Below are 288,358 nucleotides of genomic sequence, written 5' to 3'. Positions count from 1 at the left end.
GACGCTTAAATACAGAGCTTCGTTGAGGCAGAGAGCGCTCTGCTGATTCAATGTATCTGTGTCCAAGCGTGTCCGAGCGAACGTGTCTGAAAGCACCATGAATAGTTCATAGTAGAAGTGCACTCTAGAGGTACAGCGAAGCCGGTGGGTGGAAGAGACATAGTGTCGTGACGGCACCGAATGAAAAATGGGCACTCAGGTTACCGTGACCGTAACACGTCTCTCTATTTAAACTTCGGAAATGCAATGACTTCCAACCCCGGAAAAAAAAAAGTTAAATCTCAGCGCTAAACGCGGATTTAACAAACCCCATTAAGGTAATAGGTCATGTCTGAATGAATTAAAGATTGAATGTCGACAAAGCGCGGAAGTAGTTTGCGCTGGCACAGGTTCGATTTTGTTTTTTGCACGCACTCTGTGATGCTCAGAATAGACGATGTTATTGCTTGGCGCACGCAGAAAGAGGAGTCAGAAAAAAAAAAGTGCTGTGTTCAGAAAGCTAATTGAGAAAAAATAATCCAATGAACTCACCTCTGGTGCATTTAGCGAGGAAAGAGGAAGGGGTTTCAGAGCGCATTGTTAAATCAGAAGACGTTATTAACGAATACCCCAGTTAAAAGACATTAACCAAACAATTATTAACTTGCCTACGTTTGTCAATACTTAGGCCAGAGAAATAACGCTTTTTAATTTTGATAATCAGGTCTCTCCTGACTGACATCCTCATTGAGTGCGATGTGCCACATCCAGGAACTTTAAGCCTTTGGTAGTCTTTTGCACTGGCAAGGCCCACACGTATGTGTACACAAAGCAAAAGACCTCAGACTAGTGGCTTGTTTGATTATCTAACTTTAAAGGGCTGCCCATTACCGTTCAGTCATGAATTTGGCGCACGCTCTGGCTGATTTCAACCAAACTTCAGACGTCATGGCGAACTATAGCAAAAACTTGCGAGAAGTGCATCTATTCAACACATTTCTCCTCTTTGTAAGAACAGTTGGTGCTGGGCATGTTTCTTCTTCTCCCTGGTTAGCGTCACAGGGGCTTATTTGCCGATTCTGAATACCGGCCGTAAAGCGACGCTGGTGCATGAATAAATTCCAGCTGCCATTGGAAACAAAAACCACGAAAGGGATTTGGCCCATTTATGGAGCTGTGCCTGTAGCGATGCACCGGAAGAGCTTAGGAACGCTTGAAAATGGCAAACTTTACAATGATTTCACAATGTCATTGGCAACCGATACAAATGCAAGTTTGTGCAGCAAACTTAACTTGCACACTGAAGTTTTTTGAGACCGCAACTCGTATCACTTTGTGCAGAGGAATATCATACGGGATGCATTTCTTGCGGAATATTTGTACTAGAAAAGGTTGTGGGATGACTCATTTGCTGCGTATACAAAGAAGAAAAGAAGAGAACCAAAGAAAAGGGAAAGAAAAAACACACATTTTTATCTCAGGCCGACAGAAAAAGCGTGCTATTGTCGTCTTTACGCTGGACGCCACCTAAGCACCAGTAAGCCAGCTCCTAAAAGCGCATAATTCCGAGATTGACATTGATCGGTGTTCTTAATATAAGCAGTTTTTTTTTACAAATCCTGCGGAAACGCGCAACGGAGTTATTTGATTCACGCAATATTTGTTGCTTTTTGCGCTAAAGTAACCTTTTATATCAGGCACTTGCTTTCTAGTCTGCCAATTTCCGACGTAGGTCTTCAATAAACTGTCACAATGGTATAAATGTTTTGTTATGTAGACGCATGAGTTACTGAAAGAGTGATGTACCGGAAAAGAGGACACTAGTCTGGCAGATTCCTTTACTTCGCTCAAACATAAATTACATTAGGTCAACGGGCTGGCTACGTTAGTCAGCCTCGTATATAAGAGAGTAACCCAACGTGCCTCAGACGTCTAGTGTTCGCTGACGACAAATGACGTCGGACAGTACATGCGAATTGGAAAAGCAATCGATATATGTCGAATAGAACTGTCGGCTGGGGAGTACTCGTAATTCTAGTTTAATCGGTTTTGGAAAAAAAAACGTGCGGCGATAACTAAGGAAGTTATTCGTCTTCTTTTCGCGTACGTGGTTCTTTTGAATGACGCTGCAGAAGATGGAAAAACCACTGTGTACCACCGCTGTGCCAGTGATACAGAAGCTGAGTAAGTACGTTCTTTTAAAGAGGCTGGTTCGGCTTGCATGCTATGCATTGCACAGAAACAAAGTGTGTTTGCAATAGGAGCTCTCGCTAAACACAGAGGTGGAAGCTGCAAAAAATATTTAAGGAAGTGCGAACTCGGGCTTTGTTACTACTCAACAAAACATATAAGGCACAAAACTACAAAGCCGTTCTGCAGAGATTAAGTTCTGGCCCCGTGCATTCAAGTTCAAGTTCATGATCGTGTTCAAGTACATTTATGATGGCATACTTTAAAGGCGAATTTGATAGAATTAGCACAGAAAAGTTCCATAGTACACGACTGTCTGGGGGGACCTCCTAGAACGAAGCGAGCGAGGTAAAATAGTAGACAATGAGAAGCAGTATAAGAACACAACCTGCAAAAAAGCAGCAGTAAGAATAAAACGTGTAAGAAATATATATGCAAGCAGTATCAACTTAGGTACATTATGCTGTCAAAATAAAACAATAAAATTAACGGGAGCGCTTAGGAAACTGACGGGCCAGTAAGAAAGCATTGCAATTTTATTCCAATTCTATTCCTGTTTTAGTCTAATTCTATTCTAATTATATTTCAAACATTTTAATTCTCGTATTCTTTTATAGATGGTGCTGTTGTAGGTACTAGTACAGTCGTCCACAGACCTGTGTAGAGGGCTCGAACTCCGGGCCGTCTGCGCTGCGCAGAGCACAGAGTGACGTATAGCGGCAGCCCCTGGTTCGAGATTGCGCATCTTTTGCGCCGCTAGACGTCGCTCTGCACGCTGCGGAGCGCAGACGGCACGGAGTTCGAGCGCTCTACACAGGTGTGTGGACGACTGTACATACTATTGCTGGTTGACATTTCGTATTTTCCAACCTTTGATGACGCCACACTATTTCGAACATTTGCCTGTTTGTAACGCTGAAATATTTCGGGCGGCGCCGGGTTTCCGTGTCGATGAGCCATCTATTGTAGTCACATTAAAGGATACAATATTTCTATTTAAGCATGTTAATGACGCAGCAAGTCAGTTAAGGATGCTTGCTTGGGGTGATGGAATATGTGAACAGCATACGGTGCTCTAATTTCGCAAGTGTAAAAATTCTAGTGGCATATGCTAGTAACAATGGGAGTATATTTTCTACAATTCCTCCTTCCTTCAGGCAAAAGCAAAATATTGCGCTGTTGAAACAGTAGGATTAGTATTTGTAAGGTGATCTGTAACACCATCAGTATGAGCGGGATCATTATATAGCCTGTACATAATTATGAATAATTTTATACATAATAAAGTTCAAGCAAAGGTAGAATGGCAAGCAATGTAGTTGGAATGAACAGAATTGCATGAGCCTGATCACTCTATTGTGAAGGCGCTGGTCTTTCGATGTGTGTGAAGTATGCATTTACAGAGCAAAACAAACAGTAAGAGTATGGATACAGGCATAATGTAATGACGTGCGATACATATGTGGTTGAAAATATGCCCATGTTTCGAACATGATATGAATGACGAAGGAAACTTTATGCCTGACTGATTCAACACGGGAGTGAAACTTAACCAGAGCGACGCTTACCAAGAGTGCCGCTAAAAAAACTTGAAAGTCTCGCAGATAGGCAGGGCATGTTTATCGAGCGTCAGTGATGGCAAAAATGTATGATAATGAGAGAAGAGTGATATAAATTGAAAGTTGTTTTGGTGGCGTTTATCCGTAGCATGTTATTTCGGCGCCACTTGCTAATATTATTTAGGTCTGCTTCACGTTTGTGCTCAAGAACAGTAGAGGTCTTGTGGCACCTGTAAATGAATTTTCTGCGATAGCTTTCAGTTACTCGCAGGTACATGATGTTCTTCGGCTTTCACTGCCATACTGACGGTCGCATACTGGGAAAAATGACTGCAGTGACTAAAACCATTATCCGTGTGCGCATTAAAATTCAACAACGTGTTTCTCGGTGGCCTGCCATCACTGGGCTATCGCCTGTTTTCCTATCATAACAGACAGGCTATCGCTCGCCCTTCAATTTCATGCCGCTTTTAAGCCAAAATTCCACGTATGGCATCCCAGACTCCCAAAGCTCTAGAAAACTGTATTCACTCAGTAGATAGTAATCAAGTTCTTAAGTAAGATCGCAAAATGTCTTGTCCGTTCCTGTGAGGTGGCCAGTAGAGATGCTGCAATGGTTTACTTTTACAGTCATCAAAACTTAGGACCAGCCACTGGTAGGAATACATCATGCGAAAATCTTAGCGGATGCGCCTAAATAATTGTATTGTTTTTCTCTTAGAGACAATTTGGTGCAATAACGGCGTAACACTCACACGAACATTACATATCTTGCGTCCGTATCTTTCTGACCAACAAGAGCCCAAATGCCGCAAACAATATGCGATCCGTTTTCAACTTCAATGCGCGGAACACCGCAGATAGGTAAAACATAGCCTTCACCAATGGAACACGAAAGAGGCACAGCTCTTACGGTGGCGTAGCCGGTAGCAAACAAGTCGGGGAGAATTAGGAGAACGAAGAGACTTTTGATGACGATATTTGCGAAGCCGAAGCTTGCGCTTGGCTGGAAGCGACTGCCTCACCGTTGCGAGAGGAGATTAATCTTTCGCCGGCGCTTGGCGAAGCTTCTGCGGCTGACAGGTGGGAACGCCTTCAGACACCTTACCGGTGGACTGGAGCCGCACATGGGGACGGAAAGCGCGTAGTGATCGGGGTCCGTATCGCATCTGCTCCGTGCTGCTTCGAAGATGGTCCTAAATGATGCTGCAGGAACAAGAAAAATGGCTTGATAAATGGTATTAGATAACTGATTTCATAGATCAAGAAACAGACTTACCTGTGAGTTAATGTGCGCAGCCTCTACCCTTCTCTCACAAAAAAAAAAATCGCAGGACCACGGCTACGAAAGGAATAAAGTCAGTCGCCTACAGTCCTTTCGCACAAGTAAAGTCTCTACGCAGATACGATTTATACACGAGGCGGAGAATTAACGGCAGTTCCAAAAACATAGAGCATCTATTAAAGTGCAAAAAAAATTCGCATGACAAACATGTTACTAACAGAATGAATAGAATCATGACATTGTAAACAAATATGCCGGTACACTTAGCTCGTAGGTTCGAGAACAATCCGCAAGCCAGAGTTAGTTAATGACGAGATTTATTTCTTAGTTAAAGCACGAGTTTTCAGGTGCAACCTAATTCAAAGGCACGAGAACAATACAGGCCACAGATGTCCAGAAATCACTTGAACTGTGTATGCTGCGTTTGGGAAACATGATACATAACGGTTGGCGTTAAAGAGTCTGTTCAGAGCGACATGGCATAACGAACGGCCTAACTGCCATCGACCATCCTAGACGGTTCCCTTGTGCACAGTCAAGTGGTGTTCATCCCGTAAATGAAATTATTTTATTTAGGAATAAAAATCTCATTCTATGCAGTTTTTCTCCTGCAGCGGCTTGGAAATTTTCTGTATTTTCCCCTGCGTTAAACTAAAGCCGTTTTCGCTATCGCGGTGTTCGTCGCGCTTATTTAACTTGCAAAGTGCAAGAATTGTGCAAATACTACTCGTCATGCATATATTGCACGAATTTCAAGCCGGGCGACTTGCGAGAACTGTTAACCGTCTTCGCCAACTAAAGCTACAGTTGTTAATAGTGAGAGTTCTTAAGAGTCGACTTTCAAGCTTTATATTTAGGATGCTATCCTCAACGGAAGAAAATGAAACAAACACGTAAATGACTATAGCATGAGCTCGTACCTTGGCCGTGACTTTTGCAACAAGCTAGCGTCAGCTCAACATGACTAACGTATTTATTTCCAAACTGGCAGGTTAGTTGCATATGTGAACACGCTAACTTCGCGAACAAGCCGAAAAAAAAGCATTAGGGTTGGAATGTCGATAGTTCTCCCAAGGAAATCTCTGAGCCTCCGACCCGCGATTGAAGTGAGCGGCGCAGCGTATACCACATATCGCTGATGAAGGGGCGCCGAGAGAAATTCATGAGCGGCAACAAGGCTGTATTTGCGCCCTGTGAAAATACAAGGACAAAGATGCACTATATAGGGGAAGTAAGGGAAAAATTACTAACCAGCATCCACACCATAGTGCAGCCATGCCGCTGGAAAGGAAAGTTATGCAGTTTTTATACAAACTTCTTAGTTGAGGACCCGGCCCTCTCCACCCTAATCCAGAGATGAGATATAACCCACAATTGCCTGCCCGAGGCGATCTGCCCCCCCCCCCCCCCCCTTCCCAATGCTGCTAACAGATGGCACAACGCGGCTGAATTGTTCAACCGGTTCAAGTGGGAGTCTTCTTAATCCAGAGTGTTTAGTGGAATTGGAAAGATTAGATATATACATGAGTGCGAGAGAATAGGCGAGATGCAACCGCATTCATTTCGTTCTGTTAACCTTTTGTACACAGCCTAAACGTCCGAGCCGTCACCATTGTTATTGAGTGACATCAGTAACTTATGTAGGAACGAAGCAACGATAACCCGAACACGTAATAGTCGAGGTGACATCATGATTGGACTCAGTGCTGATTGCCGTATCGACCTTATCTCGGTATTTTTTCGCAGCTTTCTTAAGAGCAGCCCCCAAAACCTCTGTGCAGTAGCAGTGGTAGCAACTGTCGTACTTCGAGAAGGTCCAAAGGCGGTCGTAAGAAAAGGCTTTCCACACTGTCGTCGATTGCATCATCTTCTCTCTTTCTTTCATGCCTTTTTTAGCCGGGTTTTCCCCTTGTCCAAGCCACGGTCTCTGCATTTACAGAAAATTATATTTTCTCTAAAAAAATTCCTGATTTCCTTGCTAATAACTCCCGAAAACTCTAAAATTTCTATTTGGTTTTAAGCCCCATTTTGGATCGCAAATTCCCTGCAAAAAAGAAAAATTCTTAGAATGATACATCACAGACCTGAAGCAGCGGGCCCAACGCGCCTGATAAAGCACTCGGATGCAATGCGCTAGTAGTATACGTTGAGGATGTTTTCCAAGGGATGCTAAATCCTCAGGATCTGAACAACATAGCAGTGTGCTCTGATCCGTGGATTATCTTCCCGACATCTGAAATGCAAGAATTTTCTTCTTCCGAACCTAACAGATGTCTAAAACTCCCTAGCTGCGTGCTCCTAGCAGCGGCCAATGTCGCGGCGACCATCAAGGTTACGAAAGACGATACAACATTACGAGCGTAGCTGCGCTTGCTTTTGGCTGGATGTTGTGTTTGCCCCCGTGAGCACGCCCAGAGCATGCAGCTCAGTCGTCTTAGGCAAGCGTTTTGCCATTTGTACGCTGCGAAGTACCGAAGTCAGTGCTATTGTGTGGCGTGGTATTGCTTCACATCTCTTCTGCTTTTGTCCTCGCTGCCATTGAGTATGCGGCTCCAAATGCCGTCTTTCTAAGAGCGCAATGCGGGCCTCATGGCTTGTATTTGCTGTAGACGACACTGCGGAGTGCTTCGGCCGTGAGCAGCACCACATTATCCCGTATTCTGGGAAAGACTTGGCGTCGCGGATTGAACAGTTATATGTTTATTCATTTTACAGGTATTGCTAGCCAGTTCGCCAGGCTTTAGGCGGTAGTGGACAACTACGTAAAATTAAACCTTGCAACAGAGCTAAAGGTGAAGTTAACGCAAAAGTTAACACAATGGGACCGTAGAAGTTATTGACAATACATGTACAGTAATCAGAGCGTAGTAATTCGGTAATAGCAGTTAGAATAGCCAAGGTACTGTTAATGCGCAAATGCGTTGAGGAATTATGAAAATGATGAAAAGACGCTAATGTTAGTGGGCAGCACATTTCATTCAAAAATCGAACACGAAAAAAAAAGTTCTTAAGCACGTTATATTTCGCCGTGAAATTTATTCATCCTTTCTAAGCTGCTTATATGACAGGGCACTCGAACTGAGCCTTACCGAACACAATGTATCGCGGAACAGTGCACAAACCGATGCAACAATATACTGCTAATTTCAGTCCGACGCCCACACGCACGATCCAGACAAAAGGAGAAAACTGTGCTCTCAATACCTTTCTGATCGAGCGGAATACTGCCCTTTAATAACGGTCTAAATCACTGCTTGCGTAGCAAAGTTAATCCTCCGTCACATTTTAACCTGTCTAGCAGCCGTAAACCGCTAAAAGCCACCAGACAAAGTGAAGACACAAAGGCGCTCAGCGAGGATGTCTTTGTTCTTTTTAGAAATAAAGAGAAGGAAAGAATAAAGGTCAAGAACCTTCACATTAAGGGCTATTACGGGTTCATTCGACTAACCTCGTGACTCTGTCTTTGGCATTCGAGCGCTTCACGCCCTTTAGGCGCGCGCAACACTCGATTGCGGACTTCGCGCTCGGACGCACCAAGAATCGAGGCGCCAACCATGCACTCGCTGCCGGGGCAGCGAGCGCCCCTGTGTCCTACATTAAGAGCTTGCATGTTCGAGAGGGGTTTGCTAGGGCGGCGGGGGGGGGGGGGGGGGGGGGCAAGAAAGGGGCTATTGGTGAGAGCATAGCGTGACGTGGCCAGCGGCCGCGGTGGCGGGGCACCCCAGGCTACCTTGACATTCCATATTGATCGGAGATGAAAAATTAACGTGCCGCACCGCTTCCGTATAATTGCAGGGGAGCTCTGGGCGCGCTTGCGGAATACAAACGAGCCGATGCGGCAGCGGCGGCGGCGACTCGGTTGCTTCATTCAGCCACAGGCGGCGCGCTGGACGCCGACGCTGTCATCGAGCGTTATTCGAGTGAACCGGCGCCATCAGAAAATGCTTTGCATTCGTTCGCACGCCAGCCTCGCGCGTAGATGCGAACGAGTATGCGATTGGAGACCGTTCCCTGTTTCCCCACAGTCGCCCTCCCCATTTCCCCCGGCGCGCCTATACGTTACAGAGCACCGCCTTTGAAAGCTGGCGGTCTATAAATGCGCACTGCTTACAGCGCTACCCGAGTCTGGCTGCCCCGTCGTGTGACTGGACGTCGTTACAGTGAAGGCGAGAGACAAAAAAATAAATACTCATTGGGAGTATTTATTTCATTTGCCATATTTAGTTCATTTGCCACATTTCAGTTATCTTCTTGAGCTCTCAGGACAGTCATATTATGTTGCTTTTGTCACTCTTACTTACGAAGAGCCACACAAAGGGAAGCAAAAACAGAAACCACACAAATTAACGAATACGCTGTTCAAATTTTAAGGACTTGAGTTGAAAGGGGGAGCTTTAACCGAGTGGGGTTAGGGAATGAAAACGTTAATTCAGTAAAGCTCCTTGTTGGGCTCGTTGGCATAGCTATACCCAGGGAAACTGCATACAGAGTCGTTCATTTGGGGAATAACCTTCCCTATCATGTACTGTTTCGGCTCCAAAGGAGCTAGTTCGGAGCGACGGGGCTTAAAGCTGACAAAGAAAATGGCGATGTGTGGGCAAAGGAAAAAAATTAAGGGAGATTAATTAGATTGATGCGGACGAAATACAATAGCATTTTTCTTTCACTCGCGGATATATTCTAATTCTATTTGAAATTTAAGTCCATGTTCCTTCATTTCGCAATTTTTTTTCGATTCTGATCCTATGAAACTACGCCGACCATGTCACATTGATAGATCGCGGCGAGTCCTCATGAATACCAGCGCAGCGGTTAAGCGATACGCTGTGCACCGGCAGGCTGTTCCAAACACCGCCACCGAGCAATGTGAGAGAGAATACCTCCCGGAAGCCTCATTTTTGCACAAATAATTAATCTGGAAGCTGTCCATTTCGCACGTAAGGCCTTCTGTTATCCGAGTCACTTTCTTCGTTGTCACTTTCATGTTACTGCGCTAGCACTAAGGCAGATGTCTGCATGACATCATGCAGATGTCTGCATGAAGCTCGCCTGACCTGAAATAAACTAAAGTGAAACACTTTATGGCCTCGAGTGCATTTCGAACCGCGGCAGAACGACAGATAGCTTCGCTGGCCACTGCCCTAGACCACACGCCATCACCGCAGCCGAACATTCCGCGCGTTTAACTGTCAGTCTCTCAAACTGTGCTTCGGATGCCATCGTCCTTATCAACTTCGATCCGTGCGCAATGGATCCGAACTTCGAAATCGAAGTGAAAATCGAAGTATTAGGTCGCCTACTTCGCATTTGGCCTAACCACGCTGAATAAATCGTCATTTTTTGGTGAGTAATTCTTCATCCGGAGTCTTCCTCCTCCCCTAAAAGTGGAGAGGGGAGTCGAGACGGTTGGCAGGTGGCAGGCGGAGAGAGGGAAACCTCCCTAATGATCACCTGGCACAGTTGGAAGGTGGATACTCACACAGACGCCGACGACACCGGAAAGTTTTCGCCTTCGTGGCGGTCCTATATCTATCGCATTAAAACATAAACAAAACACAAATGAGAAGAAGAAAATTAACCATAGAAACCCCAATAGCCGCATTAACTCCAGAAGTTATCAAGCACACTTTTCCCTTCATTTTTCCCGCTTCACAATTCTGCCCAAATCGTCTCTAACGCAAGTGGTTAAACAAACAAGCGAGTTAAGCGACAGACCGGAATAAGTGCACACACTTCTTGCTGACGCTGCGTCTTTGCTCGCAAAGTGCCGGGCCCCGAGTGTGTGCGGATCTTCCGACGTTCAGGCAGCGGACACGAGACGAATGAAACGCACAAATAACGGAAGCGCAAGCGTACACACAGTTCCGGATAGATGGAGAGGGAGAAAGACGGACAAGCTCAGCGGACACAAAGAGACCGCAGTAACGGATGGTCCGATGGTATCGTCCTTGCCCTCTTCTGTAGAGGGCGCTGAAACACTACTTGCGTTTGTCCGTCTACGAGGACCATAGAAAAGCGATCCTCAATGCCAGCCCCTGCCCTCCTTTTCTGTTCGCTGGCCGCGCACTTAAGCCTAGTTCCTTGAGAAGGTTACCCGCTTTATACGAGGCGGTAAGAGCGAAATAATGAGAGAGAGAGAGAGAGAAAGAACCGTCGTCGTCACCGCTGCTGCCGCACTTGCTGGCCATGCAGATCCCGTGGACATCTTCTCGCGGTTCTAATTATCTTCCTTCTGGAGCAGCACCCCAGCGCTGGCGATTCAATTAGGCCGGGATCGCCCTTCTTGCCGGGTATACGCGAGAGCGGGCCTTTCCTTCTGACCTCCCCCTCCCCCTCCCCTAAACTCTCTCCATTCCTTCCATCGCGGCGGCCTCGGCGCGCAAATTGGAAAACAAGTTCTATTTTTCTCCGTCAATCGACGAATGAGGAGGGAACTCGGCGCTGGGTGGCACAGAGGATAAGCATGCAACAGAGTACGGCTTTAACGAGCCTTGCAGGGAATTTGGGCTCACATGCGACGAAGCAGGTACAACGGTAGCACCAATAGTGAAGCGAATAGTCGGACTGTACACGAGAAGAAATTGTCTCGTTACTTCCGCACTTAAGTAGAAAATCCCGCGATTATTTGCATCCGGACAAGGACAAAAATAGGACAAGGCGTGCTGGTCGCTAAGAGTAATCATTGGTTCAGTGATCATACTAAGCTCAGTCCTATACCGAAGAGCGCTACCTGTTCAGTATCTACTGCGATCGAAGTACCACCGCCTGCATACACAGCACGAATGCTTGAGCGTGTGGCTTGTACTAACATTAACGCCGCGATGCGTTGGCAACTGGTTCTGAGACCATGGCATATGGTGTGGTTGCAGGACATCTGCTATTGCCAGCAGTTACAAACACTCCGCGCAGCTTAGAATGGCAAGATTAAGTTTATCAAAGATTCAAAAACAATACGAAGTATTTAATGCAGGCACTTTAATTTACAAGGCAAGCTCGCAATCGCCATCACCTTGATTTAAAAGAGAGACCAATAAGATTTGATCTTCTTGGGCAGCAGCGTGGTCTCAACGTTGGGCAAGACGCCGCCCTGCGTGATGGTAGATATACCAAAAGATGTATCCACACCTCCACATTTAAGCGTGCATGAATAATGCCTCCATATAGCAAGCCACAGTAGAGATCGATCGCGAGTCGATACATGGTTTGTGAGTGATCACTGAAACGTAAGCTCCTGCATATAGGACGTGTTTTCTCCGGTGGCCTTGGCCCGCGGGCTTTCGGACGCACACGTGGAGGCTCCTACGCGACTGTCGGCGAAAAAAAAAACGCGGATTATGGCAGCGTTTGCAATCGAGCGAGTCCAGGAACTGTCGACTTATCCCCGAAGGACCGACCGTGTCGAGTTGCGATGGCTGCTGCCCCCTGGGGGCGATGCGACGCATCGTTTCGGAGCGCTATTAATTGATAAGCCCACGTTTCGTAACGTCCGGCGGAAAACTTTTTCCCTCGGCAACGAACCAGCTACGGTTGAAAGAAGCATTGAGTGCTGACTGTAGTCGAACGAGTTAGGCGTCACTCGGCAGCAGGCTTTGTGTTTTGCACTTTCCACACCATACGCCGGGCGAGTCCATTAGCGACGCTCTGTGTAGGCGATGCTGTATTCAGCGCCGTGTGCGATGAGAGCATGAAACTGAGCTACGGCAGCTTGTCAGTAAAGGCCGATCGAGATATGAGGGCAGAGCGCGTTATTGGTTAGTTGAGAAGGGAATTCTCGCGTTTTTAATCTGAGCGAGTTTGATGCGCCGAAGAATCTAACAGTTTTCATGTAGATCATGGCGTAAAGATTGCACAACTTGAGAAGGCCCACACATCATTCCTTACATTAACGCGAATGAAATCGTGTGAACAATCCAACTGCAACACCTACCCTGTAAGGACCTTGGAAGGCCAAGCGATTGAGAGCGCACTTGAGTATGACGACAAAGGTTTCAAATGCATCAGAGCAGATTGATAATAATAATAATAATAATAATAATAATAATAATAATAATAATAATAATAATAATAATAATAATAATAATAATAATAATAATAATAATAATAATAATAATAATAATAATAATAATAATTGGTTTTGGGGGAAAGTAAATGGCGCAGTATCTGTCTCGTATATCGTTGGACACCTGAACCGCGCCGTAAGGGAAGGGATAAAGGAGGGAGTGAAAGAAGAAAGCAATGAAGAGGTGTCGTAGTGGAAGGCTCCGGAATAATTTCGACCACCTGGGGATCTTTAACGTGCACTGACATCGCACAGTACACGGGCGCCTGAGTGTTTTTCCTCCATAAAAACGCAGCCGCCGCGGTCGGGTTCGAACCCGGGAACTCCAGATCAGTAGCCAAGCGCCCTAACCACGAAGCCCCCGTGGCGGGTAGAGACGATTGGCACTATTTCGGTTTTATAACAGGGTAGCAGCGCTGGGCACCTCTGTGGATGCTCTGTGACGAATGGGAAGCGAAGGAGCATTGGGAGGATAGGAAAGGAGGTAGCAGGAGCCGGCGATGCTAAGACAATTGGTGCAAGGTTATAGGTAAACGGAAAGTCCAGCGGAGTGCAACAACAGGAGCAGGTGCTTCAGGGCGGAGACGTGGTGCCACTTAAGGTCCAAGAGCAGGTCCTCAGTGTCTCCAGGGAGGCCGATCGACCGCGATTTTGTGATGAGTGTCCTGCGCTTTTCGTCAGGTTTGGGAAAGGGACAGATTATGTCTTCGAGAGTGCGGTCTTCTCCACAATAGACGCATGCTGGAATGAAGCGTCCACTGCCCACTCTGAGTCGAAGTAGCAGAGCGCTTTCGCCGCGGGTTATGCGTCCCGCTAACAATAATCGCGGTGTTTGTCAGCAAGCAGCGACAGAGCGAGGTCGGAGTGGCAAGAATGGAGTGCCCTAAGATTGATTTTCTTTGAGTGAAAGGGTGCCACTTTCAAGGTGACATGATAGAGGGTTGTTTATAAGCGTCCTTGTCAAGGCTGTTCAGTGGCACATATTGGCATGCATAGAAACACATAAAACAATAATGCCGCTCAATGCTGCACAACATGATTGATCTGTAATAATTTGCAATCTCAAATTCGAGTGAAAAGTACTCAAAAACGGGCAAGGAATGATTCAGGATTGTGGTTTTTGGGTGCACTTGTGAAACAAGAACACAAAAATACAAACAAACGGCCGAATTGGACAAAACAATAGCACGCGCGAAACAAAGTGCGGAAAGAGAAAGTTGGCCAGAAGGAAAAATACGACGCCACCCTTTCCCCCTTACCCCCCTGGCACCCCCTGCCCCTCTCCGACACTTGTCGATAATCCGAATTCTCAAGCTGCCACTGCAAATCGATGCCGGCCCGAAAATGGCAGTGGGGAGGGGTTCCTATTTCACGCTTTCATTTCCCCGCCGACGTTATTACCGGCAGCGGAATCTGCTTTCACCTCCTCTCCCCCGCGCGGCGCCCGTTTTCCTGTCCTTCTCGTCTCTTCCTTTATCTCCCCACTCCCCATTTTTTCTTCCCCATTCCTTTTAGTCGCGTTCTTTATCTCGGCCTCTTCTCTCCGCGTCCATGATTCCGCGCCACCGCAGTTTGCCCGCCTCCATGCCTCCCGCTCTCCGTCCCCCTCTCTGTTTATTTTCCCTATTTTCCTTTTTCTCCCCGCAATCCGCTCCGCTCCCCTCATATAGATGCGGCTGCTGTTCGTGTTGCGGCTGGTGTGTATATCTGTGGATTGGATTTGCTTGCACGGCCCGTTTATTTGCTCCCGGAGAGGTTATCGACTGATTCATGTCGTCGTCGGTGACGCCAAGGTCTGTTTGTACCGTGTCGTGCCAGCGACGTGGGGAAGTTCTTCCTCGCGACGCGTACTTCCCCTGCCGCCGCCGGGGCGCTGCTTCTTTGACTGGTCGCGGCCGGCAAGGAGCCCGGACCGTGTCTGGCGCCGTCTTAATTGCGATCGACACGGCGTCCAGATGGCCGGCGGCGATGAAGCGACCCCCTTCTCCGTTTCTTCGAGGAAGCGGAGCGCGACGAGCATACTCCTTGCCTCTTTGGCCTCACCCCTTCGCAGTTGTGCGCCCGGATTAGGCGGCGCCATTAGAAACGCCTCCGGGACGCCTACGTCGCTGTCCGTCGTTTTGGCGATGCCGTCCGCTCCTCTCCTTCGCCTTTGCTGACATTCGCGCCGCTTTGGTTCGAGGCGCCTGCGATTTCCGTTTTCCGAAGGCGCCGCACCAGCGCTTCCTTCTGTTCGAACGCCTAACAGTGCATTACGTTTGTGGGTGTGCTGTAGGCCATAACAACGGTGGCTCAGTCAGCTGTGCTGAAGTGCAGGTTTAGACGTTCAGGTCATCTATGGAAGGGGGTTTAGGGGCCCTCCCTTCCAGCATGCCCAAGCTCTGCGCTGGTCTTGATTCAAGTCTGATCGCATTGTAATTAGGTGTGCTTTGAACAGAAGTCACGCAATCTGTACTTACCAGGAACTCCGAGGACCGGTGTTGTTCAGGAAGAGGTTAGTGGCAGCTGTCGGGTAAACTGCGGTGCTTTATCAGAAAATTGGGAAATTTTCTTCACATGGTTGAGATGAAGTTTAACCAGCACCTTCCATGTAGGTTTTCCAAAGCAGAGGCATAGCCGTAAAATTTTGGAAATTTCCTGTTATACATCTGTATATAAATGATTGGTCTAGTTTGGTTTATGGGGGTCTAACGTCCCAAAGCGACTCAAGCTATGAGACGTGGTAGTGAAGGGCTGCGGAAATTTAGACCACCTGGGGATCTTTAACGTGCACTGACATCGCACAGCACACGGGCCTCTAGAGTTTCGCCTTCATCGAAATTCGACCGCCCCGGGATCGAACCCGCGTCTTTCGGGTCAGCAGCCGAGCGCCATAAGCACTGAGCCACCGCGGTGGACTGTATATAAATGAGCTTTTTAAATGAGCTTTTTCTCACGCACAATACACGAATGAAACAGACTATCTAATGAAATAGTTACAATAGACGACGATACCTTTCCAGACGCTCCTAAAACACATTTATGCATGAGACTAATGACCTACAATCTTACCATGTACCACAAGCCATTGACTCTCCCTTATCTTCTCTTTATGCACTATTTCAGTTTTGTATATTACAGTTGATAATGCATGCGTTACATGCATCGCACATTACTTCAAAAGTTCATGAAAGCGTTTGTAGCTGTATTGCTGATGGGTCTGTTTGTGTTTACATTTGTTTACATCGCTTTTGCGACTCTTTGCTTGTCCCCAGTACACTACTGCACATTTGGGTGAGTTGTATGTATTGAAATAAATAAATAAATAAATAAATAAATAAATAAATAAATAAATAAATAAATAAATAAATAAATAAATAAATAAATAAATAAATAAATAAATAAATCGATCATGTGAATAGAATTTTGAATGCTTGTTTTACTGATATTTCAAGAGCGGTAAGAATGATGCGTTATCGACACTAGGTGAGAAACCGCAGTGACATGACAGTTGCATGAAGACATTACTGACATTTCAGTAACCAGTTCTGTCTAGAAAATGTATTCGTAATTGACGCTACTGCGAACTCAGCGATGGCTTGCACAAGAGTATTGAATTTAGCGGGAGGTTGTTGACCGTAGCGAGATAGCATCCGGAGGAATAGAGGGAAAGAGGCGCAGAGCAAAGGCGGGGAGGTTATATAGAATAGGCAGGGTCTCGATTCGCTGCCTTGCAATAGAGGAATGCAAAGGGGAGCCAAAAAAAAAACGAATGAAGTAGTAACATGGGCGTCAATGGACGGCGCTCGCACATTACTGCCGTAACCTGTCGCGCAAGCACCACGCCCAAATAGAGCGCAACGGTGCATGGCAGGTGTTCAGGGCTGAGGATCGGCACGGCCATCGTCCGAGTATTTTACCCTCCGTCACGTCCCTACGATCGAGGCGGTGCACGCCACAGCGTTTGCCTCTCAGCACTGAACGCGCGACATTCATGAGGTTAGATCACTGCACTAGACATGAGTGTGTCGCTAACGGGTGACATCGGCATGGGGTTTTCCTTGCAATGTAACAGCTAGTCAGTTTAGTTTTAATCTGCCGAGTATTGTATGTTTCATGGCCGGCAGAGATGATTCAGTGGTTACGGTGTACGGCTGTTGAGCAAACTTTATACGAGCCTTGCTTGGCGCCGTATAAACGAAGGCAGAACAAAGGAACGCCGGTGCACCGAGTTTTGAATGCTAGGTGAAGAATCGTAGGTGGTGGCAACCGACCAGTGAACGGGCCGGCCGGCCAGCCAGCCAGTGCCTGTGTGCCACCTGCTAGTGCCCGTTAACCAGCCAGCCAGCCAGCCAGCCAGAAAGCCGCAATCAATCAATCAATCAATCAATCAATCAATCAATCAATCAATCAATCAATCAATCAATCAATCAATCAATCAATCAATCAATCAATCAATCAATCAATCAATCAATCAATCAATCGCGTGCCTCTCACCTGCATCCTATAGGCGAATCGCATATGCATTTCACGTTTAATCCGTTGTGTCCGCTGACACAGACAAATAACCTGCTCGTTCAGTGAGCCCCCAATTGGATACCATCGCGTTAAGGCTCACAGCCCCCTGTAAGATTAACTTCTAGTATTGAGACGCGCATTATCCCGTTGGGCAGGCACCATTGTTAGCCCTCTACTTTAGATGGCGCATCGGGTCTTAGCGTTTCAGCATTGTGTGCAGTCAAAAATGCAGTTGTCCGGTTAGTGAACCGCGTTTTCTTCCAAGTGCTGAATAAAGTCGTCTTGCTTTGCCCCTCAGAGCTTCTGCGAATTTTGCTGTTTAGAATATAACAGACAAAACAATAGCTACAGCTTATGCAAGTTTCAAATATTAAGGGCTCAGTTGTGCTTCTGTGAAGTTTATGGGGGTCTTACACCTTTTACGAAATTCAGGCCTTTTTGGAGAATAGTGAAGCTGATTTGTCGGCCAATGTTGTGTCAGCGGGGATTGTTAATGATGCTGAAGGTTTTGATGACGAGAGGAAGAAATTGGCAGTTCTGACGACAATTAAGACACAGTTGGCGAAATTCTAGAGGCCCGTGTACTGTGCGATGTCAGTGCACGTTAAAGAACCCCAGGTAGTCGAAATTTCCAGAGCCCTTCACTACGGCGTCTCTCATAGCCTGAGTCGCTTAGGGACGTTAAACCCCCATGAACCATAAGCCATAAACCTACATGGTAGTTATGAACACTTGCGATCTTTACTGAAATATCACGATGCCGTCACGACGTCATGGGAGAGGTATCTCGAAACGAAGTTCTAAACATTGACTTCTGTTTGCACTTATCACAGTCAACCGCCCCTGATGAAGGGGCATCTGCTAATGTAGTTAACACTTCTACTACCCACGCGCCATGACTGATAAGAGAAAACGCAACCTGGACAGGACGCAAGAAAGAAGAGACAGGGACAAAGCAGTGCGCCAGGCCTGTTCAAGTAGCACCCTTTCATTTCTTGTTCTTGTCAAACGTATACACCAAGAAGACGTGCCACTGATTCGCAACCGTCCCCATGCAGGTCAATGCGCTAAGCGAAGAAAGGCGCATGAAAAAGGCAGAGCAAATGGAAGCTGCGCAAGTTTATTCCTGTCTGGTGTGTTTACAGTTGCAGGACAAGGGAAAGCAAAGACAAACCGCCAGCGTATCGAACGAGACCGAGGAGACAAAAAACGTACACGCGTTAGCGCGCCTTTTGTCACCTCCGCGCCTACGCAGCGCCTTTTGCCACGTCCTCGGACTAAGATTCATTCTCCGCCCTCCCACCGTCCGCCCAGTCCAGCTCCGGGGAACAAAAGAGGCCTGTCAAGGCACGCAGCGCTCTGCTGTTGCATTTGCGAGAAGAGCCGTCCTCGAGCCGCCGACAACGCGGGGCATCGAAGACGCTGCTGCTGCAGCTGCTGGCGTCAGCGGCATCGCCCCAGCCGTGCGAGTCCCACGCGCTGGACTGTTGGCGCCGGTGGGACGGTCCGCTCTCATTGCGTCGATGGGAGCGGCTTTGTGGGAAAGCAGAACCGCGAAGAAACGTGTCTCCTTCGCCGAACCGTTCTGTGCTCTGGTATTTGATTTCCTCTTAAACGGTAAAGGCTGGGCATTTTTGCTTAGATTGCGTTTCTTTTTTTTTCTCTTCTTCTTTGATGAGGCCTAGTTATGCAGGTGTTACTTCTCTTCTACGAATGCTGCTTCGACAGAGCAAGCGGCGAAACGTTGCGTAGGTAGGAAACGCGTTGATTCGTGTGTTAGCGTGTGCCCATTGCTTGCAGTTCTTACAGTTGTTGACAGAGCCTGAAAACTTACGCAATTCATTCCGCTGTGACGCGGCTGCGCAGTGCGAAAGAAAAAACTGTTAGCGCACGAGAAACCACGTTATCTCGAAAAGGATGGGGTTACTACGGTACAAAATATAATGATAGGTGGTTCTGCCGGACAATTTTGCACCATACGTATTGACCGTGGAAGCCAGTGTAAATGCTTGCTTTCGTAAAAAGCAGTTTTACTGGAGTCCATGTGTCTCCAGTAACACATGCGGCTCCATGTGTACACATGTGCCTAAATGTGTCTAAATATTGGCGATGCATTTATTGTAAAGCCGATTTCGTCTAATAATACTGAGAGGTACACCAGTGTTAAAACACGCTTTCAGAAACACGTTATTGCACTTCGTTATATTTCTTAACCGGCCAATGGGCTTTCATAGCCGAGGCCATTCTCGATAACATTCTTATTGGCAGGAGCAGTTTTCTCTACAACATATTCGAGAACATACGGTGATCTGAACTTTTTATTCACGACAAAACCGCCGTATACAGTTGCCGGAGCAAAAATATTATCTTTTCATTGAACTATACTTGAGAAAGATTCGCCAGGAAGCTGGCGCTGTTTACAGACTGCCGCGCATAGCAGGGTGCTCTCCACGTGATGCTATGAAAGCACTTCTTTTTGGACAGTCGAGATGCATCCAGCTCTTATGCCATTGCTTAAAGCCGTAGAAGATGACAGAGTTTATGTTTTGAATATGTGCACCTGACATTTTCCGGCTTCTTGGCGTTGGGTCATATTTTATCCGGATGTCACGGGTGCCGCTTTGCACTGCGCTAAGGCATCCAATTTTTCTGAGCAGTCACTGGAAGAGAAACACGGGGGAAGTAACGCTATGTAGCGGGCTGCATATTCTGACTATGAATACTCATGTTGGCACGGGCGGATATGTTTTCAGGTCCGAAATCTATTTAAACGCGAGTTATACGTTGATCGTTTCTTGGAGCCGTAAAATGGCATTGTCAGCAAGCATGGCACAGTCGTAAGTTATGCCGAAACGCACAGAACTGAGATATAGAGAGGGGAAGTAGTCCCAAGTTTTCTATGTTGGCCAGTACAGAAATATGCAGGCATCACCCACAATGGCCTTAAAGATACACGAGAGTTAGGGTTGTGGCTGATGTAATAAGGACTTACCAATCACTATAGCGCCAGCTAGTTGCCAAGTTTTATTTGGTTGGTTTTGGTAGTTTTTTTCTTGTGGGGGGGGGGGGGGGAGGGGGGAGCAAATGGCGCAGTATTTTTCTCACATCTTGGTGGATATTCGAACCGCGCCGTAGAGGAAGGAAGGAAGGTGGGAATGAAAGAAGAAAAATATAAAAAGGTGGCGTAGTGGAGGGCCCCAGAATAATTTCGACCACCTGGGGGTCTTTAACATGCACTGACATCGCACAGCACACATGCACCTTTGCCCTTGCGCTGTGCGATGTTAGTGCACGTTAAAGATCCCCAGGTGGTCACGTTACGAAAGACTGCGTCTGCTATCTGCATCACTAATACCGTGCTGTGGCGTGGATGATATTGTAACAGTTGTTGCACTGAAAAGAAACGGCAGCGGCTGAACGAGGGCACCAGAGAAAACGGACCTACACTTCAGCGTCGTCTACTTCTAGAGGCTGCGATCTCTTTCTTCTTCTACTTCCAATCCTCGTGTCACTGCCCCCTCTTCAGGAGCATCGCCCCGATGTGGTGTTACCGTCAGACCGAATAGCGGGAGAAAAAGTGTTCAAGAGGTACACCACGAGTCTGACATCACGGAATATGACTACATGCAGCCGGAAAGTCACTCGGGGGGTCGCTCGTAGTACGGCTTCATTCGCACCACATGCACAACGTCGCAGCGCTTGCCGTTGTGCGATGAACGAGCTGGCGAGGCTGGTGCAACTTCGTACGTTACGTCGCTGAGGCGGCGGACAACAAGGTAAGGGCCGAAGTAGCGGCGCAGTAACTTTTCGGACAGCCCGTGACGACGAACGGGCGTCCAAACTCACACATAGTCGCCTGGGTGGTAGGTAACGTAGCGGCGTCCAAGGTTGTAGCGGTCAGCATCGATCTGCTGCTGACGGTGAATGCGGTGTCTGGCCAGTTGCCGTGCTTCTTCCGCGCGCGGAACATAGGTGGCGACGTCGACAACAAGTTCACTCTCACTGTCAGGGGGGTCCACGGGTAGCATAGCATCGAGGGGGTGGTAACCTGTCGACCGAAGACTAATTCGAACGGAGTGAACTGCGTCGTCTCTTGCTGCGCGGTATTATACGCGAATGTTGCGTATGGGAGAATTTCGTCCCATGTCTTGTGCTCGATATCAATATACATGGAAAGCATGTCGGTCAAGGTCCTGTTGAGGCGTTCTACCAAGCCATTTGTCTGCAGGTGGTAGGCTGTTGTACGTCTATGGCTGGTGTGCGTGAGCTTGAATACAGCCTGAGTGAAGCGGGCCGTAAATGCACCTCCACGGTCAGTAATGATAGCTGCAGGAGCGCCATGACGAAGGACGATGTTGTGGACGAAGAAGTCGGCGACTTCAGCAGCAGTACCGTTTGCAAGTGACGTGGTCTCAGCGTATCGGGTCAAATAATCTGTCGCGACCGCAATCCATCGGTTTCCTCGGGTCGGCTTCGGAAAAGGGCCGAGAAGGTCTATGCCAATTTGCTGAAAAGGGGTCTTTGGTGGTGCTATGGGCTGCAGAAAGCCGGCTGGCTTCAGAGGAGGAGATTTGCGCCGTTGGCAATCCCGGCATGTTGTTACGTATTTACGCACGGATGGGAGTAAATTGGGCCAGTAATACTTAACCCGAATCTTTGCCAGTGTGCGACTATCCCCGAAGTGGCCGGCGGATGGTTCATCATGACAAGCGCTTAAGATTTCGGAGCGTAACTGGGATGGCACAACATGCAGAAACGTCTCTTTGTTGCTGTCAAAGTTGCGCTTGTAGAGGACTCCACGCCGCAGAATGAAGGTCTGTAGTCCACGGCGAAACACACGAGGTACATGAGAATTCAAACCCTCCAGATACTTAACGAGTGGCGCCAACTCAGAATCTGCTCGTTGAAGCTGCGCCACACGGGAGATGCTAATGGCACAAAGAACAGGGCAATCTTCGGGAATGTCTTGCGTAGCCGGTTCCACGGGTGCTCGTGATAAACAGTCCGCGTCCTGGTGCTGCCGACCCGATTTATACGCGACCGTAACGTCGTACTCCTGTAAACGGAGGCTCCATCTGGCCAACCGGCCAGAAGGGTCTTGAATGCTGGCCAGCCAGCATAGCGAGTGATGATCGCTGACAACACGAAACGGTCGGCCGTAGATGTAAGGTCGAAACTTACTCAGAGCCCAGATGACGGCAAGGCACTCTTTTTCGGTCGTCGAATAGTTCCGTTCCGATCGAGAAAGTGTGCGGCTCGCGTAGGCGATTACTCGCTCTGCGCCGTCCTGCCACAGTACGAGGATCGCTCCGAGGCCGACATTGCTGGCGTCAGTGTGGACATCAGTCTCTGCATTCTCGTCAAAATGAGCTAGTATTGGTGGACTTTGAAGGCGGCAGCAGAGTTCCTCGAAGGCTGCGTCTTGGGCACTTCCCCATACGAAGGGTGTGTCATCTCGAGTCAAGGCAGTCAATGGCTCAGCTAGGCGAGAAAAATCTTTAACAAAGCGGCGGTAATACGAGCAGAGGCCCAAAAAACGTCGGATGGCCTCCTTGTCGGTTGGGCGTGGGAAACTGGAGACGGCGGAAGTCTTGTCGGGGTCTGGAAGAACACCATGTCGTCCAGGTATACAAGGCACGTCTGCCACTTCAAACCAGCTAAAACAGTGTCCATCATGCGTTGAAATGTGGCCGGAGCGGAGCAAAGTCCAAACGGGAGCACCTTAAATTCGTACGGACCGTCGGGTGTCACAAAAGCCGTTTTCTCGCGGTCTCGCTCGTCCACCTCGATCTGCCAATATCCGCTTTTCAGATCTAAAGGAGAAAAGAACCTGGCGTCCCGGAGCCGGTCAAGGGCATCATCGATCCTCGGGAGTGGGTATACGTCCTTTTTGGTAACATTATTCAGTTTCCTGTAATCAACACAGAATCGCGACGTGTTGTCTTTCTTTTTCACCAGGACCACCGGCGACGCCCACGGACTTGTTGACGGCTGTATAACGTCGTCTGCAAGCATTTCATCGACTTGCGTCCTAATAGCTTCGCGCTCTTTAGGCGAAATGCGGTATGGACGCTGATAAACTGGTGGCGTGGCCGAATCGGTGACAATGCGATGCTTGGCTACCGGCGTACGTCCGACCTTGGAGCTCGCCGCGAAGCAATCTTTAAAATCAAGTAGCAGCGACGACAGAAGGTTTTTCTGATGAGGTGACAACTCCGGGTTGATTTTAACCTTCTGAAGGGCGTTACTTGGTGCGGCATCGTCGTGAAGATTCACCTGTACGGGGCACAGATTCGGCAACCTATCCACGTCGTCGAGGAAGGCGACGGCCGTTCCTTTGGCGAATTTCGTTCGTGAAATTCGTCAGAAAAACTGTCGCACAGCCGTCATTCAGTTCAACAAGACCGCGCGCGATAGCCACACCCTTCTCGAGGAACAGCGAAGGGTGACTGTCCGCAATACCTTCGTAGACATGAAACGAGTCGTTGCTCACTAACACCAGCACACTGGACCGTGGTGGCAGCATTACGTCGTCTTCGACTATACGCAGAGCGTTGACTCCTGGGCCTTCTTTGTTACTGTGCGCCACGGCTTGCTTCGTCGAAAATGTGACTCGCGCCTCGTGTAGATCGATCACAGCACCGTTTGCCTGTAGAAAGTCGAGGCCCAGGATCAAATCTCTCGAACACTCGCTCAACACGACGAATTCACCCACGTAGACGAAACCGCGGATGCCGACTCGGGCTGTGCACCTTCCGGCCGGGCTAATGAGGTGACCTCCAGCCGTGCGAATGCTAGGGCCCAACCATGGTGTCAAAACTTTGCTCAATTCCTGGGCGAGGGTGTGGCTCATCACGGAATAGTCAGCCCCAGTATCAAGTAAAGCGATGGTGTCAGTTCCGTCAATTGTCACACGCAAATCAGGAGTAGCGCGTCGGATGCTGTCGCCACCCTGCCCCGGTGAGGAATCAGCGTATCGGTATATCGGCGGCGGAGGATCTTCAGTTTTCCCGACAGCAGCGGCCTTGCCTCCGGAGACCGCTGGAATTAGTTTTCCCGGCGTGGACTGGGAGAACGCCGCTCAGGGTAGCCGGCGTCTCGGCGAGGGCTTGGGGAACGGTAACGCAGCGGAGATGACGACCTAGGATCGTAGCGACCGTATGTCCCAGGCCTCTGACGGGCCGACAGATGAGCTTCAATTTCGAATGGTCGTTCGCCATTCCGGGGGCAAGGGTCATCGGGCGCGAAACCACGCAGACCCACTCGGCGGTACGGGCAGGCCCTGTAAAGATGTCCCGCCTCACCACAGTGGTAGCAAAGGGGCCGCCGTTCCGGTGCACGCCACACTTCACACTTCCGTGGCCGCTGATAAGCTGGTCGAGCAGGCACTCGGGAAAGACCAGACTGCTGCGCTGCGTGAGTCGCGGTATTCACGTCGTAGCCTGGCGTTGGGGCCCGGAAGAGGACAGATGCATAGGTTGGTCTGACCACAGTCTGTCTTGGGATCTCAGGCAGTTGTTGCTGCTGTGCTGCTAGTCGCAACTCGTCCCTGACGACTTCAGACAGCGATGTAACAGACGGCGCGCTGGGAGGCAGCTGGAGGGCTTGTAATTCCTCCCTGACGATCGACCTGATTAGGTCCCGTAAAACGGCCGCATCACTCCCTAGCGGCATCGAAGAAACAGCGGGCCCAAGCGTGCTTACATCCCGATTGTATTGCCGGGCTCGTTGCAGGAGCGTCGTCTCCATGGTAGTCGCTTCCGTGAGGAATTCGGCAACAGTACGCGGTGGACTGCGCACAAGACCGGCGAAAAGTTCCTGCTTGACCCCGCGCATGAGGTGGCGAAGCTTCGTCTCCTCCGCCATGGATGGGTCAGCACGCTTGAAGAGGCGCGTCATGTCCTCTACTTACATGCGGACGCTTTCGTTAGTCCGCTGGTTACGGGAGCGAAGCGCAGCTTCAGCTTTCTCCCGGCGGTCTGCGTTGGGGAATGTAGCTATGAGATTTTGGCGAAATGTCTCCCAGGTGGACAGGTTGCTCTCGTGGTTCTCGTACCATGTCCTAGCGGAGTCCTCGAGCGCAAAATACACATTATGGAGCTTACGGTCGTCGCTCCAACCGTTGTAGCGGGCGACCCGCTCGAAGGTGTCCAGCCAGTCTTCCGCATCTTCGTACACGTCGCCGTGAAAAGATGGCGGTGTTCGCGGCGTGTGGTAGAGGATGGGCGCCGGGAACCTACTGTCTGTGGCCATTTCCGGTGGGACCGTCGGTCGAGGCTGTGTCTTCCTCGTCGGGTTGTCAAGAGGCCCGAACTCAGGTGTCTCACCGCGGAGGCGGCGGCTTGGGCGCTGATGGACCGGTGTGAGTGCCATCTTTATCTCGTAGGTGTACGCAGGTCGGGAAGCGTACCCAGCACTGCTCCACCAGATGTGTAACAGTTGTTGCACTGAAAAGGAACGCCAGCGGCTGAACGAGGGCACCAGAGAAAACGGACCTACACTTCAGCGTCGTCTACTGTTGTTGTTGTTGTTAGCCTATCAAAAGATGGCACATACCCACACTGGGGGATCGGCCTAGAGGCTGCGATCTCTTTCTTCTTCTACTTCCAATCCTCGTGTCATAATGAACATGCGTTGAGGTATTTATAGGTAGAATTAAGAATCTTTCTTGAATGCTTCTATATCAAGGAACGATTTGTTTTGCCCCATAGTTAAACACCTGTAATTGCCAGCGCACGTCCACCAACTAGTAACAAGTGGTACTTAAGTATGATGAGCTTAGTGAACGTGAACGTGTTGGACATGCTGCGCCGTTTGAATGACGAAAACTAATTTTGAAACTCGTGCCATTCCAAACAAACCGGGCTAAGATGGTTCAACTGCACGCTGGAACTGCAACGAAATTATCTTGCTCTGGGCACTTCGTATAAAACTGTAATAAAAAAATTGTTGCACTGATTTTTAATAGCTCTTTCGTTAAACTCACTTCCAACCTACGTTTACTCTTCGCAGGCTTATCATAAGCGTTCAAACTTTATCAATGAAGAAAGAAAGAGGCAGCAAACTGCGATTTTCAATCAGCCATGTCGTTTTTCGTTCATGCTCTTGTTTTAAGAAACTTATGTACTGAAAAAAAAATTAGCTAAACAAGAAAAAGAATGGCCTGCGCACGTTCTCACGCATATTTAATGATTCCAGCGAAATTGTTTGAGAATTATGCGCGGGCGAATAAGCGTGGCATCGGAATGTTTGGTTTGGTTTATGGGAGTTTAACGTCCCGAAGCAACTCAGGCTATGAGGGACGAAGTAGTGAAGGCCTCCGGAAATTTCGACCACCTGGGGTTCTTTAACGTGCACTGACATCGCACAGTACACGGGTCTCTAGAATGTCGCCTCCACCGAAATTCGACCGCCGCGGCCGGGATCGAACCCGCGTCTCTCGGGTCGGTAGCCGAGCGCCATAACCACTCAGCCATCGCGGCGGCTGTATCGAAATGTGTTCTGGATTTAAAATCAGTCTAAAGTGAACGGCAAGCAGAGAACGTAGTTTGCAGGAATAATTGTTTTTCAGATATTTGGTGTTTGTCAGCGAGGTCGCTGGTACAGCCTGATTCTTTGTTTTAAATAGGCGTCTAGACGCTGCTTCTCACTGCAGAAAATGGAGCTGAACACAAAAACCTAAGCTATGGGAAGAAACGCGTATTGTTTTTCAGAATAACATCATTGACAGACTCTGGGGTGTTATACGCGACAGGAATGAAATTCGGCTAACGAGTTTCCAATATGCGTCGTAGTATAGAATTCAGTTCAGTTTATCGCTGTTGCTGCTTAAACAACGCTCGATTTAATCGCTCACATCCGGTACGCTGCTCACACGGTTACCGCACACTGACCGCCGTTGGTGCCGTTACCGCTACTGTCATCGGAAAGGCAGTGCAGAAGCTCATCATGACTTAATTACTGTTTCTTGATGCTCATTCTTTGATACAGTTCCTTGATGCGTGAGAGACAAGCAACCGCTCTCTATTTTTTTTGCAAGCGATCGCCGCACAGAATTTCAGATTTTTTTTTCTGGCGCAACATTATTGCCTAAGAACCCATCAAAACGCAGTATGTCTCCTGAAGGCATTTCTTATATTAGGTTCTGTTTTGAATCTCTGTCCAGGAAACGTAGCTATCTCACGTACAGAAACAAAACCATAGATAAGCCTATATGGGAGTAAAAAGGAAGTGAGCTGTCCTATGGCGTACTCCCTCTTGGGGGCATGGGTATTCGGCCCAGGATTCAGAGTACATTTCGATCCCAAAATATATGGGATGCTTACTCCGTGCGACAGAGATATATTCCCACTGCAAAGTATAGCAACTTTTTGCAGTTAGCAAGGGGAGGAAACTTTAAAACGCGGCACCGGAGGTTCTGAGGTTAGCAAATAGAAGAGACTGAAACCTCGGTTAAAATCTCTGCTACTCTTAGAACTTCGCATGTTTTGAAGGGGGAATTTGTGTTTCCAACCGCAAGTGTTCCGTATTTTTAGTGATGCATATCTGCCCTGGGGCTTAGGCAGCATACCCTTCCCCTTAAACGAAGTGCACTATAGATGAGCTTATTCCCATTTTACTCCTTTCGTGTTTAGGGTATAGACATGTACTCTCTTTTCGAAAAAGTAACCAAGCGACATGGTTTGCTTCCCACTCGTATAGTGGACCCCTTGCGGCTTTCCTAAAGAACAAAATAGCTTGAACGATATCAGGACACAGGCTCTCCTTACTTTATTGAAATTTAGAGCTTGGGTGGAGGCGTAAAAGTTGCACTGTACACTTTAAACCCGAATACACTTATATAGGAGTAAAAAGGGGAGTAAGCTCTCCTCTAGCGCACTCCCTTTTATAAGAGGGACTGCGCTAGAAAAGAGCTTACACCATGTTTACTCCTTCCTGTTTAAAGTGTTCGATTGAGAACCAAAACGCGCAACCTGGCTACTTTCAGCAAAGACGGTACCAAACAGCGCTCCTAGCGGCCCCCGCACTGTCTCATGTTGTTTTGGAATGACCAAGCAGAGCGGTAGCGGGGCTCTAATCTCAAGAAAGATCCCAGAATCACCAGGAAAGACTGATCTTCTGCAAACCATGCCGAACATGGCATCGGTACGTCTGCGTTCTGATGATCTTTGTTCTCGCAGCAGATAAAAGTACGGTCGTGTTCTACCCTGTTTAGGAACACGGCATTAACCAAATAATTTAACCGTCGCGAGAGGGCTATTTGGTTTCTCCAATGATAGAAGTATGCAGCGACAGAACACACGCGTGCGCTTCGTACCCGAGTCTCCCGGAACGTTTGTCGCTGTCCCGTAGGAACTGGCAAAGTAAGCGAAAAGCGCGGTAACATGTTTTGTCTCCGGACAGATACCTTCTCCAGGACACACGAGAACGAAAGATAAAATGAATAGAAAGAAAATAAAAATTCTTTCCTCCTTTTGAACTTGGTCTACGCAACAAAATTGTGCGCACGTGGGAGACACGTAAACAGTCATTTGTCTCGAATTTCCGCTACATAAAGAAGGTCCTGCACAGCCCCGGTAAGTGGTTGGGCTGTACCCGACAACATCGGCACTGTCGCTCTTTCCTTAAGCAAACAAAGGAGCGCGGCTTGCCTCGGAAGAAGCGCGACAGGCACCGGCGTTCAGCCTGGGGTCCGAACAAGAAACTTGAACAGCCGTGAAAGAATGATCGTCCACGCCGTCGGCTGCGCGAGCGTCCCGCTTACAGGCGGCCCGCTCTTTGACAGGGACCGAAAGAAACAAAGAAAGAAGCGAAGAGAAAATTCTATGCTTGAGCGAGTGGGTTTAGAGAATCGCTAAAATATAGGCCGTCTCCGGGAAAGGACGTCTTTGAGAGGCCGCTTTTATATGCGTACCGGGCACGGACCATATAAACGTGTCCCTCCTTGCGCGTCTACGTGTAGCTGATGTTGCGCCGTCTTAGGGATTGCATTCGTTCAAAGTGTTTCGTCGCTGTTGATTCTCGTGGCGGTCGGTGCCCCCCCCCCCCCTTCCCCCCCACACCTTGGGTCGTGTATCGCGCGGACTCCCACCGCGCCGGCTTTCCCGGAGGTTGTCACTGTTTCATCCGGTAAACTGCTCTGCACTGCTGCTGAGAGCAGACATATGTGTACACACGCTGGAGAGTGGCCAATGGGAGTCTGCACATCTTCGTTGCCCACACACGCATCTATATGCTCTTGCGCTTTGCAATCCTGGATCCTTCGTCTGGTAATGTTACTGAAGATTTCTGCTTTTAAATATAGTATATGTGTATCTGTGTTAAAAAGGTAGGGCTCCGGCCGAGACTTCGACCGTAACTGTCTTCTTTAGAAGTGCCTACCTTCTTATATATATATATATATATATATATATATATATATATATATATATATATATATATATATATATATATATATATATATATATATATATATATATATATATATATATATATATATATATATATATATATATATATATATATATATATATATATATATATATATATATATATATATATATATATATATATATATATATATATATATATATATATATATATATATCCATGCATGGCTTCTATCTTCGGGGGTAAGAATTTTCGATGCTGCTCATGACTTGCAAGTGAGTCTGAGAAAGAAATAAAGAGGAATATAAAGTTGGAGTATACGAGGTTCTCGTTTCCCTACACCTTTATTCGAGCGGGAACCGTTTTTTGTTTGAACCAAAAGGTACAAACTCGAGAACCTCAGTCGATTGGGTAATATGAATATATGCGGCTCAAAAAGCCAGGGACGAATGCAAATGTACCTAACGGATGAGGAATATTCTGTGTTTTTTTCTTTGTTCTAGCTCTGGCGATTGACCCCACGTGTACAGACGAGCTGGCGGTTTAGCAATACGAGGTTGGATAGAAAGAATAATCTGACGGTGATTTTCAATTTCAGCCCGTGAAAGTCTGCTTCGTGGCAGAGCCGAGTACTTGCGATGCACATCGTTTAGGCCTCCGGAAACTCTTTTAAGCCTCTCTCGAGAGCAAGCACAACGTTCTAAACGCAGCGAAGAGCGCAAAAGCTGGGGTGAATTTACTGAATCGACTGACTACCATCCTATCCTCTACCAACTGGATAAAATTAAACGTTAGCTATCAACTCAATGGACCCCACCAGATGGAATACGCTTCTTGTCTGAGACAAAATTACTAATGGCAGTTGTACGGGCGAGGTAGACTGCGCATCGCTTTCTCAATTCAAGCTAAACCTTGCTGCGATATTTTTTGTCATACGTTGCACTTCGACTGGATTGTCTGTAATAAAATTTCTGGATGTAAAGCGCTACCATGCGAGTCGCAGCATCTTGCTGAACCATAAAATGAACTCCCACTGGATAGATATTGACAGTGGCTGAAGTCCATTGCCCTCACTTCTGACTGCGAAATATAGCGACACTACGGAGTGTTTGTTTAATCGAGCCGTGAAGCTCAAGTCAATGTCTTCTTTGATCTCAGAAGGGCGTTATAAACGACGAGCACAGCCTTTTATTTTTTACTTTACGGGCGCTTTTATACTGCTTCTTTCCCAACTGCCGGCCATCTGCCACTCGCAGTAAATTTCAGTTCATAGAATTGGCAGCAGACACTTGCACAATATTGTGTTTGACCACCGGAGAAATGGAGTTGCTTCGGAGAGTCCTGAGACGCAAAATTCGATTAAAGTTTTATTGGAGAAAGATTGACTCGCTTTCATCGCTCGCGTATTCGAGGTCGAAACACTTTCTCTTTTTTTTGTTGTTGTATATACTGCCGATGAAAAATGAAAATGGCACTGTCAGGATAAACTCCTACTACGAAAAGTATTTGTGCTTCAGTACCGTTGCTTGAAATTACTGCCCCCCCCCCCCCCCCCCCCCCTGAAATTGCCGGCAGTTGTACTAATCAAGATGGAAACCAACGTGGAATGCATACAGTGTTACCCACCTCAAATGAGCATTTCCTGACATGTGATTTGAGCATTAGAGGCCAGCTGTTCTATTGGCAGGCGTTTTTTACGGAACGATAGCGGAATTGCGTCTTCTTTCAGCGGCATCATTGTCATTTTTATTGAAACCTTAGGAATCCTTCGCCAGGAGGTACATAAAAGGGAGGGGTTAAAAAGATTCGACGAACACCTGGTCGAAGATGCTGCATAAGAAAGCAGCTTCAACTAAAGCAAACAGCTTCAAAAATTACAGAGAAACAAAGAAGATGCAGAGGCAATTATATGAGGAAACGACACAAATATGCGTTCGCAGTATTGGTTGTGCAGTCGTGAGCAGTACTAGAGGGACAAACTTTTTTGTACAAAACGAATTTTCTGGTCACTTCTTCACTTAATTTGAAAATGACTTTTGAATATTATACTCCAAGGGGAAAATAGTTAATGAGCAGAAAAAACTGTTTGTCACAAGTAATTATGCAGTAATCAATAAATGAATGTTCCACCTTTGTTCCCTATCATAGCGCTCACGACTGTACATTTCGCTGCTGCAGCGCCCGCCTTCATAATGCGGTTTTGAGATGTATTTTACCGTCGCCTTTACGGTTCATTGCCGGGTGGGCTGTTCGTGTGTGGAGGCGTTACGAGGTTGCGAGTGAATGGTTGGTGGGTGGGTGGGGACATATGGAGTTTGATGATGGATGAGCTTCGGTAAGGTGGAGGCATGTTGGCTGGTGCGAGGTGGCGACTTATGAACGGCGAGGGTGGATGGTTAGTGGTGGTTTAGGATTCTGTATGGTAGGTGGCGATTGATGGAAGGCAAGGGTGCATGGCTAGTTGAGAGCGGCGACAGTACACAACACCAGGCTGACAGATTTCGAGAGAGCGATAGTAATTCCGACAAATCAAAATACATATTTATTGGTCGAGTACTTCAATACTTGGAATGTGTTCTACAGCTTTTTGTTGGCAGTAAAAATCAGAGCCATCAAAAATTAGCTGTTGGTTCCGCTAAGCACGAAAGGATTTATATGAGGGGTGTAAAGTCTTGGAGCTTTGTTATTGTCTAGCCTCTAGACCGAACTCCTCTGATACATGGCGCCAGAATCTTGGCACTAGAGATGAGATTGGAAAATTGCCACCATTATTAGTTAAAAGTGCAATTCCGGGCTGGCTCTTGTTCACTTTATTCCATTCATAATGTAGTACGTTTAGAGCGCAGCGCATACTCTACGCTGGCTGGCGATAATTTCGATAGAGTCCGCCCGAAACGGTGAGCGCGCTAAGATGTTCCCGTTCATAAGCGATACAAAAAATGCAGCCAGCATCAAGGTAGCTTCATTGCGGCTAACGGTTCAGTCTACGCAAAATTACGCAGTTCCGATGCACTATTACTGCCGCGAATTAGACGGCAAGAAAACGTTACTGCAAAAGCGTTCTGTTCGGCACGAGGTCAGAGTGGGATAAATGTTGACATAAAGTGGTGGCCAACAGGTAGGGCTTATGGGTCTCACGTCGCAGTATAATGGCAGTAGCTGTACATATCCTACAACACCCTCCTCTCTCCGGAAAATGGATGTGGAGTGGGAAGGGGGCTTTACAAAAACAAAAAATGCTTTTGCGATTCTTTAGAAAACCTTTTAAATTTACTCATTAGAGTGTAATATGTTTCTTTTAGATCTGTACGGAATTTTTGTCCAGAGTTCGAATAAATAATTAGCCACCGCGTTGTTATAGGAACACGGCTAACGTAATTTAAAACAAACCCTGTAATGATTTGCTTCAAAAATTCTTTGACGAGAATGTTTAAAAACCCTTTTGAGTGCACTATCTTCACTGTAATGTCTGTTTGTCTATTTGTCACATGAAGCTAAACCTTCCTTTTTTTTTTAAATTCGGCGCAAAGCGTCAAGTACACAGAGAAAGGATCACCTCAGTACAATCCCATTCCTAGATCAAAGTAATCCAATTATCGTACTTAAGTAAAACCTTTCTTGCAGTTTTTAGTGCTACAGGCTCGATGATACATGGAAGCCCTTTGAAACGTGCATGGGGTGCACACGGGTGAAGAGTGATGTCTGAGATGGCGATGTCGCAGTCGATCGCCGAAGTTTCCTCATGAGGACTTGTACTTCCGAACTGTCGTACTATACCACACCTATGCACCAGTATGTCCCGTAAACCTCCATCTGCCCGTCGCCTTCTTCGGTTATACCTCGGATTTCAAATTCCCATCTTTGCTTTGTTTACCTTGCGTCGTCTTCCATGCATGTGGAGTCGCAAGTTATACCCATGACAAGGATAACACTGTGACTTATCCTTAAATTGTTTAATGTATTTTCTTCGTTAAAGCAGTGCACATCTGCTTTACATTTCACAGTGCTGCAATGCATGAATGCGAGTATTTATGCTCTTTAGAATTGTGCGCCTCTATGTTCGCGAATCCATCCTCCTGTGAATGCCTACTATTCTGTTTCAAGGAGTACACTTCTAACAAGTGCTACTCTAACCAAACAATGCATCGAAGCAAGCTGGCATTATGGCAACCCGATGAAAACTGAGTATGTTTAAGGTTTGAAAGGAACGTGAAAAGAAAAAAATAATAGAAAAAATAGACAGCCGCTCTAGATTGCGCGCGTGCTTGAACAGCAATCTCGCTCATATTAGGTTTTCCTTTGAAGCATTTACTCTCCCACTAAGTAACCTCCCCCCTCCCCCCGGTCTTTTTGCGAAAGAGCATAATGCAACACCGCGTTGAGGATAACAAGAATTTCTATTCTTTAAATTCCGCGTCGTTAAAAACACTAGACGTTGCAAAGTTTGCTTGTTACGCTGCGCAGTATATATATATATATATGAAGAAATGCCGCATTCTCGAGTCGCTTAGCTCGCTCACGTTTTGGTCTTTCCGAACCAGCGCTCTGGAAACGCAATTCTTTTCAATTAGCACGCTGAAAAAAATCTCCGCCGCGCTCAACCAGGACAGAAATGCAATGGTCGTCAGATATTAACTCATGCGGAAGCATCTAGCGAAAAAATAAAATCACGCGATGATGATTCAATTGGCTTCATTATAAGCACGAAACGATGCTCGGCACCTGCAAAGCGCACAGCTGGGAACCGGCGACTCAGCGTTCGTATCTTCTTTTCGGCTCTTTAGCGCCAGCTGAACGCGAAGAACGCCGCCGGTTCGCCGCAGTGATTGTTTCATGTGCTTCTCGAAACTCGTTTACTCTAATGGCTCGCTGACAGGTTGATGAAGACGGAAAATGAAGCTCATCAACTGCAACCGACGCCTCGTTCGTGTCAGAATATATTTCCGCCCCCCGTCTCATCTGCATATTCGGCTTTGAAAGAAGAAAAGAACGCAATAAAAGATCTTGGCAGGTGTTATGCGGCAACAAAGAGGTTGATGCATCCCGAAGCGATGCTGTAAAGAAATCAATCGACCATGACAGAGCCGAACCCTCTCCGGGCTGAGCATGCAGGGTGCGCTGACGTTTTATTTTTCTTATTTTTCTATTAATTTTTTTTTCACGCAGTCAAGTCTCCATAGTTTGCAGTTTTGCGCTTCGGCGCGCACACTGTGTTGTGGCTGAGGGCGGATCGAGCTATCGCGTATATAATTTGCATGTGGAAATTCCTATTTGCATACTCCCGGATTAAATTACTCGTGCGATTAATATGCGAGCGGAAGCATGCGCTTGTGCAACGCTTTTATCGCGCATATATTTACCTCGTCCAGTGCAGCCGCTTGATGCAGATTGCCCAGTCTCTCCTGCTGAGAGCAACAACATAGACAGAGGGAAAACAAAAAGAAAGTAACTGACTGGCTCAAGACGAAGAAAGGAAGAAAGAAGGAAGGAAGGAAGGAAGGAAGGAAGGAAGGAAAGAAAAGAAGGAAGAAAGGAAGGAAGGAAGGAAGGAAGGAAGGAAAGGAAGGAAGGAAGGAAGGAAGAAAAGAAAAGAAAGACAGAAAGAAAGGAAGAAAGAAAGAAAGAAATAGGTGCGGAAAAGATGCTGAACAGATGCGCGTTAAGGTGTCGCCCCTGGTTAGAAGGCTATAGGAGGGAGATCGCGTCTGAGGAGCATATATGCTGGCGGTTACCTAAAAGCTGAATTAGTTTTTCGGTGACTGTATACCGATATGGCGGAGCTAATGAAAACGCTCCTGGCTTTCCGCAACACGTGCCTGCGCCGCAAGAATGGTTGCGACGCGGTTCGCATTAGGGAACCCGAGTGGCGGTGAGTTAAGCAAATAAACGAGCAATAGAGTGCTAAAGCGTTTTGCTGTTCGATTCCTTTCTTGAGTTTTTTTATTCCTCAGCCTGGAAAGAGTTAAAAAAACACCTTCAAACGAGCAACAAATAGCAGCAGAGAATCGAGGAGGTTTCAAAGAACAGCGAGGCAAATAGAGGCGCAATAAGTAAATAACGAGCCCAGTGCGACTCAAGAAAAACGCGAAGAAAGAAGAAAAAAATGAAGAAGACACGTTCGGTTGAAACGTGCGCGCCACTTATTTCGATAATTTTTGCCGCTGAGGAATATAAAGAGGAGGGTGGGAGAAAGGGAGAGAGAAAGAGGTGGCGAGGAAGGTGGGCGCAGGCAGGAGGCAGTCAGGGGAAGAGATTGCCGCCGCGTCATTATTTGCTTTTGCACCGATTGATTTCTACTCGAGCAGCGCAGAAGGTCGGTCGGTCGGACGACGAAGCGCGTGCCTTTTAATTAAGAGGCTCGCTTAATTTATCCTTGCGTGTCATTTTTCTTCCGCGGTGATTAAAGTCGTCCAGCGCCTAAGTGCGCGCGGCCGAGTGCGCGAGTTTGTGTCCTTTCCCTTTGCGCTCGGCTTTATGTTTCTCTCTTCGCAATACCCCTCCCCCAATTTACGCCCACCCCACTGGTTCCTTTTTTTCTCTCAAGAGCACCTCACAAGAAAGAGCACCGCGATTCTTCTTCCCTTTTCAAAATAGTGCCGCCTACGTATGTGCATGCAGCTCGCGCTATCCGAGCAGTTGTAGAGCGTCGCCGAGTGGGAACAAGTTTCGTGCCGTATTGCGTTTCGCGGGGAACAGCACTTCAAATGAGACGCGCGTATTGTGTTGCGCCATGCGCGGGCGCGCTCAAAGCTCCTCATAAGCGGCGTAATTCGCGACGACGAAGTATTTCGGCACTACCGAGATAATGCCTCGTTCTTTTAGAAGGCGAGTGCCTCAGAACGTATATGAACTGACAAGGTTACTTGCAGAAGCATTGTTATTGAAACCAGTCGCCATTAGTATACGCGAACATGGGACTGCTTGTTGGGGGTATGCGGGGGTGTCGGTACCTCGCGAACGAGTTTTTATGCTTCGTGTCGTTTGAATTAAGAGCAAGGTTCTCAAAGACGAGCGCTGATACGACGCGGCAGCTCTTAAACCATCGGCAGGTTATTTATGGTTCCTCCATTGTTCTGCTCCTGGCATGATAGCTCACGTGGAGCACTTTGGAACTCACGTCACTCAGAATAAATATAATAAACACGTTCTGGTAGAAAGATTTTTAAAAGATTGGTTTAATTACTCCTTTTATCCTGTGAGCGCATCCGGCTGGAATAGCTTTCCTAACCAGGGTTGCTAACGCACCACCCAGATAGCAGGTTGTTACCCATCTTTCCAAATATTCAAAACAGTAGTGCATATAGATTGCATATATTATTGACCGTATTTTGCGAACTCTATATTTTTGACAGTACTGCCTGTTTTATATCGGCCTGCGTTTAGCTATTTTTGATTCTTGCGCCCAATCATATCTTGGTCCGCACTCGAACATTAGCAAGTACAAATAAATAAAAAGATAACATATGTGCATCTGACGCCACAGCGATTGAAGAAGTAAAGTTGCTGTTTGAACTTGTTGCTCAGTAGTCATGGTTAAAGAATGCAGCGCGAAAAGACAAGGACAGAAGTGGACAGGACTGGCGCTGACTACCAACACATATATTGGTTTGGTTTATGGGGGTTTAACGTCCCAAAGTGACTGAGGCTATGAGAGACGCACATTTATTCAGAGAAATGAGCAGCTTTTATAATGCCATCCAATACCATATAATGCCATTGAAGAAGTATTGATCAACTTAGAAACTTATATGCTGGCCTCTAACACTATGTATTCTTAATTCCTTACTCTTGATTTTTTTTTCAGATATATGCTGCTATCTTTTCAGCTCGTTTCCTTTGACTTCTCTGAGCAGCAAAACTGACCGGAACGCGCTCGACTGATATGAAGAGGCCATGTGCAGGGCAACAGAATTCACCTGATGTTTACCCTTCTGGTTACGCGAATTCCAGCTGCAGCTGGAGTGCTAGACTAATTGTTCATGGCAGCCGGAGTGTTTCGTAACTATGGGTAGCGGTGCGGGATGTCTGTTGCATTCATGCCGCAACACTCGCTGGGTAGGTACTGGAGCAGCCGGATGCAGTAACCAAACATGGGATATGCGGGGATTAGGAGTGCAGAGAAGGCATGCGTCGCGCATGCCGCAGTGCACTACACACGGTCAAGCGCCGAGGCTCATCCGTCCGCTTAAGGTGGACGTCCAGCGTGAAATACGTTAGGAGGGCATATAAAGAGAAATAACAGGATGGCTACGAGTTTGTAACGAGCCAGCGTTAGCTGGCTTTTGATCGCGAAGATATGGAGACATATTGGAGTGCATATATTAAAGTACATGTTTTAACCACAAGGGCAAAGCAGCGGTGCCCTACATTATAAACATAAAGGAGTGAAAATGAAGCAAGCTGTCCTTTAGCGCACTCTCTTTTACGAAATGAAGTGCGTTAGAGGACAGCCTGCTCTATTTTTACTACCATGTAGGCCTATCTGTGTTTAGAGAGTAGTAGGAACACTCTAGACAAAAAAGGAGTAAAATGGAGCAACCTCTCGCGTAGCATACTCCCTTTTATAAAAGAAGGTGCTCTAGAGGACAGCTTACTTCCTTTTCACTCCCATATAGGCGTATTCGTTCATAGAGTGTAGAGCATTCGTCTCGTATGCTGGAAGTTCATGAGAGGCGTAGGAGGTGCCAGATTGGAGGTGGTGGGCTTAATGGAGAGAGGTGCGCGTTTACAGGCAGGTTTCCGCTGAGGGGATGCGGATTCTGCGGTTACTACGACGCAAAACTGAGGGAAAGATTCAGTGACAGCTAACGCCGTAAAATAATAGTGCCCTGCCAGCATTGCCTGTTGAGGCTGATGGCACAACAGGATTTTCCAACGTGACATGCGCAGCGAGAAAAACGGGAGAAAGAAAACGAAGGAGGTGATGGGAGAGGAGTGGAAGGAGGACGCGGACTCCGTCGCCGCCGCAGCAGAAGACGATGTTATAATTTTGCCGAATGTGACGTATGCACTATAAACACGAAAGCGCCTATGTGGGAGTATAAAGGGAATAAGCTGTTTACTCCAGTTCACTCTCTCTTTTTGCTCTTTTCTGTTTAGTATGTACAGCTGTGTCAGTGAAAAATAAGCACGCACAAAAGCCTGTGAGTGACACTTATGACTAGATACGACAAACCTCAGTCTTCAGTATTGGTTTCACACTGACCGCCTTCCTACTGCATCTCTGAATTTGATTTCGCCTTTGCATTGTCACTTCGCTGCTGCGTGGAGGTTGGTGGTTGAATGGGTGGGTGCGTTCTGGAGTGTCTAGGTGGGTGGAGAGCTGCCGGGTGTATAGGTGGGCTCGTAACACTCCTACGCTGAGACCTGGGCTTCGGCTTCACAGGTTCTACGCCATTGGGTGGAAGGAGTTTGGAGGGAAGGCTGTCTGGACGGTGGACGTGCTTTGCACCTCGCGGTTTGGCTCGACGTTTCATTTTAAAGTATTACTCGAATTTCTTTCCGAATCTTCACACGTTAATAAAATAACGCCTACAAAGCTGTGACGGTTCCGGGTTGAGCACTGCTGGTTTGTTTTTATGAAAGGTGCTGCAATGTGTGAGAATTGTAATATAAAAGAGAATACCAGTAGATGACTTTCTTAAGCCATGACTGCCTCGCGAAAACCACGAGTAGAACCTACAGCACACGGGCGCCTTAGCGTTTTGCCTCCATAAAAACGCAGCCGCCGCGGTCGGGTTCGAAACCGGGAACTACAGATCCGCAGTACCCGGGTTCGAACCCGACCGCGGCGGCTGCGTTTTTATGGAGGCAAAACGCTAAGGCGCCCGTGTGCTGTGCGATGCCAGTGCACGTTAAAGATTCCCAGGTGGTCGAAATTATCCCGGAGCCTTCCACTACGGCACCTCTTCCTTCCTTTCTTCTTTCACTCCCTCCTTTATCCCTTTCCTTACGGCGCGGTTCAGGTGTCCAACGATATATGAGACAGATACTGCGCCATTTCCTTCCCCCAAACAAATTATTATTATTATTATTATTACCTACAGACACGGACAGTCGCTGTAGTTGTTCCTTCCTTATGAGTTTGTGGTTTGTGCGCTGCAGTTGTGGCTCAATGAAGACACCAACTTGCCGGAAAGCTCGTTTTACAGTAGATGACTGCTTATCAGTTGATTCTTGCCTGGGACTTACTGCAAAATCGTCCATGCATTGGTGAAGGTCACCATTTGTAGCAAAGGCACGTAAAAAATAATTCCCTGAGGCTAATGAAGTCGAGCTCAGCTGCTTAAGATTCATTGTATCCCCCACTGCATACATGCCACTGGCCACGGGAACAGCCGAGACTGCCGTGCGTGGCATTCGCCAGAAACGCTACACCACACATTTTTAACGAGCCTGGCATACCGACGGCAGCGACAGGCGGTGGCTCGTTCCCTAAGGTTCAGCGCCAGCACACCGCTGTTGAATGTCGTTGTTCTAGGACCCTGGCACGACACTCGATGTGTAACTAAAGCAAATAATGCCGTGTTATAGTTGCCACGCGACAGCAGGCTGGACTGCGGATCACAGGAATGCCACTGCGTTGTGCCATATCCTTCACTTGTACAAGAGGCCAGGAGTTTTGTGCGCGCGCGTTTGTTTCCTTCTCTTTATGTCACCATCAGCAGTCCACAAATGCTTTTAAGTCCCGTTACGTTGCTCCTCTGCGGTAACCAGCGTGCTGCAGCTTGAAATAAGCACATCTCTACCTTCGTCATACGAAATATATTGACTCCTCACATATTGAACACACTGGTTTTTAGAAGTTGTGTGATACGCGTCAAAACCTAATCTCTCAGAACTGCATTAATAATAAGAAAACAGGAATATATTAGGGACACTTTTTTTTGCTAGTATAAGGAATCAAGAATACAAGGTAACTGCACAACATTTACGCGTAAAATGAATGCTATCCGGACGAATAATTTGAAGCGTGTGGAAATCAAAATTAAATCAAGCGAAAATTAATACTAAAGAGTGCGAGTGATAGCGCTTTTTCACCATCATACACGCGCTCATACGCAGGTCACTCGGTATACATTTGCACAACATTTCATAGCACTAATGGCAAGCTGCGGTCCTGTCACGTCACTGTGCTTACCTAACGGAACCTGCACAAGCAGTCGTGTCATACATGTGAGCGCAAGAAAGTACTACGACTTGCCTTGTAATGCTTTCACGAGCAGTCTGTATCGAGCTCCCAGTTTACGCAGGTGGTCGCCGGGGCGTAGCTAGTATGCTTTATTTTGGGATCAAAATCTCTGCGAACAAAAACAACTGTTGCCCTGACCGCTGTGGAGCCTTTTAGGGTCGGCGGTGCTACAAGAACCTCGCTGCATCACGGCAGCAATCCTGGATGCCTAAAAAATTTTGAAGAACTGCTGCCGTAACACCATGGTCTTCTTCATGATTTTGATTACTTTGGCGTTCCTCTATTCTAGTTCCTTGTGCGAAGTAACTAGGGTGCCTCGATTACTGGCATCGAAGCACCCTAGAAGTAACGAGCCACTTACCGGTAAAACTACATCTTGTATAAAATTTTTTCCCTCCCTTCATGAAGCGCCCACACCAGATCGCTCCAAAGGATACTGGCGCACGTCGTGCATATTATTCTTTTTCAACCGGTCTGACAACATCCTTAGTCACCCAAACCTCTATTCATTTTCAATATTAAAGGGGTTCTGAGAGGGGCTCTAATAAAGTTGCAGTATGCTTGGGATGTTAAAGCACGCCACTTCACGAATATTGTCCAGCAAGAATGTTTTGAATGCGCTTTGTAGAAGCTAAGTTATCTGTAGTCAAAATTTGAATTTCAGCGTCTTCGCGCCTTTCCCTCTCCTCTCGTCAATTTTTGCGCGATGGTAGGTCGGTGCTTTTCCGCTGTCGTTACCTCCGAGAGCGGAGCTTCCTGACATGCCGGAGTTACGCCGTTTATTGGCCGCGGCCCCGGTAGCTGCCTCACGTCTGAAAGAGTCGAACCAACAGCATGTGCGAGCGACGGAGGAGAGTGCGAGCAAGAAAAAAACGCCGGGAAGGGCTGGGCAACTTTCGCTGGTGATTGTGGGTCCTCTGCTGCGCGTAGAAGTGTATTTTTTAGCTCAGGTGTTCATGACAACACACTTCAGTGATTGAGCGAGTTGATGTGCTCTCCTCGGAAGGTGTTTCAGAATCCATTTACTGTCTATTCAGTGTCAGGATGGCTCTCACTCGTCACCGTGCTGCCAGGGTCTACAGTCCATACTAGGCACTGTCATGAAGGCTGGATTTTCGCAACTATAGTCGGACACAACTCAAGATCGAAGCGGCTGTTCCCCGTCAAAGGAATTCATTCCAGCCAATGGCGTCGGCCGATTCTCATGAGCTTGCTAGCGTGACACTGCAAAGGAAAAGTCCCCTCCCTCCATGGTTGTGGTAGTCCCATCCCTTCATTGTCACACGCGCCCTGCATCGTCACGCTAGCAGGTTCACGACAATCGCCCGATGCCGTTGTCTCGATGGGGTTCTTTGAAGGGAAAAAGCCGCTTCGTTCTTGAGTTGTATCCGACTATACTAATGTGGCCATGAGACCTGCGTGCGAGTGAGAGGTGGCACACTTAGAAGGGGCGGCATGGGGTGCAAGTTTGGGAGGGTCATTGTGACGCTAGCAGGGTCATGAGAATCGGCCGACGCCGTTGGCAGGAAAGGGTTCCTTTGAAGGGGAAAAGCAGCTGCGTTCTTGAGTTGTATCCGACTATAACAAAAGTCATTGTCTGCCACAAGTGAGAGTTCATTCCTCTAAAAAAAAATCGCTTTTTACTGGTGAGTCTACCTGCGATACGCAAAGCTATCTTGCCAGCCATGGTCCCGGGACTTGATTTCGGTATATGCCATGTTAGCTGCAACATGATTTTATGCGTTTTCAACGTATTTTTATCTGTATTCTTAGAGCATGGAAAGCACAGAGTGCTTAAATTTTGAAAAAATTTGATACCACAGAATGTTAAAGCGTAATATTTCCCGCAAAAACTGCCTAACGTTTTCGCAAAGCAGACAAGGGAATGAAAAAGAGGAGCTCGTTATGACAAATATGACGGAAGCCAACAGTCACCGAAACCAAGCAGCATAGGGGTTATTTTTATTGCTATTTTCTGGTGTTCATCAATGGGAGATTAATAGCGTAATTATGTTTAAAGATATTTGATTATAATTCAGAAGAAAAACAACCACACGTCGCCGATAGGATCCGTACCCACGACCTCCGAATTCCGCGTCCGGTGCCCTACTAAGCAACCAGATAAGTGAATGAAGTAACATCTATATTCGCTTCAGTCTATGTAACTTAAAAATGCGGTTAACATTAACATAATTATCAAATGCCTTCAGCGACGCTCTTGGTCGACACGAAAGGGCAGCGTCATTAAATTGGCAACTCATGAACTCCGCTCGAAGAACACAATCAAACTTATGCGTGCACGCTGCTAAGGCATTCTCCTTTGCATATCGGTCGGGATTCAAATTGAGGTAGCGGGACCCCCGGAATCTCATTACCCTGGAAGTTTGCTTATTCAACTGCCGTTATCTCCAGGCTGGTGGTGGCCCGCAGCCTTTGTTGATCCTTGCCCGCGTGTCTTCCTTACTGAGAAAGATACGTAAAAGAAGCATGTCATGGTCAGGGGAACCAAAATCTCCATCACTTTTCTTCCAATCTCAAGACGAGGCTGCTAAAGTATCACAAAAAGATAAGAAAAGAAAAAAAGAACTAAACCGTAGGACAGGTAGCTGAGGGCTTGGCAACTTTTTGTGCTCGTCATAATACAAGACAGATCGCCAGGGGAAGGCTGAAACGAGCTAGGAAACATTCCGGCATAATTAATCACGTTCTTAAGACTGGCCCTAGCTAGCTGTCCCTCCCGGGGGAGCCGTCGCAAGCGCAAAAATTGCGTGACTTTCTTGTTTTATTATTTTTTTCGCCGCCTATTCGTTTATAAGAGTCTGCCGCTGCCGAATTTGAATAATAATAAGAAACTTCTCCTGCAACACTTTACTGCTATCGTCTTTTTTTTCTTTTACGATACTTTATTTTATTGCAGCAGCGCCTGACGTTCACGGCCTCCTTATTCATGCTGATGATGCTCGGACCAAAGTCGCATGAACCTGACGTCATATCTGTCAAAAAGATTAAGGAAGCAAGTAAAAGAAACCAAAACAGCGCCTCACCGATGCCGCCAGGCTCATCGCCCCTAATTTCCCGCTTAAGCGCATCAATTAGGGTAACGATCCAATTTGGGACTTTTCTTTCTTCGGCTCTTATCTTCTTTCTCCACCCCCTTCCCTAAATAAGACAGCCAGGCGCACAGAGCACGCTTGGCCGCGCGCTAAAAATCTTAGACAGCCACTGAACCTTCCGGCGTTTTCTGGACAGTTTCGCTGTATCCCTTTGCCGCCTAATCGCGAGCGTCTTTATTTGCGGCCACAGTAGAGGGTTATTTGTTAAGCCTTTCCGCTGTACTCAGCCGGCGCTTATTTACTCGCGGTTTGGCCCGGGAGGCTGCTTATTGTCACCGCCATTACACTGAAACTCATATGCAAAGCTCATGCCCTTGAGCGATTTTTATTAAGCTGGCATGGTCAGTTTCGCTGGGTGGGGCTGATAAGGAAGGAACACAGGGTTTTGTGCGAGATAAAATGAAGGCCAGAAATAAAGCATTCAAATCTTATCAGATCACTGTCTCACTTGCAGGACCGAGTCGCTTATTTGCGTGCAGCTGAAAGCTAGAGTGAACTGCAAGATCTCTCGAGTAGCAGAAGCACAGGAAGACAGTAAGTAAAATACAACAACAGAAAAACCCAAGCAAAGCAGAACACGGCGCTCTATGCAGCAACACTCAGTTCTCGAGCCCGAACCTATCTAAAAACATCGGCTCAAATGCAACGCCATTTTGGTGGGTAAAGACAGATACACGCCCCAGATTTCACACAGACTTCCTTGATTGTCGATATTGTTTCGTTCAAACGTGACGCTAGATTGTTGCCATGCTTGCCAGCTTTCACAGATGTCTACTGCATGAGCCACCTCCTCCGAAGCACTAGAGGGTATAATAATGGAGACCTGTAAAATAGGGCGATGCTGTCGATTTCGGGCATAGTGGAATAGCCGGGAGAAAATGGGCAGGTGCAGGACAAAAACGCCCCTCCGGTTGTTGTGCGCATGCGCACTGCAGCCCGCTATTCTCGTATACTCCTACCCGATAGCGTCACCCTATTCTAAAAGGTCCATCGTCTTCATTGTTTCAACATGGGTGCTTTAAACACTTATATATAGGTCAGTTGGCTCATACCTTCGCCCTGCCAGAAAATGGCTCAACGGGCGTCCAGTTTTTTTTTTTAGTGTCATCAGTAGAGCCCATTAAAGGCATTAAGAAATCCCTGATAGTCTTGCGTAATTTTTCTTACATTCGGACACGCTTAATCGTTCACCGAAAGAACACACCTTAACGATCTTCAGACGAGACAACAGATTGGTCTCTTTCTTGACGGTAGTCCACGCTGAGTTTTTTTTTTTTGTTCGCGACATGGTTTCTTTTCTAATGCGTTTATTTTGTTTGCAGAGGCGCATCGATAATAGTTCTCAGTAACGGGATAATATGGAAGAAAAAAGCTGCGATAAAGATTTCGGAATGGCGGTTTAATGCGAGAATATATTGTAACATAAGTGCATCGAATGAGGTGCGTACGGGTAGAGTAACATCTCATTGAGAGCCAACGTTGGACTCGTTCATTTGTCTGTTTCTTTTTCTTTCTGCAGACAGGAAGCCGGGCCCGAAGAATACGGTATATGGGAGCGATTAATCTGCCTTGAAGACTTAGACATTGGCAAGATATGCTTTTGCTTATGTACTTTTTACTTTATTTCTGGCGAACTCCTCATTGCGTATCGGCCGATAGGTATAAGTTAAAGCAGAGCAATCTATTCCGGGTGGGTGTTTTAGCGCTATATGGCATTCGCGGTCTGCGCCGTGTCGGGCCCGAGCCGTCATAATGGCCGTGATGAAGATTATGAGCGCGTCAGATAAGTCCGCTTTGATCGATGGCGAAGAGACGGCATTCGCTGCAGGGTAGCATTGGTAGGTTTGAAAGAAAGAAAGATGGAAGGAAAGAAAGGAAGAAAGAAAGGAAGAAAGAAAGAAGGAAAGGACGAAAGAAGAAAAGAAAAAGAAAGGACGAAAGTAAGTAAGAAGGAAGGAAAGAAAAAAGAAGGAAAGTGTGGTAGAAAGAAAAAAGAAAAGAAGAAAGAAAGAAGGAAAGGACGAAATAAGAAAAGAAAAAAGAAAGAAAGGACGAAAGTAAGAAAAAAAGGAAGAAAGAAGGAAAGAAAAAAGAAGGAAAGGACAGCAGCAAGAAAGGAAGAAAGAAAGGAAGAAAGAAAGAAGGAAAGGACGAAAGAAGAAAAGAAAAAGAAAGGAAGGACGAAAGTAAGAAAGAAAGAAGAAAAGAAAAAAGAAGGAAAGTGTGGTAGAAAGAAGAGAAAAGAAGAAAGAGAAGGAAAGGACGAAAGAAGAAAAGAAAAAAGAAAGAAAGGACGAAAGTAAGAAAGAAAGAAGGAAAGAAAAAAGAAGGAAAGTGTGGTAGAAAGAAAAGAGAAAAGAAGAAAGAAAGAGAAGGAAAGGACGAAAGAAGAAAAGAAAAAAGAAAGAAAGGACGAAAGTAAGAAAAAAAGGAAGAAAGAAGGAAAGAAAAAAGAAGGAAAGGACGGAAGCAAGAAAGAAAGAAAGAAAAAAGAAACAAAGAAAGAAGAAGGATAGGGACAAAGAAAGAAAGAGAAAGAGAGAAGGTTATCGGCAAAGAGGCTGAGCAGATATTGTAGTGTTCGACGAATATTTAGAATTTAAGGCCGGCAACAGCCAGAATCAGTGCATCAATGCTATTCCCAAAACACGTCTATTAACGTCCTTTGGAAATGCTGAGGGCTAGGAAAAAAAAGCGTCATCGAGGTCATGGCTTCGTTGAAAAGGTGCGCGACGGCACCCCGGTATGGGTTTCAACTTGTAACGGCATTGAAATCGAGGCCATTTTTCGTGACGCCCTCGTTTAGATGGCTTAAAATTACGTAAGAGCTTTAGATCGGCACGCCTGTTCTTACGCAAGCTCCGCTGCGAACGTTAGTAATTGTCCTCTCTCGGCATGACGCGCAGTGAAAACGGAGAGCATGTCTGACAGCGTGACTGCACGCTGTTTTTTCTGCATGCAGTCGACATTGCGACTAAGAAAGACAAGCCCAAAAGGCAAGTAGCTGACACACGCGAAATAATTAAACTAAAATGTCGGGCCGCCTGTGCGTTCGAACCGTTTTCAGGAATCATCCATTCGAGAGTCTGCAGCGCGAAGCAGTTCTCTCACATCGAAATGGGCTTTAGGCGTTACGCAACGTATTTGTTAGCTCGCGCCAAGGTCGGAAGAATTGATTTTATTTTGTGAACATTTAAAATGACATTTACGTTGAGACATGAAAGAATACTTCGAAGCTACAGAAACTGAAGCTGCTTGCCGCTACAAAGAGAAGATGCCATCTCTACAAATATTTTCCTCGATGTTAACGATAGTTAAGTAACGGATTATTCAAAGCGTAGTGAAACAGAACGTGTCTTCAAATGCACCATGCAACTTTGCTACTTTTGGTTCACTTGCTGCAATGTTCCTAACATGAGTGCTTCGCCGGCCTCTGTGAGATATCCTTTCATATCGTTTTCGTTGATAGTGTAATGCTGGACATGAATAGCGAATATGTGAAAGGCGCCGCTGGAATTCACGAAGGCTGGCAGTCATGCTGCATTGTTAAGAATATGAAAGTCTGTGCACATGCGTGGTTAATAAACTGCAGAAGGCAACGTGCGTTTGTAAAGCTAACTGCAGTTCAGGGCACTTTCCCGTTAACTTTCATGTTCACTGCTAACTACCCACGTGCCGACTTTGCGCCGCTCAGGCATCCATAAACTGCTGGGAGAAAAAAAAATGGCCGGTGGTTTAGCAATGCTAAGCACGAAATATTGTGCGAAAGCGCAGTTTTTTGCAGGTGGACGCCACCGCCATGCAGCTGAAAGCGCGACTGAGGAGTCCCACTGACCCATAGGGAGCCAGTTAGAGCTTCTTCAACTTTTTCACCGTCAATGCCAGTTTACTCAATGTACGCCGGCGGCCTATGCTTCAGTAGCCGTGTTATCAACGCCAACGCGTATTGATCTAGTTCCGCATTTCTGCCACAACGTTGTCCACGCCAACGCATGCTGCACGAGGCGCGTTCTGCTGCGGCGATAGCCTAGAGCTTTCGCGTAGTGGCCAGTGAAGCTGATCTGTTCGCTCCTTCGCGGGACCAAACCCCGGTCGCGGAATTATTTATTTTATTCATTTTTATTTACTTATTTGACTTGGCACAAACCCAAAAATATCCCAAGAACTCGCTCGGTTTGGTTTGGTTTGGTTTATATGGGCTTAACGTCCCAAAGCGGCTCAGGCTATGAGAGACGCCGTAGTGAAGGGCTCCGGAAATTTCGACCACATGGGGTTCTTTAACGCGCACTGATATCGCACAGCACACGGGCCTCAAGAATTTCGCCTCCATCGAAATTCGACCGGCGCGGCCGGGATCGAACCCGCGTCTTTCGGGCCGGCAGCCGAGCGCCATAACCACTTAGCCGCCGCGGCGGCCAGATCTCGCTCGGGTTTACCCATCGGAATTGTGGTTTTCGATAATAATGTGCTAACAAGGAAATGCAGTTAGCGCGAGAAATTAAACTTCTAAGTGACATAGGCTGAATAAAGGTACTCTTCACCAAAATTCGCGCGGTGCATCTTCTTTGCGCGTGTTCATCTATGCGGAAATTATGCAGCTTACCGCTGCAAACATAGAAGTATTCACGCGAAAATTAAGATTCTCAAGCAATGATTACTTTGTTTTGTTTTTAGCGCTATTTCTATCGTTCTCGTATACCTGAGCAACAACCACGCCACTGTTTAACAGCAGTAGAGCAAAATGTATTTTATTCGCATCAAATAATTGGAAACACACGCCAGACATCGTCTAACGTCGTCGGCAAGGACCTGCTGCTGCAATTATTTCCAGCGTCAATGCGGCACCAAGAAACAATGCAATGGCGTAACACATGCGTCGCGTGGGGTTTTTAGCGGAGTGTCTTTCCTTGTCCTTCATGCTCCTGGCAGGTGGTGCAAGCTCGATAAAAATGGGATAACTCTCGCGAAAGCAATGACGCGAAGGGAACGTTCTTCGATCGAATGGCACGAAAAATAATGGAATAGCGATTGTACACATGCATCATACCCCTGTAGAGGTCCGCTTGCGAGGCGCAAAAAGAAATTCGCTGCAAAAAAGAACAGAGCGCCTTGTGATAGAGGACAGGCAATGCTGAACGAGTTGGCCGGGTAGCGGTGATACCTCACCGTTCGACGCGTTTCCTCTCCTATACTTTCTGTGGCCACACCGCTCCGTCACGCGGGTTATCTGGGGGCAACCGCGAAGAATGCCCGCCGCACTACTCGATCGAAGGAGTCTCCGAAGTTGCTTTTTTTTTTCCTTTTTGACTCGCACCATATATAGCTGGCGTATCGCTCTCCTTCTGTGCCACAACATTTCGCTGGCAGACTGTGACGGACGCGACTTCAATGCATTTAAAATGCGACCATCCTTTCCGCTCGAAGCGCGTGTCAGGCGTTCTATTGGCCCGTTTTAGCGAACCACCGCTTGATCGAACAGCGCCATTTGGCGATGCGCCCCTGCCTAATGTTTGCTGTTTTCTCTTTTTTTTTCTCTGGCGTTTTTTTTAGGGGCATGTGTGTTTGTGGGTGGTGCATGCGGTGGGAATTGAAAGAGTCGCCCATCGCTCCATATACTTGGTTGGCACCGTCCGAGGAAACGAACAAGAGATGGGCAACGAACACCACTCGCGGACACGGCTCGGAGTTGCTCCGTCAGAGGCTGTCACTTTAAATGGAAATGGTGCCGTAATACGTACGGCCGCAGCACGACATTCATAAAATGACGTGACAAATGTGGTGAACGATAGAGGCTCTTGGCTCTGCAGGCGTCGTGAATGCGTGCGCGGTAGTCACCTCAGAACCCGGCGCGGTGGCTCAGTGGTTAGGGCGCTCGACTACTGATCCGGAGTTCCCGGGTTCGAACCCGACCGCGACGGCTGCGTTTTTATGGAGGCAATACGCTAAGGCGCCCGTGTGCTGTGCGATGTCAGTGCACGTTAAAGATCCCCAGGTGGTCGAGATTATTCCGGAGCCCTCCACTACGACACCTCTTTCTTCCTTTCTTCTTTCAATCCCTCCTTTATCCCTTCCCTTACGGCGCGGTTCAGGTGTCCAGCGATATATGAGACAGATACTGCGCCATTTAATTTCCCTAGAAACCAATTATTATTATTATTAGTCACTTCGGGGAGATCAGGTTACGCGCCTTATTAGACTTCGCTCGTTATTCAGCGCAAAACTGCTTGCTCTTAGAGCGGCGAGATTGCGCAGGTATAGCGGGCTTCGAAATTCAATATGCGCGGATAAGTGTGCTTCGAGAGACGCTAAACTTTGGTCGAATTTAGCGGGCGAACACTGAACAACTTTGCGCAATGAGGGCTGAACTGCTGCGATGGTAAGAATTTCGCCGCACTTGCAGGTAATCTGGGTACAATTAGACAAACCAGTAGCGCTATTAGCCGCACGTGGTAAGTCAGGTATGAGCGTCGTTTAGAGTCCGAGCCCAAAAATTGTCAACCTAGGAGGTAAACACGTTCCCTCATATGCGAAATTCCACTCGAGCAATGACGCGTGCCTGGGAGGATCGTTGTAGGCCGTTATCTCTCCAAGAAACAAACAGGTAGCCTCGTTAACCGGTAACCTGTGTTATCGTAATTTTTGCAAACGCAGCCAGATGAGAACAGATTGAGAAACGCTGCTGCAAACATTTTGCATTAATAAAGAGGTGTTCTAACGTCACACCCGCAATATTTGCGAAGAGCTCAAAACAAGGACAAGACATGTATACTTTTCTCGAACTTCCGTACACGGAAGTGGTCTCTCGCTGTATAATTTCGCGAATCTGAAACAAACTTTTTCCCGAGGGCACACGCATAAATGGCGATTTGGAAAGTAGCGCCACACGCGGCGCAGGTTCCATTACTCGCAAATCTTATTTAAAGCAGCCTTATAACGCCGTGGACAAAGCGACGCAAACCGGTGTGGTACCTGGGACTCGCACAGAGCTTCTTAGTGTATAGGTGCTTATCCTCCACATAAGGCCTCATAAAATATGAACAGCCGCCCCCCCCCCCCTCCCCCCGCTTTTTTCTTTTTTTTCTTGTCGTTTTCAGCTGGTCGCACTGTGTGAGAGCGTGATAATGCTTCTCGTTTCCTGCCGCAGCAGCAAGAGGGCGCCAGTATACAGAGTAGAATTTCGGGAATGCGTATGCAGACGTTTGTGCGCCAGAGATGGGGCGGGGGGGGGGGGGGTGCTAAGGGTGTACTTGGGCGGATAGGAGGGTTGTGGGGCTGCGCTAATCTTCCCTCGACGTTTGGCGGCAGGCTTTCCAAAGGCATCTGTACCGTGTTCTTTCCGGACCGAGTCAATTAGTTAATTGGTGCATCCGACGTTCCTGGAGACAGAGCAGTGGAACAAAGGCGAGCGCGCGCGCGCGGCAGGAATAGATATCGTTGGCGGCAAGAACGAGCGGCGTTCCCAGCCCGGCATCCGTTTACGTATTAATAAAGGCAGGCTTGAGCGCAAAGAGCCCTGCGTCGCTTATAATATGTGTGCGCAAGCGTCGCGAGCTTAGGTACGGCATTTATAATCGCCTGGTACAAATGCTCCACCACCGCCATTTTGAGGTCGGCGCATCTGTTTTAGGTAAAATGTGAAAGGAAACTGTGCGCATTTGGAGTGTGCGCGATTGTGAGCAAATAAATATTGTGGCTCGATAAATACGGAACCCGATCGCTTCTCTCTCTAATTTTTACTCATGTAGAACGCACTAGGCGCGATATTCGCTAGTGAGGATGCTCGGGCTGCGGTTAATTTGGCGTAGTATGTAAGGTCTCCTGACTCCACTCCGGCGTGGCGAGGTAGGGATATATGGGACAGGCACCTTAATTCTGTGAATTTATAGGCTTAGTTTTTCTTTTCTTGACAACGACGCCGTCCTGTATTGCGGAATAATGTTCATTTACAGCATACCGCCAGCCACAGGTCATCTTTCGAGCCTTAGAAATGTTTGGTGACTGCTAAGGTGCCATCTGCTGCAAATTTGCCAGGTCTAGGCGGACCTCAGTAACGGGAGTGCGTAACCATATACAGTGATTCCTCGCTAGACTGCCGTTAATAATGTCAATCAAGCAATCCGCTATCATACACGAGCTGGCGTGAGCAAATTAACTGGTTCAATTTACCACGTTACGCAGGCGGGGTGAGTCAGGCCGTGGATGCGTTAGACTGGGAACATTCACAAGTGCGGAGCGCTCGCTGCTAAAACAAAAGAGTTTTCCCCCTTCATTGATGCTCTGGATGACGATGCAGCAACACGCAGTTGGGTTACGTAAAAGAAAGCGCGAATTAATATTCATGATGTGGTCAAATGAAATACATGTTTAAAATCCCTACCCTCACGTGTACAACAGGGGATAATTTATGAGTCATTCTTTTCTTTCATTCGAGAAGTGTGTCATGAGGCATAAGTCGAGAAAGGAGAAACGAAATGCAGGAGACAAAGTTAAAAGGAGTGAAGACCAGTTTCGCTGAGGTAGTCGCAGAGGTTGCCGATGAGTTGATTGTTCATAGTATACTTGTAGTGGCTGGTTACGAAAGATGGTCGCATATGAACCATATATCCCATGTCGACTTCTTCGACTTTGTCGTCGAGAAAAAATAGGTTTGCCGTATTTTTTTTTACGAAAAATGCTTTCACTTGGTGAATGTGAATTGCCCCTTCGCCTCTTAAATCCACCCCTGAATCACAACGTAGTATACGCATGCAAAGTCTATTGCTAGGGTACAAGAAAACTATGCAGGGCAGAAATTTCCTGACGCGTTAACATCACTAGCCACATTTTGGTAAAATCTTTCCGTCACTTGTGCGATGCCTACGTAACAGTCCAGGAGGAATCCGCCCGTTACAACCACATTTGCCCTGAACATGTCCCCCCTGTCCACAATCCCCCGCTCGCCACCGAACAACTCTTCCTCACACTACAGAAGGCCTTCACCCACTACCTGCTCACCTTTGCCCTCCAACTACCTTCACTCTCGAGAAGCCGCCTACAAAAACCAACCTCCACAGTCCAGACAACCTCACTGACAGGATGCCCAGGAAAAAAAAATGACAGACGATTAAGACAGTCGGTAATGAGAAATCTGAACGCAGCTCTCGCACGCCACCTGACACCGCTGGTAGGTAGTGTGTTACGCTGCCAGCCACCCTCCGGGATCCATCCGTGTCAGCCACCTTCTGGGTGTCCATTCCTCCGCTATCGCCGTGGCAGGTGGTGTTTCGCTCTGCTACTGCCTGCTAACGCGCCACCTGTCACACGCCTACACACACCAACTGTCAGGTGGCGTGTTACGTCGACTACGCCGACGACTACGACGCAGAATGCAGGAACGAAGAATGGAGAGCTGCGTTCTAAAACGACGGCGAAATACAATTAAAAGAAGCAAGTGGAAGGCGATCATTGCAGAAGCGAAATGAGCAACCATTACTGCTAGCGCAGATATGTCGCATCACATAGTATGATCCTATGTGCGTTTTAATGTGACAGCATTGGAGTTGGCGTCAAACGAAAGCCCCGCCGATGTACGGTCGCACGAAATTTGCCGATTGTTCGAGAGAGATCGCGTGACTTCGTCACGCCATCACAACCTGTCTTGAGGAGCCGCCCTGATTGGTCGAGCGGGGTCTGAGGACCTTGTGACGTCATCACAACCTGCAGACAATGGCTGCTGTCAACCTGGCTACCAGATTTGGCAGTTAAATTGATGATTGGTCGAAAGAATTGATACGGCCTTCTGATGCCATCACAACCTGCCCGCCGGGTTGTGAGTAACCCAGTCTCTAGACCGCAACTGGCAAAAACACACACAGAAGGTGCAACAAACGCTGCGACAAATCTGAAATGTAATGCTATTCCATTTCACTCTTAAGGTGACTTCAGCGTCCTAATGGCGCACTAACTGTCTCGCATATCTTGATGCACACCCGAACCGCGCCGTAAGGAAAAGAATAAAGGAGGGACTGAGAAAACTGCCTACCTTAGCAGGTGGCTGTTAGACTAATGACTGGTCGCTCGGGAAGAGTGACCTGGGTCACTCAAGGCCCACCGCTGGGAGCACCTGCCATCGCAGTGCAGTGGCAGATCGCTTAACCGCAGCACCACTGCGCCAGGAGGAGTATGATGGCTCCCGGGGATCTATGAATGTTAAGTTGAAAATGACCTTCGGCATACATGGGATTGAGCCCACTAGGTTATCGCGTCATACCCTTAAGGCGGAGCTTAAGTGTCCCCTCCAGTTTTTTTTTTGTAGGAACTTCTGTGTGTTTAGGATGCTACCTTATTTCGGGCGAGGATGGAGTCAACAAAGAACACTGATTTTGTCGAATGCGCATTAGATTTTTTTTTAGTTTCAAGATGTGAATGAATCACTGAACTGTAAATATACTGGACTCCCCGCTCAATATCGATGTCCAAAATACATTTACATGTTTTTTTTGTGTGTGTGGAGGTAATGATCTTTGTGCCGAACTGTGTGCCGCGCTGCAAATGACGAATACACAGCATGGAATCTCCGCTCATATTACTACTGCAGGCTAGTGGAGGAACGTACAATCGGGCACAACGAATTACAAGATGCGGGCGAGTTAAAAAAAAAATTACGGCGTCGTTGCGCCGCTACACCAAGTCAGCATCTATTCGTTCCATTGCTCGGAGGATTCATGTATCCTCACGGCTTCTATGTTTTGATTTAGGGTGGTTTAACGTCCCAAAGCGACTCAGGCTATGAGAGACGCCGTAGTGAAGGGCTCCGGAAATTTCGACCACCTGGGGTTCTTTACCGTGCACTGACATCGCACAGCACACGGGCCTCTAGAATTTCGCCTCCATCGAAATTCGACCGCCGCGGCCGGGATCGAACCCGCGTCTTTCGGGCCGGCAGCCGAGCGCCATAACAACTCAGCCACCGCGGCGGCTGGCTTCTATGTTTTAGTGCGCTATCACTTATAGTGGCCATTCCCGGATGTAGCCGTTGTGTGTTTGTCTCTTTGTTTGTCTGTCTGTTTGTCTAAAGCCTGCATTGAGGCAGGCAGCTAAGAAACTGATCCGTCTGACCACGCAGAAATAAACTTCTTTCCGATCACCCTCATCCGGCAAAATGTTGTCCGCGACTGTACTTATAACACTGCTGGTCACATGTAGGACTGTAAGCATATCTGCCAAAATATAAAAAGCCACAGAAGTTTCTGAGATTATTTACCAAAGAATATAAATACACTAGTGTATTCTTTGGATGGCGCCTTCTTCCTTTGTGAAACCAGCAACGCAAAAACACTATCTGTTGTCTGTGGTTGCTGAGAATCACGGGAATGTGAGACAGCAAAATGGGTACTTGGTGATCGTTTCTTCAAGCGATTTATTCACTCCATGTTTTGTATCCACGAGCATAGAGCTTCTTCTTCGAAAGCAAAGAAAGAAAAAACACAATAACGAGAAAAGAAAAGCGTGCGAACTACAGTCAATAAACGGGGGAGATGACGCCTGGCTCGTTCCGCCCAAAAAACATCATCCTCGCTCCAACGAAGAATGAACGCTTCAAATTAAAACCGCCGCGGGATTCACTGTTTACTCAGGCCGGCAACAAAAGAGAGGTGTGCTTGAAAACTGGATTTGCATACAATCCCAGCGACGCATGTCTGCGCGAACATTCACGTCACCGTCGAAAATAAATGCAGCAGGGAAAGGCGGGAAAAGGGGATAAAAAGCAATCGACGAAGAATACAAGAAAAGGAAAGAGCTGTTTGGTATTAACATTAACCGAGGCTTGCGGGAATTTGAGCCGCTGGAGCGCGCGAGCGCGATTCATTTCCATGATGCCTCAGCGAGAAGCCTCGTGGGCGCGTGTAATGAAGCGCGCAGGAAGGAAGAGCAGAAAAATGAAGAAGGATAGAAGAAGAAGAAAAAAAAAAGGGTGAAACGGGTAAATAAATTCAGATGGCGAGTCCTCAACGAGTCCGGCTAAGCCATGACGAAGGGTGATTCTGCAAACGAGCTCTCGAAAATGCTCGTTTAATGCAGAGTGCGTCGCGACAGCTCTCTACCCTAATCATAACCAATAGAAGGCCAAATTTTATTCGGGGGATATGCGTATATACCTGGAGCGAAGCGGCGATTAAGCCCCAACGAAGCCACCTCTGCGAGTGTTTTTTTTTTGCTTTTGATTAGTCTGGTCGATATTCTTTTTCCATTGGACGACAATGACATGCAGAGCTGTTGGTGAGATGAAGTGAAATCTCGTGGATCGGGCTCGCTTCGAGATAAATAAAGAAAAATGCTGAGCGTTTCTACGCTTCGTTTTTAGAGAAAGGAAGTGAAGTGAGGTGTGAGCTTTTCGTTAATTTTTTTTTCCGTTTTGCTGCAAGATTTAGGCAGTTACGTTACGTTAGAGCCAGGAATTCCGGAGAAGCCATTTTTTTTTTCAATCCGCAGTTGTTTTTGAACGCATTTTTTCGCATATCGTAAGATTTCACCATATATATATATATATATATATATATATATATATATATATATATATATATATATATATATATATATATATATATATATATATATATATATATATATATATATATATATATATATATCCCATGATTCTTGTAGTTGTCTCCTATTTATTGTCAAAAGCACTCTATTGGTTTTCTATGGCCGTCTGAACTACTCGATACGGGCACAGGACAAACTTTAAATGCAAGGTTTCGCGACGAATCACACCATTAGACCATTGCTTTCAATATGTTAATAACAGTATCTTACAATATTTCACGTGCGTCTCTCAATTAAAAGTGATTGTCAATAAAGTTGGACTTGTATAGTTTGCATTAATATTTTATTCTGAGAGTCTCCTTGCACTTAAAGGGACTATGCAATGAATAAAAAGTCGCTTGTAAATGTTTTCAGTGCTTAGAAATGATGCTAAGAAGCATTCACACCCAGTATGAGTTTTTGGAACTGAGCCGACAATTTATTATGAATTTTTAAAAACCGTGTTTTTTAAAATTCGCGGGCCGATTGGTGTGCTCGTAGTGGCCGAGTTTGAAACTAAAATCGTGAAAAAAGACGTCACTGTACCCATGACGTCGCCAGGCCACCACACGCTGTCATTCGCTGGAGCTACGGCAGCCACGACGTCACGGGCACACTTCCGGTAGCCGTGAAAATCGTCTGCTCGTGCCGCCGCGCGACCCTCTCGGGCAAGCGCGAGCCAGGGCATTGCCTTCGCGCATATGGTTTCAATTTTGCTCTGCCGCCTCCTTCTGTCGGGAGTTCCGGATCCACTCGCAGTGGCTCGCCGAGTCGCTACTGTCGTCGCTGGCGTTCAGCCGGTACGGCGTGAACGCATAGGGCTCGATGCCCAGCGCGGCCGTAAGAGCGAGCAGTCGCGCCTCGAGGTCGGGGTTCATTACGGCTAACTACAACAGACGACAAGCAAAGAAACCCGACGCGCGCCGCAATCACGCCGCCGACGCTGCTGCGGGGGTGCTAGGAGCGACAACCGGAAGTTGCAAAAGGAACGTCAGCGGATGACGTATTCATGGGCGGGTCCAAGTCCCAGACCTGTTTTCTTTATTTTTGTCTGGTGCCCCGCGTGTACGAGTTGAGCGGGGAGAGGAGGAGCGTAACTTTTAATCGTCTATATCTTCGGTGATATTGATGCTAGCTTAAAAATTCTTCCGTTAGGGTGACGAGTGATGAAATGCCTCTCTTCTGCTTTACGTGATATCAATTAATTTATTGAATAGTCCCTTTAATGCTTTACTGCATGATGAAGAGGGTACAGTGAAGTATGAAATAGTCTTTACCATCTACGGGTGGAAAAGTCATGCAGCTGAAATATAGTAATTATTTCATTTCTTCTCCTCGAACGTGATTAAGCGAATTTATTTTCGACTCACGAGGGCGTTTCCGACATTAACGCTAGCACAGGGAGCAGTGTGGCTAGCTTCTATAAGAAGAGAATGCTAGGGGAATTAATGTTATTGTTGCCAACACTTGCATCCTGCAGTGAACTGTGGAGTCAACTTCTTGCTTGACTGGTAACGCTATATGATGACACTGAGAGCATCGGAACTGTGAAAGTACATATAGAGATCCAGAAAAGACTTAGAACAAGTTAGAACAGGGAAATGTTATGCAGAGGCACATTTATGGAAGTGGGGAGGGAGACTGAATTACCTAAAGCGGGAAATTTTACATAGGAAGACCATGCTGAACCCCATTTTTTCTACTAAAGGGACCGAAGAAATACATGGGTGAAATGGGACCACCCACAGCTCGCCCCTCACCAAACCGCGCCCTCCAAGAGTGACCCAAAATCCGTCTATGCCATTAGGTCGCAAACGTGATCATTTTACAAAAAGTGAATGTTCAAGGGTTACGGGCAAAAATATCTTGCGAACAGGAAACTAACAAAAACCATTTACTATAACCGGGCATTTACTATAACTATAAAGTGCCGTTCGCGCTCTTTGACAGCTCTTGATGCCTGTCATGAATTCGCCGCTGTCCATTTGCAAGTACGCAAGAAAGGAATGTAGAAAAAAAGACATGGAGAGAAAGTGCTATTAAAACAGTTCAGGATAAACACGTTAAAGAACTCCAGGTGGTCGAAATTTCCGAAGACCTTCCCTACGGTGTCCCTGATAACCTGAGTCGCTTTGGGACGTTAAACTCCCATAAACCTAAACCTAACAGTTCAGGGTAATAAAGCTACAATAATGCTAGTTGAGCCCTGGCCAGCAGCGGGCTGTTTCTGGCCTTTAAGCGTTTCTTGGGCTTTAATTTGTACATCGTTCCCGTGCCGTCCAAACTGCATATATATCTGAGTGACTACGAGGTTAGGCTTCTGACCGTGAGGGTGCGGGTTCGAATCCAGCTGTGGATGTCTCAAAGCCCCTACTGCATTTTGGCTCGCGTGCAGGAACCAAAGCCAGCCGAAATAAATACTTAACCCTCCACACATGGCGCACCTCACAGTTCGCAGTGTCACAGTGACAATTAAAAATAATTACCAATTAAACACTGTGCCCTATACATATACTTACCCGCAGCTGTTGTAAGTTACGAGCGTAAGGCGACCTTTTCGCACCGCTTCCAGCGCCTAAAAAGAAATTCCCGTTCGCTTCGGAGCTCCGGTCTGTACGCGCTGCATGGGACAATATGGCCAGGAAAATCTGTACATAAAAGACGTAGACGACAGCTTGCGTTTGTGTTCTACACGCATAAAACCGACCGGAGAGTTGCGTTCAAACAGCAAGCAAACTAAAGATCGAAAAGTTTTCTGCAGCAATCGCAAGACAAACCACACTGGAGCACCAGGAAGGTGGAAACAGCTAACTTGTGAACCTGCCGGAATAAAAAAAAATGAAAACATTTTGGAGGCTGAGTGAGTTCTTAGAACAGAAGCTACTAGCATCTACGAGGAGGTGATGATTCAAAGTTTGTTTAAGAGGAGCTTCGATAAAAGGAAAAAAAAAAGTCAAAGCACGTGAGTCTTGAGGAGTGGGATTTCCCTGGTATGCGTGTGCCACGCTAAGGGGAAGCCAGCTTACATAACCTCAGAACTAGTTTACTGGTTTTTGCGCCAAAACTTCGGTAAAAAAAAGCACCCCTTGGACCCGACCTTCCTGCCGTCGATGTACATAAAGAGTTCCACACACTGCTGCTCCTCCCTGCATCGTAATCGTTGCACTTTGAGCAACGTTCAATTCTAATGCCGCTTTTCTTTGGCACTTCCGCTTGGAACAGGTGTGACCTGGCAAGCACCGTTACCCCTTCCCGCTACTGCATAGCTGCCCTCTCTTCCATAGGCGCGTAGCAACAAGAGAGACAGAAAAAGAAAGAAATAGTACGAAGAAGAAAAAAACACAGTGGCGTTTACGGTGCGAGATGCCATTGACGAAAAGTCGTTTCGACAAGCGCGGCGCGATCCTGGGCGAACGACGGACATTCTCTCGCCGGAGGCGCCTTTCAAAAGCACGTTTTCGGCACACACACCGGATCCTCTCCCGGCTTGCCGACGCTTTAGAAACTGAGACCGGCGCGATAGCAACGCAACGTACGCTCAGCTAGGCTCCCGGCCTGCGCGCACACACAAACACAGACTCACACGGGGCCAAGTGTGCTCGGGGCGCTCTTGCTACTCTAGTGCGTAGCACAGTTCTCGCATCGCCACTTCTTTCTTCGTCGGTGCAGCGATCAAGTTTTAGCGGCGCATCGCAACTTACCGTGCGCATACAGCGGGTAACCGGCGAGTCAAAGGCGGCCATACCCATTTGGTTTTGGATCGTGCTTGGCAGAGCAAGTGGCTTTCGCGGGCACGCCACTGAGGGGAACGAAATTATGGCGGGTAACAACAACAACAGCGCAGCGCAAGAGGGCGCTTGGAATAAAAACAAAAATAAGGTGCGAGGTTTACATTGTTCTAGCTACATTTTGAATGCTGATGCGCGCAAAAAAGGTCGAGCGAGCAAGCAAGAAACAAAGAAAAACAAGAAAAAGTAACGGCTCTTCGGTGGCAGACCCTTGTCTCGTATTTGTTAGTGTAAATCTAAGGTTTAAACATATCGTTTTATGCGACAGCCCTCGAAAGATAGAAGAAAAGCGTGCTGTGTCCAGTTTACCATACAGAGTTTTTAGATTTGCCGGCCTAGAAGCAGCCATATTGCGACTGGACTGTTGTAGCAGCATTCCGATTGGCGGATTTCCCAGAGGTGTAGCTTACAGAGCACGTGCGGCAGAGTCCGGGATGCGCGTGGGCTCAATCAAGTTGTAAACAGTGAACAAGCCATAATATGTTACTCTGGCCACTTTGAAAGAATTGTCTCGATCTCCATTAGATGTGGTTTTTTTTTGTATACAGGAACACTTGTTAACTCAGGTGATGTGGTCGTTTTCACGGGTCGTGCTGCTTAGATCAGTGCTGGGCGTTCCATCATGTCCTTGAGAGGCGTAAGCGGATAGATTGCATAGTTCTGCTCACACCCGCGTTGAACATGCAATGCGCATGTTTCTTTTCACACAGGCTATGATATACGGGCCAGAGCCAGCGTTTCAGCGTCGGCAGGCAAAGATTCTCACCCGAAGAATAACGTACTTGCATTAGTTTTCGCGGCTACAGGGACACTACTAGAGCAGCTGACGAGACGCATGTCCGGATGAAATGTGCAAGTTAAGTACACTTACGAGAACAGCGCTTTGGTATTTTGAGGGTCACCTAAGGCTACCTGCTGCTAAGTAGGGAATCATGGTGTCGCTCGTAGTATTAAAAACAGCGACAGACAACAGTGGGATTGTTGAAAAAGTAGATTAGAAAGCACAAATTTATGAAAATTTATTGTTTGGCATGGAAGTGCGAATAAAAAAAATCCATTTAACAGTGAGAAAATAAAAGTTTGTTTATTATTTAGGAACTGAAAACCAAGACTGGCCAAATGCGTTTCTGGCCTTGGGTTATAAGAAGAAATATCATGGAGTGGTGCTGAGGTGTTGCAGATTATCGCGTTTATTTGTTAATAAATCATGCAAAACAAAACAGAAAAGAATGAGGAAAAACGGTGTACCAACAAGCAAAAAAAAAAAAAACCTCAGCGTGCTTTATCTTCACATTGTTTTTTTACATCAAAATACATTACGTTTTAGATAACTGGCGGCGAGCCTACACACTCAGCTAACGAAGGCTCTCCCGGGAGTGCGTTACTCTGTGAGTCACATTTTTCAGCACCTTTTTAAAAAATTAGCCATATATTTTTATGTGGTTTACATTCCATGAGCTCCGAATTATTTTTATTGGGTTCTTTACATACTGCAGAGGGGGAGAAAAATAGTTGAAATGGCTACTTTGATAACATAAAATTCGTTAAAAATACGGTGTTATGGTCTGTATTCTTTTGGGAAAAAGAGAGAAACAAATCCACTTACAGGTAATTTGATTTCAAGCCTTTACATAAAGACGCGCTGTGTAAAAGCAGTTTCATTTACAGAAAAAAAAATCACACTTATGCTTGAAAAAAAAATTACCTTTTACAATTTTTTTGTTGGACTACGTTTTGCTATCATTTGCGAACGTCGACAGTGGCCGCGACCCAATTCTTTTTTTCGTCTAAAACAAGCTGGGAAAGTGTTTACCACACTGGCGCCATGTACCACACAAATTTTTTATAGAGATCGAATATGGTTGAGCGGAAAGTATGGACCACTTTGGCGTTGAAAGACACACTGCAATACATAACTTTTGTGGAAAAAAATTGTTACAGCAAGATCCAAGTACGTGAGTGCAACGGGACCTCTTATGACAAGGTGAAAACAGTATAAAGAGAAACAAACTTAAAACACATACGCATTATAAATAAAAAAAACAATGAGTAATGAGCTAAAAAATGTCCAACAGCCATCGTGCACATTACATGTTCCGTCCCTCTTTCGTTCCCATGTTCAGTTTAGTACATCAGTACAGTACCTCAGTACAGTACAGTATCAGTACAGTATATCAGTACAGTACATTAACGGCTATCACACACGGTAATACAGATGTGCATTACTGGAAACTAATGAGCGGCATAAATTGGAAAATAACCTATTGAAAGACGTAAGTGCTAGGGAACTATACAGAAGAGCAGTACAATACCAGCTTAGCAAACACTAAATATAGGGAGAGAAAACTTATTTATCAAATCGCGGGATTTTAACGAAGTACAATAGAAAGCGTTTTCAGAACACTGGAAACTACGCCAAAATCTTTATGCTATTCGGTAAAGGCTTCTATACTTTAATCATTCGAAAATAGCTCAATTACTGCCGCAGTTAGTCATGTTTGCTGGTAGCACGTAATGATGGAGTCTAAATCTGGAGCGCTTAGTATTAACACCCTGGCAACGATGAATGTGCTTAATAATACTGTAGCGAATAACGTTGTAAGCAAATAGAGCAATGTTATATCGAATTTGGTCTGTCAACGGGATAATATTAAAAAAGAAACATATAGAGTGGGGCGAGATGAGCATCGTACACTGTTTCAGGATATCTCGGACCAACTGCGCACGTTTCGAGCGCGCTTTTAGCAACTCTAAATTAAGTGAATAACAGTGCAGAGGAGCAAGCGGACGCCGGGCCAGATTGCCAAGTCTTTCAAATCTTCCCGCGCTTCATATTTGGCGCGCGCGCACACGCGCACACCTCTCCCTTGCTCCAATCCACGCCGATTGAGAGAAAGGGAGAGAAGCCACGGGGCGCAAGAGCGTGAAGCAGCGCATCGCCTGTCCGGCGTTGTGGCAAGGTGGCCCCGACAGAGGGCGCTCGTGGAAGCGGCGGCAACCCGTAGCCGCCCTCCTCCTCCGGCCGCCGCCAGGGAAACAGGCGGGGAGCATGCGCAGCCACGGGCGCATCCCCGCGAGCACGCCGCGCTCGGGCCAGCCGCCGGTCTCATCTGCCGCGCCGGTGTAAACAGAAGCCCGCCTGCTGCCGCCGTGCGTGCTGCGCGACTGTGTCGACCAGGGTTCAAGAGCGCGCGCGCGCGCCTCGGTCTCCGCCGCCGCAGCTTCGACGCGCGCGCGCTCTTCTCTGTTCACGGACAGCAACTCCTTGAGCCGCCTCCAAGTTGTCCTCTCACCATCGCTCTATTTATCACACACACACAAAACAACGACTTAAGAGAAAAGGACAGACACTGACCAACGCTCCCCGGAGGTGACAAACGCTTTTGAAGAACTGAAGTGTAGAAAATGCGTCGGCGTCGAGTTGTTTCAGAAGTACGCGTCGTGATCAGGGCCACGTGATCGTCGGTCACTCCGGGACGAAGAACCGTGCACGAAAACTTAGTTTTGTTCTGTTTAGAACTCGAGTGGTGGTAGACCGAGATGCCCGGGACAGCAGAAGTGACATCGTTGAGGGCGAGTCTGCTGTGGCTGTTGTCCGGAGTCGCCCTGTGCGCCGCCTCAGTTAGTGGTGAGTGAATGAAATATCTTGAACAGTCTTGTGACTATCTTTTTGCGCTATTGTAGTTTTTTTTTTAAATAATAGGACGACACCTTAAAGTCTGATTGTGCGAGCAGATACATGGATAGAACTTTCAGATTTTTTTTTTCAGCACAAAACTTAGAACTTCGCATTCATTCAAGCTGTCTCGTGTTTCGAAATGACACTTACGTGCCTGCATACGTAAAAACGTTTTTAGCACAGTTTTTGCCTTTTACCAACGTGCTTAAAAAGTGAGTGCAACGTATTTTAAAGTGAACAATATCACGAGAAGGAAATAGGAAGCGAACGACTTAGTGTTCACGAATAACATCTAAAAATACTTAGTATGTTTCATCTACTGAAAAATATACTCAATTCCGGATGGCTCCAGTGAATTCCACGTGCAAAGAATATTGTGGAAGACTGCTGTAGCCACGCACTCGCTTCTTTCACAGGCACTACTCACACACACACAAAAAAGGGGGGGGGGGGGGCTGCATGGCGACCTCAATGGCCAATTTTTTTCTCTGATTGCAGCCTTCGTAACGAACCATAAAACACAAGTCATGTCCCGGCCTTGACGTGTTTACATCGAGCGCACTTTGCAAGCCCCACTAAGCTGGGGTGATATGCCATTATCGGACACATGTTTTCCGGACCCTACATGGTTTCACTTATCAGGCGTGGTGTGGGACGACGATTGCCTCCTTTGGATTCTGCCTTTTTTTTAAAGCCCGCAAAGATTATGGCGTGGGGTCGCGACGTTACATTTTTTCGGAAATGTTTTTTGCAAAACGGGAACGTTTTCTTAGACCCAAGCCGTTTCTTTTCGTAATCCATGATGTAAAATATGGTCGTTTATTTAAGATTCACCACGCGACGGAAAAGAAAACAGCGCTTGTTGAAAACGGGACAGAGAACGATACAGACACCTGCGTTGTCTGCCTTTTCCGTCAACATATACCAACGAGTCTGTATTATCCATCTTCTGGAACTCATCACGCGAACAGGGACAGCATTGCACTATGATTTATTTTATCGCCACGAAACCTACCTTAGTGACAGTCTTACTTTTAATACTCCAACTGTAAGCACCTGGGTCTTCAAATAACTAAAAGACAGTTTGATATTGATAATAAAAGAATATATCTGTGAGGCCACAGTATGTCGTAAAATTTCTCTCGGATTGAATTACGAATAATGTAATATATTGGCGAGCATAGAGTGTAACTGCTTCCAGGACAAAATTTGCAAGACTAGTGACAGAAAAGGCCTTCACTCTGTTCACTTTATTAGAAAGGATAAGGAGTAGTTGCGTGTACTTGCACGTATAAGTGGCTGAGAACAGTTTTATTTTGTTTTCGCGAAGTCCACGCCGATTGTGTGTGTGTTTTTTTAAGCACTGCCTGCCACGTCCAGCTTCGACTTTGCTTCTCCTCATGACGCCAGTTTAAAAAAAAAATACATGAGTTGTGCAACGCCTTAAGTGTAAAATTGCACACAAAAATTACGTGACAGGTTTTCTCCTGTCATAAAAATTCGAGGTACGACTGTTTGTTCTCGTCTTCGAAAGCTATTAAATATATTACCATTTTTTCTTCGTCATAAATAAAAGCTCGCTGCCTAAGCTTCTTTAAGCAGAGGATCATTTTTTTTAGTCCTGCGGTAAACGTTTGCTACGTAGAGAAAAGAATTAGCTTAAGTGTTAGTTAAAGGTAGCAAGCATCGAAGTAGCTAAATAATTATTTAAATAGAACGATACTGCGTTTCGTAATCAATGAAAAGGGTGAGACAGTTAAAAAATTCATAAGATGCTTGTAATATTCAACGCGTTTTCCTTCCTAAGTGAGCACCTTAAGGCTACTACATAGCCTTGCCGAACACATAGCTCCTAGGCTTCTTCACCTGTCGAGAGGAAAAAATTGCGCTTTCATCTGGTGCGCCGAACTCATATGGGACAGTGAACAAGTCCGAGATTCTTGGGCATCCATTTTATTTGTCGCACCGAGTAATAAAGACCGCTATAAAAAACCAACGGGACGCGTTTTTGACGATAAGAAAAACGTTATAGCAAAAAAATTCAAGCCAGCCGACGGGAGATCTGCGGATATATTGAATGTTGTATTAGAAGCTAACGATATATAAGAAATTGCGTTTATAACCAACTTCCCGTTGAAAAATGCGCTTGTACAGAATTTCTAGGTATTATGGGCGTGTATTTATAGAAGAGGTCATGAACCTCTCCGTGGGCATTTTGCGATCTGCGTATTTCTTGAAAACTTGAGCAATGCTTTCAGAGAGGTTTTCTGGATAAGTTCCGAGAAAGTGAGGCATGGTCAATACTTTTTCGGAAATTTTGACACAGTTACGAAACTGGAAAGTTTGGTAGCATAGTGTGTTGATATAAGAAAGCAATATGCTACTGATATTTTCAATGTCGTGGCAGTTTCAAAGAATAGTTTCGAAACACGCGCCATAAGCGTCAAATGAAATGCGAACGAAATAACTAAGACCCGGGAATAAGAACCGAGAAATATTACCCGCTGATTAAGATATACAAGTAGGATAATTTAAAACTTCTACTCAGAGCTCCTCGCACCACTCAGGATAAAACCAAGGCAGCTAGTATCCTGTCTCTCTGAACTGAAATATTGCTTTGCTGTTACTTTTTTCAGTGCTCTTGTTCGCGTTTCATTTTGCGCTGACTGTACGTGGTGTATATAACCGAAAAAAAATATCGCATAGTTATCAACAATAGGTATAAATCGTGTTTAAATGTTACGGTGTTTGTGTTTTTGGGCCCTACTTCAAGATTTTTATCCACCCGCAACCTGCATGTTTAGAATCACCTTAGGAACCAGCAAATTTTAGCCTTTCTTTGACGTCGTTAAGCCTAACTTGAGCAGTAAATATCTCACACAGTTGAGGTGAACGTCATTGAACGTTATTCTCGTGAAGCACTCGCTTAACAGTTCAAGATGAAGCGAATGCCTCGTAAATTTTTTTTTATTTTAGTCTGTTTCGACTGAGAAATAGCAAGCCCAAGTAGTCTTGAAAGGCGAACGTGAAGCATCCTAGCCTGTGGAGCGTAAATCTAACAAAACAAGCTTTATGAACGTACTTGTGAACGCGTACAAATACGTAGATGCGCATTTCGGCATGCTTGCCTTCACAAGAATATAGGAATGACTTACGGAATAAAAAGACTGCATTCTACTCTTTGGTTAATTTTTGCGTTCGAGAAAGCGTGTATTAGTGGCGGCTATTGTTGCGAACGCGGACATACGTACTTCACTGAACCGACCAGCGCCTCGTGAGCAAAAAAGCAAAAAGAGGTTCCTACAGTGCCTAACAAGTCTGCATTCATACCCCCAAGAGGACTTTTTACTTTCGTCAATATTATAACTGCAGTCCGAGGGCGAAGTTAGAATGTGACGTTCCTAGCAGAAAACATCTCCATCATTTCGGTGCCGGGCGACATAGTCCATTAGGGAAAGACAACTGTTAGGACGCTCAAAAAGCGTCAGAACAAAGCAAGAACATACATTTGTCCACGCTCGTTCATTTTCCTCCCCCCCCCCCCCCTCCTCCTCCTCCTCCTCCTCCTCCTCCTCCTCCTCCTCCTCCTCTATCTCTCTATCTTTTTCTTTCTTCACTCTGTAGACTTCCATCTTAAACCCTGATCTCCCCTTGTCTGGAGGAATATAAACATTCGTTCGGCTCCTCTGGGTACGGGTAAGGCTTCCTGCTCACTACAGTTCCTTATTCCTGCGATATTAGTTAATATGCCTTGTTATTGCCGCAGCGACGACATATCCAGGTTGTTTTCATCGCCTCGCCGGTCGCTATAGCCCTGGGACGTGTTTGCCCCCAAAACATCAAGCCCGGCGCGGCCGACTAAGTTCATTGTTGATGGGTCGCTGCCGGCGCTGCAGCAGTCGATTTGGTCTCACGTGGGACTATTTTGCTCGGCATAGCGAGAGGCGTGCGAGAGAGCTCGTCCTCGCTGAAAGCCACGCGCAGTCGGCACATATGTGGCGGGGGGGGGGGGGGGGGGGGGGGGGGAAGGGGCATCGGCGGAGACTAAATATCCGCGCTCTCATTCCGCATCGATCGGCGGGGGAAATTAACGGATGTCCCCGAGATTCCATTTGCTCTGCCCCGTCGAAAGTTTGCATTTATGTCTGTGAGGGCGCTTAAAATGAGAAGAGAGGGAGTGAGCTGACTCTGTCGCTTTGCGCCGACGGTGCATCAGGAGGGGGAGTATCGACTGAATCTCGAGTTGACGAAGCAGATTACTGGCCTTATCTCAATCTTGCAGTGTTCGTTTTGCTTCCGGTAATGACGCCGTGTAGTGCATAAAGAACGGCAAGTGTCTCTCTGAGTGCCTCGGCATGACTACCCATGTGAAATTATTCATATATTGTTACCCTTAGTTCATTACTCACATATAAGACGGCCTGTTTCGCGTACGCGTGTCTGGCATAAGTGAAAAGAAATTGATGCATTTTTCTTTAACGCGGCTGTTTTTATAGTTGTGCGAAGTCTGTCCGAGTGTTTTATGGTTCGCCGACTGCCATTCATGCAGTGATTATAGAACAAGCTGCGACAGAATAAGACAAGATGCGTCTTCACTATTTGAGGGCAACTAAGCCTGCCTGAAAACAGTGAAGAGAGCAGCTCCTACAATCTTTCTCGAATATCTTTAGCGTTGTAGATTCCATCAAAAGATCGAAATCTGTTTTGCAAGGGGATCCTTATTTAACTTGCCCGTTCGTATCACGCAAGCAAATTCGCAAGCATACGCATGCTCAAGAAGCACTTGAAGTCGAGGTATTCTAACTGCAATGAAAGCGAGGAAGCACGAAATAAAGCAAAAAATATCTCTAACATAAATTGTACTTTCTTAGTTAAAACCCGGAAATTGCAAGTTTCTCTTGACAAAAACATATGCCTTAACGATAAACTATTGTTTTTAGTCTCCGATCATGTTGTAGTGTTGAAGCGAATGTACTACGAACGGAGCATATATGGTGTACAAAGAAGCGTTGAGACTTGAATGCTTGCGAGTAGACAAGCTTAAGTTGACAAGAAGAAATGTCTTCACTAAGGGGAGACTCGCCGCTTCAACTAATAGGAAATTGGGACAACCAGATCACTAGTTATATGGCAGACACAGACAAGAACACGGGTTTTCAGCGCAGCCCAATATTTATACACCAAGACAGGCTTTCTGCTGTTTCCTTTTTGCTGTGTACGCAGCATGACTGCCATTAGGAGAAAATGCCGCTGTGTGTCTCTGGGCGGCCGCCGAGTGAAGCCACCCCATACTGACTGGAGAAGCGAGGGAAATATGCACCGGCGGAGGTAGAGAGGTTTGGGTGACTCGATGCGTACGCCGTCTCGGCGAGGGGAGCGCACTCAAGTGAGTGGAGAGTGCGGAGAGGGAAAGCAGCGTCGAAAGCAAGCGCGCGCCAGAGGATCACTTCAACGCGCTCGCGTCTGATCCAACGTGGCGCGCAAATTGAGACAAAATGTGTGTAGTACAAGATATGTAAAAGAAAAAAAAATGTATTAGTGAGCCGTAGAGACTGACGAAGCAAAGCGATATTTACTGACGCATTTTTCAGGCAGTGGGATGCGGCAGAAGAAAAAAGCATCCAGTCGAAAAACATCACCCTAAAAGCGCATTCGCATCACACCATCTGACCCGCCGCGGTGGCTCACTGGTTGAGGCTATCGTCTACTGATCCAGAGTACCCGGGTCCGAACCTGACAGCGCCGGCTGCGTTTCGATGGAGGCGAAACGCTAAGGCGCCCGCGTGCTGTGCGATGTCAGTGCACGTTAAAGATCCCCAGGTGGTCGAAATTATTCCGGAGCCCTCCACTACGGCGCCTCTTTCTTCCTTTCTTCTTTCACTACCTCCTTTATCCCTTCACTCATGGCGCAGTTCAGGTGTTCGCCGATATGTGAGAGAGGTACGGTGCCATTCCATTTTCCCGAAAGTACCAATCACACCATTTGAAAAACATCATCGTAAAAGCGCATTGTGCTTACGCAGTTCGTCGCATCACAGCATCTGAGCCTTTCTAAATTTTTTTGTTTGTTTTTATTACGCAGTTTATTAATTCGTTTCTACGTGGTATCAAGCGCTATAAAAGCGCCCTGTTTGAATTCTGCTGCTGTATTTAATTCCAAAGGAACAGTTTACGTCTAAATGAAAATAGGTATGAAAGTCACAGTTCGCTCTCGAACTACTATTAGCATATCTGAGGTAAATGTTTTCAAAGTTCTTCAGCAGCGAAAAGCATGCTAAAGAATCTACAGCACGATGGTTTTAGTAATGCATTTGTCTGCTGCTGATACGCAATCATTGTTATAGTGCGAAATGCACTTCGATTGCCATGGGCAGGGGACGGATAGCATCGTATTAATATCAGTACATGTGCATAAGTGCATGTATCATACGTGTGCTTAAAAAAGAAAGCAATCCGTTTTCGCTTGCTAAAACAACTATACGCTAAAAACTGGTGCATGCGGGCCGTATAAATTGCCTGAAGAAGGAAACGCCTCCTTCGGCAGGGAGTATAGCCCGGCACGGGCCTGCGTACGATGAAAAGTAGTTTAGGGATAGTTCTACTTTCTTGGCTTGCGCAATGCAGACGAGTTCTGTGATTACCTGTGATCTGCCTCTCGTAAAATACTTCTGTCGGTGAGTTCGCTAAATATAAACAAACAGGTTTCTTTTGAGCGGCACGAACAAAGGGATCTACTTCAGCAATGTTTCTCAATAAGTGCTATTCACCGAAGACGTGCACTTGGTTACGTTAATTTAAAAAGAGATTGTCTCCTGACTGTTGCAATTTTAACGACACTATTATACGCCATGAGCGCTGTCTGTAGGAGCGCCACTGATTCCTCTCGCGGCTGGTTCTGAAAACAGCGGCGTGGTGCGCTGGCCGCGCTCGATCCCCCGCGTTGGCACGCGTTTCCTTGGCCAATCTGCGGCTTGTCGCGGCCGCATTGGCTCAATTTAGTGGCTGAGATGTCCATTTGGGGTATTCCAGTGAAGGATATTTCAACTGCTGCAGAGGTTAGGGGTAGAGATAAAGCGGCGCCCAACGAGAGTGGCTGCATCTTCGACGCCGCTGCAGCATGGCGAGCATGCGCGTGTACGCGAAGTGCTTGTGGCAAGAGCAATGACGCCCGACTATACGAATACAGTTGCTTGCAGTTACCTGTTTCTCAAAGTTCCCAACAGCGCATATATGCTGCATGTGCTACCCAGCCCAGCCCAGCCCAGCAACCGTGCGCCGCGGAGCGCACGATATGCATTCCTGCTTGTCGGGATGCTGACACCAATTGAATGTCTTGCCAGTAAATTACCACGTCAATACAGCATTCGAACCTTTCGGCGCAGTTCCTCGATTATTTTGACAAAACAGCCTGATACCCGATGAAATGATATTCTGTAGAGCTACCGTAACCCGGTAAATTGCGGACGGCTGTGCAGACTGAACAAAAGGGGGTGAGCTGAAAATTATCGCCTTCTACATTGCACCATTTTGGGATCCACTACTGAAGTGCTGTTTTGGAAGCACTGCGATAAGACACCGGAGCTAAACATAATTTGTAAGAGTATCAGTGTACAAGGCTTTGCAAAGTAGGTATAGCGTTTGTATTCATTTGATTGCCACACTAGCAATAAGACACAATATCGAAAAAAAAACCCTGGTAATAAGCCATACCTTTTAAAATATAGTTTTATATTGTAACTTTTTAACTCTTAACTACTGCACTACGGATAATATTATGTTGTTAATGTATGCTGTAGCCTTTTCCACTAGAATTTTGAGATAATGCAGCGCATAAGATAACTTGAGATAATATCAGCGATAGTTTGTAAGTGGTTTGGAAGAAGCCAGTGCACAGGATCTTACCAATTGTGAGAGCCGATGCGATGATTGCCCTGTCATGACAGCTATCCAGCAGGGTGGAGGGAGTAATCAATATAATTCAAATGAACAAAAAAGTTTTGGAAGCCTCGCTAGTGCTGTGAGGACGCGGAAAGAATAACTAGGAAAGTCACACGATTTGTTTTAGAAAAAGGGGAATCGCGGGGGCACTGTCTTTGTACTTTTATCTAAAATATCTCTGCAGACCTCAAAACGTCTAAATACCCGTAATAAAAAAATAACACTACTTGATTACTGAAGTGTTACATTCCAAGCGATGGTTTGTTGTTTAGTATCAGTTACGGTCTTATCTTCTCGATGCGCGAATGTATCTGCCAGCGAAGCGACACAGGGGACCAATTAACGTCCGGGTTAGGCGGATCGCACCACTAACGGGAAATGCGTTTTGTAAACAAGTGAGTGAAAATAACACGAATAAACTCCCCTCTAGCGAATGCTTAAGATTACATCTGTTCCGAAAACGAAACGCGTCGAATTAGCTCGAATACAGGTTTTTAGTGCTAGAAAAGCGGATTAAAGTTCAACTCTCTTGTAAAATATATAATGGAATTTGCGGGCGCTTTGCAAGAGTCGTAGCAATAAGCCTGCAGTTGCCGGCAGCGGATTATGGATGCGATGTGGGTGCTTGCTGCTTTTAGCGAGAATTTTACGGGAAACGCATTTTCGAAATTGCTGCCCCCGCCCAATCCGACAAAGAACTTTTCAGTGAGGGAAAGGCGCACAAACATGGAATAATTTTCTATGATGCTCAGGTCCTGATCCCGCGCAAGAAAATGGATTTGATTGCTTGGAACTCGCATTTTCCGTAAACATGCGCGTGTACTCCCGTTACATTATTTCTACCTCAACGAAAACTGTTATGGTTACTGGAACGTTGTGAAGATCCGACTCACGGAACAAACTTGAAATGCACTGATGTCTATGCGAACATCACATGCAATGTTATTGATTGAGAACTTACACTAGCAAGATAACACGCAGCAGCAGCATAACGTAAAATAATGAAGAGCAATAGAAGAAAAACGTTGCGGTGAGTTACAGAAGCAATAAAAGTGGTTAACTGAGGCTACAGCTTAGTTTAAACATTCGGCGACAGCCATGATGCTTCTCCATTCCACTTTCCCTTTTTTTCTGTTCTTTCTCTCTTTTACTCCTTCCTCTTCTTCTTTCTCTTCTTATTCTTCCACTTCTACTATCCTTGGCTTGGCTTCTGTCGTCTTCGCTCCTTCTTCTCTACTCGTTCGCCTTCTCTTGACCCTTCTTTTTTTCTCCTTCTTTCTCTTCTCTTCCTTCTTTTTTTTCGTGTCTTCTTATCCTTTCTCTTTTTTCTTCTTTTTTTGTGATTTTTTTTCGGTGCCCTGGCTCGAAATGGCCCCTTTCTGTCTTCTTCTATGCGCCATCTTCTTCATGCCCTACTCCTTTTTCATCTCCATTTGTTTTCCTTCTGTCTTCTGCGCTTCTCCTTTCTTCTTTTACTGCTATTTCTTTCGTCTCCTCTTCGTCTTTGCCCTTGGCTTGGCTTGCCCTGGCTTACGGATTTCTATGACAACTACAAATACTGCGCACTTCAGTTACATTGTCTCTCGTGATGGTGTCCGTATAACGGCTCTCACCGTAAAGGAAAACATCGCCAAATTTACGTTCACGTGCTCGATGGTAGCTATGACCCGACGGTGTTCCGGTGTGCGTGGCTCTTGTCAATATTTTAAAACTTTTTAAAAAGTCAGAAAAAAGATAAAGCTCAAGAGCCGTAGTAAGGCTCTGACTAACGAACTACATGCCAGAGAGATACTGTAGGAAAATTACAATTTCGTGTATATTATGGTATCACCTAAGAAAACGCAATACATGAATTTAACAGAACATAAATAACATTAACATCATGCAGGTAGCGATCAAGCTTCTAATGAAACTCCCACTGTGATTTTGTTTTGGTTTATGTTTTGCAAAAAAAAGGACCGTTAAGGACTTTTTGCAGGCGTGGGTCATTTGTGTAGAGCACACCTACTGCTGAGAAATGATATCGGTATTAACACAAGTTTATTAGGTCTCGAAGAATAATTTTCAGTGCGCGTCTTTTTTTTTTATAGACAGGTAGTATTCAATCTTTTAACTCTCCGTGTCCCTAATTAAATCTGTCTAATAAACAAAAATTTTACCCAGAGACTGGAATGTGTAGGAAGAGTGTAATTCAAAAAGATCACAAAATAAAAAGTTTAAGCTCTTCTTGGCAATTTTTTTTTGTGTGATTCAAGATAGTTTCAGCGGGACTTAGCGGGTTCGAAATGCTTAGTCAGGTGATTTGTCTTACAATTTTAATTTCGATGCTTGTCTTTGTTGAGATAGACGTGAGTGTTAGAGTTCTTACCAGGAGTCCGCAAATACGACATGACACAAAGCTTGCACCTCTGTTTCTGGTTTATGGGGGTTTAACGTCCCAAAGCGACTCAGGCTATGAGAGGACGCCGTAGTGGAGGGCTCCGGAAATTTCGACCACCGGGGGTTCTTTAACGTGCACTGACATCGCACAGTACACGGGCCTCTAGAATTTCGCCTTCATTGAAATTCGACCGCCGCGGCCGGGATCGAACCCGCGTCTTTCGGGCCAGCAGCCGAGCGCCATAACCACTCAGCCACCGCGGCGGCTAACACCTCTGTTTCTGTCGTTGTTCACGGGTCATCGAGCTGTCCTATGCAAGCGAAAATTTTGAGTTAGTTGACGACAGGCACTGATTCTTTGGGAGGCATCATGCAAAAAGAAAACCACGCTTTCTTTAAATAGCCGAGCCTTAAAAGGGGCCTAGAGATTTTGCCTTCGGAACTCACAGTTTCCACCAGTTTGCAGAGAGTAGAAGTTTCTCCAGCGATTTTTTCGTAGACTGCGTCGACACGCAAATTGTCGAAAGTTTTAAATGACGAAAAAGCTTTTTTCGGCGGGTGTTTGTAGTTTCCCGTTAATTTTCTTTTTCTCTTTTTTAGCAGTTTGTCACTACGCACCCACACAACTGCTTGTTCTGTGACTATATATTTTAGGATTACGTTCAGCTTTTGGCGATGTTACATTACCGCTTGTTTCTTCATCGTCGACGCAGCTCTCAATCAATCTCGATTTAAAGGCCGAGATCGCATGCAAGTTCAAACCTTTAGCGTTCTGCGCGCTGTGCCACGACTATTTCGTCGAAGAATGAATTGATATCAATGTCTGACACCTCGCCACGTGGCGTGAACTACTCTTGATCAACATTTCTCCCCCCTCCCCCCTTTCCAGCCAAAAAACAAAATATGGCGTGCACTGAATGTATATCGAGGATGAAACGTTCACTTGTACTGAAAAAAAGGGGGAAAAGTGTCCCCGTGTATCATTATATAAAAAAATAAATCTATGTACACGCTGAAAGCGAGGGTGCATAAACACATAATGACGGTAGCAGACGCTATAGATATTTTGTGCAGTTTTTTTAATAACAGGCCTTGATTTGTATGTTAAGCTACCATGTGCTGATAAATGACTCAATGTTGAATTTATCGCGAAATCAGAAATCAGTATAAATTATTTCTTCTGGTGAAGCTATCTGGCCTGAAACCCTGGTGGTTCCAATTGGAATTACCGACATTTAGAAAGCCTAACTAGAGTTATCATGGTAGGTACTTGCGGTGATTACTGGTTTAGATGGAAGACTGTTCCCCGTGCATTCATGCGGGTTTTCATCGTTTCATGTAACATGAAATAAAAGAATCCAAATGCTCGTTTTTCTTTCCCAGCAACGCCGTTAGCTCTTCCTCTTCGCGTTTTCATAAATTTTTGCTTAACAAGCATGTGGGCCATAATCGACATGAGTTGTTAACTTCTGTTACATTCATCTTTTGCTTAGTGTTAGTTTTTTTCACAGTGCTAGTGTTCACAGTGCTAGTGTTCAGTTCGTGTGCTACTCTCGTTATGTGTTTTTTTTGTTACCATTGAGTAACGCCAGTCTCCTCAGAACCAGCCATACGGAAATATCCTATTGTATATATCACGTAAACACGCAAAGGCTTCATTGCAATCTCGGCGTTGTATTGCAATGCAACAAAACACGGTATAGTAATTGGTGCACAAAGAGTGGCTTTTACCATTCGCCTGGCGGGAATAAAAATGTGGGGACGTTTATAACGTGAGTGGCTTTTTTTTTGCAGGACACTCGAGGAATGCAGACCAATTTGGAGCCATCTTCAAGACAAGCATTCGAGATCGAGATGGCATTCTCCCGCATTCCAGTGGTGCGTAAAGGACTTTATCACGTGACGTTGCTGGGCTTTTTTTATCCAGCCATGATTTTCTGGCACTTTGCCCATGAACTTAACATTGTAACACCGCCTTCAAGCAATCGTTGTAGTGTCCTCTATTCTGTGATTATAGCGCTGATATAACAAAGAACTACGCTAAAATATAAAGCAGCTATCGATTAGCAAACAGCAAACGATTTCTGGCGTAAATGAACCCATTTAAAAAGTTTTGTTCTATTGTTGTTTACGTTGCATCTAAATACAAACAAAAAGAATTTAAACATTGCACAATGAATGTATTGTCACTTTTAAATAAGAAAATGTGAAAAAAGTTTCATAAGCCCATTGGGGAAGCACCTTACTTCCCTCAGGATCAACACCAGCCACAGTTGCTTCGAAGAGGTTTTGTTAACAATCTATTTTTAAAGGAATACCTTTCTTTTTAGCTCGTAAAGATTTCCACAGTTGAAGTTGTGTTTGATGCTTTAAAACATCGGTAAGCTTGTAGGTAGGTAGGTAACAACTTTTTTGGTTCATGAAGGAACCAAGTGATGCGGGGGGGGGGGGGGGGGGGGGGGAGGAAGCAGGACGACGATGGGCCCTCGGGGCGCTTCAGATGGCCGGGCACTGTTGTGCTTCGGCGACCCCTCGGACCCAGCCCACTGTCAGAAGCTGTGTCTCCGGCAGCGAGCTACGCAGAGCAGCCTCCCATCGCTCCTGATGTCTTGCCCCTTGCCACGGGAGGTTGGGTTTGTTTGGGCAGTTCAGAAAGATGTGATTAAAGTCGGCTCTGGTGCTAGGACACAAGCGGCAGTGAGGAGAGGTTTCACCACGGGTTATAACTGAGAGAAGGAAAGGGGTCGTGACTGTGGCCGCTGAAAGCATGCGCCAGAAACATGGTCACTTTTTGGATGAGACTTATGCATTGGAGAGTGGATTAGGCGAAGCTTGTAGAATCCTAAATTTTATGCGAGATTGCTGCCCCCTGTTGAATGTAATCAGCTCCTTCTAGACCCCTCGCTTTTTCTCCGTTGCCCTATCGAAATAGCTGGAAAATGTAACTTGTCAGTTTAAGCATTGAAAGGTCATGAAAATTACTCACGGAGGAATATATCTCGCGTCGTTGAACAAGACGTCGGACATTGCAGGCCCCGTAATATTGGACATGCTTACAGTGCAAGCACTCTCAGTTTACATTCTACTGCCAATATGTAAACAGCAATAAAGCTCTGGAATAGGAGTTTTACTGAGCTTGTGAAAGTTTGCTTATGGTTATACCTTGGGCCGCCGCGGTGGCTGAGTGGTTCTGGCGCTCGGCTGCTGGACCGAATGGCGTGGGTTAGATCCCGGCCGCGGTGGTCGAATTTCGATGGAGGCGAAATTTTAGAGGCCCGTGTACTGTGCGATGTTAGCGCACGTTAAAGAACCCCAGGTGATCGAAATTTCCGGAGCTCTTCACTGCGGCGTCTCTCATAGCCTGAGTCGCTTTGGTCCGTTAAACCCCCATAAACCATAAACTAAACCTAATGGCTATACCAGTCGAAAAACAGGTCAAAAGTGAAGCGACCATGAGCCAATTAAATCCAGATTGCACTTCAAGACAAAAACCGAGGATATAAGCGATCGCCTCTACACTAAAGCGCTTCCGCCGCAATTGATTTTGCACGCTCTGGCCTCATCTTCGTGTTTCAAAGTTAACTGCGATCATTGCAGACGCACACGAAAGAGCTTATTTTGAAATGCGACGGATGAGTCAACAAGTCCTTCCCGAGCGAATAACGGGCAGGGATGCGCTCCACGCGAGCGATGCCCCCTATCCAGATCATCCCCGTAGCGACGGCATTGAGGGAGCCACCGCTCTCTCACACGATCCGCCCATTACTGGCTCCTCTTTCGGGACTCGCTTCACACAACGACAATGCCCTCCTTTTGTTCCATCTTCATCGCGCGGCCGGCGCGCCGCTGTGTAAAGCTGCCGCTCAACAAGTACCGCGTCCTGCGCGAAAGAGTATCAGGGGAGAAATGAAGCGGGAGGAAGAGAGGGAAAGAGGGAAGAAAGGAGGCACGGCCGACGTGCGAGAGCAGGCATCGTCCAGCGTATCCATGTCTTCGAAAGCGAGAGCTCTTCGTTCTTGCGCGCACAATAGAGCACTGAGGGAAAGAAGTAGAGAGGAAAGGGGATAGACTGGAGAGAGAGCGAGGATAGAGAAGGAGAGAGGAGAAGAAATCTCGCGCGCGCATTCACGCGTGGAAATAATACTGCATTCTCGTGAGCCCGAAAAGCAAAAGTAGAACGACTCGGAACAATAAAAGCGGCTAGACCAAGACAGAGCCGCCGCTACCTCCGCCGCGCTTCTGCCGCCGCCGCTGACGCTAAAATATATTGCGCTCGAGATTTCAGCCTCTGCACTTTACTGTGGACACTTTTCCTGCCCTCTATTTTGGAGTATTTCTTTGTAGCTATGATTTGTCTCTCTGCCTCTCCTTTTGGTTCGCTTGCCTTTGCGAGTTTTGTGCTGCTGGACTATTCAGCTCGCTTTTCGTTTAGCTGCTAGGAAGGTCGAAATTCAATTCATTTTGCGTAGCTTGTTTCGGACCATCCGTGTTCACGTCTCCGACAGCGGCGAAAGCAAGCGGTGCCGGTGCGCCGCGCTTCTTTGCGAGCAGATTCGAGAAAGAAAAAGAAATAGAGAGTGAAAGGCTCAGTTTTGCGCGCGGTAGGCATAACGGCCATGAGCTACATTTATTTCTGCGCTTTATTTAGTCTTCTTCAGCTTCCGCCTCTCCCGTTATTCTTTCTTCCAGGAGATAAAAACAAATCCCGAGACAACAACATGTTTGCTGTAAAATAACAACCTTTAGGAAGGTGTCCCGGTTTCCTACCGGTCCTCTATCACCAGCCCCACTCCGCGAAGGAAAATCGCTGCTACAAATAAAACTGGAAACTATATAGGTGAGTCAGTGAAAGAAATATGAAGAGACGGGAAGCGAGCGGCCAGGAACAAGGAAGGCGGTGTGGAACTGCGGTGGAATGCAATTTTTGCGTGCCCGGGACATGCACGGATGAAAGAGTGCGCAGATTTCGCCCGCCTGTCCGTGTTCTTCCCTCTTCCCTCACCTCCTCCCCTTTTGGTCCACTTTGCTTGACGGACAACGCAGGGAGCCGCCGCTTCTCCCACGCACAGGAGCTGGTGGCAGGGAAAGCAAGAACCTAGGACGATCGAGCAGGGCCTCCGTTGGCTCGCACCACACGCGGCGCCATTTCTGCCGTTGCTTGTTTTTTTTTTATGCGCGTAGCGCACATACAAAGCTCTATTCCCGCTCTTTGAATATTTGAGTAAATAAGTTCGTCTGAACAAGGCAGGCATTGTTCATGCAAATAATTTTATACTGATGTGATTGTTATATTGCTTGGAAGGTATGTGGGGTTTAACGTCGGGAAGTACAGGTCTCTTTATTAGGTTCCAAAACTGATGGTACCACATTGAAGTTTGTATTTTCTGGGAAGCAGGAAATAGATTGGGCTGAATTTGCATTTTCTCTCTCCCCTTTTCTTACATAGTAAAAGATATGGGGGGAATACTGACTTCCATGCACACATTATGTGCTTGTCAGGTTGCACACGGGTAATGAGGGACTCCGCACTGGAGGGATCTGAATTGATCCAACACTTGGGGTCCTTCAACTTACACTGGAATGGCACGAACTGCAGGTGGGTTGGAATTTCATCCCTTTCGAAATGCAGCAGTCGCAGTAAAGATTCCAATCCGCAACCCCGTTTCACTCCCGAACGCCTTAGCCACTCGGCCATTGCCGTATGTTCTGCCGAGATTGTTTCCACCTTGTTTTTTTTTGAAGGGTAACTGTTAATTACATATAGAGAAGGCAAAACACATATATAGAACTCACGAACTTTGGGATCCGCAGCTCCGAAAGCCACTGCGACCAGGAAGGCAACAAATGACGATGAAATCCTATGAGTTAAAGTGCACATGCTTACACCCAGGCCATTCTTAACCAAATGTTATAGCTAGATATTGCGCACTTAGCCCAAAAAATGCTCACAAAGTGTTTCTTTTTTCAAGCTTTTTTCTCTCTGTACTTTTTCAAGGCGCGTTTTTTTCTTTGTAAACATTTCACTGTTGCGACTAATACAAAAGTGTGCGGGCGTCGCCATGCATCGCTGCACGTTGCGCGAGACGAGTGCGCGTTCTACGTTTTGCTTCTTGCATCACCTTCACGAAAAGGTTTATTGATCCTTCGGAGTAACCTTGTATCAAACTTTAAAATGGTATGCACGTTGCAACAGCCTATTCACCCAACTTCGACCAGCTGGACGAATCGGACAACGACGTGGGGCGTTCTGTATTCGCCGCATATACAACTGCAGATTTTAGCAGAGCTAGATTGCCCACACATATGTGAAAACCAGTATTGCCAGCAGCACGAACTCCGGCAGGGATTGCAGTGATGAAGAATGGTCGTTTTTCTCTGGCGTCTGAAATAAAGGACCGCTGTGTGACAGACAGCGAAAGATAATGACACCGACGGCTCTGCCTGAATTGATCCGGCGATCGGCTGCGAAAAAAAAAACACTTGCATGTTTGAAGGCGGTTCACCCGCAGTTATTTTGTTTGGTCAGATGTGTTGTAGACCGGCTTCCCGCTAATATATGTGCCGAATGATATGGCCGAGGCAATATGCAATTCGTGGCGGTCATGGCCACTCGATGGCTATAGAAAAATTATAAAGATTTTTTTACCGGGATGCTTCTTTGGACATGACAGTACATTATAGATTAATGAATAGCCGAGTATACAAAGGTATGAATTTTTTAAACAATTTTCGCAAGAAAGGGAGCACGTTGTGGAAAAATGCGACTTATACAAAAGTGTAACTTAAAAAATGGGAAGGAAGAATATTTCCGAAACTTTTTGTTCAGTTCATGTTTTGGAAAAAAAGAAATATAGAGCGCTTAAGGCGCTCCCGACTGCATTTATTCCCTTTTTTTTTTCCGGACCCGTGTTACACTGAGCGAAAACACGAAATAAACAACTGAGGGAAGATAATGTGTTCTCTAAGGGTTACCAAATCACACATTACCCACACAAACTGAGTGTGCTCAAAGAGCGTTTTGTCTTCGTCAAAGTGCTCATAAAGAGCGCTTTGTCGGCCGTCTCATCAAATTTTTCTCCCTCATGCGTTCGCATAAAAAATACAGGCTTTGCCACAACAACAGCCCTACTGCGGCAGTGCACGCTTTACAGGGGCATACCTGACACGCTGGGTACACGTTCTGGCAATGCGACCACGACGCTGGACTGCCTGTTCTGAGCGTATAATGTTTATCGAAACCGTGGCAACGGTACTCGTAGAAGGCTTGTCGGCTGGAGTCTACAAGAAATTCAGTTTGCGATCACGTGACCAGATTACCCCTTCCTGTATGCCGGATTTGGTTTTTATGTATTCGTAGACGTGTTTTACATCGGCAGCTGTTAGTGTCTCAACTACCGAACTAGTGGCCTCGTCGTCGTTGGCGTCCGCATAGAAGAGGAGAGCTCAAGGAAGGTGCGCTTGGGAAGAGAGGAGTAAACAGCAAGAGGAAAAGGGGCTGACCATTGGCCGGTGCGGGCCGCGTGTTAGGGTTAGCGTCTACGTCTTTCATTTCGCCACGGTTCTAATGCTCCTCGCACGGCGCACGGCGGCCGAGCAAAGAGTGATCCATATCCTTTGGAAAAAAAAGGCACTTAAGCTTGCTTTCCTCTACGCAGAAAACTAGCCACTAGTTTTCACACCTTTTACTTGTGATCAGGCACGAGACGGCGCGAATGGGTAATCCCTCGAGAGCAGCAGCTGAGAGCGGGCGTTGTTCCCTTACTGCGTAGTGACCAAGGCGGAAAGGTTGCCTAGTTGAATGGTACACTGCACAGTAATGTTTGCAGCGCTTGAGTGACAGATGACGAGATAAACAAGTCGTTCGCTTCGTAGCACGAAGTAACTCGATTAAGTATCGAACCAAGTGCACCAAAATTGGGAATCACAAAGGCCAGAAGTTTGGCCAGATGAATTGCTTTGGGTGGGAACATACTTTCCGCTCCTAGAAGTGTACAAATGACGAGAAAGAAGCTCTAGACGAACGATAAAAATGCAACGAGTTGGACTAGCTTCATTGGGTCGAGTATACAGTTACATGAAGCGCCCAAGAAAACACAAGTTACGAGGATGCACAGGAACTGCTTTAGTAAGGCTAGTTATACACTGGAAGCGTTTAGAATAATAAAATTGTGAGAAAGAACCGTGCAACATATATACGCTGCGCTAGCAGGCATGCATGATAGTAGAGCCTTTAAAACTTGTTTCGGGAAGCGTATATGAAGAACTGAAAAAAAAAAAAGATTTTCTGGAGGTAGCGGACATTGGAGGTGAAGCATAGAAGCATACGCGAGTAGCGCAGTCCTGATTATATACTGGCTGACAAGAATTTTTTGGCAGGTCTATTCCCATTTTCAACGTATGGAGTGCAAGTTGCGAGATTTCATGCGAGCTTATTTTAGAAAAGAAGGCGAAATAGCGCCGAGAAACCTTTCCGTTTCCCCGAAGGTCGTGACCAATTTCATTGCCCTGAGTGAGGCAACATCTCCAAGCGCGGTTCTTTTCTCAAGCCCTGCGTGGGGCAAATTACCGCGTCGGATCTAGCTACCAGAAGAACACGAGGAGTTTCGCAATTTCTCATTTTTATACGCTATGTAAAGCACGTAGCATCTGCTCGCGCTCTTCGAATTGCATGAGGACGTCGGTACGGGGCTCTATTCTATTTTACGGCTACGGGAATAGCTGAGTTGGCTGCAGAAAGAGAAAGAAAAACCGTTTTGAGCAAAGGGCGAACATAACAAAACAAATGCGTTGGGGTTAGCGCCGGTTCTCTGGTATTACTGATGCTACTGCCCTTCGCTTTGTGGCTTTTGTGGCACATAATGTAGGCTTTGCAACGTTAAAAGCAAATCGCGCCATAGTTAGAAATTAACGTACTAAAAAACACCCAACAACAAGCTCTGAAGCGTCAAAAGCTGCACAGAACCTGAAGATTTCGTAAGTAGGAAACCTTCTTCTTCGTCGCTGCTATAGTGACTACTTGGATGTACCGTCTTTTGCTGGCGTTGAGACCTGACCACTGCATTATTGAAACGGGTCTTTCGACACGTACTTTGTCGGCGTCTTTTGTTGCTGAACCTTTTATGAATATGTTCTGCCACAGTTCATTCGACCTTGTTTGCTGGAAAGCTGCTGTGCGTCTCAGGCTTGTTCTTTTTTATTGTGTGCGTGTGACTTTCTGAAAGCAGCACTAGCTAGCGGCTATGCCGACTGTATTGATTCCCCAGACGCCGCGACCAGCGTCAATTGGGTTACAATGCCGCCATCGATTAGAGGCCGCAACTTGACAAAAGCGAAGTTGTGTCATCTTTTAACCTCATTTGGCGCCGAGAGACTGACGCAAGCTGCATCACAGGGCACTCTGCGCGCGTGCGGAACGAATGCTTCCGTTTTGTTAGCCATATCGACTCGTTGCCTCGAAGCGTGCCGGCTAGCTGCGCTGACAATGCATCATGCTCGTCCCCCCCCCCCCCTTCCGCCCCCCCCCCCCCCATTCCCTGGCTTCTCTTCGGAGTGTTGGCGGTTGCAGATAAGCGGCTGCTTTTGTTTCCAGCGGCGCTTTCTGTGGATCGATGCTGCTTTCTAGAGCTTTCAGGTCGTGTGCATAAAACAGGAGGATTGTGCAACGAGCTGGGAATGTGCCCAGAAAGAAGCAGTCTTTTTATTCCGTTTGATTAAGTCTCCTTGGAGTGCAAGTTGCTATTGAGACAAGATGTGAGGTGAGCCACGGCACATTTTCGAAATTTACAAACGTGTCTGGCACGCAAGGAATGTACAAGTAAGCCCAGACAAGCAAGACCCGAAAAGCACAAAGGCGGGTCGCGGGAATAAAACGCATCGAATTTTTTAAATATCTAATATAAACGGCAGCTAACGAAAGTAGAACAAACACGTTAAAGCAGAAAATTTGGTATTAGTATAACAAAATATAAGGTGAAGGTTTTGTATTGAATGCTGCTACAGACTGGGGGTATGCCCTGACTTAGTGCATGCAAAATGAGACGCCAGCCTTGCGCAGAAAATTTCGCTACTGCGACATAGTAGGTGTAGTTGACAATTGGCCACTGTCGCTCACTGCCCACAGTTGTACAGTGACTTAAATCACACGTACACCAGCTAAGATAAATCGAAGACATGTAGTGCGTTTTATTTTTTCTTAACCGAGAGGATAGAGGTGCATAGAATGGAGGCGAGGATTATAGAAAAAATCGATGCCTGCGTGCAGGTTTCATGTTGGGCAAACCATAGCAGGTCAGAGCTTGCAGTGTAAAGGAAGCTAGGACACTGCACTGAATAAATAGTGCCCTCGCTCTTCATTCGCGAGGTTAACGCTACTAGACTCTTTTCGTACGTGCCGTTGACGGATAAGGCTGTAGTGGCAATGACCTAGAAGGCCAGCTGTGCGTAACAGCTGGTATTCTTTAAAGACGAGCCCTTTGTCCAGGAGGAAGCTCACCCAAAGCACTTTAATTCCTAAGTCACAGCCATCGGCGGAATACCGGGCACGAAGGCGAAATCCGAGCGCCGAGTTCTTCGCTAGTAAGTTTGCCGCGCATTCGCATGAGGTTAGTAATTACGCGCAACGCAGCCATGCTCGTTGCAAAAATAAGGCTAATTCAAAGCACCGAGTTAAATTAGCTTCATGGACTGTGTTAAGTGCGAAATTGCAATTCCTGCATTCATAAAAGTGATATTTTCAGTCAACACATCTGATGGGACCTAACGTAAATTAGCAAACAGGTTCGGTAAGCGTATCCGCACGGATATATCCTTTCGTACACGGTGATGAATGTTCGCATTTGAAGAGAGAGACAATAGAGGAGGGGAGAGAGTTCTGCTAACTCAATTTAAAGTACTCCCATTGAGAGCAGGCAAAGCGCTCCCAGGCGGGCGGGAAAGAACGCTCGGAGAGCTATTGTTTTAGGGCCGAAAATAAAAACAAAGGAAAAGTTAACGGAATGGTAAAAAAGAAAGAAAGAAGAGAGAAGGTTGCGCGGGGGTGTGAGTAAGGAGGCAGAGGGAGTCGACTGTCGAGGTGTGCTTCCTCCTGTAGCTCCGGGCGGAGAGATTTATGAAACCTCTTTAACGAGGCATTGCAGCCGGTCGCGCATCTCTGCCTTTCGTCTTCTTCCTCTCCTCCTCTTTTCCGCCGTGTTGCGTGTCTGTCTTATCGGTCTTCATTTTTTTCTCTCTCTCCCTTCTCTTCTTTTCTGCCTGCTGCTGCATCTGTGTATACCTTTTTTGTGTCTTGTTGTTCCGCAAAAAAAAAGCGACGCACTGGGACGATTGTGAAAGAACTGATAGCCATTCTTACGATTGTGTTTTCCGACCACTCTGCGCGCCTATACCAAGTTGAGCGTTAGCGGAGTAATAAGCTGCGTATTTTTCGCGTGGCTTTGTTTTCAGGGAGTGATGGGGTTGCCATTTGTTATCTTTTGACTCTCTGAACCTCTGTGGTATTTTGAGTAGAAAGGGGCAGCTATGGTTGAAATGGGACTCTATTTTCCTTTTTTTTTTGAGCCACGCATGTCGCACTCTATTTTCTAATGCATTGCAGGAAGGGAAATATTTTGCTTCAAAACACGTATTTTTCGGTATTTGAAGTAATAGAGAAAACATAAAATATCAATGCAGACGTCGACAATACGAGCGTGGCAGCTACAAAATGTAGATGTGTTTCCGGCACGCTTTGGCAGAAAGCTGGTTTCTGATTTTAGTGAGAACAGATATTCGGCTTTATTTAAGATGTGTTCCGGTAACAGCTTCAGTTTTATTGGCGTATGCTTATACACGTAGGTAGCGAACGCCATGTAACGCAGACTGCCGAAAAAGAAATTTCAAAAATCCACACAACTTTAGCGCCTTTGGTATTCTGCGCAGTCTATCGTGTCTGCTTGAATATCTGAGTTTAATGAGAAACATTTCTCTCTTCTGTGTACTTCTGTTTAGTTCCGAACGTTTTCAGGCTTTTGAGAGTTTCGTGGCACGTAGCATTAGGTGTCACGCCAGTTGTCGTGACTTCTGCCCTGCAGCGTATGTTCTGGTGCTGTTACACCATTCCTCTCCTAGTCATCTAATGGTTTACCTTTGCAATGTTTGTGTTGACTTAGCGACAGCACTCGGCAGTTCCCATCAAAACATGTTTACCCTCTCTTTTTTTTGTGACGGCCTGCAAAGGGTTGTGTGAGCTGACCTTGCAAACACTGAAAGCAACTCACTAGCATGACCAAACACGAAGTCGATGCCGAAGACGATAGATATTGGCTGCTCTAAATAGAATCCCCGGTGACGCAAACGGGTACAGGGCTCACTGAAAACGATTTACCACCTCCCCTCACCCCTACCCCCCCTCACGGCCTTGTGCTATCATCAACAAACGCGAGGGCACCTCCTTGCAAACCGACCCTCGAACAAGTCCGATAAGTTTCCAGCCATTAAAGGGACTGGAGAAACACGGGGTGTGCAACAATGGCGGCAGCGTTGGCCGCCAACTTCGACACGATCGGCTTATTTCGAATGGCCTCATCTAACTGCGCTGGCTCCACATCCGTTATAATGCTATCTCTTATGGGCAGTCTGCTGTCATATCATAGCGAATGTACACAACTTTTTTGGTGCTGTCCTAGCAATTGGTGGTCAAGCGATTTTGGTGTTCGCCCAAAGAAAGGCATGTAGAACTTAAAGAGTAAAATTCACTGACCGTACTGCGGTTTGATTTCTTAGAGAGATTGACACGCGTGCGATAAAAGAAATTGCCGATCGCAAATGATCCGTTAAAGTGCTTAGTGTGGAAGTTTTTGAGGCACGCTCGGAAGACGTTTAGGCAACCCGCTAGTTCCCGCACGATTTTCTAATCTTTTTTATTTACGTGCTCTCCATTAGTTGCCTTCCCCTTCACCTGGAGGCTGTGTTGAATCAACTGAACAGAGATCGTTTTGTGGCAATATCTGAAGCGCGATAGCCACAACGAGGGGTGAACAATCAGGATTAAAGTTGCTCTATAATATGAGCAGACATAAATACCAATGTGAAATGAAGGCAGAATTACAGAAAGCCAGCCACGTGCACATAGCAAACAGCCATCTTATGGAGCTCATCACTACCCAAGATGCTCTCTAGACGCCTGATATCAATATCTGATGAAGTCAGAGAAGGCTCGCTAATGCAAACTGCATTCCTTCAATGTTGAACAGGGTTTCCATAACCCAGAGTTTCATTCTCTTTTTGTGCTCGGAGAAAACAAGCATGCATAGTGATATCACACGTCGTAAAACTATTTTCAACGGACCGCGGTGTCCGTGTCAGAGAGATATTTGACGTCACCGGTGTGTGCTCTTAATGTTTTGTTTACACACTGAACGGTCCGTTCCACTTATGAGCGATCAAGTGAGTTCCCCTGAATTGTAGGGAGCCGCAGTTTACCTTCGAATCTGCCTGCGTTCGCGTTATCGAAAACTAACAATTCTATCTAGAATGAATCGATTCGGGCCAGATTTTGAATCTAACTGCGTTCGCGTTATCGAAAACTAACGATTCTCTTATCTAGAGTGAATCCATGCGGGCCAGATTTTTACTGAGTCGCAGTCACTTTCGCAGTCATAGTGAGTTGAAGTTGAAGTTGGTGCCGCGCTATGTTAGTGCACGTGCCAATCACAGCAACAACCAGCCTAACTAAAGGTAGTTGCGAGAATTTGTCTGTGGGTTGAACCGCGGTCAGGGTGGGAGTCTATGCGTTACTCTCATCAAAGTAATCACGAACTTGTTTTGTCCGAAAAGAAAAATGTTTATCCGCTTGTCGATACTTACCCTCTGTATACTCTAATGAAGTTTCGGTGCGCGATAAAGAACATAGTGGTCGAAATTGGTCCGGAGTCCTCCGCTATAAGCGTGGCGGTCGGTCTCAGCATGTCCAACATTTTCGGGCAGAAATTTTGAATATTAGAAAACTGTAAAGTACTGGAGTAGAAATTTTGAAAGTAACGGTTCATTCTTCCGAGATGTTGCAAAATACCTCTTTTATAGCGTTTCCAGCGCTCGCATCGAGCAGTTAAGACTGCTATAGAAAAACTGTGGGGAGAGCTTTTGAGGAGGGCAAAAACGTTAGTAGCTAAAGAATGCAAGCCTGCCGATGGGAGATCTGCGGATATATTGATTGTTATATATAGTGAAATCTTATTATATGTGAAGAAAATTGCCCCTATAAACCCTTTCCCGTTAAGAAATGCTTTTGTCCACAATTAATGGGTATGAGCCGAAAACGAAGCTTTAATAAAAAAAAATGTATTATTTATTATTACCATCCTCGCTTCACAGTTGTGCTTACAGCGAAAACATGTTATATTCTTAGCAATGCCATGGCATACTAAAAAATTATATGGAGAGGTATAGAATCCTTTATCAAAACAGCCGCCGTGGTGGCTCAGTGGTTTTGGTGCTTGGCTGCTGACCCGAAAGACGCGCGTTCGATCCCGGCCGTGGCTGTCGCATTTCGAGGCAGGCGAAATGCTTGAGGCCCATGCATTGTGCGATGTCAGTGCACGTTAAAGTACCCCAGGTGGTCGAAATTATCCCGAGCCCTCCACTATGGCGTTCCTTAAAGCCAGTGTGGCTTTGGAACTTTATACCCCACAAACCAAACCAAACGAAACAAGATCAAATCATTACTGAAACATTTAAAAGAAACAATGTCTTCTCTTCCATTCCGTCGCAAACATATCTTTAACAATAAATGAATGAGAAAAATTATGTTGTCTTAATTCCTGTTGATTCGTCCATTGCTCAGCTCGGAAGCGAAGAGACTAGCTGTGTCAGCCTCTTCCACATCTAGGGACAGGGACGACAGGAGAGAGCGCGTCCGTATACGTTCTGCTCTGGGCTGCACTGTCTCGCGTCCTCTCAGGCAAAGCTGGCGTCTTGCCTCGCAGTAGCAACAAGAGCGGCAACAGCTCCGCGCGCCATGTATCGCGCGCGCATGCGCGAGCGACAGTTTTCGCGGGAAACCGTCGCGGGCGCGCTCGCCAAGAGCGCCGGCGCCACAACAAATACGCTCTGAGCAACCACGCAGACAATGCGACCGCCCTAACGTGGACATAAAATACCAGCCGCCTCCAGCGGCGGCGGCGACACCAGCAGCTGCAATAACCCGCCATAAAGATAAAGGGGTGTAAGGAGAGAAAGATAGAGAAAGAAAAGCAAAGAAAGAAAGAAGAAAGTAGCGCGGGCTTTTCTTCACTGAGACCCGGCAGTGGCAGCCCTATAGCAGCGACGGCGCGCTGGTCCGGTCAGCAAGCCTCTCGCGATGCGCGTCAGATGAGAATTCCTGGCGCAAGCGGATGAGTGCGGAGCAGAAAATAATGCCCCTCTCTTGCAGTAGATGGCGCTTCCGTCGAGGCGGCGTACAGGCTGCCCAGAAGCAGAATGGCCCGGGCTGCCCCGCGGCATTCCTACCAAATGGAGCTTGACTAACGCCTCGCCGCTGCCGCCGCCGACGCGGGACAGAGAGGTTTTCCCCCGGGGCTACCGCCCAGCCTCGCATCCAACCCACTCTGCCGCCTCTGCTTCACCCGGGCCAAATGTGAGAGAGGCCAGCTTTTTCTTCTCGTCGAGAGAGAGAGAGAGAGCGCTCGGGTCGGTTATATGACCGCGGCCCACTTCGAGAAGGGCTCCGTCCTGAAAATCTCAGCCGCAACCCGGCCAGCGGTGTAGCCGCTACGATGAGTGGCTACCGAGCGGACTCACATACGCACGCGGCCGCAAAACGGTGAACTGCGCGGTCAAATTGGCCGCACCGGCGACGACTCAGCTGATTCCCTCTCGCCAAGATGCCTCAGGAGAGGGCCGCGGAGGAGTGCTTTAGGCGGGAGCTGAGAAGAACGAGATTTTCTCCGGGGCGTCCTTTCTTTGCCGAACGAAGTCCGCGTCGGGTCGAAGGCTTTTGCGGGGTGCTGCTGGAGGAGGATGCTGATGTTCGCTGCAAGGGAGTCCCGGATAAAAGCCGAGATAAAGGTTGAGAAAGGCTGCTACGACCTTTAGACTGCCTGGCGTAACTCTGTGGGGAGCAACGCCATCCTTGTTGTACCAGGGCCTGCACATGCAAGCTAGGAAGTTGTACACGGTACGAAGCTAGAAATTGTTTTCGGGGATATATGTGCCTGCTTCGTGCGTTGCTTGTCATTCATTCATTCATTCATTCATTCATTCATTCATTCATTCATTCATTCATTCATTCATTCATTCATTCATTCATTCATTCATTCATTCATTGATGGATTGATTCATACGTTTAATTTGCGTCATTATTAGGTTGGGAGAAAAACATTTAAAACATAAGGTTGAAGAAGAAGTATATTTCACAATACTAAGTGCATGGTGGTCGCTTATTATTTTTCAGTTCACGAATCAAGGTCAAGATTAGCAGCCTTTTCACATCAAGAGTAGTCAAGAGTTTAATAATCTTGTCTCATTTCACAACTCCGATGCTCTAGGATCGAGATTTAACGCGCTAAGGCGCATGATGAGAGCCTTCTAACCAGGCAAAAGACCGTATTTTACCCGCGGCCTCCCTACCCTCTCTTCCTCTTCCCTCCTCTCACCCCTTTCTGCAGTGGATCTTGGAAAGCTGGGAAAGGGTAGAGAATGGTGGTGCCATCAGAGGCCCTCTTAAAACCCCCTTAATGGGGCCAGATTTAATGAGTCCAATTAATGTTGGTAAAGCAAGTTGGCGTCTGGATGCGCGCTCCAACACCGAACGCGCCATCCTCGTTCATCCCGCGCGCTGACGGCGTACGTACGCGGAGGCTGGCCTCTTCGGGTGCCCGAAGCAATGCTAATCGCGTTCCGGGCTATTTCCTGCGCTCCGGGAGAGAAGCCACTCGGCTTCGGCTTCCCGCCGAAGGCGCTGGCATAACAGAGTCCGGACATAAACCTTTTAGTACAGAGTACTGGGGCCGCTGTTTGCGCCGCGGGAAATGCATATGCGATGATCTGTAGAGCGCACGCGGACTTTGAGGGTCCTGTTTTAACTATACGCATCTTTCTCCCTTGGAGCCTGCCAGCGGGCTAGCTGTACAACGGCTGTGTAGATGGTCAGCGTTGCTGCAAGTTAAGGTTCGTTCGCTTGCGCGCGGCTGCTTCCGCTAGCATCCTGTCGTGCCTTTGGCAGCTGGTTTTTAGCTGACGGCAAGCGTTGTCGAAAGCCCTGGCGTGTGAGCACATTATGACGTTATCACATTTTCGGACAGCAGTACTCTTGACTCGGGGAATGTGTCTTCCTTGAAACGGTGGTGTCTGCTCCAAAATGTGTCTTTGGTGCAGTGAATAAAGGATATCATCGCGAAATATTCAAAATATATTGATTTAATTCGGCTTTATATCGAATTTAATTTGGGATGATTTACTGTCGATAAATGTCTTTTCGATATCAGGTTTATCAGCTGAAATTTTTAAAACCTATAGGAGCGTTTTTTACGATTAAAACACTTGGTTATTTTGATGCAGGGTCTTGAATGAACAGAAATGTAGAAGCTTGGCGAGTTGTCTCCTATTTATACTTAAAACAGTGCAAACCAGTCAACGGATGAAAGAACAGGCGCATACTGGTTAGTCGAGCGCTGTGTAGGAATCAACACACAAATTGGTACTGTCCAAGGGACTTAAGGAGACAGATATGTTTAATAAGAAGTCTTATCAGCGCAACTCAAATTTGTCAGATTAGAACGTGCTAAGAGGCTTCCAATGGCTGAAATCATGCCGGTACCTGTTGGAACATGTTAAAAGGTACTCAATACTAGCTGGGCGTAGTTAGTGCCAGCTATTAGTTCTTTTGTCTATTCTTTGGTGCCACGGTTGGCCACTGAAAGCTTGAGGCTATACGAAGTCGACAATGACAAACATATTAAACCTTAGCCTATCATTTAGGTTCAGAACCGAGAGCTTTGTATTTGTAGTGTCATAAACTTTGCTTTCTCGGTCTTTTGCTTTGCCTTACAGCCAGGAAGAGAGCCGAGTGGGTCATGAAAGAAACGCGAGTTCTAGATCCCTCAGCTCACATAAAAAAAAAATGGACAGAGACAGGCTGTGTCATGTACAGAGCATATGACTTATGGTTCCTTATGTTAATGTCGTGATTTTTTGGGGCAGGTAGGTGTAACATAGGGTGACAGAGTCAGATGGGTGGATGAGGTTAGAAAGTCTGCGGAGTTGGGGTGAACGAAGCTGGCTCCGGCCGGACACGGCTAAATGAAGGTTAGTGGGAAGACACCTTGTTCTTAACTGGTCGCAGCTGGAGTGAGGACGATTATAACTATGCATTTTGCGTAAAAAAATAACTTTCTTTCACGCAACTCGTTCCGCTAAATATGGTATCTAAACATACGACTAAAATTGCTTCCTCTCTGCGCAATACGCCCGATTAGGCATAAATAGTATGCGCAGGATATCTCCTAAAATTATTCAGCTATTACTTAACGCAGCTTCCAGCTTGTACATGCTCTTTAAAGAGGCAGAGACACGTAGGAAGTGTGTCAAGCACTAGTTCGTTTCATACTCCTGCGTATTGCATTCTTTGTTTTTTTTTGCTGGCTAATTTTTGATTTTGCAAGTTACTAACCATTCCAAGCATACACTTATTTGAGCAAGGGGAGCTGTATATTTTATACGTCTGCAATACGCACAACGGACTTTGAGCCATATCATATCAGACGGAAGTTACGCAACAACAACGATAAAAAAAAACAGAAGTGCAAAAAAAAATAGCAAGGACATCCAAGCTACACAAGGACCATGTCTCAGTCTAACGTGCATGCTCACGTGGTGATCCGGTATAGGTAGGCACCGCTCGACTTATAAAGAAGCGGTCGGCGTGTCGTCGCCGGCTGAACCCACAAGAAGGCTGACTTGCACCGAAAAAGAAAGAAAAAGTGGCCGTTATATTTGCCGTGCAAAGTGAGTAGCGCGCTCACTTATAGAAATACAGCGAATTGTACCGAAAGAAAAAAGGATAAGGCAATTGAAAAAGAAAGATAAAAATAATGCTAGCCCGAGGCGTGTGCCGTGTGTCTCGTGTTTCGAGCGCGGGACGACCTCCATCGCTGCTCCTTTACATTTACGCTCCTGTCTTTCCCGCCCTTTCTAATTTTTTTTCTTCGCACTGTCCCTTTCGTGGTCGTCGCCGTCGTCTTTCGCACAAAAGGTGCTGGTGTAACAACGACCGGGGCGTGACCGCGCTCGGACGGCGACGGGAGGCCGTCGCCTCTCCTCGTCGGCGTCGTGTACTTCGTGTCTGGCTCTTCCTTGGAAGCCGAGTCGTGAGGCGCCGTGGGCGGCGTGTGTGCGTGCGTGTCTGTGGACGCTCGCGCTCACGGCTCACAGGAACAAAAAGAAATGGGCGCGCGGCTGCCGCCCCACCCTGTCAATATTTGATCCAGCCTTCTCGCCATCATTCTCGGCGGGGGCTATTTTCCCCATCTTTCGACGCCCCTCTTACCCTTCGCCCTCTCCCATTTATTCGCTGCACTTCTTTGATTTGTTCGTGTCTTCGCTCTTTTCTAAAGCGTTCGCCCTTCTCTCTCTCCATTCCTCCTCTCTATCCCGCTTTTCTCGCCAGAATAGGGCGGTCACGTATACAGAGTGTCGCACGTAACTCGAGCCCGGGGATTTTTTAAAGGATGGAAGGACTCGTGAGCTTTGTGGCAGTGAAACCAAGGAAAGTGTAATGAAACTGAAGGCTCTCTGGTGGCACTGCTAGGGATATTCTCATTTTGTATTTATATAATTACTGAGCTGAGACCAACATATCATTTGACTTAACTTTTTTATTATTCTCTGATCTCTCGTGATACGCAATACGTCTGAGTTATAAAGCAGGCAGTTAAAATAAACCCCCATTGGCATAATTGTTGTAATTATGTGTTTATCGCGAGCACACTTTTCCCTAGACAGAAAAAAAGAGATGGGTGTTGGAAAGACAGGAAAGGCGTTGTGTCTGACTGTCTGGATGGACACTGGAAAAAGGTCGTGAGAGATGATTTGTGGGGAGCTGAAATGGTGCAAGAAAACGGGGGGAAGTGCTGACGAATTGCAGACACAACAGACATTAAATAGGGCATGCGTTTGTTGGTTGAACTCACTCCTGTCTGCACACTACACATGTCCCTGCAAGTCCACTGTGAACAAGGCGCCTGAAATAGGACACGGTCCCGCTTAAGGGCCTTCTTCAAACGGACATGGTGCCTGAAATGGCAGGCCCAGTGGTCGCCGGCTGCATTGCTATCAGCGTGACCTAGCGGCCACAGTGCTCTGCTCATCCTACGTTGCTCTCTTTTGTGTAGGGCTTGAAAAAAAAAGTGAATATTCAGACCACAACAGTCTTTCAAGAAAGTCCACCCTTTGGACATCATTCAAAGCTGTGCACCTTTGTAATTGTAACTCGTCGTATATTTTTTGTGCCATAGAACTTGATTTCGAATTTTAACTAGATGATAAGAGCAAGAGGAAGCAAAGTAGTCTAGCTTGTGCAGGCTCGGAGCTAGTGATGCTGTTTGAGTTTCATTCTTGGAAAGTGAACGAATCATGGAGTTTACTCACAAAATTTTTTAACTCCTGAATTGCGTAGGGTAGAGCACGCGGTCAACGGGCTCTTGCAGTAGCAAAGATGTCGAGGTAGAATAAAAACAGGGCTTCAAAGATTCGCTTGTGTGACGCTAGTAGCTGTTTAAATTTACTCTGTACAGAGTAACACAGGATGAAACAGCTTTGCTCGCGTTCAAATTTACTTCTGGTGAGTGGCGGAAATTGAAGCGCTAAAGGTTAAAGCGAAACAAAATTTTTCCCTAGAAAGAAGAACAAAGAGAAAAAGGAAACATCGTAAAAGTGATCTGCGCGTTCTATCTCCGTAATCTTTCTGTAGTACAATAAATAGGGGATTTTGTTTGTTGTAACATTGAATGCTAAATTTGTTAAATTCATGTACCGCAAAAATAAAGAACCATTCTTGTTCGTTTGGTTGGCTGTATATCTAAAGTTTCGAGAGCCTGCTTCTTTAACTGGCGGTTGATTCAGGCCAACTTCCCGTACTCTACTGATGGGTCTGTATATGTGCTTTTGTATTTATAGGGTTAAGTGTCCCGAAGCAACTCAGGCTGTGAGGGACGCCCTGGTGGAGGTCTCCGGATAAGTTCGACCACTTTGGGTTCTTTAATGCGCACTGGCAAAGCACAGTACACAGGATTCTGAAATTTCGTCTCATCCGAAATGCACTCGAAATGCAGTGGGATCGAATCGGCGTCTTTCGGATCAGCAGCCGAAGGCCACTGAGTCACCCAGCTTACGTGCATTATTTATTAGTGTCGTAGTGTCCGGTAAGCACAGCTATAGGTGAAGTCAAATTTTATTTCATCCCTAAGGAAGGTGGTACAGATTGGTGCAGAAAAGATAAAGTAATCTCTGACCGTTTCGGGACCTCCTGCAGGTGGCGAGCTACCTGAAACCAAGTATATGAAAAATTTTGGAAGGAAGAGAATAAAATTCACTGGGACACCTAATATATATATTTGTTGGCAATGCCATGAGATTAGCAGCTGTTTATCCCTCTCTTGGAAGCGATGTCTCCTCCGATCTAGTGACGTCACTTTTTCTCCCAGTGACGTTATTTTCTTCCAGCCAATGGGAAGGCGCCGGTCTGGTGACGTCACTTTCCTCCATCCAATGGGCGAATTTTATTACCCACGATGCATAAGAAAGCGATGTGCAAGATACAAAAATTCTTAGTAAGAAAGAGACGTAGAATTTTGTGCTTAGCAATGTTGAACAACAGCTGCTCCATCGCGAATTCTTTCTTGCTTGGCCTGCTGGACCTTATTTGTCTGTGCATTTTGCGAAAATTCATCTTCGGCTCGCACCTTTCACGTGTTCAAAAAAAACCGGGTTTGCCATTTCTTCCGTGAAGCACGCTTAACTGCGTTCGCAGAGTGCGCCTTTACCTTGGTGCTTCTGGTTTTTATTCCATGAGTTAACTATTTATGTAGTTATGTTGGATTCTGTGGCGCTCGAGGAAAGGAGGCTCCCTAAACAGCGCGTTTGACCTGAATAGTCTCGAAACCAAAATATTCGAAAGTTAGCTGGAGCAGTCGGGTATCGGTGGCCTACGTTGCACAAAGGGTATCCATAGTGGCCAATAATGAAGAAAAAAAAAACTACAGATACTTAGAAAGCAGTAAGAAATGCAACTTAGCGGAAACTACTTAAGTGAAATAGAAGAAGCAAAAATGAGGCGCGTCGTGAACGGGGAAAAGATTGGGAAAACTTTCGGGAAACCTCGTTTCCCCCTTGTTCCCGAAACAATCCCGGAAGTGGGGACACGCAGAGGAGCAAAAAGCCGGAAGTTTAACATCGCGGGGAAGTCGCAGGGTTGGGTGGGGGAAGGGAAGAGTGGCTTTTGGGTAACGTCCCCGAATTCCGCAGCGTCTGCCACCAAGCGACGCAAAAACAAAAACAAGAAATAAACGATAAGAGTAAAAGAAGAACAAGCCGTAAGGGAGCTAGACCGGAAGTCACGTGACCATGCGCGACAAATGCAGCGCGGCACAAAGAGAGGAAAGATCGTGGCTAGGGACAAAAAAGGAAGGAAAGAACCAACGAAAGAAGACTAAAAGGAAAGAAAGATGAAGCGAAGTAGTGTTCGTGGGTGTGCTTGGAAACGGGAGAAAAGGGCGGGAAAGGACAGGCGGGAGCTGAATGTCCACACTTTCAAACATGGCGGCGCTTCCTGCCCTCATGGCACGCCTCGCTCAGCGATGATTTTCCTAATGGTTTCGCGAGAAATTGCTTCCACGCACGCCACCTCAGCCTTGACGCAGCCGCGGGAAAAGGAGGGAGCTAGGCAAGCGGGTGAGGGAAGTGCCGCAACCAACCGCTTCCCACGCACTGTGTGGCAGGGAAGACGGGGGCGCTCGGAGCTGACGTCTCCGCACGTTAGAGAATTCTCCCCCCCCCCCCCCCCCCCGTTGTGTGTCTGCTGCCGGCATTCTTCACGGCGCACACAGACCTCTACGCAACATCCCCACGGGGACATATTAATGTCTCCTGACAAAATTCCAGCCCGTGGCGCAAGCCGCAGAAAACAAGTGGCTCTGACCGTGTTGCGCAGAATCTACCCTAGCTCGAGGCGTCTCTTCGTCGTAGCAGAGCGTTATGTACGAGCGCACTGCACGACTTCAGCGCCCGGTGACATCTCTTTGCGCTTTGCGTGCGTCTCTCGACGTCTCCGAGAAAACGAAAGAAGCAAAGCGTGGCGAAGGCGTGATGGTGGGGCTTTTAGTGCGGCCTCTGCAGCGTGTCTTCCTTGGACGGGCGGAGCCGCTTAGGGGGTATCGAGTTTAAGACCAGTTCAATGTCTACGTGGGAGTTCGCGCTGGAAGTGCCTGCTTTCCCGCTTATGAAACGGTTAAGGCTTGAGCCTCCGCCCGAGTGACTGTCTTCGTCTTTTTTTTTTGGATTGGTTTCTTTCAAGTACCTATCTTTGAAGTACCTATGCCGCTGTATTTATGGCGAGGCTATTGCTTCACGAACACCGGGTTCAGTGCTATTACGATTACCCTTTTTCTGAGTGCGTCATTCTGTTCTGTGCCAAGACATGTGCAAACGCTCTCTCCCATGCAGTTAAAATTACGATTGTGCAATAGTCTTACAAATAACGTACTCCAGAATGCATGAAAAAAATTGGGAACAACGGCGTATGAAGCAATCATAAGAACCGGGACAATTGCGCACGCTTTAAAAGGTATCAGTTTCTTTTACCAGTCAATAGGTATGAGGTTTACTATTTCCAGTCAAGATTGCAGCCAAAGAGAAAAAAATAATAATGCTCGTTACAAGCAGAAAAATAAAACTACGAGGACTCTTAAGCCAACTTCAGGGGCGAATTCAATAGAATTACATTTCACATTTGTCGCACGTTCTGTTGCAACTTCTGCGTGTGTCTGCGCTAGCTTCTTTGTAGTTGTCGGTCCAAAGGCCACCATATTCGTACGGCCAGATGCAGAAGCAGGTATCCGCTATGCTGTGACGGTGGCGACATTAGCATTTTAGTATAGAAGGACGTTGCTTACAACCCGGTGGTGAGGCTTTTATCACGTCACAAGATGACTTGATCTCTCGCGTCCAATCATTAATTTAATTGCCCTCTGCCACGGTGGGTAGCTTGCCCAAAGTCCGGTGGCAAGGTTATGATGACGTCACGAGGTCCTGTGACCACTGTCAACAAAATATGGTGCCACATTTACGTAGTTTGGGGCGACATCACAAGGTAGCGTCAGCTTTGTCGACCAATCATTGAATTTTTGCTCCTCATGTGAGCTCTAATGATTTCGCGTTAAATAATAAAACGGGTAACAAATACTGCAACTGCTTTTCAGCATCAAGCTAGCATAAAAGAACGAGAGTTGACCTGCAGAGAGAGAGAGAAAAGTTTTTTTCTTTCTTGTAAGTAGTATCCCGTTAATGCGAAATGTTAATTTCACAGTTCAGTAAGTTAATAATTTTTTATGACGTTTATTCTTAGGTTTCCTTTAAAATTTCGCTAAGCATTTCAGCGAAACAAGCGACATACATTTCGCAAAGTACGGTCAGGCCTACCTGCGGGAAGCCAGGAATGAACTTGCACGACAAGACAAAGCTCGGTGGTTAAATGACATCTATTTTTCTTTTTAACCTAAATCGGTCGGAACCGCAGGGGTTCCATTACGAATGAAAGGGGAAACCTCCGAAAGAGATTATTACTCGAGAAACTCGAGCCGATAGCAGCGACGGAGGCCGGAAAAGATAGCCTCGGAGAACGCCGCCGGTATTGAGCCCAAAGCACGCGGAAACGTCAGCGTCGACAACCACAACAGCGAAGAAGTAAAATCAAAGTGGCCGCGAAAGAAACGTTATAAGCTATTGGCTCTCATTTTTATTTGTATTTTTTGTTTCCCGCCGGCCCTTTTCTTATCCCCGTGAGACGGCAGTTATGTTTTTTTTTTCAATTTTGCGGACCATTCCATCGCAGCGGGCGGAGCGGATCGCCCAAATAGTTCTCGTTTCCCTCATGACCCGAAAACAAGAGGGGGCTGAGGCCCCCTGCTCTAAGCTGCTTCGGGCGATTATCCTCTTTCCTTCTGAAAAACGACCGGTCCGGAGTTCGAGCGCCGAGAGCCGAAAGCGTCTGCCTCGAAATCCGTTCGCTGTACGGGCGAAGAGAAAACGGACCGGACTTGTCTACAGGAAGCACCTTTTGCCGGCCGGCGATATCCGAGTCGGGGACGAAGCCAGAAGCCGGTACACACTACTCCGCTTTCTGCAGACGCCGACGCTTCCTCCCACGCGCTATGCCGAGCCATGCCTGCGAGCCGGACTTACGTAAGTTGTGTTTGCACTCGGATCGCTGATCTCGTCGCGTGCGGAAGGGATTACCCGCGCAGCCCAGTAGCCCCGGGTGCTGACGCGAGTTGCTGCTTAGCTCCTAGCCGGCGTGTGTTCGTTTCCGACAGCGGCAGCAGCGTTCTGACGGCAGAGAGATAGAAAATAAACAAAAACAAACACACAAAAAACGGTTGTTTGCGCGTAAAAGGGCAAACGGGTGTTCTGCGCTGAATGAGAGCTGAAGCAGTCCGCGTACAACGCGTAATCTGCGCTCACATGCTATGCGAACATGGCGGCAAATCATGGAGGCTCCTCATCGCGAACGGCACATGAAAAGTGAACTTGCTTGCTCGGACCGCGTACGTTTTCCAGCCTGCAAAACGCTGCTTGGTTTGGTTACTTTGAACAGGCGATATCTGCTGTCGCGAATAAAATGGAATACAAAGAGCGATCTACAAATGATAACGTTAACGAACAGCAACCTCGCTTTGTAAGGGCCCGATGAATTAAGGCGCAGTTACTTCTCATTGCCTAAAAGCGGTCAGCTAACATTGCAAACGTGCAGATCAGCCGCTGCGTTATTTCGTTCGCTGCGCATTCCGACTGAACTATACCCAGTCGGTACTGCACTGTCAGCGATGTTACGCATTATAGTGCAAGCGGTAAACACTTTAATCGCGTCAGAGTATTGCTCTGCTCTTACTATCTAAGAACATACAGCCTTCCCTTAGCAACTTTTCAAAGCCCTCTGGCATTAGGGGCGAACCTCTGCAGTTTCCTCGTTTGGGCCACTTGCGAACCCTGATTGGCTGACTCCTCCCCGCAGCTGAGAAATAAGCCGAGCCTATATGCTCGTGTAAAATGCATGAAGGAGGCCTCATCTAATTTGTCAAGAGCGGTCCGCACGCATCAATCTTTCTCAAAGCGCAGCGCGAGAAGTTCCTCGTCGCATCTCGCGAGTATGGAATCCATGCCAAGGCTCTTCCTTCGCTTCGCGCCGGGAAGGTCTTCAGCCGCCCGAACCAGTGCTATCGGAAAGGCATGGCTCCGAGGGGGCACCGAAGTTAGAAGACTCGATCGCTTCCACTGGCCGTCTCGCTTTTTGATGCTCGCGGTGCCCTCTACCGCCTTCTCTCTCTCTACCCTTAACTCTCCCAGCTTGCCCCTCCACCTTTGGGAAGATGTGGTATAAGGAGACCGGCACCCGGCCGCGGCGGGTATACGGGATGTGATGCCTTCAAATCCAGCGTCCACGGGTTCGGCGCTCAGCGAGGCCGGATTGACTGTCCGCTGCGGGGATGAAAATGAGAGGAACAGCGCGAAATAAGAATGGGAGGTTCCCGTCGCGGCGGAGTAAGCTACGCGTCGATGGCTGCTGGCGGGTCGAACGCCTGGCATCCACGGGTCACGGCGCGATGGCTCTGCCCGACGACACCCCGTGCCGCGGCATCACCTCTCTCTCTCTCTCTCCCCCCCCCCCCCCCCCACTCCCTCTCTTTCTCAGTCTAAGCTCCTCCTGCCTTGCCTTCCTGCGTGGGGAATACGTAAACATGACAGATCGAAGAACGCGCAAACATGACAAGCTCGACCCGCCGTTCCTCTTCTCTCTGGCTTCGGCCGCTTCTTCCTCTGTCTTGTCTTTTTTCCGCGCTCTTTCCCTCTTGAGTGGTCTCGAGGGTGGTGGTGGTGGTGGTGCTTGGTCGATGACACTGAATAATTCATGAGGTCCTTTGTACTTTCAAAGTTTCTGGATCCCGGTTTTCACGGCTGACCGCTGCGCCAGCGACAGCAGCTGTTGAGGCGAAAAAGGAGAAAGCTAATGTTTGGCCGCTCGAGATTTCCTTACCTTGTTCTTTTTATTTAGCCGAAAAAACAGGTAGTTTGCGTGTTTGGCGGGTCAAATAAAATTAGCCTGGTCGTGTATCGCATGGCGTTTACTAACAGCCTTAGCACGCTCGAGAAACACTTCCGGGAAGAGGTGACTTAGCTCGATATGAGCGGGATTATCGTGCAGGGCGTTTTATCGATCCGATGTCTTGAAGCGGGACCTCGAGTGAAGCACGAGCCGTGCAGCGCACCTACGCATTAGTTCACCAGTGATTAAGAATGAAAGGCTTATTGACGGCATGGTATTTGTTCTCAAAAAAAGCCCAGCCAATCATAATTTGTGTGAAATTCTGTTCGTCATGCCGCAGTCGCATTCCCCTTGCGTATTTCATTCTCTCTTTTGGATTTATGCCTTGAGGACTTCCGGAGAAGTACGTACGATTTTGTGCACAAATAGGCGTGCAACAGTTCTGTGCCACAGTTATGCCTGCCCATACGGCTGTAACAATCTACATTTTGCATGCAAGCTATTTGATGGTTAGTCGACCCTGATTAATTTTTGCGAGTTCTTAAATGTGTGGAAGAAATATAATCACGTAGACACCAACGGCGCCTGCAAACAGTCATTCTGCCGCGTGACCTAAAAACTTCTGAGAACACTCGGCACGTAATATAGCGCCGATTTATAGCCTTTGGACCACTGTGTCACACTTGTGCAATGCCTTACTGTTCGAAAAAAAAGAAAAAGCTACGCCTTCATGTCAACGGAACATTTTAAGAACTTGGCGGAGTCAAGTATTCTGTTACATAGCTATTTTGGCTTCTCGAAAAATAAACACCCGGTTCACGGTTGTTGTAACCCATAGCAATACGGCACGGTTGCTGTATTCAATGCACAGACCAGCATAGAATTGTTGCCTCTCCGCAGCTTTCTTCGCACCCCATGTAAGCGCTCAAGCGGAACAGCATGTTCTTGCACACAGGTTGTCTACTTCGAAAGCATCTTGCGAAATATACGCGACTTTAATGAGCGCGAAAAAAATTGGAGGGGGACACTTAAGCTCTGCCTTAAGGCCATGACTCGATAGCGTAAATGAATTAATGCTCATATGTGTCGAATTGGACATTCTAATCTTTAGATGCATAGGCCACTGGGAGTCCTCATACCACTCCCGGCGCTGTGGTGCAGAGGGTGACAGATGCTGCCAGCAGCGGAGCTTATGCGACAAGGGTTGTTCTTCCCGAGCAACCTCTCACGATCAATCACTAATTTAAATGCCACCTGTCAAGGTGTTCAGTTTGCTCACAATGCGGTTGGCAGGCTGTGATGGTACCACAAGGACACGTGACGTAGGTGGGCCACTTAGGTTGCTTCTCCGGAGGGTGGCGATCTGGGCCACCCTACGCCACCCTATTTTTCGCTCAACGCCGGCGACGCTCTTCGCTTAGGGCGATTAGCCTTGATAGCTTGACAGGCCCTACTATCGGTACAATATTGGCTTCAAGGTGTAGGATTGCCACACATTTCCTCTGTCAGTGGAAAAATCTGACTTCGTCTTGTTTCAGGTGTAGGAAGACGTCATGCGCGGTTGAAGATAGACCTCGGTCACTCTTGCATTCGTCAGTTCAGTCACATGCGCTTTTTGGGCGTCATTATTGATTGCCGTCTATAGTGGCGACGAGATGTGGACTCGGTTGCCTTATCTCTATCTTCGCGTCCGAATGTGACCCGTGGAGTCTCAAGTGAGCAATGGGGAAACCACCATTCCTTAATGACCAGACTTCACGAACCACTGGTGATGGTCGCATAAGGCACCAACTTCCTTTAGCTTCCCCCTCGGTATCGCAGCTTGACCGCCTCGAAATTTTGCACAGGAAGGGCCTAAGAAAAGCCCGCAGGCGGCAGCGAACAATAAAGTTCTTCATGAGTCGCTATCGAAACCTCATAGCCTTATCGCTTCACAAAGGTTACTAATGTAACTTGGCCGCCTCGGAGAGACGGTTGCTGGGCGAGCCGTTCTGCAGCGGCTTCGAAAGAGATCCGAGTCCTGGAACCTACTTGGCACTTAATACTCTTTCCCTAGGCCTTGTTGTTCGAAGACAAAGCAAGCGGTTGAGACCGCCCTGGTCATTTGCGATCCTTGAATCTACGGTCTCTATTCGTAACATACGCGCTAAGCGCGGTTCTCCTTTGACGGCAGCGCGTTCGCTCGGACTTGAGCATTTAGAAACAGAGTATGCCCGCCATCTTCAAATTTTCACTGATGGTTCTGTCGACAAGGCCAGAAGAGCTAGGGAATAAGCTTTTCACATTCCTTCTTTGAATTCTGCCTGGTCTGTACGTAGTGATGCCACAACGGCCGAAGCCTTGCAATTGAGGCGGCTTTACGGAAGCTAGGGACTTGTCCGGCTCAACCTGTTGTGATCCTGGCGGATTCAAAACCTGCCCTTCAAAGATAAGAGTGCGGGTTCTCTACTGAGGCCTTCTCTCTAAGCTCTCTACGCATGGTGCATAATGTGCCCAGCAGAGGCTTCGCAATACGATTGCAATGGGTGTCTTCACGTAGTGGTGTCATAGGCAACGAGATGGTGGACAGTGTCGCCCATAAAGCGCTGTTAGGTAATCCATCAAGAAATGTCCCTCAAGATGCCAAGACACTCTTCAGAGAAACGGGGCTCAGCCCAGCCATTTCAGTATTCTGCGGAATTCACCCCCAGGCCACATTAATAGATCGCGTTCGCACGGGCTCTGCTCATACCCCTGCTTGGATGTATAAGACGGGTCAGGCATTGCCTCCGCTGTGTTCCACATGTGGTGTGTGTGGTAATATAGAACATCATCTTATGTGCTGTCCAGTGTACAACGCGGAAAGTTGCCTGTTGTTCACTTCCATCAAGAATATAGGAGCCCCTTAGAGTTCCCTTCAGGACATTGTCTACCCTCGTGGAAAACAGTCATATAGGTAGGAGGCTTCACGCCCTCTTTTAAAGTTCCTCCAGGACTTGGATTTTTAATTCCAGGTGTTTACAGCAGGAGTTGACTATTGTCTGTTATAGGTTATTGTGTTTATGCCTATGTAGATCAGTCAGGTCTCAGGTATGTGGCTTATTTGTGGTCCTTATTTAGCATTTAATTATCGCTACGTTGGAGCAATTGCCGGCAGAATTCGCAAGGCTAACCCCACCAGCAGCTTGAAACAACCTAAACCTCGCGTAAGGTACTGAAACTTTCAGCGCCACCGAGATCGTGACCAGGCCTTGGTTCTTCATCTGCCTGAACACTGGTATAGGTTACTCAGAGAGGATCGCGCTGGCCTCGCATTTCATTCGCCCTTACCGGAACCGGAAACGGACTTTGGAAAAAATAGCGCATGTGCGTTTCACGTATCCCGGGATGCTCTTTCAAGCTCCTCATTCTCCCGGCCTTGCTCTTGCAATGTAGAAGGAAAGAATGATGAAGCAATTTAAGGGGCGCACAAAGCACGTAACTGGAGACATTGCTGCCCATTACGGCACTCCCTCTCGCAGCGACGGCTAGCAAGGGTGACGTAACTGCCGGCCGTGACCGGACCCTGCCCCCGTCACGTAATAGGTAACACGCGCCCACCGCCACGCAGCTGTACACTCCGTCGCGGGGAGCCGCCGTCATTCGTCAGGCACACCGTCGCGCACGGGGCACGTATGCTCCCACGGCGCGAGCCGTGTGCCTGAATATCGGCTTTCTACTGCCCTGTCTCTCTCCTTCTTTTTATTCTTTCTTTTCCCGCTACATTCCCGTTCAATCTCTTTCGTCCGCTCTAGCAGCCTTGCCGCACGCAAAGGGCTCGCCCAGCGCGCCGCAGCGTATACGGTTGCTGTACACGGGTCGAGGCGGTTAGGGCGGAAGGGGGGGGGGGGGGGGCGCCCGCGTGCTCCCGCTGTTCCACATGCGACCGGAAACGCTAGACGGTTTAGCAGCATTTGTATTGCATTAGCGGCAGACCGCCCAGCAGCCGGTCGCTCGTGTGTGAGCGTTCCCGTTTATCCGGCTGCAAACGTGCTTCCAACAGTGACGTGCGCCAATTACGCGGTGCAACAGCGATGGCGTCGTTTCTTTTTCTTTATTTGATAGGCGCTGACTTTCTCTCTCTCACCTTCTCTTTCTCATCCCCTCTGTATTGGTTTAAGCTAAAGCACTTCCGACGAGCCATTTTCTGTTTGAAGTTGTAAAACGAGGCGGAACGGAACGTCGGTGCGATAAGGCTTCTTCTCGGCGTGCCTTCTACGGCGCTTGACGCGGGCGCACAGCTTTGTTTTGTGCTGCCTTACTTAAATTCGTTTCGTTTTTTATCTTATTAACAAGCTTGTTTGCCACGCCACTGGTTTCGCCCTCGTGTAACACAAAGTCGTTTGTAAACGGTTTGCGCCCGCTTATACAACCTGTCTGTTGATGCGTTCCCGCTGGTCTCGTTAGGGTTTGCTTTGAACACAAGTTGTTTGCTGTGTGAAACTGTAGCAGAGTTTAGCTGGGGTTTGTACGCATCCTGCTGGCGTGTTTTCGGAGCCGGTTTTCACTCATGTGTGTCGAAACGAACAGAGCAAATAATTTTTTTTTTCTTAGAAGCTGGGTAGGAAAGCGAACTGTGAACGCTACATAAGTGTAAGCGCGCTTACAATGTAGAAATAGCTGTGAACAATATCTTATGAGTACTGCAATTTTCTCTCTGTTTACTCAAAGCACAAGAAACTGCTCTCAGTTCCCCGGTCCTGTTCACAAGCAGCATGGAACCTTCGGTTGGGAACGTACAAATAAACTCTAGATTTTTCTATACATTACCCTCGTTTTTTTGTTGTCTGTGCTAGGGGTATATTCTGTTGGGTTGCGAAAGAAGAGACACCTGAGAGGGGACACTAATTTCATTAACGTTTTTGCGCATTTAGTACTACATTTTCGGAGGCAGGGTGATGGCAGCGAACTGCACGCTAATTAAACAGTGAGGTTTATCAGTTCTATTAACTCGGTGCTTCGTAAAAACTGTGCCTGTATTAAGAGAAAACAAGATTTAAAGCCTTCAGATCGGTTTACCCAAGCGACAATACGGTTCAACGCTATAGTTTAATGGCTCTTTACCGTAGACTAATAAAACATTGAAGAAAACCGAAGACAGAAGCTGAGCTGTTACTAAACACCGACGAACATAGCGGTGACCGGCATGCTTGTTGTTTAAATTACTTCCACTTTTTTCCTTTCACTAGCTACACGGTGCAGTTTTTTTGTCGTACAAAGAGGTCAACGCGCTTGGCCGCGCACAACGCGGTGGAACGGCGGCTAAATTAGGGGTCGTTATTAGCTTTAAGCTGATCGTTGAGGAAAGCTGGGCGACGTTGAAAGCGCATTTCTTTTCTTTTATTTTTTACTGAAATTTGACGGCTCCCTCCATCGCCGTATATAGACATACAGGCGAAGAAAAGCGCGAAGCTCAGCGTTTATAAGCAGCACGGCGTGGCGCGGCGGTAATCCAGCCGCAGCTTCTCGCGAGTCGGGCTTTGGTGCGGCGGTTTTGGTTACAACTTCTATTTTCGGGCCTTTCGTATAAAACGAGCCGAAGCAAAAGAAAATAAAAGCGGGGAAGTAGTGAAAGGCAACCGGATAATAAAATGGAAAAATGGCGTTAGTATCGGGAGCCATATAACGTCGTTTCCCAGGCCATCTACGCTGAGCGCCGCATCGTCCACCATTGTGGCTAGGCTGCCGACTTTTGATGCGTTTTGATGACTTTTCGCGACCGGCACTTTGAAAAAAAAAAGAGAAAGATTAAGGACGGGGGGGGGGGGGGGGGGAGTGGGAAGAGTTTGCTCGCTGTGAGCAGTGGCGAGCATTGAGGTTCCGAGTATAGCAAAGGCCCCGCGTTCTCTGCAACGGGAGTGGCGTCGTTGGAACCCGATGACGCGGCACCTAGGTCTCCGGGCAGGCGCGCAGCCCATCTGCGTTGCGCGCGGCCATTCGGACCAAGTGGGTCCGATCGTAGCCAGCGCCTGATGTCTCCCTGGTTTTTCCCCTCGAAGGGGGCTAGCTGCTTGCCAAAGTCGGAAACAAGTGGCGAATTAAGTCAGTGGTCGCCGCCACAATGAACCGCTTGCTCCTGGCCGCGAGCGTTTGCGCTCCCATAGCTGACCGCCCACCCAGACTCTTTCGCACACTCGTGGCAGCTGAAGCCCAGACCCGCTGTTTCTACGTTTATTATTTTTTTCGCGTCTCCGTTCCTCATCTCGAGACTGCCGTCTCCTCCATCAGGGAGCGTCAGTGCTGCTGACCACTGGGCTCGGGAATTTCGCTTCGTTTTAGGCGTTTATTTCCGTAGTTTATATATTTTTGCTTGCTTGCATCTAGCAGTAGTCGTGTATTGCCGTAAGAACAAAGAAATAAAGATGCGTTACGAAAACCCGGAAGGTTTACAGTGTACGCCAGTTCGTTTCGTCTTTCAAAGCTCATATGTATTTTTTTTTCTCTGTGAGAGACCGCATTATACTTCATGTGCTTCAAAATGCAGAGAGCTAGCGATGAAAAACAAACACCGAAGCTTTACTGCGCTCCCTAAGCGAGGCTTCGCGCATTGGTGCCATCGTTTTCGTATCTATCTGGTTACACTTACCAGATATCCCGTTGTTTGTCTTTCGTTTTGAACTCGTGAGTGTGATGAGGCCGGTTAGACCTGATGCATAAATTAGGCTTGTTGGTTCCTACAACTTTTGTGCCTCCGGTTTAATCCCTCTTCCTAAATTTACTACCAAGTGGCCGAACATTTTTCCTTGCATCACTGCACGTGCTCGTGTATTCTTTTTGTCCGTAAACGTTATTTGTTGGTTGTGCGGACACCAGGAAGCTTTCCGTAGCGTTTCTTTCTCGGCGTACCCATACCAGAAGCCGAGGCTGAGGGCGAGGTAAAAGGGTGCTACAGGTATGACCAACCTCGCGTAACACTGTTGGCAACTGCTACACCGCAACGACGCTTAGATATTTACTATAGTATACAGTTTGTGGCAGTTTAGAGGTACAGAAAAGTCTTAAGCTGCCACCACCATGTAACCGATGTCTTGCAGAGAATCGTGAGACACCGTCCCACTCCCCCCTTCCTTCATCTCTTCGTCTTTCTTTCTTTTTCCAAAGTGCCGGTAGCGAAAAGTCATCAAAACGATCACGCCATAATAACGATCCAGTCAATGCAAACACCACCCCAGAAACACAGCGGAGGCGGAGACAGGCCTGTAGTCGAAGGTGCTGATGTGGCTCAGATATACGGGTTCGGCTCACGATTGGCTGAAACCCACTCGTGCTCGGCGATCCCGATAAGCACGAACCAACCGGACGTCGACAGAAATATAGTCGGAGACAACTCAAGAACAAAGCAGCAAATGCCCCTCAAAGGAAGCCCTCCATCCAATAGCGTCGACTGATTCTCATGATGTAGTGATTAATTCCCATTGAAATGATAGCGTGAAACTGCAAATCGAAAGGGTATCAACCACGGCTTAATCAGATCAAACTCGGCGTCATGAATCGCTCGAGGCCGTTGGCTGTAAGGCATCCTTTAAGTAGTATTTGCTGTTTCGTTCTTGAGTTGCATCCTACTATAGCGCGCAGCTATTGCAGTTTACAAATAGCCCTTCAAAGAAAAGGTAACAGCTGCAGCTTTCCTGTACTCACCTATGGGGTAGAAACGTGAAGGGTAATGCAAAGGGATCAACTTAGAGTGAGAACAACACAGCGAGAAGATGACTTAGTCGGGCTGGTTGGTGCGTGTTAATGGAAGCGACTGAACAGCGCTAATAGCGCGGGGTCCTTCTTATCCTTCCTGTCTGTTAGCGCTGTTCAGTCGTTTATGCCAACATTGCGCGCTGTAGAAAGGAAAATGATAAGTGAAACGTTGAGAGACAGGAAATGGGCAGAGTGAGCCAAGGAACAAACGCGTGTTAATGACATCCTAGTCAAAATCAAGAGGAAGAAATGGGCTTGTGAGGGACATGTAACGTGAAGGCAAGATAACCAATGGTCATTAAGGGTAACGGAGTGGATTCCAAGAGAAGGCAAGCGTAGCAGAAGGCGGCAGAAGGGATGAGATTGAGAAGCTTGAGGGGATAAGGTGTAGGCAGCTCGCACAAGATAGGGTTAAGTGGAGAGATATGGGCGCGGTTTTTGTCCTGCAATGGGCTTAGGCTGATGACATGGGGATGATGATGATGATGATGACAGCGCGCAAGAAGCCCTGAGAACTGGCCACTGCAAAAATCGATCTTCGGAAGTATTTTTTCGTAAATATAGTGTTTTTTTTATTTAGCGATGTACTGCCCTTCGTACCAAGTATAATGCGAATTTAATCAACATTTTATAATTCATGTTTTGCACAGAAAGAAAACAAATTTTTTTGGTAATATAGGAACCACATTTGGCAACGTATTTCTCAGCGCCAAGTCACAGCGTCTGGTATAAGGTATGTGCAAAACGTGCTATTAGGAAAGCTCATGGCAAACAAGAACCCTCCACTGCGGCATCTCTTTCTTCCGTTCTTCTTTCACTGCCTCCTTTATCCCTTCCCTTACGGCGCGGTTCAGGTGTCCGCCGGTATATGAGACAGATACTGCGCCATTTCTTTTCCCCAACAACCAATTTTCAATTTTCAATTTCATTGATACACCAGCAATTGGCTCTGCGATTTGCTTTTCTGCTTTTAATTCAATGTTAGTGCTCAGAGATATGCGCGCAGTTATACTAAGTTAAGATGCACAGAAACCACCCAAATTTGTCGCTTCAGATTGTAGAATACTCTTTCGTAGCTGGGAAAATTTGGCCTCCTACATTTTTACAACGTAATAAAGTACACTGCTTAAAAGTTAAAACTGTTGTCGAACATTGTTATTGCTTGAGCATTAGTAAGCAATCGAGCTTTCCTCCCGTGTGCAACAAATGCGAGACAGAACAGTTTTTTGGATGGACGTGACAGAGAAAAATTATGTCCGAGTTAACTTGCTATGTAGCTACTGTTGTTAATTTCAAGAAGTTTTGCTGAGTTTTTGGTCTGCCATGCAGCGCAGTGTTTCTGCTATTGGGGGTGACCACGACGCCGGTTTTCAACACTAGATTACAAGGAACGAAAATCAGCTTTGCATCAATAACATAGTTGCAGAGCCCAGAAAAAAGCAAAACTCAGCCTTTACTGAAGGCCTAGGCCATCCTCTTTTACAATTCTCTCTCTCTCTCCCCCCCCCCCCCCCCCGCCCTCTCCCAAGGCCTCAAAACACCGCTTTAATATTACACGAAAACTTCGCATCCATGGTGTGCTCCACTTCCGGGAAGGGAACGCAAGAAAAAAACAAAGTGAAAAGCGGCAAATACCAGAATCTTTCTTCCGCGATCTTTGAGCGCCTTAAACGACTCTTGCTGGAAACAAAATAAAAAAAAAGCTGAAAGAACAACAGAATGCCGGAGGCCGTGTGACACGGGGCTCTCTTTCGGAACGCAATGTAGTTTAGCCTGCGCCTTTTTTTATTTATGCGCGCTTTGTTTTTATCTCGCCTCTGGCCCAACTCAGAGGATGTGCGCTTTGCTTGCTGCAACACGAGTGGTCCTTTGACGCCGACATAACGACTTACTCCACTATCTGCTTCCTGACACGTCAAAATGATCCCGTAGGGAGAAGCAACTTTTCTCCGCGCAAGAAAACTGCTGGAGGAAATGTGTTGTTTTTGTTTAACCGTTTTTCTTGCTTTCATTGGGCGAAGAAAGAAAGTATTAGTGCAGAGAAAATACGTTTCTTTATTTGCCACTTGACATCTTAAGAGGCTGGTCGTAGTTCTTCCTAGATTTAGGGTTTCTTCCCAATGTGGTGTATGGCGGTTCGGATTAAGCGAAATTTGTTGCATCAGAGGGAGACATTTATAAGAATATTTATTTAATTTCTGCGTTTGTATTTACTCCATTTGCACTGTTATTTCAGGAACCGAAACCTTGCCTATTCCAATACCAGTGCGAAAGTTCTATCTCTGCGTTACCACTGTGAATAGGCTTAAAACAATTTACTTTCTTCCAAACACACTTGGGTGCCCGCCATAGCTAAAGGCTTCTGCTTGGATGGAAGTATGTTTGCCACATCCCGAGAGCGCCCCATGCAAGGTACACGTCACACGCAGTGCCCGTTGTTAAAAGGCAGCCTTGAGAGTCATGTACTCATAACTGGAGTCAAGCAAGTTGCATCTGAGCTCTTGCCGAGTCTCGAGACTGCTTACATATCATCGCGATGTTAGTTTTCGTAGATCTGCAGTAAGTTTCAACCCAGTGCCATCAGTCGGCAATGATTTGGTTAAGTGTCCGCAGCCTTGCAGTGCCTAAAGATTCGCGCAGTGTGATAGTAATGTTAGGTTTAAGGACATAAGGATAGATGTGAAGAAATAAATAAAAAAATATTACATGGACTACCACAAGAAAGGCAAAATGTCTGCCTGTTTCAGGAAGATGACGCTAGAGAAATGGCTTAGATAGATCTTTGCGATGGCACTCGCAGCACAGACAAATAATGGAGCCGCCGCGGTGGCTGAGTGGTTACGGCGCTCGGCTGCCGGCCCGAAAGACGCGGGTTCGATCCCGGCCGCGGCAGTCGAATTTCGATGGAGGTGAAATTCTAGAGTCCCGTGTACTGTGCGATGTCAGTGCACGTTAAAGAACCCCTGGTGGTCGAAATTTCCGGAGCCCTTCACTACGGCGTCTCTCATAGCCTGAGTCGCTTTGGGACGTTAAACCCCCATAAACCAAACTAAACAGATAGATAACAAACAATGAGCCCAGAATCGACAAATTCAATCAGGCTGAATGCAGAAAGGAAATCAATATACCGAAACAATCAGCAAGATAACCTGATGAAAACATCAGAATACAGAACTTGTATCCTTATGATTTTAACTGAGTTAATTTGGTATCAAAACACCAACAAAAGCCGGTACAAATGTCTCCTTTGTGTCGGCCTAGCGCAAACTTAAAGCAGCCATTTAGCAATGCTACCAATTAGCCCTAGTTCTGACTCTTCAAGAGGCAGAGAGGCAGTATGCTTCGTTGGTCGAATGGTGAATCGAACTATCTTCCACTTCATTTCGAGGTCTTATTCCTATATATATATATATATATATATATATATATATATATATATATATATATATATATATATATATATATATATATATATGAAGGGAGCCAACAGTCACCGAAACCAAGGTGCATAGGGGAACGTTAATTTTTTTGTTTTAATGTGTTATGCTTATCAGTGGGATAATAATACTTAGATTAATAAATCACTTAAAGAAAATTACTTATAAAGCAGCAGAAAAAACAACCATGCCGCCGGTGGGATCCGAACCCACGACCTCCCAATATCGCGTCCGGTGCTCTTACCAACTGATCTACGGCGACGGCTGTCCAATCTGCTGCTCTCGTGGGAATTTGTTTACTGCGCAAGCAAGCAAAGTTGGAAGGACAACAGTGGCCGTCGTCGATTTTCGAATTCGCAAGAACATTTATTAAACATTTTGCTCAGCGCAGTTAGTGTGTGCGTTTATACTGGTACGGTATAGAGTAGGTTCTCCTATTGTAGCGTTTTTGCTACTCTATAGCATTTAGTGAATCAGTTGCGTGGATTTGTATTTTTCATTACCAGAGATTAAGCATTCAGGCATGTGTTTATAGAACAAGGCTCATATTAAACACATTTATTCAGTTGGACATCGACTTTGCCCTTTTCTTGTTTGCTTGCTACTAGCATATCAAATATATGAAATCTTTGCAAGTTCATTTCCCTAATAGCAGGTTGTGTTAGTTTTTATTTTTATCTGAATTAAAAACGCTTGCTGCAGTACACAAGCTTGTGTAAATTCGGGCTGCCCCATTTGCAATGTTTCGGGTGATGGACACAAAAAAGAAAGGCCCAGCAGAATGTTAAACCTAGGCCGTAGAGCACCATTAAAGGTTTTCCTTGTTTGCATTTTACCCAGAACAGACCATTTTCCAGAGTGTCGACATGCAGGAGGAAAAAATAGATTAGTGGGAGGAAAAGATCCTTACATCTACCCTAATGCAATTTTTGCTGTTTGATTTGTAGAAAAAAAAGGCAAATACAGTAACAAGGACGCTGAAGTCGTTATACGAAAATGTACACGACTACATTCTATGCGTAAACAGAGTAGGCAATGTTTATCGTTGGTCCCTGAGAAGGTTTTTCATACAGGCATGCCGGAAGTCGTCAGTGAACTTTTTTGAGAAACAGGGCTCTGTTTATGAAATTGATGGTGTCAGCTCAGTGATGGTTATTCTTTCATTGGTGTTCCGTTTGTTAGGTTGGTTTTCTGGTACAGCTGGAATCTACGTTTTTTTGTGATCTTTGTGTTATGCGTGATCTTCAACGCTGAAACTTACCGTCATGGCTACCGCCACCTTTTTGCTGCTCGGAGCTCAACATGCTTTCTTGATTTTCTCGCAGATTATGAGGTCCTCCCAGAGTTTGCTGAGCCTGTACCGAATGTGAGCGCTATTGTTGGCCGCACAGTGAAGCTGCCCTGCATGGTCAACAACTTGGGACAGTACAGGGTAAGTTGTTATATTAAAAAAAAAACATTACCACTTGCCTTCCGCAGAAGCTGCAGTGTCGAGGTCTCTTTGAGCGAATTTTTGAACGACATGGATTGGAGGAGGCATGCACAAACAGTGTCCCCTTTGTCGTCTTTATTTTGTTAAGACTACGCTGGAAAGATGAACGATTAGCGCTTGAACGTCATGTTCGCAACGCACGCTAGCATAGAGTGGCCCCGAAAAACGCGAGTAGACATTTTTTTCAGTTTGACGTTCTTAAGTTTCTTTTTTCGGCTGCCAAGTCGTATGTTTTGCGATTTTGTTTTTGTTGTAGGTCAGGTACAAACCTTATCTGCTCGAAAACGACACACTGAGGTCATAGGAGAGCTCGCACATGCAGAGATTGTCGAAAATATTAGAAAATCGCATTCCAGAAGAAAATGTAAAACAGGTCATTATTCTCTACTCAATAGAAGCAGGATTGTTAAAACTTTTATACGATCCAGTTATGCTTAGTAAAAAAAAAGGAAAACTATAGGTAGTCTCTTTAGCGGAGTGGCTGAATACCTTTCCGGCTCGTATACATGATGTCTCGTCCACAACAGAAGAAGCAATGTGTTGTCGTGATTAAAAGAGCCGTATTCTCATTAACACAAAAAACTAGGTCATCGGAGCTAACTCTACCAAATTCACAGAACCGTTCTTATGCAAATCGGTCTCCTGCTTTGCCTTGCCTTATGCGATTGCAGGTAGAAATAACCTCCGAAAAGATAAAGTACCAACAGTCTCCGAACCGATACTGCAAGGTAAAAAAAAAAAGCGAATAAGGCGTCTCGCCATTAACTGGGTAAAGCGCTGTACATTTCTATGAGCTGATGGAGAGTGATCAGCTTTTCATGGGCTTTAGTATCGGTATTAGTACTATGCTCGCACCAGTATTTTAACTTTCAATTCCATTCAGTTCATTTATTTCACCACATGCACACATACAGAGGGGGAAGCCGATATTATATATTCAAAAGGTGCATTGTTGCCGGTGCAACCACGCAAACAATGGCGACATATTTAGCGCTTGTATTATAGTAGTGATCTAATCGCATGTTAACACAGTCAACTAGGTACACGGAAAAAAAAATCAACGCTTCCCGGCTGCCTGCTGAGCTTTGTTTATTTAATGATTTCTGTAAAAGGTGCAACGGTATGTTTTTTCTCGCCTTTGCCACGGATCCTGATTCCACGTGGCGTCGCTCCTAATTTTATCAGCTCGAGTAATTCTCACCGCAGTGCGATAATCCTCACTGGTTGACGCGGGGCGCTTTTCTACGGTCCTCTCATTGCTTTTCTCCTTCTCCCTTTGTATTCATTTCTGCACAGGCGTTAGAAAGAAGAGGGTTATGGGACGCAAAGTGCTGCTGCGGAATGGACCGCAGCGTGTGGACGACGGTAGAAGCGGGGAGAAGGAGGCGGGAAGCAATGTTCCGCGTAATTAAGAGATGCGCTTAATTCCGCCCATACCACGTTTTTAGCTGAAGCACGGGCTTGTCCCTCGACTTTGTTTTTATCTCGTTTTTTTTCTCTCTCCGGCTAGTTTTTTTTGTTTCTCAAGATTATTCCAGAGGCGTCGTCATCAAACTAGTCTTTCTTTTACTTCATAAATAGGTTGAACTTTTGTGATGTTACATTGATGCCGTGCACACCAGAGTCCAAAATTAGGCCAGTGAAGAAGTTTGGTTTGGTTGATGGGAGTTTAACGTCCCAAAGCGACTCAGGCTATGAGAGACGCCGTAGTGAAGGTCTCCGGAAATTTCGACCACCTGGGGTTCTTTAACGTGCACTGACATCGCACAGCACACGGGCCTCTAGAATTTCGCCTCCATCGAAATTCGACCGCCGCGGCCGGGATCGAACCCGCGTCTTTCGGGCCAGCAGCCGAGCGCCGTAACCACTGAGCCACCGCGGCGGCTGCCAGTGAAGAAGTCGGGGTGAATGAAATTGTGAACTGAAGCTGCGGACATTGTGCAAAGATAGGTATAAATCTACACAAACAATTTTACTTGGGGTAAAAAACTTAGCTGTTGATGTCCACGAAACACAACTACACATGAGCCAGAATGCGTTACATTGCTTAACTGAGCTTTCTTTTCCACATCTGATGTATATCAGCTGGAACCCTTTCATTTACGTGATTACGCTGAGAAAGAAATAGAAAAATGAACGATAAGCTACACGAACAAAATGAAAGTTGATGAAAAAAAAAGGCATTTTAACAACATACTTAGGATATCGTCACACCTCGGACGTGAGATTGCCTTTCTTGACACTCATCGCTACAACTTTTCTTTGTAAAGATATGGGTGAATGAGGTTTAACGTCCCAAAGCCACTCAAGTTATGAGAAACGCCGTAGAGGAGGGCTCCGGATAATTTCAACCACATGGGGTTCTTTAACATGAACTGACATCGCACAGTACACGGGCCCCTAGCATTTCACCTCCACAGAATTGCGACGGCCACGACCACGTCTGAACCCGCGTCTTTCGGGTCAGCAGCCGAGTACCATAACCACTGAGCCATAGCGGCGGCTCTTTGCGTAGATCTAACCACGTCAGTTAGAACGAAAACGTAATCGGCCGGATCCTGGCTCATTCAGAAAGCAAGTTACTAATATGCTCTCCTTACGAGTTTTGCCCGGGTGCAATAACATTGTTCCCCGTACTCAGGGTTGTAGAACAAGGGTGTGCTAGCCTTGACTTTTGGACTATATTCTTTCTGGTTATGGCGTGCGTAAACGCCAAAGCGTTTTCATAGCTGCGCTCTGCGCACCTGCTATCTTTTATATTGTCGAAGTGCTAAGCACGTTTTCAAATTATTTCTGATTAACTTACGAATTCAAACTCCCGCTGGTTCGCGTCGTGGTCAGCGTTAGTTGTTTGCGAATAAATAAATTTTTTTATCTTTTAGAGGCCTCTTCCAGGTTATCAGATTTGCATCTTATATTTGTGCCCATCCTAATTTTAGATAAAAAAAATCACCCTTAGGTGATGCTAATTTCAGCGACAGCGGCAGAGGTGGTGGAATAGCGCCAGCTCCTGGGCCAGTTGGTGCTTCTTGGTGGTGGAGTCCTTAGTAACTGTCAGTATGAGTGTGGGATGCCTGTCTCGCTTTTTTTTTTTTTGCTACACTTGCATTAATGTCATTGGTAAGCTGTGGTGAATGCTTTTTCCTCAGAGTGTTAAAGTAGCTTGATTAAGTAGTCAGTTATAAGGTGTCTGTGGTAGTCGGGGGTGGGAGGGATGAGGGGGAGGGGAGGAGGGGGCAGATCACAAGCATGGTCACGGCTTGTTGTAGGTCTTCTCAAGCCGGACGCCCGCCGTACTTAGTACCAGGCCACTCATCACGATCAGGTGCGGGAGAAACGCCGACAACGACGTGATTTCGCTGAACGGCCAACAAACAGCTGTTGCTGTAAAAAAAATTGACAGGACGATCCGAAAATTGATTTGAGAAAGCTGCGATAACAGTTGGATTTATCCTCAATTGTTACGTTGATACTTTGACTTTAATAAATGATTTTTCTGGGTGGGTGGTGGCTGGGTGGGGAGGTGTGTCGAGGATAACGGGGAGGGGGGAGGGAGGTTAGTGGTAAGGTAGCTGGTGGGTGGTGGGTGGTGCTTCTGGAGGGTACAGGTTTCACTCGCCGAGACTTCACAAAGAGGTTTCGTTCAACGAGGCGCCACGCAGATAACGCCGGCATTTTCGCCGTTTCCACTGTAACGGGTCATCACAATCACTGTTAGCCTGACTACGCCCACTGCAGGGCAAAGGCTTCTCCCATGTCTCTTCAGTTTACCCTGTCCTTTGCCAGATGCACCCACCTTATGCCTGCAAACTTCCTAATCTCATTCTCCAACCTAACCTTCTGACGCCTCCTGCTACGCTTGCCTTCTTTTGGAATCCACTCCGTTACCCTTAAGGACCAGCGGTTATCTTGCCTTCGGATCACACGCCCTGCCCAAGCCCATTTCTTCCTCTTGATTTAGACTAGCAGGTCATTAACTCGCGTTTGTTCCCTGACCCAATCTGCCCTCTTCCTGTCTCTTAAAGTTACACCTATCATTTTTCTTTCCATAAGCTGAACCCTTCTCGTTATCCTCCATGTTTCTGCCCCGTAGGTGAGTTACTGGTAAGATACAGCTGTTGTACACTTTTCTGTTTAGGGATATTGGCTAACTGCCATTCATAATCTGAGAGAACCTGTCAAATGGGCCCGACCTCATTCTTATTCCTCGTTACTTCCCTCTTACCATCCGGATCAGCTGTCACTACCTGCGCTAAGTAGACGTATTCCTTTACCACTTCCAATACCCCGTTACCGATTGTGAGCTGCTTTTTCCTTGTGAGATGGTTGAACATTACTTTGGTTTTCTGCATATTAAATTTTAGACCAACCGCTCTGGCCTTGCAAACGCGTACAAGCGCAAAAAAAACACAAATACACGAAGAAGGAGACTTAGACACCACGATCGCTTACTTCCAACTGAAAAATTTATTGACAGATACACACATTAAATCGACCTTGCTTCATGACGTTATCTGACCGCGCTACCGATCTCAATTGGCCGCACTCAGAAAATTAATTTCTTTGGCTGTCAGTGCAACAGATGGTGCGCTGACATGCGTCAGCGCACCATCTGTCACTACCTGCCGTCGGTCACTCCCTGCGTCGGTAGCGCGGTCAGATGACGTCATGCAGCAAGGTCGATTTAATTGTGTTTCTGTCAATAAAGTTTTCAGTTGGAAGTAAGCGCCCGTGATGTCTAAGTCTCCTTCTTCGTGTCGGTGTTTTTTGTGCCCTTGTACGTGTTTGCAATGCACCACCTCGCCCAACAGTCCGTGCTCCTGCGTTCTGGTCTGCCTGTCTAACTTTTTGATCATACTTTGCAGTCCATCTCCTGAGGGACTTAGCGAGACAATGTCATCAGCGAATCGCAGATTATTCGGGTATTCTCTATTAACTCTCAATCCAGGACTCGGAATACCTCCTGCAAACAGGCGGCGATTCCGCAATGCCTTCGCTGGTATTGACAAGAAACAAAAGCTGTCATTGCAAAATGTTAACATTTCTGCAAGCAAACACGCGTATATTTAAGCAGTAGGATCACTGGAAGCGTATAATTAGATGTAAAATGCACAAGATGAATAATTAAACGCACCATATGGATCGAAACAGCCTATCTTTAAACGCCTCCACTCGCCATTTCTGTGTCAATACAAGCAGGTCGGCTTGTTCCACAGCACTAGCTGTATCAGCCTAGTCTTTCAGTTTGGCTTCGTAGTTGCTGTGGTCGTCCTTGGCCTGTTCGCATGCCCTATTTAGCTGCAAAAAAAGATAGATAAGCTTTCGGTTCGGGGGCGGCCACCCTATGGTCCCTCTACCCAGGACCCCACCAACTGGCGGAGGCCAACCTTGCAACCAAATTCGAGTAGGAGGCCCTAACCCAGATCTCGATGCCGAGCACTCTTACCCTGTGCCACGAATTCTTCCCCTCCATTCATGAGGTATACTGCGCCTGTTTATGTTTGTTCAGGGGCAATTCAGTGGAAGTGGCAGTCATGCCTGATATCGTCATTGTGTTAATCATTTCGCGAACCAGCTGTTGTTGATACCATGTCATACCCCGAGGGTAAGGGACTGTATTGGTTTAGATTATTTTTGCAGATGCTATTCATATTATCTCTCTGTCACCAGTGAGTCCTTCAATCTGATCACGTGACTGGCATAGCTTGTTTGCTCTCAGTACTGGCATTACAGGCAGCAGTTATCAATGAGTAAGGACAGAAAGAGTGAGCCGGGACAAGAATCGTCTTAAGATAAGGATGCGGAATAAATTTTTGTTTTTGTAAGGTATATAGCTTAACGTCTGGAAGCTCCACATTGGCTACGAGAGAGGCTGTAGGTAGGGCTCCGGATTAATTTCAACCACCTGGAGTTCTTTAATCTGCGGCGACAACGCGCAGCCCACGGGCGTCTTTTGGATGTCATACCATCTAAATTTGGGCACTGTGACCGGGATTCGAACCAAAAGCCTTTCGCACAGCATCAGAACGCCATAGCTACAGACAGAGAAAGAAGTTTGAACAACCTCTTCGGGCAGTTTCATCCCCAAACTTTCGTGTAATTAAAAAGTAAATAAAAGTACCCGTTAACAATGGGCGCCAAGCTCTACCAATGACTAATTTGTTTAACTTCTTGGCACATGTTCACTCCCTGACTGAGGCTGTTTCGGAGTTACAGCTTTTCCGCTGCCCGCTTCGTTGATAACATGCCTTGGGACAAGACGCAAGAATATATTGCGGACCCTCTTGCATCCCATGACCTAGACGCAACCTCTCCGTCTTCTTCTTGTTTTCCTGAAACTATGAACAAGAGCTGACGCTCTCACGCCTACGCAGTTTCTGTGTCCTGCACTTTCCCGTTCTTATGCCGCAGCGCACAAGCAGTGCAATTCTACCGAAATCACGTCCGCACAGGAGCTGCATTAATTAATTTCCACGAGCACGGCTTAAAACAGCCCGTTATCATGCAAAAGACTGTCAGCGCCAAATTTCGTCAAGGTGTCGCCAAGGTGTCGTCAGGGCACTGTGCCGACATTCCAGCTTTTATGTGCCGCACAGAGAAACAAACAAGAAAGCCATACGCGTCTGGAAAAGAAGAGGAATGCGCGCACGCAATCTTTATTCGGGAGCGCGCCGCAACAACGTAAGGAATTGCGCCGAGGCGGCCGCTTGAGATCCGCGCGCGACGAGTGTTTCACGCCTTTCCCTGATGAGCCCCAGCGTCAAAAACAAAATCCCACCCGCCCGCAGCCACCCGCCGGTGCCGGATATAAGATTCTCCACACCGTCTTCATGGGCCGCTCGTTGTGCAGTGCCCACTGTCGCGCGAAAAAGGAAAATGCACCGCCTTTTCCCGTTGTTCCTTTTTTCCCCTTTTTTATGTTGCCATCGCGTTGCAGAATCTCAAACGTGTTGTTAGAGTTGATTGCAGGCGAGACGAGCAACGCGGCGCAGAGAGTCGTTTTCTTCGAGCGCACGCTGGCTTTTCCCTAACGAGCACCCTTTTCTTCCCGGCTTCCCCTTCTGTATCCCCAAAACGCGGCGACGCAGGCAAACCAGGAGCACCTGCTTAACTATGTCCCGGCTTCCTTCGTTAAATAAAATTTCCGCGTCATGTAGACGACGTTCACAAACGCGCACGAACTATGTAAAGAAACAGAATGGAAGAATGCTCAAGAAAAAAGAGAGAAAAGCATGCGCAGCTACGCGAACGGCAGAGAATGAAAGGGCGGCGAGAGCATGACACGCTTCCGGAATTATTGTTATTCCAGGTGCTCTTCCTTGCGCATGGTCCCGCGTTCCTGCACACACACGTACGCACGCACGCGCGCACGCATGCACACAAGGGGAACAAGAACGGCGCATGAATACGGCGGCGTCCGCACGGCGTACATTTTCGATAAATGATGGCTTTGCCCGCGGACACTCTTCCCTCGTTTTTTTTTTCCATGCATAATCCCGCCGCTTCCCTCGTGGCCTCCGTTCCGTTTCCCACATCCTCTCCCTGTCGGCTCTCCACACCGTCTTCTGTCTTCCCTTTCCCCCGCTTTTCTCCCTTTCCTTTCCCTATAGTCGACGGCCAGGCTTTACTACGCGAGTCGCTAAGTGAAATTTTTATTCCCGCGGCGTTGAAACGCTCCTTGGTAGGCTTCTTCCCCGTGCCCTCTGTGCTGTTTCTTTTTGTCGCTCGTCCTTTTCGCTCGGCTTTAATTTTAGTGCTTACTTACGAGGCAGCTTTCTGCTTGCTTGTTGAGTGCAAATCTTTGTCTATGCGAGAAGAAACGTTCGCGGTGGCGTGTTGGTGAAAACGAAAAAAAAGGAATACCGAAGGAGAGAAATGGACGGCCGAAAGGAAGGTGCTTAGTAATGCAGCCCGTCAGCGACGGTAGGGCACTGAGCCCAGTAATTGGACCAGCTCGGGTCTCATGAATTATTCCCGCAATGGCCCCATTAAACGAGCGATCCCCCCACTTTCACCGCCGCCCCTCTTCCCATCCCAGCCTTAGTCTTCTCTTGCCCTCCATGCGACGCTATTCCCTTTGCTTTATATCTCGAATACGAGCGCGCAGCGCACGAGCCGGCCGCTCCTCCTCATTGTGCTTTTTGTCTCTTATCCGCGTGCTTTTTTTTTCTTCTTCAATCCATTTGTGCGCGTTCGTGTCAGCAGTGGAGAAACAGAGAACTAGCCGGTCTCCGTTCCGAAGCCCGATGCGACGATTTCTCGCTTTATTATTATGGCTACTTTTTGTGCCCCGTTCCGACCTTGCCTGCGCGTTCCTATGCTTGCCTCTCCACAGCGGTCCAGGATCTCCCGCACCGCGTCTGTCTGCGACTGAGTTGCAGTGAAATCTGCGCTTTTACGGGTCGAAGCGCCGTCGGCTAGAAAGCAGCGCTCGGTTCTCCGTCCTCTCGGTCTCCCTTTAACATCCCTCCTCGTGTTCTTTAGCTTTCTAGGCGATGCCATTCACCTCCCTGCTCGTCCTCTTGTTTGGTTTTTCTGACGATGTAGCGTTCTGTTTGCGACGTGCCGCTCTCTGTGTGGCCGTCCGGTCTACCTCGAGAGAGCGGACTCTGTTGTCCAACGGTATGTGGGCTGCGTTTGGTTGTCCAGGTGTTTGCGGCCGCTTTGAACTCGTTTGTTTTGGAGAGTGCCTGTACTCTTGTTGGCGCGCTTGTCTGGTTTTCGCCGAACCTGCGATTCTTCTATGCGTCCTCTTATGCACGCGGGTTAGCTCCCGCATGTTTTTGTGAAGGTAGCTGTTCATGGGGCCTTCTATGGCGTAGACGATGACAGAGCCGACGTTGCAGTCTTCCGTGTCCGCACAATCCCACCTCTGCCCTTTGGTTACTAATGGGCTCACAGTGCGCTTGCCACGCCGTAAAGCGAGATTCCGAGGCTTTGTTGTGGGGGCTATATTACTCTCGTTTATCCTACTTGGTTAGGAAGAACACAACGTAATTATGTCATTCGTGACGTCACCAATTTCGAATGGCAGCCTGGTGCGTTGCAATAGCGCTGTTCGGGTCGCCACTTCATCCAGGTGAGTCTGGGCAAAGCCTCCTATATATATAATAAAATCTAACCACATCGATCGCTGTGAACAAATCTTTGGGGACACTTATTGGCGCGATAGGGTTAAAGGGTCTCTACGGCCGATTGGGGCTTCCCAGGCGCACACCTTCGTTGACATTGACACTTTTGCTGCCCTGATATAATAATAATTGGTTTTTTGGGGAAAGGAAGTGGCGCAGTATCTGTCTCATATATCTTTGGACACCTGAACCGCGCCGTAAAGGAAGGGATAAAGGAGGGAGTGAAAGAATGCCCTGATATGCTGCTTTATTAATTGGTGGGCCTAATTAGTGACTCAAGTAAATAAGTGTTCCTGTGATGTAATTCGCCTTCAGTGCGCTGTGAGGGGCTCGCAAAAGGCCTCCATTCATCCCGCTGAACAAACGTTCCTCAGTGGTGTCGAGGTAGCGGGCCTGGCTCCCAATCCAAATGACAGCACTCCCATTCCGCTCAGCCAACCTTTTTATTATCAGCGAAACTTCTTTTATACGTCACTACGCTCTCGACCAATCAGGATTTTTCTAGTCGCACCGATGACTCTGCTTCTTTTCCATTGAATACTCAGTTTTTACTTTCCGCGTTTTTTACCGGTCGCTTAAAGCTCTCTATTTCCCCATCCTCGTGTCTGGCATACTTACTGGTTAGTTTCCTGGTCTTTTTCCGCCGCGGTTATTCAACGCTCTTTCTGTATAAGTACTTAGATACCTTAGCTGCCTGCTTGTTATCGTCCAAATTCCCCAGGCGTTCGTCATATAATATTTTACTCTGAGCTTCCTGTGCTTGAAATGATGTTCAGCCCCTTTCCCCCCTGTACTGCCTAGTTCGTATTTTTGCCGCGGGCATCTAGTGCTAATCATTCAACAGATCTCTGAGTTCCTTCTAATCTCAACTGAACTTCTGTCCTTATGCACAAAACCGTATTGTACTGCGTATTTGTTGTACTCCTATAATGGCCTATGCTTCATTATCTCGGCATCTCTTCGCACGTTTGCCCTAACAGACTGTTCGTGCTTTTCCGTGTATATCTCTCCTTCCTTCAGCCAACCCCATTGTATTTGGCCACACTGGGTATTTCATGGCCTTGTATTGTAAGCACCTATCAGTTGTATTGTTGAAAATCATCAAACCTTCACTTAATTGCACTAAAATTGCAACTTAGAGCATCTACTTCGTAACCACAACAACTAACCAGAGTTTTCAAATCTTCTGTCACGCTAACTGCAGCGCCACCTCATGTTATGCACACTAACCAGCTGCTGCCGGCGAGAGCACGATTCCTGACGGCCGTCGCAGATGAACTGATAAATATTCTGAGGTTAGTTGCTTCATTTTTAATGCAATATTTCTTGTGTACGGAAGGGGCGAGGACGGAAAGAACACCATCAAGGCACGCGCAAACGCAGCCTTAGGAACAGCTACGATTTATAGATGGCTACAGACCTATCACTCTTTCTAATGTTGATTATATGAATTTCTCTTAAGTCCTCTCAAATCGGCTACAGATTGCAAAGTCTACTTTGAGACGACGGACAATACAGTCTAATCTACATGCAGCGCGCACAGTGTTGCAGTACTGCAGTGGGGCTCATGAACAATTATCACTGCTGCGAATTGACCTGGCAGAGTAGTTCGATCGATTGTCCCATTCATTCCGTTTTTCCCCTTTAAAGGGACACTGAGGAGAAATTGAAGTTGGCTTGTATCGATAAAATAGCAGCTCCTGATCACAAAAACGCCACTCATACTTAAAACAAAGCTCTTGTAATGTAGAAAATAGCAAGAACCAAAATACAGGTGTCGCCGCCACAGGCCAATCTCGCAAGTACAAGCGTGATGACTTCCTAGGACAAGAGGCACCACCTTGGAGGAATTTTACTAACTTCACGTACCACGAATCTCTGAGGCTGGCAAAGGAAGGTTGCGCACCGCACCGCTAGCCGTAAGATATCACGGAGTCTGCGTTTACGTCACGTAACACGTCACTCCGTTCTGAGACGTCATAAGAATTGCCGTGGCATCATAAGGGTTCCCTGAGTTTGAATCAGAGCGGCGGGAAAAACTTTTTCATCTTCGAATCCAAATTTCTTTGAAATAAATGCATATTTCGCGCCCGGACAAGCGGCAACAAAGCCATGAAATGCCGAACTATCAGATTTTGCTAACAAAAAAAAAATGATAGTTCTCCTCAGTGTCCCTTTAAATCACGTCAACCTTGGTTCACTTACTTATACTGCGATACGCCTTTGTTACAAAAGCTTTTCCACGCGCTTCATTGTAAATACCTGTCTCTCACAAACTCTGCATTCATTACTCTGTGAAACAGGGCTTGCCATTGTCCCGGCTCCTGTTCGCACTATACATGGAGCCACTTTGCATAAGTGTTATAAACTGTAGAGATGTCAGTGGTCTTTGTATTACGGGTAATGAATTAAAGGTATTAGCTTATGCAGATGACCTCGCGTTTGTCTGCGCTGATAAGCCTAGCATCGATGGGGTTATTCGTTTAACGGAAAACTTCGCTTCAGTGTCAAGAACTCGGATTAATTGTCCTAAGAGTTGGGGTGTCTGGTTTGGTATGTGAGGAACGACACCTGCTGAGTATGCTGCTGACAATCGACACGTACGGCACCCAAGCACCTTGGCGTCTCTCTGAGTGCCTATAAACATAGTGCACATTACTGGAAAGACCACGTGCGAACTATTCAGCGCTATGCATAGACTTTCGTCCCCCATAGTCTCTCGATTTTTGGCAGGGCGACCACTCGTAATCTGTTTCTTGCCACAAAATTTATTATGTACTCCAAATTATTCACTGCAAAATACTTTGTATCGAACGTTTTCATCGAGTTTTCTCTTTTTTTGTGGGGGATTTGTCTTCTGATTCAATGACGCTTGTGTGGGATTCGAACCAACGACGGCGCCGCGCTGCTGCCGAAGCGGGAAAAGCAAATAGCGAATGAGAGCTGAGTGAGCCGTCACGTGATTCTACGACAATATTATAGCAAAATCACTTTGTGTGCACATTCAGTGCACGGTTGGACAAAGAGAGAATGTTGAAAGCCCGCAACACTCCGAATATTTCCCAACAACGTAATGGCGGCGTGCTGGAGCCGAGAGCTGGTTGCAGTATCCTTTCCGACACGCCTAGTCACCCGCTGCACTTCGCCGCACACACACGAGTATTCCGTAGGCTTCCCCAGCCATTCGGGTAGCGTCCGTAACGTTGCTGCATAGCTGGCAATGATCGTGAATGTGGCGGCGGCACCTCTCGGCAACAGGAGTGAAAAGAGAAAGGGGGAGAGAGCGATGCACTTTCAGGGAGAGACACCAGGACCAGGGGTCAGGCGAGCGGGCATCTGTTTGCGTTACGTGCACCTTAGGGAGCGACAGCGGGAAAAAAAAAAGACCATATAGGGAACAGCGACGATTGCGAGAGAGAGAGAGAGAGGTGGGTGTAACAGTCACGTGACTCTCGAGGTGGAGCATTGTCGTCGGCCAGCAGCACCAGCGAAGGTGCGGCGAGACAGGAGGATACGATGCTTCCCGGACGAAACCAAGGAGAAAAGAATGAAGAAAGGAGAACACAAACAAGAAAGCAACAGGGGCGAATAGAAGAAAAAAAAAAGCGGCACGGGGGCCTACTCCACGGGCAACACAGGGAAAACGGTGCGTGCGCGTGCGCTCCGGAGCAGCGCCTCCGGGAAGCCGAAGAGCAGCGCCGGCACACTTCGTCTTGAGCCCTCCTAATGGCGACTTTTTACCGGAACATGTACCCTGATATACCCCCTTCTTTCCCTTCGCCTCCCCTTTTTCTCAAGCCAGTTGCCGAAAAAAGGTTTCTTCTCTCTGTCTTGTGCTTCGCTTTTGCCGAAAAGGGTCCCGCCTCTATGAGGTTTGAGAGCGCTCAACCCTAGGCCTCCCTTCTCCCTCACTCCTCTCTTCCCTTTCTTTCCCTCAGCGCCTCTTTTTCGTATCACTCGAAAAGGGGAGCAAGGGAGAGAGGTTAGGTCGACGCGCCCCCGCCGTCTCTTTCCAATATTTTCTCTCTTATCTGCGTGCAAGCCGGCGGGATGGGCTGATGGGGGGAGGGGGTGCTTACACGGTCGGAGGCAGCCGCTCGGGCTTGCATACGCGTGCTTGTGCGCGCGTGTGTGCGTCTCTCCTTAACCGCCGCCCAGCTTCTTTGGTGGCAGTGAACAAAAGGCGCGCAGTCGTCGTGCCCCCGTGCCTTCTTTGCGCAAACTCCCTTCCTGCAGTCTCCTTTAGTTTTTCTTTGCTTAAACGATGCCAGGGGCTCCTCGACAAACTACCCTTGTCTCGCCGTTTTCTTTCCTTTTTTTTTAAATTTCTTCTCCCATTTGCTTACGTTTTTATCAGATTGCAATCTTTTGTTCTTCGTCTCGATTAACAGGAATGTAAAGAAGCCTTGGCAGAAAGTCACGGATACGCTAGCTTTTTTTTAGCATTTTGTTTATACATAGATGACCTGTTCTCTTTTCACAACAACTTTGTTCTTGGCGGACTAAAGTGGGCCTTGCTAAAGGTCGGCGCACGACGCTCAATCTTTGGATTATCTTTATCTCTTTGCTTCAGTCTATACTCTTCGCGCAAACTTAATTAATCAAAGCTTTTCCTTCTTTTTTTTTTGAGGGGGGCGGTGGCGAAGTAAAGGCTGTGTTCGCCAGGGGGATTCACGATGTACCGGAGTTAACGAGTCCGCCTCCGCTTTGCTTGTCCATCTCATTTACACGAAGATAAGCTGACGTGAAGCAATTTGAGGATTGCGCGGCTTAAAGGAAATTGTGCCTTAAAGCAATTATTCTGATAGCAGAATGCTTAAGCTCGCTGCTTGCTGCCTGGATGTAGGTAAACCCTATTCTTGTTAATTATCCTACGTGGACGCCTCCCGTGTGCGTTGCGATATTAAACCCACTGCCCTTGGGAATTTCATTGAGGGTTACTGGAATTTTCCTGTAGGCCTCACAAGATGAATGTTCTCAACATTCAAAAGTTTTAACTCCAGAGAAACTCGAGCACCTGGCCATGCTGAAGCTCGCACTTATTGACAAGCTGACTTAGAAGAAATAGTTTAATGGCCTCAGCTAGAGAAGGCCGAAAACACGATATCCACGACACATTTTACAAAGCTGCTTTTCGCCATTAAAGTCGAGCCAAAATATCACCATCATCGTCGTCTTCGTCATGATTAAAATCAAGTCCTCGTGCGACCGCGTTTCGTTGGAACCGAGATTAAACGAGGCCTGGCTCAGCGAGACTCCGCGCGGCGCTGAAGCAGCGATCCAAGGTCACATGCTTTGTTTCTGCCAATACAAAGTTTTGTTTCGGTTTTTCAGCCAATCTGCATTTGCCGTGGGCAAAAATATGCTTTATTTTTAGTTTTTCTTTAGTGGTCTAGTGTACTCGCGATAGAAGGCTTCCCGCAACCCCTGTTAAGGATTCCCAAGTGGTCCTCAGCCTTCACTAAGGCATCCCTCATATCCTTAGTGCCGTTCTGGGACGTTAAACCCCACAATTTACAATTTATTATATTTTATTTATATAACTTTTTGTTGTTTATACTTTGATATTGTCAGAACTTGAATTCCACTGCCACTTAGGCCCTGCGGCACGTTTTTTGTTGCTATCTTGGCGGCGAAACCGTACTTCACCACACGAATGTTAGTCTGCACAATATTGTCACATCAAAACACTAGTGACGTGGAGGAAGTCTTTCGCGACATTCAGTGCGGGAAGCTTTATCGTGTGGATGCGTTTTCTTCCCCCAAATAAGACTATGTGGCGGTTGAAACTACAGCAAGGTGCGGCGATGGCCTCGCAGTGTGCTCGGCATGCTGAGTGTGCTTATAAGGCCCACCTCAGCTTCCATGCAGAGTACCACAAAGGGGCACCATCAATACACTCTCGCTGTCATTCAAGCCTACTTTTTTCTTTGGCTGCTCTATTATGAACGATATTTATGACCCTTACGAAACAGTACAAATAAAATGCACGGCTAGAACACGAATAGCGACTGCTCAGAATGGACGAAACTTTGCCTAGAAGGGAACCTCATTCGTTGAACGATTTCTCTGGATATATACTAACTGCTCACTCATGTCTTACTTGCTCGATTATATAGTTGCGCACGAAATTGATGAATTGTTTGCGCTAACTTCGCCTTACTTATTCTAGTCTAGCTTTCTCGCAGAAGTTCAACCAGGGCGCATGGGAGCTCACGGACACCAAGTTCAATGCAGCTTACCCTGCAGTAAATTCTCCAACATGCGGCGTGACTTTACCTCTTCTTGCATTGTTTTCCTATCCTTTCACAACTGACGACTATGAAGAGCTTCAGAATAGGGGGACCCTATTGGTTAGTGGGATAGGGGAATAGCGGGGCGGCAGTGCGTAGGGGAGGACAACAACGCCCTTCGGGTTATTGTTCGGCGCATGCGCACTAGCACCCCGTTATTCTCCTATCCCCCTAACCGATAGGGTCCCCCTATTCCGAAACTCTCTTTTACTTTCAGTATCTACAATCTAGCCTATCAGTTTTCTGTTCGACGTCTCCCCATTCCGCCATTACGACTGCTTGGCAAAAAGCTGCATCATATCCTGTGGCGTCAAGCAAAAATGAGCCTGGATAGTTGGAAACGCTTGCACTTCCATTAACAACAGGATAAGAAAGAGCAATTTCACATAAGGTTGGTGGGCCGCCGCGGTGGCTCAGTGGTTATTGCGCATTGCTGCTGATACGAAAGACGCGGGTTCGATCCCGGACGCGGCGGTAACATTTCGATGGAGGCGAATTGCTATAGGTCCGTGTACAGCACGACGTCAGCGCACGTTAAAGAATCCCTGGTGGTCAAAATTTCCGGTGCCCTTCACTACGGCGTCCCTCATAGCCCGAGTCGCTTTGGGACGTTAAACCCCCATAAACCAACCAAACTAAGCCAACACAAGGCTGGGAATCTGTCCCAGTTTCAGTCATACATAGCATTGTCATCGACCTCACCTTTGTCTTTCCCACTGTGATGCCCAGGAAGTGTCATGCAGTTGTATGCATGAACCATGCTCCACGACTCTTTGTGGGGTGATCCGCAGCATCAGTATAGACCCTTTATTCGTATCGACCCCACTTGTGCCTTCCGCATGCCACGCAATATAGCTAGACGTGATCGAAATTGCCTCCACCGAATTCGTCAGGCGTTGCCTTCACTAAATTCTATTAAAATAAAATTGGCGGATCAAGTAGCCCTCTGTGCCCCACATGTGGTGGAGTGCCCGACGATCTTACACCTTTGATCCCCCGCTTCCAACTCTTCAACAATCATCGCAAGGCACTTTTAAGTGCTTTCGGACTCCGACAGGATGTCCCCGTGCACCTGGAGCATGTCCTTGGACCCTGGAGGGACGCTGCTTCGGATGCACGCGGGACAAACTCATTTTCAGTGTTTCTAAGAGACACGGGTTTGGTGGACATTCTTTGACAATCGTGTGTGTGTGTGTGTGCGCGTTTGTGAGTGCTTGAGTATGCTTGATTCACACCTTCACCCTTTCTTTTTCTCTTTTCCTCTTTTTTACCCATCCTCTTATCTAGTCTTCTCTTCTTTTACCCTCACCTAGAGTAGCATGCCAGGCCGCCAACCAGACAGACCTCTCCTGTTCTATTAAAGTCCTCCTCCTCCTCCTCCTCCTCCTCCTCCTCCTCCTCCTCCTCCTCCTCCTCCTCCTCCTCCTCCTCATCCTCATCCTCATCCTCCTCCTCCTCCTCCGTGCTCCACGACGGCGGAGTCAGCTTCTCAGAGGGAATGCTGATGGTGAAGGATTTGTGACGTCGTTTTAGTGATTAAGCTTTTGGAACTGTTCAGTCACAACAAACGACTTTTCGTAATACCGAATAGAATCACATTAAGACAATGAAAACAGAAAACCGAAACTGGAACTGGAACGCAGTCCGTGGCCAGTCAGTGACGATGTTTCACGTGGAACAGTGATGACGTCACAAATAGTCATAGAAAAGCACCCGTACGTGCTTTGAACAACTAAAGTAACGACTGAAACCATGTAGTCGCTTCATAAAATGCCTGAGAGAAACTTTTGCATGCCTCAATTTAGTTAGAGAAGCGGGGAGCGGGTATTAACGTGCGGGGAAATGTTTGTGACGTGAAAAATACAACGTCCCGTAAGAATCATCTTGAGTGAGGCCACGGAAACAGCAAAATTTGAAATCGATGTGCGCAGGAATAAAATGCAGCATGGCGGCCATTCAAGGTGCAATTAATTAAGAACGTCAGAAACACCTATCGTATAAGAAACACCTACAGGCATCAAACTGCGTCTTACTGTGCGTAATCATTATTGCTTGCCAGCCGGCGCTGATTTTCCGCATTACCATTTGTGCAATCCCCATCCATTTTTTTCTTTTTTACTGCGGCAGATTATTTCTGTCAGATGAGAGCGCTATTCCTGCGTTACATTGAAGAGTGTTTTTCAAGCGATGTGCAGGCGCCCCCCAGAAGTTTTCAATACAAGGAAGGTGCCAATCAGCAAATTTTTTTTTTGACGTCCAAGCAAGCAGCCCTGACCCGAAAGGTGCGCAATGCGCTTCCTCGCGCTACCGGGACAGCACACGACTCGAGTCCAGTCTGCAGGCAGCAAGCAAATCATGTTTTCGTGGGTTTCGTAAATTACGAAACCTTCTCCGGGAACCCTATGCTGACATAACCTCTTAAACTTATCTGCTGGCTCAAAGGGTTTTTTGCGTTGTTTATAGAAGACGGCTTGTGTAATCAGCCTGGCTGGATGTATAGACCGTTTCTTTGTTTTGTTGGCGTCCCAGTGCAGTGATATCACAAAACTTTATCTATCAAACTCTAAAAAAATATACTCGCTTGTCGTCACGCCATACATCGTAAGACTTCTACCATCTGAAAAAAAATTCTCTCGTGCCGCATGATTTGGTTTGTATTAAGTGGGTTGCTCACTTTCTGGATCAGACGTATTACAGATTCCCATGTACAGCCATCGAATTGGGCGGATCCACTTTTCGTTAGCAGTGTGCAATGGCGAGTAGCTGTGGCACGAGGTCAATTTCTGTAATGATAGCACTTTCTTGACTCACGCATTCGGCTTCCCGAGTTTTGACGATGACACCTAGTTGTGCATTCACCATTGATTTTCATAAGCAAAGCTGTTATTTTCATGTCATAAAGGAAAACAAGCAACCAATTGCTCAACGGTCACTATGGCAATTGGATAAGTTTCTTAACTGGAAGGGCAGAGAAGTCGGCCGGAATGATAAATATCTAGTCTGCTACTCTGCACCGGGGAACGCGATGAAAAGAAAGAGGGTGGTGATGGGTGACGATGTGGGGACACGAGAGAGAAAAATATATACCGACACATGAATACGCCCGCATTGGCAGGACAGCTTTCCAACTCTGCGGCCGGGCGCCTAGCAGACAAACTTGAAAGAAAAATGTCCAGCTTATGATTCCTGTTACATCATTGGTGTGTGACTCACTGCTACCTTTTTTCGATGAGAGTCCGTAGGGATCAGTGGTCATAACTCTGACAGACTTTATAGATGTCTCCAGATCATCGTCAAAAGACTAGGCCCATTTCTACACAAGACTATTATAGAAGGCACACAGGTGTCAACACACAAAAGAAAATAGAAGAGAGCTTAGAAGTGTGAAAGAACAACTGAAATATGTTCAAACAATGTACGCCATGGCTCGTTGAACTTCCTGCCTTTCATTTCATCACTTCTTCCTTTGCTACAGCGATAACTCCGCCAATAAACAAAGAAAAGCATAATTCAACTGTTGCGCTGATTGTCGCTGCGATTGTCAATGCGGCGACGCGCGGGCAGCGTGGATTTTGGTCTTGTTTTGCTGAGCTTCGCTCAAACGTGGCGAAAACGACTCTAATTCCCATTGTAGACTCAGTACGAAGCCCTTAGTAGATCCTCCTGTTCTTTTTTTTTCGTCGCCAGGTGGCGTGGCTTCGCGTGGAGAGCAAGACGATCCTGACGATCCACAAGAGCGTCATCACGCAGAACTACCGCGTCCACCTGAGCCCCTCGGACCGCACCTGGCTGCTGGTCATCGACAGCGTGCAGGAGACGGACCGTGGAGGGTACATGTGCCAGGTCAACACGGTGCCCATGCGGAGCCAGGTCGGATACCTGGACGTGCTCGGTGCGTGGCTCCCTTATTCTCTCCACGGTTTCTATTCATAGGTTAATTCTTCTGCCTACTTTTTCCTAAAAAAACAAACTAAAGAAGCCAACGAACGTGTCTTGCTCATGGTCATTTCTGAGAAAATAAAAGCAGACATGGCAGTGTGATCGCATTGCAATAATAAAATATGCTAAATAGATTGTTAATACAACAATTATTGTTGTGGAAATAAGTTTAGAAGGTTATTTTTCGGAAGAAAGTTTGCAGTGACTTTTCTCTACTCTACATCCTCGAAACAACTACACGGCCCGTACCGAGCATAAGGGACTTGCTTCTTTTCTTACATGCAGGGATCGTAAGATACCGCCCCTAATGAAGCCGGAACGAAGCCTAAAAAAAAAAAACATTCTCCACGCCTGACCACCAAGGAGTGCGCTTTGTGCTTAAGCATGAAAGAAAGGCGAGGCGTTGCAGGCGCACTGGATGTCATATTGGGTTTTGCTGAGCTCAAGTAATAAAATGAGTACTGCAACGCGATGTACAGAAGACATTGCACTCCATGCTGTGAATATCCTGTGCTTTTGTACTTTATTTTTTACTACTGTGCATAGAAACGAAGCATAAACGACGCACTAACTAGCTGTAGCCATCGTTCGTCTAGCACTAACAGAATTTAAAATATGACGAATCCCCGTCTAATACAGTCATGCTTCGTTAATACGGCCACCGTTAATATGGGCGACTAGAATTATGGACAGTTTTTCTGGCGACAAAACTTTTTAAATGTATTTCCGCCTCATTAATATGGAAACTCACTGTCCGATCCATGGACAGATGGAAAATGCCCAGTGCCCGGTAGGCCCACGTATTTTTGTCGTGGTAATGTGGACGGAGGTGAGAACAAAATATCTACTACCACGACAACGTGTTTCGATTTCTACGTTTTGAGCGTAGGACATCAGAGGAATGCAATGAAAAAGTGCCAATGGCTGAGTGATGGCCCCTTTCTTGGCTGGTTTCATACTTAGCAATACAAAGTTGCCCCAATTGACGCTCCTCACTATTTTCCGTATTGCATGAATGCTTGCGATGAAAACTCTCTCCAGCTGGTTCCACGTAGCAAGCTGCATTCAGAAGTCGTCGGCCGAGTGTGTACTTATATTTTTTTTATGAGGGTTTAACGTCCCGAAGTGGCTCAGGCTATGGGGACGCCGTAGTGAAGGGCTCCGGAATTTCGACCACCTGGGGTTCTTTAAGGTGCACTGAGATCGCACAGTACACGGACCTCTAGAATTTCGCCTCCATCGAAATTCACTGATATATAGGAGCGGTTCGTGAGATGTGGACAGTGGTAGTAGTAGTTAGGTCATTCAGCCACGAGACGCCTGCAAGCGTATCATAGACCCCTAGGTGCGTAAAACTGTATTTTATTTCAAGCACAATGGCGACCAGAATAATTGGTCTGTAGCTCCGAAAATTATGTCAAAGTTCAACTTCACTGGACCCCAGTGCGCACAGAAGCAGATCTTAATCACAACGTTTTTATTTATTTTTTAATTCTTGATTCGTTATTTCAGGTGACTCGCTTTATGGGCAGTAATGCACGGGAGCAAAGTCTCCATATCAGCGAGACACGACTATACAGCCATTCATTCATTCATTCATTCATTGAACGTGCACTTGTGTCCATTTTATATCAAGCAATGAATGCGTTTCCAGGATTGCGACAGAATGGAGGCAGCAAAAAACTGTCAAGAACGGCAAGCAAGTCTGGTGTAGCAAATGCACTAGGCAAGAGGCTACGATTGAGCCAATCCATAAGCTCCAACACACAGTACAGAGACGACGTCATTAAAATGTGAGGTACTTAACGCCAGATATCCTGGTAGTGTAGGTATGCTTAGAGTTAATAGTAACTCTAGATATGCTATCTCGAATTGTTTCCCACATCTCGTAGTAACCTCCTAAGTGTTCCTACTTCTAGCGCAGGAATTGGAATAGAATACGTTAGATCCCGCGGTAGTTATAAGCGTAGCTTGATCTAGACAGCTTGAAGAAGGCGTTGTGAACCGCCGATCTCATTGATCGGTAAGAGTTACAGGAAGGGGTGCGGGCAATTGCTGACACTCGTTCTTCTCAATTGTATGCAACTAGAGGCCAAAGAGGCATTCAAGTTACTCGTCAGCGTCTCCGCCTGAATTCTGTTTTACCATTATTCATCGTTGTAAGGAGTTATATGATGTTCATCTCCTTTTATGCCCGTACACAGGCGGGCATCGATGAGAAGTCTTCCTTCACGATGTAGCTACTATACGGGCTGCATACGGCTGCCGAAGTTGCGGCCTTCTCGGGCAATCCTTAACGCGAGGGAAGACGAACTCAGCGACAGCTCGGCTAGCGAGAGCATATTAAGGGAACGCATTTACGCTGACGTCTCCCGTTGAAACAAGACAAATAGAGAACTCTAGGCTCTGACATCTCCGTCAGCGCAGTAATTAAAGCAACCTCCGAGCCCCTGATACGAACATCGGGAGGCACCCGCTCAGTTCCTTCTCATATTAAGCATATATAACTTTCCTCACTCGAACACACGCACATCAGCGCGCGCGAGCTGCGCCGCGATTCTCCCTCTCCCTTCTCCCCAGGCGCGGAAAAACTCTCGCAGCCCACCTCGGGGCACGTGAGTAAGCGGCAATCGACCGAAGAGTCCCGCGTATCGAGCGACACAGGGGTGCGGCGTCAGCTTCCCTTATCAAAATGACAGCCGCAGAAGCAATCGACGCGGAGGCACAAAGGAGCCCCTTCCGAGCCCCTTCTTCTTCCGGCGACCACCAATGCCTTGGGCGACACCCGCCTTTCCCTTTCGTGTTATTCTCCCGCCTCGGTTCGATCCCCTCCTCCTCATTCTCCTCCTCTTCCCTAACTAGTTCGGCACGCATTTCTGATCAAACACAGATCATCGCCTCCGGAGACCTGCCGGAGATGCGTCTGTCGCCTCCGCTGTTGTCTGCAGCTGTTTAGCGGATGCACGTTTGCGTTTGTGCGCGTTGTCAGCGCACGGAAACGGCCGGCTAAATAGCCTGTCGGGGAGGGGGGGGGGGAGGTTATCGTATATCTATGCAGTTGGTTTTTCGCCACGCTAGGTCGTCGTCGCGTCGCATATGAGATTGCGTGCGAGCGAGGAAGCCCCGCGGGATCAGCATCAGCAGTGTGCGCATGCAGGGAACGCAGTCACGAGGAAACAGCTAGTATACATCATACGTAGCAAGCGTCTTAACCCGGTTCTACGAGGATCAGCAGATTGTGCGCGGCAGCCCCGGTTTATGCTCGGCTAAGGCAGGGGTGCAGTGAGGTGCAGAAATGTCTGGATGGCTGGCGGCGATTTCAGGCGTCGCTCTTAATAGTAGGATGCCGAAACGAATGTTTGCTCTTCGTCCACGGCACTAACAAGGAAGTAATGCTCGAAAGGCAGTGCTCAGCGGGAATCACAGTAAACATCGCTCAAGTGTGCTCCTTACAATTAAAGTGAGTTGACTTGCATTTCGCAGGCTTACAGATAAAGCGGAACTGCTCGAAGGCGAGCTCGTTTTGTAACTGTTTGGAGTTTGAAAATTTCAGTGGAGATGTCTCGACTTATGAGTACAGTCCTACAAAGAAAAAGCATAGGTCATGAATTTTTAGTTTTCATTGTTGAGCGATTAACGTAAATAATGTAAAAGTCAATTGATTTATGAATTTAACGCAGAACAAATCATGGTGACCAATAGAGCAAAATACTGCATTTATGTACAGTAGCATGGCTATCATCTATCATATCTGTGGTGCACTTTCTTCTTTCTTCGAGTCAGAGCTGGTTTTGGCAAGCAATAATTGCTATATGCGCATGGAAAAGCTTCTCGTCACAACCGGCTTCCTCTATGCCACGCAGAGTCGCCATGCAAGACAAGCCGAAATTGTGGTCTTTCATTGATCTGCTTCGATCCGTCGAATCGATCTTGTTTTCGGCACAATCCTACGTTCTTGTTTTCTCTAAGGATGCCATGCTGCCTTCCGCCACGTCTAGAAGGTTGTTCAAAGCATCCTATAAATGTTGGTCGCTGGCCACTGCGAGACCTTTACGAAAAGAGAGAAGCTCTCCAGAATCCGAAGGTACCCTGGAAGCTAACCAGCAATAATGAAGAGGCCAAGAAAATGGAAAGGGGTCCGCAATGATACCCTGCAAGCAAAAGGAACATGCACTTTTTTCTCCGCTCGCTTCCAAATCTTCGCTCACGCCTGGGTGTTATCTCCGCTGTTACCGCGCCGGAAGCAATGTCGGCCTGTCTTCGAGAGGTGTACCCAGGCCTGCCCATATCCCTCCTCGCGTACTGGAGTATAGAGGAGCGCATGGTGCTAGCTTGTTCTCGAGGCTGCGCCTGTCTTCCGAAGAAGGAGCAGGGAGGAAGGAAACCAGGCTGCCAGCCTCGTTGGTCGCGGACGCCCATTCGGCAGTGGCAGAAGCGAAGGAGGAGAAATGGAGAGAGAGCGGCCGGGTTAATCATGTGACAATTTGGTTGGCTGACCTCTCAATCAGGCCGGATCAGGAGGCGCGCTCCGGTGGCTCCGTCTCGGGTGTCAGTCGAGCGCAAAAATTGGAGCCGACAGTGGCGGAGAGCGGTATAGGAAGGCCCCCGTGGCCACACTTCTTCCCTCAGTTCCCCCCCACGAACGCTCCTCGATGACCGCTTGCAGATCCCGCGTGTTCTTCTCTTCGTGGCCACCACCTTCTCCCTGCACCCTTCCCCACACCCTTCTGCCATCGTCTCATTGCGGAGCCCTTGGGAGCGGCGGCTCCTGCGGACCTGCTCAGCGGGGGCTGATGAAAAAGAGCCGACCGGCCTTGCGGACCATGCGTCAATGAGCGCTGCTTGGCTTCTGTGGAGCCTCGAGCTGCTGCTCCCCATACCGGCGCTGCTGCTGGCCGCCGTGGAAGACGTCGGGTCGGCTCTTTGGCGCGGGCGATGCTTACCCCGCAGGCCTGTTTCGCGCCTGCCACAGCGTCACTCTCCCGACGCAGAGCCCGAGCGTTTCTGACATGGACCTTGGCCAACTGTGGGGCGTAATTTGGTTTTAGCCCGAGGACGGTTGTTTGATCTGCTCCCTGCTCTACCTGTAGGACGTATACTCCCTACAGGGCCCACTGTGCGCTGTGGGACGGCCACTTGTCTTTGTGGTCCGTGTTGCTAATATTAGTTTTGACGTTACGATTTGGCAGTCGAGCCCAATTAGCTTATACCTGCATTTTACTTTGCAGTGGAGTGCCAAGCTCACGAACCCGTTAAGGTAGAGATCTGGCACCAAGGACGCACTTGTCCTGTCTTGTCGTCTTTGCAAATTCTGTGGGCGAAAGACGTTCTTTATAATTATAGTTCCATCCGCTATGCGGCAGGTAATTTCACGAACCTACGAAGCACATCGTTAGTGGTATAAATAGGAGATTTTTGGTGCCCTATACTGACGGCGAATTACTAGTTTACTCTTTGACGCACTGCTGACCATCTCATGTACTGTGGCAGGAAGCTTGACATTTGCTTGCGGAGCAGCTGTTTGCACTCCATTTATTTTCGCGCCCGTGCAATTACAGAGCCGGCTACACTTTCCCGAAGTGCGAAGAGAGAAGCGCTGACCTAGGTCAACGTTAATGATGCACTTACATGAAAACGCCACAACGCATGAGACGCGTCTAATGGAGCCGCGACGCAAATTGTTTTTCGTGTCTTGCTTTTTTTGTCATCATGCAAGTTGAAACAAAAGCGATACAAACAAAAGCGAGGAGCTCACTCGAGCAGAACCTGCTCCAAGGAAGAAAAAGTGAACGATAGAGAAATAGACTGAGCGAAAGAGGTGAGAAACAAAGGAACAAAGCCACATGAAGAAGAGGAAGAGAAGGGACGGAAGAGCGCGACGTATTATCACCCTTTCGCGGGCGAAGACAGAAACGCGGTGTGGGGGGCGGGATGCTATATACGCATGGAAGACTAGATTCGATTTCCACCGCACCCTCCTTGTTTTTGCGTGTAGCAAAGTCGCGCGATTCAGTCTGGCGCGCCCGCGCGCGCATAGTGGGGTCGAGACCTGCGCGAGCCGACCGGGACAACCCCCGTCACTGGGGCGGACGAGAACGACCCAAAGAGGCCCACTTGCTGGCAGACGCCTAATTAGATTTCTCTAACAAAGATGGCCACCCTCGTGTGTCTTGGGGTGTCTCCATGCACTGAACTCTTCTTCTCTTTTTTTACTTCTCTGGTTTTATTTTTTTGGTTGGTTTGTTCTTTCCTGTCTCGGCTCTTGGGTTTGTGTCGGCCGCGCCCGAGTAGTTAAGGCCTCTTTTTCTCATCGTAGCAGGCGTTGTCTTTCTGGTAGAGGCAGATAGTATGCGCGTAAGGTGCGCCCTTCCATCTTGTTTTGCCGAGAAGCTCATTTGCAGGAAACGCGGAGGTCCTGCTAATTCATTCCTCGATATAAAGACCTCGAAAATGGGTCGAGATATAAGCCAGAACACAAACCTCCGCTTTTGTTTGTTTTTTCTTAAGGAAATTCTACTTGTTAGCACGATAGTCGGAGTAACAACCCTTTAATATGACCTTGACCTCTGTGACGGTACTCGACATCCGTCCTTCTACGGGAGAGTGGGGCAAAACGAGACAGCTTGTTACTTAGCACCCCCGAACTTTTAAATGTGCTATTATAATGACATTACATTCAGCCTGTATGACCCGCCGCATGTTCTCTACAATTGAGCTTAAGGTTGACGGGATTGCCTTTCTCTCAGTTGAGAAAATTTTAACGTTGGTGAACGAAAACGCGGTCGAGACAGCGCGAATTCGTGCACTCCACATTTTGAAAAACTCTGCAGGTAAATCGACTAAATTAACTTAAGAGTTTAGTTAATGCAACTGGTTATTGGTCTTATCTTAAAGTGGAAAAATCTTTGCGATTCGAATTCTTGAGAGAAGTATTTTGGCAGCAGGCTACATGTGGTGCAAAAACGTAACATTGTGATGTTGTGGAGAGTCTAGAGTAAAGATAAGGATCTTACTTCTTCTTTTGAAGCTCTACTCTTCTTTGCCACTCTCAACGATAGTACAAACACAGAGAGAAAAACACTGAATGCCGACTAGCGCTCAGAAAATATGTAGAGAGCATTGGAAAGACTCGAACAGTAACGGTGGTTTAAACCTTTTTTGAGTTCCCAAAAGCGCCTACCTCAGGAGAGCAAAGAAAATGAAAGATAATGAAAAGCATGAACCGTACAAGAGATCTCGCCAACCTCAGCGTCGCACTCTGTTCGTCGGGCAAGATCAGTAACCTTATAAAACACATTCTGAAAATGGAGAAAACTCTGCGGTCTAACCTAAAATCGCAGTAAAAACCACGTTCTCACTAGCTACGAACTGAACCATATCGCATGTCCTTTTAGCAGGGCTAAAACAACACGAAACAACTGTGTCACTAAAGCAGAAAAAAAGTTGCGACGAATGCAGGAACTTGTAAAGTATTACGTCGCGCCGTTACTCACAAAGCCCGGCTATAGAGCTGCTTATATAGACGGTTTGGGAACAGTGTCATTCGGACTGGCTCGTTAAGATTGTCTTGGTGTCCGCTAATCAACTTCATGTGCAATCATTGCAAGGATGAGCAATATCTTTATATTTAAATGATGTCTTGTTTTGAACCTTGCGCTACCTTATTTAGACCCGCGGGAACGGGGGGGTCTTTTTGAAGCTTTTGATATTATTAAATTTTGCTTTGTTCCTTTTAAACTGGCCTTTTCAATTTTAGTGGGCGCGATGCCTGGACAGTATAAAATAATTTTCAATATTTGTTTCTTGATATCTGTGAATGGTAAAAAGAAGGCGACGATTTGGAAATTTGTGTCGTGTTTTACCGTACTATCCCCTGCCTGCGGGCACCACGTACTACCGACAACGCCTTCAGAACTCTTCACATTTTGTTTTCGGCCCGGTTACCAAGAAGTGCTGACTGATAGGAGTCAGCTTACTTCTCAATGGAAGCATAAATTGCTATGAACATTCCAGTATTTAGCTATAATCAATCGATTTTGCCTCAGCGCTCGGGAAAAGCGAAATATGATAGAACTATAGCGCCTACTCTTTCCTCATGTTATCGTCGGCAGCTGAGTAAAACACAGAGCCCGTACAAGTTTTAAATGGAGCTGGTCCTATCAAGTGGCGCGGATAGCTTAGTGTAACCAAACTACTCGAAATGCAATAATCAAAGGAAAAGAACTTCAACCACCATTCGAAATAGCAGGGCATCGTGCAAAATGTGGCTGTTTCTAATAACATCGCTGGGGAAAGTGAAAAGACCAGTCTGTTACATTACCTACTTTTGTCAACAGCCAGGCCTTGAAGAAATACTGAGGGTATACCTGCATCTAATTTCTTTTTGGGCAACAATTTGTATCATAACTCTTAGTGGCTTTATATTGATGTCTTTTTGGCAGCAAAAAACGCGCTTATTGGTGAAGAAATCACGCTTAAAAACTGTTCTACCTGTCACTAAATTCGAAACAATGAGTGAAAGGGATTCCAGGATCCCCGTTTGGAAGTTAATGGCGGTTTAGTCCAGCCTCCGGGATACGCCAAATAAATGTCTTGAAAGCACCGCGATTTGCTTTGAAAAGCGCCCATATTTCCATTCTTCACCTTTTATAGCTCATAACAGCTTCGTCTTCAGTGAAGCTAGCCGATATGTCCTTTCAGCACGCTAATCTGTCAACGAATGCTGACTTTAACTTTTCCCCCTTTGACTGTCTACGCCCAGTTCCCCCGGACATCGTGGGCAGCGCGAGCAGCTCCGACGTGCTGGTGCGCGAGGGCTCCAACGTGACGCTGGTGTGCCGCGCCAAGGGCTACCCGGCGCCCCGCATCACGTGGCGCCGCGAGGACGGCACACCCATCGCCGTCGGAAACTGGCAGGAGCAGCTGGGCTCGGCGGCTGACAGTGAGAGCAGTGCATTGTACTGCGTTGCTTCTACGTGCGACTACACGGGATAAGCAGTGCTTGCAGACAAAGAGAGAGAAGGAAAAACGACGCACACAACTTCACTGTCCTGCACTGTCCTCGTATATGCAAGCGCTGCTTATCCGGTGATGTCGGAAAATCAGCTAGCCTAGCAACTTACCCGCGACTAGCCTGCTATATGCATGACGGCTCGATAAATTACGGCCTGTAAGGGTGACGAAAAGCAGAAATTTTCGATTATGAATTGCCAGATTAATCTAGAAGGTTGATGAGCAGACGTTCTAGGCGCATATATTTCCTTCCTTCAGTGAATGCTTCGCTATCTTTCGCATTGTAGCCCTACGCTAGGAGCAGGAGTATTAAAAAGCTAGCTTATTTTTTATTGAATATTTGATTAGCATTTGCCTTAAACTTAGTGCGCCCTTGGCATATTTTTGTTTTATTTTCTTGTTCTTGAAAGCGACGTCTAAAGGCTCCCAAGAAATTGAGCGCGGAAGTTATTTTTTCCTGAAATAAGAACATTCGTAAATACTTTGAATTTATTGGCTAACTCAGTTCGTGTTGCGCCATATTTGGCTTTTCTCTGTTTCTTTACTGTCCACGGTAAAAAATGCTACCGCAGCCAACAACGAAAACAGGCAATAAAACAGTGTTTTAAAAATAATCAAAGGAATATTGTGCTCTAAACAAACTACGCCAGGAACTGAGCTCTTGAGAGGTGCTTTCGTAATGTTTGTTAATAGCATTGACCTTTATTTCAACAGGGCTTTTTGGCGTTCTAATTGGTGCGTGAAATTACCCGTGACGAAATTAGTGAAGTTAATTTTAACCCTCCCAACATTTAGATATTGATTCAAGCTAGGTTAGCTGCTTTCCGTGCTTTGCTCGGAATCTTACACTCATATCTTTACGTTTGTACGGCTACAAAAGCAAGATTTAAACCATGCAGTACCTTTCAACTAAAGTTATACACCAGAGAAGAGGAAGTGATCTGCATGGTGATTTATGCTGCGCTGTCCACTGTGTGTGCAGACGTCTCATACGAAGGCGAAGAGCTGAGCATCACTAAGGTGAGCCGTCTTCACATGGGGCCCTACCTGTGCATTGCCTCCAACGGCGTCCCATCACCCGTCAGCCGGAGGATTCTGCTCCAAGTCCACTGTGAGCACCAATACATTGTTCGAAGCTACCCATTAGGGAGGGCGCATACGAGCCGACCAGTTCGCGGACAATCCGCGCGGGCCGCTTAGCACGTGGCGCAAACGTCACTCCTCTGAATGACCTTGAGCGTGTTGCGCCGAATCGGACTCTGCGCAGGACACTCAAGGTCAAGGTCATTCAGAAGCGTGACGTTTTCGTCCCGTGGTAGGCGACCCGTGCGGATTGTCCGCGATCCGGTTCTCTAGTCTGAACCCTCCGTGAACGAAGCCGAATACAATTAGCAATGTGTGTGCATTTCTGTGTAACACTCTTAGCTCATTATAAATGCTTTGTTCATGAGCTTCAAGGTATAATGAAGGTTTGATCGAGCCTTTTGGTTGTGTCTTTACGTTTAGAAGTTTCCAAATGGCGTGACATGAAAATTTGCTTTTATTGGTCTGTGTGTTAAATTCCATAGCGTCGACAGCGTCTCGACGCTTAATGGAAATAAAGGAACAAAAGCAAAAAATAACCATGAGTTTTAAAGTGTCTCGTTGAGTTTCGAAATTCTACAGCCTAAAAATTTCGGGTTGCTTTCAACATAAGGTTTTACGAGGAATGCAAGCAACGTTACTCAGAAATATAGCGGTCTACATTCACGCCTGCTTTGCTCCAGTTCCGCCTATGATCTGGATACCGAACCAGCTCATCGGAGCTCCTCTTGGCGGTGAAGTGGTGATGGTGTGCAACACAGAGGCCTATCCGATATCGATCAACTACTGGACACTGGAGAGCGGCGATCTCATCGCCGAGTCGGCCAAGTACTCTCTGAACCGCACCGAGAACGTCTACAAGGTCCACATGAGGCTGCGGATAAGGCGCATTGGTCCCGAAGACTTCGGCGCGTACCGTTGCTTCGCCAAGAACTCCTTGGGCTCCACGGAGGGATCCATACGATTGTACGGTAAGTGTGCACTATTTCTCGAGTCCTGGGTCAATCTTTTGCGAGCATTTAAGGTTTATATACACCGCTCTAGAAAGCTAGCTCGCTTCTGAAATGTTACTGGTTTTATTTTATGCCGTGGTTGCTTATTTTAGCCGTAGTTGGGCGTGATTACCGTATATACGCGGGTAAGGGCCGCATTCGTGCGAGGGGCCGCTCTCCTCACCTGAGGAGCCGATAATATTAAAAAAGAAAAGTCCACTGAAATCAACTCCTCAACACGTGTGCAAGCGTTCCCCGAGAACCTGCCAGATGACTGCAGCTGCCTGCTTCCATCACTGTCATCGTTTTCTATCATGGACCGCTGTGCAGCGGGGTGCTACCTGTGAGGGCCTTAAAGTTTCGTCCACGCATTTCAGCATCATTTTAATTTGAGCTTCATATTGAGCCATCCATTTGGCCAGTCTGTCGTTTTGCTAGCTTTGCCAAACGCTACTTCAGGTCATGGACTCCTAGAATTTGAATGCGTGGCGTGCTGCGTCCCTAGTCATTGTTGTTAAACGCTCTTCAGTTAGCGGGCATTTCGAATGCAAATGGAGTGAACAGGGAACGACTGCATTTATGAGGGTAATGAGGATGATGACATGAAAGGTGGTGACAGCGAGAAAACTTTAAAGCTATCTTGAACTAAGAGTGAGATGTGGCGTTAAACTATAATGGATAATAAACTAGTTACGCCAGAATATCGCTTGAAAATTCGACTGAAAAATGCAACTTTGGGATAAAGAGTGCACCCCGTCAAACTTTTGAAAAATAATGTGGCCCTTACCCGCATATATATGGTACACCGTAAACACGAATATGCTTTTATGTTTTACAAACAAATGCAGAGAATAATCCGCCGATGTGTAAAACAATTTCGATCATACGCTTTGTGGCTTGTAGAGGACCGGCCAATGCTAACGAGCAATGGCGGAAAATTAACCATGACATCGATTGCGCAGCGCTTACCGCTCTGCGAAAGACGAAAGAAGAGCAACACGATATGTCTTTGAACTGCGAGAAGCATGTCGTGTTCCTAAGAGGTCTACGCACAAAAGAATTTCAAACTCACTGCTACCCAAGTTAATTTGGGATGAGAACTAGGGAACTCCGCAAAAGATAAACCAGCATCGCTTCTCACGTCAGTTAAGGAAAATCGTTAGTCAGCTTTTGTAATCGACCATTTCTAACATGTTTTTCTTATCGACACGTACTTTCACTTTGCTCTGCCACCCTGACTCTGAGCGCTGGCTCGTCCTTTTCTGACCAACACGGCGCAAAAAGACGCTGACTGCGGGACGGGCGTGCGCAGAGAAGCAATGATGATCACCTTTGAGCATACGGCCGGCGGAGATACGGGCACACAAAAGACAACCCATATAAGCCTTCCTCTTCACGAGGCGACCGTGCGAAAAAAAAAAAAGCGAGAGAGGGTAGAAGAGGAGGGGGAGAGGAGGAGGCACATCGAGGCACGTTGAGCATTAGCGACACTCGGCCGGAAATAGGGTCCCGTATGTGCCGGCTGCCAAGACGACGGGACGCGGTCAGGCCGCTGGCGTCGTCGCCCAGCCTCCGATTAACGGAACGTGGGGGTCCGAACGAGTCGTGTAGAAAAACATGACGAGACGACTGATCGATTTCGCGGATTTCCGACATAATGGCTTCCGGTCCGTGTTTGTTATTGCCGCTCGCGCGAACACTTCGGCACCGACGACGTGGACGACAGTCGCCTCCTCTTCCCGCGCGCTTCCTGGCTGGATCGCCGGCCAGCCTCAGTTCCGGCCTTCGAGTACGGCGTCTCCGGTCGAAGCGGGTCCTTGTATTAACGCTGCTTGCGATGAGCTGCCACTTCCGAAGCGGCGAGGAAAAAAAAAAGTTGCTGAAGACACCGTTTTTCCACAACGATTGCCGCGGAGGGTATTGAAAAGAAAAAAATAAGGAAAGTAATGACATAATTCAAAGCTATGGAATAGGCTGGAAGCTACCCGGTGCGTATGCGGAGAGGGTCGAGGTTGCAAGCACATCAATGACGGCGACACGCGGGTACGAAGATTGCGGGCTCACTTTTTAAGGCTATACTGAGAGCTCGCATCCAGGTAGTGTCATCGCCGCCATTGTACTACGTGCCAGCGTTAAATTAGCGCCAGAGACCGGGCCGACATGCATACTGGCCATTTATAACCAAAATCACCCCCTCTCAACTGTCCTGTTTGCACAATCCATAGGATGTCTCACGTAAGCCGGGTCATGAGGAGTGCCTGGTGCATTATGCAAGCACCGTGCCAAAGAAATTTTTTCGCTAGGTGCGCTATACAAGTTGGGCTTAGCTGTTCGCCAACGCATTCATTAAGACGCGTTAATTAGTACACCACTACCCAGTCAGGAATAAAAACTCCTCATGTGATGGTTGGGAAAGCTCGCGAGGAAAATTAAGAGCCGAGTTTGAATGTATTTTTTATGCATACATATTTAGTTATTTAGAAAATGTTTCTATACTCAAAGGTTTCTTTACAATTCCAGACTATAAATTAAATAGCAGCCCACTCTTAACATTGAGAGCTCATTTTGAGGTAGATGAGGTTCAAAAACGCGCAAATCATACACACGCACACAAAAAAACATATAGAAACTCAGTTTTATAAAATTATTCTCGTGAATTTTTGTGACCCTGAACAATATTCCGCAGCAGAAGTTCCATCTGTTCCTACAAGTTGCGATCGTGCCCCCGACTTGGGCTGATTAATTAATTAGCTCAGAAGAAATGAATTATCCTCCTAAGCAATAGCGACAACGAACAACGTGAGGCTGATTTTATTCACGTATAAGTTATCAACCTCAGTCGAATCTTTTTATTGCATGTGCTTGTGAGTTCATCTCGCCTTGAATGCCTCAAGAGCTTAAAGTTTGGTATCCTTTATTTTTATTTAAAGCGAATGAACTATAAATGCTTGAGGTGAAACTACCTTTTATGTATTTTCAATCCTAAATGCCCCACGATATTTTCCTGCTCTTCTCTAGAAATTCATGTCCCGCCAACAGCAAAGGTGAAAGAGCCTTCAACTGCAAGAATTCAGAGCGTCGAGGGTGAGTCAGCAATTCATTATTACGCGGCGTTTAAACTTTTTGTCACTGAAAAAGAAAAAAAAAACAGACAATAGCCCTATAACGGCCATCGAAGACGCAAGTTCAACTAGAGGAACTGAAGATTTTTGGGCCTTTGATGTTACGTGTAAAGAGTTTTACTAATCACCGTTTTTTTAATTTTGTTTTTGTTAAATCGCTGCATATTTGCCTCTATAGAACAAGTCTAAACGCTTACGGCGCAAAAAACTGGCAATGCCAATGTTGTTGCCAGCTTTCAAGGACAGCAAAGTAAGAACAAGGCACAATTACGTGAATTTGCAGCCTGAAAGTTGAAAACTTAAAAAATTGGCTTCGGTGGAATTTCAGTGCAACGGCAACCTTCCAGGCGAACGGGCCGCGATTCAGTGCTACTCGGTACAGTTCGGCGCATAATAATCACGCTCGCCTGTGCTACGTGTTTTTGTTTGCGCTGTCCAGAAGGCAAACTCGAGGCATCCGACGCGGCTATCACCAAACACCAAAGCTTCCCGTTAAGGCCGCCCATCTCCGGGTCTCTGCCGGAAGGCGAAGGCAAGTAGTTGCCCTCATTGTGGAGTTTCAACTGGGGTAACATTTTTTGTTTACATTGGCAGAAGCTGCTCGTATTCTTCTGGAGTGGTTCACAACCAGTAAACTTTTATATTCTCAAGCTTGAAGATATGTGCCCAGCATCTTTCTCTAAAGAATCCCCATTATGTGCTTAAATATGCTGGCACTGCTTGAAAGAACGGATTTGTACAAACATCTTGAAAGGCTTGAAGGGAAGGTTACTCTTGCCATGGGATGGACATGAAAAATTACACCAGCGCTCAAAAAAAGAAGAGGATGATCAGGGACGAGGAGTGTACGTCCACTAAGACTTGGTGTGAACGTTTCACAAAGATATAGGTTGTCCGAGACAACATAATCATTTGCACGCCTGTTTGCGCATGCGTAAATGATTACGTTGCCTGGAAACGTTGAAAGCGGATGCACGCAACACTTCCCCTTTTAGTGGTCTTGATAATTTTCTTCGTGTGCTTAGTTTGAATACTTTAAATGATGTTATGAAGATTTTCAGTGCTTTTTCATGCAGTGGTCGCTATGACCCCGACGTGAGACTCTCGGCCTGGAGCGATTGCTATCTTTACTTTTAGAAGCTAGTAAATTATGCATAAGATAACCCTAACCCTTCTACAGATCTTTTTATTGTTAACGGCTTGATTGAGCGCGCGTGCGGGTTGAACTGTGCTGCTCATGTGCAGTGAATACATGTATGAAATCCCCCATTGAGAACGCTACTGGTGCAGCCCGGTTGATATACGGCTGCGCCCAAAGAGGCAAATGTGACAAAGTCTATAGACAGTGCCTTGCGCTAACCCATCGAAATTACTGCGTTGTACTAACAAACTGAAAACTTCTCGTTGTGAATTCTTCTGCACAGGCTCTGCGTCTCACTCAACGCGTCTTAGCGGTGCTTCCAACGTCGTCTGGGCAATGTTGCTGGTCGTTTCTGCGGCGGAAGTGCTTCTGTGTGTGACGTGATCGTGACTCGATGGAGCGCCTTGCTTGCTGAGCTGGCGGCGCCGAGTTCCGAGCTGGACTTTTGTGGACAAACAGCGGTGTTCTGCCCCGTCTTGTGCTTCCAGTCGAAGCGTCGAGCTTCCCTCACGTCGGTTCCTCCGCGCTGAACACCACGCCTCCGGTTCATTGAACGAGACTCCCGGATGTGAACGTTACCGAGGGCAGCATGAAGCTGCAGCGGTTACTGCTTGAAGCGCTTTGGGGTCACCCTCCTTGCACATCAGAACATGATTGCACTTGTTAGAGGTTCCGTAGGAACGGACTCATGTTGACGAGCGATGAATGCGGGACATGTGCCGTTCAAGGGCTTCGGGCGAACCGGTGCGTATGTGAAGCACTCGATTAATTGCGCTTCACATTAGCACTGTATACGTAAGTAGGAGCTTTTGACGTTACGTGGCGCCACAGACACTAGTTTGTGGTCGAGTCGACCGTTGATGCAAATACGTCAGGTGCGAACCCAGTCTCAGTGCACAGAATAGCTTGGTTGCGCAATAGCATAATTGGCATTGCTGGCACAGATTTATAAAGCGTGCAGTCTTAGCGAGACCGGGGCTTTTGTTGTGTTGTAATCGAGGCTCTGCTTGCCGCCGTGAGGCAGAGACGAAAAGCCGTCAGTGTGTCTATCAGTTAGGGTTGCTAACGGTGGAGTCGACGCCATTGGCTTCTCAGTCGGCGCTTCAGCACCCCGAGAGAACATGGGTTTTGGGCGGGCTGCGAAGGCCGAATTTAAAATTGGCCTTGTCTGTTACTTACTGTTCATAGTAAAATAAAATCTGAGGCTCACGGTCATGCAGAGTTTATCACCAGTGACGTACCCTTATTTGAAGTGGTGCTTCGCGAAAACGCACCCTGCTATGTCATTGAGAGGGAGAGAATTGTTGAGACAAGGAAGAACATGTCAGCATTTGCTTACACCAACACAAGCACAAGGTAACTCAGTGCTTCAGGTTGGTGAAAAAATAAACATTTTAAGAGAACTGAGAAGTAGAGAAGAAACATCGTATGTTGTTGGCTCTGTGACTAATGGTTCATGGGTTCGTTAGAGACCTTTTTTCTATCTGACATTCGTTTACTGGTGCGTACATTCATATCTCAAATGCAAGTGTAACACCACCGGCGCTTGAGGTTGTTCTTCGAGCCATGAGTGCAGCTTAGGAAAGCACTGTTTATTTGTGCATCCAGTGGCAAATAACTTTAGCGCTACTGCGCAGCTGCAAACTCTGTGGTCTGTGTCGTGTTCTCTAGTCACACATAAAAGTTATACACTCCCCTCTATAATTCCAAACGGGCTTGAGGGTATTAATAAAGGAAATGAAAGAGGGAACATTACACTAAGGAAATATGTTTTCGTGGAGTTTTTGTTTATGATTTAGTTTACCCTGTTCAGATGGAATTAATTGTTATCGGTCTTTTTTTTTTTCACGTGCTTCACAGCTCTCTTTATAAGCAGCTGAAGCATGGATTATCTTTGCGACGAGAAGACGCTAGAGTATCGAAAATTTCATGTGTGCAAGACTTTTTGCCATCAATTCACTTTGGGACTGCACATTTATTTGCAAATAAAGGGGCACTAAATTTAGTTTTTATTGTACGGACATCGTACTAATTTTGAAAATGTTTTTGGAAGGCCATTAGAATTAGCAGTCAATGCTTTAAAGGAGATAATCTTGACGCTCGGCTTTAATTTCACTTGCAACCATGAAAATCTCTTTACACCCATTTTATATATAATTTGGCAAAATTTATTGCAGTTCTCAAAGCTGCCATTAGTCGTTATATATTTCGTTTATATTCCTAAATTCCACTGAATCAAATGTTGTTCATTAAATGACAATAACTTGTTCGAGTTGTTGCAAGCCTAGAGGTGAAAAAAATTGTAAATATGTCTGCCTTTCAGAAATGATGGCTATGAAATGCAGAAGTTGTTCTTTGTCTTTGAAACAATACTAAATAAAAAAGGCACATATGCCTTTCCAACTGTATATATAGTTGTAAGAAATTTAGTAATAAACATAGTTATTTATGTCCTTTTCCTAGTTTTATTTTACACGTCACACACACACACACACAAAAAAAAACAACAACCTGTAGATTGGTCAGTATACAACCTCTATTGCACCATATGCTGTTTCGTAAAAAAAATCTGTCCGAAATTCCTGAACCATGAGCTGAAGTAGTCTCTGTAGCTTTCTTTTGCTTATTTTAAACAGTGCGTATCTTTTTCTCTCAAAAAATTTAGCCTGAGCAAGCTTTCGCTCAGCCGTTGTATTATGTAAATTAAAAGGCAGAGGGCCACACGCCATTCAACCAGGCTTCTGTCGAAAGTCTAAATCAGTTTGCACAATACGAATGACCTTAAGTTTTTCTTTATTTTTACATTTATATTTGGTCCTAACACATCAGTTACCCTAAGGATATGTATAAGTATATATCCCACGTTGATTTTCTTCGCTTATTATGGGCTTGTCTAAAAAAAAACGAAATCGCTAAGATGTTTCACTCTGCTTCTCGCGAAAAACGTCGAAATGCATGAGAATTCTTACTTAGTACTGATTTTTCACAATCAGTTGCAAACAACAAATTCCAAAAATTTTCTTCGTGCTCTGCAATACTTCAAAAATAAAAAAATACTGGCAGAGTTTTGCACTGACCGCAACAAATTGAGAAGATGCTTTAGTGCACGTTGTGCGACAAGTTCGTGCTGTTTGTGTGGCACTACAAACACTGAGGCGCACCATTTTCTTTGTACGGCGCCGATAAAAAGCTCTTTTGCGCTTGCCTGAGCATGCCAATAGCCGCTGTTTCTCATCTCTGCTTTCTAGCTTCTCACTATCACATCAAGTTTCAAGCCGGATAGTTCTCAAGTTGTGGTAGCAAAGCAAGAGTGGTCGCGTTTGAAAAGAGGTAAATGTGATACTCGCGAAAAAGATCGTTAGGTATGAGTGCTGAAGTTTAGGGGCATGGTATTTTGTTTTCAGGTGGTCAAACAGAAGCAAAGTACTAAAAATTGTAATCACTTGAACAAGAAAGGACAAGGGGAACTCGTGGCACCCGTGAGAAGTCCTAGTAAGCGCAGTTGACAGAATAAAAAATTCTCACAAGACCGTTCAGGTGCTAGCAAAACAAATGTATGCAAAACAAGGGCCCATAGCCGGTTATATGCACAGGCTTTCATAGCAGAGGCGATCATACGATGTGATGCGACAAATGTGCGTTAGAGTGTTGGTTGCACATTTCGTTTCTACATTGATCGCCTTCCAGTAGTCTTTGAATTGCATTTCGCCATCGCTTTTCGTTCAAGTAATGCGTGGGTGGCTTGCAGGTGGAGGTGTCCGGTGGGCGGAAGTGAGTGGTTGGGTGGTGGGTAGGGCTTTCTGTAGGGTGCAGGTGCGGGGTTGTTGGCGGATGCAGGCTACTGGCGGGTGTAGGTAGGTGAGCAGTGGGTGGAGGCGGCATCACACAACACCAAATGGACATATTTTGCGAAGGTGGGAGTAGCAATGTTAGCACATTAACAGAAAATGCAGACGTGCGGGCGGAAAAATCGACTCGCTGCAACACAAACATACTGCAGGCTTAAGGAAACGCCTTCGCTCCTTTTTTGGTGGCGTGGTTGTCGACACCTCTGTCACGTTAACAGGCAAAAATGTATCTGGTAGTTCTGTAGGCTGGTCAAAAGCACCGCTAATCGACATTTAAAAAAACACTGTATTGCCAGAGCTCTTGACGCACTCTTACAAAAATTTCTTTAGACATACTATAGACTGTCCATAAATTTCTGTCTACAAAGTCTAAAGAGAAACCATAGAGAACAGTCTATAGGCAATACAAATCCTATAGACAGTCTACAGACAATCTATTGATTCATGGCCATACAATTTTAGTAGATTCTTGTTGTCTATAGACTATGACTAGACAAAAAGAAATCTATAGGAAGGAAATAGAGTATATAAGAGGTCTATAGACTGTCTATAGACCGTTTTTGTAAGGGATAGGCGACTATCCATTGCTATCGGTAGTGGCGTGGGCCTTCGCAGTGAAGTAACTGCAGTGCGCCACCGCCGATGCAGGATTCGCCCGCGATGAACCGACCAGAAGAACGCAGCAGCAGGTAATGTAAACCAGATGATTAATGGTTCAATAAAACTTGTTGCTGGGCGAGTTGGTGACACATGTTTGAAAAAAAGATGTAGAGCAAAAGAGACGAGCACGGGAGGGAGACACAAGGACGAACGCTTTTTTCAAACAGGTGATTAACATGTTTCTGTAATGATGTGACAAAAACGCCACGTGAATGAACAATACTAAAAAGGGTACTTCACGCCGTGATTCATGGCGGCGTCGAGAAGGCGCCTCTCTTTACTATAAAACCAATTTAACTATTTTGAGTCGGAGGTTTAAATAGAAGAAAACCGAGAATTGCTCGAGGTTTTACAACGCACTTGCAGAGGAAAACTGCTTAGAAGCGCAATATGTATTGTTTTTAAAGCGCTAGCTAACATTGGTGTTGCTGCTGCGGAACAACGCTAAGACAGCGGTGCCACGTAACCCTCGCGTTTTCGCAGCATTAAGCAGAGTGTTTACGCGCGTTATGTGAAAATTATTGCTTGAACTATGAAGTGTCTGGGATAGCGTAACAATCTTATGTCATTCTCTGAGGCCCCTCAAAGGACTTTGTTCTCGGTTGCATTGCTTCAATACATACATACATACATACATACATACATACATACATACATACATACATACATACATACATACATACATACATACATACATACATACATACATACATACATACATACATGCATGCATGCATGCATGCATGCATGCATGCATGCATAACTACATGCATACATACATACATACATACATACATACATACATACATACATACATACATACATACATACATACATACATACATACATACATACATACATACATGCATAACTACATACATACATACATACATACATACATACATACATACATACATACATACATACATACATACATACATACATGCATGCATGCATGCATGCATGCATAACTACATGCATACATACATACATACATACATACATACATACATACATACATACATACATGCATGCATGCATGCATGCATGCATGCATGCATACATACATACATACATACATACGTGCATACATACATACATACATACATACATACATACATACATACATACATACATACATACATACATACATACAATACCATGATTACTTCAATACATGGCCCGCAAAGCGCCCGAACACCACGAAACGACGAGGAAGTAAACGAACCATCTGTGTTAAGCCTAAGGAAGCGTGTGGGTCCTTTTTCTCGCTGTATTAGAACGATCCCCCCGCAATGCATGCGACTGACATCGGTAATGCGTCGCTGATGTCGCTAATTCAGCGTTTCGCTCTGATCTCTTCCATTCGGCTTTTCTTTTCTCGCCAACGTACCTTTACGCCCACTTTCCCCCTTTTGCCCCGCTCCTTGTATTCATAATAAATCACTGCGCCACCTGTTGACTATTCTGCCAAACGAAATGCGGAAGAAAGCAGCCGGCTTGAACACGGAGTGTGTTCTCTGCATGCGAAACGCACATATGCGACTACCGTCCGTACGACGCAACAGCGGAGGTTCTGCAAGCAGGCGAAAACAGAGGCAGAGAGGGCCGTCCAGAACCACCAAAACGGAGAGGCAAGGGGAGAGTGCTATACCAAAGACAACTGAATAATGCGCGGCGCCATCTATTGGATGCACCAGAAAACTCCTCTCGGATGAAGCACAAGTCGCGCGCTCTTACCAGCAGAGTCAACATTCCTATTTACGTGGAGCAAACTCTGCAAGAGCTCTAGTTAACGCTTTTTTCTGCAAGCCAACTTTGAGGAGGTCATATTACAGGCACGTATTAATAGATTGCCCTAAGAGCAGCATTCCTCGTTATTCATGTATTGCGTAAGAGTAAAATATTAAAGCCATAGCGTTAAAAGCCCCGTTAACCAGAAAATCCGGCTTCGGGGTTATGAGCGAAAAATTACGGGCATGACTCTAACAGGTGGTGCCCAGAGAGCAACCCAGGAGGCAGGTGGGCAACCCAGGTGACGTCACCTTGCGGCATCATCACAACCTGCCCTCTGGATTGCGAGCAAACTGCCCACCGTAGAAGGTGGCAGTCAATGATTGGTCGCTCGGGGAGAGCAACCTGTGCCGCACAAGGCCCACCCCTGGGAGCGCCTTCCATCGCAGGGCAGCAGTGGCGCATTGCTTAACCGCTGCTCCACTGCGCAAGCAGAGGTATGAGGACTCCCAGGGCTCTATGAATGTTAAGTAGCGAATGAACTTCTGCATATATGGGAATTAACCCATTCGCTATTGCGTCATACCCTTAAGAAGGAGCTTAAGTGTCTCCTCCAATTTTTAACAAAAAAAATGCCGCGTGCTTTGATGAGTGCACATGTGTGATAGACTCTTGGTACTGACAGCAAGCAAAGTTAGAGCAAAAATTGGAAGTTGGACACGTCGGGCTGTTAAGCCTATCTCACAGCGCTAAATAAGTGAAGTACGTTAATTATAAACTTTCAACTCACGTGCACAGTGCCATCGAAATAAAAGCATGAAAATGTTCCACTTTTTCTTTCTATGACAATGACAAAGTGAAGAAAACGAGAACGCCAGGAAAACACGCGCAAAATGTAAGCGTTCTGTTCTTCTGCTTCCTTAGGCATAAATTAGGGAACCTTTAAAAGGCTCCTTTCCAGCTTGCCTCAGCAGGGCTGTATTGTTCTTTTTTTAACAAAACACCTTCTATACTTTATTTATTTTCGTAATATTATCCGTGCACTATGCCACAAATTATACGGGATTAGAAACATCCCACAAAAACCACGTAATGGTAAATCTTTTCTGTCAAGTGAAGAGTTCTTTGTCAAGCGCCAAAATATGATTAAAATTCGAGAAGGGAAACACGCTGAGAGCCACAGATATGCGCATATCCTTAAGCCCCATTATAATCTTAAATGCGGAAAAAGAGAAAATTTATTTGATAAAATACTGTGCCACTTTTTGCAGCAACATACTGAAAGGGCGCCTGATGAAAGGGCGCTGAATAAATATGCCTTTGTTCTTCATTAAACTTGCAGTAATAAACTTATAAGTAAGCAAAGGCTGGTCTCGATAACGTTTCAATTGTAACAGAAACGCAACGATACTGTAGCAGCTGGTTAGAAAAGCAAGTATGCTCAAATTTAACACTGTTACGAGCTTAGCGAGATTGGGAGCGTTGAACCAGAATTCCAAGAAGTCCTTTGGAGCTCGCAATAACTATGCACATAAGTGTTTTGTTTTCAACTACACCCCTTTGTTTGCGGGTGGCGTTTCTACGAAAGCACGTGAGGTTATTACTAATACATTTACGTTAGCCCGATCTCTTGAGAATCGTCGCGGCGGCTAACTGGCCATTACGTTCTGCCATAGGTCACAAGACTGCCATTCCTATCCCGGTTGCGAGAGCAGCATTTGTACAAAGGCGCAACGCAAGAGTGCCCGAATACTGAGATATCGGTGCACGTTAACGAAAAATGTTCAGGAGCTCGAAAATGACCAGGTACCACCACAAGTAAGACGTGCTTCTTAGCTCAGGTACAACTTTTGCTCATATTTTTAAAATTTTTTTTCTGGCTGCTAGAAATTCATTACCGTGGTTGCAATTCTGATAGCCTCCATCGGTCTTCGATAGACTTCAATTTCACGCACTCCTGAAATTCTTAAGGGTCTCAGGGTTGAGTTCCCGACAATCAACTTTAAGCTTTAAGCGTGCGTCCTCGGTCCCTGTCATAGTGGTCGATGGACAGTGAAAACCTCATTTCGTTGCGGCTCTTTCCTTTCTTTCCCTGTGCTCCCCTCCCCGCGTGTAGGGTAGCTTACGGGGAATCGCCTGGTTAACTTCCCTGCCTTTCCGTTCTGTTTCTTGCTCTCTCTTCAGCAGTAATAGATCACATCGTCAACGGCCCAGCTCTCGGAAGATCCGGTAGAGACCACGCTTTCACGTCCTGCCATAGACTATCTATATACTTCTAATCGACTCTATTGCCTTCCTATAGATACTTCATTTTGCCTATTCATAGTCTGTGCACTTTGAACAGAAAACCATCTACTAGAAGTGTACGGCCATGAATCTATAGATTGTTTGTAGACTGTCTATAAGATCGGTACCAACCATAGACTACTCTACAGGATTTGTCTATACAAGGCACTGTTTGCCTTTTTGAGAGCGACTGGATTGAGTGACAAATTGTGACAGCGTTGTGCGTGCGTGTGTGTGTTATGCCTTTTTCCCCTTCTCTCTCCCTCCTTTTAGCCCCCTAATCCCTCTTCCCCAGTGCAGGGTAGCCAACCGGAACCCCTTTCTGGTTAACATCCCTGCCTTTCCCTCCTCCTCTTTATCTATCTATCTTGTCTATGAAAAATATAACTTTGTAGATAAAAGTTTATATACTTTCTATAGGCAAATACTATAGAGTAGTCTACAGGCAGTACAAATCTTATGGACAGTCCGTAGATAATCCATCGATTTATGGCCACACAAAAGTCTGTGGACAGTCTATAAACTGTCTGAAAAAAATTGTTAGGGCTGACCTATTCAGGGCCGTGCTCAGAGCTTCTGGCCAAGCAAACGGCGCCTGCTGTCGGCTCGCTTCTTCAGCGCGCACGGGGGCGAGTAAGACCGGCCCAAAGAGCGGCGAGGGAAGTGAAGGGAGAGGAGAAGGTCGGGCATCTGCTTCTGTGTCCTAAGGAGACGGGTGAATTGAAAGGCCGCCTAGCGGCGGCGGCGGCAGACGGCGTGAATTCGGCCCCGGGGATGTTCCGAGGCGATGGTCGTCGATCAAAATCGTTTATTTCCCGCTGGTTCTTCTTCTCCTCCTCACTACCCTCCCAGCCCTGTCTCCTCCTTGCTCTCAGTGCCCCCTTATTTTCCGTTTCGTGCAGCCGTCCTCTCCGAGCGATGAATGGTGAATCGGGTGGAAACTGATTGAAGATTGGCTCGCCATTCATCCGGAGGAAATTCGCTTCGGGAAATAGAACACCTTTTTGGCTCGGTGATGATTTTGCTTGCTCTTCAAATTTTTTTGCTTCTTTTCGGGCCAAGAAGAGGGCTTGCTGCTGCCCCTCTATCTTCTACCCGTTTTCTAATCACTGACAACTTCTATTTCTTTTTGTATCTTTGATTGTGCGTGTCCTCATGACCTCGGTACGCTCATGTAGATTTCGGGCTTATTTTCCGAACCAAGCATTTTCTATGTCGCGATGCACAGCTGAAAAGACACTTCTCTACCGTTGCAAAAAGAAAGAAATAAATAGAAAAGTTTGAGGGAAACGAGGCCGTTCAAATATTCCTCTTTATCAGAAAACAACCATCTCTTTATCAAATCACTGAGTGAAAATAGATGCGTCGAGGACCCAAAAATTGCAGCAAGACCAAAATTGCAGCAGTAATTGGTGTGTGGAAAAATTTTATTACAGAAGCTTTAGCCTTGATCTATTTTCAAATGGCTATCTTGATTGCTTAGTATAGTGTCACTCAAAAAGCCAATGTGGAACCTACCAAGAAGCCAACGAGCGATTACATTGCATATTGCAGCTTTTTTCATGACTCACATGACCTAAATCCACCTTTGCCCTCACAGCCATCTTTCGCTGTGGAAACCGAGAGTATGAGAGAAGAAATTTAATTATAGATTATTTAGTGGCCATAGGCAAAAAAACAACAACAACGGTGGTGTTCCATTTATTCTAATGCCTGATTCCTTAATATTGCAGAGAAGGAAACACGCAACTAAAGTTAGGTGTCTACACTCCTTTATGTTCAATAATTATTTGATAGTAGTGCATTTAAATTCATGAAAACCAAATATGCGCTCTAAAACATCCGGGCATGAAGAAAAGGCTCTGTTTCTGGCGATTTATGAACCGTGAGACATGCAGCTGGCCACACAGCCTAACCTCTGATTTCTATAGATAGGCAACTTGCAAATGGCTACACCTTTGTTGCGGTAGGTGCAGTAACGAGTCCAGTGCATTGGCCATGAAAAAAATAACTACACTACTGAAAAAAGAGCACCATGTTTTAGTGGCAGCCGGGATCATAGTGGAGCACTAAAAATGCATGGCTTTTGGATTAATGCAATAAAATCACCGAAACAAACTATTCAGGTGATGAAAAATTTCAACATTACAGTGCTAAATTTGAACTTCACTTCCATATTGTATGAACCTTGTCCCGTTTCCTAAGCTGCTGATTGATAATGTTAAGTTTTCGGCCAAAGAGAACGAATCAACGAACGCTTTGTTGCGGCCACAGATGCTCACGAGACAAACCCAGAACACTTGCTTGCGACAACATTATATTGCTGCTTACGCACGACAGTGATCTTGTATAAGCAGCACTCAATTTCACATTAAGAGTGGTCGCATTCCGAGCATCGGAAATAAGCAGACTTCTTTTGAATATTACCATTAGACCAGACTCCCTACCAATGAATAATTCATAAACAACTTAAATGGTAAATAAATAAGCCCTCTCAATTAATATATATATATATATATATATATATATATATATATATATATATATATATATATATATATATATATATATATATATATATATATATATATATATATATATATATATATATATATGAGATCACTGCGGCTCCCGCATTGGAGGAATGCATAAGCAGTGACGCCTTCTCGCGCTTTCCCCCCCCCCCCCCCCCCCCTTTGCCTAAATTAATCAAGTTCCATCATTGCCCATTTTGAGTTTTCAAGCTTGGCGCCACGCTTCCCTCCGCCCACTTCCGGTGTTTTCAAATTTGGCGCCAGTTTTGCTGTGGCATCGCCCACTTTTTGGGCATTTCTGTCTCCAATTAATTACCTAATTAGCCCACCTTAAACATTTTGTCACTTGCACATCCTCTCTATCCGACGATACTATACTTTTTCCGTTATACCAACTAGCTCCTCCGTTATAAGACCGAGATTGTCTGGTCTACACCTAAATCGCCTACATAGTCGTACAATGCTTACGCATTAATGCAAGGTTCCAGATATTTTTTATCTTACTCACAGCTATACGGTGGCATGACAGAAGATGGCGACGCTGTTCCGAGCTGATCTTAGAAAGTGACGCAGGCTCCTGTTAAGAAGCATATTGCTGGTAGGCGTGCTTCGTGCCCTGTTGGATACAACTTTAACACCGAATACGCTACCATTGGACGGTATGCTCTAGACACTGCCCTCTGTTGAATGCGGTGGCAATGAAGAATCAGTAGTTTTCTATTTGCGATACCAAAACGTTCCGTAAAAGTAAATATTTCTTTTTTGTCTACACCCCGCTTAAACAACCAAATAGAAAATGGCTTAAAAGCAGCACTTGCATAGGTGTCTTTTTTTAATACATCTGTTGAGCACATTCAAGAAAAAATGTTGCACTACTTTCGCCCGCACATTTAGCACACCATATTACAAAGAATGAAGCAGGCAGGCGCAGCTCAGAATCCATCAACATCTTGACAAAAACGTTTGCGAGGAACGATGTAAATAAATTATTTTCATGACATATCTGCATGGTAGCCTAGGTAAGGAAACACTGATATATACGTTGAAAAACTCAAGCGATCGAGATATACTTAACGGAGTCGCATAAGTGGATGTGCCTGAATCATGTAGAGGAATTTCACTCTTAAGCCCATGCAAAGTCATGGAAAGTAAAAACAGCCGCAGCTGATAAAGTACTCAAATGTGCAACAATGCACACAGCAGTAACGAGTTCTACATTAGCCGGCGACCATGGGCTGGCAGCCAACAATATGACATCAAAGGCTCAATCCAGACGCAAACGGTTTTCATGTGTTAATGGCCTGCTGTATATAGTGGGCGACCAACTCATGCCGGTTTAACCTTCCATAAGACTGCACAGTTTCCGTGAAACGCACTGAAGAAAGCGTCATCAAAGGAAATTTTTATAAACCTAACAAGCGCAAATTTTGGCCTACGTACAGAATGCAATAGCTTAATGCAGTGCCTTCCGTCTGCTAGATTTGGCACCCCGCCAGCGCATCGAGTTGAACGACACACAGCCAACGAAATCAGTCTGCATGCCTTTACCGGTTATGTTTAGAATCACGGCGCAGTGAAAGTTACGCCCACAAAGCTATTCAAACTCGAATGGCACGAGCACCAAATAACGGCATTGAATCCCGGCAGAGGCGGAAGCATCGAAAATCGCACGACGACCGAACGAACGCATACGAATCCCCAATGCTTGGCTCCCAAGCGGCGTGTACACATTGCTGCGCAACAGCAGAACGATAGCACGAAATGCTGAACGGCGTCTGCCTGTCCAATGCACCTACGCACAGGGTAGCAAACCCACGATTTTGTGCGCAACGCTGCATCGTCCGAATGCCACAGAAGCGACCGGCGCCTGCATAAAAGAAGCATCTACTCTGCTCCCAAACCAGTATCATCTGATACTGGCATGACTGCTAAATCTGTGTACACAACTCCCTTAAAGCGGCGACATGCAACATGCCATTGCTGCTCCCATTCACAAAGACAACGTAGCGCGCCTTAATAAAGCAAGAAGCGCTCGGGCGCCCACGGGCGGCCGTCCGTTGTTGCATCATACCGGAGCTAGGCTAAAACTGTTTACAGCAAAGTTAACATCCCTAATATATCTCGCCAGCTCACTGACCGTTCAGGAGCACAAATGCAATTATTTTCACGTATAGACTCACCTTGGAGCACAGTCGCGCCGAATTCTCACAAGAAAGCTGCACATGGGTCGAGAACTCGTGAAAGCAACACATGTTGAAGCATGCGCTGCGCGCTTCACCGGCGGGAGGGCTCATGGTTGCCTTTGCGCATCCGAATTTGCGCCATAAACAGCAAAACTTTGCAATCGTCGCTTCGAGCGAAAAAAAAAATGCTTGACAGTAACGCTGGCAAAAAGACGTTATTAGCAAAACCACTAAAAGAACTTCACGTATCGCCAGCCGTCATGAATAAAACCAAAGAACAGTGTTAAATCTAGCCTGGCAGTGTATGTTGGCTCCTAGCCCGTGTACTGTGCGATGTCAGTGCACGTTAAAGAACCCCAGGTGGTCGAAATTATTCCGGAGCCTTTCACTACGGCGTCTCTCATAGCCTGAGTCGGGTTGAGATGTTAAACCCTCATAAACCAACTAAACCAGCATGTGGGCTCCACATTGGGACATCTGCATACGCCAAGGTTTTTAAGGGGCGGTTGGCTTTACGTCAGGGCTGAAGGCTGGACCAACCTATTAGGCCAGCCTTGAGCCAAGCAGCCTGGCAGGTGCTTACGGCCCGATCACTTGCCGAGTTTATTTTGCCGATCTAGTCGGCTGCCAACGAGAAGCCACTAAACGACCGACGGTCGGCAGTCGGCCTGCGCAGCTTGCGAGCTCTGGCCATAAAATGAATGTTTTTCACATTATCCGGTTTAGCTATGAGCAGGAGCTAGTCGTTTTGTTGTTTATAGGCTAGCGTGAAGGCCTTCGAATCTAAATCACCTAGTGTTGCTCCCACATACCTTTTGGCTGCAAAAATGGGTCGCTTGTATGTGGCTGCATTCCTAGGCGCTTTAACTCAGAGTTCCTCGTTATTTGGGTGGCGACGGAGGCTTGAAGATTCTAGAGCATCACATTATAAAAAAAGCGTAACATTTATAAAGATAGAGAGAGTGATTGTGCGAAACGAAGGACTGTATACTTGTAAATAAAGAGTTGGTTTTGTTTTTTTTTTTTGGGTGGGGGGGAGAAGGAAATGGCGCAGTATCTGTCTCATATATAGTTCAACACCTGAACCGCGCCGTAAGGGAAGGGATAAAGGAGGGAGTGAAAGAAGAAAGGAAGGAAGAGGTGCCGTAGTGGAGGGCTCCGGTAATAATTTCGACTAGCTTGGGATCTTTAACGTGCACTTACATCGCACAGCACATGGGCGCCATAGCGGTGCAGAAGCTAGAACATAATTTTTCAAATCAAGCCACTTGTTTTTAAGTGTAAAGACGGAGGAATTTCTCGACGGCAGTTGCACAACATAAGAACTTTGACCACCTTTATTTTGCTTTTTACAGAGCATGCCCCTTCATTAGTTTGACAACATCGAAGTCGACGAGTCAGTAAAGAAGAAGCTTGTAACGAAATGCGATGCGTTTATGTACACATGATTATTTGACACGATGATAAGAGAAATATACCGGAGATGAAACGACGGGGACTAGTGCCGATGTGTTTCTCCTCATTCCCTACATTTGCGCTGTTTGAGTGTATGTTCACATAGGAACTACTACAGAGTTTCAACTAAAATTTGCTGAAATAGAGATTGGCGAGTTTTGTCTGCATTTCAGTGCACAGCGCACACTGCCACATGTACGGTTTTGTCTTAGGAGCCGAAGCACAGTTAAAACTCTGACTGCTTCTGTGAATAAAGTTTGGAGCTAACATTTAGTCAGAAACTTTTCAGCATGCACAACGTAAGGGACTAGTGAGCACATTCGGCTTTTAGAAATTCATAAACGTCAGTCATTCATTGAGGTGAAACTCACTATCTTGTGGTTTATCACACACACAAAAAAAGAGGTGACACATGCCAACAAAACTGGACTTCCCAACGAGGCGCAAAACTAGGGCTTTTCAAGTGTAGTTCACGTATTTTTATAAAGAAGTAAACGCTGGCTTTCCTGGCAATCTAAGTAGCAGGAAATACAGAGATATGATGGAAAATGTCCGAATAAAATGAGCAACATGAAAGGAAGTCGGGAGGGAGAGCTCCATACATACGTACAGGCACGCAAAGCGCTGATGCGATGCACATACACATTTTTGACAAGCAGAACTTTCGTTCTTTGTTCTCTTTACATTAATCTCACGATTTATTGCACGTGGTTTTACGCTTCTGTCCGTCTGTCCGTTGCCTGTGGTAGCGCAGATGTCCCCTCATTTGCAAGCCGCTGCAAGCGAGTAAACTTCGGCTGCGCTAAAAGGACCAGCAGTAGTGCTGAAAAGAACCATATCAGGTCAAATACAGCTAATCGCGGACAGCCACATCTATACGTCTATGTACAATCCGTGCACCCGTAGAGGGACAGGGCAACAACGTTACCGCGCCTTGTTTACTTTACTCTACTGTACAGACAACTTTGACTTGTTTCGGCGCGCTACTGAGCCCGTTGATGGAGGATCCTGAGAAACGTCGGGTTGGGGTGCTGCGTACGAGCGCTTGCGAGGTGACGTGCCAAGTCTGCGAACAGCGACGTGGCAGGCATCGGTGGAGCGCAGAGCTGATGTCACTTGCGCTGGCGCTTTTCCTCCTCGATCGGGCCAGTCTTCGGGGAAGAGGAAATGGCAGGCTTTCAGACGCCGTGTCCTTCGGTAAAAAAAAGAAGAAAGGCCCGGACACATACGTGAGAACTAGGAAAAAAAGACAGATGGGCGAATTCCTGGAGCAGGCGCCGACTAATACGTCTGCAATGACAAACGATTGGAAAAGGGGATTCTCTGAATACAGGGGCGGTGACAAGTGAATGGGCAGAAAGTTGCGCACTTGAAGTTTCAGTAAAAACAGAAAAGCAAATGTAGAATGGCTCATAAGGTGAACTCTGATCATATTTTCAGTGACTGTAGCTGTACGGACGTGTACCGCCCCTGTAAGCGTCAAACTAAACGCAAAGAAGACAATCGAATAGGAAACGTCGAAACGAGAATATTTTAATCAAGGAAGATTAAGAACGAGCTCACTTGAATTTAAATTTGACGCAAACAGACTGCTACATGGAAGTGTTAATGGAACCTATCTTTATTTTCTTTCTCCAGCAGGTAATACGCTTGTAATATTATGTTCTGGTTACAGTTAGCCTGTTCGGGTTTCATTTGTCGCTGATGGAATATGGTTGTTTCTCCTAGGATGAACACAAATGTGGCATGCTTTGCCGCACTGTTCACTAACGCTAACTATTGCTAACTAACGAGCAGGCGCAGTCCGCTGTGGGAGCTTTCATTGTTCCCATGCTTTTTGCTTGTGTAGCAGAGTCCCTGTCACTCGACATCTCTAAATATAGCGTTACGCCCTGAGAACGTGTGATCTTATTCCATCACGCGCTACTGAGTTGACTGCAGTAGTAGGCGACCCTGTGGTTTGAAGTGCGCATATTCGACTAATCTGTGCCCAGCGGTACCAATAGGTAAGGAACAAAATGGGGAATCCAAATTTAAAACAACCTTAGTACTCACCATAGCAGAGAGTACTTAGCAGCCTCAAGAATCTCACTCAAATTTATGTTTGTATGCGTCAGAGCGTCAGACATTCAGTGAGGACGACATCAGTACTCTTAACGAAATTCAGCAAGTAATGTTTCTATTAAAAGCAGTAATTCCCTTTATGCTGGCACCATAGAAGTCGGCAAACGCAAGAAATGGAGTATCAATTCTTCTGAGGGGGGCTACGCTTAGGTTATCAGAAAAGACAGAGAGCTTTTGCAGGACCACTTCACCACAATAATAGAGCACATGTTGAGGAATTTTGAAGTGCAGTCTGAAATTGTAGAATATGAAGTGCTTCGTCACGACCCTTGCAACCACCCGTATCCACGGAATTGTTGAATTTGGAGAAGGATGCTTCTTCGTCACGATCCTTGCAACCACCTGTCCCACTGCTCTAAACCGTTACTGAGTGTATAGTACATCCTCCGGTACATCCTAGACAGAGACGGTCAAGTCATGAGACAGGCGGCTACTTTTCCGGATGGCTAGCTCGCTCAGGATTGACTCGTTAAGCGCTGCGCACGGAGGACACGTTTTTTGATGCACACAATTTATATAAGCAACTGTTGATACGTCTACATTTCGCTTTTTAACGACTGCTGGTTGGCTTCTTACAGAAAACAAGCAAGAAATAAAGTCACCTGCACAGCACTCCGGGGCAATTAACTAGGTAGCGGAGAATACAACATACGCTATGCGGTGTTGGTTTCTAGCTTCTAACAAATATCAAAGAAACTAGAGGATGTCTGGGACGGTCATCTGATTATAGTGGCGGAGGGGGAGGGGGGGTCCTAGCGTTCGGCAAGTGAGAGTAGGTTTAATATACAACTTTTCTGTGCCTTAATAGCCACTATGTACTTTTTCTATAGTTGTGGGTTTCTCATACGAATGAAAAGCGTTTTGAACACATCTGCGAGACGCTTAATGAACGGCCAAGCCCTTTGTTGGGTGAACAGAACGTTTACTTTTGTGGTTTGCTTATTTCACCTTCTTTAGGAGCGAAAAAATATCAACAGATTGCTTCTTGTAGACTAGTAACTTTACTCACCGGTAATTGCCATCGACTATTGGCTTTTTTTTTTTACAGAATATGTTTGTATTTCTGTGAGTGCCGAAACTAAGCCCCTAAGCACAGCTTAGACAAAATTACACAAAGCCTAGAACCATCAAGGCAACCTAAACAACGAAACGTTGAAAAATTATACTTCTATAAAATATGTCAAACAAGTATGATATACTGAGAGGCTCACATTTGTGTCATGCCCGCTGCACGGAGTGCAGATTATCACGTGAGTAGGCAAACTGTGGTCACGAAGCATATCGACAGCAACGGGATATTGCTTGCAAGGCAGCTGGAGATGTCTGTTGGCTCTGCATTGATGAGAATTTGCGCAGCAAGAGATGAAAGCTAAATTAGCAATAGTAACCACACACAAGAGCGCGCACAAACTCGTAAGTTCAAAAGCATGTACAAATTGGCTGCAGTAGGAAACAAGCTAAGGGTGACACCTTGACGTTATAGAGTAATGATAATTGCAGAATAAATCAGTATTGTTCACGCGCTTTTTAACCTATTATCCTCACCGACCGCACTTGAAACTACTTTATTTGTGTATTTTTCCATCGTATGAGGGAAGCTGTATTCAGAGCTCATGAGCAAGAGACGTTTCAGTACAAGAATCACAACATGACTCTACTCGCCCTGTGTCTTCGCCGGCAACCCTGGAATCTGTGGTTTGACAGGAAAGCTGCGCTGTTTTGTCATGGAGTCTTGTGGAACCTCCATTTTGCTCTCTGGAAAAAAACAAGAATAAAAAATGCCCATTCTTTTTTGCTTCTTGTAGACATGCTAACACAAAGATTTAGAAAGAAGTGCAGTCATCTTATCACAATAAATGGTGTATTTCTTCTTAGTTAGATCTTGATGGGCATGTAAGAGTCTGCTAGACACTTGCCCTCATTGAAAAAATTAAATCTATACAAATTTTTGAACATTTTTGCGAGCAATTAACCTTCATCTATTTTAGGAAAGGACCTTTTCCTTTGAATTCATTTCTAATTCATTTTAAAGCACCAAAGAATGTTCATAATGTAACGTGAAGATGTGCACACCAAAAGGGAAAAATATATTTACAGGGAAACAGCTTACAGCCACGCAGCCGAACAACCGGGCACGCGAAGCCCAGCAGCAGAAACGCACTTCGTCCTCTTCGCGTTCCAAGCGCGAGCGCACCAAGCACGAGCGTTCCAAGCACAAGCACAACCGTAGCAATATCGTAGAAAATTCCATGTTCTTGAATCGTACAAACCATGCTTTTCTTCAACAAAGATTAGAATCTGCTGATAGCGAACTTTAAGGGCCCACCGTACTACCTGTCACTAGGGGTTGGAACGTACAAGCACGCAGAGGCTGTGACAGCCGTTTTTAGCTGTGGAGGCCTTACGTTACGCTTATTCTAGTCATGTCTTCATTACAGAAAAAATAGAAACAAAAACGAGCGATAAAAGCAAAGTTGTCTATAAAGACGCTATCTTTACAAAACACTAGTGCTTACTTACCTTCAATGCTTTGGATCCTGGCTGTTGACGGTTCCTTAACCTTCGGCGGTGGCGGCACGTGAATCTCTGTGAAATACGGGAATTAGATTCAGTTCTGCAGGTCTGGAGCGGCGCCGATATATTAATTAGAGAGAAACAGAAAAACACAGCGCATGCTGAAGATACTGGTTCAAACCATCTGTTAGCATATCTGGCTGGCAAAACTTGTGCATAAACAGGTTTCAAGGCACAGTACAAGGTTAATTGGGACCTCCAACTAGCTACTTCTTGGTTATTAAGTAATAAGCATAGTGCACCATGCCATGCCATCACATCAGCATTCACACCTTATTATCACCCGACCACTAACGTAACATGAAATTTGAACACGTTAATGTACTGGATGGCGACTTCTTCAAATGCAAATTGTTATGTAATAACATTTTTTATTCTTTATTTATTGAGTCCTGAAGCTTCCGCAAGTCTGTAAGTGAAGGGAATCAAGAGGCCTAGCATACAAGATCGGTAGCGCTTTACAGGGTCCCAAATGCCACAATATGGAGTATTCGCACTTACCGTACAGACGTATGGATCCCTCCGTGGAGCCCAGGGAGTTCTTGGCGAAGCATCGGTAAGCGCCGAAGTCTTCGGGACCAATGCGCCTTATGCGCAGCCTCATGTGGACCTTGTACACGTTCTCGGTGCGGTTGAGCGAGTACTTGGCCGACTCGGCGATGAGGTCCCCGCTCTCCAGGGTCCAGTAGTTTATGGACATCGGAAAGGCTTCTGTGTTGCAGTCCATCACAACTTCACCCCCAAGCGGGGCCCCGATGAGTTGGTTTGGAATCCAGATCATTGGAGGAACTGCGACCAGTGTTGAAAGCGCATACTTTATGCACCCGGCTCGGTTTTGCCATTGGCCGCATATAATTTAAGTGGTCAATGTGGGTGCAAAAATAGAGAAACTGTTGAAGGACATGTATAGTTTCATGCTAACTCGCGCGAATGAACTTTAATAATTGTTTTTTTGGGGAAAGGAAATGGCGCAGTATCTGTCTCATATATCGTTGGACACCTGGACCGCGCCGTAAGGGAAGGGATAAAGGAGCGATTGAAAGAAGAAAGGAAGAAGAGGTGCCGTAGTGGAGGGCTCCGGAATAGTTTCGACCACCTGGGGATCTTTAACGTGCACTGACATCGCACGCCCACGGGCGCCTTAGCGTTTTGCCTCCATAAAAACGCAGCCGCCGCGGTCGGGTTCGAACCCGGGGCGAATGAACTTGATGACATAAATTGAGTAGTTGAAGCCGACCATGGTGAAGAACGAATATAAAGAAATTAAATTTCGATAAGATCAGGAGAGAATTTTTGTTTATCTACAACCCATTATAACGTAGAGGACTTCCAACAAAGGAGCTCTGCATTAAGCCCTCTCGAGCTTGAGTTTGTGGCCGTGTCTTGCCGCTGTACTTGCTATACAGTTCAGATCTCGATCCATTTCCTCCTCTTTATTCTTTAGTGCTTCAATGCAACAACAGAAACTCTCTGTAAGCCAACTCTTAACAAAAATCTTGTATAGTGCTGAAGTGCAAAGGCCTTTGCACCGTAAGGCAGGCTGGTATAAACGAAGACAGATTGGCGATATTAAATAATATGATACACAAAGATATATACACGTCGAGAGTAAATGACGTATCTGTCACAAAAGGGAGCTAAAAATGTAAACATTTGCATCTACTTTCGTGCTGGTTTTCCAATAAAGTTTCCAGGACAAATGAAACAGGCGAAGATACCGCAAGTAAATCATGTTCGCTATCAGCAGATTATAATCCTAGTCTATTAATTTCACGATTCAAGAAGAGTATGGTTTGTACGATTCGAGAACATGGAAGTCCATCACAACTTCACCCACGAGGGGGGCCCCGATGGACAAATAAATTTTGTTAGTGGTTTTATTTAATTAGCAAATAGTGCTTGTGAGGTTCATAGCTAAGGTACCATAAAATCAGATAACTGTCACGTGTGCGCAAGGCATTGCGAGATACTCACAGTGTACCTGGAGCAAAATTCTCCGGCTGACGGGCGACGGGACACCGTTTGAGGCGATGCACAGGTAGGGCCCCATGTGGAGACGGCTCACCTTAGTGATGCTCAGCTCTTCGCCTTCGTACGAGGCATCTAAATATGCATGATACCTTAATCAACCACAAGAAGGTTCACAACACACATCAAGAATTGTCCTTTATCAACGATGATTTGAGCTAACAGACTGAACACTAATTTTCTAGGGGCGTAGAAAAAGTAATCTTTTTTCTGTCGTAGTTGTCATTAAGATGTAGGATTTGGTCTGTCGGTAGAGAAGAAAGCGCGTCTTGGTGAGATTTGACGCGCAATCTGAAGCACCATGGTCACTGACCATTATGAGCTTATACATTTTTCGAACATTGCAGAAAGCTTTCTTTTTCTTAATTTCTCTTCCTTTTACACGTCTATCTTTTGACTACATCCCACCTGTGCCCTTGACTGAGCACAACTTTGCCCACCAAAACGGAGCAGCAACTAGCCCAATTCCAAGCTTTGTTAACCAGGACCTCTTTCCCTGATTGCAGAAGCTTGCCTATGGAAACAAATTTTCAAGCAATCGTAGTTAAAATCGCGATGTCCAGAACATGTCTAAATAAGAGAAGTTACTGTACTACGTCATAGATTATTCTTGAATGCTGGTTCTGTTTTGTGCTTTTCTTTTTTTTCAAATTTCTTTTTGCGTTGCTGCTCAGGGTCAAGTTATTGTTAGAAAAAAAAAATCTCATATGGCCCAGCTCCGAAAGTAAATGGATGACCCGTCAGGATAGCGTGCAGACACAAGCTCACGTTTAAAAAGAGAAAAACAGTATAGCTTGCTAGCGTAGTGAGTGGACATACACAGGATGCCCTGCACTTGCTGGATTGGCCAATATTAAGCATAGGCGTGCAGTGTACGTGACATCAAAGTCAAATTTGTATTTTTTTGTCTTAGCTTTAGTTACAAACTGTAGCGACATCTCCAGGCCTTTCGAAGGGCTTTGGCGACAAGGCTCATTGGAGCGCTATTGAAGGAGGCATTTTCATTAGGGTTAGCTTCGCAGAATACGTCAACGCCAGCGGCTGCCGACTACAGCATATGACACATGAAACGTTTCTATTAATAATACGACGTTATCGGCACAGCATCTGCATGCATGCAGACGCGTTTCCTAATCGCGGGAGGGGTCAATAGCAGTGTTCCAGACTAGAAAATTGCCATCTTGGCGATAAGCCCATACGTCCTGAACGATCCTAACGGTAAATGAAGAGGTTGCGCAAGGATGCAGCTCAATGATACTGGTTTTCTTCGCTTCGCAGATTATTTCCTGCAAGCTATTACGTCTCCTTATGTAATCACCCTTGTCATCTGGAATATGCGCAACCATTATAGCTTTTATGTTCCTTACCTACATGGCGCTTCTATCAGTGTTTTGCTTGCATCAGCTTGCTTTGAAGTTTGCGCCCATAATTATATCATGAACAGCCTCCAGCTTGCCCTGGTTTCTATTCTGTTGAACTTGCATCAGCAGCCTTGGTGGAGAGATCTAGCAAGAAACTAAGCCTATGCTACGCGGGTGCAGGGCCCTATTTCTATAGAAGGAAGCAACACGCGCAAGTTTCAAAATAAAGCTATGGCTGTAACGTGAAAGTTGCTGTCTTTAGAGTCTTCTGTTCTTGTATATTTCGATATCAAGCCTTTTTTATCAGCAATATTGTCATTACGAGGGAAGAAAAAATCGATCCCACTTTAAGCTCGGCATGTCAAGGAGATCTCCTCAAAATCTTTTTAATGCCCTAGAACTGCTTGAGATAAGTTAGTTACCATATTTTGACTATAGTTCTCCAATGCGTATGGTGGCGTTACACTCATAACCCTATCCTGCCCATGAAGAAATATGCCGGGATGTTCTAATTTCTTTGTGCAATTTTTTATTGCTGTTTAAACTGGCTTACTTGATATATAGCTTGAAAGAATCAGGGGATTAAATGTTTAATTCCAGGCAAAGTCCCCCACATAAGTGTGGAGTTGGGCCTTATTGGTCGAACTGTCGCCAGACGAACGATAAAAACATCGAGTTGAAGGAACTTAGACTTTGGTAAAAAAAACGTTAACCAGTTTTTTTCCCTGGTTAAGCACAAGAAGGGGTTACACTCTTCCCAGGCGAAGAGGTCCCTTGAATGACATCCGGTAAGTCTTCAAATCTGTGTCCTTTCGATGAAGTAACGAGAGACCACTTTCTGGCTGTTTTATAAAAATATAGCTAGGCAGGTTTGTTTTCAAGATCCTCACAAATCAGCGGGCTGCGCGAAAAAGATACATTTTTGTCCTAAATACGAAAACACTTCTTTTGTGTGCCTATAGATTCGTGTGGCCAGGGCCGGAAAAGGATAAGTGCTCTCTGAGCCATTTTCTCAGCCCACGGATTAGAGTTCCACGTTTAGTGTTGAAGTAAGCTGTAATAGCTTTGTATAAGCCCTTTAGTGAAAGCAATTTAGGCGGTATAACGACAGCCGTGTTACGCGTTAGGTGTACACCACCTGAGGTGTCCACTGACCCAGGGAGCCAATATTATTATTATTATTATTACGCCTTTTTTTCCCTAAAAAACCGATTCTAAACCCTTCTTTGGTTTTGAGCAAACGAAAGGCGCATAACTTCCTCAATCTGTAGGCTGGTACCTGTTGTGTCCTAAGTTTCAGTTTCAGTTTGGTTCTACTTGGATTGGATTTGGAATTTTCTATGTGCATCTTGGATTGTCGTGTGATTATTCCATATAAAAACCCATCCCGCCATTAATAAAATGTCATTCGTCATGTTTTGCTGAGTCTCGACTCTCTTCTTGCGGCCGTCCAGGCCGACACCACATTGAAGTCGAGGATAGGGTCAGCTTTTGCTTTCCTGCTACGCCGAGAACGGAAGACCAGAAAGCCCAGAAAGTTGATCCCATCCTCGTCGCCAATGTGGTGTCGGCAGATGCACCTATAGTACTGTTTCATGTCAGACATTATATATCATTTCAGTCTGAGTCGTGTGACTTCTTTGGAAAGTAACTTGCTGTTCTTTCGTATGTTTATTCCGGTCTAGTAGCATTGGCCAATGTTCATGTGCATGTATTCAGGTTGAGTAAAGCTCGCCGATGTTCTATGGTCATGTGGACCTTTATTTTTCATTCATGTAGGATGTTTCTTCCGGCAAATTAAAACTGGTCGATTTTCAATGCAATTTCATGAAAGCAGCAGGGAGGAGCACTTTATAAGATATCATTTTTTGGATGAAGGATTCACTGCTGATGGGGACGCCCATCAGCATGTTCCCTGGGGACGCTCAGGGAATAAAATTCATCCAAACCTTAATGATATCACGTGAGCTCCAGAGTCCGACATTATTAGTAGCCTTCAGTGACGCTGCCCTAGCAATAATTGTTGAGCAGTCTTGAGTATTTCAGCCTGCCATGCATTTAAGACCCCTCATTATTTCTAAAGAAAAAGGGGAGAGTATATATTTGGAATGGGTATATTCATTGTTTTCAATGAAGTGTTCATTATTCTTTTAGGATATTCAGATGTTTCAGATATTCAGTGGTTTGATGAAGTGAATTGTTTTGATAAAGTGTGAAATGTTAGTTTTTTATGAAGAGTGAAGTTTTGATTCATTGTTCTTTGAGGATGAGGTATGAAATTTTGTTTTAGTATTTAAAGCTTACATATGAGTAAGCTAATTTCTGTGTCCAGATATTTGTTCATGTTGTATTTGTATAATTTCGTATTAAAAAGTTTCCATTCAATTTCAATTTTTCACCAATGTTTGGTTTTCCCCGAAGGGAGAGAGTATGTTGTGTCCTAGCTTTCAGTTTCAGTTTGGTTCTACTTGGATTGGATGTGGACTTGTCTATGTGCATCTGTGCTTTGGATTGCCATGTGATCGTTCTATATAGAAACCCATCCCGCCATTAATAAAACGTCATTCGTCATGTTTTTCTGAGTCTCGACTCCCTTCATGCGGCCGTCCAGGCCGACACCGCAGTACCACTGCGATATCACAGTGCGATTATTGCGTACACAGACCCAGTGAGCCGGTTATATGCTTTTTTTTTCTTTCCTCACAACCAACGTATTATTTACACTGCGATTGAGGCAGCACTGGGGACTAGACTATTTGCTTCGTGCAAGCGGGCCCTGGAGTCCGTGAAGTGTGCCGTGAACGCGATGGAACCAAAGATCGCATGCAGAAGGAGAGCGAATATTCACGTCAGCGTATGAAAAAATTACAGGATCGCGCTTATGCCTGCTTATGAGTAGAAGTGCGGAAGCCTTTCCCTGTCCTCTCTTTCTCGCTCCATTTTTCATTTTCTTTAATTGTTGTACTTCATATTTTTATTTCTTTGTTTTCTTATTTTTATTTTATTCATTTATTTACATGTATTAATTCTGTTTTTATTTTTAGATTTCCGGTTTTTTATTCCACTACATATATGTTGCTTATCAACTGTTGCTTAATCAACTTTTACATTTTATTTTATTTATCATACAACTTATGATTGGCAGTTCAAGCTGACAACTTCCGTCCACAAACTTCCGTCTGCACCTTCCGTCCCTGCCACTCATGAGCCAAGAAAGGCTTACGCCTTAATATGCACCTGTGAATATGCACGGTCCAAAGCAGGCCCGTGAGACGCCCAACCTGGCAGTCTCCTGTGAGTCGTCAAAATGGGCCTGCCACCCCAGACTCCCCGGCCGCTAATGTTAATCAGCTTTCGCTGATTAACGCGCTGAGCTGATCAGCTTAGATCTAATAATATTTTACTCACTGTCAGTGATGCTTGACCCCAGCTGCTCCTGCCAGTTTCCGACGGCGATGGGTGTGCCGTCCTCGCGGCGCCACGTGATGCGGGGCGCCGGGTAGCCCTTGGCGCGGCACACCAGCGTCACGTTGGAGCCCTCGCGCACCAGCACGTCGGAGCTGCTCTCACTGCCCACGATGTCCGGGGGAACTAAATAAAAATCAGGTGGTGCAATGCACGCAATGTACCTGAGTCAACAGCATCTTGGGTGTAAATAGCAAACACATTAGACGTTTAATGCGGAAGCATTACTAGTCGCATTACGAGAAAACCCGACGGCGTGTGTCTTTGTGTGTGTACTCGCAGATGGTACAGAAAATACAAGTTATTGCAAGAAAAATATGGTGGCGTCATCAAGCGGCCGTATGACGCACACAGCAAGCCGAGCACCACCATTTCAAAAATCATATACATCTCGTTCATCTATATACACACACCACGGCCCGACCACCATGTGGCGCCAGTTTTTCCGACAAAATTCTTGCTAAAACTGTGACGCAGCCGTTTGTCGTACATCATTCCGGGTAGTGTCACATGATTTCTCATTGCATATAGCTTACATATCTTAGTCAAGTTTAGCGCTAGCTTGGGGCAGGGATTCAAACCGACGACATATGCACCTTCCATTGTATGCCTTCCCAGATCCTCTACCTCTTATCTTAAGGCGCTGTTGAGGTGTCCACCGAGATACGACGCAGTTACTGCGCCATTTTCTTACCTCAGGAACCAATTCTCGTATCAAAATTGTGATGCAACCATCCGTCGTACAGCGTTCTGGGTGGTGTCGTTATGCATGGGCGTGTGTGCGCGGGTGGTGTTTGTGTGGGTGAGTATCAGTGCACCCAAGGACAGTAATGCTTTCGCATTCTAACGCGTAAGCAGTCTTAAGTGTCCCGGCCGAATTTAAAAAAAAAATATTTTTGCTTGTTCCAATGCTGGCGTCCTGGTCCCTTTGATGCCTCACCTGGTGCGCGTGGCACCACCGGAATTGTGATGAAAGTCTAAGGAATATAATCACGTCGAAACACTGAGAAAAGGCGCGGTAAGGTGACATAGTAAAACAAAAATTGAAAATTGGTTTTGGGAAAACGAAATGGCGCAGTATCTGTCTCACATATCGGCGGACACCTGAAGCGCGCCGTAAGAGCAGGGCTGAAGGAGTGAGTGAAAGGAGAAAGAAAGAAAGAAGTGCTGTAGTGGAGGGCTCCGAAAAAATTTCAACCACCTGGGGATCTTTAACGTACACTGACATCGCACAGCACACGGGCGCCTTTTGCGTTTCGCCTCCATCGAAACGCGGCCGCTGCGGTCGGGTTTGAACCCGGGTACTCCGGATCAGTGTGACATAGTCTCTAGATCACCGCTGCTGCTTCGTGCGTGCTTAGTACTGAATTGGCGAAACGAGTGCATAAAGGTTTGTTTAGCGACATAAACTGCTGTTTTTGCATGGCAACAAAACATGGCAAACTACGCATGCATTCCTAAAGCCGGGTAGTCTAGGCCTAGAGTAAGTCAGGCCGCAAACTTTTTGGTGGTAGTTATGGCGCTGCTAGAGTGAGACATCGAGAGCAAGAAATCACGGCGAGAAGCTCCTTTCCTGCGGTTGTCTTAATATGGCTGATGATGTTGATGATCACGGTGCGAGAAGAATGATGACGCGTTTCAGTGTTTCGCGATTCCTCGCCTTTGATCGCCAGCGGTACCAGACAGGCATGAGTCAAGAGCGGCAGGTATCTCGTGTGCATATATCGAGCTCGGCGTATTCACGACAATAATTTCACGTTCTTACGTCTGCTATCTTTTCTCTGAAATGCTGGTAGATGTCCCGTGCTCGTAGAGGTCGTACAAGAAAGGGGCACGCAGTGGCCGCCAGTCCTAATAACGCTGGCAATGTGCAGTCTGTGAAGCATGAAACTAAGTGAGAGGAGATAACGAGAAGATGCAGCCAATAAATCTTATTTTACTTATACAGGTGTTTGCAATGCTCCAGCAGAAAAACCCGCAGTGGAATAACTTAGATATGTTAACAGAAAGTCACCGGCAGAGCATGTTTTGCTGCGAGGCTCAGTGCTCAAGAAAAAGAATAGCAAGACGAGGACTACGGTGCCTAATTTAAACTGTAACCCGATGAACAGAATTACTAAAAGAGTGTCTCAAGTACACAACGCCAACGTCTTGCGCACCCAAGGCTCGCTTGTAATGAAAGGAAGTAGTTTCTGTCCTTGTCGCAGCTCTTACAAGAGTTACTGCCACCATAACTCTTACGTAATGGGAACGAAGACAGAGATGCCGTTAGTAGATAAGGGAGTGGATTTTGTAAAAGAATTTTGGTCAGTGTCTCCGCATCGGATTAACGAAGGAAGCCGCGTTCGAGATACCGATGAACCATGCATGGTCTTGATAAACCGACAAGGACTTGGGCGAATTGCTGTCGCAACACACTAACGCCCTTCGCACAAAATACGGCCCTTCTGTAAGCTTGGCTGATTGTAATAATGTTTCACAAGTCGCCCTTTTAAGCTGGAGGCTGTGATAGGATGAATCTGAGCTACACGTTGGTGGTTCAGCTAAAATTCACGATGCCCTTGAATACAAATTTCAGTGTATGTGATGTAGAAAGGAGGGTTTCAATGACAGAATGAATTCGCGTATGCTTATTACTAGCAGTTTTCCGCAAACGGCGTTCACTAAACATAGTTTAGAAACAGGAATGTCGTGTTTAGTATACCAACAAACCTGCTCAAAATGTTCAGCTCCAGATGCCCGCGCGGAGACAATGACGCCAATTTTATATCTCGGGCCCGACCACTATTCCAAGAATTCCATTGTTCAGTGCGTTACTCTGGGCGCTGCATCCTGATCAAAATCTTTAGCTCCAGACGATCGAGCAAGAAACAATGGTACCAGTTTTATATCAATTTCATATCAGTGCGTTACTGTTAAAGCTGTGAAGTTCACGATATCAGGCCTTGGGATCCAAGTCACCTGCAACGACACGGCCGTCACGCGGCAGCTGGCTTGAGCGGCGCAGGGCACAAACGCTTTTCAACCGTAGCCCCGTTTGTAGCCTTTGCATCCAGAATACACAAACACGCCAGAATCTCCCGGTCCTGCCATCTAGCCAGCCGTCGTGCCCATGTTTCCGAAAAGGCGTCAGCGACGCCGACAGAGACCGGAATTGCTTATGGAGAAACGGGTGCAAGAGGCCACGCGTGGGGAAAAGGGGGAAAACACGGAGGATGGCTGAGCGAGACCGGGAGCGTTGTTCGTTGCAGGCACAGGGGAGAATGGCCCAGATGAGAAGGTGGAAGGGTGCTGCCATCTTTGTTAGCCAAATCAAATTAGGGATCCGCAATGAAGTGGTTCCCCCAGTTGTTGCCTCCAAAGGTGCGGCGCCACGCCGCACGGCGGAAGGCTCAGAATTGGCTGGGGAAGCCGGGGAAAGAAAAGGGGAAGAAAGGTTTGTGTCTCTGGCCGCGACGCTGCCAGGCGGAGCGGAACCGAACCCGAAGAGGAGCGGAGCGCGCGGGACGAGGGGAGGTGCGGGGAAAGCGGGGTGCAGTGGATGAAGCTGAAAGAGGAGGAGAGGGGGTTAGGGAACGAAAAAGAATGGGGAAAGAGACGGGGCAGGAAGCCAAGAGCGCAGTGATAGGGTAAGAGAAGACGGCAAAGAAATAAAAGACGCGGAGACAATCTAATTTGGGATTCACATCTTCCCGCACCGCGCTGCTCGCTAGGCTGTATGCCTCTCCCGCTCACCCTATCTCAGCGTCCCTTTTTTGGCAGTTGTATTCTGGCGCGTGTCCTCCCGTCCCCAGCTTCTTCCCCATCTCTCGCTCTCACTCTGTTCCTTATAAGTGGATCGGCAAAGAGGTGGCGTCTGTTACTGCTTCCTTTCGGGAGTATATAGGGAAACGAAGGAACTGGAGAAAGATGAGAAGAGAGGAAAATGGAAGGTGGAGCGGAAGGACGAAAGGGAGAGGGACAACGACGACAGTGGGGTGTCGTCTTTCGGGAACAATAATTTAAACCAAAAAGAGGGATTTATTTGAAGGATTCGCGGGGTATAATGGCCGCTTTGTCTTTCGATGCCGCTTCGAGTCTCTTTTTTCCGTATAGCAAGCAAAGCTCTCCTTCTTATCCTTACCTGCGGTACCTCTTTTCTTGTGGTTCAGATACTTTATCTTGTCGTCTTCTGCGCTGGCAAAGAGTGGGACGCTACTGATTTATCTTTGTCCTTGGAGCGGAGTTGAACGAGGAATGGAAAAAAAAAAGTAAGATGTGGCGTTCCAGCGTGGATCTTCTTTTTTTCCCTTTGGCTTGCGCCACGGCCGCCGCAAATTCGGCTCCGTGTCTTTGGTTTTGCGCTCCGTTTGACGGACCGCGCTCAGAGGGGAGGGCACAGATGAGCCGCGCCGCTTTAATTGGAGCGGAAGTAATAAACACAGTGGGGACACGCGGCGCAGATTAGGGTCCACGAAACGCGGGCTGCCATGGACTTATTCAATTTAAGCTAATTTGCCTCTTGGGAAGTCTACATAGAGTTTGAATTTTACCTCTTTTTAATGCGTAGCGCAGGTTCACTTAGGCCTTTTTTTCATTAGTAGTTCTCTCACGTCGCGTTCCTCGCCGCGATTTCTTAGGTGGTCGCGGCGGGCACAGGCAAACGAAAGCAGAGTACCCCCCCCCCCTCCTCCTCTTCTCCTTCCCTCTATTCAGCTCTCAAGAAAAAAAACTGCGTGAGGTGAGCAAATATTTGGTCTGTGCTACAGCAATAACTGGCTGCTAACCCTCTTAGCTGTCTCTGATGGCCCTGTAGATGATGTATTGAGCGCCGACGCAGATTACTAACGCATGAGCAGACCGATCGTGCTCAAGAGCCCGAGTACTCCGGCCTTGGCTTTACGCGGTGGATTTTCGTTCGCAGTTAAGTGGGCGACGAAGCCGAGTGCTCTCTCGCAAGGGCGTGTTTGTGCAGTCTGAAAGGAATGTACGTAATTCGGTGGCTTCTGTTAGAAATAATTCCCGGTGTCGCGTATAAAAATCCAAAGCAAATTCGAAAGGTTTCGTCCAAAGACGGCAAGGTGAAGTTTTGTCTGTTATGAGAGGCATCCCAGAGGCTTTTTAAGAAGAAATTCCCACCGTTGCGGAGAACAATAGAGCTCGGTATTCCAACATCTATTATAGCTGGAAATTTTTGTTTCCAAGCACGGCCATACAAAGAATAACCGAGGCATAATAAGCTAGTAACGTCTTAAGCTGTTCTTATTAAACGGTCAGGCAGTAAAAATCCTTACATGAAAACCATGCGATACAGACGCCACTAATACGGCAACAAACTATGATATGGTTTATGGTTTATGGGGGTTTAACGTCCCAAAGCAACTCGGGCTATGAGGGACGCCGTAGTAAAGGGCTCCGGAATAATTTCAACCACCTTGGGTTTTTTAACGTGCACTGACATCGCACAATACACGGGCCTGTAGTATTTCAACTCCATTGAAATGTGACAGCCATGGCCGGGATCGAACCCGCGTCTTTCGGGTCAGAAGCCGAGAGCCATAACGACTGAACCACTGCGGCGGCTCTTGCCTTGTTATGGTTCAGCGTGACTGTTGCCTTGCACATACTCTTTGGTGCAATTTAACAGTAATCGCACATGCGGTCTTATAAAACTGCCCAAGAACAAAACAGAAAAAGGTTGTAACTGGAGGTTTCAGATGCTGAAACTTCTTGTGATTTGATAAAAACTAAAATGTTGTTCTACCGCGAGAGAGTAACTCAAATATAATTACTTTAGTCCCAAGCTATTGAGCGAAATAGATGATCACATGCTGTCTGTATCCAGCCACAGATTGCTACACAGATATTTGCCCGTCTTCACTCTCATAACCTCATCTTTTGATTGGCTTCGAATTCCGCAAAGTTAATTGCAGCTTCGACGTCATGTATTGTAGTCATCTTTCCTCCCATTTTACAACCAAACGCCCTAGAGCAGTGTGATACACCTATCTGCATTAGGCACACTTCTATAATATTCCTGTCATAAAGTTCTTATGATTATAGCACACATGTGCGCTTGAGAACATGTGTTCGATACAGAACATGTAACAGTTGCCTTCACTTCTGAAGCCTCTTTGGGAAAGCTTTGCTCTTTCTGTGCGTCTTTGCTACCAGCAGCTTTATCTATCACGTGTGTCATGCGCTGTTTCTGTACAAGCTGGGGACTAGTTCTGGACTACCTGGGGCCCACTTAGGATTCTAACCACTCTGCCGATCGTGCGAACTAGCAAATGACACTCATGCCGATTTGAAAAAAAAAATTATGCGCCGGACACGAAGGACTTGACTGTAGGGCATTCAAGAGCCTCTCCATGGCACCTCTGCTTCATCTGGAAACCTATTCCCAGTGGAGTGAATGCTGCGAGCGCGAGGAGACGGCTTCCGCAGATGCGCTGCTCTCACTCACTCCTGAGACAATCTGACAAGTTTGGAAGGCGGCGCTTTGCGCTCCTATGGCATCAAGGGCCAAGTCGTCAACGTGCCGGTGTAGGTTGAAATTATTGCTGTCGGCCTTCTTTGCAACACTGCCGAAGGCCATGCGCTGAACGCTCACATCAAGCGACCATTCACTCTTGTGAACGCCACATCTGACCTTGAAACTTTATTAGTAAAATGCCGCAATGCGCCAATAACAACACTAATTGGCGCCTGCTACCGACCGCCACATAGTAGCCCTGACTTTCCCCGTAAACTTAACAGAGTTCTGCTGCGACTCACAACTAGGTATCCCAGCGCAAGGATTATTCTTTTCGGTGACTCTGACTACCCACCTATTAACTGGCATCGCGAAGTTCACACTACCGTAGCCCAAGAGCCCGTGAATTTATCGACGTGTGTCTTAATTTTAATCTTTCACAATTAGCAAATTAGCCAACACGCGTCACTGAGACATCAGATAGCATTCTAAATCTGATTTTATCTAGTAACCCTGAGACTTTAACTTCTATTACTTATCTGAGAGAAATCAGCGATCATAAAAGAATTCATGCCACGTTTAATATTACCCCCTAAAGAAGGAAAGTAGCTATAGAAGGAATAAGGCCTTACGACAAATCTGACTACTCAGCAATAAATAATGAATTAATCACCTTTTTTTCTCATTTCGAGCGATGCTGCCACCAGAGCATGGTCCATGAAAACTGATCTATTTTAAAAAATAAAATTTATCATCTAAACAACAAATATATCATCACGTGCAAAATATATCCCAACGTGCATTAGCACACCTGATAACCAAAACCCTTAGTTTAACAAAGCACTCAAAGGACTGAAAAATAAAAAGCAACGGCTCTACCGTGTAGCGAAGCTTAGGCCGAGCGCCGCTGCACGGGAAAAATATTACGCGACTGAAGTTGAGTATTTGTTAGCAATCAAAAGCGCAAAACATACCTTTCATCATAATGACCTACCGAAAATGATAACCAATAATCCAAGGTAATTATGGCAACTGGTAACTCACAACAATCACGCGATCTCATCCTTACTAACGACAACTGCGACGTTGTTAGTGATGCAGAATGTGCCTTTTTTGTTCAACGCAGCATTTTCATCTCTCTTCATGATTGCCCCTGATGAGCCATTGCCCTCACTACCTTCTGCGACCGAGCTGGCAATGCGAACCACCATTTTTCTTCCAAACGGCATTTCGCGCATAATTGATAAATTAAAGGATTCATCATCAGCTGGAACCGAGGAAATTACTTCAATGTTTAAGAACACCAAATACACTTCTTCTAAATTTCTATGCTTGTTGTTTCCTCACTAACTTGCCACAGGTATCATCCCAGATGACTGGAAGGTGGGAAACGTCGTTCCTGTATTCAAATCAGGTTAACAAGGATTCACCCCTCAACTACCACCCCATTTCGCCAACTAGCATCCTTTGTAAGGTCATGGAACATGTGGTATACTCTCAAGTCATGCATCATCTTAATTCCATAATTTTTTCTCCCCATCCCAGCATGGATTTCGAAAGGTTCATTTATGTGAGACGCAGCTTGCTATAATCCTTCATGATATTCATTCTAACCTCGGTGCTAACATTCAAACTGATGCCATCTTCTTGGACTTCGCCAAAGGATTCGATAAAGTTCCTCATAAACGCCCACCCTTAACGCTTTCCCGGCTGTTGGATATGTGGAGTCCGGGGTCGCTGTGTGAGGCTCGGGGCCGCGCTCTGACGGGACCACGGTCAAGACGAAGCCCACTTCCACCGCCACCACCAGGACTGGACTGCCGACGAGTTAAGGGGCTGGGGGCGGAAGTGGGCGTCAAGACTAACAAATCTAAGGCTCTCGCTAAGCTATTTGTTTCCATGTGTGCTTTTGTTATCTCAGAAATAGGAGTATTCTGAGGGCACCTGTCTGCTTACGTCCAAAAATGCGAAAGCATGGAACTTTTTAGAACTCGGGTTTTTTCCACGACGGTAGTACGCGTTGTATTTTTCAAAATTTTAAATTTTTTGATTTATTTTTTAATTTTACCTATTTTCCTTAAATTTTTATTTGTAATTTTTATAAGCTTTTTTTATTTTTCATGTTTATTCATTTCTTGTTTTGTACTCGTTCTGTTTCTATATTTTAGTTGTTTTAGTTTGATGACGTCATTTGATTGACAGGTGGAGCGGACACTTTCTGAGCACGTACAAACCCTGTCCACAACGGTGAGCCTATAAAGGCTTTCACCTTAAAAATGAACAACCGAGCTTGCTTCTTGGTCTTCGGTTAGCAAAGTATTCTTAAGGCCAATCAATTGAAACCGTAGAGAGAATAAGGGAGGCACGCACCGAGCACGTCCAGGTATCCGACCTGGCTCCGCATGGGCACCGTGTTCACCTGGCACATGTACCCTCCGCGGTCCGTCTCCTGCACGCTGTCGATGACCAGCAGCCAGGTGCGGTCCGAGGGGCTCAGGTGGACGCGGTAGTTCTGCGTGATGACGCTCTTGTGGATCGTCAGGATCGTCTTGCTCTCCACGCGAAGCCACGCCACCTGGCGACGAAAAAGAGAGACAGAAAAGAAGGTATTGGTATTTTAAAGGCCCTCTACGAATCGGATTTTCTGGGAACGTAGTTTGGTAACTTGAATACGGCACAAAACCTGTATGTAATTTTCTCGCGACAATAGAGTAAAATATACATTTAAAATCGGTGCCGCGCTGGTTTTAACGATATATTTCACTCAATACTTTTTATGACTCCGATTACCGCAAAGGAGATCTAACACACGTGCGTTTCTCAGTGTATAACTAGGACCTTTCGTTTCCAAGTTTTATTTCTTCTGATTTTGGGAGTAAAAAACGGGCTCAATTCTTCCCGCTCAAATTCGGGTACAAATTGGGTTGTCCAGCAATAAATTCCAAATTCGTACTTCTTCTAGGTGCTTTTTCTCGAGAAACAGATTGAACTCTCAGCACTCATTTTATAGCAGGACATATAATGGTGTTATTTTGGATTATTATTGGCTTAAATTGTGAAGAAATAGGTTGCGCCAACACACTCTGTAGTAAACCAAACATTTTTTCTAATTTCTTAAAATTACAGTCTATTTTTGTACATTGTGAAAAATGTTGACTCAGTATCATAGCGGCCATTTTAAACGCGCAGCAGTTCTGGAGCAGGGCTTCGACATCATGAGCCCAATTCAGCAAATAATGCCGGTCATTACCTGTGCTCCTTCCTATCGCATCTAAAGATTACCTTTTGGAACTTATCTTAAGATTTAGCAACGCCACGGGTAACAAGTTTCAGATGAGAATTCTAAACCACCAACATTAAACTGAAAACATTGCCCAGGTATGAGTGTATGAAATCAGCTACTCTCCATATGGCTCATTTAGCCTTGTGCGCCGGCGAACTACAGTTACTTGAGGGCCCGCTATCAGGCAGGAGATCGGGTTTGATCGAATTTACATGAAATCTTATCTGAGTGGAAGAATCGAAGGGCCTCTGTATAGCCTACATTAAAAGCTTTCGCACTGTCACCAAGGTCGGTTTAATGACGGGCCTAACTTATGTCTACACGTATCGGGGAGCCCAGACTTGGCTAACACATTCAAAGGACGATTACACTTTCCGGCCCAACATGCTGTCGGCTCGAAGGAGACATAGCGCTGGTCCTGTCTGTTCCTTCTTTGTCCGTGTTCTTTTAGCGCTTGCAAAGAATGACAAACGTGCACCAACTAGCCCGATCCGCCACCCTTCTATACTAATTAAGAAGGCATCAAATTTCACTCCATTGTCTTTCACTAGGGAGATAACAAAGACTAGCTAGGATCTAGAAAGGAAGACTGTGATTACCAGCTGCAAAAGCACTTCCTTCTGCTGCTAGTAATGAGGATGCCACAGCTTGTACGCACAGACAGTGTGGTTTACTTAAAAGTTCAATGGGCACTACCTGAATGTTTTCCTCTTGTCCTCAAGCTGCACGAATCACTGTCCTTAACTGCGTTTCGCCGCTCTACTCTTTGTGATGCCTCCTTCCTTATTCTGTCTCTCACTCTCTTCTTACGAGCCGCCGCGGTGGCTGAGTGGTTATGGCGCTCGACTTCCGGCCCGAAAGACGCGGGTTCGATCCCGGCCGCGGCGGTCGAATTTCGATGGAGGCGAAATTCTAGATGCCCGTGTACTGTGCCATGCCAGTGCACGTTAAAGATCCCCAGGTGGTCGAAATTTCCGGAGCCCTTCACTACGGCGTCTCTCATAGCCTGAGTCGCTTTGGGACGTTAAACCACCATAAACCAAACCAAACCATTCTCTTCTTCTTTTCAAGTCTTCGTCCTTTAATTTCATTTCCTATTACCTTCCTCTTTACCACTAGTGAGACTGAAAATAACGTATTAATTGGACCACGAAACCAGCTTATCTTTCGCATCAACATCGTCCAAACGGCGCATATCGCCTGTACATGCTGTGTGTCCTGACATGATATATTTGTGCAGCATTGCGCAGCAGAGGACTTCTTGCCTTTGCTAGATAGTGAGCAAAGCTTCGGCGAGATGTGCCGCCGGAGGTGCACAGTGGCTTTTTAGAATGTGTTTCTGCGCCCTTTTCGCGAAAAAACTTAATTTTTTTTACAAGATATTAGCTATGCCATGGGCGCACTTTTAGGGGTGATGCACAGAGATACACGCATGGCGTTGCACTGTGCGACGCTCGGTACAACCTTGGCATGTTCTTCAGCAGCGGAAAGCACTATTTTGAGTTCAAAAATAAATCTCAATGCGAGGAATTCTCATACGTTCCGATTTGTAATTATCGAAATGAGAATGCCGTCGTTCGATGAGTGCAATGTGCGAGAATGCTTGCAACTGATGATTTATGCTCGCACCCTCTTCTCGTATTTAAAAAAATGGGTAGAATGGTAATTGGAGTTGCTCTGTACAAACCAGACGAGAGGTCCACGCGCGCTATAATTCACGCAGTGATTCTTTTCACGCTGCGTATGCAGAGGGAGTGTTAGTACATGTTCCTTGACACTAAGAAAAACTTCTCAAAGAAATTTTTACCACCGATGAAAGTAAAAACTCTAAGAAATGGCAACGTCTAGAAAGTTTCAATACTGAGCAGCTTTAAACCAAGTGCTAAACAGTTGTGTTAGGCTTCTAATTGAATGACAAAATGCTTATAGTGGTCACCTATCTAATCTTCATTATTTGTTACCTACTAACTCGATTTATTCGTCAGCCTCGACCATTCCCCTTTTGCCGCTTTTATAATATTTTTGTTGTCTCAAACATTGAAATGTATGGACTTGGTGCTTTTCTTGACATTCACACTGCCTTTCAAAACAAAGACCCAAATTTAAGGAAGCTATGATTTCTCTCCCACCACCGAAGCTTACTCTGTCTGGTCCTGTATTAAGATTAACTAATTCGTGAGAATCAGTACAAAGGCACATTGATGTAAATGCTTGAGTGGGTGACGAATGTTGAACTTTCGCGCAGGAGCATTTCTTTACCAGTGTCGCATTACTTTATTAATCCCAAAGTTGAGCTGGCATTTCTTTCACTTCCAACTGCTTGAACCCAGACTGCCCTTTCACTAATCTGACTCTTGTCTCTAAGCTTTAAACGCACTTTTTTTCTTTCTGAACAAAAATCTAATTCCATTCAGCTCCAAAGTGAGAACTCAAATATCCACCGCTGTCAGCCACGTTCCTTCGTATACGGGATCATATTTGCACGCCCACCTATGCCCTACCGCGCGAGACCTTTCTAACCTCCTTTCGCAAACACGCACACACACACACACACCCGTACATCCTAACACCCACGCACAGACACGTGCGAGCAATTAAGTGCCATTATTCCCTCCACATAAGGCGCACTGACGTGAATATGGCGAATATAGCAGCCCCTATAGACGGGCCCCACCGCAGGCCTATACAGAGGAGATCCACCGGTGGGCCTTCCCCTATGCCACCCAACTCGCTTGCAAATATTTTTTTTTTCTTCATCCGTGGCTCCTCGCACAAAGTCCCCTTGCTGCTGGCTTCAGAGACGCGTGCATGGATCGATGAGCGCGGTGTGCACGGCCGGACCAACAACGAGGCACAGACGTGCCTGACCGGATGCGTGCGTGGCCATTCGTTGCTGCTGCTGCTGCTGTTTCTCCTGGTGGCGCTGCTAGCGCCGTGTCCGCTGGCCGCTTTCTTTGTGCTCGCTTTGTTCCTGCCTTTTGCTTTTGGGCCCTACCGCTGCCGCGGCGTGCCTTGTTACCTTAGCTCGATCACCCATTGTTGCCGTTTCAGCTCTTTTGCAAGGCAGCCCCATTTTTCCTTCGCCGCCCAGCCAGTGGGCGTTCGATTGACAAGCACCAAGTAACGGGTGAGAGAGAGCGCCGAGGAGGAGAATAAAAACACAAAAAAGAAAAAAAAGGCAAAACACCAGAAGCGAACAAGGGGACTAAAAGACGGAAGGTATTTGGGTGTTGTGGATTTTGATACGATTCTGATAATGGTTCTTCGTGGGGAAGTTCACGGAAGCATCCCTTATTCTTCTCTCCACCACCCCTTCCCCCCTCCCCCTCGTCTTTCTCTCAGCATCAGTTGTGCGTGTGCTTCAGTGTCCTCCTGCTGACCTGTAGTAGTTCGCGTACGCTGCTGCTTTGTCCCAAAAGAGGTCCTCTGCTAAGAAAAAAAAAAACTAGAAGGGGAAACTGAAGTCCGCGTGCATTTTCTACTACTGCTCTGTGAAGAATACGGATCTTCATATTTTACCATCGGCTCGGTACAGTGTAAGGTTATTTTAAGTCTTTCCAAAACTTTATTCCTAAATGTTTTTCAGTACGTCTTGCAAGTAAGCCACTAGCTATGAGAAAATAGCGTGCCCACTGTTCTAGGGTCCAGACAACTGCTTCCGGGTTGTACAGGAAGCGAAAAAGTTGTTCATAGCGACTGGCCGGATACTCCTGAAAAATGTCAAAGGCTATAAGCTAGGAATGGGCAAGCAGACTTCCTATGTTACCATCTCAAAATTCATCGCCCTTTAAATGCGAGCTGCAGCTACCCTAGGCGCACTTTACATGAAATGAGAGGCTAGCTAATCAGGGGCAGCTAATAAGGAGCAGCAAATCACGGGCGGGAAAATTGAAGCAGCAAATCAGAGTCAGTCGGTAATAGGTAAATCAACGGAACTGGAGGGCACCAAAAAAAAAGAGAAAAGAAACAGAGGTCATTGGCGCGGCGAAACAGTGTGTGATTGGCCAGCACTTTTGTTATTGTACGCCAGTTATACCACGATTGCCAAAGGGTCAACCAAGCGCCTACCGATTTTGAACTGCTCTTGTGTGGGAGATATTTTGATCGTTCTGTCCCATGACTTGCTGACGTGATCTTCAGCGTCCACTACGACGCTAACAAGCTGTGATCGTGGTATCTGGAACGCAGAATTAGACATTACGTTTGTCTGTCAGGTGACCGATCGGGCCTTAAATATGTAGTATGAGTAATCGGAGAAATAACGTAATTCTTTCAGCTCTAATTTCACCTATGAACATGCTTTATATGCTCACGGCATATGTTTCTGGACACTCAAGGCAACCAAATGCTCCACATATTGAAGCAGTCATTTTATACCATTAGAATAGAGGAAAGCATGGCTTACGTGGTGCCCATCAAAAATGGGAACTACACCTACAGGTGCGATTTCCCTTGCCTCAAATAAAAGCGGATACATAACACACAATGTGAAGTTAACATACTGCTTTAATGCTGTACCGTGGGGGTTCACGTAACACCACTTGTTGTTAATAATATATTATGATAGTCGACCCAGTTAATTAGGCATGTTTATAACGAGATACAGGTTGTGTTAGTTTACGAGAAATGCCTACATTTTGATTATAATTTCCAAACGTTGGCTACAGATTGCATGAGCCTGGAATGCTCAGAGACAGCCTTTATTTAATAAAGACCAGCATAAAGCATCGAGTTATGTAACGGAAAATGATAGGTGTAAGGTTAAGAGACGGGAAGACAGCAGAGTGGATAAGGGAATAATGACACCTTAGTCGAACTCAAGAAGAAAAATGGCTGTGATTTAGCGATGGTTAAACCTGGAGTGTCGTTCAGTCGGATTTTTTTTCGCCGCTCCGTTTCGCTGGGCTTTCCTTCTTCATCTTCGTCCCTAGACGTGGATTCACTCTCTCCCCTTCTCAACCCCCTTTCTTACCCCCCCCCCCCCTACTGGGTTTCGCCGGAGCGCCGCGCCGCCGGCAGCTGCCACGGTGGCCACGGCGCCGCCGCGCTGAAGGCGCGAAATGCTAGCGTATGTAGGCGCGCACACCAGCTGCGAGCTCTGACGTCCCTCCACGCATGCGCACAACTGACGAGGCGGGCGGCGTCTGCTCCACCGTCGGCGGAGCGGTGAGGCGCGCGGCGCGCACTCCAGGTGCGGGCTATGACGTCACTCTGCGCATGCGCACAGCTGGCGGAGCGGTGGTGCCACGGCTCAGCGCGCAGCCACGCTGACCTCGCGAAGTGGGTGGCGTAGTGTAGCTATCGCTACAAAAAATTGGCATGGGCAGGGCATGCAATGCGGAATCGAGATAGCCTACGGTCGTTAAGGGTAATGGACAAGGATTCCGAGAGAAGGCCAGTGTAGCAGGGGGTGGCAAAAAGTCGGTTATGCTGGTGAGATTAGGAAATTTCTGGGGATAAGATGGCCGCAACTGGTACGTGTCAGGGATAATTAGAGAGATATGGGCGAAGCCTTTGTCCGCCGGTGGAGTAGTTAGGCTGCCGCTGCTGCTAGTGATGAGGATGAGTCTAATGCCCACCTCTGACAAACTAAGTTGCTCAGATGGGCAAGCTAATTTTACTATATGATTAATGGGTGTCCTCTCCCTGCGTCGGACGCACCCTGCACAATTGCGCTAGGTTTAATGTGCGAACATTATTTGCTTAACTTGTTCGAAAAACATCTGAAATACACTGCAGCTCGATACCGCGCCATCGGCCTAGTATTATCCGATTAAGGAATTCAGTTTGTAACATGTTTATTTGACGGCAGGATTAATGCGAATGCAATGAAAACAACAATGCGCCAATACCAACGACAATGGAGAGGTTTGAGCAGCCACAGCGACCGGCTGCCGCGCGCTTTTAGAGCTCCAGCTCGCTCTTAAGGTGCGGGCTGGTGCCACCGCTACTAGATCAATTTGTGCCACGGTTACGCCGCCAGCCCTCTCAACGTTCGAATAAACCGCTCTTCACCACTTATAACTAGGATGTACAATGCTTGCGCTGCCTAAATTTTGAATCTAAGAGAAATGACACTTGTTGGGCAAGTACGCTGCGAGGCATCCCATAGCATTAAAAGTGTAGCACGTCTAAACAGAAAGGACACACCTATAAAGTATATATAAGAGGTGCGTTTTCAGTGAGAAAACTTTCTTGGTCACCACATAGCAATAATATATGTGCCCTCCTAAAGTCATCTCCTGGCATTCACCTCAACGTTACTTTTTCTGCTGCAACTCACCGATAGGAAAGCTTAAACAGAAGCGATAATGCAGTTTTCCTCTCAAGCAACTGGAAAACGTCTTAAAAAGTAGTTAGGGCAACAACCGCGTTTGCTTACTTAGTTAGCTTTCGGAGTTTTTTCCGCCATTTTGAATAACTAATTTAATATGATAGTTTTCTTCTATCTATTCTAAAGAAAGAATTTTTATCCACGTAATCATAGCAGGCAGCTTAATTACCTCTGAGGAAAGCTGGTGCAGTCTCGTACAGCCGTGCGACGATGTAAAACTGCGCACAAGGTAGTCAGAGTTTCACGCGAACTACACACGTGGCACATTAACGTCTATGCTAGTATGATGCATTCAGGACTCGACTCGAAGCCAAAAGACAAAAAAAAGACGAAAGGTTAAGCTTTGCTGAACAAATTGTGAAGCACGGTTCAGCAGGTTTCATAAGTAATGAGTAAAGCACATTACGTACAGTTAAGCAAAAGCCCTGCGTCTTGAGTCAGTTGCGGGTTTTATCGCGGCTGTCGCGGAAATAATCATTGAATAGGGAGCATTCTTTATATCACTTGATCCTGCCCAGTCCGCGAAAGTTAAAGACAAAAAAAAAACCCCGAAGGCTTAAGCTTCGCTCAAGAACTTCGGACGCGCGCTTCGGGTTTCATAAGTAATGCGTAAGACACGTTGCGTGCAGTTACGCACAGAAGACGGCATTGCGCTTTCCGTCAGTGGTGCCTTTTATTGCAGCTGCCGGGAAAATATTCAGTGAGTGAGAGAGGAGAACCTTCCTCACTCCACCCTGCCCTCACCTATTCTGTCTTGTCCTAAATTGTCGCCTCAAAAATTAAACTCGTCACGCGTACAGAGACGATACACGACACAAGCAACGCCGCATTAGCGAACAGTGCATAATGCCGCTGGTCTGCGTAATGCGAACAGACACGTTTTAGGCGGAGGAAATATATATGATGCCGCTTGTGAGCAGGGGGGAGAGGGGGCGCCACTGGGGTCTCCCGAAGCACTGAGCGAGTGCCCTAATGCGCCGGAAAAGATGTTTCCTACGCATTGTTCTCTTTCTGGATGCAAGGCCCGTAGGCGGGCGAAAGTGTGCCGGTACGTGTACGCTGCGGTCCCAGGTAGAGAGTGGCATATAGATTTGACAAGCGACGCTGCCTTTCCATACCTCGGATTGCACGAACAAAAAAGAAGGAAATAACGGGCGGGGCGCCGGCAAAAACAATCAAGACGGTTGGTGTTAATGGTGGCCCTGGAGGAGAATAATTCATGAGAACCGAGGAGGCTCCAATTACGGGCTGCCCGTGGCCACCGTCGCCGGCGCTGTGCATCGCTAAACGCTGCCCTCCTTACGCCTACCAGGGAGCGTCAGACAAATGGACACCGCGGTCGGCGTGTGCGCGGTCACAAAGTATGGACTGAGCCCGAAAGGCGCTTATTTAGTCCAACTTTATGGCGGCTCGGCTTGCGTACAGACAGCGCGCATTTGTTCCCTGTTCTATAAATAGGCTTTAACCGAGCACTGAAGTGCGTCAGGCGGTCTAATTTTGCTAGACTTTGTTTTTTCACGATAAAGTTGGAAAGAGCGAAATGCACTTGCCGAATATTTTCACGGACCTTCTGTGTTGTTTACTAGGTATGTTCTACAAAATGCTACAGTGTTACTGTACGTTCTTGGCTGGCTATTTCTTGAGTTTGCCTTCTGAATCTGTCATGCAGTGCTGTCAGTACTGGTATCTGTCATGCAGTACTGCAACATGTTGTGGGACACAACTGGTGTGACAAACTTTCAAAAACTACATTTGCTACAAAAAGAGCTGCGCGTTACATAGCTGATGTCCATTATACGTACTCCACAGAACCACTTTTTTCTAAATATGAAATTCTTCCTGTGTTTTGTTTTTATAATTATAGGTTTTTATAATTATAGGTATAATTATAGAAGCGTTGTGCTACAAAAACTTCGTAAAATTTGGCACTGATGATACAATTCATCTGGCAAAACTCCGAGAGAATACAAATATTCGTTAGACCAGACCTAAAGAGATGTGGTTCGTACCCACCCCGAGAACCTCCTATGATGAACAATCTTTATATTATACATTACCTTCACTGTTAAACTTATTAGAGCGACAAAATTTTGATCCCTCCAGAAACCGAAACTCTCGCATTAAACGTTTTTGTCAACTTATTTATTTGCAAAACTAGACCATGCCTTTTTATTCTCCTATTTTCTTCACCCCTGTTGCCTATGTGTGTTGATTATTTGTATTACCTTTTTTTTTGTCTTAATGCTTGCCGTCTTGTTTCACTCTGTATTACCCGTTGCTTTGTGATGCTTTCTTATTTCTTGTGTATGACTGGTCGTCATCTTGCTGTCATGCCAACTTGCAAGGTGTCGGGACCTCGTCAAGCTGCCCGAGCTTTCAGTCCCGTACTCCCCCTTTTCTAAGGAAATAAAATGTTTGATTGATTTATTTATTTATTGAATGGTCGCTCTCTTCTATCATTTTTTTTATCACGGGATGTCCCATCTAACGTGAGAAAACTAGTATGCCTTATGGGAATAAAATTCTTTGTGGTCGCCTAATAAGCAGCCGTAGAATTTACACAATAACAAGATAAGACACTTCATAGTATAATTCTTTACCTTTTCGAGTGGTAAATATGTTAAAAATGGGTCACTAGAAGGTTAAAAGTAAAAAAAAATTAACGAATGACACAATATTTCTTAACACCTGCCAGTCTTCTGAACATATTCTTTTTTCTTTATCTGAAGAAGAAGCGCGAACCACGGACTAGAACATGGTTGCGACAGCTTGCATGCGCTGATAACGAGCGCGGATTCGAGAACTTGAGTGCACAGTGAGGACAGCCAATACGAGAGCTCAGCCACGCACAGAATGTTCAGAATGTTCGCCCTATTTTCGAACAGTTCGCGATTTCAAGGATTTTGACAACAAGGCGCAGAAGCATATTAGCAGTCAAGCTACCACGACGAAAATTTCGCCAATTGTGTGCTTTATTCGAACGACCAGCTACTCTTTAATTGAACCTTTTTCTTGAATCCTCAAGAGTGCAAATTTTCATCGTTAATATTTGAAATAAATATAACGGGACCGGAATAACAGTGCTGCTTCCTTCGAACCACCGCCAACAATGCTGATACCTTCTAGAAACATGCAACCCTTTTTTTTTAATCCTTCGGGTCAGGTTGCGTGCGACACCCTAAGCAGAAGCATTATCCCCTTCGGTCGGATTGAAAGCATTTTCTGTAGGTTGTCGAGCACTTCCCTTCACCGCTCCTCAAGTACCACAGGAACGTTGCTGGCTAAAGAAAGCGTAGTGTGCTTTTTCACATTCACCAGGCATAGATACCTCCGTATGCGGTAAAAAAAACTACAAAATATGCATAACTGCTCCTCTCGGCGTTTACAGCAGTTTCCCACGTACCCTGTTGTGGGAAATTGATAACGGACGCAAAGAAAACTCTTGGCCGCACGTGGCTGCTAGTAGTACAACCGCACTTTCCGTCGATCAAGTCATCCATCCCTCCAGCAGGTTCACGGAATGCGTCTTTGTTATAAGAACGCCGTGAGTGCGCACAGTGTTACTGCATTTAACACAATTTATTAATCATTTATTTAACAAGAAAAACAGTCATTTTTGTTGCCACGGAGGATCAGCTTGTTCACGCGGGTTCGAACCCAGCCGCGGCGGTCGCATTTTGATGGCAGGGAAATGCTAGAGGCCCATGCACTGTGCGATTACAGTGCATGCTGAAAAACCTCACGTGGTCGAAATCATTCTGAGCCCTCCACTACGGCGCCCCTCATAAGCTGAGTCGCTCGGTAACCCTAAAATTCATAAATCAAACCAAAACAAAAAATAATGTATTCTTTTGAACTAGATAAAAAAAGCGAACATGCTCATGCAATGCTCTATACACTATGACAACTGTTACGCGGCATAACGGAGGCGTCTATAAAATAAGTCTAATTTTTTCATCGTGATCAAGCGCAAATCGTTCGCTTGCTGTGAAATTTTTCACGGCTTCCTCGCAAGACGTTCCCGTGACGCCCCCCTCCGAGATAATTAAACTTTCTTCAAATAGGGCGGCCTCTCTCTATGTAAACTCACTCGGCGAAGCACTCGCTTGCCGAGGCGAAACGACCAAAAGCAAGATGGAATGGGTCCGAATGCTAATTCCACTGCATCCGAAGCGTTTTAAAGGCCGGGGCGAACAACAAGAACGACCCAAAGAAAAGTCACGTCGAAGATAACCTTACAAAAAGTTTCGGGAGTACTTATTTGAAACAAGAGCAGAAAAAGGGATGGGAGAGAGAGAAAATGAGAAAATAGGGGAAAGCAGGGCATCGTCCCGCTGTCCGATATCAGTTTCCCGCGAGATAAAAAAAAAACGAAAATAAAGAGGCAATGTTCTTCTATGGGGGAAAACCGAGCTTCCACGACGTCTGCCCGGCCGACAAGGCTAGGGCTGAATTAGTCGCGATTCTTAATTAACGAGAGCGCAGTCGGACGACAAGAGCCAACAACGTCAGGCTCTAGACACGGCGTGGAAGGAAATAACGGAGGCGGGAGAAGAGGAGCAAGAACCGGCTGCGCGAAGAGCGGAAAGTCGAGTCTGATTAGTAATCTCGCTGGATTGTTTCTCTATCTCCTGGGAACGTCTTCCTTTCGTCCTTTTATCTTTTTTTTTTTGCCCAGTTCAAGAAGGATTTTGTTATTGTGGCACGTTTGGGGGTATGTAATCGACGCGCAAGAGTATTGTTTTCGATGCAGAGTGGAGGGGATCGCGAAGCCCTTATTGCGTTTCGCGGTGAGGAGATACATAATCTTTTTTCCAGCAAATGGGCTCAAGCTGGAATTGGGACGGCAGGATCAGCGACGCGTGCAGGTCCGATGCGGCCGGACAAGCTGCCACGTGCCAAGTTCTTCATGCTGGAATCTTTTTGAAATTTTGAATTTTATTAATCATTCCCCCGCTACGTCGAGGCCTTAGAAGTAAGATGTAGTAGTATTAGTTTAAAAGTTCTGTTTAAAAGCTTTTAAAAGCGTGATGTTGGGCAATAGACGGGAGGAATTTCTTAAACAAAATTAACACACCTTAAGCGCCAAATTTTGGAACACGCCTTGCCTCTGTGACATAAGAGTCCGGAAAGAGGAGGGGGCAAGGAGCGGGTCGGCTGCTCCCCCCCCCCCCTCTTCTTTAGAATTTCGGATATATTTTATGCACTACCACAAATAGTGCGTTTTTGGTGCTAACCTACCGCCTTCCCCACCAACAGCCATCTGGTGCCCCCCTCCTTCAAAAAGTTCTGCAGACGTCCTTTTTCAGTGAGAATACTTTAACGGACACTTGAGGACAAATCCATCTAATTAATATTCTGAAGAAATCTTGATTCTCTGGCTTTTCCTGGCTACATTACGATTATCCGGCACTAAAAGGTGCATTTACTGACGAGAAAATGGAATTTACTAAACTTCGCGTCGGTCGATTCAAACCCTTGACGTCCTTACTGAAAATGACGGGTCACCACTTTTTTGAAGCGAATGACATTGCAGCGTAGCCTCTGCGATCCGCGTAAAAATTTCTATCGACGCACGCATTTTGCTTGCAAAATCGGCCGGTGGTAGCGGTACCTTACCTCGATCCTAACCTGAACGTTTACTTTACGGCACAACCATTCGATCTTGTTTTGCGCAAGTTCAAAATGGTGGTTTCGTCCATGCTAGACTTTCCACTTCACCATATTTGCTATCAGTGCAGCTGAGCTTCTGTATGGTGATGTGAACGCGTACCTCGTTTCCCACAGTGATCTGCGAGCATTAACGGCTGCTGCTGTAATGCAAACTATTCGACTTTGTCAGATTAAGTATGTTTTCCTGTCAAGACATTTAGAGCACTGAAACATCATTGTCATATCATCGTCATCACCACAATCAGTCTGACTACGTCCACTGCAGCACAAATGCCTCTCTTATGTCTCTCCAATTAACCCTGTCCTTTGCCAGCTGCGCCTGCCGTATGCCCGCAGACTTGACCTCATCAGCACACCTAACTTTCTGCCCCCCCCCCCCCCCCCCGCTACGTTTTCCTTGCAGAAAAAAATGAAAAAAAAACACATGGACAGAAGTACCTTAACATAGATACAAGCTATAAATATGTGCTTGGTTTTTTGCGATTGAGACAAGTACATTCCTATATCATAATCTCGACTCCAGACGCGTATAAGCTTCTCCTCTCCGCTCTGTGTGCCTCCTTCCCCAAGGAGTAGCTGAGGTTGGGTCTAAAATAAGATGGCTCCTTTGGTGCTTCGTTAAATTAAGGAAGCATGGAGAGCACCTCACTTGAGGTAAGAAAAGCGTATAATCTAAGGAACGTTCTAAACTTAAAAGCTGATATCGGTGATTGCCTTCAGAGGGACCTAAAAACTACAAGACTTTGTCAGCTGAAGTTTCTTGTAAGTCGTGTTCTGAATTCACATAAGCACTTTAAAAAAAGCCCATTTGCTTCGAGCGATTTCTTCTCAGATTTTTTTTTATGCCGGCAAGTTAAAGCATATTTTTAAAGGTCAGCCACTGCAACTGGCGGATGGTATCGCGCAATATATTTTATATAAGTATTGTTCCCTGAAGACACATTTTTGTTTTAGGCAATATATTGAGCAACAGGCATTAGAAGCGCCGTTTCGAGCACCGCACAGTTTTATTGGCGATGCTCGCGCTACGATATCATATGACGCGACCAGAATATTTTTGAAATAACGTTCTTACATTGGTGCATGTTTTTATGCTCTCATGCGACTTTTACGCTGCGAAGAGCACTCGTAATATCTGTATTTTCTTATTTTGCTGATTGTGTGATACCTCTTTTATGTCATGAGCCGAGCACGCACAGGAAGAGGGTTGCGAGAACCGTGGGTATAAAGAAGCCGACAACCGAAAAGGAACATTAATGCCGTTATGCAACACACCCAGTCTGAACGTCGCAAGCGCGAAACATGCGGAATTTGACGCAGCACAGGATGTTCCACGAATAAAATAGGATAAAGGAATACATTCAGGCAGAAAAAGCAGTGACGAAATGTCCCTTGTTCTTGCGTTGCTGGCTGCCAGAAACAGAAAAGAGAAATTACAATCTGTACCACAGCTGTGCCTAGCTGCGGACCCGAAATGACAAGAAATTACAGGGGAGATGTGTTCCTACTGCGTTCATCAAATGCGTATTCATAACCCTCGTGCATGCCTAAGTGCTCATTGCGAGCTTGATGCATAAAGGGTAATAAGGGAGTAATTACTCATTGGCATACACCCAAGCGCAGCCATACGACTACAAAGGTCGCAGAAACTTCGTAGTTAAAGAAAAAATCGTCCTGGTCTGCGGTTCAAGCCTTGGACCACAGCTTCATTGGAGCAGTCGCTCTACCAACTGAGCTAACCGGGACGGCAACCTTGTGGTAGGGAGAGAGAAATTGTTCAATAACTTGAAGTGGGAACAGTGTTGCCAAGTGTCTAGGAGAATCCCCCGAGGTGGAGTAGATTTGTAATAAGGGAGTAATTACCCACTGGCATCTATCCAAGCGCCGCCATACGGCTAGAATGGAAAGCTATGCAGCTTTCTCAGAAACTTCGTAATCACAGAAAAGTTTGTCCTGGTCCCGGTTTCGAACCCAGAACCATCGCTTCACCGGAACAGTCGCTCTATCAACTAAGGTAACCGGGGCGGGAAGCTTATGGTAGGGTGAGAGCGAATTGATCATTAACTCGAAGTGGCAACAGTGTTGGTTTAACATTTAGAGGAGCCCTTCTTCCCTCAAACTTTTGACCAATGTATTAAGGGTGTAACTGAATGGAAGTGAATAACTGTTAATTTTTTTTGTAACCACGCCACGCTTAATTCTTCCTTCAGCTACCGAATAAGTTGTATTTGTTCTCGCAGTTGAGCATGAATCACTTTATTTTCGTTGTTCTTTTCTTTCACCTAATGCGCGTGTAATTTCGTTATATTCTCGAATAGAATGTAAAAGTGAGAAAGAAGAAAGTTTTTTTTTTATAGGACACTGAACGATTGCTAGGCGCACTAAGCGGTGGTATGGCAGGGAAAGAAGCAGAACAAACGGTTGTAGCGCTCAGAGGCGCACTCACCCGATAGAGGCCCAAGTTGTTGACCACGCAGGGAAGTTTGACCGTTCGCCCCACGATAGCAGTCACGTTTGGCACTGGCTCGGCAAACTCGGGAAGAACTTCGTGGTCTGAAAGAAGGAGCAGAGGGAAAGAGAGAGAAATAAAGTAAGCGAAAAGCGCATCTCCGAGGCGACAGGGCAACAGATCGTTTTTTGACGCAATAAACATCGGGAAAGAAGAAACGATCGTGTCGGAGGTCGCCAGACACACAAGGCGCGCCCGCAGACGCGCAAACACAAACCCGTTCGCAAACACATCAGTTATGGCCTTCCCAGTGTAGAGAGCCGGCGTGCTAGCCTTCTGGCAGCTAGAGGAAGAACGCGTTCAAGAATAGATTGAGGAGGCGGTGCTCTATTTGCCTACCATGATTAGCGGCATAGGTGTATAGTATATATATCATTTCAGATAAGCAAGCTTCAAGTTCGAAACCTTCTCTCTGACGTGTTTTAACAGCAATGTGTTGCGACAGGTTAACGCTTTTTGCGTCTTCGTCGGCCAATAGAAACCACGACTCCATCACAACCGCGAGGTGCTGATACGTCGTTCACGAAACCTGCAGCAATGACAATTGATTTACAATACTGAAATATTGACTAGAATTCGACGTTTTACTAGCGACTTAGAATTAATTTCTTCTTTTATAACTTCCTTAGGGGAGCCAAAAATACATGCAAAGGCAACACTACCATCTCAGATTTGTCGGTCTCAAAACTACCTCCGGGCTGAAGCAGGTCCCACAGTATACACTCGGTCGGGACGAAAATTAAAAAAAAAAACGAATGGTTCTGGTATCTTGGAGAAGCTGTAATCTGAGAAACAGGCGTAACATCAGCCGTATCTTTATCAGTATGTACCAGAATGAAACCGCTATTCATTGCGTTCCGGTGAGAAGATATGCAGTAAAATGGCATCGTCCGCCTTTATTTTCCAGAAACAGATATTGTAGGTGGTATGTGCAGTATGTAAATATGCAGCTCATGTAATGATTATGCGGTCATATTGTTACGTGACGGCCAGCCGGAGAGAAGGACGCGATGAACGATGGCAAATGAATGACTTTATGGCCGCCGGCCTTGCGCGAGGGCTCCGTTACGCTCCGCTGCCAGCTATACCTTCTTCGTGACATTATGTTTAAATTAACACAGAAAAAGATCATTTGCGGAAAGAACTCCATATATTTCACGTACAGATCAACACTGTTTAGTAAAAAAATGGCAGTTTTTTTTTGTAAATTAGTTCTTGCTGGAAGAATGGGTGATTGGCTTTAAATTGACAACAGACTCGGCTAAAACACAAGATACACACAGGAGACGAGATTGGCGGGACTAGTGCAAATTTGAAACTGATTTTACAGCATTCAAAGTAAAAAATTACAAAGGTAGTCATAGAGAAAACAACAGGAGCAGTGCAGCATGTGAGCTGTTGGAAGCGTACCACATCACGATAATCGGTGATGCCTGCGTCAGATCATTTAAAAAGAAAACTTCTCCAGCGTTTTGCACGACATGGGCGCTGGCTTGACTTGTACTCCTCATCTCGCTGCATGTGTTTTATTTCAGTGCCTATATAAATTTTACTCTTAAGGCAATAAAATCGGTCGGAAATTTTCGTTAGTCCCGTCAACCTCGTCTCCTGTGTCTATCTTGTGTGTTAACGCAATTTGTTGTCAGTTAAAAAAAATGTGACAGGCGCCACTACAGAAGCTAGGATGCATAACAAAATGAATAGATTGCATTCAGCACTCAGTTTCATACTACGTAAAGTATTTTCATTTGATGTTGAAGTTTAGTCTCTATTAGCGGGAGAATCTAGAGGGAATCTGGACAGGATGAGTAAGTATTGTGCTCAACTGCTGGTTTTTTCGTTTCTTTTATAAAATTCGCATTTTGTTTGTGAGGCAGCATACTGTATATAATGTTTTTCCTTTATAAATACTGCGATTCTTTACAGGATCTAAGAAGGCGTGGATGCACAAAAACATAAAAGCAACTATGGTTGGAAATAACACACGTAATTTTAGGACAAATCAGCCAAATGTGACTAGCGAAATCATAAATAAATACAGGAATGCAAAATACAAATATTGCGCAGGGGCAGAATATAATACAGAGATAAAAAGACATTACTGTGGCTTTCATGCATTTATAACAAAATTTGTGTTAAGACATCTTGCCAAGATTATCCTGCACTCCGTAAACGCTCTAGAAAACTAAGATTACTTATAGAGGCTGATACATGCATCTAAAAGTGCTACTGTAAATCCGTGCCGTTGTCTTGCGTTTTATCCAAAGAAACAAGGTATAATGTTGAACGTATTAATACTGCATTGACCTTTGATTAACTGAAAGAACTTGAAGAGACAAACACAGTTTCTGTGAGCGACTGAAGGCAAGCCTTTTAGATCAAGGAGATCTATATATGTTATAATTACACCGTACTACTTTCTTTTGGGCTTTAATTTGCCAGCATTACTTTTGGCTCCAGATGGCACCACTTTAAACAGGTCAAAGCCTTTAATGCACCTCCTCAGTTACACAACCTTATTTTACTCGGAATTTAAGTTTTTTATAGCATTGATTAACACGGTCAATGCTCGAAGGAACTTCAACATCTAATGTAATGTTAGATTTCATAATCTAATGTAAGACAATCTAATGTAAGAGAAAGTGCCAAATTTGCTTTGCTCCCTTTTAGGCGCTTACTTTTTAATCGAGGGCGACTCTTTCTAGCATTCAGTTTTCTCGGAATTCAATTACATCGCTCGTCATGGTCAGACAGCAGGCATCGACAAAAGGCATCAGTCCTCCATGCTTTCGAAGGCATGTCGTAGCGTTCTCCAATTTCATTGACCCGAAGCAAGTAAAGAAAGTAAACAGACTGGATTAAATTCACTTTCCACTAATACGGGGCCAGGTACACGGCCATAAAAACATTGACGGAGAGGAGGAAACCTAATGAGGAGCGCGAACCGAATCTCCGCTGTTCAAATCGCACACCGGCCAGGTTCCAAGAGAGAAAGGGACGGTTGTCGCCGGCGATTTTGGTCGTATAGGCGACCATCCGGGCCAGCGGCGGACTCCAGGGGGCACATGCGGGCGTTGGAAGCGTCGCGAAGCGCGCAAGCACGTGAGAACCCAGAGGGGAGAGAGTGTGGGACAAAAGAAAACAGGCCGCGGCGCAGGCGGGAAGCTGCGCACGTGAGCCTCGCCGGACTAATGCGGCGTGACGAACGGTCCGCTCTCTGGCGTCCACTGCTTACGTGACCGCCCGCCCCTGGCCTGGCCCGGACGCGACGACATCGGCGGCCTCAGACGCAGCACCGTAGCTGCTGGTGCTGATTTCGCAGTGGCTAGCGTTGCACTCTCCTCTGTACGTATATGCGGCCAGACTTTCGTTCTATTGTCTCGCTGTTCTCTATTTATGGGATTTTTCGTCAATCTTTCACCACGAAAAGCGCGAACATGTAAACGACCTGTTTTTGTGTGATGTTTTTTGTTTGTCTGCTTGTCTTTCGCCGGAGAAGGCAAAGGTCACCCCGGTGATGATTTTCGAAAAATAATTAATGAGATGTTGACGTAAGAACTACGGCGGTTTGGTTGGGGACGAAGAAAACAGAAGATGCAGGGGCATGTCAAGGGAAACAAACTGCGAGGTGGGCTCGGCAGCCGAAAGTCACCAAGCCGCCGAGGAAGGTTTGTGGAGATGAATGTGGCGGTAGTGTATTATTGTAATAATGGAGTAATTACTCATTGGCATCCACCCGAGCGCAGCCATACTGCTACAAAGGAAAGCTATACAGCTTTCTCAAAAACTTCGTAGTTAAAGAAAAATTCGTCCTGGTCCAGGTTCCTTTGTAGCTTTATGGCTGCGCTTGTGTGGATGCCAATGAATAATTACTCCCTTATTACAAATCTACTCCACCTCGGTGGATTGCCCTAAACATTTGACCAACAGTGACTTATTGTTAGTTGTATCTAGCCTCACTGATTGTTTCCGACACTCGGTCTGCCTTGGCGTTACTTGTTACATCAGGAATGGCAAGATGAAAGGCTAATCACAGTGGCGAGCTAAATGAATCCTTAAACTGAATCGCGCACCACATTTCGTGTTACCCATTGGAAAGGGGTCAGGGGAACCTCTATACAAATAGCTTGCACTGACGTCAGTGAAGGGAGTCCTGGGATATGCTTCCGCCATGTTTATGAACCACCAGCTCCCGCAGTATGCGTTCCGCGTCGCTTCATTATGGCAGAATGCGCAATATTTGGGCGGTCGAAGGCAGCAGTAGCCGTGGTTGGAAACACTCGAAGAACACAAGCTTCCTCCCTGTGCAAATGAGTGAATGAAGGCGACTCAGCTTGCGTGTAGCTCGCATCCAACGTTCCAATTTCGACCGCGAGAACCGCTGCCATGGTTCTCACTTCATAATAGGCAAATTTTCATCTTGGAAAGTCGACTATGCGATAATGGCGAAGCAAAGAGAATATCGCTGGTTAACCTGAATGTTTTGCGTTGCAATGGTGACCACTCATGTGCCTCGAGGAGACAAATTCTCACTGAGTACCGTGCTTCTTGGGTACAGCGCCAAGCATGAAGATTGCGCACGATGTAGCGAAAAGCGGTGAGCCCAGGCCAAAAACAGCATGTTGAGGCCGACGCTAGGGGGACACCGAAAGAGCCATGGGCTGATCTTCATACCGCCGCAGGTGACGTAAGAAATCAATGTTTCTGTGAACTCTGTTTCAGCAGCAAAACACAAAGTAACATTTACTAGCAGTGCTGCACTAACGCCTCGAGTTAAGTTCACCCAGATCAAAGAGCTTAAAACTACAGAAAAAGTTTCGGGCTGACCTGTAAAGTAGAAACTTCGTCTATACCGCGAGCTGCGTTACTGACAAGCGCTCACTTACGCACTAGTGAAGAAAGTGCGCGATTATAGCGATTTCTGCACTTTTAATCGCGAATCACAAAGTAGCTCATAATGTTACCGTGTAATGTCTGCAAGTAGGCCAACGCCCGAGCTCTTTTCTACTTCCAGTCGTCAGAGGCCGATATTCTCGCCATGGCGAACATTTTCTCCGCGCCGAACGTGCGCTGATGCCATCAGTTGAGATTTGCATTCCTCGTGAAACGACTTAACATTCGAAAGAGAAGGCATTTTTACGCAAAAAAATCGAAGGAGCTGGTCGCATGATGGGGTACCTCATGCCCGCCGTAGTAGCGATCTCCACTACGTAATGTCACGTGTAAACTATGTATGCATGTAGCAGTTTGACTCCCCTGGAAGCCGCACGAGCGCAATTGTTCAAAGGTGGTTAGTGTTATCAAGAATAGTTCAGCGTGGTTCGCACCTACAACTACATAGGCGATTTCCTCACAAACAGAACGGCAACTACCAGTTGGGGTGACGCACAGAGGAAGGTATTGGACTCATATTCAAAAATAACAGCACGAAAAACGGGGACGAAGGGTAGAAAAACACCGGACAAGTGCTGACTCTCAACTGAAGTCTGAGTCTCAACTAAATACTCCTTGTTTCCTGTGATTAAACTGCTATTTCTGAATATGTATCAACAGCTCGCCCGGCTAGCTACCGCATAAGACTCGGCGACAAGGGTACACCGGAAGGATCGCTGTTGTTCCCGACCTTGTTTATATTGCCATGCTTGACCTCCCCGTACAAATGGACGAAGTCCCGCGGCTAAACCACACATTGTACGCAGTTGATCTGACCCTGTGGATGTGCAAGGGCAGTGACGGCCAAATTGAACAGACGCTCCAGCGAGTAATCGATGCTATAGAAAGATACTTAGAACCGATCGGGCTCAGCTGCTCGGCCGAGAAATCGGAAGCGCTCTTTCTCGCGTCAATGCGATCACCTCTGTGTCGGCGTATAAAGAAAGCGCCACGGACCGTATAACCCGGGAATCACACTCAGGGTGAACGGTAACGTTATTCCAACGACGGAAAACATTGGAGTTCTGAGATTACGAAAGATTGCGAATTAAGGCCAATGGCAGGAACTCGAAAACTATTCAGAGGCTAGAGGCTAGCACCAGTCAAACTTGCAGACACCTGAAATGGATCGCAAAAAAAAACATGCAGAACCGAAAGAAGCTAACCTCCTTATGCTTGTCCAGCCTTTCATAATACGCAGGACAGTGCACGTGGCGTCGTATTTGCGGCTTCACATGGCGCAAAAAGGACAAACTCAGCATTCTCATTCGTACAGCGATCAGAACAGCACTAGGTTTACCACCTAATACATCGACGACCAGGATTTTTAGACTAGAGGTATCCGGTACCCTCGAAGAGCCCATCGAGGCTGCAGCGACCTCGCAAAACCAGAGATTGTTGCGATGTCGTACTGGTCGCAGCATTCTGGAAAAGCTGGGACATGAGCCTCGAGCATTCTCCAGACGTACTGACAAGGCTCCTAGGTAGATTAGGAACAAATTAAAGATACCTCCACTCCCCCAAAAAGACCCATCCCGTCTACCGTAAGAGCCGGAGAAGGGATAGACCAGCAGCGTTGCACACCCGTTTTGAGGGCACACAGGGTGTCTTGTATGCAGATGCCGTAGAATGCGCGGACGGCATGGGGCGCGTTACGGTAACAACTAGGAAAAACGGGTGTCCGGCAGCGTGTTGCAGCACCCGACACTCGACCGCAACAGAGGCGGAAGAGTTGGCCATTGCGCTGGCTCTAACTCAACAACAGATCAAAATTATTATCAGCGACTCAAAATCAGCGATTAGAAACTGACGCGGGCCACATTTCAGCCGTAGCAGCACTAGTATATCCCGGTGGCCCACCACCGGCACAACAGGCCACGCTCACTTGGACATCGGCGCATCACGGGTTGGGGGGAAACGAGGAAGCGCACATACGGGCCCGAGGATTAGCTGCGTTCCGAGATCCCAGTTGCGTCTCATAAGCAACCCCGTCCTCTTCGCGCGATGAGGATCCCCTACAGATGACGATCTTAGTACATATCAAGAAATCCTAGATCATTACAGATTAGGCTGACCGATACTTCCTTAAAGCGAGTAAGCAGCTCACCAGAAACGAAGAGGTTGTGTGGCGTAAGCTACAAACCGGAGTATTCCCATACCCCCAGCTCTATAGCATGTGGCACCCGGTGGTTTTCAGCCCGAAGTGCAAATGTCGCGAGGGCATAGCGGACATGATCCATATGATATGGACATGTCCTAGCTTTGGGGAACCTGACAGAAGAAATGTGTCCCGGCAGGCACTGCTTCTCAAAGAGAAAGAACAGGGACATCGTGAAGTCATCCGTCTCGGCCAGGCTGCTGCTGAGATCCAGGATATCCCGGTCGACAGCTAAGGGGAAGACGTGGCTGGGACCGAGCTGCGCCTCGGATCCCCGTTAACCTTTTGACGAGTGCTAATAAAAGTTATTTCTCTCTCTCGCTTTCTCTGCGCCTCATAAGAATGGTCAGTAGGTCCAGCCTTGAAAAGTCGAGGTAGTGTGCACCATTTTCCCTAGGCGTTTCTCCCGCAATCGATTGCCCTATCAGGTTATCTCGAGTTCAGTTATAAAAATACAGCATATACTTTAGGTATACGTGGCAGCAGACAATGGTACAGCATGTAACATATATTATCAATATGTCGGTTCATGCTAATGTGTGAAAATTTGAAGCGTGCTGCGGCCTGGAATGATCTCAAAAAGGATGCTGATTTTTCTTTGGAAGAGTAATATCAGACTATTATGTGTGCCTTCTACCGTTTTGAAAGAATGAAATCGTGACTCGGTGTGAAAACATGAAAAAAATGAAAAAGGCTTTTTTTTTCTTAATCAATATTTACTGCCGCGTAGCTCCTAGGGCTGTTTGTTACATTGGAAACTTTTGACAATTTATGATCGCAAACAGAGCATTCGACGTGTTGCAACTGAATAGTTTAATTAACGCAAAACGTCTTGCATAGCGCAACCACTGCCATGTAGAGTCAGTTTATTGCATGGGTTCTGCATAACAGGACCCATATGGCAAGAGCCCAAACCGCACAACCCATATGCAGACCCATGCATGGAATACCACAGAGCCCATACAACAGAAACCATAGTTGTGTGGGTCTTTATAACAAAGGAGGAAGTAACTCGTGCTTTTGGCAGTATTACTTAAAACGCTGCTCAGAACATTGCTGAAATATCGCTAAAATTTTTAGGCTCACAGTTAAAGTTTAGATACTAAACTTGTGATACTAAACTTAGATACTAAATAAGTTTTGATACTAAACTTGTATCTTTAACTTATTCCGACGCGGTTATCTCGAGCTTACTGTTATATTATTCTCAATATTGGCAGTACTGTTTTATTTTCATAGCCGTCTTATCCTCTCATTTACCAGCGGCCCCCGGGAAAAATCAGTCAGCTCAAGCTAACATTTCTCTTCTTCTTACTCTGCTAGTCCGCATCTATTACTTTTGACCAGCAGTTTGTGTCCAACTGAGCACACGGAAGTACGTCTCCTCGCGTCAGAAACAGCGACATCGCAAGTTGTCTCACGTTATCTTGCGCAAATTGCTATGGTAACGTCGGAAAGTAAACACGAAGACTCTGCCTTGCACTTAAGCAGTTTGCTCAAGAAGCCAGGTTTGTGTCCGCTAAGGAGTCGAGCAATCCGCTAAATGGTATTGACTTGGAGCATGTTATGCATCCGTTTTGTTCATCATTGCTTGGCGAGACAGCAGAAACGACTGATGCAATATAGTGGAGAAGTATTTGTCTCCTCTTTTGGACTCCAGCAAGCGCAAAACCGTTAATCACGTGTCGTCAGGCTGTGAGTGCCGCTGATTTGCGTCGATAATGTGTGTTCTGCCAATTTTGCGGCTACAAGAAGCATCTTGAGCTCTAGCACCAGACGTTTTGTGCCGCTGCCTTGCGGCTGTAGGCGAACGCAAAGAATTAAAATGATTTTGTCTGTTTTTTTTAAGTACTAGATGTTGGCCTTCGAATGTATCGTTGCGCCATCAGACTCGTAGCTGCTGCCATGATGATTTAGAGAACGAAATAGTGGGAGAGTTGATCAATATACACAGTGCTTTGGTGAAGCTCTTTTAACCCTTTTGCTGCAAGTCTTGCAACAAAGGGCAGTTCAAAATTGCCTGCAAAGTGGAAAACCCCTTCATCATAGGCTCCAGTTACGACTTTTTGCTACCAGGCACTTACACCGTGCTACCAGGCGATCCGAAGTGCATTGATTTGCTTTCAAGCACGTTTGAAGTTACTCTAAGAAAATTGCCTCTGAGAGTGTGCACTAAATACGTTTGTAATGACTCCCAGAAAAGCCTCACCAAACTCATTAAAGAGAGGTTTCACAGGGTTTGTATCTTGTCTTTAATATGGAAAGAATTACAGCCTTCTAATATGAATAAGGCAATAAAAATCGAAATGTTTCGATAAACAAGTCTCTAATGCTTTTCGTTGCGCTCTAAGACGTCCTAGAAGCTAGTGGCTTCAGCTCTACTGTCCCTAGATGCAAGAAGCTTATATTTTTTCTTGTTCTTTTCATTCACAAGGTTCGGGCGTTGGCTAGTATAACAGCTTTGCGTTGGCTCAGGATTTCACCCAGATGTTCGAGCCAAGATAGCGAAAGAACTGACCCACAGCCATCTAAGACTAGTGCCCAACACAAATAAACAGAACACCGCCTCCGGGCACCGTCTGAATGCATTGCGATGAGCTAAGCCCCCCACCGCAGCACTTCGCAAGAGCACGCCGCCTCTACTGCTTCCATTTTTTCCGGAACACAAACATCCATCCGGCGCCGGTTCATCTCGAAACAAATGGTGATGCAATGGACGATGAAATATAGGCAGCCCGCGAAAGGAACGGATTCTTCGGATTGAGTCTCGAGAGCGAATCTTTTTCTTCGCCAGAGGAAACAAAGGGAAATGGGAGCCACGCGGAATAGGGCGGCATCGCGGGCAGCCGAGGAATGTGGGCGGGGAACAGAGGACGGTAGGCCTGAGCGACCCATGTGCCGGGCACTGATACTGCGGACTTCATCCATTGCTGCTTAATCTCGCGCCGCTGCAACTGCCATTACACGCCAAACGCAGCAGGCCGCTAGCTCTCGGCGTATATACGCTTCGAAACAGCGGGGCAGCTTTGCCGAGCTGAGTAAGAAGAAGGAGAAAACAATTCCTCCGCGGTAACGTAGTTTCTCGCGTATACTACCTTAGGGCTCACCATTTCTTTTTCTTTCTTTGACTTTCTCTTCGGTTCTCACCGCTTCCACTTCTTCAAGGTGCTAGCCGCACTGAGTTTGAAGTTTCAAGCTGACGGGTATTTCCGTGCTTTGTTTTGTCAGTGGTTTTGTGTTTTGCTCTTCGGGCGCAAAGCTGTGCACTGGAGAGTCTGATAGGAAGACCGGAAAAAAATGGAAGGGGGGGGGGGGGGATAAAGGAAGAGAGACAAGGCGCGACGACGTGACTAGAGAAAACAAAGAGACGAACGCACAGAGGAAACAAAAATTTGCAAAACAAGCTCGGATACAGTTTCGAGGGACGCCACAACAGTTCGGCAGCAGAGAGAGGCCAGCGCCCGCGTGAGCAGCAGCTATAGGGACGGCGCAAAGATCCCGGCAGCGAGCGATTCGCGCTCTGAGCGCCGCCACACGGCCCGGGCTCCGGATTGTTCGCTCGTAAGCGGATTGCTGCGGGCATAGGTAGCGGCGGAGGGCAGCGGGCCCCGCCAGGATCGTCCGCCCTCCGCGCCTTTATATTCCGCCGGGCCAAATCGAGGACGAAGAGAAGAGGGATAGAGAGAAAAGAAAAAGGAAGTAGATCGAAGCTCCTCGTCATGTCGGCTTATAGCCCCAAAACGGTGTTATCTCAAGAAGCGTGTAAAAAAGACACGCACACAGATACACAGGAAAGAGGAAACCCTGTTAAGACAATAGCGGGAGCGGCCTTTCCAGCGAGTGAAAATAGAAAGAAGAGGCGAAAGTAAAGATCACTACGCAAAGCTTTCTTGCTTTTTTTTCCCCCCGCAGAATGTCTCGGTTTTTGTTCGACCCCCATCGCCAAAGTGGCGGCGTCTCTTAGTTCGCGGGCTTCTTTCGAGCGCTCACTTTTTCTTGAGGCGCTTTCATGAAAGGGGGAAGGAGAGGTGGGCTTGCGCGTAGGAGCGCGGAAATTCTTCGGTCTTGTAGCTTTAATCCTTGTAAGATTTACGACGAGCGAAATGGAACCCCAGAGACCTCCGGTGGTTTATTGCGGGATAAGAAGAAGAAGAATGAAAAGAAGAATCGGTTTTTCTTTTAATCGGATTCGAGCTTGTTGACGCAGAGATTTGCTACAAGCCTTCCGCGTGCTGTTTATAGACGGCAATCCGACGCCTCTCTGTAGCTTTCCGCAAAGAAGTCGGCTCACTTCTTTTCGCCACAGGTGGTGTGCGAGAGCATTTCTGGATTGCTAAAGGGGCTTATAGGCTCGATCGTACCTGCGTATCTTTTGTTTATTCGACTAATAATAACAATTGTTAGAAACATCTACTTCTCGAGATGTGCTTCCTTTGACCGAACATTCTAAAAGATATTAAGAAAATTAATTACAGTGCAATTATTTCTGGTTTTTCCTAGTCATGTGCACAGATTGACAAATATTCGCAGGCACGGTGAGGCAAAGATTGCGAGTTAAATGCATTCCTGCATTAAAAGATACCAAATGCTTGTTGCAGTTACCCGGTGTGTCATTTATTTTTACCCAAGCGCTGAATTGTTCTCTGCGCAATTATTTCTTATCACATAAATTTAAAAGCGAAAAAAAAAAACGCAGTACCGCTGATACAGCCTTGAGAGGGGGCAGCAGCGTATTACAGTCATTTCGTTTTGTTTTAATTTCACAAAAACCTGAATTGTATGCAGCACTCAGACTGCGTTATTTCTACCCTCTTCATATTGGATGCTTTTGCCACGTCTGTAGGGAAACAGACAGAGAGAGAGAAAGATCATATAAACGAAAGGTACGCATTGCAAACCGGACGCTCGTCTGTGCGCGTCGGCATCGTTAACATAAAGCACGGGATGGTGTACTCTCCCAATGGCGCAAGTTTATGGACAGAACAGAATGCTTTTTAAATAAATGTTTCGAGATCATATTTTATCTTTGAGACGTTTTTTAACTTTATGATACGGTGGCCACATTACACTTGTTTGAATAATTTATGAGGTTTACTTCCACAAGGGGCAGTGCGACCACGTGCGATTCAGTCAATATTGGTCTGACCACTCCTTACACCCAGCACTCAAACACTGGGTACTGCCCCTCCTATGTAACACTTCTAGCCTGTAACTTGTTAATCCGGCCTGAGTTGCTATACACCTGCGAAGTCTGGGATACTTTCAGCAAGAAAGACATTAAATAGTTTGAGCAAATATAAAGACCAGGAGTTCGTTTCGTGCATATTTGCTACCATCGAGATGATTCCCTATCTGACATATTGAGAATTAATAGAATAATGTGTTTACAGCCTTCGAGAAAGCCAAAATAAAATTCTCGTTTAAACTCGACTTTACCAGTGCCGTCTTCACCCTTCAGTATACTTACCGCCTTCTTAATCTAAAGTCCCGAGGTACCATCCTCATAAATCATCTCTAATGTTTGCCGGAAAAAATAACATTAAATATTCATTCTTTTCTAGGACAATAGCCGATTGTAACAATCTACACCCTCCCAAGCAAATGGTCTTGTTTTCAGCGTCGTAAGAGGTCGTGGCGAAAAACTCCAGCGTTCAGCTTTCACTACGACTAACAAAAACTAGAATCTTTTCAAGTGATTGATAAACTCATTTTTTGATGCGCAAGCAGTCAAGACATTGATCATGGTCACGTCATTACCGCAGGGTGTGCGACAAGGAAATCTAATTTCTTTAAATCTGCCTGCCTTGCGCCTACGTGAAGCGCAGCTCGATGATAAAGTTTCGAGCACTAGGAAGAATGTATTTAATGCGTCTGACACAAAATAATACGTGGTAGCGAAGAAGACCAGTTCCTGTAGAAGGCAACCATGTCCTACGGAAGTGATGTGAGCATCTCTCTCTCCTTATGTGCGATTTAGTTTAAGATTGAATTATCAAACGTGCCTACCATCCTGCCTATTATCGTGCTCACTATTACCAGTCGGGTGAACCTCTCTTTTTTCGACATCTCAGCTTGCTCAGATCACTTTCCAATTTATCCAAAAAGAAGAATGACAAGGTGGAAGCTCGGGCATGTTGGTGCGTCATTATCGTTACAGCGCAAAAGACCAGGACTAGACAAGTTCTCACACACGGCGCTGAACTTACAACTGATTTTTATCGTAGGACGTGCTACCTTTTCCTTAGGACGCCCTACGAAATTCATAGACACCAAGACCAATGCGTAAGCACCACCTCTATAACTCTGTCACATAAAGAAGTACGATTTATTAAAGATCGCTCGGAAAAGACGCACAGCTGGTCATGTGTCACTGTTGCCGCGTGCAGAGCTCTTTTCGTGTCATTCTTGTCTAATGTATGTGTGTGTATTTTCACCTCAGATTGTCCGCCACAGTATTTAAGCAGTGGCAGACCCTCAAATAAGATCAGTTCTAAGTTCAGCGCCGAATCTGTGCACCCGTCTCGCCCTCGTCTTTTGCGCTCTAACTATAATAGAAGAACAGAACGATCTCTGTACCTGCTTCATGCAGCCATCTCAATACGTCATCGCTATTTCGCAGATTCTCGAATTCTGAGCAGTACAACGAGTGTTGTAACCAATACGCGGCAAAACACTAGGACGTCAACTTGGTGCATTTATAAGCGCGCAGTGCGTTTGCCTCAACGAGGTTCTTTCAGTATACATCTCTAACCACGACGCGTGTACAGACCGCAATAGAATGCGACCAAAGCCGAAGGAAACTTCACTCTTCTGTTTCAGAACCTGCCGCAGAGGCAGAAACAGGAAGAGGAGCTTTCTCGCGCGACTGGGAACTCCACGCTGCCGAGGACCTCGTCCAGCTTGGCGTGCGAAGAAGCAGTTTTTCGGCCTTCCATTAGGAAAATGATCGCTTAAGGCCCCGCCACATGCGTGCCAGCCCCGGTCGGGGCCACCTTTCAACGCTCGCTGCCTCCACGGCGGCTGTGGCGGTCGCGAGTCACGCCGAGGCTGGGGAGATTAATCGCGGTTCCTTCCCTTCTCTTCCCTTCCTCTCTTCCCCCAACGCTCCCTCTGACACGTGACTTCTTGGGCAAACCTGCCTCTCGGGCTGCTGCGCTTTCATATCTCGCAAGCATTGTCCTCTGTGCGGGCCGCCCCACTTTGACAGCGTGATGTCAGGCTCTTCGACAAAAGAGTTTCAAGTTTGCATTCCCTTTAAATATTGATAAGGAAGAGTGTATGAGAAAGTTGGAAGGGGTCGTGTAATGTAGTCACGGCAATGCCGCGGCCGCTGGCCCAACGCAAATGGAATAGCGTTGGCGGTAATCCGGTGCAGCAAACGCACCATGCTAAGTGGCCCTGATCTTCACAAAGATTTCTTGATGACAAAGATACATTGAATTAACTACATTTATTTTTACAGTCTTCGCGTTCTCGACTAATGCCTCGGTGGTCGTGCAAAAACTGCTGACTCATGGTAAAAAAAAGCATTGTAACTATCAAATCATCTCATAACGCCAATCAGACAATTCAAAACTTTTAACTTGGCCTTCAAAATTTCGCATAAACGTAATTAGGCTCTCATCTTCTATACTAAACTTGATGCTTGATCCCGGCCATGGTGGTTGAATTTCGATAGAGACGAAATTCTAGAAGCCCGTGTACTGTGCGATGTCGGTGCACGTTAATGAACCCCAGGTGGTCGAAATTTCCGGAGCCCTTCACTACGGCGTCATTCATAGCCTGAGTCTTTGTGACGTTAAACCCCAGTAAACGAAACCAAACTAAACGGGATGCAATTTGAGTATAATCGGCTGAGCGATTTTGAAAATTCTCTTATACAATTGCTTTAAATACGCATGACATCTTTTTATGGTTATACGCAGTATAAATGACACCAGATTGACCAAAGAAATGAAAAAAAATTAATTGCGTGCAAATTCAGAAGGAAGTGATCATCGTAAAATTTTTCACAGGCTTTTCAACAGAACCTGCTACGACACGGTTGAAGAAGAGTATCGATGAAATTAATAACTGTATCATAGAAACACACTGGCATTTACCTGATTTAACATGCAGCGTAGATTAATCTAACTGAAAACGCATGCTATTTGCCGCAATATACCATAATGTGACGCATATACTTCCAACAATAAAATCCTTATGTTCACTTTAGCGCCCAGTACAAGAAAAAATAAACCTTTGTCCGTAAAGTAACAAGACTGATTCATTTTCTGCTCTAGAAATGATTCCCCAAAACAAATGTTGGTGCGTATGTGCCGCGACATTTTTTCGAGATAACCTGAGCTATTTATGTTAATTGCTGTAGCAGCCGCAGGATGGCACTACATGTAGAAAAATACGTTGTCACTAGTTGTCTGCTCATTGTACTGTGAGTGACTGTGGAGAAATGGACGTCCACCTCGAACAGCGTGTAAACAAAAAATTCTCTGTCAAGTTTGACAAGACAGCCACACAGATGTATGAGCTCCTTCGTGACGCTTACTGCAACGAGACATTATCGCGGGCGCGAGTTTTCGAGTGGCACAAGAAGTTCGTTTCGGGGAGAACGTCGGTGGAAGACGACACAAGGCAGGGGCGCCCTTCAACCTCACGCAACCTGGCTCGAATCAGGGAAATAGTGCAGCAAGACCGCACCATTAGAGTCCGCATGCTATCAGATGCTCTCGGCATTAGTAAGAAAACGCCCCAAAATTTTACGCGAGAACTTGGGGAAACGAAAGCTGAATGCCAAAATTGTGCCGCACTCCCTCACACAGGACCAGACGGACACGCGGGCATCAGTGAGCGCTTATTTGCTCTCCGAGGCAGAAAAGGATGCTGCATTCGTCGAGAGCATCATTGCTAAAACGAAACATGGTGTTTTCAATACGATCCTCCAACAGGGAGGCAGACCGCCGAATTGCGGTCCACAAGCTCTCCTGCGTCGTGAAAGGTGCGGCGACAGAAGACCAAAACAAAGACGATGCTGATAGATTTTTTTCGATGCCAGAGGTGTCATAAACCACGAGTTCATCCCACAAGGGCAGACGGTGAATCAGGAGTTTTATACCCGCGTGCTCCGACACATGCGTGATGCACTGCGACGCCGTCGCCCTGACTTATGGGCATCTGTAAAATGCAGCCTTCTCCACGATAACGAAAAGCCGCACACTGCTCTCAGCGTTACAAAATTTCTCGCCAAGCAAAGCATTGCTGTACTTAATTCTCCATCCGCCATACTCGCCGGACCTCTCCCCATTCGATTTGTTGCTCTTTCCTCGTGTGAAGAGAGCCCTGAAAGTTGGCTGGATGGGGAGCATGGATGCCATTCAAGACATCACGACAAAGGAGGTGACAGCCCTGCCAAAAGAAGCGTTTTTCACCTGTTTCCTATACCTCAAGAAGCGTTGGATGTTATGTATAGACTGCAAGATAGACTACTTCGAAGGGGTACTGCACAGGTGATTTCAATGTTAAACGCATTTTTTTAATAGACACAGTCTCGGAACTTTATGGACAAAGGTTGTATCTTGAAAACCATGGATAGAACGGACGTGTTATGCCTCAAAATTTAAACACCTTATCACTGCAATTCAGGAAAGAAGTAGCGCTTTCGCATCAATGTTTTTTTTTTTCAGCAGTGAATGATTTCATGAAGGATAAAATGTATGATAGCGGGCATTTACGTTGACAGTTAAATAGCGCAGCGTTAAACGAAAACATTTAGCGGTATAAAAATGTGTGGGATTAGAAATCTGCACTTCGGCACACACTGGCTTGGAAACCACATCTTCCCTTATTACAGAATCGCGCTTCTGCACGGCTGTTTTTTTTCCTTCTCATCTGAACGCACGAATACCACACCATGTTTCACATAGTGCCTAGACTGACGACGAGGTCTGGGACTTAGTATGAAAAAAAGAGATTAAGCGCTGCCTCAGTAGTGCCAGTCATGCGTCACTGCAATTGAAATTCAATTCAGCTGATGAAATTCCTACTTCAGCATTAGCATTTTGCGCCGAGTGCAGCCAGGAATAATCACTTTTCGTGCAGACCGATGTGAAAATTGTTGTCTAATTTTCGTACGCTTTGCAATAGTCCATTTTTTGTTAACACGTTCACTGAAGTAGCGATTTTCTGAGCCTTGATTGAATCAAATTGCGGTAAGGCCTCCGTGATAAAAAAAAATGTGGTTTTACTTCCTAACTGTTGTGAACTTCACACCAATTCGTATACTACCAGCCGACAAATTTACATTTCAACTCAAAAAGTACATGGCTGTAAAACTTTCCTGATGCAGTATTAAAGGAAAGTTTTGAACAAAAGCTCTCGCTATGACGGACGCTTTGACGCGCCCCGCGGTCATTCCTTCTTTCCATAATATTTTCTAAACTTTATCCGGCCAGTCAAATTGAAGATTTCTAACCGTGTTCAGTGCCAGTTAACCTCTCAGTGTGCCCTCTAATGTCTCAGTCTGTAATACACTCTTCACATCACACGTGTACTGCCGTGAATAGCTTCTTCGCATAATGTTGCAAATGCCATCTCCCTTGCACTGTGGATTTCCGCTGAGAAAACGTATGATACAAAAACATACTTTCAAGCAGCGCATAAGCAGCACGAGTGGAGTAACACAATTTTATGTGTCTTTTATCTAAGCTAAGCAGACAGGGAACCGATAAAAAAGCAAAAAAAAGAGAGAGATAGAGAGAAAAGTATGTTGTATCAGAGTGCATAAGAGGCCTTAGTGGGTTTCCGCAAGCGCTAATGCTACAGACCGCACTAACAAGACTTTAATTGAGCCATAAAAAAGTATCTCTCAAAGTAATGGGGCCTCACGGAGCCCTAGCTTGTCATCGGCTGAGTGAAACGAAGCGTCTGCGGGCCTATAAAAGGCTAAAGTGGAACGGGCGTAGATTGTGAGGCCCCTGGGAACGCTCACGTTAATGAAACAAGCGCCGTTGAAATAAGAAGGGCGGTCACGCCCACTTTTAGTACGCTTATCATAACTTTCCCGCTCTTTTTGTTGCCTGCCTTCTTCATTTTTCGTTCGCTCTCTCAGCGGACTGGCGTCGTAAACGCGCCTGCCGTTTATGTACTCATACTTCTGTAAGTCACTCATTCTGCCGGAAATCTTCTGAGAACAGGTCTTACATTGTGGGTGCCTGTCTCGCGGTAAATCTTGGTGCAGAATAATAAATGTTATTAAACACGGGTTGCTTTCATTTCTTGCTGCGTGAGTGACCTGCAACGTGATTTTTGTCTTGACAACCCTCCTTCGATAAACGTATCGACTATTTTTCACTCCTTCCGTTTTTTAATTTCCGCACCAATTTTAATGCACCAGGGCCATTAACATAGAAACGTCCGCATACTGCGGGAAAGCAAGCTTGAGATGGTGTTTGAGGATCGTATTAAATATATTTACTGTAGTGCTTACATCACTGATACCACAAATCCCTCGCCAACAGCATTAACCCCCCCCCCCCCCCCCCCCCCGCCCCAAAAGGCACAGGCTGGTAGTGACTTCCTGGGCAAAAACTTCGGAGTTTAACGTTTACGCGTTAAACTAGGGCATTTGACAATATTTTGCAGCTATAAATACAGTATTTATGGGTGCTAACATCTGCTAACATCTTGTGTCATGCCCGTTAAGAAGAAAATGCGCAGCTCTTAGGTGTTTTCTTTTATCTAGCTTATCAGCCTTGACTTTTTTATGTTTAACTGTTTCTTTGATGGCTTACAAGTAGCCCTCGCTAATCCGCACAGTGAACGCATTTTATGCCGCACAATAAAGTTGACTCAAATTAGCAATATTTGGCCAATTATAATTCCTCAAACTATACACGGGCCCGTATATTGTCATTTAACGCATTGTGGCTTCTAGACGTTCCCAGCAAAAGTATAGAACCCACCTAATACTTGCGAGTCCCACATTTCAGATGATGATAAGGGACAAGGAGAGGCAAAGTTGTTCTGACGGAAGTAAAAGCTTCACGTATTCCGATAACTTCCTTACAACTATTGTGAGAAGCTGTCACACGCGACGCAAACAGTAACTATCTTTCGAGATTATGTGAACCGCATATTTCAGAGTTAGTTTTAATCATGTGTAGGTTAGACAAAATAGCGTGATTAATGCGCGAAAAAGCAGTTACAGGTATCCTGACTTTCTCCAAGTACCTGGGATTTCACTTGCTACAGTTTCATGACGCTTATTCACGACCATTTGCCTCCTGAACTCTTGAAAGAATAGTTTGTTAGCCACCACGAACGTGCCTTTGTTGGCTGCTAAGTCTCAAACAGTTCAGCGTCATTTTGACGCTAAGGACCTCTACACATCGTTCCTGGCTCGTTCCTTATCCGGCAAAGCTAATTACCTCACTATTTGTCGGCATCCACTTAGCTAATCTCATAATATGTCGATTAGATGCGAAGGGCACTGTGGCGTTAGCACATCATATTTAAAAGATTCTGTCAACACTAGAGATCCGTAGCACGACATAGCGCGTGAGGACTAGCATCATTATATAAAGAATTGCAAAGTGACTTCTTGAGTAATAAATCGCTTTGAAACTTTGTGAGGGATTTTTGTGATGTTATACAGGGGGCAGCGTTTGAAATTTGTATATTTAAAACGCGTTAACCACTGAATTGAGCTCGTAGACAAGACCGAAGAGAGTTGCTGAAGGATTAGTAATGCATGCTATTCACAATAATACAATAGAAATTAATTTTATAAGCCACAATCCCTCGACTCTCTTGAACCTTTGTACTGTCAGCGAGCAGGTTGGCTCAGTTATATTGGATGTCCTCAACCACCACTCCTACGAGCTTGTATCCTGTAAAGCTTGTTTCTTTGCATGTTGACTGTTACTGCGGCAAAGCTTGCTGCAATCACAGGCAAACAATAAACATTGCGAAGGAACAGCATGATTTGTTTGCATTAAAGACCTCATAACGCGCGTTTGGAATTAAATATTTTAGAGCAATAAAAGAGAACGAACTTTGCAATGAAAAATAAGATAAACGGTGAGCACAAAAATTTAAACTGAGAACTTAGAGTAAATTTGAAATCTTACGGTTCTCGAAGCAGCAAACATTACAAAGCGAGCTATGACACGGAACTGAGCGACGAGTAGGGATGGCAGGAGAAAAAAAAAACTTTTTAGTGCTATGCGCTCTCACAATACATGAACACACCGTGCCACTAATTGTTACACGGTTCCTTTAAGTGTCGCTGCCGCGCAGCACTTGTCGGCAGTAATCACCAGGGGTTACATTGAACGTATTCCCTTTAGCGTCCTTATCTCCCTCTTCAGATGTAATTTTAGTTTATTCGCTTTCTTATTTGCAATAACACTCTAAAGGTTGCTGTAAGCTTGGGACGCCGGCTTAGAGTTGATATACGGTACTGCGTAAATAATGAGGCAGCTGGTGCATTTTGTAACGCAAAAAAAAAAAGATTAGAGGACATGGAATAATAAATAAATGGAATAATATTGCTGCCACACTGATTCGAACCTGAAGCAGCCCAGACAGGTCAGCTTCGGTGGCCACTGCACGAAAGCACTATGCTGCCGCCACAGCGGGTCACGTCTCGTGTTAAACTGCAACACACTCTCCCGCTGCGCATTGCGCATCGTCATCTTCATAAACTAATGCTACTATCGAATTAATATCATCACCAGACATTCCAACGACCCAGCAAAGCAAAATCATGAGCCAAAAAGGCTAAACACATTTTTTCGCACGCCTACTCGGTTTAACTACATTTAAATCCTACCACTTTTTTAGCGAACAAGCAATGTGACCAGATAGCAACCGGTAACCCTAGCCAAGAAACATGGCACGCAAAAGTTTAGATTGTGTGTCTGTGCCTTATCAGTGCAGTGCATGCGGGCTGAGTGCATGAATGTGTTTACCTTTTTGCATAATAAAGAGTTATAGTTTCCCGTACGTACAGAGTTCACGTACGCAAACGTGAGAAGTCTGCGTAGCATACGCGCATGTCGTTTCAAACCCTTTTAGTTGCACGTGCGCGACCGACGCCGCGCGTTCTTCCTGGCGCTATCTACTGACAGATGAAGGCACTGCTGTAGCCACTCTAAGACAAGACGACTCAAAGCCAATCCAGTCAAACTGCGTCGAAGCGCTGCTTAGTTAGCCCTAACTGCTGGGAAATGCCCTTATATCTGAAAAACAAAAGCGATTTGTCGCTTGAAACTTTATGCGAGGGTAAGAATGGGCAAATCGATGGCGAATACAACAGTTTAGAACACTATATCGCGTAGAGAGATTAGCGACGAAGCTGTCATCGCCGTGAAGCGGCGGGCAGGATGCCGCCATGTTTGTCAACGCTACGTACGCAAGCAACGCAAAGACCGCAACATAAAAATCTGGATCTCACGTACGGACGTGAGACTCGCGCATACCCTTTGCGTTCTGCGCATGCGCACTGGTCACCCGTAAGAGCTCTACGTACGTGAAACTAAAACTCTAATAAAATAGACGTGAACCGTCAGGTGTATTGTCACATGTTCAAGTCGACGTTGTTGATGGCAGATGATCTTTCGAGCTCACAACCTTTTAAACAAAACGAGCATGAAAATACTCTTAGGCAACATGGCACAATATGGCTTTTGGAAATTTTTCATGAGAAATTCAACTAATATCGTTTATATTAGAGCACACCGTATTCTTGGTTGGTATTAGTTAGCTGATTGTATTTACTCATATTTTTTTAAAGACAAGGTTTTCTACTAACAATAGTTTCCAAACTTCGCCAGCTTAATATCCACCACAGTATTTTTTTTTGTACATGAAAGACTTTCTTGATAACCTTTCGCAATACATCGCATGGCCATTACTCTCAGCAAAGATCTCATTTCTATTAATGCCCATCGTTCTCTAGTTTCACCTAATAATCACCTTTTGCTGATGACTGAAATTTTCATTGACATAGTTACTGATAACTTTGCAAAACATTCTCCATTCAGATATAAATTGTATATATAACTGGTGGAATACTTTGCTAATGAAATAAAAGATTAAAAAGTGCAAGGTCATGTGTGTCTACCCAATATTTACTAGAGTAGGATAAAACTCAAGAATGAAACGGCTTTTCCCCGTCGAAGGACCACCCTTCCAGCCAATGGTGTCGGCTGATTCTCGAGCCAGCTAGCGTGACTATGCAGGGAGAGGAAGATGAAAGGGGATAGCCCCCTCCCTGCACTGACACACCTCTTTATGCATTGTTACGCTAGCAGGATTATGAAAATCCGCCGGCGCCATTGGCTGGAAGGGCGTCTTTTGAGGGGAAGAGCCGATTCGCTCCTGAGTTGTATCCGACTACAGTTCTTTTGCTATTTGCTTAACAACTTACCCTTGGAGGTTGTTTCTTCCTATAGATAATTAAGCAATCATCTAACGTTTAATTGAGGCTGATATTTGCTAGTTGAGAAGGTAATTAGCAATGTTAATCGGATGTTAGATTACTTACGCGGTAACTTTTTGGGGGCCTTTTTTCTTTAAAACAACTGTAATATTTCTATTCAATTTTTTTAATTTGAAACATTCTTTCAGACACATACGGTCTAGGATAACAGAGCAAAAGGCAGATGCTCTCGACCTGACAAGGGCCCTGTCATCCATACAGTGCTCAGTCATGCACATAGGATTACAACATTATACAACATTATATTGCTGCGGCTATATAACATACATGGTATATATGAAATATATATAACATTCAGCCGATCTAAATTCGAAATACGCAACTGACAATTTGATTACTTCACTTGAAATGGCAAAAAATAACTTCTGGCTTCCTCTGTTCACGCTATATCCGCACTGCCAGTGTAACATCTATGAAATCTAATATTCGCCCTCCGTCATTTCCATCATGCCGCAAGCATTTTCGCTTGAACTTATTACATAAACTGTTCTACCACCCGAACTTCCGTTACGAAATCATTATTTGACCACATTATAATTCCGAGCCTGTTGAGCCCCGCTTTAAGGTTGATGTTGAGGCATGCAACACAAAACCCTCTATTCATAATTTTTACCTTAAATAATCACGGATTTGGAGTCTTGTGATTTTTCGCGCGAAGAGGGAGGCAAAGGGGGGGGGGGGGAGAGGGGGGGGGGAGTGTAGGCGCGGGGCGCAGTAGTACAGCATCAGTATCAGCGTAGGTGAGTGGGGCTGTTACAGGTGGAGGCCGTGGGCTCGAGAGCGAAACTTTGGTGACCTGCTCCTAGATGGCGTGTCGAAGCATGGGATCGAAGAATGACACAGTCTCTCAAGTCACAGGCAGAGGCGGTAGTTGGCGAGCCCCTTCTTCGCGTATAATGGCCCTGATCTCGGGAGGCAGTGAGGTCTGATTAGAAGCGAGACAACAAACCGTCGGCGCTGGTAGCAACTTCTCGTGCACGTCGAATGTCCACTAGAACCTCGTTTCTTCTTCAGAACATCGTAACTTTGGCGAAGCTGCAAGACCTCGACAACTGTTTGCGGATTCTTGGCGAGACAAATGTTGAGGAAATCGCGCTAACTGGTACAAAAAGACGTAAACAAAGACAGACGGACGCTTCGTCCGTCTGTGTTCCCGTCTTTCTGTGCCACTCAGCGCGATTTCCTCAATACGAAACACTAACTAGCCCCGCTTTTGCCTTCAGACACATGTGAAGTGCGTCGCCGGATATGCTTTCAAGATGTTAATTTTCTCGGCTTCAAGCATCTATGGGTTGATGCGTTTGAACAGGTTGACAGATTCTATAAAACTCGTCGAAGTTTCGTCATCATGCTGAGCGCTAGCGTGGAGGCGTTGTTCAGCGCGCATTTTTCGCACCGTTAGGTGCGACCGCTAACCTCCGAAAGCTGGACTTGACAGAAGACCAGTTAAGCAGGCCGTCCTCCTGAATGACGATTAAAAAATCAGCCACTTCGGTGAGGTAGCAAAAAACTTTGCCGTGTTTGGTGGCATCAACCCACTTCTTGTAGGCTTCGACGCAATCGTACCACGGCAACCAGTTGTCGCATCAGCAACTCTGAAGATTCTTGGGTCGCGCTTCCGGAACCCGCCGCACAGTATGGGGCTTCGGGCATAGCAGACGCCGGAGATGAGGTGCGACCATTAAGCTCCAAGGTGGGAGGAAAGAAAGGACAGCGCCTCTACCGAGTGTAAGAATGCACATCGACAGCTTCAAGCCGTATTAGGATGTGCCTGTTGTGCCTATTACATGAGTCGGCAAACTGCCTCATTTTCCACCGGGAGGTGATGGTAGTGTAGCCGATACGCTCCGTCGACGTTGCCAAAGTTGACGCTGTGCCCAAAGCGCGAGGATCGCTTGGAGACCGAATTCTCGTCCTGGACCGATTTAGATATCGCAAATTATAAACCGTTAATCAAAAACATTGCCCTCCTCTGCTTTCAAGCCGAAGTTTCCCGGGTCAGCAAGGCATAACGTCTAACCCGCTCAAATATTTAGGTATTTCATGATCTTGCACACGAGTCGTTTCTGTGGGTCATAAACACACTCTTATTGTTCTTTTTGCTTTTCGCTACATCTATTTCAAAGAGTACGCAGCGGGCGTCTGATGACTGGTTCTAGGAAACACAAATTGCAACGCTCCGTCCGACTCTATCGCCCAGTCCGTGCCCGTTGCTATTTTTCCGCGCCGGGTTCGGGTATCATCTGGCGCGAAGAGGCCACCTTGTTCGCCCTCTATCCGGTAGCAAAGGTGAGTTCTGTTTGCCGTCCAGGATGGATCATGTGCCCCAGATAGAGGACGAAGAATAAGTCGTGCGAAAGAAACAAGAAGAGCAAATGCGGGAGGTCTGAGACAAGGAACCAAATGAAGGAGTATCGACCAAACGAAAGCTGAAGGACACTGATTGTGATGGAACGCCGGGGCCGAGTAGCGTACCGTGTTGAACAATTCCAGCCCCGGTACCCATCTTCCTTACCTTGCCGAGGGTCTCCTCCGGTCTCTGCGCACCTATTTTATTTTCTTTCTAATTTCGGCTCCGCCAGCCTATGGGTGAACGGTCTCGCCGCCTCCCTTTCCGTCTTCCTATTTTCTTCTTTCTTCCTTCGCTTCTTCCGCACGACCTGTGTATTTGCGAAAAAAAAAATATTTCCTCTTACGTTCGTCGGGAAACGCGATATTTGTTCTTCGGTCTTTTTCTTTACCCAGCTTGTCTGCATTCGGCGCGTCACGAAATCAGGGGTTCACGAAGTTGTCCGTGATAAGCTACCTACACAGCAGCTAAGGCGGCCGCCATTTCGCGACGTAATGCTGTTCCTAGTGGGCTTAATTCACCGTCGAAATTACTCTGACGTGTTCGCCCTCTTAGGATGCTTGCAGGGACGTAACGATGTTCAATCACTCCAACTTATACCCGCCTCTTAGTGAACGAACTTCGAATTGATGTTCTTGTCTTCAAATATGTTTCTCATTACTTATATTACTTACTTGCATTAGTGTTTCCGAGCAATTGTAAAGGTATTTTAGACAGTACTCTAAATTAACACAAGGAAGCTCATTTTCGCTTCCTGCTCTCCACAGTGGCCTCTCTTCTCTCTGCGAGCGCAATTATTTATAACCTTATTCTTCATTAAATGCCGTCTCTACAGCCTCAGACACTACCACGCTTCTTATTGTTATTCTTCCTTCAGTATTATTATGCGACATACTTCCAAATAAAAAAAAAATATCTTGCTACCCGGAAATAAGTCGGCATCCGGGACTGTAAAGCAGACAGTTTTATATTTTTGAGAAAAACACGAAAAAAAGATCACTGAGCATTTCTACGACCTACATATTCTATATACCGTGCACTGGACGGCCAATAAGTAAATCAAGTTTGTCAGACGGAGAAAGTAAATAAGGAAGAAGTAGACCAATGCAAGACGACTGTCGTACCAGTGTATACACCATTCGCTTTCGAAGCTCATTTTCCTTATAAAACGTTTCGTTTATATTCCATTTCAAAACAGAAACAATTCCTGTACGCGACGCTCTAATACTTGGGGCCTACTGAAGAAAAGAAATTGAAAAGAAAAAGATACCTGCTACCCGCCGCCACACTCGGCAGGTCGCCGGCACAATTGGGAAAACTCGCCAAAATTCAGAGAAGCAACTGGACAAAAATAAATCCCACTACCTGCTAGTGCTACATCGCATGCGTTCGGACAACGAAGTACTGAAAAAAAAGGACAAGATGAAAAGAAGGGAGTTGGATTCGCTGCGTGACTGACATGGACAGCTCCGCAGAACGGGGGAACGACAGAAATCGCCTTTGACACTGCTTTCAAGCCGCCGAGAAAAGTAAGAATGAGGGAGAAGCTAGAAAAAGAAGGCCCCGTGGTACGAAATCCCACTTCCTTGGGGGCCGCCGTCCGTTTCAACAGGGGATCATTTGCAAGCTACTTCAGCGCGCGCGAGAAACCGTTTACTCCGTTATTCCGCTTTCGGGTTATTGTTGGTCCGGTTTCACTATGTAAATTGCTTCCCGAGTGCCAAATGAAAACGCGCAGTTTACGCCTCTCTGCCCTATATTTCTTTCTGTTTCTCCCTGCTTCCTTCTTTTATATAGCGATGAGTGGGGAAGGGTGGCGGGGGGGGGGGGGGGGTGCAAGCGAATAGCCCCGCTCTAGCCGTAGATTTCCACGCTTGTAAGCTTCTGTCTCTGCGCCACCCGGTTTCCTTGTAAACCAGTCGTGTGCGCTGCGTATGATTTCAAGGCAACAAAAGAAGGCCTGTTTGTTTGTCCCGGCTTTCGTTCAGCCTCTTGTCACCGATTTCGCGTTTTTTTCTGTTATTTTAGTACGGTCTTAGCCGTGGCACTGCTGCCATCGGCTTCGATGCTCTCGAAAACAAAGTGATTCTGACGGAGCTCCTTTCTTGGTGCGAGAGAACTCGGCCGCGCGAGGCCGGGAGAAATGTGTGGAGCTTTGCGCGGGAAAAATAAGTTTGGCGGGAAAGACGCAAGGAAGGGGTCGGAAGATAAGGAAGGAAAGGAGACTGGGGAGGCGAGGCGGGCTGAACGTGCTCGACGAGTGTTTTGTCGTGCGCGGCTGGTGCAAAGGATTTCCCTGTTCCGCAAGCAAAGCACGGTCGACACGTTGAAACCAATGCGACTGTGCGCGAGGTTATGCCCACAGTCCTTGATAATTTGCGTCTTCTTGAGAGCAGGACTGAATACATACTGCCTTTGTTTGTTTTTTCTTGCAGTTTCTCTCAATGTTTATGTCTTGCAGTTGTTGTCCGTTAGTGCATGACTAAACTGGTAAAGTCGTAGGCGTCTGCTTAACTTGAAAGAAGTTGCTTATTTCCAGCAGTTGTTGTTCCCACCTGCATACCACGTGAGATCAGAGTTGCAAGCTTTGAGCGAAAGTTGACAGCATAACATAAAGACGGAGTGTTTTTCCTATTGTCTTTTTATTGAGTTGCTCCTTGTGGTCAGTTTCCTCATCTTATTTCAATCTGTTCAGACTCAAAATAGGAAAGTTGAGAAACAAAAACTACGGCGGTTCTATGCCTGCTGTTGCCCGCACTGTTCTTGATACTTTCGTGCTTCGTCGACGTTTATTCTAAGCTATATGTACGTTCCACGGGTTCTGGCCTTTAAAAAGTTTCTTAACAGCACCTGTGGTTTCATTGGGGCGCAGCAGGTGCAGAGGTTATGTTAATAATCTTTGCCTAAGTTTAGGGCCAGCGAATCTTTGTTCTGCTGTACTCAAGAATACATTCCTGGCATAAACTCTCAGACTTTATTTTTTGGTTTTGTCGGTTATTTTTGAGTCGTTTTGCTTTTTTTTTTCGCCGCCCAATAAAGTTGTCCATGGTTGTAGACGCACCAAGACTTCGGAATTAGGAAATACCAAAACGGTCATCATAAATTCAGTCGTTATTCATATCCATCATCCTAATTTTTGATTCTACTAAGAATCGGCTCACGTGATGTCTAGCATGCGTCCCAAGACAACCGACAGTCATGAGACTGTCACGTCGCTCTGCGACTCGGGTCACCAGCGCGGGATGTCACCCAGTTTATGCCACCGGAGTTTATGCAGGTTATGTCGCCGGTTTTATGCCTGTCACGTGTTGCATTGTGTTATACATGGGGGTTGGAGTTTTTTGTTTATATTTTTGCCGAAATTTGGAAGACGGTTTTTTTTCTGTTTAATTCAACACGAGAAAGTCGGGAAGTCGGGTTAATTACTTGGTGTTTTGTGTGATGCAATGCAGTATTCATCCTCTGTGGCTAAATATCACTTGGAAATTGTCTTGTCCTTTCTGTTACGACGAGCAGTCGATTTACCAGTATGTAACGCATAAATAGTCGCACTTAGAGCTGTGGTTGCAGAAGGAAGTGCTATCTCTATTAAAAAAAGTAACTGAAGTTAAATTTTGGCCCGCAGACAACAACATGTGCAAGTTTTCTGCTAAAACTGGGTTACCCTATCATCGTTGAAATATAATGCGGGGTTGAGCGAGATGCTGAGGCATCACCTGTTTAACGTATTGACGACAACGATAGAAAATTGCCGCTGAACAGGCGCGGTAACCAGCACTTGACACTTTTGATGCTTACTCGTATGTATGGTTCCGCGTCCATGACAATACCTGCAGTAAAAACCCACTTAACCAAGTAACTGCTCTAAGGACGTGATGAGTGTAAGAACAAACGGCGCTTAGGAGCAGACGGAGAGGAAACGGAGCCTTCCAGTCTGAAGAGGCGTGCAAGTTAGCGGAAGCAATGCTTCAAAACGCACAAATGCACAAACGCCACCGTTGAGTAGAGAATGGAAGGGAAAAGAGGGGCTCGTTATGACATAAGTGACAGAAGCCGACAGTCATCCAAACCATGGAGCATAGGGGTTGTTTTTGTTTTTAATAACTTATAGTGGTCATCAGTGAGAGCTTAATAGAGTAATTAGTTTTAAAGATAATTGGTTAAAACAAAAGAAAAACAGACACATGCCGCCGATGGGATCCGAACCCACGAAGTCCGAATTTCGCTTCGTTAATTTTTTCTTTTGACTGAGTGTGACCCCTACTTAGTAGCCAGCTAGTTGGGGCGTGCATCTCAAGAATACTGACCATTCTCGGTTGAAAATGAATTTCAAAAATTAAATTCAGTGTGCATTTACACGGTTTTTTGGTTTAAAGCGAACAGTCCAACCCCTAGTTATAGGGTTGTGCGTGTGGTGAAGTCCGCGGTCTGCTCTTAGTGTTGCTTGGGGCACCATATTTCGCCGAGATTGCGATATGTTTTGAAAGAGAGCTAATATTAATGCGCGGTGGGAGGCGTAAGCACGAGCATGAAAAAAAATAAAAAAGGCTTTTAGAGGGCCAGATTTTATGATAGCGTTTTTGAAGAAACACCAACCCATACGCTAGCAAAGCTACGCGTTCTCCTGCTTTGTTGTTTCGGATCACTTATCACACGCCATCTATCATGGCATTTCCAGCAATAAATTTAGCTATGTTGACATGAATTTTGTTCATCAATGAATCTCAAAGATAAACTGCACTCTTCTTAGATAACGGCTTGGTGAGGCCGAGAAACGAGATAACCGACTTTGGGCGGCTAATATGTTAACCCCTGGACGATAGCGACTTACTAAAAAGGCTGTCCACGATGTCTCGAGGAGGTGGCGCCGTGTTTCTGTCCATGAGTGCGGATGTTGTTGCTAGACACCTCGCATGACATACTTAACACAAAAAATAGTTTCCATCTCTGATTATTGACACTGTCTGTTATGTCGAACGCTGACCTTCCAATACAGTCCTTCCCATAAAGAAGCGGTTCATTAACGGAAACTTGAATACGCAATAAAGAAAAAATACAGTAAATCTTGCATCCAATAGGTGCGACTGTATGATTTTAATTAAATCGTCAGTGGAGGCTTTCTTGAATTTCACCCGCTAAAGGCATGACAGTGCAAGGATACTGGTTTGGTTTATGGGGGTTTAACGTCCCAAAGCGACTCAGGCTATGAGAGACGCCGTAGTGAAGGGCTCCGGAAATTTCGACCACCTGGGGTGCACTGACATCGCACAGTACACGGGCCTCTAGAATTTCGCCTCCATCGAAATTCGACCGCCGCGGCCGGGATCGAACCCGCGTCTTTCGGGCCGGCAGCCGAGCGACCACTCAGCCACCGCGGCGGCTGCAAGGATACTGTGCAGGTATCCACTATTACATGTGGAACGAGCTGAACCTATTTAGTCCTTTGGATACAAAGATAGCGCAAAATTCTGAACTTCAATGAAAAGATCACAGTTTGTATGTTTCAGTTATGCTAGATTAAATTTACGTAACTTTCATTATTACTAAATATATTTGAGTTAATTCCAGATAATTACAAAGTTTAGGCTTGCCAATTATCGCGCGGGCACTTATCTTTAGTAACAACTAGAAGCGCAAGGTGGGGCACAGGCTGATAGTGAAACTATAAACTGAACAAAGCATCCGTTTTTTTTTTATTCAAATATGCGTGTAACCCTCGAACATTGCACACATTGTACTAGGATTCTTGCACATATAAATCTAAAAAATTTAATTTTCGCCTCAATTTCTGTCGCCTTTTTAAAGCTTTGTTTACTGTCCCACTTAGTCATCTTTTTCAGGCACCACTTTAAATTTTTGTTCAGGGCTCAGGAAATTCATCAGACAGCTTTCCAACGTAACACATCAATTTTTTTATATAAACATGCACAAAATTTTTGCACAAAATGTGAGAACAAATTCGAAAGGTAACATCGGAACAAAAGAATTTGTCAAATAAGTACTCAAGGAATTCGTGGATCCGATAATTTTTTCAAAGGCCCAGGTTTAGGTTGAAATGCCAAAGGAAAAATAAATGGTATAACGGGAGGGTAAAAACCTGTCTACAGAAGTATGTACGTCATAGGACGCGCTAGCAAGCTCACTGCTCTGGGAAATAATATTTACTACATTCACTGGCAAGCATGAAAGAGCACCTCATTTGCGTATTGAAGACTGCCAAATTCATCTGAGACAAAGAAATCATTGCATACTAGCACACAAAGAATCTAAGATGCCCACATTTATGCAGAGACGCGAGCAAAAGTAAGAGACCATGCCTCGTGCTCCGAAGATTGCCGCTATGCATGGGGGCGCCACCTGACGAAGCCGTCTCGCCTGTCTCGACTCGACAGCAGGCGGCTTTATCAGGTGGCGCCCCTATCCAGAGCGGCAAACTTCGGAACACGAGCCGCGGTCTCTTACTTTTGCCCGCGAATATGCATGGCTCCTGAATGGGCTTAACTTACCGTAAATATCTGAATAGTTGCACGCGCGAGGTTAAGTGACACGCATGAGCACACGTTTTAGCATTTAAAAGTTGCAGCATCAGTGAAAGTGTTTCTTTAGCGTGCTTAAACTTTCCGGCATTGAGAAGTGAACCGCACCATCCTGACATTTAGATTAGATTCACGCCTAAAAAAAAATAAAACGGTTTCTATAAGAACTTCAGATTGTGTAAAGTGTTCAGTAAAAGGCTACACACACTGGTAGATCACTGAATTATATAAATGTAATTTCCTGTACAATAATTGCCCCTGTATATATATATGTAATAAATAAAATCACCAAAAATTGAAGAAACGTAACAGGATGTAATTCACGACTTTTCGGCTGGAGGACCAGCCTTATATATATATATATATATATATATATATATATATATATATATATATATATATATATATATATATATATATATATATATATATATATATATATATATATTGCTGTTAATAGTTTCCAGATCCGGCAACAATAACAAAGCATTGTAAGAACGTAAGGTTTTACATTTCAACAAGTGACTGCACGGGCGGGAAAAGTAAACTTTTATTCAGTCCTCAATAATTGTGGAGGATGCATTAGAGAAATGGTAGAAAATGCGCCTTTAAGAATAGTATATAACAGGCAGTGTCAGTGAATTTCACAGTGCCGGTTATGAACTTATTACATATTTACCAGCTAGCTTGTTTAATATTATTGCAAAAGTATTCCGTTTGATAGTGTGCGCATTTTTCCGATTCTGACAGCGTAGTGTCAGTAATTTGCAAGTAGTTAATATTGATACCCCTGGTATCCCGTGAGCTGGCCTTTCATTCTGCTTGCAAAATTTATTGAAATAAATAAATTTATCAGTGAATTAATAAATAAATACAAAAAGTAGTAGACATCTTTATCCAACGCTGTAATACTTGCTTTAAAAGAAATGATTGCAAGACACAGTGACATCCGGATGCCCTGTTTACGATGCTACTAATCGAGACTATCCGGACGGGCCTTTACTAAAAATACCCTGTAGAAGGAAGAAAGTTAAGAAAATCAAGTTTTGAATAATGCCGTTACTTAGGATAATTATTTTTCATTCAAGGTGATGAACACATACTGTATCTGGCCCCAAAAAAAATTAGTAGACCACCGTTTTTCGAAAGTGTCCAATACAGCAGTTGAGCGTGGAAAAAAAAATTCTTCGTCGTCTTTAAACTTGCGTTATCAAGAAAAACCTTGGCGCCTGCAAATTAGCAGTCACTAAGCTGGAATATGTGAATAACTAGTTTTTAATCAACCCCAGATTAGATTATAATTGGTGACCCAGCCTGGACGCCCCATTGTTTACCTCTTCTTATTACATTTTTACTTTTTTTCTCTCTCTCTCTCGGGACACGCATGATGAGAAAATGACGCTCGAATCTGTTCAGCTTCCGGAAAGCACTCGTGGCAGCGTGCGCTGGCTCGACTGGGCGAATAAAAACACACGCCCTCATGGTCGGTGATTACAAAAGTTGCCCGAGCGTTCAGAGAGATGATTGCTAACTTGCTTTTCGTTATTGTAAAAGGTATGGAAGTAACGTCGCCAGCAGAGCGGCCTACAAAAATATTCGTAGGCGGTCGCGATTTGAATAATTTCGTTTTATTTCTTTATAAAGGATGTTTTTTTTTTTAGACAAAAACATGCGACGAACGGGGAACACACTTTGTTGTTAGCATATCACAGCTACCGCCTTCTGCTCATCTGCCTTTACGGGCAAAGGCGGCACCTGGGAGGCGTTCGATTGGCTGCTCTTGCTTCTGACGTCATAAAGTGCTGCTTAGAATGATGTCTTAGAATGATGAATTTAAAAAATTGAAAAAAGAGAAGGTGGCAAACAGTAACCTGTCTCAATATATCCGTCGGTATTTCTTTTCGACGTCCTCAAAAGACGACCTTTAAATATAATGCTTCGTTGGCCGCATGGCGACGGAAGGAAGAAGCTTCATGTGGGCGTAGTAATGGTCATAGTATACGTAAAAAAAAAGAAAAAGAAAACTTTAATTTATCGTACACCTGGTAATTCTGCTCCCGTAGAATTCAACGATCCTATATAGGCTGACTAACCGACAGCCCAGTGCTCCCTTTTATTGTCCTCTTTTTTTTCGGCCTACAATAAATTTTTCTTTTCAATAATGGCAGAATAGACGGGAGTCCTCGAAGGTAGAGAACAAATTGAGAAATATGAAGAGCAAGGAAAGCGACAAAGTACATAAGGAAAATTTTAACCAAGGACGTTGCTTAAACTGTGTGGAGCTGGAGGCAGGCTTTTAATGAATCGTTTTAGGAAACTGGGCTTAAAATTTACAACGGCTTTACTCCACCAGTTGTGGAAAGTTGAAAAGCCGGTGCGAAAATGCTGTGAAAAAATGAATCGACGCTTTTTTTTTTGCTGCTAAAGCGCAGCCGGTTTCTTTACCGGGGTCTTCTACACAGTCATTTCTGCAACTGAAACGGATCTCCCATCCATGAGACTTCTGGCTTTGAAGACTGAAATCCCGTAACGGAGATAACTAATTTTACAAGCTTTTTTTACTAGAAGGCGTAAATGAAAACAGAATAGATTTCGCGCCCTATTATCAAATTTTTACATCTAAACAAAGACCCTACGTGAAAGGGCTTCATAGTTTAACCCTGCATTTTATCCTCGAAACGTAATTCACTAACGCACTAACAGCCGCCTACAAGAAATGCAGCGCGGATTGCCGACGGAGGACCTGTAAAACAGAGCATTGAGAGTGCAGAACTTATGAGAATTGGATGCTCCAAACCTCAGTGGCCAAGGGCTTTTAGATGGACAAACGATTGCTTCGTTTCTGATAAAATCAAGATTCGCCAGAAGCCGTTTTGCACTCAACACATCTAATTTGTTGTGTGTTAACGAAGAAATAATAAAAGTGAAAGCAGGACTATAATAATATCGTAAAACAGTGTAAAATTCTTGCCTGCAAAGTTTTTATATCTCCCTCGAGAAAGTTCATTATGGCGCGATGGCAGTTGTGTGCTACACACTTACAAGAATGATTCTTGATGTTCGAACATATGCATCCTAAAGCTTTGAATAAACTTTTAATAGCTGTTACTCTTCAAAGACACTTCAATGGGACATGAATAAAGGTACTTCCCCCAATAGCTTTGATAAAGAGTAACAGAACATTTTGATCAACACTCATCCGAGTACACGTTTCCAACTTTCAGAGTGATGGTTAAGATCCCTAATGGTCATCATCAGCATCATCAGCCTGACTACACCCACTGCAGGGCAAAGGTTTCCCCCATGTCTCTGCAATTAACCAAGTAAATCAGCCCAGCAATTCTCTTAGTTTTCATTTAGGAAAAAGTCCCTGAGCGTTCGTCTGACTCGCAGCGCCGAAGTAGCCTTGATCAGTGTTTCCGCTATTTAAGGATATTCGGTCAGTAAATATGGTATCAGAAATCTTAGTTTTTGCACGTCATATGTTGTGAGGGAACACGGCCTCGGAATTACATTTTGTCCTAGATTATACGGGCCAGACATCGCATGGCATTTTGATTGACATGCTTTATCTGTTCGGTACGGGCGCGAAATATCCAGGGTGAGTTTGTATTTATACAATTCGTGGATGGGCAACATTTTATTAGATTTAAAATTAGGTTTAGTCTTACGAAACTTCTAAAGTTCCTATAGCTCGCGTTGCTCCCTTTTGAAAAAAAAAAGGGGGGGGGGGACAGTCAAAGTTAATCTTAGTGGTTGTGAACGATACCGAAAAACAGCGACACAAAGGAGAATGTAAGAGCGCATAATAGATTTGTTTTTTCACCTGAGACAATGCTGAATACCTTCTTTTATTAAAACTCCGAAAGCTCGTCCAAGCACCATGCGGAGCGCGTCCATGTGAGGCGTCCATGAAATGTTTTCCTGAACTATTACCCCCCTCTCCCCCGAAAATATAACTGTGGTGGATTCTTCGATAATAACGTTCCAAAAATTTAAAGATGGGGCCCCCTCGGCGGAAGAGCCAGTATTTAGTTTTATTTGCGCTTAATTGGAGCCAGTTTGAATGAAGCCTGGAATCCAGCCCTGTTAATCATTCCTTATCCTGACGAAGAACCTCTACTACGGCAGCACCCGAGAAGGGCAAATTCGTGTCGTCTCCATATAAAATTTACTCTGTGTTATTTGTTTATTTACGATATCATTAGTTCCTAATAAAAATAATGCCAGTCCAAGTAATAATCCTTGCGGCGGGTCATGTCTTATAGTATTCATAATAAATATAATGTCAATACAATAATGATCCTTGGTGCGCGCCATGTTTTATAGTCCTACAATCTGATTTCATGCCATTTATGTATGTGAACTGAGCTCTAGAGTTAAGCAGTTTTTTAAAACGATCATGCTATGCCGCGAATACCGTACAGCGGCAACTTCCTTAAAAGCACGCCGTGTTGGACACCGTCAAAAGCGTTTCTAAAACTCAGAAATATGCTCAGTGTGAATATTTTTCTTTCAATGTTTTCTAGGATCTGTGTTCTTTCACTTCAAGAAGTGCCATCTGACACAACTTATTTTTTAATAATTAAATTTAAAAAAATAGTAATATTTTACGCTGTCCCCGTAAAGATAAGCACATAGATTGGTGTGGAATTGTCGATGTGGTTAACAATTCCACCCTTGTGTATCACAGCCGCACGAGCTAGCTTCATTGCATCCGGAAAGACTGCGGTCGGAAGAGAAGGATGCACCGAAAAAAGTCATCTATTGCAAAGTGCTGTCTCATAATACCTTTGAATACTATATGAAGACGATATTTTGTAACATCAAAACGGTAAGCTTTTCTTGCTCCCAGAAAAAGAAGTGCTACCTCTTTCGCGCAGAAAAAAAGGTCAACACATCCGCGTAGAAGCCTCCAATAGGTAGGAAGTTTTGAAAGCTAAAAAGCATGCCTCTTTTTTTTCAGCGGCCATTTCGTAGGCCGCTGCATAATTTATTCACAAGCTCAGGTTTCGACCTCATCGGCACGACCTTAACTTTTAGACCCTTGGTTTTACTTGCGAAAAAAAAGAAATAAAAGGCGATGCGCTCTTCGCTTTTCATAAGAATTCACCAGCTATCCCGCTCATGCCAAGATTCGCTAAGAATTCAGCGCAAGGCTCCTTATGGACTCCTTTGTTTTTTGTTTTTATTTTTCTCTTTTTATCCAGTTTACGTTTATTTTTTTCTTTAATCTAGTTGCTTCGGCGACTGCGCTCGTTCAATAATAGCATAATATCGACTGGACGCGAGAAAAGGAAGAAACACAGTGTTCTAGTCCCGTCCAGCCATACGGCACAAAATCGATTCCCCGTGACAGCTTGCGAAATGAAATTATTGACAAGCTCTCCCGGTCCTTTGCTTTCGGCTCTTTTTCGGCACTTCCTTGTCTAAAACAAAAGGGGTGTTGCTCTGCAATCAAAACTCAATTCTATTCTGACATCTTGACTCCTCTTTTCCCGCCTCTATTCTCTGACGCCTCTTAAGCTGTGTGTTTTCTCTCTCTCTCTCTCTCTTTTTCTGCTTCTCTCATTCAGTATACATACATATATATATATATATATATATATATATATATATATATATATATATATATATATATATATATATATATATATATATATATATATATATATATGTGTATCTTCGTTTTTTCTTCTTTTCGATGAACCCCCGGAAGCGGTGAAAGTAACGATAAAAAAAAAGAAAATTCTGACTCTCTTTCCACCAAATTGACGCCGCTGTATACAATGCATATTACCTTTGAAATGTGCAAACACAGTAGGGTGGCTTTTTCCTTTTATTTATTAGCGCTGCTTGTGCGAGCAAGCGGCAGTGTTTTTGAGATAGTGGCAGCGTTCCAAACGTTAGCTCAGCTCGCGTGCATCATTTCCATGCGCGTTTCGACAACGTCTGAAAAACAAAATCGCGCCATAATATAGTACGGGAAGCCTTACCGTAGTTTAATATTAAAGAGCCACATTCATAGATCATTCTAATGCGTTCCATCGCCGCATAATGCGACAAAGGGTTTTATCGTTTGCAAGCGGTCACTGCCGCAAGCAACGATGTAAAAAAAGGCCTTTTAACAACGAAGCTTCCTGCTTTGAAAAAAAAAAGATAATAAATGTAAGAAACGTCGTCGGCCGTACAGGTAGAAGCAATATGAGAGGGAACATGGGAGCGCGTGGCCGCCGCACTTCGCTTCCTGCTCTTGCCGACAGGCGGCGCGAATGGGCGGCAAATGCGCATGATCAGTAAGCATGGACGGGTCTACACTCTAAACAGTAATACGCGTAAATGGAAGTACAAAGGGTGTAAACTCTCCGCTAGGGCGCTAGAGGACAACTTACTCTCTTTTTACTCCATTCTGCTCGGAATATACTTTCCACGCATGTCCCTGGTGCCGTCCATTCTCGTCGCCTCTCGGCGGCAGCGCTTTGCGAAACGTGGAGAGCGCGCGGTCCCGTGTTCCCTTTTATATTTATTTTACCTGTACAGAGAATGTCTGTTTTAACACAATGTCCATTCGCAAATTAAAGCAAAAGAAACGCCGTAGATTGTCCCGTTCTTTTCCGTGGTTTGTAAAAAGTTATTGTTCGAACCCGACTGCGGCGGCTGCGTTTTTATGGAGGAAAAACGCTAAGGCGCCCGTGCGTTGTGCGATGTCAGTGCACGTTAAAGATCCCCAGGTGGTCGAAATTATTCCGGAGCCCTCCACTACGGCACCTCTCTCTTCCTTTCTTCTTTCACTCCCTCCTTTACCCTTCCCTTACGGCGCGGTTCAGGTGTCCAACGATATATGAGACAGATACTGCGCCATTTCCTTTCCCCCAAAAACCAATTATTATTATTATTAAAAAGTTATTGATTCCCCAAACAGTGGAAAAGAAGAAGACTAGTTTAGCCTTTCAAGTCATAGGCATCATGAAAGAGAGGAACACTTTTTAAAGGTAGACAAATGCAGTGGGCGTGCTGTGCTTCGGTAGTAACGTCATATCTTGAGAGGTCAACAAGGGTTTTTACGACGCTATACAACTTTGTAGTTAAAACTGCTCACGTGTGTCCAAATTACTTCAGAACGATTACAGCTGAATCGCTCGCGATTGTTTCCCCCTCCGCCCACTCATTCACACACTTGTTCACTAACTCATAGTCACACTCCCACTCACTCGCACTCGTATCCACCCACCCGCGCTCATATGCACAGCCTCTCACAATCTTATGCACCTTGTGCTCCTACTTACATCCACCCGCACTCACGTCCACTCCATCACACTATAGTCGGATACAACTCAAGAACGCGGCGGCTTTTCCCCGTCAAACGATCTCCTTCCAGCCAATGGCGACGGCGGATTCTCATAACCCTGCTAGTGTGAGAAAGCGAAGTGGTAGATGATAGGTGATAATCTCTTCCCTCTATGGTCTGGGATAGACCCCTCTCTCCATTATGGAACGGCTTCCTGCATTGCCACGCAAGCAGGGTCGTGAGAATCGGACTACGCCATTGGCTGGAAGTGGGTTCTTTGAAGGGGAAAAGCCGCTGCGTTCTTGAGTTGTATCAGACTATCACAGATGTGGGTGTGGATTACGCGAAATGGAGTGCAGTCATGACTGAGTACGCCAGCATATTAGTACACAACTTTCAAAAATAACTCATTAACAATACTAATCAAACAGCTATCAAAGGTTATAAGAATACCTCTGAATATATGCGTTAGAGGCGTTGCCATTATTTCTGCCCGTATTTTATTCATGCAGAGTCCACTACTCTTCTTTAAATCTAATTGACATCCAAATCGGCCGCCAAAGGGTTTGTTATTGGTTGTCATAAAGTGGATTTTACTTCATTTAACCTCTTAAGCAAAGTTGAAAGAATAAATATTAATGCGCCTATTTTTAAGTTAGAGATACGAAAGAACCCAATTCTCAATAGCGACGCACTATAGAGATGTTCTGGCGTAAAAATACAGACATCCTCTGTAAATATTTTATACAGATGATTTTGAAGGCATATCACCGTTTAGCAAGGTGAAAGGTTGGGCTGTTTGGTGCATGATATTCTGGCAGGAACAGCCCAGTACGAGACAAAGAATGGACAGGCGGGACACGACGCTGTCCCACTTGTCGTGTCCCGCCTGTCCCTTCTTTGTCTCGGGCTGCGCTGTTCCTGCCACAATATCACCGTTTCATTATATTTCTTCTTTCTCGCTGCGTAGCTGTGTAGAAAGCAGTGGCGATCTGAAGAGCACGGCCACGTGCCCACCTGTTTATCCAAAGAGTGGACGGCTCTGTACATGGACCGCGTATACGCGCCCGCCGTCAGTAGTGCTGCGACATGAAAGCCAGCAAGCGTACGCATTATGAGCTAAAAGTGGGCCGAACGCTTGTCTAATACTGGAGCACCTGCGACCTTCCCTGCTATGTACGATAGCACCACCTCAAGGGTGGGTCTTCAAAAGTGTCCTCACAGCTGTCGCTGTAGCGATTCCTGCGTATGATGTACAGCGTCGCCAATTTTTGTTTAGTGCGCGTACATAATCGAGACAGAAATCTACAAAAATCATTATTATTGCAGAATTTGTGCGCGGAACAATTTCTAAGTGAAAACTATCTGATTACACTTAATTGATCTTCTGAATATGAACGGTTTGGTTCATTAGATTACAACTTCCGACGAGTAAAAATCGCTCTTGTAAACATATTACTCTTCTATTTCAAATTCAATTACTAAGGCATGGCTTCCCAATCAGCCGATTACATCGAAACAAAGAAGTTTAGCCTGAGTATGATGAAAAGAAAAAAGGCAGTAAATTTTGCATCGCACAGCAATTAAGATTCGCAAACCATGTCAGTATAGACGAAGGGCGTAGGAGTATAGAGTAAAGCGGAAGTACCAGAATGCTATCAGTGATTCAAGCATTCGTGCGAAGGAAGTTTGGCGCTACAAAAGCGATGTGCAGACAGAAAGTGGTACTACGTTTTCGCGCTTTGGGGCGTTGCAGCCGTGCAATTCATCTCGTAAAATAGAAGCGTAAAGGTAAAATACGACCGGACGAACAAAAACTGAGAGCCTGACTTTCGAGCGAGTGGCCATCGGCGTGACGTGCGGTGACCTTGGCTGCCTGGCACGGCCATCAACACCTTTCAGCGCGTGGCTCGGCGAGCGGGCGCAAAGCACGTACACAACGAAACCCAAGCCAGCGGCCGCTGCACCCGGCGTCACCGTTCACGTCCCACAGCTACTACGGTCTCACGCTTTCATCGCCTGCGACCTCTGCAGCACATTGGTCGCAAATAGCACAGCTCAGTTATCTTAACTAGTTGGCTTTTTCCGTGCTCTTCAACGATGCACGACGCATTAAATGGTCACACTTCCATCACAGGCATATGCTTGTGTTTAGCGTTTCTTTTTGTGGCGTCAAGTATTCTTTCCTAGGTATTTTTTCGCATAAAGTGCGCTTTCCACAGACTGAGCTGGGATCGCATGCATGGCGTGCGTGCATGCAGTAGGGATGCTCGCAGGCGATCTTATGCACCGAATAACTTTATCGAAAACACTCTTCCTATGCAGTGCAATGGTGTGCACAGCTGGCTAGTCTGATAGACATTGCTTGTAGAAGCCAGTATGAACGTAGAAAATGACAAAGAATAGCAGAAATGATTGAACGCCGCCGAATAATGATGTTGTGCTATGTCAGCTGTTTTTTTAGATGTGTTTCGGCATGTAAAGGCTTGCCTGCATGAGCAAGTCGTACGCTTTTCGCCAGAGGACAACTAGCTAGAGCAGCCACAGTTAGGGAAGATGCATGGAACTAAATATGAAAAAAAAATGCAGAAAATTTATGCGCTCAGGAAGACACGCCGCGTCAGCGATGTTTTGGTACAGCAGACTTTTAGCTCTCGTAGCTTTGAGACTTTATTTGTATGCACTACTTGGGTTCGCGCTCTCAGAAAACCTCCCTTTGTTCGCTTAGGCATCAAGGTTGGCCTTGCGGGATAGAAACAGTGCTAAAGAGACGGAAGACAAAGATAAGAAGTAGATAGGAGAAGAAGAAGAAGAAGTAGATAGGACGCGCGAGAACTCGCAAAAAGAAAAAACCTTTTAGTGAAGGTAGTAAGGTAGTAAGATTAACTGCGCATATATGATCCCCAGAAAACGCGCAAAAATTGCAAACCATTATTCCTTAACACGGTCGTTTTGGCTAGACAAAAAGTCCAGCACGCGAAACTCTAGAAGCTCGCGAAATCAACAAACAAAAAGAGAACTGTATCAGTCACTCATTAGTGAGCTTACAATCAAGAGACGTCTATTATTTTAACCGATTACAGAGTCTGTGCGAGGTTTCTTTATGTGCTTTATTCCTGTCCACTGTATTTTTCAAACTTGATTAAAAGATATTTAGTTGCGAGTCAGGGTGTATCTTTTCCACTTCTTTTGTGTGCCTTGCGTTCCTGTAGTGCTGTTTCCAGTCCGCAAGATTAATGTTGACTAGCCAGCTCACTGTTTCATACTCGTGCAGTTTCAACCTTCAGTTTCTACGCATGCATTTTTTTTTATTTTTATTTGTTTTGATGCTCTTCCAGTGTCATTGTGCGAGCTCAGGCTACTGATACGCGTGATGATCATTCTTTACTTATCATTAGTGAGCTTGCTTTTAGATAACACTGAGATGCGCAGAGTGATATCGCGTAAATAGCAATAAAAATTTTGAAGAGGTTTGTTGAATATGTAACATCAGAGTTCGCAACGTCCAGCCACAATTTTGCAACTGATTGCTCCATGTTTACTGCTGCCTTTTGCAAATTTAGAATGGTGAAGACAATAGCCACCGCGGAATAGTCTGACAACAATATTTTTTTTATCTACCATTCACGAAAGCATCCACGGACAGCTGAGTTTACTTGGACAACAAATAATTGTAATGACAATCTCCCGTTCTTCGTAGCAACTAAGTAAGAATTAGTTGGCCATTGTTGTACCCCTAAACTTATTACCGTGTGATCTTCAATGAGACTGACTTCAGAATTTATTAAAGCTAGCATCAACGGAAGAGAAGTTCAGTAGGCAGTCCCTCAATTTTTACGACTGCATACATAGCTAATAGCCTTTAATAAGTAAACTCTTCACACGGTTCTGATGCTGCCTCGAAGGTGTAGTTTAGTTACCTGTGTGAAAAATTTTTACTTAGCGAATTGACTAGTACTTGAGGAAAATGCAGCGAAAGTTATCCTGGCATATGCCCGACTGCCATTCTTATGAACATATCTAGAGAGATAAATGGGAAGAAAGATGAGAGTAGCGTTTAGGCCACAGAAACAAGAAACAAGCAAAAAATCACCCTTCTCTAAGCAAGGCAGCAAGTTTGTAGACTTCAGATATCGTACAGAGCTGTATGCGGTTTCAAAGTAGATCACATATGAATCCGCCATTCAAGGGAAACCAAGCTTTGCATTAAAGATAAGTGTGAACTGCCTCGCACTCCTCAACACCAATAAGTTATGCCGAATGCCGATCGAAGCAGGTTTCTTCCAAGTGCAGCATAGCCGTATAGTTTTTTTTATAGCCTTTTCCTTCTGCGTATATGCTTGTCTTCGGAGCTCAACGGTTCAATAATGAAAAGCCACCCATTCGCGTTGTTAGCTCCACTATGCTTTTCCTTACCCAGGCTTCATGAATTAATCGTAGCGTATACTGATCAGTCAAGTTTGATTTTTTCACCATCATACCGGGCACCCATTTCCTCCGTAACCAGCGCCGCATAAAGGGCTGACTAGTAGTAACGCTATTGGCAATGTCGTTAGGTTTTTTTGGTGACATGGACATGTGGGACATGAACGTACAAAAAAGAACAGGACAGATCGCTGATTTTCAACTCCAAATGAATGCAGGTGAAACTAAGCAGAATATATATAGAGTGAGTAGTGGTGCCGGGAGGCGATGCTCATGATTATGCATAAGCCTGCCAACCAAAAGGCAATTGTAAAAACGAGCCCAGAAACATACCATGATGTTCCGCTGTGCTCGTGCATCTTATTAACTGGTTATGGTTGCTTTAAACGACAGATTAGTAGGAAATCTATAGACTCCATTTAACACACAGGGGGAAGCATAGCAGGTTGCACGAGAAGACAAAAGTCACGGTTTAAATTCGCTCAGTATTGAACCGTACATATGGTCGGTTTGTGAGTGCGACACTAGTCTCGCTTCTCTTTGAAGAACCTCCTGCGGAAATGTCGGCAGCGTGCTTCACTGCACAATACAATGGGAACTTCTAAATTTCTCCTTGAGTTTTAAGCGATATACACTGGAGGTGCCAGTAACATTCAATGTATTCTGTTTTAATTTGTTATTGACTATGTCATAGACCATTATAAACTCTGCCCTCTAATTCGACCTTTGGTAAAGGTATCGAGCAGACAAAGGATTTAAATAGAGGTGGTTGTTATGACATATATGAAAGAACCGAACATTCACCGAGGCCAAGGGGCGTAGCGTGTGTATTTTTTATATGTTATGATCGCCAATGAAAAATTAATAGGGTAATTATTCTAAAGGTAACTGATTAAAAAGCATACGAAAAACAACTACATGCCGCCGGTGGGATCCGAGCCCATGACCTCCGATTTTCGCGTCTGGTGCTCTACCAACTGAGCTACGGCGACGGCTGTCCAATCCTCTGCTTTCGGGGGTACTTATGAGTAGTGTGACTGAACCTTGAGAGTGTTCACCAGCGCTACCCTCGTCCGTAGCAGCGGACGTAGTACGTCCTGTATGATCGCGAGTGATACGCAGGAACGTGATCGAACGTTGAGAGTGGAAGCTGTGCGAAAACCCTGTTAAGCTACCTGTGACATCAAGACCGCGAGAATCGAGGCCCTCGTTAAGCTATAAGCAGACAATGGAAGTGAATAGAGAGGGTTATCAATTATCCTTAAAATAATTTCCCTATTAATCTCCCGCTGATGAGCATAGCACATTTAAAAAAAACATCCCCTAGGCTCCTTAGCTTCAGTGACTGTTAGGTTTCGTCACCTTGGAAAAGGTGTTTAAGTTAGAGCTATATTTTAGAAGTATATGCCTGATTGCACTTTCTTTTATTTGTTCCTGGAGTTTCGTCCATGCACTGTACACTACTGCACCTCCCACCCCCCCCCCCCCCCCCCCCACCTCCCCCACAGTGTAATACCCTTGATAGAGGGCCTTAAGGAGTATCTTGAATAAATAAATAAATAAATAAATAAATAAATAAATAAATAAATAAATAAATAAATAAATAGTTATGTGTGTACTTTTGGGCCACGCGATGAATTGCGCTTGCTGGGCGTACTAGTTAGATTATTCCCACTTGCCAAACATGGACAAGAGAGAGTATTATAGCGCAAGAGTCAAATTAACTTGTGCTTATTCTCCTGAGCTGCTCGTAACAGCGTTTGATTTTAATCACTAAGCAGAGTGAGCTTGCGCGCAGTGCGATAAGGTTCTCTCCCACACACCTTCAACAATGAGGCGCTAAAGTCGCTGAAGGGTCAAGGATAAAAACGTTAGCTTTCTTAGTAGGGCACCATATATATTCCCCTACGGGCCACGCCTGTGTATCGGCCCCTCCCCCCAACTTGGGAGCCAATAATGAGGGGAAAAATAGCTATGGTTCAACCGGGCTGATCCTAGTTAGACGAGGTAAAGCTTTGTTAAGCACGGTTATTCATTCTTACCCCTTTCCGATTCGTAAAGATCACCAGATACCGCCTGACGGCAACTATACATTGTCGATGCACTACTTCCCGCACGTTGATCCATGGCTTTGTGTGAATTTAAGCACACGCCACACGCTTTTATACAGCGAACGGCGTGTCATGCGATTTTCGGCAGTTGTGAGAGTGCCGTCGGCTCCGCATACGCAGCTGTAGCGAAGCGCAGCGAGTCACGTGATTCGATAGTTGCGAGGCGAGCGAGCGCCGTCGGCTCAACGCGCGCAGCTGTGGCGAGTCACGTGGCATGACGTAAGAGCCAAGCCTCCGTTCCTCCTGGTTTGAAGGTCGAATTTCATATCCACATGACCTTCAGTTTTGTGCAGGAGGAGTACAGCTTTCGCTCTAAAGGATTTCTCAAACAACTTTTTTGCTGTTGTTGTTTTGTTACGATGTAAATCCCGCTCTGCCACAACGCCTTCAATAGGAGTTAGCAGTATTTTAAACGTATAAATAAAATAAAAAGTCGTGTTTCACTTGCGTAAAAATTAATTTGCTCAGCATAATCTCCAAGAAGCTGCCAGATAAGAACAGCTTCCTGGTGGTGTTAGTATTATTGTCTTCCAAGATGCACCAGTGTGGAGCTGTATGCCATCCGAAACGGAATTCAGATGCCTGTCTTGATGTCAACGGTCGGCCACGAAATGACGCCGTCAGAGCGGTTTAACAGGAGCATTGCATGAGCTCGTCTACTCATGGATATTAAATTCATGGTGGGCTGTGTGCCCAGACATCGCTGTTAAAATTTTTAAAGTTACCAAAACTTCGAATGGAATGGATGCAACTGAAGATGACTTCATTTATGAAGGTGGTGAGGAACCGCACCTGAGCAGTGGTGACTGCGATAACGATGACAACCTTAAAGTTATTCGCAAATACGTGCCCGATGTAAACCCTGTTTCTATCGTGCAGTAAAGCAGTTTCGCCGGAATATACGTCGAAAATGAGCTGAGATGTACTCAGAGATGGTTACATGTGCGTAACGCGAATATTAGCGCGTTAGCTGTGGTGACAGTGAATTTTTGTTGCATTCTGGTTTAAACTATTCGCCTCTTCTGTGGTAATCGAGTCCACGTACTCTAACACGCGTCGCCTTTGCCAGTGCACCCTGCCTCTTCCGCAGTGTCTGGCCGACTTTATAATCATACATGTACTAGAGTAGCCGGGAGCAGCTGAATCTTGCTGTGCTTCTAAATTCACCGAGCGAGTCACGACCACCTGCGCTGTCATACAAACATAAAGACGTCGTGCAGGAGGTGTCGCCCAACATTTTGACGCGCTGCCAAGGTCTGTGCTACGGACGGCGCCGACGCCCACGACGCGAAACTCAGGAACCAGTTGAGAAGAGCTAACGCTCTCAAAACGTTGTTCTGTATCAAGAGGGGTTTTATTGATGTGGGAGCGACAAGCACACGGAGCAGCTAAGGCAGATAGGGCAGGACCCACAAACGGCTGCGAACAGCTCCAGCAGGAGACTCGTGCTCGGGGCATCAGTGATGAAGAAGAAGCGCGGCTGGCGCTTGGTCTTTACCGTCTTCCTTACAATGGGTGCTGCGGATGGCGCCAGTGCCGCCGACGGCGAGACACTGCGGAACGAGCTAAGAAGAGCTAACACTCTAAAATGCTGTCTTTGTGAAGAGCCGCACATTGTAAAAAACTTCTTAAAAAAAGGCGTGACACTTAGTGGAATGTATACGGTATACCCAACAGGTGCTAGACCAGGTGAACATATATAGGAGCCCTGCCATGTTGGCGCAATGTCGACGCAAATATATTTTTCTTTGACGCTGAGAAATAGAAGGCGGCCGAGTCAAGCAACGGGTTGAGTCTTCTTTGCGGCCAGCGTTTATTCTTGCGTTACTTCGTGAAAGCATTATTATATTTTTATATGACTGTAGCTGTATTGAAGACTCTTAGGGTAAGCAGTGCTGCTATCGCGGTCGTATCATGTGGCGTAAATATCCGCCGCCCATCTGCGTGGACCTAAGCCATAAAGGAAATGCAGCTGGAGATGTAGGCACTCTGCCCTCGACCACGTGCCAACCGCGGTCGGTAGCGCACTCTCGACTGTGTGGCCCCAGTGGTCGTGTGCTGTAAACTACAGAGAACCTGCGCTATAGTTTTTCGCTGCCACAAACGCCGCGTAGCGAGCATCGCTCCAGCTACTCTCTAGGGTGAAGGTTCCACGACTAGAAGAGCGGAAGGGTGAGCAGGAAGAAAACGCCAAAAGTGAAGACATACTACGGCATTCTGCAAGTGCCTGATTGAAGATCGTCGCGACAAAAACTTTGTTTTTTTTTACTTGTTTATAGCGGCCGCACGAAACAAGCAGCTGCAGAAATAGGTTCAGGTCGGTCGAGTACCGCAAGTCCGCGTGAGGCTAATGCGAGCACTTCTTTGGCCTGCAAGGTTTAACTTCCTTAAAGTTCCTGAGTCGTCCAGCCACCATGTGTTTGGCGCTCTCACGATCGAAGATGCCCTTGCGCAAAAGAACAAACAAAAACGTCGCCATTTCTTAATGTAATGAGGCTTCGGCAGTCATAGCGTACAGAAACTGTTGTTTACTCGCTGTACGGACCAGACGACAAACCGCAGCACCAAAGGCCAGTAAACCGTACAGGCAGCTAGTATTTTGTCGGCAACGCCAAGAGCGACGCAATGCATCCTCTTTTGACAGTTTGTCGCGCAGAATTATACCGCGCAGCTCAAACAGGCTTTAAGAATTATTGAAAGGCATAATAAGTTAGCTTCGCCCTAATATAGAAGCAAAACTCGGGTAGGAGCAGTAGTTCCTCGTTCTTTAGGGCCAATAAAACTCCCAACGCTTGAAGACCAGCAAAAACGGTTTTGTTTTTCAGTTGTTTCTCTATTATTACCTATTATTACCTAGTCCTCAACCATGGTTGAGGACGCATAACGAGAACTTTCTTCCAACATTTGTTTCAGCATACATATTAACCGCTACTGATTACTCAATTTTTCACTTCAAGTCAAGCCAATTTTGCTCTACTTAAATATGCTGCTGTAGGTTGTTCATCACGATGACATTGCACTCTTTAAAGGCATGTATGTAATTAACGGCTGCGCCGACATGTTTTTTTTTTCCCTAGAAATTGTTTGCACTGATTTTTCTCCGCAACTGGTACATTAAAGGGTGGGGGGAGGGTGAGAGAGAGAGAGAGGTTTATGCACGTCAAAGTGGTCAGAGATCCCTCGCTGTTAAAGCTATGGGCAACCTTCAGTGCCCAGGCAACGCCGAAATTCTTCCACTGCGTGTCTAAAAACTGCCGCCGTCTACCGCTTGGGCCGCTGCAAACGCGAGGCCACATTCTGAGAGATTACAGGCGCGCGTTCGGCTGACAAATTCCCTTTCCTAAGTGCTCTCGACCGCAGCCCAGTTAGCTGATGCACGCCACGTGTGGCTTTGACAAAGCGCGGAAGCTAATGCCTCTAAGCGTAGCGAGGTGGCGTGTGAAAGCACTATGGGTGCGCATAAAAAATACTTGCTCTTCTCGCTAGGCTGTGTTCCACAGCGCTGCGGTCGAGGCGGAAAACTCCGTCGCTAGTTGCATATACCGACTCATATTTTGTCTAGCGCAGCAGATGATACGTAGCAACTTGTTTATCAAAGTTGTACTAAATCACTATTTTTGAATGACGGTTAATTCAATAAACTGCTAGATTCAATAATTTTTGTCTCCAAACGTAGAAGGCACGTGCTCAGGACGATCAGTATGTCTACAGACGATCACTTTGCCTTCCCTGAGCCTGCGTCTTGTCGGTGTACAATTTCTTATCGGCGTCGTTTATCGCGACTGCGATGTCTTCCTTGTAGAACCACCAAAGGAAGTCTTACAGATGTACTACCACATGTGTCTGCATAATTCACGCCCGTTTTGAATCTTCAAAGCACAAAAACAGGGGCTCTTTAATGAAGCCTATACAATGGCATTTGTGACGGTCGCAAACTAGTGCGTTAGTCTTGAAGCCCAAGGATATGCATTTGTTTAACTAGCGAGATGATTCCGATGGCTTATCCTCCCAGACTCCGCAGCGTTATAAATTATGACGCCCGAAATACAATGCAAGTGGACTCATCTTACAGACTGGTAAGGCTACCGGCGTAGTTTTTTGAAACTACAGGAAAGAACTATTGCAAATTTTCAGTGACGTAGTTTTTCTAAAATACCAGCACTCGATACTTCACACGTTAACTGAGCTTTACTTTACGCTTTAAAACTATGTTTACTTGGCGCGGGTGGTTCTCGGTAATAAACTTGAATGCTGAATTCGTACAACGCAACAAAACTTGACTTGAGGACTGCTTCCTTGAGAGCGCAAACGCAATTTCCCGTCCAAAACTTCCACCTCTCTCAAGCTCTCCGGAGCAAAAAAAAAAAAGAAAAGAAAAATATCAATAGAAGAATTTTAGATTGAAACACGTAGTATGGCATAACGGCTGTATTGTTCCATTAGTATTATTCATTTACACATATCTTACAGGCCACAGAGAGGCATAGTGTAAGGGGGGGGGGGGGGGGTGAAATACAGAAGTTTGTGCAAAATAGGTTAGAAATCAAAAGCATTGTAAATGTGCAGCAAAACAGACAAAAACAAGTGATTTGATATAATAAGATATCGCAATTCACAAAAAGTAATATAGGAACAAGACAACACTGCGTCATGAAACAAAAATAGCGGAACTGCCCAAAGAGTTAAGCAAAAGTAAAAGGAAACATTTCAGACATACACGAGGATAGCTGCGCAGGAACAGAACCAATGAGGCAATAGTCTCAAGAAGCTGAAAACAAAGTTATGTGATGATGATAGTAAATTTTTATGACCCAAGGGCATCTGAGGCCAAAGAGCGCCATGGCACAAAGTATTTTCGTTTGCTCAAGGTGAGGTCAAACACCCATTTCCCAAAAATTTCGCCCTGAATAAGCCGAGCACGAGGCCAGGGGTAGCTTCTACCCATTGTATCGCCGGTGAGTACCCGGCGGCACTGGGGATCGAGCCCCGCACTTCCCGCATGCGAGGCGGATGCTCAAGCCAGTAGGCCACCGCTGCTGTAAAACAGTTGTGCAAAACATGAGTATATAGATGACGCGCTAAGCGTTATCAACGAAGTGCACAAGTAGATGTTCGCGAAAGGTGTCATCATTACGCTGCTGGGCGATGCAATCTGGAAGATCATTCCAGAGGTGGTGGTGGTGGTGGTGGTGGTGGTGGTGGTGGTGGTGGTGGTGGTGGCGGTGGTGGTGGTGATGGTGAAAAGCTTTTATTTAATGAAAGAGGTGAGGCTCTTTAAAGAGCCCCGCAATGGGTGGAGTCCTTATTGCGGGACCCCATTGGTCGAAGCCGCCAGCTTAGCCCTCTTGACCAAAGCCTTTTGGGACTGAAGGCGGATGGCGCGTGGGAGTGACGAGAAGTTGAAAGCATGTCTGCTGCCATAAATGCGCGCATAACTGTTATTATGTAATCTATTTGGTAAGTAGGAGGGACGTTGTAGATGTGCTGGCGGTGAATCACTGGAATGGACGTATTTATGAAAGAGAGATAAAAGGGCAATGTCACGACGAATTTTCAACGGATGGAGCGGAAGTTCGATCTTTAGTTGGGTTACACCGGACTGCTAACTGCAATTTTGCGAAGTGAAACGACAAGCCCTATTCTAGACAGCTTCCAACTTCTCTATTATGTATTTTTGATGAGGTGACCAGATGGATGAATCGTACTCTAGCTGCGGTCTGACAGAAGTTATGCAGGATTGTTTATACATGTGAGGGGTAGTGCTTTGCAGGTTTCGGCGAAGGAGCCCTAGAGAACGGAAAACATTAGCGAAAATGGTGGTTGTATGTTCAGCCCAAGAAAAGTTTAGGGAAAGATGTACGCCCAGATACTTATACTGCGTTGCCCGAGCCAATGTATCGTTAGTAATGTGGTAGGGAAAATTCGAAATCACTGGTTTTCGGCTAAAAGAATTTATCTCACATTTAAAAATGTTTAAAGTCATTAGCCACGTTTTACACCAGTCGTTAATGCGATCGAGGTCGCTTTGGAGTGAAAGGTGGTCATTAGTACTTTTTATTCATCGATAAATAATGCAGCCGTCAGCAAATATGCATATACAAGATGAGATTTTTACTGGAAGGTCATTAATGTAAATTAAGAAGAGTAATGGACTAAAGACGCTTCCTTCAGGCACTCGCGATGTAACGTCGGTGAGAGGAGAGGAATAATTATTAACAACGATGAACTGCTGGCGATCAGAAAGAAAGTGACGGACCCATGACAAAGTTCAAGACCTAATTTGAGAGCACAAAAGCTTAGATATTACTTGGGAATGCTTTGGCAAAGTTCCAAAAAGATGCGTTCAGTAATTGTTAGTTATTGTTCATGTTAATATGTAGGTCAGTAGTGAACTCAAATAACAGCGACTCACAGGAAAAGCCTTTTTGTGAAACCATGCTGCTTAGAGAAAAAAAAAATGATTAGGTTCCAAGTGATTGTAGATGTGCGATGCGAAAATGTGTTCAAGCATCTTGCAACAGATGCGTATAAGTGAGATGGGGTGGTAATTTTTGTGCGAGTGTTTGTTGCCAGTTTTGAAAACCGGTACAACCTTTCCTATTTTTCAATCGGCGAGGAGCTCACCTGTAGATATCGACTGCTTAAAGATATGAGGTAAGATGACGCTGCAGACAGAGATGGTATTTTTTAGTATTTTGGAATTAATGTTATAAACACCACAGGTGTACTATACCATCAAGTGTAACGTCAACTGTTGCCATGTATGGGTAATCAAAATCTGGTACATACGGGTTGTTAGAATTATCTTCTTCGGTGAAAACAGGAGCTACAAACGAGTTGAATGCTTCAGGACAATCAGCGTCGGAGTTGGGGGTGTTGTTTACGTCATGTATTGAAATATCATCACTGACACTATTCTGACGTATTGTCCAGAACTTGCTCATATCTGATAGCGACGTCGACAGCCATCTACGGAGATTATGTGGCACTATTAAGCATAACTTTATAAATTGCTCTTCTTCGGAGCAGTAGACCTGAGACATAGCCAAGAATTCTGGACAAAAGCATTTATGAGCGCGAAACAGTTCATCAACGCAATTTTTTTCATGCATTGTAAAATTTCAGTATAACAACCAATATATCCGCAGAGCACTCGACGGAAGTTTTGCATTTTATTTGCTATTAGCGTTCTTGCTCTCTCGTCCCAAGCGTTCTCCATTGGTTTTCTAGGCAGTCCTAACTGCTCTATGCGATCGATGGAAACACGTTAAAGTAAAGATTTTGATACGCATCAGAAGACTGGACCATTACGTTCAATATTTCCATAACAGTATCTTACAATTTTTCAAAACTGAAAGCATTTGTCACAGAATGTTCGACATGTAAAAACTCTACTAACGCAAGATATAGCCGATAAGCTGGCGGCAACGTTAACCGCGCTTCAACGGCTCGTCTGCTTAGTTCTACAGTGCTATTATACTCATTTTAAAACCAGGCGGCCCTGCGCAGTAAGCAAGCTGACGGGATCGATTGTCTATATGACATATTCGGGTCGTGAGCAGCGTGCATTAGGAAATAAAAGAATAAAGGAGTGGACCACCTTTCGTGTCGCTACTGTGCCGCTTCTGCACACCGCTACCGCATGCTCTCGGTGCGGTCTACTTGCCTGCAGTTCAGGGGCAGTCCACGAAAGTAGTAGAAACCATAGTAGTAGAAACCATAGTTTATCAACGTTACCTGAAGAGATAAGTGGCGCCACCGTCTATGTGAGTTTTTTAAAGGGCACTTCATCCACCAAGGGCATGCCGGGAAGATGAGGTATCGTATTTGGCTTGGCTAGTGTTGGGCCAAAAACGCGCATCTAGCATCATAATCGGTCGTTGCGTCTCCATGCTCCTCTTTGTGCACAGATTAAATAATTTTAATAGTGATTCTTCATCTTCTTCAATAAATTTAACGCCAGCGAAAGTTTGCTGTAAGGCTGGTATGGAAGCTTTCACGGCATTTCTTGGACTTTTGATGCAGGTTTGCCTCGAGAAGAGTGGTATTCTTACAATTCAATTCATGTTTCGGCCCATCATCATCATCATCATCATCATCATCATCATCAGCCTGACTACACCTACTGCAGGGCAAATGCCTCTCCCATGTCTCTCCAATTAACCCTGTCCTTTGCCAGCTGCGCCCACCCTATGCCTGCGAACTTCTTAATCTCATCCGCCCACCTAACCTTCTACAAGTGAAATACAAAACCTAATATTCTCGACATGCCCGGGGTGGGTGAAGTGCACCGCTCCCAGCTGTCCCAGCTGTTGCATGTAAATACTACACTGCGATACTACAGGCGGTGGTTCAGCGGTTATTGTGCTCGGCTGCTGATCCGAAAGACGCGGGTTCGATCCCGGCCGCGGCGGTCGCATTTCGGTGGAGGCGAAGTGTTTGAGGGCCGTGTCCGCATACTGTGCGATGTCAGTGCACGAAGGAACCCCAGGAGGCCGACATTACTTCTATTACTGCGCAGCCTATAGTAGAAACATTCACAAATCCCTTAGAAGAGACACTCGCAGCCGAAAGTTAAGATTTGCTTGGCGCGAACATTAGTGAAGAACCAATTTGATTGACGATCAATGCATTATTCGATGTACTGTTAGTGCGCGTGTTTCATGTATTTTTGGTTCTTGTATGCAATATAGCTTTCATTGTACCTGTTTTATTTTTACCCCATCCTGTAATAATCCCAATCGGGATTGACAGTATCCAGAAATAAATAAATTATCCGGCGGCCCCAATTACAGCGTCCCTCATAGCCTTAGTCGCTCTGCGACGTTAAGCCTCCATAAACCAAACCAATAATGCAGGCGAAAAATAGAAACACCAGCGTACATTTGCAGCATATACCTCCTTCCAGTTAATTTCACCGTAAGTGGTGCCAGTTTCGTGCCCACAGGTTCGGAGCATAAAGAAAATATAATAATATTATTATTATTAATAATATTAATAATAATAATAATAATAATAATAATAATAATAATAATAATAATAATAATAATAATAATAATTGGTTTTTTGGGGAAAGGAAATGGCGCACTATCTGTCTCATATATATCGTTGGACACCTGAACCGCGCCGTAAGGGAAGGGACAAAGGAGGGAGTGAAAGAAGAAAGGAAGAATAGGTGCCGTAGTGGAGGGCTCCGGAATAATTTAGATCACCTGGGGATCTTTAACGTGCACTCACATCGCACAGCACACGGGCGCCTTAGCGTTTTTACTCCATAAAAACGCAGCCGCTGAAATTCGGACGCGCGCGCATCTGTTCTCACTCGCACTCTCGATTTCCCCGAAATTTACGACAAAACAACGCAATTAGGCATCTTATCGTTATTCTCGGTGCGCATTCTAAACTTGCATGGTCGCGCATGCAAAACACTTCAGAGCTCTAACACCTTTTTGGGACGTCATCGCGCCTTGGTGGTTTCCTTTCAACGCGTGTCAGGGTGCTCACCTTTGGAGCTGCTGTAGAGGGAGTCGAGGTAGCTGTTCTCTCTCGCGAAGACCCGGCCAAAGTGGTGGTGCATGATACTCTTGTTGCCTGCGCGCACGAACACAAAACAGGACTTGCAGGGAAACTGCGCAAAAGTTTAAGAGGCATTCCTGCAACCGCGAAAGTTGGACAAATAGTAATACTATTACTGCTCTCCTAGTCTAAACTATCTTGTGTTCCGTCAGAGAGGAAACTAGCGTTTCTTGTTTGTTTAAGTAACTCAGTTTTTTTAAACTAAATAAATCAGTTTTGATTCTGTTCGCTTTTCAGCGTGCGTTGACCCCTATTAAAGATCGCAGAGGTTTGTACAATCGTGCATGCTATCGTAATGTTTGCTCGTCCGGTAAATATTGCAAATATTAATAACTAATAAAATTAGTGGTGTTAAAATCGAATAGAGTTTTCAGATAATAACTGCCTCAGTGATAGGGACACTAAAAGTTTTTGAACACGCGAGAGAGGGAAAAAAAGTGACAGGCGACGTAAAGTAGTAAGTCTCAATATTAGTGGGTTTGCCGAAACAAATCCCACGACCCTAACGGCTTTCCATTCTTCTCGATACCTCAAAGACTTCACGACAACTCCTTCGTTTAATCTACACGCTCAACAACCCGTCTCAACATTTTCCCAAAAATGTTTCCGTGGCACCTTCATGAGAACTTCGTGCATTGTATGTCATGTCGTTAGAACTTGTAGTGTTCCTACTGATTGCTTCTGGAAATTTCCTATTGAAGTCGCCATTTTAAATGAGAACCTTATTATGCTTAGATTAAGTTTCGTACAAGCTACGTATCAGTAGGAACTAAGTGCTAACACAAAAATATGCACATTGCCCCATGACGTAATCGCTTCTGAAAGAAGTAACATGAGTGGCGAAGAAGCCACACTAAAGAAATCATCAACGGTCACTGTTTTTTGCGGGCACGTTAATAGTTCATGTTCAAATGGAAAACGTAGCAGGATAGCCGATATGTAGAGGGAAACTTAGAAACTACCAGCATCGTCTTGTCCATGCCTCGTGTCTAGGTGTGTTTTATGCTCGATTTCCCATTTAAAAGTAAAATCATCCTCAGCACAGCGGCTTCAGCTTTCCGATGGTGCGTACAGTACACTGACCAAGAAAAGCGCTCACCTCCAACGGTCCATGCCGCGTTGACCAGGCCTACATTGAGCAGGCACCTTGCGTGCAGCCACAAGCACCACCAGAGCCCCAGCGAGGCCGTCCACGACGCAAGATACGACACAGTCATGCCTGTCACCATCTCCGCTAACTCTGCTGTTCCAGCTGTTATGTCTTTCAGAGCTGTCTTACGGTCTCAACACGCGCAAAGAGGCGTAAATCCAAGCAGCTTGCTCCGAGCAGTAGAACGTGCCGGGTCGTCCTGAAGCGCACGCGGCGACAAGTCACAGCCGGCTATCACGTGGCGGGGCACTTCCCAGAGCGGAGCAACGCAGCGCGCCGCTGTCGCATGCCGCTCCGAGGATGTGGAGCAGCAGCAGCGGCGGCAGCTGGTCGTCCGGCCGCTGAGACTGAACTCGCGCGAGATGCGGAGAGCGGCGGCTGCGTCCCGCGCGCAGCAAGAAGCGAGACCGCGTGTGCCGAACGCCAGCTCCGGCGGCGCCGCTCACCCACTCTGATCTTCTTCCCACGAGCCCCTTTTGTGTTGACAGCAGGGCGGCGGGACCTCTTGCAAGCGGGAGATGGGCGCTCAAGAGAGGGGAATCCGCGCCACCACTGCGCATGCGCCAGCGCGGCGCGCGCCCGCGCGCGCGTGAGGCGCCGCCGCTGCTGCGGCCGACACTTGCGTCGCTTGACGCTGGAGAGCACGGGCTGGGAAGGACGCGAGAAGGGTCTCTGTGGAACCTCTCTGGGTGTGCGCAATGTCTTTGGGACGATCGCCGCGGCCGACTGCGAAACTAGCGGGAGCTTAACGTGGTTTTCAGTGGACAAAACGTTATTTTTATAATTTTTGACGAAGGGAACGGGTGGCATGCAAGCTATAGCTTCAGGACTACCGACGTTCATGGGGTGGCTATCTTCCTCAACTAAAGGACGTTTTACATTATCTGACAGATCCATATCTGCCGCCACTCATGGAGTGGCAATTTTCCTCAGCTAAAGATGTCTTAACGCTACTTTCTCTGATCAAACACCGGTGTTCCGTAGTAAATTGTTTGTGAATACGCTCCCTCTTTTAAGCGTGTACTAGTAAGTTCCGAATTACCTGTATCGCGTTTCATGCATTCGTGTGTTTGCTTGCAGCCTGCAGACGGGTTATTTCGTAGTTTTGAGTCTTCCATGAGACTGAGCTTAACTTTCTGACAATGACTGCGAATGAGTGAGAACCGGGATCAACACTGGTCGAGAATTCTTTGGAAAATTAAGCGTCTTTACCTGAATACCAAGGAACATCTATTTCGACCGGCCAGTGCTGCGCCTAGTTTATCTTGGTTGCAGTGAAAAACTGTTACAACATGGAACACTAGGCATCGCGTCTCGCGTGCTCCGTATAAATCATCGTACCTGGAATACAGAATCAAGATGTGAAATGGCACTATACCGCCGATAAAACGTTCAACTGCTTGCGTTGCCGCTACATTTTCCTCTTCACCTGATTCCTACAAGACTGTAGTTCTCTTGCAAAAATGTCCAGTTTATTTACGCAGATTGTCACCAAGAGAATATAGATAGTATAACTAGCTTCGAAAAGTTATTTATATGATAGGCAAGCCGAACTTAATGTAAAACAGATTAGTTTCATTCTCACATTTTTGGATCAAACAGAAAGGCAAAACGTATGGTCGTAATATAAGCTCGATATATGACAGCGTCACGATATTCATACCACGGAGATGTGTATACACCCTTGCTTCATCATAATGTGCGCAAAAAATAAAGACGTTACGCAGGAAAGTTCACATCAGTGGAGCTCTTTTCTAATCATGACGTAAGCGCTTTGGAACAAAGAAAACTTCAAAGCTCAGAAAAGGCATTTCATTACAATCAACATTACCAGCATACGAGTTGAGCTCACGTCAAGACAAAGGCCCTGTCAATGACCTAACCCTTTCCTGCTTTGTTTCATCCGCTGGTGCAAGCTATTCCTCAAAATTTGCACAGGCCATCACTGCGGCCAAATGTTATTCTCCCGTAATCACGTTTGGTATCCACTCAGAGACCACATTAGACCACCGGTTGTCAATCCTGCCCACTTTACTGCGAGAGCAGTAGTAGTGTCATTGCAGCAAAAAGCCGATGCCTTTATCAGAAGCCCCCTCCCCACACTCCCCCCTACAGGAGCGCCACCCAACTTACACCGCCCACTCGCCAACCTTCACACTCGACCCACCTCCCCACCTGACAACCATAAGCATAGCTCACCACCCACCTGCTCCCAACTGCTAACGCAGCTTTACCGCATCAATTCGAATGATCGCCAGTGAACTTTTTTAAAGCGAAAGTTCTACTTCACGACCAAAGGTGTCAAAATCTATTCATCGCTGAAGCCTTGACCTTGAATAAATAAGTAAGTAAATATTGCCGCGAATGGGATTCGAACCCCGGCGGCGTTAACAGATCAGCTTCGCTGGCCACTGTACGAGAGCCCCATCGACGCAGCCGATCTCGCCTCGTGTTAAACTGCAACACACTTTCGCGCAGTGCATTAAACATTGTCGTCTTCACCAACGTCCATCTGCCGCGCTAACAAATCAGTTCAGCTTAACCTCGATCGAAGCTTAACCTGAGTCAAATATTGTCGCCAGACTGCCGACGACCAAGCAAAGCAAAAGCATGAGCCAATCATTCTAAACACACGCTTTCGCACGTCTACTCGGTTTAACTACGTTAAAACCCTAACATTCTTATTTATATATCTTTGTTTTGAGCTAGAATATCACCAGCTCGGAATTCAAGTATCATGAAAGAGGCAATATCAGATACTCACAATATGTATGCCATAACTGCGAAATAAACCTTTTTGGAGGATTAGAAAGCCTCCTTGCAGCAGGGTCTTTAAAGGCGGCCTTGATGTGTCGAGGAAAAAGTTCATTCGAGGAGCACCTCACTCCTTAATTTCTCGCCTCTTCCGTCGGCATCCCGAATGTGGCGGCAGCAAATCCGACCCTTCCGACGAATAAGCTTTCCTCCGCCGCCACTACACCTTGTCAGAGGAGGGCTAAGCGCAGAGCGACTCGGCCGCTGCCAACTGCAGCGTCTTTCATCCTAACGACCCACTTCACCTAGCTCCGCTTACGACGCAAGAGCGCGCGTAAGGGATTGAGATAAAAAGGGAGCACGTCCAAATAAAAGCCCGTTAAGGAGATCCTCGGGAGCCCGCACGCTCACCGCTGGTGGTTCAAACGGAGCGCATTGCCGACGGCCCTTGCGCGAAGTCATAGTTCCGACCGACTAGGCTCGGCTGCCGGGGCAAAATGGGCCTCTCAAAAGCTCATTTGTAAAATCACCTCTCTTGCCGGCTTTCTGCTGCGGATCCCGAGGGGATTCGCGCCATCTTTTGACGCCCGCAACCCTTTTCTCCATAATTTCAATTATTTTCTTTCTTTCGCTTTGCGGCTCGGCGTTTGTTTTTGTTTTTACTTTTATTCCTTTTTTCATAGCTTCTTAGCGGTTAATGAATAAGGAAAACTAGGGACTCCGTTTTGTTTAATAGGCTGACCCAGATGCTGCATCCCGCTCACTTTATCCCAAACCTCCGATGTACAGAAGCCCTTAACGCAAAGTAACCCTTGAGGAAATGGATAAGCCGGTTAGGAAGGCTGTGTCCTGACGCGCTTTCTTGACTTAAATTCTTGGTTCTGCTTAAGCTTCTTTTTCTACTATAAAAGTAAAGCTGTGTTGCTGTGCGGCATTAGACATATCTAGTTTTCAAGGCTGTTTTAGTGCGCTAGCACTTATAGTTGTCACCGGCCCAGGAATGTATGTACGTACGTATGTACGTACGTATGTACGTACGTATGTACACACACACACGCACGCACGCACGCACGCACGCACACACACACACGCACACACACACACACACACACACACACACGCACACACACACACGCACGCACACACACACACACACACACACACACACACACACACACACACACACACACACACACACACACACACACACGCACGCACGCACGCGCACACACGCACACACACACACGCACGCACGCGCACACACGCACGCACACACACACACGCGCGCACGCGCACACACACACACACACGCGCACGCGCACACACACACACACACTATATATATATATATATATATATATATATATATATATATATATATATATATATATATATATATATATATATATATATATATATATATATATATATATATATATATATATATATATATATATATATATATATATATATATATATAGTGTGGCTGGGAACGCCTCTGCGCCAGCGTAGTTCGCCCAGTAGCTACAGTCACGCTATGCAGGCCGGTTTATTGTGCTCGTTCAAATCAGTGACCTGAACTACCGGGTGTTTTACCAATCTTCACAAGGTCGCCGCTCTCGGAAAACACATGTTGTTCATGTTGCACGAATGAAGCGCGGCCATTCTCCGGACCCTGGGCGACCGACCCAGGGACTTCATCTGCGAAGGGAGTAGTGTCACGCGACACTGAATTGACGACTGAGAAGTGAGGGACGTGAACGACGAAGACCGCCATTTTCGCGCTAACGCACCAGGCTATAGGCTCGACACACCCCTGTAAATAAACGTGTCGCATCTCTTGACACCCGCCGCGGTGGCTCAGTGGTTAGGGCGCTCGAATACTGATCCGGAGTTCCCGGGTTCGAACCCGACCGCGGCGGCTGCGTTTTTATGGAGGAAAAACGCTCAGGCGCCCGTGTGCTGTGCGATGTCAATGCACGTTAAAGATCCCCAGGTGGTCGAAATTATTCCGGAGCCCTCCACTACGGCACCTCTTCTTCCTTTCTTCTTCCACTCCCTCCTTTATCCCTTTCCTTACGGCGCGGTTCAAGTGTCCAACGATATATGAGACAGATACTGCGCCATTTCCTATCCCCAAAAACCAATTATTATTATTATTATTATCTCTTGACCGCTGTACCACTGCACCAGGAGAAGTGTGAGAACTCTCAGGGATATATGAATGTACAGGAGACAATGAAACAATATGGACGTCAACCCATTATCGCTATTCGCGCTAGTGCTCTCAGTGAACAGTTGGTCTGAACATCGGAACCGAAGTGCAAAACCAAATTGCTAGCGCATCTAATTCGCATTTTGACTAATTGTTCAAGTCAACCATCGTATTTTTTTTTCATTGCACTCAGGAGTAACATCGAAACCCAGCAAAGTTTCAAAAGTTTCGAACAATTTCGCTACAGACCGGATCACACCTGTCTAGAGCGCTCGAGTGGGGGGATGCGTACCATACGAAGGGAAATATTATCGCCGCTGCTCTGTTAGCGGTAAAGCTCTTGTACCTGTTCGACTCGCATGTCTATTCGGCTGTGATCGAGCGCATGTATTATCAACGAAAGTCAGTGCCTGGTTTAGAAATTCACTTCATTTCCTGGAAGAAGTGTGACCGGGTCTACAGTAGGGTAAACCGGAGGAGCCGGCTGGCAGCAGCGCAGGAGACTCAAGCGAAAGAACATGGACGCCACTGCGCGGTACACTGCTAAGCACAGCGCTGTGTTTATCTCATACTCGGCCCGTCCTTTCTATCTGGTCGTGGTTTTTATAGTAAGCAACTATTATCAGACACACTAAGTAATCATTCATAAACTTTTCGAACCAAATTTCACAACTCGATATTTCACTGCGCATTATGTGCAGCCACTTTTGACTCATACGTCCTAATTTCAATTTTCTCGCTTTAAATAACCATGCGGAAGAGCTGACAGATTAGTCGTTATTTCCATCTACAAGAATAAATTAAGATCTAAATATATTAGGGGCGCAGTGCCAGACAATAGATAAGGAAGTTCGAGGAGTCATGGTGGCCCCAGCTGGCGCAAGAAGGTTAATTGGAGAAATAGGGAAGAGGCTTTACTCCTGCAGTGGTTGCAGTTAGGTTTATGATGATTATGAACGTTTTCGCAAGTGGGCAAGCAACACTGAGCCTCGAGACACCCTAACAGAAGTATCTAGCTCTTTCACACCACCACTGCACCATCCCCGGAGCTTCCTCTCCTCCTTCTTACCTACTACAGCGGTAACTGTGGCTTCGAATCAGTGTCATTTCCACCGCGTGCAGCATTACCGCAGAATGGCGCCTCCCCATCAGAGATGGCCACGTTAAGAATATTTCCCGCCAAAATGACGCCATCCAAGACCATCACAGCACAGACGCAACCGTTCGACACGGGCACGGACCGAGTGCGGTAGTTGCTGAGCCTTATATCTGCACCACACAATACGACGTAATGCCGTCTCTGACGACAGCGAATGGGCTGGTCATCGCGAAAGCCATCACCTCAACGCCACCTAGTGCAAACAATGTACTCATGTGTATTGATAGTCAGGGAGCCCGCCGACAATACGAAGTTCATCCATCTTTCTGTTCCACGGAGTGAAGCAAGGGCCGGAAAGGAGCTCGGATATCAATTCACGCGTGGAAGAAGCCTCCGCTCTACAGGTATCCTGGGGCGTGGCTGTCGTGCACATAAAACATTAGAGAGTACTGGAAGGGAGCAAATATAAGTGAGTGAGTGAGTGAGTGAGTGAGTGAGTGAGTGAGTGAGTGAGTGAGTGAGTGAGTGAGTGAGTGAGTGAGTGAGTGAGTGAGTGAGTGAGTGAGTGAGTGAGTGAGTGAGTGAGTGAGTGAGTGAGTGAGTGAGTGAGTGAGTGAGTGAGAGTTCGTCAACTAGGTTATGATTGTCATAAGCTTAGCTGCACACCGAAGAATGAACTTCATAAGCCAACCCAGCAAGCACACCAAGGTGCATGTGAGCATGACACGAAGGTTTTTCCTCGATTCAGTTGTTTGTCTGCAAGCGAGCTTGATGAAACACTTCAGTGGACAAGACAGTAAGAGATAGTTCGAGTGAATCCACACACTGAGAGAGTGCCGCTAAAGTATTTAAGCCGGAAATTCTGCGCGTTTCCCCCTGATCTCTATTCTGGACGTCTCCGTGGCCAACCTTCAAAACCCCAACTTCTTGTAGCCATCTTGTCCCTTAAAAAAAGAAGCTATGTTTGATTACATTTACTAATGTTGTGCACTGCTGCTCAGCGTTACGCATAAATTGACAGTCATCACAAGCAGCCATTAATGAGCATAAGAAATTGTAGTTCTTGCCTAATAAGTGTCTGCTGAGCACTTTGTTTCAGAATTCCCTTTGGCTATTTCAGTGTTGCCGTGTTCCCAATATTTCCCGACGTGACCGGAGACCTCTCCTTACAGCCCTATTTTCTTGGACCAAGGACATTCAAGACACGCTGAGCCTGCAGCAAAGTAACTTTCGAAGTATACACAGAGAACAAAATCAGCGTAAGCGCCAAATCACGGCTTAAAACAGCCAAGGGAAACCCTACTTTTTTTAGCGTTTATGAGACACCGCAATTGGCAGTTAAGGCGATAGGCGGGCTCGTAAAGAAGCCACTTTAAGAGCGCCCCTAACTCTCTCTGGTGGCCTCTAGAGGCTCGTCGACGGAGGATGCTTCAGGATTGCGAGAAAGCGAGTCGTTTACACTTGTCGGTGCTTTTTCTTATTTTGTTGCTTTTAGCTTCCAGAAACGGCTACAGAAGCTCGAAGCGTGGCGCAGTGAAAGTTAGTTTCCTCACCACTGACAATTAGGCTATTTTTTTAAGAGGAGATAGCTGCATTAGGGAGTTCTTCGGTGTAAGTAGAGTGCTATCAGCGTGATATTCGGTAGTAACCAGAAACTCCCGCTTTACGTGCTGATGAAAGAGGTAGCGGACCAGGTGGGCCGCACCACTAATAGACACATCAACATGCTCTCAAGCAGAGGAGAACGTTGTTGGGGTGTGGGCGTGAGGGTGATAAAGCTGTTACTAGAGAGTTTTAAAATAAGGTGGTCCAAGCCTCGGAGCTCCCAAGAAGCTTGGGGCTTCCAAATGCGCATGCTGAGAACGTAAGGCTAGCCTTGCGTCTTGTGTTAACGTTTGCGGCAAGCGCTATTTTGCGAAAATAGCGACGCCCCGACTCGTTCTATGTTCGGGCGACATGGCGGCGCCCGTCGAAGCGGAGCCACTCCACTCACCACCGATTCGTCGTTGCTGCTACACTGTGTCTCATGCCCACGGCAAACGGAACCTGCACGCAGCTTTCGCTTTGTGTGAAATGCTGATACACGAAAGTCCAGCGATGAAACGCGCAAGTTTTCATATTGCTTCTGCATTTACAATGCTTCTAGGCTTAGCTAGAGCGTCATCTGACGTCAGAAAGCGCGGCAATTTCGAACAGGTTAACTATTTTGGCCAGTAAAAGAAGTCGCAAATATGTGGAATTCCGTTAACATGCTGTTTTAGGATATATGCGGTAGTTTTTGTTTGTGCGCGCGTAAAGAAAACTGAAAATAATAACATTGGCGAGAATTATCATAGCAAGGATAAGCCTCACTGCGAGCTCCGCCCGAAAAGGCACCGCACGTGGCGCACAGTTCAAAAAAAAAGTTCAAAAGTATTCCTTCTATATTGCGTTTGAATCGCTTATTAAATGCGAATTTAGTACTGCAGAAAACATACCAGATATATGAAGCAAACATATCTTAATGAGCAAAATTACTTTATAATTTTTTTCCAGTGTCACCAGCCGCGGTCTGTCGTGAGAACGTAACGTTGTTGGACGCGAAATGACGTCACCAGCCAGTGAACATCATCGCTCACGTCATCGTTGGTCCACACGACCAATGGATCATCCCTTATGACCCATGATGCATATGACCCAGTGCTCACATTAGCAGTCACGGAAGTCCTGAATTTTCATGATTTTCACTGTCGGCACACCCACGTCCATTGCATTCCATATGCCTCTCTCACTGACGTCTAATTAACCCTGTTATGGTGACATCCCCTGCCAGCAAACATCCTACTTTGATCCACTCACCTAATCTTGAGCTGCCTGCGCTTATTTTTATACATATTTTTTTCAGAACTAAGAATTTATGAAAAAGGGATTATCTGTTGCCCGCTCTCATCATTGTATGCCCTCCCCATGATGACTTCCTCTTCTTTATTTCGGCTAGGATATCACTGCATTTTGTCTTTTTCCTTCTGCTCTAATCTTGTCTACCGCTACATTTTATTATTTTCCTTTCCATGGATCGCCGCGTCGGCCGCATTGTAATGACAACCCTTTTCGTTATCGTCCAGGTTTCTTCTTCGTAAGTGAGTACCGGCAAGATACAAGCATTGCCTACTTTCCTCCTAAGGGATACAAGGTGTGTTGCCATTCATAAGCTAACAGTACCTATCAAATGCACTCCACCCTTTACACTTAAAGCGACTCATGACCTAAACAAGTCTGCGACCGCCTTCCCAGCTGACCCAAACTCATTTGACATATGTGTGTAACGTAGTTTTTTTTTTGTGTGTGTAGGCGGTTGAACCTGTAGCCTCTTACCATATTTTGTTCTATAATACGACTTCATTTGTTTGCATACAGTGATGAGGGCGTAGTTTTTTGTGTACTGTCGGCGTCAAATCAAAGGAAAACAAGACAATGACAACGGAAAGAGCAAAGTGAGAAGATTTCATTTCAGGAAGATTGAATACAAACGCTCTTAATTGTCACATTGATTTTCACACTGCGTGGAAGTGGTTTTAATGGACCCGGCTTGCATTTGTTGTTAATCAGTAACATTTTTAGTAAATATTTTCGCATCGCAGTCACCCTGCTCTCGTTTCATATGGCGCTGATAGTACATGCCATACTTTCATACTTGCTCTTTGAGAAGGGTACGCAGAATTCCAACAAGAAACGCATCACAGTTCAGTTACAAGTGTGTAACGCGAATGTTTGACCGTTGGCTGCCGTGTGACAGTAAATAAGTGTTTCAGAAACACGCTGTTTGTTGTTTTTTTTTTTGCTCTCAAAGTCACACAGATTCGGATGAATCCGGGCTTGACCATGACTGCAGCGATAGTCTGAATTGAACTTCTTTCGAAAGGTACCTTACAGCGGTGTCGGTTAACCTGTGCGTCTGTTTGGACACGGTGCTTGGAGCACACGGACTTGAACCTCGTGTGAACAAGGTGACACGAACCTCCTCTGCAGGCCGAGGAGTTGAAAACTGGGTTCGCCCCTTGAAGGATTTGAAAAGTTTGAGGAGCCCCTAACAAGCGCCCACCCCACCCGTAAGAAAGACGGGCGCGCCGAGCAGAGGGACGCTTGTTCCCATCTTTGTTCGACGGTGGGTTTCCAACCAACCACTCCTCACAGTAGAGGCGGACACCCAAGTCACTATGCAGCCTGTCTCTCCTTCCACCCTTTCTTCCTCTTTCCTCTGCCACTACCGTCTTCCTCTAAATGTGAAGAGGGGCATTTCCCTCTCTTCCCATGGTCATCTGACATCTGTCTCGGGTGCCATCTGGTTGGTAGCCACTGGCGATCTGAAGCTGGTAGCGCTGCGGACGCTGGCGACCATGGTGATGATGACGCTAAACTAATTAAGGGCACAGGGTAAGCCCTATACCTCCCATGCATTTTAGGCCATGTTGAGGTACATGTTTCTCACTAACTAATAACAGTAGCCTAATAATACATATATCATTGTTTCCCAAATTTTGTGCCCTTTTTACTGAACTAGAATATTTGAAATGTGTTGAAAATTCGATTTTTAATAAAATTTTTTCCGGTAGTACACAAATCTGGCCTTTCTTTGCGCATTTCAAAATTCATAACAGAATAACTGCTCGGTGAAATTGCTTAATTCTAGTTCAGTTGTTGGCAACACTTATGTAGATGATTGCAAAAAAAAATCAGCCGTCTGTCTTGAAAGGCATTGGAAATAATGGTACCTTTGTAAGAAAAAACACTGTTTTGAGATAATAGATTGTAAAGAGAAAAAAGATGTGAAAAACCATTTTTTATTCGCAGAAACGCCTCCATAGTAATTGGTTTAATAGCCCCCTGCTTCGTAGTCACTGCCGCCGTCATTTTTTCGCTTTTCGGCTTGTCGTTTTGACTGTCGGGCCTCTTTTGTAAGCTGTCGTGTTGCTCGGTCCGCAAAGTACATGCGCTTATGGTCAGCTTCCCTCAGCCACTTGATGGTGTTGCTCCCTGGGTTCAATCCACACGCCTTCAAAACGTTGGCCCGTGCGATGCTACCATCATTAAATGAAAGAACAGCATCCAGTGTTGCCATTCGTAGGGTCCGAAGCCTAACAAACACATTCTTTGGCTCGCGTTCCCAAACAACATGGTTGAACGACTCATTTGCATTTTGAGTTCGCCCATGCAGGCACTTCTCTAGGAGCTCAGCCTTCGATAGCTCCCTATAAATGGGTTTGATAGCCTCCAAGACAGATGGAGGAAAACTCCCCTTGTGGAAAAATGGCTTGCCCTCTGACTGACTTCTGTTGAAGGCACACCACGTATCAGGTCCCTTTGGGCAAAGTCCATGGCATGGGTCATCGTCTGTGGCCGATAAGTGGAAGAAGGTTGCCCAAACGGCCTTTCGCATTTCATCCAGGTTTCCTACATTTCTTCTGATGGCCAAACCATAGTACGTCCGGAGCTTGTCTATTACTGCATCAGTCAGTCGGCCTCGGCCCGAGAGGCTCTTTCCATCAGAGAGTTTTCCTGCTTTGTTTCCTTTTTTTAGCCTTCGTAACCTTGTGCCCATCCTTTTTTGCCCGTGCCCTATGCACTCAACCTTGGATATTTCAACGGAATCACCATATGGCATTTGTGTCTTCACAGCCATAAAAGCCTTGCTGTCACCATCCCCAAGGTATTTGACGTATCGAACGCCGTGAAGCTCCTCACTCCTGCCGAAAATTTTCAGTGCTCCTGCGACTTCCATTCCACCGCTGGTGCCTTGGTAGTTGCTTTGGCACACCTCTCTATGAAGGGGGTCACTGTTTGTACCCTTGATGCTGCACTTTGGACAACGTTTAGACAAAACCTCCACATCCAGCACTTTCCCAGAGTATACACTGGTTGCAGAGACTATGCCGTTATGGGAAGTATGGCCTCGCTTCTGCCAGCTTCCATCAAGAGCAACTGCGATGTCTTTATCCCCCTCATTCAGCTGCACAGCTTCGTCAGCTGCCCTTTTCATCGACTCCTGTGCAGCAGCTTCGATGTGACCTAGAAGCTCTTGATTGTATTTCGCAAACTTTGATGGCGGCTTAGGATGGTTTAGCATAGCACAGAGTATATTTCCTGCAGTCATTCCCTTACCAATGGACCTCAAGGCATACACTAACCTGAGGTTGGCTTCATAGAGGCCAGAAGTAGCTTTCTTCGACGTCTCAAATCGTTGTGCGGCACTACACACTTCACAGTTCAAACTGTAAACGCTTGCAACACCTACCCGTTTTGTCACAATTTCGATGAGCTCAACACTTCCACCGCACTCTCTGCACACACAAATCTGTGTAATTGCGGCACAAATGCCGTCCATGTCCATTAAGGCATATTGGCTGCTGCTCTGTAGCACATCCTCTTCCTGGAAGCACAGAGAAAATCTTGAAAGCTTCGATGTCGAGGAGCTGGCGCGTTCGGCGTTCGGGATCTCATTCGGTCGTGGACATCCTTTTGCTTTTTCACGATGAGCGTAGCGGTTGCCATGAAATTCACGCCTGACGAAGGCCTTCTTTGCCCTGGGCATCTTAACTTATCAGCAGCAACCAACACCGGCACAATTTACAATACTGATCGAAAGGGATAGCACTCGAACGCAGCTGCATGAAGGTTGCAGAAACGTGGAAAAAACGTGCAAAGCGTCTCAGGATTGTCTTGGCTAAAAACGAGGAGCTGTACAATAGTTGCCAGACAAATTTTTTATATGTAGCTGATTTTAGACAAGTTTTGAAATCAGGTGGTGGACTTTTTGGTTGAAAAAATTGACGTTAATCCTGAAAGGGGGCGTGGCCGCTCAATACTTGGTTTCGGAAAAAGCGATTTTCAGCCGTAAATATGGCTTTCTGAGGAAAGTGCGATCATGGAACATGTGTAGAAAGAATTGAACTTCTAAAATTCCAAAAGAAAAAAAAACATTTTTTTTTCTAATTTTACCTTACCCTGTGCCCTTAAGTAGCTAATAAGAGTTACCTAGCTAAAAGATACAACTTGCCTCAAAGCAAATGCTGCTCACTTCTGCTGTCATAATTATTTTATCACAGTGCGTCCTGTGTACGAGATGTTGTCTATTTTTGACGTAGCTTGAAAGGAAGAAAAGGGAAGTGGATTTTCTCCATCTTTAAATCTAGTGTTAAATGACAACTTTTAAGAAATAAAGAAACAACGAAACTGTGAAACATTCGCCAAAGATGTTTTCAGTTCACAGCAGTGCAGACGTAGCAATAAGTATGTATCAAGTGACTGTCTTTTCGAAACTCTGTTTTGCTTCATGAAGCGAGACGTTTCTGTCCTTTTTTTGTATTCTTCGTAAACTTAAGACAATTCTCGGCAGATCTCAAAACTTTTTTCTAAACCTCACTCGATGCGCCTGGCTGTGAGACGCCTCTTATTTCTTGTTTTGAATGTCAAGCTATCGAATATATAGTTTCAAATTGTGACTCAGCGCTTTTAGTCATATTCGGGGTTGATATTTCAATCACCCGGAGTCGACAATTGAATGTCCCAATATATACCTTCAGTACAAAATATGTATTTGAGATTTGCCTGCATAAGCATAATTTTTGTTTTCCTTCGCTGTTTACTCTTCGCTTGAACACAAAGGAACAAATCAGGGGCTGGGAAATAAAACATTTTAACATCCCTTTGCTGAAGCTATATGCGCCCTCCCCTCACGCGAACCTGTTGAACATTATTCAAGGAATAACGCCCCGGTGACTCTCTGGCCCCGACCCTTCAAAGATTCCGTCCACCGCGCCGCAAGCTCGGCCGTCCCCTCAAAGTCGTCCCGTCGACCACTGCAGGCTCGATGCGAGATGACAATAAACTCAGCAAGAACAAAGGCGCAGCCAGATCCAGGCAGAGATGAAGACGGCCCAAGTGAATTGTTTACGAGCCCTGTCTATTCCGACCCCGCCAGCAGCTTCTCAGACAGGACGGCGAAATACGGAAAAAGAGGAGATAAAGAAGGCGATAGAAAAAAGAAATACAAGAACGAAGAGACCAGCGTCTGATAGAAATAGGCGCAACAACTCTTTGCTTTTGGCGCGGCCATCTCCGCCGCTGCCGCGGCCGCACTCTCCAGTTGTGACTGGGTCCGCGCGCGCTTTCACTTTACGACGCGCGGAGACGCGAGCTGCTGAGTGGGGGGGAGCAGGGTTGGCGAGAACGGGGCGGGGGGAGGCGGCGTTTTACGGTTCGTTAGCGTCCAGGCCCTCGACGGCAGTAGTGCGGTGCAGAGGCGCCCTGTCCAGGGTGCGAATGGCGCTCCGGCTCGCTTCCGCCTGCGACCCCGGCCGTAAGCACCTTGTAAATCAGAAACACGGGCCGCCCATACATCTCTGCCCTTGCGCCGGCGCTGCTGCCTCTTCGCCTTGCTGGGCCTTTTTTATTTCACTTTTTTATTTTCTTGCGCGCACGACGGCGCTCTCCGTATTCGCGGCCTCGATCGCTTCAGCGTCGGGCTCGTGCAGGATAGAATGTGGGGCAAGCGACAGGCCTCATATCCTGGGTATCGACCACGTCAGACCACAGGGATAGAGTTTGGCACGAAACCGCCGCAGATAATCCGAGCTAATGCTGGCATAGCTTCCACTCGGCCGGTTAACGACGGAAGATTACAGAAAGAAAACAAAACATAACTATCGTTTCCTGGCTATCCAAGTTTCATTCAATAACTAGAATTCCATTAAAATGCAGAGAGAAAACTATCAAAAACAGCCAGTGAAGGGCTGGCCGCGAATGAAAATTCGGACACGCCTACGATGATGCGCTGCTAGCCCTGCTTCCATGAAGTGTATCTCTACTGAAGGAACTGTTTTCGCGGTTCAGGTGTCCGCCGATATATGAGAAAGGTACTGCGCCATTTCCTTTCCCCAAGAATCAGTTATTATTATTATATTTTGATGCACATACCGGAAGCTGTTTCCAGAACTGTCGTGAAACGGCCATTTAGCTATCCTATAGATGACATGACATCCTCTATTCTTTTTACGCTTCCTCAAGTCGGGAAAATACAAAGCTAAAAAAATATCTTCCATGCGACCATAGTGGAAATGTGCGTATCATCAGAGCAGCTTCTGGAACATGTCACGTCTTTATCAGTTCTTAAAGATGCACTAAAGGGAATTCTGAGCTCGTATTTTTACCGCAGGGATTCGATCTACACGCTCCGAGCATTCATAGAAACTTCGAATTATTTTCCTGTGCAGCCGATTTCCCTATTAAATCGGATTAAACATCCCGGCTCCCGCCTTTTCTTTAACTGACCTCCGAGAGTAGGAGAAGTCAACCAACGTATAGAGTGCCTTTCAGCCAGCACCGTGGTGGCTTCGCTTTCATTTTTACTTTGCTCTTTATGTTCTAGTGCAAAAATAGTTTCAGTCGCAGACGACATAGCCGCAAATTAAGTCCACGCAAATAAAAATACGCGCGGACTCTTTGCTTTCGCAGATCCCTCCGCTTATTACTACGTATTACTCCACCAATGGCAGAGCGGCAAGCCGCCACGCGACTATAGCCAAAAGGCACTGCAAGCGTTGGATGACTCTTCCTACTCACGGAGGTCAGTTAAAAAAAAAAGGTGGGAGTCGGAACGTTTATTCCGATTTAATAGGGAAATCGGCTGCACAGGAAAATAATTCGAGGTTTCTAAGAATGCTTGGAGCGTGTAGATCGAGTTCCCGCGGTAAAATTGCGCGCTCAAATGTTGTTTAGTGCACCTTTAACATTGCATAGTCCCTAAAACTTGTAGCTCGTTATGTGTCGCAAGCAAGTGTCAAGCAATGAAAAGGAGCTACCTGACTCAGGTCGCAGAAAAAGTAAACTTCACACTAACAGCTGTTCAAGAGAAGTGAGAATCAGGGAAAAGGGTGGACCAAGACACACTCTTGTAAGGATACAAAGATGCAACCTATACCCGTGCTCCTTCCGCACTTTCCTTCAAACACTCGTCTCGCGAACTTTCTGCCCGAATCCTCGCCGCTCACAGAGTCGGGCCACCGGAGAGACGACATGGGGCTCCTCTCCTTGTTCCGGGCTGAGTACAGCGCCAAGCAAATGGGAAAATCAATCGGCGACCAATCCGTTAGCGTCGACACGGGAGACCGCGCACGGCATTAGCTCCAAGACACAGGGGAACCATTATTTCGGCGCGCAGCGACGAAGCAAACACACGCGAGCACGCAGACGACGCCTGGGACTTTTATTCGTCGTCGTTCGACAGTAACTGTTCTCTAAACAGCTCGGCACCCCCCCCCCCCCCTTCCCCAAATATAGGTGCTCGCGTGGCAGTAGCGTCGAGGCGAGCGTAAGTAGCGATGTGCGTATCTAACCAAAGAATCGTGCGGTCCTCACCTGTGCCGGTAGTGAAGAGAAGGCTAATGTGTATGGGGAGGTAGGAAGAGGGAGAGGTTTGCTCCTATTCAAGGTAGAAAGGTAAGAAGTCTGTGGCGTCTCGGCGCGGAGAAAGCGTTGGGCATGCAACATGGATGCGCAGGTGAGGGTGAGGTGGGAGAGAAGAGAGGGTCCATTTGTGATTCCGCGCTAATCACCGCGCGAAACTGCGGCTCACGCTGACACACAGACGCACACACGCACGCGCGGCTTCAGGAATCGAAGGTACCGGCCTCACCGGTCGAGGCAGTGCCACGTACACCAGGGGACCCACACCCGCACACACAGACTACTCCCGGGCCAGGCTCGTCTGTGTCCCACGCATGTAGCGGGACGGTTTTTTCGCAAATGGAGCTACGGTGTCGGAGATCGGCTGCTCCCCGGAGAGCTCCTCCGAGCTGCGCAGTGCGCGCGGGATCCTCCTGGTCTGGCTTAGCAGTTCGAGCCGAGCACGCTCGCTATCTTATTCTCTCTCTCCCTCTCCCTTCTTTCCCTAGTCGTCCCGTCAAGCCCTTGTTGTTTCCTTTTGTCCTTTCTCCGCCCTCGCCAGAGGAACACGCGACGACCACTGGCTCAGGAGCGTGTCTTCGTCGCGGGGGGGTCCTGAGTGCGGCGACACACTGTGCGTTTGCTAACGATGGCATTGGGAATATAGGGAAGGTGTCCCGGCCGCCGAGATAAACGGGGTGAGTGGAACGGGGCGCACCGACCGTGAAAGAAGCGATGCCGAAGAAACGAGACAAGCAGCCGTTCTTTGGAACAGAGCGCTGCAGTCGAGCTCGTTGCCCCTGGAACTGACCGATGCAATACGTGGAAGGAAATGAACGAGCTGTGTAATTCAACAAGTAAAAGGCAGGCCGAAATTACTGAATGAAGTAAGCTACAGTTTAGTTGAAAGGTTCGGCGAGAACAGCAATGTCACTTGACTTTCTCCACTTTATTCTTTCATTTATTTATTTACCCTCATGGCCGTTAGGAGTTACAGAGGGGAGTGGGAATAACATACAAGTAGAAAAACCTTCTTTCAATTATCTTTCCCACACGGTTCTTAAATTCTTCTTTCTCTATTGGCCGCTTGGATCGGCTTGAATCGATTTGGAGCGGTGCCAATAGCTACAACGGGCTTCGGTTACACGACGCCTCAGGGCAGGCTCCCAATAAAGGCTTTCGCCGTAAAAAAGTGCCGCTAACAATAATTACTTTACCGCATGCATTGTAACCTCTAGAAGCAGACGCCACGGCTCCTCTGATTAGCGTTTATTCTTCTACGCTGATGAAACCACAAGTCCAGGAAATGAGAGCAATATTTAAATTTGCTTGCTTCATGATAAATGCCAACAAAAATGCGCAATATATCCATTAACAATGCCCAAAGGTTGCGCTAAAAACGTTTCTCGAGGCTGGAAACATTATGGAAACTGTTAAATTCCCTCCATTTTCGCTCTATTGAAAATATTTCAGCAGTAACTAGTGGTTTTTGTTCTCGTATATGATGTATACTGACGGTATTTTGCTGTGCTGTATTGTCTCATTCCCCCTCATGTTGTGCTTATATATACTAGTGTTCACTAGCGTTCGCTGTGGAGTTCAGCATTGCTTTCTTAAAATCTCTTGTAAGCTTCAAAAGTGCAACTTAAAACGATGCTAAGTTATAATCTACGTCAACTTCTTACTAATCTAACTGGCATTGTATACGCTTTTCTGTGCTTTCTTGTTTGTGATATGCCCCTCCTGCTTGGGCCAAAGTATTGGCCTGCAGTATTACTAAATAAAAAAAAAGATTACGGTCGACTTCATACATCTTAGCAGTTATTTTACTATCAGCCGTGTACTAATGAACATTATCGAAAGTATATCTGACCCCTATGTATGTATGTATGTATGTATATCTGACCCCTATGTATGTATGTATATCTGACCCCTATGTATGTATGTATGTATGTGTATGTGTATGTGTGTGTGCATGTGTGTGCATGTGTGTGTATGTGTGTCTGCATGTGTGTGTGCATGTGTGTGTGCATGTGTGTGTGCATGTGTGTGTGCATGTGTGTGTGCATGTGTGTGTGCATGTGTATGTGTGTGCATGTGTATGTGTGTGCATGTGTGCATGTGTGTGCATGTGTGCATGTGTGTGCATGTGTGCATGTGTGTGCATGTGTGTATGTGTGCATGTGTGCATGTGTGTATGTATGTGTGTATGTGTGTATGTATGTGTGTATGTGTGTGTATGTGTGTATGTATGTGTGTATGTATGTGTGTATGTGTGTGTATGTGTGTATGTATGTATGTATGTATGTATGTATGTATGTATGTATGTATGTGTGTATGTATGTATGTGTGTATGTATGTATGTATGTATGTGTATGTATGTATGTGTATGTATGTATGTATGTATGTATGTGTGTGTGTGTGTGTGTGTGTGTGTGTGTGTGTGTGTGTGTGTGTGTGTGTGTGTGTGTGTGTGTGTGTGTGTGTGTGTGTGTGTGTGTGTGTGTGTGTGTGTGTGTGTGTGTGTGTGTGTGTGTGTGTGTGTGTGCGTGCGTGCGTGCGTGCGTGTATGTGTATGTGTGTGTGTGTGTGTGTGTGTGTGTGTGTGTGTGTGTGTGTGTGTGTGTGTGTGTGTGTGTGTGTGTGTGTGTGTGTGTGTGTGTGTGTGTGTGTGTGTGTGTGTGTGTGTGTGTGTGTGTGTGTGTGTGTGTGTGTGTGTGTGTACATGCACCTTCGTACTGAATGACTGAATGGAAAGTTTGCCTACGGTAAAAAGTTTTGTAAATTTCAATACAGCAGATGACGCCAGCATACTAACTCATCTATCTCGTGAATTCCATTCGTTCCCAGAAAAAGCTTCTGAAGAATCTATCGATGTAAATTCTTGTGCCTTCATCTTAAGAGCATTTTCTTGCACTGTATAGCTAATTATATTTCAATTAATCAGAATAAGAACATCTGAAAAACACGCGTGAATCACACCTGAAGTTATCTATGCTAACCGACAGTAAAACCAATTCGCATGGCTTACAAAAATAACCCAGAGCCATCTACAACCTCCAAGTTAGTGTGTTGTTATGTAATTCAAGGAAAAATTTAAAATTCGAAGCAATACTGCTGCAATATGACCTTTACTAACTTCTTGAAAACAGCCTACAAAGTTTCTGGAAACATCCGCCCAGTACCGAACCGAAAACAAACCAACCAAACAAGAGAAAACAACAACTGCAGATAGTTACAATTTCATGCAGTCTTCACAAAAGACACCAGCATATTTCTGCCCCTCCCACCGTCTCACACAAAAGGATGCCAAAAATAACGCACCCCGGAATCCTCAATCGTCACCTCAACATTAACCCTAAAAAATAGAACAGTCCTGATGGAGTTCTAAACGAATTGTTTACAAAAATATGCTGAGTGGTGTGGCAGATATCTGGGACAAATTTTTCCTAAGCCACTATAAACTGCTAATCTGCACAAGACAGGAGACAAAAAATGCTGCTAACTTCAAGCCTATATCGCTCACTAGCCCTTCATGAAAAATACTAGAGCATACCATTTTAGACAAATAACTACGTTTCTAGAACCTCAAAATTTAATATCGCCTCACGAGCATGGATTTTCCATCTAGCTTATCAACTATCACTCAACTAACAGAGGTAGTTCATGACCTTACTCTTTGCATTCTTAATTCGTCTCAAACTGACATAACTTTACTTGACTTTTCTGAAGCTTTTGATTGCGCTAGTCACAGGAAGCTCATTTCAAAACTTTATCAGATCAATGGCATGAGAGAAGTTTCTACCTGGATAAAATATTTTTAACACATTGCTCCCAGTTTGTTTTGTTCGACCATAAGCCATCTGATGTTGTCCCTGCGACACCCGGAGTTCCATAAGGCTCGGTTCTCTGCCAACTACTGTTCTTAATATTTATTAATGATACAGGTAACCAAAAATATAGTGCAAAATTAAACTGTTCGCGGAGGCTTGTGTCATATATAAATAAATTAACTGCCTTAACGACCATCTAGTTCTTTCTGAATCTCTCAGCAAGTTGGCCGAGTGGTGCTCCCAGTGGCCAATGCGTCTTAATGTCATTAAGTGACAATGATAATAACATGATTTAAGCAGTTCTCTTATTACACCTATATCGTAAATGGCACACCGTTTCAAAACTTCAAAAACAGAAATACTTGGGAACACTCTTTACGTCAAACATGTACTGGGAAACACCTATAAATAATATTGCAACTACAGCTACGAAAGCTATTTTATCTAAAAAGACTCTTAAAGCTCACTCCATTGAATATTGAGCTTCTGGCCTCGCAACATTAGTGAGACCTCTTTTATAACAGGCTAACTCAATTTGGTTTCCTTATACGGCAAGTAATTTAGATAAACTTGAAGGTGTAGAAAGGAAAACGCCAAGGTTAATTCATAGCAAATATCGCCACCCTGACTGACCCTCATGTTTTTCAGGTTGTTCAGACCTTAGCACATTACCGACGAAACCAAAATAATCGCGACTAAAATGCCTTTCTTCGAATTGTGCATCGTCAGTACAAATTTTCTTTCAGCCACTACATTTCGTATTCTCCATCTATAATAACACGGCACCAACACGAGCATGCGCTATCCGAGTAATGGTTTTCTAATGACACGATTAGGAACTCAATCTTACCTCTGGTAATCAGAGAATGTACGAAACTAAACTCGTCAATAACAAAGGCCCAGTTCGTTTCACAGCTAGAACTCATCACAAGAGATAATTATTGTTTCTTAAGTTCGTTCCCGCTTCCTTTTCAGAGCGCAGCTCCTGGGTGGCCGTTCCCGGTTTGTGCGTCCTTGTCACCATCGTAACAGCGGACCTATAACGAAGCGAAGAACATGGCAAAGGATGAAAGTAGGGCGATAAAGAAGGGAAGGCGAGAATAAAAACTGGCGGTGGTTTGGCTCTGGTTAAACCTGGAGTGACGCAATAGCAACAGCTGGCCGAGTGGAACTTGTTCAGTTGAATTGCAAAATCAGTCTTTCGCCGCTCCGTGTCGCCGGGCATTCCTTCTTCATCTTCGTTCCACTTGACACGGCGCATGCGCACAGCTGTGGCAGCTCGGTTTTGAACCCGGAGGCAACCGGTGAAGCGCTAACCTCCTATCACGACCACACCACCCATTTTAGACTCGCACGTAGGCAGTTCCCGCCGCCGCACCCCTCCCTGTCAAGGGAGCAGCAGGTGGCGTGGAGAAGACTACAAACCGACTCTTTCCCCAACCCAAATGTGTACTCGCACATATTTATTACAACCTCCAGCCCTAACTGCCGCTTCTGCGGTGCAAAAGCTACTTTAGACCACATAATCTGGGACTGTAAAGCACATCCCCCACCCCCAGATCTCATGGCTGCTCCCTCACCTGACGCGTGGCTTTCAGTAAAGGTCAGCGACGACCGAGGCACTCAAGTCAAGGCTGTCGAATGGGCCTGTGCGGTACGAGACCTACATGGTCTGGACCTCACTTACTGACCACGAATCTACACTTTCTTTCAATAAAGTTTTCACTCACTCACTCACTGCCGGCACACCGCGCCGCCAGCAGCAGCAGCTGCTCCGCGCCACGTGGCTGGTCACGTGACCAAGCAGGTGACGAGCCACGTGATCAGCCACGGCGCCGCGCCGCCGGCAGATGCTTCGCACCACGTGAACAACCACGTGACTGCGTGGCGGCGCCGCCACCGCCACGGCGCCACCACGCTGGAGGCTCGAAATGCTATTGTAATGTAGCTATCGCTACAAAACTAGCTTTTAATGACTTGAACATCGAGCAAGTTTATAGTTTCTGCTTTCTAGGTGTGTATTTTTGCAGTGATATGGGGTGGACAGATCATGTAAACTGCATTAGACTAAAAATGGCCAGGTCTATTTGTGTTATCTATCGTATTAGGCATCTACTTCCACTACAGGTTAGAAGACAATTATACTTTGCCCTTGTTCATTCCCATCTTGTATACTGCAACCTGGTGTGGGGAACTTGCAACAAAACTGAATCGTATAAATTGCTTTCTCTTCAGAAAAGAGCTCTACACTCATTATGTTCAAGCCCAGTTGTTGAAAATAATCTTTTCGAAACATTTCATGTTCGCAATTTCTTTCATTCCTACAATTTGAGTTCGGCTGTTCAGATTCTTTATAAAGTAAAACATAATATCAGGTCTTTCCAAAATGCTTATAATTAAAGAAATGTTACGTATGGTTTACGTGCGGTCGCCTTATCCACTGAAAGACCTAGAACAAACTATGGAAAACGAACTATAGATAACCAAATTGTAACATTGTGTAATGCTTATCAGTCTCTAATAAAAATCGCCGTAGAAAGTCATAGTGTATCTGCTTTTAAGAAAAAAAAACTAGATTCTTTTTCCTGTTTAAATTCAGCTAACTTTGTATATTTTGTCTTTTGCGTTGCTTCCTTTACTGCCGAGTGTGCGTATCGTGTTTTCTGCTAATTGCTGTTTATTATCTTTGCATCGTTTTTCAGTGTTTGCTATTTCTATCGGATAACTTTTCTTCTTTGTTTTGAAAGTGTCTTTATTGTTTTTTTGCCATGCGGCCACTGCTCGATGTATTATTCGAGGTGTAGGCCTCGTCAGGAGGTTTGCCTCGTCTTCCTCCTTTTGCCTCACCTCGAGGGCATATTGTATTATATGGCCAAATAAAAATACTACTACTACTACTACTAGATACAACACTGAAAGGTTCAGTTTTGCATTTACAGCGATTTTATTGATATGGAATCCCATTGCTAAGTCCGCGCCTGTTTTTAAACAATGTGACACAATTAAAAAAGCCGAGTCATACGTGGAAAGTTTAGAAGGGCGTGGGTCGCACGACATATATGTACGCAGCGTGCCGCTGAGATGTCTTTCGGGAGTTCTGGCCGTCCGTGCAGTGTCCTTGATACTGGACGGCGGATGCGGTAGTAGACAGATACCCACATAACCCCTCCGTTCCAGGCGGCACACATTGGAGGATTTGTGAAGAACGACGCACTGCCTAGCCTAAGTGAGGCGATTCTTGCGCAAAAATTCTGGGCCCCTTAATTGCCGTGCCGTTGCGTGGCTGATTATGTTCGACTAACAGTAAGATATGCCACAAAGACAATTACCCCAGAAGAAGCGTAATCGTCGGCTAATTTTTTATGTGACACTGACAATACGCACAAGTGAAATTGAATGCACCTGTTATTGTTCCATAAAATTTTCCGTTTTGCCTTCATCTCAAATGTGCCCGCATTGTTGTTTATTTTATTCTGCCTCTTTTTTCTTGAATTCTGAATACTTCAACGTTTGTAGTTGTTGAATCATTTTGCTTCGACATTTTTTTATGTTGCTTATATGTACGCCTCTATGCGAAAAAAAAAATAAGGCTCTGTTTTTGCTGCCCCCTAGGCTCTCGGAGGAGAGCAGCAGTATAAATAAATAAATAAATAAATAAATAAATAAATAAATAAATAAATAAATAAATAAATAAGTAATTAAATAAATACATAAATAAATTTACTGACTACTGCCTTTGTGCTTGGGCATTGTAATCGTGTGAGTTCTTTATTTGGGGTTTGTTCTTACTATAAAGAGTTGTAGCCGATGTCATCATCGGGCGCATACTGGTCTTAACTATTCATGCTAATAAAATAGAAGATTGAATAAAAATGCGCCAAACGTCACTATTTTTTGATAGCGCCGAACACCGAGTGAGCTCTTTCCTGTGATGTGAAGTTTGAGTTTGGAAACCTCTTTTGTGGGACACTGTTCCCTACCGTGCTTAATTTCCCCCTTGGCTGTTGTGATTGATAGTGCACGAGAAATGGCCAATCACGCACTGATATTATGCGTGAATATGTGAGTGAATATAACAAATGTGGAAACGTTTCGTCTCCTTAGACTAAAGAACACGTCTTATAGCGGTAAAAGAGAACACATGGAGGTAGACGAGTATTTTACGTGCGCTCAGCATTAATCCAGAATAAATTTTCCAAGTGCTACGCAATTGCGCTGTATTCACTCATAAACTTTCATATTCCTCAAATATTAGCATCGATAATTATTGCTTATCTCAGCAATTGAAGAATGCATTTGATTACACTGCACATGCAGTACAATTGCAAGAGTTACCGCCGTCACAAATATAGCGCTTCGTTATCGATTGTATCAGGTCGCATTCATGTGAATTAATGCTAAATATTGCCAAAAACAATTGCAGGTCTAGTTAGCGCGACCGGTTCTTTTAGTGTGCCTCAGGGTTCCTTGTTAGGGCGTTTAATGTTTCAAATACACATTAAGAAGACTACTTGTGGCGTTGACCGTAACGTACCATCGAATGCTTATCCATGTGGGATGAATGTTAATGTGAAAAGCCGGGCCGGAGCGTGTTTTCTTCGACATGACCCTTACCATGTGCAAATGTGGTTTGTAAACCGAAATGTGACTTTAAACTAAAGAAAAAAATCGATATTTATTTATTTATTCTTATTTATTTACTATATCTTATTTACTACGAAATGATGTCTTGTCGAGTTCCCATTTATCCTACATGTGTTCCTTCGGAAATACCGTTAGGCCGAAAATATCTTGCTATATTTTTCTCGAAGTTAGTCATAGTCAAAATATTCGAAATGCACTACTTGAAAAACTTCCGCATGGCTCCACTGCAAGTTAAAAAACTCTTCAGGAGATAAACTCATGTTGCAACTAACGTATGCGGAGTATGGGACGCTCGCTTTGTCCATTATCGGGAACGTCACAGAGTTGATTCAAAATCGTGTCACACGTTTTCTTCAAGATTAGTACAGTCTTCAAAGTAGCCTATCGACTACCTCGGATTGCTTAGATCTGTGCACATTAGAGACATATATTAGTGTGGGCAGAGAAAAAAGAAAGAAAATAATGTTGCCCAGCCCACACCGCCTAAGGAACAAAGGGCTTCACATTAGAGACACGAAGAATACGCTCAAGTTTAAAACCTTGCTCTGAAAGGTGATTCAAAATTTGAGCGGTGTGCATAAAATATTGCACATTGTACCAGCTGATATTTTTTAACCGTTGTTATCATGTCCTGGCAGTTCGGGAAGTGCGTTGTCGCACAAACATGCTCAAGGGCAATGTTCTCTCGTAACTCAGTGAAGTAGGCGCTCGTGGTAAATTATTTAATGAGACTTTGGTGCCCACGTTTATTTCTCTCTTCTAAGACTTAACTAAACCCAGTTTTCAGTGATAATTCTTTTTTGCTCATCATTCAAGGTCTCATACACTGCTCACGAGCTTGTGTCTCCCAGCAACAATGACATTGGACGCTACAGAGCTTTTCAATAAGTAAACAACATTGTGGGCGTTGATTTTGACGTTTTCCTGAAATGGGGGTAAAGACGGACAGACTACTATAACGCAGGTCACAACGGCGTGAAAATGATGTCAAAAAACAGATATATCTCCCTGCGTTTTCTTTCCCGAGTCAGAGTTTTTGCTCTTATTTTTTTTTAAATTCAGCTGCAGGCTCGCCTCAGCGATGTCAGCTTCGGTGGGGTTCGGCGTGAAGTAATAATGCCCGCTTCGTGTTTTCTAGGACAGGTGTCGCTTCCTGTACAGCCGCGAAATTCCACACTCATTTCACCGTCACTTCGAATACCGCTCTTTACGCCCAAGCATGGTCGCGAAAAGCTCCAAATAAAGCCCTCCTCCAAAACGCCTACATTGAGGGGCAGTGGGAAGAAGTGTGAGCGAGTGATGAATGGTGGGATAAATGACATTCAAGAGGTAAATGGTTTCATACCACCTTTCCTTCCAACTCTGTCCCTTTATTACAACTCGCGCGGCCGACATCGCTTTCTCTCATTTCCTAGAACTCTAAACGCTCTTCGCAGACTCCTGTTGAGCGAGCTATTTCGCCCGTACAAGCTTTCTCGATTTGTGCTTGAATTTTTTCTCCGTCGTCTGCGCTCGTAATAAGTTCTCGGTTCCGCCGACGATTTGACGCTACAAATATGTAAAATAAAGAAAGAAGAATAAAAAAAAACGGACAGGGCTGGACAGGGATCCATCGCGGGGTCGACATTCCCTCGAGGACGATTGGAAACGGAAGAACGTGTGGGCGGTTGTGGGAGTTATTAGTTCCTGGAACGCCGCCACGTCCGGTACAATGCGCCCCACCACCGCGGAGCAGCAATCAATCGCGCACCGTGGACCCCTCTCTGCTTCCTCGAACGTGTACGGTCATCCGCGCACTGGCGACAAGGCATGAGTCCACAAATGATGCCGCTCTATTGAACGCTCCACCGTGCCTGAAATGACTTCGATGTGATAAAGCAAACAAACTGCCCTGCGCGAGTTTTTCCCGACCATTCCTTTCGAAATGAACTCCGGAAGTATAGTATCGCGCACGATCACTCCTACGAACGACATGCATTTGCCGCTGGGCCTCCTGAAATGTGTTGTAGTGCGAGCTTTTATTTTCAGGGTACTAGAGTCCAGGAAGGTCTGGCTTGACGCTGAGGCTTGTGTGCAAAAAGTCCGCTGACATCTTCAATGTAATTTCCGGTTATCATAATTGTTGAACGGTTCACGAGCGCTGACTTCAATAGAGTGGAAAGTAATTGAAACGAAACTGCGTTGTTATTAGCGGACATGTATGCGACTTTGTTATTTATCGGTACAGTCGCGACCAACAAAGACTATGCTCGGAGTAGCTAGAGGCTTGAATTCGCAGCATTTCAGGTAATATTTTCGGCCCCTCTCTGCTCAATGTTTTGAGACGGTGTAAGTTTTACGGGCACTAAAACTGTACCGCAGAAACGTTTCTATACGCTTCGGCTCAAACCGGAATATGGATTCTGCGTCTAGGTAACTATGATACCTCACTTCGCCTTTAGCAGTCAAATATTGTAGTCCTGAAACCAACAGGGCGGACAGCTAGAGAATTGAAGGGAACACTATCTAGCACCTACAAGAACATCCCTCGATTTACGCGTGGCATAGTGACCTTTACCATAGCGCGTACTACTACCGCTGCCACTCAGCGCGTACCACACCCCGCCAGTGCGGACGATTTGATAGGTTCCGGCGCGGCAGGTGTGTTCGCCACAGGTAAGAACGCGGCGCTGTTCGGCGCCCTCAAGGCGATCTGAGCGTGCGCATTGACAGAGCGCGCGCTAGGCCGTAAGTGGTAGTGGTACGCGGCACGCTTAAACTCTGGAATAAATATTTTAGAGAAAAAATATTCGGGTGCAAATATTCCGAGGCAGGTTGAGTATATTACATCCAAGGCCTGCAGAATGCTCAATTTCTTAAAACGAAATTTCAGTAAAGCGCCATCTAATGTCAAACAACTCATGTATTTCACGTACATACGACCAATTCTTGAATATGCTTGCCCTGTATGGGACCCCCCAGTTTGCTTACTTATGTTACATGCTCGAGCGCGTCCAGAATAATGCTGCGAGATTTCTTTGCAATAATTACAGCTTTGCAACTAGTGTGACATCTCTTAAAAACCACTTTGGTTCGGGATCTTTAGCTGACCGTAGGAAACATTTGAGGTTTAAAATCATGCATCGCATCTATTTTGGAAGGTTGAGCATTGACAAAGCCCGGTACCTCCTTCATCCTCACTTTTTTTCTAGACGACTTGATCATCAGTGGAAGATTCGAGAGATTAAATCTAAGACAGATATTTACAAAGCCTCGTACTTTCCACGGACGATCAATGAGTGGAACAGGCTGCCGGCCGGCGTCAATGAGGGCTGCATGGAAGGTCAATTCCGCGCATTCTTACCTAATGTGTGAAGTGGCGCGCAGTTCTTTTGCGCGTCTTTTCTTTCATTAGCGTTTTTTTTTTGGAGCGCGGTTATTCTCCTTTAGTGCATGCTTTTCCTCATCTATTATTACTTGTATTCTGTATTTTTTGAATTTGTATTTTTGTAGTTGTATTTGTATTGTATTTATGTTATCCTCTGTACTTTCGACCAAACGAGCAGAAGTCATTTTGTCCCCCCCCCCCCCCCCCCACACACTGCAATAATGCCTCCGGGCACTGCAGGTATCTGTAATAAATAAATAAATAAATAAATAAATAAATAAATAAATAAATAAATAAATAAATAAATAAATAAATAAATAAATAAATAATAAGCGATATCTTGGTACGTCCGCGTTCTGCATGCCGTGGTCCAAGACAGACGCCGCAGAAAGGAAGCAGGCAGAGCTTGCTCCGAAGAGAGGTCGCCAGCACGGAACGCTAAACATAGTGCTACTTTTCTGTGTCCCCGCTGGCTCATACTTGTCCTCTCCAAATTGCCGCTCCATCTCAAAACTCCATCTCTTACTACCCACGACAGGTCTCGCGATCTGTGGATCTCCAAACTTTCTTCGCGAGTTCCGGTCACCACTTTCTGAGAGACATCGCATTAAGGAGCATAGACACAAAATTCGTGGTTGCTACTCTTCTTCGTAATAATGCGTAAGAGGTTAGCTTACATGAATAACCAAGTGATATTCGCTTGCGACCGCTAAATGACTATAACTGAATTTCTTCTTGATGCTGTTTCATTTTCAACAGCCAAGTGAAGTCCATCACGTCAAAAATCATTGTGGTCGTGCAATGCATGAAAAAAACGTTGATACTATCCCAGCCTCGTCGCTTTAAGTCAGTGCACCGCTGAAGCCAGCTTTCCTCAGGAGCTGGAACTCCAACGCGTGAAGAACCAGCGATTACACAGTTTTATTCATGCCTCATGTGACCTATACCGACCTTTAATGTCATAGCCATCGCTCGGATGTTGAAACAAAACCGAAACAAGTGAGATAAGAAATTTAATTATTAAATATTTAGAAGCGGGAAACAAATACTATGTGGTGATCCATAGCACTGTTTTACGCATCATCGCAAAGCAGAAAACATGCAACTGCCATTTGACATCCATGCTCCTTTAAGCATGCACGCACAGCTTTCGAAGCTCGTCTCAACTATCACCCGTACATGCTTCGCCGTCAGGAAGCAATAAAACAAATTTGAGGCTGCATCTTAAGTATAGCCTTACTCAATGTGGCTGAAACTGTGGAAATATTTTTAGGAAGATGACGAAGCTGGCAGTGGAGCGATATACAAAGCACTCGAGCTAGGCCAGCGGCCATTAAAAATCATCTCATTGCCATCAGTCATCTCATCTCATCCTTCGGCTGGCCGCCACGTAACAATATGTCTCACTGTTGAGCACACTCACGCCTAATCATGGACAGGCAGACATGCACCACGCACGCACACATTTACACGCACGCAATCACACACCGGGATGGGCATGCACCACAGGTGCACACTCCCACGTGCGTTTACACGCACGCGTGAGCACGTGCACACATTTTACGCACACACGCACGCACACAAACATTCATCCACTTGGGGCCACCGCGAACAGCCTCATTCCGTGGCTGCCTCCCCGAGTGACGCTTCCGGTTACGCTTTCCTGCTGAGTGAAGCGCACGACGCAACACGCGCGGCTATGTTAAGCACACCGAGGTTGAGCGCGTCCTGCGCACAGCCAGCAACACGGGCGGAAAGCAAGCACAGAAAATCGAGCATGGCAGCCGACGAGCCCTTGTGTCAACACGGGGAGCGCTTGCACCGCTCACTGCCGGCCTTTTATTTCCTCTCGCGACTCTTCTTTGTCCATTTTTTTTTGTCTACGGCCTCAATTTTTCACGTCCTCGTGAGCACGCGTAGACATTTTTCGATAGCGCGCGAGGGCATTGCGCTGGTCCGGCGGATTCCGTGCCTCCCTGGCCTGTCTGCTGCGTTCTGGCGACACACGAGCTGAGCACGGCGAGCGGCCAATTAGTTAATTGGCTGGTTGGCGCAACGCTGGACCTAAGCTATTCAGTCGTGACGCTTTTCTTCTCTCCTGCTTCACTTTTATTTATTTCTATCTTTTTCTTTTCACTAGCCAACACAGTATGCCACGAATGGAAGATTACACACGCCGGCAGGTCGGCGCGGTGCACGTATTGCGGTGAGCTGAATTTCCGCTTGATCAGCGTGTAGTGCGAGGTTTAATGCATTTTTATTCGCGACGCATTAGGCTCAACAAGCGTTTAAGTCGTAGACCGCGCATCCGTCTCTTTCAAAGCATCGTGTATGTTTGTGCTCTCGCTCAGTGATTAGAAAACAGCGCTGCATTACACAAAGCTACATTAATGCACAGATACGAAATGGACCCTTGCGGAATAATTGCTTTGTCCTCATGTAAACGATTCTTACTTCCACACTGTATGCTAAGCAAGTTTTCTGTGTTGTGGCGACTTGAACGCGCTCGTGACGGACTACATGAGGCGAGTGTGGCGCCCAATCTAGAACATCGGACGTGTGTCTACGAGGTAGCGAAACAATATATATAGTTTAGGCGGCAGCCTCATTAACCACGTTTCTTCACGGAGTACGAGTTTTTCTGCAAGCCCAAAGAAAGCTACACGCCTTCACAAATTAGTATCATCCCTAGAAATTCTGGGGCATCACATTTTCTCAACGTGAATTTTTTTATGAACATATTTTTTTGCATATTTTTAGACTGCGCCATAAAAAAGTATTTATGCGCAGATCTCTCACCGGGGCACATGTAGCTTGCTCGTTTGTATTGTCACAAACGCTGCCCATTTTTCTTTTATGGGAGTCTTCTTAGAGCGTGAAAGCAAAAGAAAATTCAAAAGTGGGATGTTGTTACGCATAAAGAGATTACACCATTCCTATAAACATGTCTGTTACATTGTCTAAATATATTCCACAGGTGCCTGACAATTATGGTCACAAACGCACTCATTGGATCTCTATGGTAGTCGTTGTTACTGGGTGCAAGCGAAGGACCAACTTTAATAGCAGGATCTTGCTGCGCATCGGAAGGCTAGACCACTCCAGTCAATATGTTCGTAACAGTATCTTACAGTATTCCACAGATGCCTCAAAATACATAAAAGTCATTTCCAAGGAAGCTGGCCTTGTAAAACATATATGCTAGTGTCCTACATGAGCAGACAAGGAAAGGGAAATGAGGGGCTCATTGTGGTATGCATGGCGAGAGCCAACCTTCACCGAGACCAACAAGTATAGTGGAATGTTTATTTTTGTGGTGTTAATCAGTGGGAAATTAGTAGTGTAATTATTTTATCGCTTAAAGATAACTGATTGAGTGTCGCAGGACACCGTATTTTCGCGCTGCATCTATAACGTTTATTGCGTGAAACACTGCTCCCGCTTTAAACTTTTACTGTGCAAGGGTTCCGTTATGTGCACTGTGTACGTTCAGAAACAGCAGCCATTGTTATCTGGAAAGCAGTTAAGAGATTTGACCCCGTAGGCTACATTTTTATTCTGCAAGTAAATCAAACTAGATATGCGCATTGTTATGACAAAACCACCACTCGTGAGGAGAAATGCGACATTTGAGTTGGACGGTTCAGAAAGTTGGTATTGAGAAAAATATTTTCATCAATTAAAGGCTTATTCTCAATTCCTGATTTACATAAGCATTTCATGTACAAAATTTACTTTCTTTAAATTCATCCAGTTTCTGAAAATGTGTGTTAATTTTCGTCTCATTTTCAGTTCATTACGGGAACACAAGAGAGACTGCTAGCTCGGTTCTGGCGAGCCACCTTCGGGGCGACAACCACGAGGAAGCTTAAAACAAAAAAAAACAATTTATTTAATTGCTCTCTGCGGTACAGTATGGTGTTAAAATATTTCGCGTTTAAAATCAAACATATATGAGGGCCTGTAACGCCCTGTATGATTTTATATGTTCTACACTCAAACTTGTTTTATGCAACGCTCTGAACTGAACGCTATCGCAGCACTCTGTGCTTTGGCACTCAGCGGGAAGCACACCTGACTCAAAGGTATCACCTGATTTGTTATTTCATAAGGATGTAGCTAGCTAGCCGGCTCATACCATATAGATGGCTTCCTGCTCTATATGTCTGTACAATGTCGGAACACGCTATGGAAAGTCTATGCTTTCCTGCATACACGCGTGGCTGACAATGATGTGCAAAATTTCAA

The 288,358-nt window shown here is 45.9% G+C and overlaps 2 protein-coding genes across 3 annotated transcripts; one reads left to right on the top strand and one right to left on the bottom strand.

Annotated features, from left to right (window-relative positions):
- Positions 1-63,551: 63,551 nt before the first annotated feature.
- LOC144125065 (lachesin-like) lies at positions 63,552-151,703 on the top strand. Of its 2 annotated transcripts, XM_077658128.1 has the most exons (10): positions 63,653-64,246; positions 76,409-76,492; positions 114,370-114,476; positions 133,648-133,852; positions 142,661-142,840; positions 143,894-144,022; positions 144,678-144,965; positions 148,005-148,070; positions 148,548-148,640; positions 149,533-151,703. In XM_077658128.1, exons 1-10 carry the CDS (start codon positions 64,159-64,161, stop codon positions 149,631-149,633), a joined length of 1,341 nt encoding a protein of 446 aa, XP_077514254.1. In that variant the 5' UTR covers positions 63,653-64,158; the 3' UTR covers positions 149,634-151,703. The 2 variants fall into 2 exon arrangements, with proteins under 2 accessions (XP_077514255.1, XP_077514254.1); XM_077658129.1 differs by lacking the exon at positions 148,548-148,640 and having other exon boundaries at positions 63,552-64,246.
- A 12,112-nt stretch (positions 151,704-163,815) lies between these two features.
- Positions 163,816-256,257, bottom strand: LOC144123373 (lachesin-like). Its single transcript, XM_077656216.1, has 11 exons — positions 255,729-256,257; positions 254,558-254,644; positions 199,692-199,798; positions 184,326-184,530; positions 175,445-175,627; positions 170,622-170,750; positions 169,149-169,436; positions 168,594-168,659; positions 167,736-167,828; positions 167,285-167,405; positions 163,816-165,141 (listed from the first exon to the last, which is right to left on the bottom strand). The coding sequence occupies exons 1-10, from the start codon at positions 255,856-255,858 to the stop codon at positions 167,320-167,322; spliced, it is 1,374 nt and encodes a 457-aa protein (XP_077512342.1). The 5' UTR covers positions 255,859-256,257; the 3' UTR covers positions 163,816-165,141; positions 167,285-167,319.
- Between the last annotated feature and the right edge of the window lie 32,101 nt (positions 256,258-288,358).

Source organism: Amblyomma americanum, chromosome 3 (genome assembly GCF_052857255.1).
Source record: "Amblyomma americanum isolate KBUSLIRL-KWMA chromosome 3, ASM5285725v1, whole genome shotgun sequence".
Taxonomy (NCBI): domain Eukaryota; kingdom Metazoa; phylum Arthropoda; class Arachnida; order Ixodida; family Ixodidae; genus Amblyomma; species Amblyomma americanum.
Note: the sequence above shows the minus strand (reverse complement) of the source record. Positions and strands in the feature narration are given on the sequence as shown.

What these genes read in the sequence shown, in the direction of transcription:
- LOC144125065 (XM_077658128.1), top strand. Translation starts at nt 64,159, where the DNA reads ATGCCCGGGACAGCAGAAGTGACATCGTTGAGGGCGAGTCTGCTGTGG. An exon ending in GTGCGCCGCCTCAGTTAGTG is followed by an intron (nt 64,247 to 76,408) that starts GTGAGTGAATGA and finishes TTTTTTTTGCAG; the next exon opens with GACACTCGAGGAATGCAGAC. An exon ending in CATTCTCCCGCATTCCAGTG is followed by an intron (nt 76,493 to 114,369) that starts GTGCGTAAAGGA and finishes ATTTTCTCGCAG; the next exon opens with ATTATGAGGTCCTCCCAGAG.
- LOC144123373 (XM_077656216.1), bottom strand. Translation starts at nt 255,858, where the DNA reads ATGGTGACAGGCATGACTGTGTCGTATCTTGCGTCGTGGACGGCCTCG. An exon ending in CAGGATCCAAAGCATTGAAG is followed by an intron (nt 167,829 to 168,593) that starts GTAAGTAAGCAC and finishes GTTTTTTTCCAG; the next exon opens with AGAGCAAAATGGAGGTTCCA. An exon ending in GTTGCCGGCGAAGACACAGG is followed by an intron (nt 167,406 to 167,735) that starts GCGAGTAGAGTC and finishes TCATCAATGCAG; the next exon opens with AGCCAACAGACATCTCCAGC.